At 43.5% G+C, this 288,358-nt stretch overlaps 4 protein-coding genes across 8 annotated transcripts; 1 reads left to right on the top strand and 3 right to left on the bottom strand.

Moving 5' to 3' along the window:
• The first annotated feature begins 56,587 nt into the window (after positions 1-56,587).
• Positions 56,588-61,189, top strand: LOC115106752 (gamma-crystallin S-1-like). Of its 2 annotated transcripts, none has more exons than XM_029629788.2 (3): positions 56,588-56,701; positions 57,132-57,374; positions 57,821-61,189. In XM_029629788.2, the coding sequence occupies exons 1-3, from the start codon at positions 56,588-56,590 to the stop codon at positions 58,106-58,108; spliced, it is 645 nt and encodes a 214-aa protein (XP_029485648.2). In that variant the 3' UTR covers positions 58,109-61,189. The 2 variants fall into 2 exon arrangements, with proteins under 2 accessions (XP_029485648.2, XP_029485647.1); XM_029629787.2 differs by having other exon boundaries at positions 56,674-56,701; positions 57,117-57,374.
• LOC115106753 (delta-1-pyrroline-5-carboxylate synthase-like) lies at positions 58,794-82,699 on the bottom strand. 4 transcript variants are annotated; one of them, XM_065008064.1, is made up of 19 exons: positions 82,570-82,699; positions 80,861-80,971; positions 80,346-80,497; positions 79,931-80,080; positions 79,737-79,841; positions 78,852-79,010; positions 78,289-78,379; positions 78,071-78,195; positions 77,625-77,769; positions 77,272-77,345; positions 77,013-77,112; positions 76,640-76,860; positions 74,539-74,676; positions 74,043-74,238; positions 66,713-66,834; positions 65,993-66,179; positions 63,031-63,126; positions 62,596-62,785; positions 58,794-59,579 (listed from the first exon to the last, which is right to left on the bottom strand). In XM_065008064.1, exons 2-18 carry the CDS (start codon positions 80,958-80,960, stop codon positions 62,604-62,606), a joined length of 2,343 nt encoding a protein of 780 aa, XP_064864136.1. In that variant the 5' UTR covers positions 80,961-80,971; positions 82,570-82,699; the 3' UTR covers positions 58,794-59,579; positions 62,596-62,603. The 4 variants fall into 4 exon arrangements, with proteins under 4 accessions (XP_064864136.1, XP_029485650.1, XP_029485649.1 ...); XM_029629790.2 differs by having other exon boundaries at positions 58,794-62,785; positions 78,858-79,010; XM_029629789.2 differs by having other exon boundaries at positions 58,794-62,785.
• Positions 82,700-97,080: 14,381 nt separating this feature from the next.
• On the bottom strand, positions 97,081-104,824 carry LOC115107211 (E3 ubiquitin-protein ligase TRIM39-like). The gene is made up of 5 exons (XM_065008418.1): positions 104,674-104,824; positions 104,153-104,389; positions 104,031-104,050; positions 99,210-99,352; positions 97,081-98,103 (listed from the first exon to the last, which is right to left on the bottom strand). The coding sequence occupies exons 1-5, from the start codon at positions 104,764-104,766 to the stop codon at positions 97,514-97,516; spliced, it is 1,083 nt and encodes a 360-aa protein (XP_064864490.1). The 5' UTR covers positions 104,767-104,824; the 3' UTR covers positions 97,081-97,513.
• A 3,821-nt stretch (positions 104,825-108,645) lies between these two features.
• Positions 108,646-224,074, bottom strand: LOC115106754 (actin-binding LIM protein 1-like). The gene is made up of 24 exons (XM_065008067.1): positions 223,998-224,074; positions 202,921-203,104; positions 202,490-202,602; positions 194,748-194,874; positions 194,460-194,553; positions 159,027-159,114; positions 158,749-158,813; positions 156,533-156,610; positions 155,463-155,621; positions 155,018-155,062; positions 154,835-154,867; positions 154,571-154,697; positions 150,163-150,285; positions 148,667-148,771; positions 148,213-148,260; positions 138,149-138,163; positions 135,795-135,871; positions 134,768-134,882; positions 121,708-121,760; positions 121,466-121,526; positions 121,140-121,147; positions 120,416-120,490; positions 110,141-110,221; positions 108,646-109,959 (listed from the first exon to the last, which is right to left on the bottom strand). The coding sequence occupies exons 2-24, from the start codon at positions 203,067-203,069 to the stop codon at positions 109,846-109,848; spliced, it is 1,953 nt and encodes a 650-aa protein (XP_064864139.1). The 5' UTR covers positions 203,070-203,104; positions 223,998-224,074; the 3' UTR covers positions 108,646-109,845.
• Positions 224,075-288,358: the final 64,284 nt, after the last annotated feature.

Below are 288,358 nucleotides of genomic sequence, written 5' to 3' on the forward strand. Positions count from 1 at the left end.
ATAATGGCAGGAATGGAGGAGGTATTTATCAGAGTGAGATTGCTAAGGCGAACACCGCCATGTTTAGTTTTGCCCAACCTAGGTCGAGGCACAGACACGGTCACAATGGGGTTAGCTGAGCTGACTACACTGGCTAACAGCCTGCTGCCTGGCCTGCACCCTGCCTCATGGTGGAGCTAGGGGAGTTAGAGCCCTGTCTATGTTGATAGATAAGATGAGAGCACCCCTCCATCTAGGATGGAGTCCGTCACTCCTAACAGGCCAAGCTTGGTCCTGTTTGTGGGTGAGTCCCAGAAAGAGGGCCAATTATCTACAAATTCTATCTTTTGGGAGGGGCAGAAAACAGTTTTCAACCAGCGATTGAGTTGTGAAACTCTGCTGTAGAGCCTATCACGCCCCCTAACTGGGAGGGGGCCAGAGACAATTACTCGATGCCGACACATCTTTCTAGCTGATTTACACACTGAAGCTATGTTGCACTTGGTGACCTCTGACTGTTCATCCTAACATCGTTGGTGCCGACGTGGATAACAATACTGTCATACTTGAGTAAAAGTAAAGATACCTAATAGAAAATTACTCAAGTAAAAGTACAATTCTACTTGAGTAAAAGTATACTTAAGTATCAAAAGTAAACGTATTAATAATTTCAAATTCCTTATATTTAGCAAACCAGGTGGCACCATTTTCTTGTTTTTATTTATTTATGGAAAGCCAAGGGCACACGCCAACTCTCAGACATAATTTACAAACAAAGCATGTGTATTTATTGAGTCCGCCAGATCAGAGGCAGTAGGAATTACCAGGGATGTTTGGTTGATAAGTGCGTGAATTGGACTATTTCCCTGTCCTGCTAAGCATTCAAAATGTAACTTTGAGTGCTTTTGGGTGTAAAGAAAAATGTACAATATTTTCTTAATGTAGTGAAGTAAAAGTACAGTAGTCAAAAATATAAATAGTAAAGTACAGATACACACCAAAAAACTACTTAAGTAGTGCTTTACACCACTGTCCAAACTTTTGACTGGTACTGTATGTATTTAGACTGTCCGGATATACCCAAAAAATATAATGATATCATTTGAATAGTGAAAATATTTTAAATGCACATTCCTAACATATAGGACTTTGCTGCTGTCGTTTTCTGATCTCTGTCATCTTCCCAACTGTTAATGACGATGACGTAGTTCAAAATAATGGATTCCTCAACTCCTTGCAGTGTCAAGATTTGATTCCTCTAAATGAGATTCCTCTAGGAATCGACTCCTAAGATTCACTATTTTTGGAACGGAGGAGACCGATTAGATGCCATACTACCGAGAACACAAACACTCACATCTTTCATAGCGAGGGACAGAGAGAGGGGGAGGGGCACATTATAGGCAGGTCGGCCACGAGGCAGACAGAGTATGAACCATACATTAGGCCTATCTATCGGCAATCAAAAGCTGTATCTCACAATGGAATGCTGTATCTCGCAATTTCTTTGCTTGCAATGTCTCGCAACTTCAGTAAAGCAGGGCCTATCATCAATGAATAGGCTAGGATATTGAGATGAGCGAGATGCAACACTTCGCTCTCACAGTCACACAGTATCTACGCATGTGCATGGGTTCGCTTCATGCTGTTCACAGAGTGGTAGCCAGGGCTTTTAGTTGTTGTGGAAATTGACCCACTATGCTGTTTACTTTCTGCATCTACGTAAAAAATACTTTTTTCGGTTATGGATTCATTTTTTTACATTAAGGATCCCAATTTAGTTTAAGCTCTTTAGTTTAAACGTTCGCACAACTAATCTATATACTGTAGATATAGCAAAACTAGAAACCAGGGGCGCAACTGTCACTGGGAAGTCGGATAACACTCCCCCCCCACACACACACAGTTTTATCATTGGAATGTAATACAAAAGGATAGTGTGCTTTAGGACCATGCGGACTCCTCCGAGCGGTCGGGTAGGCTGTTTGGAGTGTTTATCCGACTTGATAAAAAAAGTAGAACAATTTATGTCACCCCACTTCTAAAACCAAAGTTGAGCCCCTGCTGTAAAACTATGATGGGCCGGCAGGTAGCCTAGTGGTTAGCGTTGGGCCAGTAACTGAAAGGTTGCTAGATCAAATCCCCAAGCTGACAAGGTAAATATCAGTCGTTCTGCCTCTGAACAAGGCAGTTAAGCCACTGTTCCTAGGCCGTAATTGTAAATAAGAATTTGTTCTTACCTCTTGAAGCTAGGGGGCACTATTTTTATTTTTGGAAAAATAATGTTCCCAAAGTTAACGGCCTATTTCTCAGGACCAGATGCTAGAATATGCATATAATTGACAGCTTAGGATAGAAAACACTCTAAAGTTTCCAAAACTGTAAAAATATTGTCTGTGAGTATAATAGAACTGATATTGCAGGCGAAAGCCTGAGAAAAATACAATCAGGAAGTGACTCTTATTTTGAAAGCTTTGTGTTCCTATGCATCCCTATTGACCATTGGAAGAGATATCAAACATATTCATTTTTCTGTGGCTTCCCTAAGGTGTCTACATCCTTTAGACATAGTTTCAGGCGTCCACATTGCGTAAGTGGTCAGTTGTTGGCTCTCAGTGTGATTTTTGCCATTTTTCCTCCCGGTCCTAGTGAAAAGCCAACTGTCCCGGTTGATATATTATCGAATAGATATTTGAAAAACACCTTGAGGATTGATTATAAAACACGTTTGCCATGCTTCTGTCGATATTATGGATATAATATGGAATTTTTGTCTGCGTTGTCGTGACCGCTATTTCCGGTGGATTCCTGGGCATAACGCATCAAACTAACGGAGGTATTTAGATATAAAAATATCTTTATGGAACAAAAGGAACATTTGCTGTCTAACTGGGAGTCTCGTGAGTGAAAACATCCGAAGATCATCAAAGGTAAACGATTAATTTGATTGCTTTTCTGATTTTCGTGACCAAGTTACCTGCCTCTGGGTGTACATAATGTTTTGTTTGTATATCGATAAACTTAGACAAACGCTTGTATTGTTTTCGCTGTAAAGCATAATTTCAAAATCTGAGACGACAGGGTGATTAACAAAAGGCTAAGCTGTGTTTCGCTATATTTCACTTGTGATTTCATGAATATGAATATTTTCTAGTAAGATTATTTGACCGTTGCGCTATGCTATTTAGCGTAGTTGATGACAATTACCCCGGATCCGGGATGAGTGGTTCCAAGATCAAACAATGTTTGAGAGATGAGTGATATTGTCGCACCCGAATCAATTAGCACATGACAAGTTAAGCAGTCCTCCAGGACTGTTTCCAGGTATGGCCATTTAGATTTGTGGTTAGTGGACATATTCCACACAAAGTGGAGTGGTCGTTCGCAACGACGTGATGTGTCATTTCTGTTCAAGGTGGAAGCAGATTGACTTTTCCGATTTGAGTGGGCTTGGCTTTAACGAAGCGTTTGACCTTTTTCTTCGCAACCTTTGTATCAGAGTCTATAGACAAAGCCCAGGGGGCTTGTTTCTTGATCAAGCGGGCCCCGGATTGGGTCTTGAATGAGAGCGGGAATTAGAACATTAACGTCCTTGCTATGGATGTTAATTCCTGCTGACCTGGTGTCCGGTATTTCCCCGTCTAGTCCTTGTGACTTATCTTTTACCCTTTTCTCAAATTGTTCTCGCTTTAGTTCTTCCCGTAGTGGAACTTCTGGAGAACATTGGTCTATGTTTTGATCGTCCTTCACCCCTTTGTTACCCTTGTGCTCTGACACTTTTTGTGTGTTGGGTGCAGGAACGTAACGAACAGGTTGATTGTAGCGGTAGTTATGTTGATGGCGACGTACTTTACAGTTATTTTGACCGCTGAGGTTATTGGAATCAAGGTTACGTGGTAGAAACTGTTGTTGTGCGTCATCTCTCAAAGCTCCCATACCTGATAATGAACCCTCTAACTGGAGTGAGTGCTCCTGCTCAAACTTCAAAACCGAGTGGTCAGGGCTCTTAGCGTTGTGAACTTTTGATGCCTCAAAAGCTGTGCTTGCAAGCTCTCTGAGTTGTAAGTAAGGCAAGCCAACGTGGGAGGCAGGGCCCAAGTAGGTAATGAAGGTAGGATCATGTTCGACAGGAACATTTGTTTAAAGGTAACAGGTCTTCCATGCCTGTTTCAGTGAGTAGGCCAAAGTAAGCTGAACGAAGCCTATGATAGTAAGCTTGTGGGTGTTCGTTCTGAGCTTGTTTGACGGTGTTAGCCAGTGAGCTATCGTGTTTGCAAGTCGCAGACCCACTGAATTCTAATTTCAAAGCTGTGGCAAGTTTAGGGTAGTCGTTTAGCACATGTTGTTGTTGTAGACAAATGAACCTTGTCACGTGTCTATTTGACGTTCGCGTCAACAGGTAAACCCTGTCAGAAACCTTAGCGTTCGGGTAGCTATCCAATGCGTCCTCTATGTCAGCTAGGAACGTCTCAGTATCTTTTGGCTGACCTGGAACGGGGTCAAAGGTGGGGAAATTCTTGATGAGTTTGTCAAGGTATTCCGCGCCAAGCGGGCGGAGAGGGTTGGCTTCATCCTGTGGAGATATTGGGGCCGAAAGGCCAAGAGGAGAAGACAAGCCTTGTTGTTGTTGGCCAAGAGGCGCAATATTTACTCAGTTCAGAATGGCCAATAGGAGAAGACTGAGGGACACTTAATGGAGGCAAGGTCTGAAACCTATCGTCTTTACTCCTGTGAGTACAGGGCTCCGGTTGCTTGGATTGGTAGTCACGCTGTAGACTTCCTCCAGATGGTACCTAAGGGTGGTATTCTTCTGCACTGCAGAGTCCACTTGCTTAGTTAAATAAAGGTTCAAATAAAAAATATATACTTTTCTTGTCACGAAATGCATTAAAAAGCCCTAAAATTTCAAGTTTCTTTGAATCAAAAACAATATTGTTAGCACATTGTCTAAATGAAGAGGTACAAACCTCTTTCTTCCCCAATCCCACTGGTATGGAGGTAAAACTACCCAGCCTTATATTCACCCGTAGCCTACATACCACTATCAATATCCCAACCTGGCAAATCCATCCCCCCAAAAATCTATCAACAAATCTGGCAACACAACAAACAGATGTCAGTGTTGTATGGAACTCCGTTTGGGTCCTAAAGCACGTGGCCAAATTGCAATATTTTTAATGCTACGTGTGTAAAGTAAACAAGAGCAGGCGCTAAATTAACACGTGCATGAGCTAAATTAATATCTTCACGCGCTAAATTAACGCCTACACGTGTCAAATAAGCACTTGCAAATGTGCTTGCAGGTGGTCCAACATGTGCTAAATAAACTGCGGTCCTGCACAGTCAAATTAACGCCTACAGCTGCTAAATATACACCTACACACGCTAACTTAACACGTTCTTTAATATGCTAATTTCCCTAGCTCCTCCTTTCAACCACATTTCACAGTTTGAAGGAACTTCCCTTTCCACAGCATTGCAAGCAGAGTATGAACCTTTACAAGGTAACGGTTTTGTCTTTGAAAATTGTTGTTACTGAATCATCAAGTTATCAGGTAGTTTACAGTGAAAGGATCTGTTTCTCATTCCTGGCTATAAAATTCAGCTAACATTAATATAGCACCAGCATCAGCAGTGTTTAGCATAAGCTAAGTCAGATACTTGCTAGCTGTTTTAGCTAATGTCGGTAGCCTCGAACCCCCGGGATATCATACTGTATATTTAGCCTCAAACTGCCCGGTCATACTGCTAGCTGCAGTGAACGGAGTTGTCTTGTGTTTAATTAAAAGCCCTGCTGAAAAAACATGTCAACTATAACAGCCACAGAAACACATTGGACTATGTTAATACTATCAAGGTAAATTACATACTAGCAAGATTGTTGCATGAATGTAGGGCCAGGCATACATAGATTAGACAACGGAGATACTCAAAATCCTGGTAGTTCTCGATTTTTGGACTATTGTCTTTATTTTGCTTTATCATTGACTTAAGGAAGACAGGCTACCTAAATGTGACTTATTGGCTAGTACTGAAGCAGGGCATGTTTTTGAGTTACATTTTTTAGCAAAACAACAGCTGAAGGTAGGCAACTTCTTCAGCCTGACTGGCTGTCATTTCAATGCTAGCGTTAGCAGCGCTAGCTCACGATTAGTATGAAGACACTGAAAAGCTCATGTAAAGCCAATTTGGCTAGTGACAACCTTATAAACCCTTTGCTAACATCTACATGTCAGCTTTCGAACAGTAGACTTTAATGTGCACGTTCACTTTTTAAAATATTTATATTCCATCGAAGCTTATTAGGGTAAAATAACAACTTCAGGCATATACCCTGTACTGTATAGTACTGCTTCAAAGGAATAGGGTTCCCATTCCTTCCGCTTTATTTTCACACAATTGTGTCTTGCAGAAGGATACCATGAAGAGGAGCTTGGAGTGGGCAAGGGGGAGGCTGATAAAGCAGCATAGGAGACCCGATTCATCAATTATTTCTGGTGATTCTCACCTGGTTGGCATGCACAACACAACAAGGTATGCAACATTAAGCCCAATCAAATATCCAATGTTATTAAAACATGTATCCCAATTTACAGTCAAGCAACGTTTGTCAGTTGTGTGTTTGTTATGAACTACAAACAATCTATGGTTCTTGGAGTCAATTAATCAATTACAAATTATTTTACAACTGTGCTAGTAAAGATGACAAAAAAAGTAATCTGCTCTTATGGTTCCGTTTATATTTTTTGACACTTCAAAAACCGACACTCTTGTTAATGTTTGAAGTCAGGAAAAACGTCTTCAGACACCGTAGGACGGAGTGCCGCCGGTTGGCATTTTTGACTGCAGTGTCTGTGTGGGTGTACCAGGAAAGGAAGTTAGATGTTAGGTCCCCATGATATCGAAGCTTCTTACCATCTCCACTGTAGTCAATATTGATTTTAAAAACTGGAAAATAGATATTGTGTAGCACATAGTAGCAAAGATTTCACTGGACCAACTCCAGTCTGTCTATTGTCCCAACAAATGTCAATTATACATGTTTACATACATCAGAGTGCATTTTCTTTTATAGCTCTGCTTTCAACACCATCCTGACCCACAAACTGGTTAGCTGACTCAGGGCTCTGGGTGTAAACCCTGTAAAAACAAATTAGAATGTTTTACATTATCACAAGAATGTGTATCCCCAGAATGGACCCAACACCTGAACATGCTGACGACACTACCATGGTACACCTGATCACCAGTGATCATGAGTACATGAAAGAGCTGTGGGACCTGACATAATGGTAATAGGACAACAGTCTCAGTGTAAGCAAAACGAAGTCGATGGTGATACTTGACCATTCTTCCATCTACTGTACATTGACATGGAGATGATCAGCAGCTTCAAGTTCCTGGGCACCCTTATGTCTCTTTCTGCCCTCAGTCACTTCACTCAAAAAGTCCCCCTAGTGCTTCTCCACTACCCTCATCAACTTGTTGCATCACGACCTATGTACCAACTACAGTGTCTGTTTTTATTGCCATAACACATGTAAATTAAATGTCCATATTTACTGTAACATTGTAACATAGTCCCTTGACATACATGACTTAACTACTTTGCATAATGCTCAGTTTACCCACACTAAGAAATCATACATGTATTAAAATATTAAAGCTGCATTATGTATTATTGTGTCCAATTGATTCTGGTTAGTTGTAATGTTTTTGAAAACTTTCACTACACTACTTTTTTGCTGATAGACAATCCTGTCGGAAACTTTCATATCGATCCTTTTGGGACACATCACCAATTAACATTGACTGCAGTATTCCGAACTTAATCGGTAGTCATGCAATAAACATTTTAGATAATTCTCCTTAAATGAATTCCCTTTAAATCAAATGAAATTGTATTTGTCACATGTGCCGAATACAACCTTACAGTTTGTGCTAATTGGATCTTAGATTGTCCCAAAACACTCTTTATTGAACGAATTAGCAAAACAATAAACTGATTATCACTACCCTTAAAAAAGATTGACTGCCAACAAAAGGAAACCAAATCCATGTGGGAAAGTATTCACGAACAACAACAACCTTAATATTTTTTTCGAACTTTGTGCAAACAGTAACATAACATCCATCACAGTATAAAAATACTTCCCTTCTCCAACTTCTCTCTGAAGTCATATTCTGCTATTTCTTTCAGTTCTGGTACAGGAGGTTGTAGGCCACACACCTCTGCATAGCCTCTCTGAAAATATGTGTGGCTCAACACCCCCATGTACCAGACAGACATCAATCATGCGGCCCACCTGCTTGTATACGCCATCATAGATTGCTGTCACACAGAAGACAAACAGTAAATAAAGGACACATTACATAACATACAAAAATCAAATGTCTTACTCAAGTCATATATTGCCATAAACAAATGTGTCTTTGTTGGTGTAAAAGTGTAACTCACCTTGAGAGTTGCATTAAAGGCATTTTTTCCAATCAGGTCCCTCAAATATTGCAGAGAAATGGATGACACATTAGCAGCCGGAGAAATTCTTGAGGGACCACTCTCATCAGCTACCCCTTTTCCGTCAGCATCCCTAAAAACCAAGTCTAATTTTACCTAAGGATTAATGCGGGCTCTTTTAACCTGTTGCTTCTACTCGGGACGCTTGCGTCCCAACTAGAGCTCTGGAAATGCAAATGCGCTACGCTAAATGCTAATAGTATTAGTTAAAACTCAAAAGTTCATTAAAATACACATGCAGGGTATCGAATTAAAGCTACACTCGTTGTGAATCCAGGCAACAAGTCAGATTTTTAAAATGCTTTTCGGCGAAAGCATGAGAAGCTATTATCTGATAGCATGCAACACCCCAAAAGACCCACAGGGGACGTAAACAAAATAATTAGCATTTCGGCGTTACACAAACCGCACAATAAAATAGAAAACATTCATTACCTTTCACCATCTTCTTTGTTGGCACTCCTAGATGTCCCATAAACACTATTTGGGTCTTTATTTCGATTAAATCGGTCCATATAAAGCCTAGATATCGTTATATGTAGACTGTGTGATAAGCGAAAAAAACATTGTTTCAAAACGTAACGTCATTTTTAAAATTCAAAAAATCGACGATAAACTTTCACAAAACACTTCGAAATACGTTTGTAATGCAACTTTAGGTATTAGTAAACGTTAATAAGCGATAAAATTCATCAGGAGGCGATGTAAAGATCATTAGCTGTCCGTCTGGAAAAATGTCCGGCTAGAAACTCAACGAAAATATCCGGTCCTAGACCGGATTAGATACGGTGTCCTGCATGTGTTTGACCAAGAAAAAACTCGAAGGGAAATGACAAGACTCTAGACACCGTGTGGAAGCTGTAGGTACTGCAACCTCAGTCAATTAATTGTGGTTCACCTTTATCAATGGGATCAAGTAGCGCATGGATATATTTTCCCATTTTCAGTGATCAGTTTTTCCTGTGCTTTTCGATGTAAATGCCGTTCTGGTAAAGCCACAGCAGTGATTTAACCAGTTTTTTAAACGTCTGAGTGTTTTCTATCCACACAGACTAAGCAAATGCATATACTATATTCCTGGCATGAGTAGCAGGGCGCTGAAATGTTGCGCGATTTTTAACAGAATGTTCAAAAAAGTAGAGGGTCGACTGAAGAGGTTAAAGCCTATCATAATACAATCATAAACGTTGTCCCTCATCACGTTCATTTGGTTGGCATCTTATTTACTTCAGCAGTGTTTGGAGGTCAACACTAAAAAAGAGACACTCAGAATAACAAAGCTTAGATACTTCCCACAATTCACCTGTAATAACAAGACCTTGAACTATTTACAGGGATGACTTACTCATTGTCATCACCAACGCCAACAGAAGAGTGTGGTGAAGGTGAAAGATAAGCCTCAGGGAGTGGTATAGGTGGAGGGGGGCCACAAGAAGTGGTGCAGAAGATGGAGGGTGGCACAGGAATAGGTGCTGCCACAAGTGTAGCCTCATTTGTAGAAGTAGTCTGTAAAAGGTCATTTAAAGGCTTATATTTTTTCAAAAACATGGAGAAAGCAATAAAGCTGTCAAACATGAGGTGATTGCATTCTGAAAATGATTTACAGAAAGAAAATGTAGCCGCATGCATCACTCACTATAGAATGTAATCTCACTATAGAATGTAATCTCACTATAGAATGTAATCAATGTGTAGGCCAAGAAGACATTTTAAGGATGCCTGTAGCACTATTTTTTTAAATAATATTTTCAATATGTATTACATTCAACAAGCAGACAGTGTTGTTTTCTTCTCCATGGTCCGTCCTAACTCTGGAGGGAACGCCATATCTGGAGACAGCATTCATGAAGCAATCCATTACTGTACTGCTGCGATTGTTGCTGGACGCACGGAGAAACAACGAGACGGCTGTACCCATCAACGCCAACATGTATGACTATCCTCCACCTATATCAGAAAATACAGCACTGGTTGATACAAAAGCTGAAGACATTAAATATACAAACATCACCATCCTACTTTACCACTTAGATACTGCATCAAGTTCCTGCAGTATACAACAAAGCAGAAAACCAAATATTAAATGAACATCCAAAATGTGGAACAATGTTAATGAAAAATCTACGCACACATTTGTTTTTCTAATGTAGCTGCATTTCACACTCCACTAGTGATGGGCATTCCGGCTCTTTTCGGTGAGCCGGCTCATTCGGCTCAGCTCACCAAAAATAGCTGGCTCTTTTGGCTCCCAAACGGCTCTTTAAAAAAGATATGTTTTGTATTTTTTCAAGTGAAACAGTTTGCGATAGTTTGACTATGATTGGTGTTAAAACAATTCTAATTAAATTATTCAATGAAATCATATTCTACCTTAGCCACAATGTATTTAAAAATGCATTGGTTTGTTATGAAAAAGAATGTTAAACATTTGCATTTAAAGTATAACTTTTTAATGTATATAAACAAAGTACATATAAATCTAACCATGCAAAACGAATACAATCTGAACAGCATAAATTAATATTGCACCATATTGAAGAAAAATAAATAACATTTGCAAAACTGCAGTATCCCACAAATTGCAAATACATGTAAAAAAGAAGGATGCTATTACACATGTGCATTTAGAGTGTAACTATTTTCTTTATGTATAAACCATATAAATGGAACAATTCAAAACAAATACAATCTGAACAACATAATATAATATTTCACCATATCTTCTGGGTTGGAGCGAGCGGTCGCATCCGCACTTCGGTCCGCAGGTAGTATAACTTTTCATTACATTTCATTATAGTACAACGGTTTGATTTGTCTAATCTTAGCAATTTCTTCTTAGCTAGCTACATAGCCGTCATTGTATCAAAGATAATTGCGTAATTATCGTATTTCGTCATCCTAACGTAGTCTACACTGCTATCTGCCCAGCAGCTAGCCAGCTAGCAAACGTCCACCGTCTACCGAATAGCAGCACTGTAGAAACTATTACACTCAACTGAACGACTTGATTAGTGTAGTGTTAGCTAGCTACATCAAATTCAAATCAAATCAAATTTATTTATATAGCCCTTCGTACATCAGCTGATATCTCAAAGTGCTGTACAGAAACCCAGCCTAAAACCCCAAACAGCAAACAATGCAGGTGTAAAAGCACGGTGGCTAGGAAAAACTCCCTAGAAAGGCCAAAACCTAGGAAGAAACCTAGAGAGGAACCAGGCTATGTGGGGTGGCCAGTCCTCTTCTGGCTGTGCCGGGTAGAGATTATAACAGAACATGACCAAGATGTTCAAATGTTCATAAATGACCAGCATGTTCGAATAATAATAAGGCAGAACAGTTGAAACTGGAGCAGCAGCACAGTCAGGTGGACTGGGGACACCAAGGAGTCATCATGTCAGGTAGTCCTGGGGCACGGTCCTAGGGCTCAGGTCCTCCGAGAGAGAGAAAGAAAGAGAGAATTAGAGAGAGCATATGTGGGGTGGCCAGTCCTCTTCTGGCTGTGCCGGGTGGAGATTATAACAGAACGTGGCCAAGATGTTCAAATGTTCATAAATGACCAGCATGGTTGAATAATAGCTACATAGTTGTCTTTGCTGTCTTCGTATCCAAGATAATTGTGTAGTTTAGAGTGTGTAGTTTTAGAGTGATTATCTTAATTTACCGAGGTTAGCTAGCCAGCTATTTGTCGTCCTTAACGTAGGAGACACTGCTAGCTAGCCAACAGCTAGCCAACGTCCACCGAATAGAACTTCCCCACTCAACAACCCGGTCGCATTCCGCTTCGCTCCACAGGTAGTATCACATTTTCATTTCATTTCATTACAGTACAACGGTTTGATTTGTTTGATCGTAGCTAGCTACATAGCTAGCTACATAGCCGTCTTTGTATCAAAGATAATTGTGTAGTCTAGAGTGATTTTCTAGGTTAGCTAGCCAGCTATTGTCGTTCTTTTAACGCAACGTAACGTAATCAACACTGCTAGCTAGCCAGCTAGCCCCCGAATAGCAGCACTGTAGCCACTGCCAGCTAGCCTACAAAGTCAACAACGCAGCCACTGCCAGCTAGCCTACTTCAGCAGTACTGTATCATTTTAATAATTTTAGTCAATAAGATTCTTGCTACGTAAGCTTAACTTTCTGAACATTCGAGACGTGTAGTCCACTTGTCATTCCAATCTCCTTTGCATTAGCGTAGCCTCTTCTGTAGCCTGTCAACTATGTGTCTGTCTATCCCTGTTCTCTCCTCTCTGCACAGACCATACAAACGCTCCCACCGCGTGGCCGCGGCCACCTAATCTGGTGGTCCCAGCGCGCACGACCCACGTGGAGTTCCAGGTCTCCGGTAGCCTCTGGAACTGCCGATCTGCGGCCAACAAGGCAGAGTTCATCTCAGCCTATGCCTCCCTCCAGTCCCTCGACTTCTTGGCACTGACGGAAACATGGATCACCACAGATAACACTGCTACTCCTACTGCTCTCTCTTCGTCCGCCCACGTGTTCTCGCACACCCCGAGAGCTTCTGGTCAGCGGGGTGGTGGCACCGGGATCCTCATCTCTCCCAAGTGGTCATTCTCTCTTTCTCCCCTTACCCATCTGTCTATCGCCTCCTTTGAATTCCATGCTGTCACAGTTACCAGCCCTTTCAAGCTTAACATCCTTATCATTTATCGCCCTCCAGGTTCCCTCGGAGAGTTCATCAATGAGCTTGATGCCTTGATAAGCTCCTTTCCTGAGGACGGCTCACCTCTCACAGTTCTGGGCGACTTTACATTTACATTTAAGTCATTTAGCAGACGCTCTTATCCAGAGCGACTTACAAATTGGTGCTTTCACCTTATGACATCCAGTGGAACAGCCACTTTACAATAGTGCATCTAAGTCTTTTAAGGGGGGTGAGAAGGATTACTTTATCCTATCCTAGGTATTCCTTAAAGAGGTGGGGTTTCAGGTGTCTCCGGAAGGTGGTGACTGACTCCGCTGTCCTGGCGTCGTGAGGGAGTTTGTTCCACCATTGGGGGGCCAGAGCAGCGAACAGTTTTGACTGGGCTGAGCGGGAACTGTACTTCCTCAGTGGTAGGGAGGCGAGCAGGCCAGAGGTGGATGAACGCAGTGCCCTTGTTTGGGTGTAGGGCCTGATCAGAGCCTGGAGGTACTGAGGTGCCGTTCCCCTCACAGCTCCGTAGGCAAGCACCATGGTCTTGTAGCGGATGCGAGCTTCAACTGGAAGCCAGTGGAGAGAGCGGAGGAGCGGGGTGACGTGAGAGAACTTGGGAAGGTTGAACACCAGACGGGCTGCGGCGTTCTGGATGAGTTGTAGGGGTTTAATGGCACAGGCAGGGAGCCCAGCCAACAGCGAGTTGCAGTAATCCAGACGGGAGATGACAAGTGCCTGGATTAGAGATTAGAGGCAGATGCTTGGAATGATGAGCGGAAATGGAGGAAAACTCGCCTCCCTGCGGACCTGGCATCCTTTCACTCCCTCCTCTCTACATTTTCCTCTTCTGTCTCTGCTGCTAAAGCCACTTTCTACCACTCTAAATTCCAAGCATCTGCCTCTAACCCTAGGAAGCTCTTTGCCACCTTCTCCTCCCTCCTGAATCCTCCTCCCCCTCCCCCCCCCCCCTCCTCCCTCTCTGCAGATGACTTCGTCAACCATTTTGAAAAGAAGGTCGACGACATCCGATCCTCGTTTGCTAAGTCAAACGACACCGCTGGTTCTGCTCACACTGCCCTACCCTGTGCTCTGACCTCTTTCTCCCCTCTCTCTCCAGATGAAATCTCGCGTCTTGTGACGGCCGGCCGCCCAACAACCTGCCCGCTTGACCCTATCCCCTCCTCTCTTCTCCAGACCATTTCCGGAGACCTTCTCCCTTACCTCACCTCGCTCATCAACTCATCCCTGACCGCTGGCTACGTCCCTTCCGTCTTCAAGAGAGCGAGAGTTGCACCCCTTCTGAAAAAACCTTCACTCGATCCCTCCGATGTCAACAACTACAGACCAGTATCCCTTCTTTCTTTTCTCTCCAAAACTCTTGAACGTGCCGTCCTTGGCCAGCTCTCCCGCTATCTCTCTCAGAATGACCTTCTTGATCCAAATCAGTCAGGTTTCAAGACTAGTCATTCAACTGAGACTGCTCTTCTCTGTATCACGGAGGCGCTCCGCACTGCTAAAGCTAACTCTCTCTCCTCTGCTCTCATCCTTCTAGACCTATCGGCTGCCTTCGATACTGTGAACCATCAGATCCTCCTCTCCACCCTCTCCGAGTTGGGCATCTCCGGCGCGGCCCACGCTTGGATTGCGTCCTACATGACAGGTCGCTCCTACCAGGTGGCGTGGCGAGAATCTGTCTCCTCACCACGTGCTCTCACCACTGGTGTCCCCCAGGGCTCTGTTCTAGGCCCTCTCCTATTCTCGCTATACACCAAGTCACTTGGCTCTGTCATAACCTCACATGGTCTCTCCTATCATTGCTATGCAGACGACACACAATTAATCTTCTCCTTTCCCCCTTCTGATGACCAGGTGGCGAATCGCTTCTCTGCATGTCTGGCAGACATATCAGTGTGGATGACGGATCACCACCTCAAGCTGAACCTTGGCAAGACGGAGCTGCTCTTCCTCCCGGGGAAGAACTGCCCGTTCCATGATCTCGCCATCACGGTTGACAACTCCATTGTGTCCTCCTCCCAGAGCGCTAAGAACCTTGGCGTGATCCTGGACAACACTCTGTCGTTCTCAAATAACATCAAGGCGGTGGCCCGTTCCTGTAGGTTCATGCTCTACAACATCCGCAGAGTACGACCCTGCCTCACACAGGAAGCGGCGCAGGTCCTAATCCAGACACTTGTCATCTCCCGTCTGGATTACTGCAACTCGCTGTTGCCTGGGCTCCCTGCCTGTGCCATTAAACCCCTACAACTCATCCAGAACGCCGCAGCCCGTCTGGTGTTCAACCTTCCCAAGTTCTCTCACGTCACCCCGCTCCTCCGCTCTCTCCACTGGCTTCCAGTTGAAGCTCGCATCCGCTACAAGACCATGGTGCTTGCCTACGGAGCTGTGAGGGGAACGGCACCTCAGTACCTCCAGGCTCTGATCAGGCCCTACACCCAAACAAGGGCACTGCGTTCATCCACCTCTGGCCTGCTCGCCTCCCTATCACTGAGGAAGTACAGTTCCCGCTCAGCCCAGTCAAAACTGTTCGCTGCTCTGGCCCCCCAATGGTGGAACAAACTCCCTCACGACGCCAGGACAGCGGAGTCAATCACCACCTTCCGGAGACACCTGAAACCCCACCTCTTTAAGGAATACCTAGGATAGGATAAAGTAATCCTTCTCACCCCCCCTTAAAAGATTTAGATGCACTATTGTAAAGTGGCTGTTCCACTGGATGTCATAAGGTGAATGCACCAATTTGTAAGTCGCTCTGGATAAGAGCGTCTGCTAAATGACTTAAATGTAAAATTAAAATAAATAACAATGTGCAAAACTGCAGCATCCCACTTAAAACATTAAACTGGTCCCTCTTTTCTCTCTCTTCTTTATTGCCATGTTATAACCAGCAGCACACAGCAATGCTGACCATATTTTGATTTTATGAGAGATTTGCATTCAGAAATGCAAGATGCCTCACTTACGAGGGGCTGATTTCTTCTTTTGATTTCTTCTTTCGAGGAGCGGTTTCTTCTCTCAGTATTATTTGTCCCGTTTTCGAGAAGTCCCTCTCAGTGGGAACGGATGTGGCCACTATGCAGTCTCCCTGTCATGACTTTAGTAAGCCGTGGATAGACAGAGGCCTTGTTCTTCCACCAGCTCAAAGGATCTACAGATCTTTCAGAACGAATGTGTGCGCGCTTGAGCATTTAGGCCTATATCGTTTTATTTCTTTTTTCTTTTTTTGAATTAGTTTATTCTATTCATTAAAACATTTGGATTATTCAGATTTACATTTTTTTTTAAACATTTTAGAAATATATTCGGCTCTTCTGATATGCGAGCCGGCTCCCAATGTTCACCCACAAGAGCCGGCTCTAAGACTTGTTCTCGAAAGACCCATCACTACACTCCACGTTTCGCTCTTTACTGACCGTCTTTTGAACCATGATGATGTAGCGCATTTCTCTGCCTCATATTTCTGTACAACTGAAATAAATACCCTGTGGCAATTTGAATGAACATTCCAAAACACATATTATGAAGACATGCTCACAAAAACAGCCCCTTCTCTGTCTGTCTGTTGTAATGTAGCGGATATTGCAGTTTGCACAAGGACGCAGTACCTACACTTTGGAATAAAACAATCAGCGTTTTGTGTGATGATGTAGACTCATCTTTGTAGTTGCAGTCATATTGTAGTTCCTGGAAAAAAATTATGAAAAAAAAACATTCAGTCACTAATTAGTCTGTCTTGGTGCATTCTACTTCTGGTCATCCGAACGTTCTAGACAGACAATAGTTATGCCATATACTGTAGGTCCTGGATGGCAGGAAGCTTGGCCCCAGTGATGTGCTTGGCCCCAGTGATGTACTTGGCCGTGCAGTGCCTTGAAAAAGTATTCATCCCCCTTGGCCTATTTTGTTGCATTACAACCTGTAATTTAAATGCATTTATATTTGGATTTCATGTAATGAACATACACAAGAGTCCAAATTGGTGAAGTGAAATGAAGAAATGGCCTGGGGTGGTAGTGGTGTGTAGGGGAGAAGGACAGACAATGGGGGAAGCCAAACAATAAGTGGAGAGATATTAGACAACGCCACACAAGCAGTTTAGCGCTATAAAAAGGTTATGCTGAAGCAGTTCAGACTCCCAGTTCAAAGTTATGTTGATGAGCTTTTCTGTTTAGATGCTTGTCTCAGAGTTTTGAGCTCAGTCATGCTAATCGAGATTCCAACCATAAAATGAACAACCACCCAGAACTAAGGATTATGGGAGTCTGAGTCCAGCTGTGGTTCCTGCCTGGAGATAAGGGGTCCAGGGATCCCGAAGATGAGACAAGTGCACTGCCCCCACGTCACGGTTAACGGCGAAACCTCCGAGAGAATGACAGGGGGCTAGAGATTGAATAGAGTGCAAAATATGAAACATCCACCTTCACTCACATTTAGACAGGGATCTACACACACATTTACTTTCATATAGATCCAGATATGGAGACAATAGCGATGTGAGATTTACAAAGAGAAAATCAGGCTGAGGTATAGTATAGCTGTGAGAGATACAGAATGTCTGGTGAGAACCACGGAGTGGAGACAATCCTCCAAGTGTGTCAAGTGCCATCATGGTCTAAAACATAAAACTAATGCTAACACTGAATTTTAAGCTCTAGAGTAGTGGATACTTCAGTCCAACAACTGCGACCGGTTGGGATGAAATTATAGTTTGGGGTTGGAATAAAAAAATCTAACTAGCAGAAGTGCTGGAAGGAGTGATGGATGGAGGAGGGTGGGACTGAAACCTGACGTCCCCCGTATCCAAACAGCAAGAGGCTGTATTGCAAATGGCATTCCCTACATAGTGCACTTGTTTTGAAGTGGTTGGGCCCTCGTGAAAAGGGTAAATGTTCTCTCCATTTCTCCATCTTAGTTGCCTGATGACAGAGTGCACAAACATTGGTCAGAGATACTTCTCTTACATTGGAGACAGACTGGTTAAGCTCCAGACAACGACTACATCTTCAAGATGTTTACCCCATGTTGACGAGGTGCACCTGATGAGGTTATGTGGTTTGTTTTTATATCAATGAAGCTAAAGACACATTTCCACATTGTGTGAATGATCAACACAATAAACAGCGTGCAGAAGTAGTACTGTGTGGCTGGGAGTCATCCAAGTTATTTCAAATTCTGTTTTCTGTTACCTCAACCACAGGCGTTCGTGCTACATCCAAGCAGTGAAGTGAATAAAGGAGGGTATGTTTGTGTCCATCTCCATGGAACAAATAGGGTAAATAAAAACCACAAGTGTTTTTAGTCATCAAATTGAATAGAAACAGCATTTAAAGACCTTACCTGGGTTGCTTTCCGGAAAATCAAAGTGATCACTCTACACAAAGATAACTCCTGCGTTTGAGTGTGTAATGTGTGTGTGCGCGTGCACGTATGTGTATGACAGGGTTTATGTTAGCCGTAATTGCCGGCTTTTGGCTAATTAAATACATTAAAAGTCGATAAAATTGTAGCCAGCCAAATTGTCCGGAGTTGCATATCATACATCCCAAATTCAGCACCATTCTCTCACTCCTTGCGAGCTTCCTTACCTGCATGCGCCTGCTGCTGAGGAGAGCGAGAGAAGGTTTGGCTACTGTTGTTTGCAAAGTTGGGAGCCTTTTTTCATTGAAGTAAAATGAAAGTTGGAGAGTATGCCAATAGTGAAAAGCCTTCAAGGGGAATGTCCTTCGTATGGACAAGCTTTAATATTGTAGTGGACAAAGATGAGAAGAACGTTGGTGCGGACAATTGCAGGCTACTGTGTAACTTGCTATTCAGGTAGAATGCAATTTTGGAACTTATTTTATTTATTTTTAATGTTAATAATAATTTGTTTTATTATTATTATTTACATCATCATCACTCTTATTGCAGGCATATTTATTAATATTAATCTAAACCAGTTCTTTAAAAATGCAAAAGGTGTTTTGTTTCATTCTGTTGAGATATTTGTAGGCTAAATTTGATCTGTCTTTTTAAATGTTGAGCTCTGTATTTAGTTTACAATGGGTTATAAGTAGGCCTGTTATATCATTAACCTACTGCTGTCATGTATTGGGTACAGTAGGCTTTAGCCTTTCTTGGTAATTGCTGAAATATGTGACCGACCTGCTCGATATTATGTAGCAAAATTTTGTATTTTATTTTTTACATTGGACAAAAATAGCCAGAGCTAGAAAATGGTATATCATACACTAGAGTTGAGGAACAATTGGAAAGTATTTCTGCTTTGAAAGTTGAAAAACCTTTTGGTAATCCTACTGGACAGCTTTTCTTTGTCCACACCCATTCAGCATTGTTCACACCCTCTTAAGCCTTAGCCCCACCCATCTCTTTAAGGATTCACATGAGGCCATGTAAACAGAGTGAGTACGGAAGTGTACTAAACAAACAAAGATTTAAAGACTAAAAGGTAGGTTTGTACTACGTCTATCAACATATCTGTATACAGTTGTCGCAGGTACATCACAAATATTCTATTGTCGTCCGACATCAACTTGTCGTTGTCGTAATGAAAAAGTATGAAACACAAAAACTACAGGCTGGATGACATCATGGTTTTCCAACGTAGCATAACTGGGGTATTTTAACACCAATAAACCAATAAACCCATTTTGTACATGTCAATCTAGCAAACCAGGCAACTAAAGTACATACAGTTGAAGTCGGAAGTTTACCTTAGCCAAATACATTTAAACTCAGTTTTTCACAATTCCTGACATTTAATCCTCATAAAAATTAGGATCACCACTGTAATTTAAGAATGTGAAATAATAGTAGAGGGAATGATTTATTTCAGCTTTTGTTTCTTTCATTACATTCCCAGTGGGTCAGAAGTTTACATACACTCAATTAGTATTTGGTAGCATTGCCTTTAAATTGTTTAATTGTTTAAGTATAATCTTTGTCCCCGTGTGCAGTTGCAGTAGTCTGGCTTTTTATGGCGGTTTTGGAGCAGTGGCTTCTTCCTTGCTGAGCGGCCTTTCAGATTATGCCGATGTAGGACTAGTCTAACTGTGGATATAGATACTTTTATACCTGTTTCTTCCAGCATCTTCACAAGGTCCTTTGCTGTTGTTCTGGGATTGATTTGCACTTTTCGCACCAAAGTATGTTCATCTCTAGGAGACAGAACGCGTCTCCTTCCTGAGCAGTATGACGGCTGCGTGGTCCCATGGTTTTTATACTTGCATACTATTGTTTGTACAGATGAACGTGGTACCTTCAGGGGTTTGGAAATTGTTCCCAAGGATGAACCAGACTTGTGTAGGTCCACAATTTTTTTCTGAGGTCTTAGCTGATTTCTTTTGATTTTTCCATGATGTCAAGCAAAGAGGCACTGAGTTTGAAGGTAGGCCTTGAAATACATCCACAGGTACACCTCCAATTGACTCAAATTATGTCAATTAGCCAATCAGAAGCTTGTAAAGCCATGACATCATTTTATGGAATTTTCCAAGCTGTTTAAAGGCACAGTCAACTTAGTGTATGTAAACTTCTGACCTACTGGAATTGTGATACAGTGAATTATAAGTGAAATAACCTTTCTGTAAACAATTGTTGGAAAAATGACTTGTGTCATGCACAAAGTAGATGTCCTAACCGACTTGCCAAAACTATAGTTTGTTAAACTAGTTGCTCCTACCCTCTACTTTTTTGAACATTTTGTTAAAAATCGCGCAACATTTCAGCGCCCTGCTACTCATGCCAGGAATATAGTACGTTCATATGGTTAGAATGTGTGGATAGGAAACCCTCGGACGTTTTTAAAACTGGTTAAATCACGACTGTGGCTATAACATAACGTGCGTTACATCGGAAAGCGCAGGAAAACCTGATCACAGAAAATGGAAATAAATATCCTTGCGCCACTTCCAGCAATTGTTAACAGTGAGCCGAATTAGATAAGACCGAGCATTCAACTCCCACAGCATCCCCATGTTGTCTAGAGTCTTGTGAATTGAATAATCTTTGATTCTTGGTTGAACCGAAACAGGGGCACCACTTACCTCCGGTCTCCGCCCAGATCATTCCGGAAGAGCTCTCTCGTGAAATTTTTTCCAAGACGACAGCTAATGATTTTTACATCGCCTACGGATGATTTTTATCGCTTATTAACGTTTACTAATACCTAAAGTAGCATTACAAATGTATTTCGAAGTGTTTTGTGAAAGTTTATCGTCTACTTTTTGAATTTTAAAAAATGACGTTACGTTGTGAAATCGCTGTTTTTTTTCGTTTATCACACAGTCTACATATAACGATATCTTGGCTTTATATGGCCCGATTTAATCGAAATAAAGACCCAATAGTGTTTATGGGACATCTAGGAGTGCCAACAAAGAAGATGGTGAAAGGTAATGACTGTTTTCTATTTTATTGTGCGGTTTGTGTAACGCCGAAATGCTAATTATTTTGTTTACGTCCCCTGCTGTGCTTTTGTGTTGTAGTGTATTGGTGCATGCTATCAGATAATAGCTTCTCATGCTGTCGCCGAAAAACATTTTAAAAATCTGACTTGTTGCCTGGATTCACAACGAGTGTAGCTTTAATTTGATACCCTGCATGTGTATTTTAATGAACTTTTGAGTTTTAACTAATACTATTAGCATTTAGCGTAGCGCATTTGCATTTCCAGAGCTCTAGTTGGAACGCAAGCGTCCCAAGTAGAAGCAAGAGGTTAATGTGTGTAGTGGTTGAAAAACCTAAATGGAGGTAAACTTCCCGGCTTCAACAGTAGCTGAGAAAATGCCTCTTAAAAGAAAGCTTGAAGCCTGTGGAAGTCATCAGACTCTTACACGGTTCTTTAAAAGGGCCAGTGCAGTCAAACTAACCTTTTTCCTTAATTAATTCTATAACAGCTGATGAAACTAACACTGTAAAAGTTGTCAATAGAGATAAAGCATAAATAGTGCAGACTGACACAATTCTCTATTCTACATGACAGGAAGTACTATCTTTTCTACACAATATACTTCTATTGGATTCTGAACTATCTGTGATGTTATATCATCCCGAACAGGCCCCTGCTAAAGTGTTAGCACAATGACTGGAAGTCCATGAGTAAAGCTAGTTAGCATTGATTCACAAAACTACCTCTAACTTCCTTCATACTAGACACAAAAATGGTATCCACGAGTTCATTGGACTCTGGGGAAGTAGATAAAGGGCCTTTAACCAAAACTGACATCACTCTAGACTCTACTAACCTCAGCAAAAGTGAAGATGGTTCAATATTTTATACTGGAAAGGTACGTTTATTTTTCTTTCCCAGGGCCTTGGTCAAAAGTAGTGCACTATAAATAGAATAGAGTGCCATTTCGGGCGTAACCTGCCTGCAGTAGAACCCCGAGTCAAAAGTTCATTTCCATCTCTTATAAACAATGCTGAGCTCTGCGCAATGGTTTTAATGTGATTAGTTGGGGTAACCTGACCCAATATGTGCTGTCACACTGATATTTGGTTGAGTTTGTGTTGTGAAGCACAGCATTTTCCACTCCAGCTGCACCATCCTCCCCACAGGCATGCATGGTGAAGTCACTGGTTCAGGGAAGCAGGAAGAGGCCTCTCTCTGGCCGGGTCTGAAGGTAGTTCCCTTGGAAGTGGACAGCAGTAAAGCAGTATGGAGGAAACTCACCTAAATCCATTGGAAGGCTAAGTGGAGCCATCACTGTATTACTTACAATTATATAGTTCCCTCAGATCTGTAGACTCTCGCTCTCTTACCTCGAAATGGGGCAGAGGACTATCGGGCAAGGATTCGTTGACAAACTTCTCCAGAGCTTTGGGTTGGCTTAGCTGGACGGGCGTGGTGGGGTTAGAAGCCGAACTGGACAGGTTTATCTCAAAGACTCAGTCATGTAAACTCTTACTGACAGTTGTGGCTGCTTTGCGTGATGTATTGTTGTCTCTACCTTCTTGGCCTTGGTTCTGTTGTCTGTACGCAATAATGCTTGCACCATGTTTTTTTCTGCTACCATGTTGTGCTGCTGCCATGTTGTGTTGCTACTATGTTGTTGTCATGTTGCTACCATCCTGTGTTGTCATGTTGTGTTACTACCATAATATGTTGGTGTCTTAGGTCTCTCTTCATGTAGTGTTGTGTTGTCTCTTGTCATGATGTGTGTTTTGTCCTATATATACTACCGTTCAAAAGTTAGGGGTCACTTAGAAATGTCCTTGTTTTCCATTAAATGATTTGCAAAATGAATAGGAAATATAGTCAAGACGTTGATAAGGTTATAAATAATGATTTTTAATTTAAATAATAATTGTGTCCTTCAAACTTTGTCCTTCAAACTTTGCAGAAATTACAGCCTTGCAGGCCTTTGGCATTCTAGGTGTCAATTTGTTGAGATAATCTGAACAGATTTTACCCCATGCTTCCTGAAGCACCTCCAACAAGTTGGATTGGCTTGATGGACACTTCTTACGTGCCATATGGTCAAGCTGCTCCCACAACAGCTCAATAGGGTTGAGATCCGGTGACTGTGCTGGCTACTCCATTATAGACATCCAGCTGACTGTTTCTTCCCTAAATAGTTCTTGCATAGTTTGGAGCTGTGCTTTGGGTCATTGTCCTGTTGTAGTAGGAAATTGGCTCCAATTAAGTGCCGTCCACAGGGTATGGCATGGCGTTGCAAAATGGAGTGATCGCCTTCCTTCTTCAAGATCCCTTTTACCCTGTACAAATATCCCACTTTGCCACCACCAAAGCACCCCCAGACCATCATATTGCTTCCACCACACTTGACAGATGGCGTCAAGCACTCCTCCAGCATCTTTTCATTTTTTCTGCGTCTCACGAATGTTCTTCTTTGTGATCCGAACACCTCAAACTTTGATTTGTCTGTCCGTAACACTTTTTTTAAACAATCTTCCTCTGTCCAGTGTCTGTGTTCTTTTGCCCATCTTAATCTTTTCTTTTTATTGGCTAGTCTCAGACATGGCTTTTTCTTTGCTATTCTGCCTAGAAGGCCAGCATCCCGGAGTCACCTCTTCACTGTTGATTGAGACTGGTGTTTTGCGGGTACATTTTAATGAAGCTGCCAGTTGAGGACTTGTGAGGCGTCTGTTTCTAGACACTCTAATGTACTTGTCCTCTTGCTCAGTTGTGCACCGGAGTCTCCCTTTCTTTCTATTCTGGTTAAAGACAGTTTGCACTGTTTTGTGAAGGGAGTAGTACACAGCGTTGTATGAGATCTTCAGTTTCTTGGCAATTTCTCGCATGGAATAGCCTTCATTTCTCAGAACAAGAATAGATTGATGAGTTTCAGAAGAAAGGTCTGGGCATTTTGAGCCTGTAATCGAACCCACAAATGCTGTTGCCCAACTAGTCTAAAGAAGGCCAGTTTTATTGCTTCTTTAATCAGAACAACAGTTTTCAGCTGTGCTAACATCATTGCAAAGGGGTTTTCTAATGATCAATTAGCCTTTTGAAATGATTAACTTGGATTAGCTAACACAATGTGCCATTGGAACACAGGAGTGATGGTTGTTGATAATGGGCCTCTGTACACCTACGTAGATATTGCATTAAAAAAATCTGTCTTTCCAGGTACAATAGTCATTTACAACATTAACAATGTCTACACTGTATTTCTGGTCAGTTTGATGTTATTTTAATGGACAATTGTTTTTATTTTCTTTCAAAAACAAGGACATTTTTAAGTGACCCCAAACATTTGAATGTTAGTGTATATTTGTATTTGTATTTATTATTTAATCCCAGCCCCCGTCCCCGCAGGAGGCCTTTTGGTAGGCCGTTATTGTAAATAAGAGTTTGTTCTTAACTGACTTGCCTAGTTAAATAACATAAATAAATTCACACCAAAAACAGAGCTACATGGAAATCCTTTTCTTTTCCCCTCCATATTCAATACTGTTTACATGACATCACAGCTCTAAAACCTATAAAACAACATGCATTATATTTGTTGACTGCAAGTGATTCAGGGCTTTTTGCGAACACTTGGTTTCAAATGATAGAGTATTAAAAGGGCCAGTTCAGTCAGAATTCTGTTTTTCCTGTTTTATATATCATATTATACAATGGGTGGGTCTAATCCTGAATGCTGATTTCACAAGTTACCACCGGCTAAATCTATAACGTTAAAATGCCTATTTACTCTGTTCCATCTTACTGCGCAATCCACTGTCTCATCAACCCTGCCAGGAAATGTATAAACTTGATTCTCCACTATAAAAAGCATCTAGACATTATTATTATTTCTTTTAGACTAGCATTTGGTTTTCAACAGCAGAGATTTGTATAATCCTTGCTGTCTGTCTCTCCGACCTTTTCAATATTGAATTGTGATCTCCACAGTCCCATATAAAGTGAATGTGTCTGAACGACACTGACAGCAAATTGAGCTGGTTGTCATAGCAACATACCAAAACTTTTCAGTTGACTGGCTAAATCAATACTTTGTTTGCGAAAACTAAAATGGATGAGTGGAACATTTATTTTGATCTTTTCGGCGGCATGACTATGGATGAATGGGAAAAAGAGATGGCAATAATACCCAGGCATGCAGATTTAGAGGATTCCGCATTGAATGACAGAGAAAAGCTGCAACGAAAAAAACATAGTTAAGAATACAAACTGGGCTGTGAGTTGCTTCAAGGGCTGGCTAGCAGAGAATAAAAAAGTTGTTGACTTCAAAACTGTCACTAAGGAAGAGTTTAAAATCCTTCTCCGACAGTTTTATGGAAATGTACGAAATGCGAAGGGGGAGCAGTACAGCATAAGTAGCTACCTGGCACTCCGTAGTGGGCTCAACCGGTTTCTAAATGACCCACCTATTGGTCACAGCTGGTGCCTTATGGAGGACACTGAATTTCCCACCTCAAATCATATATTTCTAGGCAACATCAAACAGCTAAGGCGGCAAGGAAAATATATCACAAACAGCCACCCTCCCATCACCAATAAGGACATGGCCCAGCTCCAAAACTCCCAGGCTCTGAATCTCAGTACACCAAGGGGTCTGGTCCAGAAAGTGTGGTTCGACCTCCAGTTACACATAGGTCAAGGAGGAAAACAGGGGAACAGACCACTAAAGCCCAACTCATTCCTCGTAAAAACAGACGAGAACGGTCTAAGGTATGTTGTTCATAGCCTGTTTGTGTTATTTCTAAGTTGCCCGCGTAAATAGGCTACTGGAAAACAATAATATAACAACGCTTTCTCTGAGATACACCACTCTCACATATAACGAGGCTATAAAGAATCATCTGGACCAAAGGGAGAGTGGCAGAGAGTCAAAGAGGGGATTCATGTTCGAGCAGCCAGGGAACCCACTATGCCCAGTGATGTCACTGGAGAAATATCTATTAAAATGCCTGGAGAACGGCCTTGCCTTTTATCTCCCCCCAAGGAGAGAATCGGGGACTCGATCTGGTACACATCAGAGCCAATGGGTGTGAACTGTCTGGCAGCACTATTACCCAAGATCTGGGTAGAAGATCAGGGCAGCGGGAACAACTACATACACAAATCACAGCATCAGGACCACGACAGTCCAGAAACTGGCCAATGCTGGTTTAGAAGCGAGGGAGATTATGTCAGTGAGTGGGCATCAGTGCGAAGGTTCGCTCCATAGCTACCAGCATCTGTCACTGACAGACAGTTAACGCTGGAGCAACATCCTGGCAGAAAACAAAGCGAACACTGCAGCACCATCAACACCCAAAAGGCTGAAGCAAGGCAGCAAAATTAGTAGCACAGACTCAAACTTATATTTAAACCAATGCACAATCCAGGGGAATGTACAGATAAATGTGACATACAATAAGTATCTATAGCATGTCAGCTGTTATGGATAACAAAATGTATGGTTTCATTTATTAAAATTAGATCAAATGAATGTCATGGATTGTATTTTCTTTTGTCTGAACAGTGTCCTGACAAGAGAGCACATTTTTTCTGGCAGGCAAAGTCGCACATCATAAGCTCATTGTTATGGATGTATCCAAATAAATCTTAACTATAAAACGTCTTTAACAAATGTAAATGTAGCTACTTAGCTGTTATTCTGGCTGCACATTTTGACGTGACTGTAAATTAGCCGTAGTTAGCTAGCTAGCAAGCAAGGAGTAAGAACGTTGCCAGTCAGTATGGGAATGGAACATTTAGAAGGAACGACTGGGTCGCGTCTATAGAAGCAGAACAAAAAGAACAAACAACTGGGTCGCGTCCCTAGCAACCCTAGATTTGTCTTGGGACTATATATTGTGGAATGATGAAATAGTACGAATACAATCAAAATAAAATGTCAAATGTAATATGTCGATCTGTCACTCCCTGGTCTTAGTATTTTGTGTTTTCTTTATTTTTTTTGTCAGGCCAGGGTGTGACATGGGTTAATTATGTGGTGTGTTTTGTCTTGTTTTTTTTTGTAGGTATTGGGATTGTGGTATAGTGGGGTTATCTAGAAAAGTCTATGGTTGCCTGAAGTGGTTCTCAATCAGAGGCAGATGTTTATCGTTGTCTCTGATTGGGAACCATATTTAGGCAGCCATATTCTTTGAGTGTTTCATGGGTGATCTGTTTGCACCAGATAGGCTTTTAGGTTTTCACGTTACGTTTCTTGTTTTGTATTGTTCGTGTTTATTCGTTTATTAAACATGTATCAAAATTACCACGCTGCATTTTTGTCCGATCCCTGCTACACCTCCTCTTCAGAGGAGGAGGAAGAAGAGAACCTTAACACGATCATTATTTGAATATGTTGGTAACCCGTTGTATAAAATTGATAATGCCAGAGAAGCCAGTGTTTGTTGGATATATTTGCACGGTTTCCCGGCCCTCGATACAGCAAACAAAAACCGTCTTCTCGGGCATTATCACTTATTTGTACAACCGTGTAAAAGTGTGAATTTCGATCAGTGCCATTTCCTGATAGTTGCTGGTTGGAAATATTATCTACACAGGACCTTCCATTCAGAAAGGTTTGCATGGGCGGGAGTTTCGGCTTTCTATGGTGACATCACCATGCGGTAAATTGGTAAACAGACCAGTAACAAAAGAGAGTCCCAAACCACTCTGCCAATAACAGCTAGTTTTCAGCTTTCCCCACTCCCAGACAGTCGTAGCAACATTTTTACTTGAGAAATAGTTTTGCTAAAAAGCCATTTTAAATGGAAATCTATTACAGTAAGGTACTTCTATTTCATCCAGAAATGACTTGATATAAAAACAGCTTCATTGGGCCTTTAACTTAGGAGATGGAAGCTACTCAGCCTTGGGGAGTATCCAATGGAATGAAGGAGAGTTTGGCTGTTTGTTTGTTATTGTATGGTGTGGGTGTTGGATGGTTTGGACGGGGCTGCAGGTTCAGATGGGGAAAAAGCAGCGCTCAGCTCCCCAGCATGTAAATAGCTGATCCACATCAGAGTACTGGCAGAGGGGTGTGCATGTGTTCCTGACAGCAGAGAGCGCACATTATAACCACAGGAGCAGCTCTTACAGAGAAAAACATACAGACCAGGCTGATGCGTCTGTAGAGCTCTTTCAGACAGGAGTAAGGTAAGGAAAATGATCAATAAAGCATTCTTCTTGTATACTGTAAGCATTTAGCTTATGTCTGTAATTTTGCACAACGTTCCAGTAGATTGTTCTAAAACCATTATTTGGTCAACAGTAACCTATGCACTATGTTGATTCCTGCTATGAAGGTATCTGCCTGTCCCCGTTTCGCTGTAGGCTGCCTCTACCCACTGTGTGCACAGAGGATGGAGAGATGCATTCTAAGAAACACAAGCATATGACTGTTGCTCAAAATGCTATTTTAGGAAAAATACAGTTTTCAAAGCATGTTGTTCTAATGTTGTTGTAGTTACAGACAGTCACAGGTTTCTGTGAATGTATAATGTATTTATCGCCTCTTAATATTTAGTTAATGGTACCAATTTACAATTGGAGTAGACTGTGTAGTATGGTTGATGCCCCTGCGGAGCGGAGCCGAGGTCGCCTAGCACTGTAAAGTTTGAGGAACATTGGCCGAAATTGACTGACAGATTAATAAATTAGGCGTCAGAAGTGGCACAGCAGTCTAAGGCACTGCATTGCAGTACTAGAGGCATAACTACAGACCCGGGTAGGATCACAGGCTGTGTCGCAGCCAGCCGCAACCGGGAGAGCCATGAAGCAGTGCACATTTGGACCAGCATCGTCCGGGTTAGGGGAGAGTTTGGCCAGCCGGGATGTCCTTGTCCAAACGCGCTCTAGGGACTACATGTGGCAGGCCGGGCACATGCACGCTGACTTCGGTCGCCAGTTGGACAGTGTTTCCTCTAACACATTGGTGCGGCTGGCTTCTGGGTTAAGCGAGCAGTGTTTAAAGAAGCAGTGCGGCCTGGCAGGCTCATATTTCGGAGGACACACGGCTCTCGACCTCTGTCTCTCCCGAGTCCGTACGGGAGTTTCAGCAATGGGACAATACTGTAAATACCAATTGGATATGACAAAAAAGGGATTAAAAAAATCGATAAAATATTTTTAAAATTATCCCCGAACTGAGACGTTCTCGAGAGGTGGTCTGAGTTCAGTTCGCTTGAATTCCTCAGTCCGGTTCCCGTTTTTAGGGCAATGTAAACACAAAGCTCCCCAGGTTCGCTTGTCATTATTCTCACACGACACACTAGACGACTACAACACTGTTTCCCCTGCCATAATCCCTCACATTGGTGCCACAAAAGAGAAGATGATGTGCAGGTTCATGGAAAACAATGTGTGCTGTTTTTGGATGTCGATTAGTGATTGTCCAAAATTTGTTTATTTGTTCAGATTATTCGTTTGCAATATGTTGTCTATAGGCTGAGGGCTTCATATGCTGCTTATTCAATTATGGGGTTTGAATAGTGTGAGAAGACACCAACATATCTGGTGAGAATCACAACATAGAGTACGAAATCAATCCTAGCTCAAAAAAAAAACTAAGGTCGGTGTCTGCGCCCCTGCGGAAAGCGAATTAGCATAATAAACAAATCCCTATAAATATCTATCAGTTTAAGCTAGTGATGTTTTTTTTGCTTTGGATGTGTTGCAAATCCACCGTATCTACCTGTATCGCACATTTCCCCATCTGAGCACGGTTTGACAAAATTGTATGTAGCATCTGAATGGTTTGCCTACAAACTATTGTATGAAAGATGGAATTTTCTCACGAACACGATGGTGTTCTCCGTTTTGCCTTACGACCCCCACAAGCATCTGGGGACTTGTCTGAAGTCAGTCCAGCCGATTTGCCAACTTTTGTCTGTAGTGTCGAACAGTAGTGTCGAACAGTTTGGGCTGCACACTAATATGACCCATCAATGGAAAGGTGAGACTCACGAACACATGCATGTTTCGACTCCCACAGCCCTCAAGACTCGTCTAAAGGTCGTTTTCTTTATTATTTTGGTTAGGTCAGGTCAGGGTGTGACAAGGGGTGGTTTGTTGTGTTTTTGTATGTTTATGAGGGTGTTTTCTAAGTCTAGGTGTGTTGTATGTCAATGGTTGGTTCTCAATTAGAGGCAGCTGTTTATCATTGTCTCTGATTGGGAACCATATTTAGGCAGCCATATTCCTTGGGTAATTCGTGGGTGATTGTCTATGATGTTGCATGTTTGCACTCGGTGTTGATAACGGTCACGTTAGTTTTGTTTGTTTAGTATACTTCATGTTAATTCGTCTTACATTAAAAGTATGTATTCACATCACTTTGGTCTCCTCACTACGACGATCGTGACATTAGCCAATAGAAACCTAGCTAGATAAACAATGTGTAAGTTCATACATGTCACGTAATGTTAGCTAGCGAGCCAGCGAGTTAAACAACAATGAACATAGTGCCAACTCATGACGTTACTAAGCCTTGCATGAATCTGCTGGTAGTGGTAGCTAACCAAGCTCTAACTAGCTAAACAAATGGCTCTGAGATATGAATAATCTCATACACGTAACATAAACTAACAGTACACTTTAGCTTGAAATGAAACTACTTTCTGTCAAAATTAGAAACGTGTGATATCTGAAAATGTAGCTAGCTAGACTATCTTTCCCATAAACATCATCATGCATGATGGATGCCTCTCCCTGTCACAGATGACATGCCATGGTTGCCCTTAGTTTGATGATGTAATCAGGAGACAGGTGTTTTCTCCATCTCTTTAGCTATCATACTCTAATTCCACTGATTATCAAAACTCGATCCTCCAGAAAGTAGAGGTGTACACGATACAATAAAAAAGGTAGTGTTCGACAGGATTACCAACACAGACTGACCAGCTCAAATAGACAGGAGCCTTCTACATGGTAGACCAATCCGAACTCATCTCTCGGCATGTCCAGCCCACTCATTATCTCAGCCAATTATGGCTAGTGGGAAGGTTGCTGACTTTTTCTGTGGCTTAACCAACTAGGCTCTAATTTAACAATTGTATTCATATTTACAGATGGCATACCAGTTTGTTATTAAGACACATGAAAGTTCACATGTTCGAGAAGGCATTTCTGCCAAAAAACACATTTGGATAAAAAAATGTAAGTTTAAGTTCAAATGGCTCTCCTGTGAAGTAGTGACCCGCAACATACGAACAGGTTAATGTCGGACCATGGTGGGTGGGTGTGGTTCGAGGGAGAGAGAGAATCACTGTCTGTATAATGTCAGTGTGTTTCTGTATTTATATGACTTTATGCTACTTAAAGAAAAGTGTGTGTGGCTGGGGAGGCAGGACAGGGTGAGTGCTATTGATTTTATGAAGTGTTAACTGCTGGAGTGGGAGTATCTGTCTTCCACAGGAACAGCTGTGTCAGTTTTTTCTTTACCACGGCTGCCTGCTCTGTCCTCGTAACTCTTTGTGTGTGTAAGGTAGAATACCTATCTGCATGTATTTGTGTATGACTGCTAGAGAGAGGGGGTGACTGGTCTAGAGATGTGTATCTGTATGTGAGAGAGGGAAAGTATGAATGATAGAGTAGAGGCTTTGTGTGTGCGTGTGACTATTAGAGGAGCTGCATGATTTACAGAGGTGTGTGTGTGTCAATGTGTCCATGATAGAGAACACGTAAATGATGGAGTGCGTGGTTGAATGTTTCCATAATGGTGTGGACAGGACAGGCTGATCATGGACGAGTACATGTGTTTGTGGATCAGTCAAACAGTGTTCAATTTGAACATAGACCAGACCATGGGCCTGGACTGCTCTGTGACCGCTTTATCTTGCCCTGACCATGTTTAGTTTATACTCATTTGGAGGGGAACCATTTGATCTGCTCTCTGTTTATATCTCCTCCTCGGAAACGTTCACTCTCTTCAAAGTCACCTTGAAAGACTAACAGGAAACGAAGGGAATGTGAGGATATACAGGGGAAGGAGGTAATACTCTCTCGTCATCAACTAGACACTTCATATCCTCTGTCTGTCTCTGTCTCTCCCTGTGTGTGTGTAATCTAGGAGCAGACAGACTCATTCGATTGAGAATATCAATGCATTTGAATTGGGAATATTAATGCTTCTTTGGTGCATTCATTGTTAGTAATCTGCTGTCAATCTCTCTTTAATGATGCACATTGAATCTGATTGGCTCATCCATAATCAACACAGTACCTTGGTGTCTACTGTCTAGACACTATCACTCAACCCACCCAATAGCATTAGCACCCAGAACACTGCAAATTAACCGTGATTGAGGGATTTATCTATATACTATTTTAGGGCCTGATTCAAAGTTAAGGGTGAGCTACTCAGACCTTTCGCTGACGATGTCGATATGCTCTATCATTCATATGTTCCCTCTCTGACACACGTCTCATGCAGATCTCAAGTCAAAATCAAGCCCATATAGACACTGACAGGAGTGTACTGTATGTGGAGACATTAGTTAGTGTAGGTCTACATTAAAGGCTGAGGATCGTTTCCCCCAGTGTCACACCGTAGCAAAACGTTTTGCAACTGAAAACTAAAACAAGCTTTCTGATTGGACTAGTTCAAGTAGTCCCTCCTTGTTTCAGTCAGTTTTTTTCAGTTTGTTCATTTTGATGTCTAGTGAATATGTTCCTGGCACTTCTTGGCTCAGTGTTGCCTTGTCCTGATCGGTCTCCGTAGTCGCCACTAAAACGTTCACAGAGCGAGAGAGAAAAAGAAAGAGTGTTTTCAGTGGCGGCTGGCAACGGGGCAGGCAGGAAATGGCCCTCGTTTCCTTATTGCTTCAAACAGGACGTGGGCGTGTAAACTGTTGACATGGGATGCCCAGTGCACTGGAGCGGCTGCCAGGAGGGGAGGGGAAGGGATGGAGTTACTGGAGCTGCATTGTGTAATATATGTGTGTCTGTGTGTGCGTGCGTCAACAGAGTAGTGTGTCTTTTTGTTTATGTCCCCTGTCATTTAACTGTAGTTGCTACAGACTGGAGATGTAGGAAAATACTATGCATGCATACAAGGACCATACATTTTTCATGAAGAGCTTAACAAACTATAGTTTTGGCAAGTCGGTTAGGACATCTACTAGACATCTACTAATAATTTTTCCAACAATTGTTTACAGACAGATTATTTCACTTATAATTCACTGTCTCACAATTCCAGTGGGTCAGAAGTTTACATACCCTAAGTTGACTGTGCCTTTAAACAGCTTGGAAAATTGCTCTAGAAGCTTCTGATAGACTAATTGACATCATTGAGGTGTACTTGTGGATGTATTTCAAGGCCTACCTTCAAACTCAGTGCCTCTTTTCTTGATATCATGGGAAAGTCAAAAGAAATCAACCAAGACCTCAGAAAAAGATTGTGGACCTCCACAAGTCTGGCTCATCCTTGTGAGCAATTTCCAAACGCCTGAAGGTACCACATTCATCTGTACAAACAATAGTACACAAGTATAAACACTACGCGACCACGCAGCCGTCACACCGCTCTGAAATGAGACGCATTCTGTCTCCTAGAGATGAACGTATTTTGGTGCGAAAAGTGCAAAGAACAACAGCAAAGGACATTGTGAAGATGCTGGAGGGACAGGTACAAAAGTATCTATATCCACAGTAAAGCGAGTCCTATATCGACATAACTTGAAAGGCCGCTCAGCAAGAAAGAAGCCACTGCTCCAAAACCGCCATAAAAAAGCCAGACTACAGTTTGCAATTGCACATGGGGACAAAGATCGTACTTTTTGGAGAAATGTCCTCTGGTCTGATGAAACAAAAATAGAACTGTTTAGCCATAATGACCATAGATATGTTTGGAGGAAAAAGGGGGAGGCTTGCAACCCGAAGAACACCATCCCAACCGTGAAGCACGGGGGTGGCAGCATCATGTTTTGGGGGTGCTTTGCTGCAGGAGGCCCTGGTGCACTACACAAAATAGATGGCATCATGAGGAAAGGAAAATTGTGGATATATGGAAGCAACATCTCAAGACATCAGTCAGGAAGTTACAGCTTGGTCGCAAATGGGTCTTCCAAATGGACAATGACCCCAAGCATACTTATAAAGTTGTGGCAAAATGGCTTAAGGACAACAAAGTTAAGGTATTGGAGTGGCCATCACAAAGCCCTGATCGCAATCCTATAGATAATTTGTGGGCAGACCTGAAAAAGTCTACAAACCTGACTCAGTTACACCAACTCTGTCAGGAGGAATGGGACAAAATTCACCCAACTTATTGTGGGAAGCTTGTGGAGGGCTTCCTGAAACGTTTGACCCAAGTTAAACAATTTAAAGACAATGCTACCGAATACTAATTGAGTGTATGTAAACTTCTGACCCACTCGGAATGTGATGAAAGAAATAAAAGCTGAAATAAACATTTCACATTCTTAAAATAAAGTGGTGATCCTAACTGACCTAAGACAGGGAATTCTTACTAGGATTAAATGTCAGGAATTGTGAAAAACTGAGTTTAAATGTATTTGGCTAAAGTGTATGTAAACTTCCGACTTCAACTGTATGTATTAATTTGTGACGCTATCCTTGATATGATCCTGCTATTGTCACATGCATCTATCTATCCAATGTTATCATGATTTGTTATAAGACAACACCCTGTCGTTCTCAACTAACATCAAGGCGGTGGCCCGTTCTTGTAGGTTCATGCTCTACAACATCCGCAGAGTACGACCCTGCCTCACACAGGAAGCAGCGCAGGTCCTAATCCAGGCACTTGTCATCTCCCGTCTGGATTACTGCAACTCGCTGTTGGCTGGGCTCCCTGCCTGTGCCATTAAACCCCTACAACTCATCCAGAACGCCGCAGCCCGTCTGGTGTTCAACCTTCCCAAGTTCTCTCACGTCACCCCGCTCCTCCGCTCTCTCCACTGGCTTCCAGTTGAAGCTCGCATCCGCTACAAGACCATGGTGCTTGCCTACGGAGCTGTGAGGGGAACGGCACCTCAGTACCTCCAGGCTCTGATCAGGCCCTACACCCAAACAAGGGCACTGCGTTCATCCACCTCTGGCCTGCTCGCCTCCCTACCACTGAGGAAGTACAGTTCCCGCGCAGCCCAGTCAAAACTGTTCGCTGCTCTGGCCCCCCAATGGTGGAACAAACTCCCTCACGACGCCAGGACAGCTGAGTCAATCACCACCTTCCGGAGACACCTGAAACCCCACCTCTTTCAGGAATACCTAGGATAGGATAAAGTAATCCTTCTCACCCCCCTTAAAAGATTTAGATGCACTATTGTAAAGTGGCTGTTCCACTGGATGTCTTAAGGTGAACGCACCAATTTGTAAGTCGCTCTGGATAAGAGCGTCTGCTAAATGACTTAAATGTAAATAAGGGATATTATACTATATTACAGGAAGTATTATTAAAGATATGCTTTACATTGAAATACAGATAGAGATGTAGTAGTCCCAGAGTTAATGATCCAAGGTCAGTTTTGTATTTCGCCTCCTGATGATTGATGACTAACTGTTAGAATAAAAAAACAAAGATTAATCATGCTCTCTATCCACCTGTCTCTCATCTGCAGGTATGTTTTGATGTGAGAGAGGAAGCCAGTCCTGTCATCGCCACCTCACCTGCTCTTAAGATAACCTTCGGGCCGACTGGAAGTCCAAGGCTGGTTAGGAGACACCACTAGAAAAACTATGTAATTGTGATGAACTGAGAGAATTTTAGGGAACACTGTAATTCATTAATCATATGCTGTTTTCCCTGCTCCTCTGTTTTACCTCCTTCCTTTTCTGTCTTCTACACCTCTCTCCCCACCTCCTCTTTCTTATTTTATTATAATGCACACCATATGTGCTGTGAAGTACAGATTTTACTTGCAATTATAATATTACACTTATAATATTTATAATGCATGTATTATGTATTTATAACACCTGGATAATGAATTTTCAATAAAGCGTTTCACATTCTCCACTGTTTCAAATGAAGTATATAATTGGAATACTACACCTATCCTGCATCCTCAGATTAATGCAGATGAAGGAAGTTAGATATGCATAGGTGTATTTCTGTGTATATGAATTACAAATCAGCCTTTACTTAAATCATGTTGCTAGTCTATTGCATAGTTACAATATGTAATCATTGATGTCCCTGGAGCAGTAGACACTGTTTAAAAGTGTATAATTGGAATACATACATGCAGACACAGCATCATTCAAAGGATGGAGTTTGTTATACCTGGTATTGGATATAACTGACAAAGAATGTCTCACAGAGATTCATACCTGAACCGCACCTTTATTTGCCAAGGAAGAGTACATGATCAGTGAATATATTCAATATACAAGCTACAATGTGGGGATCGCATGCATGGTAATAACTACAGTACATGTACAGTGGGGAGAACAAGTATTTGATATACTGCCGATTTTGCAGGTATTCCTACTTACAAAGCATGTAGAGGTCTGTCATTTTTATCATTGGTACACTTCAACTGTGAGAGACGGAATCTAAAACAAAAATCGAGAAAATCACATTGTATGATTTTTAAGTAATTAATTTGCATTAATTACTTCAAAGTAGGAAAACCTGCAAAATCGGCAGTGTCAAATACTTGTTCTCCCCACTGTATATAGGACTTGCATCCTTGGCACAATAAAGTTATTATATTCTACGCAATCCATAGGCTTCATTAATGCCATTCAGACTTGAAGTCGACACAACTGAGGTTCATAGATAGGTTCTGAACTAATATTCATACCTAAAGTTTTAGGGTCCATACACAGATTGACTACATACTGTATGTAGCTAGCTACACATCCATAGGTATAGTTATTTTTTATCCTCCACTACACAATAAGCAAGTAAATAGTTAGCTATGTTACTTCAGCTTCATTGCAAGGCAAGCTTACAAAACTGTACATTCAATTTGCAGTAAATGCTTTCACTAGCTATATTCTTTACATCCACTGTTTCACAAGACGACAGCCTGGTTTGCTGGTTTTCTCAGGAGTCCCTAAAACATTAAACAACACGAATTACAAATTCATTCATACTCATGTCATAACACTAGTTAGCTAGTCAGCTAACTTGCTAAATAGCGATTTTTGTATATTAACTTTATGACAAAAAAATATGCACAATCTTTTGTCTCTACATTAACTAACATATCCTCTCAATTGTACATTTTTTTGCCTACTGTAGCTCTGGAAATTAATAATTCCCCCTACACAGTCTGACCCTTTGTCAGGTATACAACACCGGAGTCAATCTCTCCCTGCTATCTGGGTCGAAAAGGAAACGCGCACACCCTCTCAGCGACAATACTGCCTACTGCTCTTTGGTGTATAACGTAATTTGCTACAGAAGTCCTGTAGACTGAATTCAACAGTAAAGCCTAATTTTGTCTTAGATTCCTTGCAAAGGGCTCCAATATGTTGTGACTTGACGAACATTAATCTGAAGACAGTTCGGTAATTAGATAAATAACCATGTTTAATTATTACCTGATTTTAAATTAATCATGTAACAATTAGGATTAGTTAATCCTAATTAACATTGGGATCTGGGGCACCATAAGTGGTTCTTTAAAAATACTCTGAAAAGGTCTTTACCTATAACTAAACAGTAAACTTATTAATCATAACCTTGCTTCATATCATCATTCTGAACAGTTGTAACCTCCTTGCATCTGCAACCCCCTTTGCTATGAAACCCCTAAATAAGATCTGGTGCAACCAATTACCTCCAGAAGTCACATAATTAGTTAAATAAAGTCCACCTGTGTGTCAAGATCTCAGTTTATATATATATATATCTTAGTATATACACCTGTTCTGAAAGGCCCTAGATTCTACAACACCACGAAGCAAGGGGCACCACCAAGCAAGCGGCACTATGAAGACCAAGGAGCTCTCCAAACAGGTCAGGGACAAAGTTGTGGAGAAGTACAGATCAGGGTTGGGTTATAAAAATTATCAGAAACTTTAAACATCCCACGTAGCACCATTAAAACCATTATTTAAAAATGGAAAGAATATGACACCACAACAAACCTAAAACTCACAGACCAGGCAAGGAGGGCATTAATCAGCGAGGCAACAAAGAGACCAAAGATAACCCTTCAGGAGCTGCAAAGCTCCAAAGCGGAGATTGGAGTATCTGTCCATAGGACCACTTTAAGCCGTACACTCCACAGAGCTGGGCTTTACGGAAGAGTGGCCAGAAAAAATAAGCAAACATGTTTGGTGTTCGCCAAAAGGCATGTGGGAGACTCCCCAAAAATATGGAAGAAGGTACTCTGGTCAGATGAGACAAAAATGTAACTTTTGGCAATCAAGGAAAACGCTATGTTTGGCGCAAACCCAACACCTCTCATCATGCCGAGAACACCATCCCCACAGTGAAGCATGGTGGTGGCAGCATCATGCTGTGGGGATGTTTTTCATCGGCAGGGACTGGGAAACTGGTCAGAATTGAAGGAATGATGCTAAATGCAGGGAAATTCTTGAGGGAAACCTGTTTCAGTCTTCCAGAGATTTGAGACTGGGACGGAGGTTCACTTTCCAGCAGGACAATGACCCTAAGCATACTGCTGAAACAACAATTGAGTGGTGTAAGGGGAAACATTTAAATGTCTTGGAATGGCCAATCCAATTGAGAATCTGTGGTATGACTTACAAGATTGATGTACACCAGCGGAACCCATCCAACTTGAAGGAGCTGGAGCTGTTTTGCCTTGAAGAATGGGCAACAATCGCTGTGGCTAGATGTGCCAAGCTTATAGAGACATACCCCAAGAGACTTGAAGCTGTAATTGCTGCAAAAGGTGGCTCTACAAAGTATTGACTTTGGGAGGGGGGGTTGAATAGTTATGCATACTCAAGTTTTCTGCTTTTTTGTCTTATTTCTTGTTTGTTTCACAATAAAAAATATTTTGCACCAAGACTTAAGGCTGCAATTACAAACAACCAGACATTGTGACATAGTTTACATACAAGCCATACTGCCCCATGTTACAGAACGCTGTGGCAGAGAGCCGGAAGCCGGCAGCCTTCACAGAGGCAAATACCAGTGGTAGACATGTTGTGTAAATCAAATGATACAAACCCCCCAAAAATCTATTTTAATTCCAGGTTGTAAGGCAATGAAATAGGAAATTGTGAATACTTTCACAAGCCACTGTTTTTGCTACCTTCACTTTAACAACCTCTACCGTCACAACCTCTTTATGTTACCTCCACCCCCCTGTACACACACACACACACACACACACACACACACAGTCATGCAAATCCATGGGTTACATGTGGTTAGACCTGGAATGCATCTCAAATGGCACCCTATTCCCTATATAGTGCACTACGTTGATCATAAACTTATGGGCTCTGGTCAAAAGTAGTGCACTAAGTAGTGCCATTTTAAATGCAGCATCCTTCTTCCTTTGGGGAGCTCAGTTCTAAATCCTCCCCATTTCCTCTCTGGCTGGACTTCCAGTGGGGGATTATTCTGAAAGGGGGAGGGTAACATGGCATAACAGTCTTCCTCATGTCTAATGTATGAGTTACACTAAGCGGTGACATGAACAGGGCCCTTGAGTGAGCATTTCACTGTTTGTCTACACTGGTTGTTTATGAAGCATGTGGCACATTACATTTGATTTGATCAGATCTGCACCCCTCGGCCTCGTCTTCTTACCAGGCTTTCCTGGTTCACTGTGTATCCAATGGCTTATATGAACGAGGATATGGGTCTATTTTTACTGAGTGTGAGAGTGACTGTCAATATCCCAAATGGCACCAAATATCCCAACTGGTAATGGATGCCGGAGGAGATGGCCGCTGTTTTACGGTCTCCTAACCAATTGTGCTATTATGTGTTTTTTTTGCGATATTTGTAAATAATTTTGTACATAATGTTTCTGCAGCCGTATCTTATGGCAGAAAATATCTTTTAGATATCAGGACAGCGATCGCTCACCTCGGATTAGACAAAGATTTGTCAACAACAACAACAGCAGCAAGCAGGACTCACACGATATTCTCCAAACACCCCACAGGGCAGACATCCCAATTATTCGCGAAAGGAAGCAACGCAGAGGAAGAACCCGCAGAAGGCAACTAGGACCGTCAATATTACTCGCCAACGTGCAATCATTGGACAATAAACTAGACGAGGTACGATCACTAATATCCTACCAACGGGACATCAAAAACTGTAATATCCTATGTTTCACGGAATCGTGGCTGAATGACGACATGGATATTCAGCTAGCGGGATACACGCTGCACCGGCAGGATAGAACAGCACACTCCGGTAAAAGCAGGGGGGGGGGCGGTCTGTGCATATTTGTAAACAACAGCTGGTGCACGAAATCTAAGGAAGTCTCTAGATTTTGCTATATATTATGATAAATTGCAGGCCCCACTACTTGCCTAGAGAGTTCTCAGCTATACTTTTCGTGGCTGTTTATTTACCACCACAGACAGATGCCGGCACTAAGACCGCACTCAGCCAACTGTATAAGGAAATACGCAAACAGGAAACCACTCACCCAGAGGCGGCGCTCCTAGTGGCCGGAGACTTTAATGCAGGGAAACTTAAATCAGTTCTACCAAATCTCTATCAACATGTTAATGTGCAACCAGAGGGGAAAAAATCTAGATCACCTGTACTCCACACACAGAGATGTGTACAGAGCTCTCCCTCGCCCTGCATTTGGTAATTCCGACCACAACTCTATCCTCCTTATTCCTGCTTACAAGCAAAAATGAAAGCAGGAAGCACCAGTGATTCGGTCTATAAAGAAATGGTCAGATGAAGCAGATGCTAAACTACAGGACTGTTTTGCTATCACAGACTGGAACATGTTCCGGGATTCTTCCGATGACATTGAGGAATACACCACATCAGTTACTGGCTTTATCAATAAGTGCATTGAGGACGTCTCTCCCCACAGTGACTGTACGTACATACCCCAACCAGAAGCCATGGATTACAGGCAACATTCGCACTGAGCTAAAGGGTAGAGCTGCCGCTTTCAAGGTGCGGGACTCTAACCCGGATGCTTACAAGAAATTCCGCTATGCCCTGCAACGAACCATCAAACAGGCAAAGCGTGAATACAGGGCTAAGATTGAATCATACTACACGAGCTAAATCACTTCTATGCTCGCTTTGAGGCAAGCAACACTGAGACATGCATGAGAGCATCAGCTGTTCCGGATGACTGTGTGATCATGCTCTCCGTAGCCGACATGAGTAAGACCTTTAAACAGGTCAACATTCACAAGGCTGCGGGGCCAGATGGATTACCAGGACGTGTGCTCCGGGCATGTGCTGACCAACTGGCAGGTGTCTTCACTGACATTTTCAACATGTCCCTGATTGAGTCTGTAATACCAACATGCCTCAAACAGACCACCATATTCCCTGTGCCGAAGAACACAAAGGCAACCTACCTAAATGACTACAGACTCGTGGCACTCACGTCCGTAACCATGAAGTGCTTTGAAAGGCTGGTAATGGCTCACATCAACACCATTATCCTAGAAACCCTAGACCCACTACAATTGGCATACCGCCCAAACAGATCCACAGATGATGCAATCTCTATTGCACTCCACACTGCCCTTTCCCACCTGGACAAAAGGAACACCTATGTGAGAATGCTATTCATTGACTACAGCTCAGCATTCAACACCATAGTACCCTCAAAGCTCATCACTAAGCTAAGGAACCTGGGACTAAACTCCTCCTTCTGCAACTGGATCCTGGACTTCCTGACGGGTCGCCCCCAGGTGGAGAGGGAAGGTAGCAACACATCTGCCACGCTGATCCTCAACACTGGAGCTCCCCAGGGGTGCATGCTCAGTCCCCTCCTGTACTCCCTGTTCACCCACGACTGCATGGCCAGGCACGACTCCAACACCATCATTAAGTTTGCAGATGACACAACAGTGGTAGGGGGCCTGATCACTGACAACGACGAGACCGCCTATAGGAAGGAGGTCAGAGACCTGGCCGGGTGGTGCCAGAATAACAACCTATCCCTCAACGTAACCAAGACCAAGGAGATGATTGTGGACTACAGGAAAAGGAGCACCGAGCACGTCCCCATTCTCATCGACGGGGCTGTAGTTGAGCTGGTTGAGAGCTTCAAATTCCTTGGTGTCCACATCATCAACAAACTAGAATGGTCCAAACACACCAAGACAGTCGTGAAGAGGGCATGACAAAGCCTATTCCCCCTCAGGAAACTAAAAAGATTGGCAGGGTCCTGAGATCCTCAAAAGGTTCTACAGCTGTAACATTTGAGAGCATCCTGACCGGTTGCATCACTGCCTGGTACGCAATTGCTCGGCCTCCGACCGCAAGGCACTTCAGAGGGTAGTGCGTATGGCCCAGTACATCACTGGGGCAAAGTTGCCTGCCATCCAGAACCTCCACACCAGGCGGTGTCAGAGGAAGGCCCTGAAAATTGTCAAAGACCCCAGCCACCCCAGTCATAGACTGTTTTTACCCCAAGCCATAAGACTCCTGAACAGGTTACCTGGACTATTTGCATTGTGTGCCCCCCCAACCCCTCATTTACGCTGCTGCTACTCTCTGTTTATCTTATATGCATAGTCACTTTAACTATACATTCATGTACATACTACCTCAATTGGCCTGACCAACCAGTGCTCCCGCACATTGGCTAACCGGGCTATCTGCACTGTGTCCCACCACCCACCAACCCCTCTTTTTACGCTACTGCTACTCTCTGTTCATCATATATGCATAGTCACTTTAACTATACCCACATGTACATACTACCTCAATAAGCCTGACTAACCGGTGTCTGTATATAGCCTTGCTACTCTTATTTTCAAATGTCTTTTTACTGTTGTTTTATTTCTTTACTTACCTACACACACACCACTTTTTTTTTCTCCGCACTATTGGTTAGAGCCTGTAAGTAAGCATTTCACTGTAAGGTCTACACCTGTTGTATTCGGCGCACGTGACAAATAAACTTTGATTTGATTTGATATAGTGCCCTACTTTTGACAATAGCTATGGGCCCAATGAGCCCTGGTTAAAACTAGTGTACTACATAGGGAATAGGGTGCAATTGCCTGATCATTGTCTATTATGTTGGTATTCATTCACTCTGAATATTATTAATTCAATACCGTTTCTCAATGTGGACTGTCTCAGGATATCCTCCAATTCAGTTGAGGCGAACTGAAAGGAGACCCTGTGACAGATGGGTGCCATTGAGCCTCATTCATGAGACTTGCAGCAGAAAACATAAGCTCTATTCATAGGCATCCAACACAACACAGACAGACTCCATTCATGGGTGACTGCTGCTACCTTCTGTTCAGCTGGTGAACTTCATTCATGAATTCATTCTTTCTAGAGAAATCTTCTATAGATGGGTTAGTTGACAACGTCAAAACAATGTGCGCGGTTCCATGTGGCACAAGTCAGCGTGTTGTGATTCTGGATGGCCAGATTGCTAGCAAGAATAAGAAACTGCCATGTGGGGAATCGTAAGTGGCTCGTTTGAGAGAGATTCATCTTGTTCTTGATACCATGTCTTGTTTTGAGGTGTTTTGGCTGATGCGGTGTCATCTTCCTCAGTCCGAACGGCTATGATCACAGGACTCTCCACCTCAGAGTGACAGACTTTAGCATGGCCCAGCGGTCCTCCCTCCTCACACAGCAAGTCCATGGGCTCCCCTGAACAGCACAAGGTCACAATTAGTTAGTTATACTATAACCACCAGTTACATGCAGACAATAATACGATTATTGTGGATAGTCAGATTAATATAATAGTTTATATGCTTTGCAAGAAGAACGATTTCCCTAATAATCATGCTTACATGGACACATCTGAAATCAGGCTCCCTGATGGGACTTTGATAAATGCAGAAAATCGGCAATCAAAATAAAGGTTCTACCACCATGTTATTTTTGGGAAGCCTAGTTGAAAACTAATTCTAAACTCCATTTGCGCTAAAGAGCTCACTCAGATGGTGCTAGCACGTGCGCAGATCAAATACACAGCTGGAAAACCAATTAAGGTGTTTACATGTCCTAATAATTCGAAAGATTAATCAGAAAACCAGGTGTTTTAAATTGGCATATGTTTACTTTTATTATGACAGTCTGCCTATTAAGATAAGCAGGCAGGTAAATGCCTGACCAATGTCATACTAGGCAGTGACATTTTTTACAAGGAGCACATGTGGTTCCAAGTTTAAAATGCACAATGACAAATGTTAGAGGTATTAAAGTGGCAATCAGCAGTTTCGTGGTATCCAATTGTTAGTAGTTACTATCTTGTCTCATCGCTACAGCTCCGGGCTCGGGAGAGATGAAGGTCAAAAGCTACGCGTCCTCCGAAACACAACCCAACCAGGCCGCACTGCTTCTTTAACACAGCGCACCTCCAACTCAGAAGCCAGCAGCACCAATGTGTCGGAGGAAACACCTTGCACCTGGTGACCTGGTTAATGTGCACTGCGCCCGGCCCGCCACAGGAGTCGCTGGTGCGCGATGAGACAAGGATATCCCTACCGGCCAAGCCCTCCCTAACAACGCTAGGCCAATTGTGCGTCGCCCCACGGACCTCCCGGTCACGGCCGGCTGCGACAGAGCCTGGGCGCGAACCCAGAGTCTCTGGTAGCACAGCTAGCACTGCTAGCACTGCCCTAGACCACTACGCCACCCGGGAGGCCCCTGTTTTCCTACTTTTCTTGATTTTTTTTTACAAACACTGGAAAAACAAGCTTATATTTTGGCAATAGATGGGATATGACTGTTAATCTAAGCTTGTGGGGAATTTATAAATTATATTCAAGAATCAATGGGTTTATTAAGTCCAAAAAGTGATGTAGTAACTGCAAACTGCCCCTTTAATGACAATAATTGCCAACATTTACAAAACACAGGGTTTAGCAGCACCATAAAAAAAATAGAGATATAGCCTACATTGGGCCTATATGAATCCTAGCTGCTGTACTTTTGAAGCACATCTCCTGAAGAATATCTAACTTTTCCTTTTCCACCACGTGTTTGCATACTACTGAGGCTGCAAGACAGTGAAGAAATTCTTACAATTATTACCTAGATGATTTTAAATCTAAGGGCACTGATTTTTCCAAATTAAAATTCCAGCTAACACAGAAAAATATTTAGGAGTACAGTGGGGCAAAAAAGTATTTAGTCAGCCACCAATTGTGCAAGTTCTCCCACTTAAAAAGATGAGAGAGGCCTGTAATTTTCATCATAGGTACACTTCAACTATGACAGTCAAATGAGACTGAATTTATTTGCAAATGATGGTGGAAAATAAGTATTTGGTCAATAACAAAAGTTTATCTCAATACTTTGTTTTATACCCTTTGTTGGCAATGACAGAGGTCAAACGTTTTCTGTAAGTCTTTACAAGGTTTTCACACACTGTTGCTGTTATTTTGGCCCATTCCTCCATGCAGATCTCCACTAGAGCAGTGATGTTTTGGGGCTGTTGCTGGGCAACACGGACTTTCAACTCCCTCCAAAGATTTTCTATGGGGTTGAGATCTGGAGACTGGCTAGGACACTCCAGGACCTTGAAATGCTTCATACGAAGCCACTCCTTCTTTGCCCGGGCGGTGTGTTTGGGATCATTGTCATGCTGAAAGACCCAGCCACGTTTAATCTTCAATGCCCTTGCTGATGGAAGGAGGTTTTCACTCAAAATCTCACGATACATGGCCCCATTCATTCTTTCCTTTACACGGATCAGTCGTCCTGGTCCCTTTGCAGAAAAACAGTCCCAAAGCATGATGTTTCCACCCCCATGCTTCACAGTAGGTATGGTGTTCTTTGGATGCAATTCAACATTCTTTGTCCTCCAAACACGACGAGTTGAGTTTTTACCAAAAAGTTATATTTTGGTTTCATCTGACCATATGACATTCTCCCAATCTTCTTCTGGATCATCCAAATGCTCTCTAGCAAACTTCAGACGGGCCTGGACATGTACTGGCTTAAGCAGGGGGACACGTCTTGCACTGCAGGATATGAATCCCTGGCGGCGTAGTGTGTTACTGATGGTAGGCTTTGTTACTTTGGTCCCAGCTCTCTGCAGGTCATTCACTAGGTCCCCCTGTGTGGTTCTGGGATTTTTGCTCACCGTTCTTGTGATCATCTTGACCCCACGGAGTGAGATCTTGCGTGGAGCCCCAGATCGAGGGAGATTATCAGTAGTCTTGTATGTCTTCCATTTCCTAATAATTGCTCCCACAGTTGATTTCTTCAAACCAAGCTGCTTACCTATTGCAGATTCGGTCTTCCCAGCCTGGTGCAGGTCTACAAGTTTGTTTCTGGTGTCCTTTGACAGCTCTTTGGTCTTGTGGAGTTTGGAGTGTGACTGTTTGAGGTTGTGGACAGGCGTCTTTTACACTGATAACAAGTTCAAACAGGTGCCATTAATACAGGTAACGAGTGGAGGACAGAGGAGCCTCTTAAAGAAGAAGTTACAGGTCTGTGAGAGCCAGAAATCTTGCTTGTTTGTAGGTGACCAAATACTTATTTTCCACCATAATTTGCAAATAAATTCATTAAAAATCCTACAATGTGATTTTCTGGATTTTCTTTTCTCATTTTGTCTGTCATTAGTTGAAGTGTACCTATGATGAAAATTACAGGCCTCTCTCATCTTTTTAAGTGGGAGAACTTGCACAATTTGTGTCTCCTAGAAAAGTGCAAATCAATCCCAGAACAACAGCAAAGGACCTTGTGAGATGCTGGAGGAAACAGGTACAAAAGTATCTAAATCCACAGTATAACGAGTCCTATATCGACATAACCTGAAAGGCCGCTCAGTAAGGAAGAAGCCTCTGCTCCAAAACCACCATAAAAAAGCCAGACTACGGTTTGCAACTGCACATGGGGACAAAGATCATACTTTAAGGAGAAATGTCCTCTTGTCTGATGAAACAAAAATACAACTGTTTGGCCATAATGACCATCGTTATGTTTGGAGGAAAAAGGGGGACGCTTGCAATCCGAAGAACACCATCCCAACCGTGAAGCACGGGGTGGCAGGATCATGTTGTGGGGGTGCTTTGCCGCAGGAGGGACTGGTGCACTTCACAAAATAAATGGCATCATGAGGAAAGGAAAATTATGTGGATATATTGAAGCAACATCTCAAGACATCAGTCAGGAAGTTGAAGCATGGTTGCAAATGGACCTTCCAAATGGACAATGACCCCAAGCATACTTCCAAAGTTGTGGAAAAATGGCTTAACTTCTTTGGGGTAACCCCCCCTCTTCTCAATTTCCGCCTAAAGACATACCCTAATCTAACTGCCTGTAGCTCAGGCCCAGAGGCAAGGATATGCATATTCTTCATCAGTATCATTTGAAAGGAAACACTCTGAATTGTGTGGAAATGTGAATTGAATGTAGGAGAATATAGCACAATTGATCTGGTAGAATAAAATACAAGGAAATAAACATACGTTTTCTGTTTTTTTATTGTTTCTGCATCATCTTTCAAATGGCCAAGAACAGCCAAACATACAGATAGGATGCTGTGGATGATTTGAATGAAGAACTTAAGATGTCAACAATAGCTGAGCAAAGCTTGAGACAGAACTTCAAAAATGAGCGAGCTACATGACATTGAGCATGAAGTCACCCAGGTGTCCCACACAAATGTACCCAAATCTACCCGTGGCCGAAATGGTACAGTGATACATTTTGAAGGAAATAACTATATACAAAATAAATAAATGCTATTCTAACACACTCCCAAAAAATGTGTATATATATATATGAAAAAAATATAAAATAAAACAAACAAACAAATAACAGGGGTAACGATTTACACATTTTCTATTTACAATATTGTGAAGACCCTCAGTCCTCTACACAATATTGTGCTGCTGGTGCTATGGCCCATAGCAGTCTCTTTCTGCTGTAAAGCAGAGGCTTACTGAACAGGTGGTGCAGGTGATGGGGCATTTCCTGTGACAACGGGCACAACGACGTCTCCCTACTGTGCCCTTGTTGCCCTGAGGCACATTCATGCCTGCAGAGATGAATCTGGGCAGGTGAACACACCTGGTTGGAGCAGAAGGTGCTGCAGTGTCACGGCCTACTCTGCAGTGCAGGTGCGGTTCCTCCTGCAGGCAGAGGAGGGTCGTTAGTGATTGGAGTCACCTGGGCTCAGGGTATTTAAACTGCTGTTTCACTAATCACTCTCTCTGCTCCTCCACATATGATCCTGTTTTGTTTGTTCCTTTGTAGTTTTGCATAGTTTTCACTGAGTCATTCACACACACAGATTCACACATCCCCTCCCTGAAGGCTAGCTGTGAGATGGGGGGCTGTCCACAGCTCTTGGCCATCTCCTTCTGGAGGATGAAGGAATTCACCACAGCAATGTCAATGAAATGATAGAAACATGTTTTGTACCATTTCATGGTCTTGTGAAGAACATTGTGGTATCCTATCAGCACATCTGACAGGTCCACACCTCCCATGCTCTTGTTGTAGTCCTTCACAGCAGCTGGAATGGGGACATTTTTTGTGGTCCATGCCCTGGCACCGTCCTTCACACGCCTGGCGACGTGATCTCCACTGAAGGACTTGTGGATACTGGAGCACATGACCACCTCTCTGGAATCCATCCACTTCACAAATAGCAGGCCACCTTCACGGATCCATCGCATGGTACCCCGCTCAGCCCGCTTAGGCATGTCGTTCACCATGGTCTTTGGAAATCCCACCCTGTTGGTACGAATGGTGCCACAATCCCACACCTCCCGCTTCCTCAGCTCTGTAAACAGGGTAGGGCTTGTGTAGACGTTGTCCACAAACAGGTTGTAGCCCTTCCCCAGCAGTTGGAAATCCAATAACTCCATAACGGAATCATAACTCAGTCCATTACCGGTAGCAAAACAGTTTTTCCCCTCATAAACAAAAAAATTGCAAGTGTAGGCACACACAGAATCAGCCAAAACAAACAGCTTGTAACCCCATTTGGTTGGTTTGTTACGCATGTATTGTTTGAGGCTGATTCTGGCCTTTGAGGCTACCATCCTCTCATCGATGGACAGGTTCTGGGCGGGCTGAAAATAAGTCTTGCAGGCATCAACGATGCTGGGATAGAGAGGTTTTATTTTACAGAGCCTATCAAACCTTGGTGTGCCTCTCTTCTTGTCATTCTCCCCATCAACTTCTGGGTCACTGATGTGAAGCGCCCGTGAGATAGTCAGAAACCCTTTAGAAGACATGAGTCATGGGGAAAGGCAGTTGATAGAGAGCTGACGTTTTCCAGTAATCCCTTGGAGTTTTCAATTTCACCAGCCCCTAATGACCATTGAAAAGTAGCAGAAAAGGTCTGACATGGAAATGGTCTTCCATGCCTCTTTCTTTCCTGCCTGCTTCTTAGCCCCATATTTATTGGTGTTCGCCACCAGGGAATCAACAACTGTCGAGGTGAAAAACAGTTGAAAAAGTTGAAGGGGGCTGTGCTTTGCAGTCATGTCTAGTTGAGGTCCTGGCTGCCTTTTGGGTCTAAAAACTGGTGGATTTGGTTCCACATCATCTTCTAACACAGAGTGCCAACGACCCTCTGGCCCTCTGTCTGCAGGTTTCTCTCTTCCCCACCTCCTCTTCTTTGTCACTGACTTCACAACTCTAGATGGCCGGGTAGGTGTGGAGCCGGAGACAGCGGGGGTCCGGCTGGATGAACCAGCTTCAGAGGGAGATTGACACCTAGACATTGGCGGCTCATAATCAGAATCACTGCCACTGTGAAAGATTTTAAAAATCAGTAACAATACTTTCACGTATGAGCCCTGTATCAACACGTAAAATAAACAGATATATATATATATAGAGTACAGGGAACATAATCACTATGGTGAAGTGCTGTTCCATTCCATGTTTATGTAAAATAAATGTAAAAAATATATCACACACGAGTATTGCCAATGTGTACTTTACACATTTCATTACAGATGATATTTTTATATATTGCAAATAAAATAAGAAAATCAACAAATCTCAAATGAATAATATTTCATATTAATTTCAAACAATGACATTAGCATTAGAATTTACCAATCCAGCATGGCATCCTCGCCGTGCAAGAAACATTTCTTCCGTCTGGGAGTCAAAACTAGCAAAACTAGCTTCCTGAAGAAACTCGGGTCTCGCTGTCTCGATCAATATTTTGCATTGGCAAATGAACCTCTTTTACGCCAGAGTTTACGACAAAGGCTGGTCTTCGAATGTATAACCATTACATATTGCCGTTTATCTCAGCTCACTGGCTTCCAAGCTATATTTCAAGATGATCAGTGGTAATTGGGCCAAAATACAGTCAATCAACGATAGACCGGTCCTACCATTGGTGCGCAATGAGGTCATTGATTGGTGTCTTCAAATCGGTTTGTTTCTGGTCAATACATCCCGGGGAAAAAAACTATAATGTATGGTTGTGTTAGTAACAACCAGAGGATTGCAATGAAACCATGACTGGATAAACGGTTCTTTAGTGTGTGTAATTACCACGAACGCTTCGTCCAAAGTTGAATGAGACGGAAATCACGACGCAACCGGTTTACAAATGTTTCGTGTTAGGCTATAAAAATAGATTTTATCAAACAAAACGAACATTCACTGTGTAGTTAGGACACTTGGCATTGCCACCAGAGGAAGATCTTCAATGGTAAGCAATTTATTTTATTGTTATTTCTGACTTTCGTGACGCTAATGCTTGGTTGGAAAATGCTAGTAATACTTGTGTGTGTGGGGCAGGAATTGTGAAAAACTGAGTTCAAATGTATTTGGCTAAGGTGTATGTAAACTTCCGACTTCAACTGTATCAACTTTAACGAGCGGTACTTATGATATCCAGCCAATCTCAACTGATTGGATATCGATGTCTAATTCAATAACTAAGAGGTAGAATTGCCAGATTTAGCTTTTTCAAATGGACATTTTAAATAATATCCAAATTGATTGGTTTATACAAATGAGACAATAGAAACTTTTACACATTAACCTTGATACAGCTACGCTTTCAGGTTAATTAAAGTTTAAATTCCAAAATAGCTTATACAGGTTTGATTTATCATTAACATTGAACATTTATATTTTATATCTGCGTTTTGTGTAGCGCCTGCAGGGTTGAAATATTATTTCTATCTTTGTTTACTGTTGCACTATCATCAGATAATAGCTTCTTATGCTTTCGGCAAAAAGTATTTTTGAAATCTGACATGTTGGCTGGATTCACAACGAGTGTAGCTTTAATTTGGTATCTTACATGTGTGATTTAATGAAAGTTTGAATTTTATAGTATTTTATTTGAATCTGGCGCTCTGCATTTTCCCTGGCAATTGGCCAAGTGGGACATTTGCATCCCCCCTATCCCAGAGAGGTTAACCTTTCTGGGATATGTGGGATGGTAGCGTCCCACCTCGCCAACAGACAGTGAAAGTGCAGGGCACCAAATTCAAAACAACAAAAATCTCATAATTAAACTTCCTCAATTCCTCAAGTATTTTACACCATTTTAAAGATAAAATTCTCGTTAATCCAGCCACAGTGTCTGATTTAAAAAATGCTTTACAGCGAAAGCACCACAAATGATTATGTTAGAATAGTATAGAATCAATCTTTAGTGTTTTGCGGGGACTATTTAATGAAGCTGCCAGTCGAGGACTTGTGAGGCATCTGTTTCTCAAACTAGACACTCTAATGTACTTGTCTTCTTGCTCAGTTGTGCACCGGGGCCTCGCACTCCTCTTTATATTCTGGTTAGAGCCAGTTTGCGCTGTTCTGTGAAGGGAGTAGTACACAGTGTTGTACCAGATCTTCAGTTTCTTGGCAATTTCTCGCATGGAATAGCCTTCATTTCTCAGAACAAGAATAGACTGATGAGTTTCAGAAGAAAGTGCTTTGTTTCTGGCCATTTTGAGCCTGTAATTGAACCCACAGATGCTGATGCTCCAGATACTCAACTAGTCTAAGGAAGGCCAGTTTTATTGCTTCTTGAATCAGAACAACAGTTTTCAGGTGTGCTAACATAATTGCAAAAGGGTTTTCTCTACTTATCAATTCGCCTTGTAAAATGATAAACTTGGATTAACTAACACAACGTGCATTTGGAACAAAGGAGTGATGGTTGCTGATAATGGGCCTCTGTACACCTATGTAGATATTCCATAAAAATAAAAAGCAGCTTCCAGCTACAATAGACATTTACAACATTAACAATGTCTACACTAATTCTGATCAATTTGATGTTATTTTAATAAACAAAACATTTGCTTTTCTTCTAAGCAAGGACATTTAAGTGACCCCAAACTTTTGAATGGTAGTGTATACCAGGAGATGTGCCAGGCCCGCCACGTCTGTTGACTCATCCAGCTGGTTTGAGAATTGAGTACGCCTTACGAGGCTGAGCTGGCCAGCACTTCTATTTCTCAGGGAGTCCATTTATACACCTCCCCTGCTTTTAACTTACTATTTATAAATCAGCCATTACTTTAAAACTATCCTAGCTCCGTAAAGGTTCCATCATAAGACTTCAAACTCACTATTAAAGGGAAACTCCAGTCTCACTTGAATAACATCTAGCCTAGTTTAAATCTGGTGTTTTTAAGGTCAGTTCTCTGAACAGGAAATAAGGCCTAAACTGGATAGCCCTTCCCTGAATAATACCTCAGAGGATATAGATTGCACAAGTTTCTGACCCTCATCACGTCGCTCTAAGCCAGACAGAGGGTGTTAGATGTTCAGGGTTGGCTCAGTGCCATTGTCACCCATGACAGTATGTAGCATTTGGCAGCGTCAATTAGCCTGGTCCTCAGATGACCAGACAGATTTTTTGCGAAATAACTGAGTTCTAAGACTTATTTGCAAATAATGATCAACATAACATTAATGTGTAGGACATTTACTGTATTACAGAGAAGAATATCAGGTATATTTTGCTCCAGAGAAGTAGCTCATTGTTCCCTCGTTGGTGCAGACGCTAGCCTAGCATATAACTAAAGTTAGCTAGATTTCAAGCTAGCCAGGTTTCCTTAGCAGCTTGAGGAGTAAGAGTAGCCTACGTTACTTCCATGACCAAAGCTGGTGGGAGTACCGTTAAGGGCAGTGGTGTCTCGCTATCACAGGTGAAGGTTCTTTTAAAAGAACAAAAAGAGTTCTACAACAGTTGTTACGAGAAATACACTACATGACCAAAAGTACATAGACACACACTTGGCAAACATCTCATTCCAAAATCATGGGCATTAATATGGAGTTGGTCCCCCCTTTGCTGCTATAACAGCCTTCACTCTTCTGGGGTGGCTTTCCACTAGATGTTGGAACATTGCTGCGGGGACTTGCTTCCATTCAGACACAATAGCATTAGGGAGGTCGGGCACTGATATCAGGCGATTAGGCCTGGCTCGCAGTTGATGTTCCAATTCATCCCAATGGTGTTTGATGGGGTTGAGGTCAGGGCTCTGTGCAGGCCAGTCAAGTTCTTCCAAACCGATCTCGACAAACCATTTCTGTATGGACCTCGCTTTGTGACCGGGGGTATTGTCATGCTGAAACAGAAAAGGGCCTTCCCCAAACTGTTGCCACAAAGTTGGAAGCACAGTATTGTCTAGAATGTCATTGTATGCTGTAGCGTTAAGATTTCCCTTCACTGGAACTAAGGGGCCTAGCCCGAACCATGAAAAACAGCCCAGACCATTATTCCTCCCTCACCAAACTTTACAGTTGGCATTGGGACAGGAAACATTTTCCTGGCATCTTCCGAACTCGGTAGAGTGTTGCAGCAGAGGACAGACAATTTTTACATACTACAGCACTCGGCGAACCCATTCTGTGAGCTTGTGTGGCCTACAACTTAGCGGCTGAGCAGTTGTTGCTCTTAGAAGTTTCCACTTCACAATAACAGCACTTAGAGTTGAGCAGGGCAGCTCTAGTAAGGGCAGACATTTTACAAACTGACTTGTTGGAAAGGTGGCATCCTATGATGGTGCCACATTGAAAGTCACAGAGCTCTTCAGTAAGGCCATTCTACTGCCAATGCTTGTCTATGGAGATTGCATGGCTATCTGCTCGATTTAACAAACCTTTCAGCAAAAGGTGTGGCTGAAATAGCCGAACCCACTAATTTTAAGGGGTGTCCACATACTTGCGTGCGTGTATATTGGCTCTGCCATTAGCTATCTTGATGCAGTGACATTTTTATAAACATTTTTAAGATGGTTAAGTCCCAGTCCCTATGTAAACAGACATTGATTTCACATAGGCCTAACTAACGAAAAGGCTATACTTTGAAGTGTGGTCCGCTGTCAAAGTAGCCAACTTGGCTGCCGAGTCACCACAGTGGTACCAAAGTTTTTATAAGTAGCCCAAGATAGACCAGAGCCTGTCGTTTCCAATGGGAGTAAATTAATTATAGTGGGCAGAATAAACAAGGTGGGCAGAGCCAAGCACGAGCTAGTAAGATCCTATCGGCACGTTCTAGCATTTATTTGCATATTTCTATTAGGGAACACCTACTCTGAAGTGCCTTGTGCAGCAACTCAATTCGCCCTTGCACTCCTAAACAGCGAAATGTATAGAACTTTAGCAAGGGTAATGTCTACAAAACGCTGTCCACTCTGTTACAGATTATAGTTTAGAGAACAGAAAACTGTATGGAGATCAAATGTTTCATAAATGAGAATATGTGCAGAATGTCAGCCAAAATCCACCTCGCTCAAACTTCTCCCACTGCAGGCCACTGTGATTCCTCGCATCACCATATTCAGTTGTAAGCGAAAACGCAAACCGGATGCTTTAGATGTTAACATCCGGTGAAATATCTGGCTCATTGTTCCATCTGCGGTGGTAACACAGATAGAAGAATGATTTAAAGTTTTTGGGGGTGCTACCGGCGTTAGCTAGCTAGTAAGGTTAGCTTGGTGTGCTTGACTAGCTAACGTAAACAATATGTTTAACTATGAAGTTGTAAACCATGTGTCAAATAACATGCCAAATATTTAACTACATAAAGTTAGCTATGTGTCTAGCTAAAATGTGATGGCTAGCTAACGTTAGATAGTGGACTCTTTGCTATGGAAAATGGCTGGCTAACAGTTAACTAGCCAGCTGTCAACGACGAGGCCTTCACAAAGGACAGTAAAATAAAGTTGACCCAGCGTTTTTACAAATCAACATTTACCATGAGAGAAGTTCCCCTTCTCATTTTTACATTTTTACAATGACGGCTACCACAGCGGTATCCGTCATCGCCCCCGAAATATTCGACATTTCCGACAATAGATTTGCAGCAAACCACCCAGCGTTTTTAGGAGCGACAGAGCGAGCTGAGCGTGAACACCATAGAAGACCGAAATGATTACAAAGATGGAAAAGGCCTATTGCACCCGTCTCCTAAAGTGGGAATGCACCTTAGGACTATAATAAACACATTACAGTATGGATAAATTATAGTACTCGGTCTCTACTTTTGTTTGACGTTCTAAATCAATAGAGTCCCGAGATTCAAGTTAAATTATTCCATTTTCCACAGAGGAAGAACCCATAGTGGTTTATTGTATATGTACAGTAACAGAAATATGTAAATGCAGTATATGAGGATATTCCAAGACGGAACCTGAAAACTGTTTACTTGTACAAAGATTATTATACATCAGAGCCCATCATTCAGAATTATTTAAAAAAATATGGCTGTGAGAGTAAAACAGGTGGGGGGTAGACAGGGATGTTTGTGAAGTCCAGTTTTCCAACTAACCTTTTTCAAACCTGTTTTGAGCAATGTTTTCCTCGGGACCAAACACCAAGTGTGCAACTCTATTGTCCGGACCTAGTAAATAGTCTAACTGTATTTGCATAACAATGGAATTCAATCTAAAGGGAGCATGAGGTTGACATGTGCTCAGTGTCATAGGGGCAGATAGAACAGTTTGTGCTGACATGATAACTCACGTGATTTTAATAACAATGCTCTATCCTTTTTCTCTGACACATAAAAGGCTCTGGGATGAGGACAGGCCTGTCCTGTTGACCTCCACAGTCATGATGGGTAAGGTAAGCAGAACATGTAATTTTCCAAAGAAAAGAACATTACAGACTGCCTTTTCAAGTCTATTGCCGTTCCATTTCAGATTTAGTCATGAGTTTTGTCTGAAATCATAATTGTAGTATGAGCCCAGATTTTTTTGTTGCCTGGTTCTAGATCTGATTGTGCTGTATAACCAACTCCCGTGGCCATTGTTTGGCATGACAGTGACAATAGGTGTTGGTGAGACGGCACATTCAGATCTGGGACCAAGGCTAGGAAAATAGGTGTTCTCCTATCCTTTGTGCCATTCTCAAATATATTTGCAGTCAATTTCATGTGTAAATCCAAATACAGGGGTGTTTTTCACCCAGAAAGAAGGTTCTAAGCTAGTTTGATTAAAATGTAGAGATGTGCTTCTGCCTGTATTCCCATTAACTTTAGAAGCTCTCTGTTCAGATCATCTTCTACGAGGGCAGGAATTTTGAGGGACGCCACTATGAGTGCAGTGGTGACTGCACTGACATGCACTCCCACTTCTCCCGATGTAACTCCATTCGAGTGGACAGTGGGTGCTGGATGGCCTATGAGAAGCCTAACTTTTCTGGATACCAGTACATGCTGACAAGGGGGAAGTACGCTGACCACCATCGCTGGTCCGGCTTCAACGACTGCATCCGCTCCTGTCGCATAATCCCAGCTGTGAGAACAGCTATATCGTCACCGTCATGATACAACACAAACAAATGCTCTTGAATCTGTTTTACCTTTGTAAACATTTATAACAGCTGGTATACGTTTGACATGGTTATAGGCAATTGATTTGACACAAACCAATATTTAGGAATGTTTGTAGGAGGTATGCCTACAAAGTTTTTTTGCGAGCCCTACCCAACATTACAGGAGATGTCTTTCAGGTGGAAGCTGTCAGATGTTCTCAGATTCAAGATTCCCATAAGCTTACATCAGCTGTCATGACTGTTTACAACAGCTGTTACTTAATTATGACAATATTCTGTGTAGCTAGGGAGTTCATGTGAAGTTTCTCAAACTTTCCAAGCCTTCATACAACATTCAGGCCTAAAAGTCTGACATTGAAAAAACATTATTTCAGTTCTATGAAGTGAATACATTTTCTCCTTGCACAGTACAATGGAAACTACAGGATGAAGATCTTTGAGAGATCAGACTTTGGGGGAAAGATGATGGAGCTGAGCGACGACTGCCCCAACCTGCAGGACCGCTTCCACCGGAGAGACATTTCCTCCTGCAATGTTATGGAGGGCTACTGGATCCTCCACGAGCACCCAAACTACAGGGGCCATCAGTACTTCCTGCGCCCTGGCGAGTACAACAAGCATAGCGACTGGGGCAGCATGAGCTCTACCATTGGTTCGGTGCGTCGCGTCACAGAGCTGAAGCAAAACAACCAATAAAGCGGTCTCTAGATCGCTCTGTCTAGCCAGGCTAGATCTGTCTGACAGCCTGCAGAAGTCTATACATATGTAGAGGGGATGCCAACATGAGTCAATCTCAGAATATGGTTGATATCAGGGAATAAGGAGATTGTCCTTTAGTAATTAGACCACTTACTGAGAATATGGCTGGGCTGAAGAAAGCAAGCAGTGGATTGGAATCCTGATGTAGATTTGTATACAAGAACATTTAAAGGGCTTTATGCAGACAGTCATCAATTTATACATACCATTTCCTCACATTGAATAATAAACCAGTGGACTGAAGGGACAGTATATTTAATTGTGTCACTAATGCAGCATTCAGCAGCAAAGACAGTTGCAATTTCTTCCAACTGAGCCTGCTTAAATTGTGTTTTTTAAAACATTATTCTGACCTATACCGAAACACGTGAACTTCATGTGTCTATGACAAAGTAACTTTGTTAACTTGTCAATGTAGCACTGTTTGGAATATAACAAAATCTTACCAGTTGATGTATGTGGTGTGAGACAATACAATGTTGGTGTGTTGACGTTCACTACAAGTAAATCAAGTTTGAGCAATCAGGTATCAATCACAATAATTATTCATATCAACAAAAAACAAAAATATTTCTCTCTCACCGTGACTGTGAAACAAATGTGATTGAGAAAATCAAGTACCTAACTGTACATCATCTTTATTATTCAAAGAATCTGTGGCATGAGGAACCAAAGATAACAAACTTTCACTATGGACCTGTACTGACACCAAACATGTGACCATAAACATGAAAAACAGAAGGGAAAAAAAGTCAAATCAAATAGGGCCAGTAACCAATCATGATTACAAATTATTTTACCATAAACATTTGAGGGGGAGGCACAAATTGCACAAAATGTCCAACCTCTGTGGTCACTATACAAAACATTCTGGCGAGACCTAGTGCAGGGGACACACACGGCGAATGAATGGATATATACACTGAACAAAAATATAAAACAGGGGAATGTAAACTGTTGGTCCCGTTTCATGAGCTGAAATAAAAACTCCCAGAAATGTTCCATACACACAAAATGTCTCTCAAATTGTGCACACATTTGTTTACATCCCTGTTAGTGAGCGTTACACACTTGACAATATAATCCATCCTCCTGACAGGTGAGGCATATGAAGAAGCTGATTAAACAGCACGATCATTACACAGGTGCACCTTGTGCTGGGGAAAATAAGGCCAACGCTACAGAGGTGAGTTGAGGGAATGTGCAATTGGCATGCTGACTGCAGGAATGTCCACCAGAGCTGTTGCCAGAGATTTGAATATTAATTTCTCTACTATAAGCTGCCTCCAACATCGTTTTAGAAAATTTGGAACTACGTACAACCGGCCTCACAACCGCACACCACGTGGAACCACACCAGCCTAGGACCTCCACATCCGGGATCGTCTGAGATCAGCCACCTGGACATCTGATGAAACAGGAGTATTTGTCTGTACTAAAGCCCTTTTGTGGAGATTTTTTAAAATTTCTGATAGGCTGGGCCTTGCTCCCCAGTGGGTGGGCCTGTCTACCAAGTGGGTGGGGCTATGCCCTCCCAGGCCCATCCATGGCTGCATCCCATCCCAGTCATGTGAAATCCATAGATTGGGCCAAATAAATGTATTTCAATTGATTGATTTCCTTATATGAACTGTAATTCAGTAAAATCATTGCGTTTATATTTTTGTTGAGAGAAATATTTAGGTGTATATATACACACACACAGTACCAGTTAAAAGATTGGACACACTTACTCGTTGAAGGGATTTTATTTAGTTTTACTATTTTGTGAAGACATCAAAACTATTAAATAACACATGCACATGTAGTAACCCCAAAAAAGTGTTAAACAAATCAAAATATATTAGCCAACAAGTGCTCAGCATATGTGGGAACTCATTCAAGACTGTTGGAAAAGCATTCCTCATGAAGCTGGTTGAGAGAATGCCAAGAGTGTGCAAAGCTGTCATCAAGGCAAATGGTGGCTACCTTGAATAATCTAAAATATATTTAGATTAGTTTAACATTTTTTTTATTACTACATGATTCCATATGTGTTAGTATTGAGGTCTTCCCAATTATTATACAATGTAGAAAATAGTAAAAATAAAGAAAAACCCAGGAATTATTAGGTCTGTCCAAACTTTTGACTGGTACTGCCTGCATGTACAGTTGAAGTTGGAAGTTTACATAACCTAGTTTCAATGATGCCAACCTAGGTGTTTCAACCACTCCACAAATATCTTGTTAACAAACTATAGTTTTGTCAAGTCGGTTAGGACATCTACTTTGTGCAAAACAAGTCATTTTTCACTTATAATTCACTGTATCACAATTCCAGTGGGTCAGAAGTTTACATACAGTAAGTTGACTGTGCCTTTAAACAGCTTGGAAAGTCCAGAAAATTATGTCATGGCTTTAAAAGTTTCTAATAGGTTAATTTACATCATTTATGTCAATTTGAGGAGTACCTGTGGATGTATTTCAAGGTCTACCTTAAAACTCAGTGCCTCTTCGCTTGACATCATGGAAAAATCTAAAGAAGTCATGGTGAACTTCACACATTTGATGGAATCACGAGGAATGGAAAATTATGTGGATATATCGAAGAAACATCTCAAGACATCAGTCAGGAAGTTAAAGCTTGGTCGCAAATGGGTCTTCCAAATGGACAATGACCCCAAGCATACTTCCAAAGTTGTGGAAAAATGGCTTAAGGAGAACAAATTCAAGGTATTGGAGTGGACATCACAAAGCCCTGACCTCAATCCCATATAACATTTGTGGGTAGAACTGAAAAGGCGTAGATGAGCAAGGAGGCCTACAAACCTGACTCAGTTACACCAGCTCTGTCAGGAGGAATGGGCCAAAATTCACCCAACTTATTGTGGGTAGCTTGTGGAAGGGTACCCGAAACGTTTGACCCAAGTTCAACAATTTAAAGGCAATGCTACCAAATACTAATTGAGTGCATGTAAACTTCTGACCCACTGGGAATGTGAAAAAATGAATCTTGTCTCTACAATTATTCTGACATTTCACATTCTTAAAAATTTTTCACACACACAATACATGACCAAAAGTAAGTGGACAACTGCTCGTTGAACATCTCATTCCAAAAGCATAGGCATTAATATGGAGTTTGGTCCCCCCTTTGCTGCTGTAACTGCCTCCACTCTTCTGGCAAGGCTTTCCACTAGATGTTAGAACATTGCTGCAGGGATTTGCTTCAATTCAGCCACAATAGCAATAGGGAGGTCGGGCAATTAGGCCTGGCACCCAGTCTGCGGTCCAATTCATTCCAAAGGTGTTCGATGGGGTTCAGTTCAGGGCTCTGTGTAGTCCAGTCAAGTTCTTCCACACCGATCTCAACAAACCATTTCTGTATAGACCTGGTTTTGTGCAAGGTGGCATTGTCATGCTGAAACAGAAAAGGGGGGGGGGACGCGTAATCTGCCCCCCGGAACTTCACTCCAGCCCGCAAGACGTAAAAATTCTCCCCAATTTCATGGTATCCAATTGTTAGTTATAGTGTTGTCCCATCGCTGCAACTCGGGAGAGGCGAAGGTCGAGAGCCGTGCGTCCTCCGAAACACGACCCAGCCAAGCCGCACTGCTTCTTACCACAATGCCCGCTTTACCTGGAAGCCAGCTGCACCAATGTGTCGGAGGAAACACTGTACACCTAGCGACCGTGTCACAAGAGCGCGATGGGACAGCAAAATCTCAGCCTGCCAAACCCGCTCCTAACCCAGACCACACAGGGCTAATTACCACGAACAGTGCTTGTGCAGACGTTGCTTCAAGAGGCAGTTTGGAACTCGTTAGGGAATGTTGCAGGACAGATTTTTACGTGTGAGGCCTACCACATCGCGGCTGAGCCGTTGTTGCTCCTAGAAGTTTCCACTTCACAATGACAGCACTTACATTGCTCTAGCAAGGCAGAACGTTGACGAACTACCTGGAAAGGTGGCATCCTATGACGGTGCCACATTGAAGGTCACTGAGCTCTTCAGTAAGGCCATTCTACTGCCAATTTTGGGCTATAGAGATTGCATGGCTGTGTGCTCGATTTTATACACCTGTCAGCAACGGGTATGGCTGAAAAAGCTGAATCCACTCATTGGAACAGGCCTCCACATACTTTTGTATATATATATATCGTATACTTTGACCATTTGCTTTCCTGTGCAACCGTTCACCACCTCTTCATTAATTTCCAGGTCATCTTAATGCTTTACACGCTCCGACACTGTAGAAGATACAAAACAGTCTCCTGCTGCTTTCATGTATGTGGTATCTGAAAGTGGTTTGTTGACCCCCACAGTCACATACAGATCCATATATAAGGTTGCAATTTAAGCCCTACTCATAAAAATTAACTTTAAGGTTTTCACTTCCCACTTTTACATGACAGTTCCTGTATCGGAGGGTTCTGTGACTGACTGTGGTTCCTAGCTGGGGAATCTCTGAGGAACAGGGATGTTCTCATGAAGGTACTTCATACTGCCCGCCTCTGAGAACTCTGCCACTGTGTGCCCCTCACCCCGGAGGACCCACTTGGTGGTCAGCAGCCCCTCCAGACCCACTGGGCCCCTCGCATGGATCCGAGCTGTGCTGATGCCAACCTCCGCACCTGCAACACCACAATATGGATCAGGATGTGCTGGTCTAGACACTTTATAATAACTGTTTATCATTAATATGAATTAATAATCTAACAGATAAAATAAACTGTACTCAACATGAATACACATTTATAAGCATTATAACAAACTAAGCATTACAATTCATAAGTATACAACATTTATACATGTTTAAAAAGCATTTATAACTAGATTTACTGTTATATTTTTGTACAATAAAATTATTTGTACTCACCAAGACCAAATCTGTATCCATCAGCAAAGCGAGAGCTAGCGTTCCAGAAAACACAGGCACTGTCCACCTGCTGCATGAACTGTTCGGCTGTATTCTCTGTGCAGAAAAACATTACAATATATATTATTCTAGGAAGCAGTTAGTGCATTTGAAATAATTTGACATCAACAATATTTTTGGGGAATCCTATAGTGTAAACATAAATGTATTTTGTTGTAAATAAATGCATGGTAGGCCTATACACTAGGACAGGACAACATTGGAACGTTGACATGCAGTGCTACAGAACTCATTGAAAACTGTGTTTTTATTTTATTTTTATTTCACCTTTATTTAACCAGGTAGGCTAGTTGAGAACAAGTTCTCATTTGCAACTGCGACCTTGCCAGGATAAAACATAGCAATTCGACACATACAACAACACAGAGTTACACATGGAAAAAACAAATAACAATCAATAATACAGGAACAAAAGAAAACAAAAAGTCTATATACAGTGAGTGCAAATGAGCTAAGATAAGGGAGTTAAAGGCAATAAATAGGCCATGGTGGCGAAGTAATTACAATATAGCAATTAAAAACTGGAATGGTAGATGTGCAAAGGAGCAAGATAAATACATAAATACAGTATGGGGATGAGGTAGGCAGATAGATGGGCTATGTACAGGTGCAGTGATCTGTGAGCTGCTCTGACAGCTGGTGCTTAAAGCTAGTGAGGGAGATACGAGTCTCCAGCTTCAGAGATTTTTGCAATTCATTCCAGTCATTGGCAGCAGAGAACTGGAAGGAGAGGCGACCAAAGGAGGAATTGGCTTTGGGGGTGACCAGTGAGATACAGTGGGGCAAAAAGGTATTTAGTCAGCCACCAATTGTGCAAGTTCTCCCACTTAAAAAGATGAGAGGCCTGTAATTTTCATCATAGGTACACTTCAACTATGAAAGACAAAATGAGGAAAAGAAATCCAGAAAATCACATTGTAGGATTTTTATTAATTTATTTGCAAATTATGGTGGAAAATAAGTATTTGGTCAATAACAAAAGTTTATCTCAATACTTTGTCATTGCCAACAAAGGGTATATAACAGAGGTTAAATGTTTTCTATAAGTCTTCACAAGGTTTTCACACACTGTTGCTGTTATTTTTGGCCCATTCCTCCATGCAGATCTCCTCTAGAGCAGTGATGTTTTGGGGCTGTTGCTGGGCAACACGGACTTTCAACTCCCTCCAAAGATTTTCTATGGGGTTGAGATCTGGAGACTGGCTAGGCCACTCCAGGACCTTGAAATGCTTCTTATGAAGCCACTCCTTCGTTGACCAGGCGGTGTGTTTGGGATCATTGTCATGTTGAAAGACCCAGCCACGTTTCATCTTCAATGCCCTTGCTGATGGAAGGAGGTTTTCACTCAAAATCTCACGATACATGGCCCCATTCATTCTTTCCTTTACACGGATCAGTCGTCCTGGTCCCTTTGCAGAAAAACAGCCCCAAAGCATCACTGCTCTAGAGGAGATCTGCATGGAGGAATGGGCCAAAATAACAGCAACAGTGTGTGAAAACCTTGTGAAGACTTATAGAAAACGTTTGACCTCTGTTATATACCCTTTGTTGGCAATGACAAAGTATTGAGATAAACTTTTGTTATTGACCAAATACTTATTTTCCACCATAATTTACAAATAAATTCATAAAAAAATCCTACAATGTTTTCTCTGTATTTTTCCCCCTCATTTTGTCTGTCATAGTTGAAGTGTACCTATGATGAAAATTACAGGCCTCTCATCTTTTTAAGTGGGAGAACTTGCACAATTGGTGGCTGACTAAATACTTTTTTGCCCCACTATATACCTGCTGGAGCGCGTGCTACGAGTGGGTGCTGCTATGGTGACCAGTGAGCTGAGACAAGGCGGGGCTTTACCAGGCAGAGACTTGTAGATAACCTGTAGCCAGTGGGTTAGGCGACAAGTATAAAGTGAGGGCCAACCAATGAGTGCGTATAGGTCGCAATGGTGGGTAGTGTATGGGGCTTTGGTGACAAAACAGATTGCACTGTGATCGACTGCATCCAGTTTGTTGAGTAGAGTGTTGGAGGCTATTTTATAGATGACATCACCGAAGTCGAGGATCAGTAGGATGGTCAGTTTTACGAGGGTATGTTTGGCAGCATGAGTGAAGGATGATTTGTTGCGATATAGGAAGCCGATTCTAGATTTAATTTTGGATTGGAGATGCTTAATGTGAGTCTGGAAGGAGAGTTTACAGTCTAACCAGACTCCTAGGTATTTGTAGTTGTCCAGGTATTCTAAGTCAGAGCCGTCCAGAATAGTGATGCTGGACGGGCGAGCAGGTGCGGGCAGTGATCGATTGAATAGCATGCATTTAGTTTTACTTGCGTTTAAGAGCAGTTGGGAGGCCACGGAAGGAGAGTTGCCTGGCATTGAAGCTCGTCTGGAGGTTAGTTAACACAGTGTCCAAAGAGGGGCCAGAAGTATACAGAATGGTGTCGTCTGCGTAGAGGTGGATCAGAGAATCACCAGCAGCAAGAGCAACATCATTGATGTATAGAGAAGAGAGTCAGCCCGAGAATTGAACCCTGTGGCACCCCCATAGAGACCGCCAGAGGTCCGGACAACAGGCCCTCCGATTTGACACACTGAACTCTATCAGAGAAGTAGTTGGTAAACCAGGAGAGGCATTCATTTGAGAAACCAAGGCTGTCGAGTCTGCCAATAAGAATGTGGTGATTGACAGAGTCGAAAGCTTTGGCCAGGTCGATGAATACGGCTGCACAGTAATGTCTCTTATTGATGGCGGTTATGATGTCGTTTAGGACCTTGAGCGTGGCTGAGGTGCATCCATGACCAGCTCTGAAACCAGATTGCATAGCGGAGAAGGTACAGTGGGATTCGAAATGGTCGGTAATCTGTGTGTGTGTGCATGTTGCATTGCAGGATTTGCTCACCGTTATCTGTAACAATGACATCTGTGTGGGAGCTGCCGTATTTGTGGATGTGGTCCACGGCGTCCTGTATACTATCCACCACCTCAATGCAGCACTCCAGGTCCCCGTACTCTGTCCTCAGAGACTTCACCTCAGATGGGCTAAAAGTCAGGTAGGAGGCAAATCTGGGGCCTGCATGGATCTTCACCTGTGGGATGACAAAAGACATTACATTTTCAATGATGACTGTATTTGACCATGTACACATCTCTACTGTGTAGTTAAAGGGACATAACATGTCAAATCAAAGAAGGATGTGCGCATACAGTATCTCAACATTAGAATACTTTTTTTTTTACCAATATCCCATTAAACTGACCAGGTAGATGCTTCACCGATTTAAATAAAAAGACAGTAAGCCTTCCCCCTTACAATTGGTCAGATAGGGTGGCAAGGTACTACATGAATAAGTTATTGTTGGAAAAATGAACTATTCTGCTGTGGGGTTCTCCGGTAAGTTTATTTATGAATGGCTGCTTTAGAGACGACAATGCTTTGGATGACAACACTAAAAGGTCTAACAGAGTGTTGGCCCGGTCTCTCCCTTTATAAATTATGTCTCTATATAGTGTGTTAATGCTCTGGATTGTGTAATGTCTGTCATCTGTATAAAAGTTACTGAACAAGCCTCAGTATGAGTATTGTCTACATGGAGAGATGGTGGGTGTATGCACATCTCACCTGTTCCACTCTAAGCATATCTATAATCTGGTCAAACAGAGGTGTCCTCAGTAGATCTCTGTGGAGGAGTAGGGTCTCCATGGCATTGCAGGCTGCAGGGTAGTCACATTTAGAGTCTTTGACTGCAGAGAGAACATTTATTAGACTACCGTTCACTTAGAGCAGGTATTCTCAGGGGTACGCGCAATGCCGTAGGGGGTACACCAAATAAAAATGTGATGCACATAAAAAAAACACAAATATTTTTTTAATTTACATTTTCAAAGAGTACATTTTTGTATTTTCCAACGGGGCTATACATTTGGGTGAGTTTTTTTCCCCCTCGCCTGATTAGCCTCATTTCACTGCCAAAAATTAAATTTAAAACCACCTAGTGTAGAGCGAAATAGCACAATGTCAAATACAAGTAGCCTGGTCAAATAATTAACATCCAATCACATTAACCATAACTCTCCAGCAGGAAACCTGAACTTTAGCGCAGACATTTAGAAATGAAACATGACAATTTGAAAAATAAGTAACGGGACTTTGAGCAAGAATAAAGACCCCTTTCAAGTAGTAAGATGTATAAAAGCAACAGACCATTAATAAGAAGGGGCTAGAAGCATCTTATATGGTGAGCTACCGAGTGGCTAGGACAGGCAAGCCCCGTACTATTGTAGAGAATTTAATTATTCCTGTTGCCGCGGATATGGCTGGGACAATGCTGGGGGAAAAGGCAAAAAAAAACTATAAAGGCAATGCCTTCCTCAAACAACACTTTCATGATGCATCAGTGACACGGCAGGAGATGTTTTGAAACAATTACTGCTTTGCATACAAGCCAGTGAATTATATGCGCGACAGCTGGATGAGTCCGACGTGGCGGGCCTGGCACAGCTCCTGGTATATGTCCGTTACGTTTACGGGAGGTCAATTAAGGAAGACATCCTCTTCTGCAAACCACTGGAAACGAGGACAACATGAGGATATTTTTAAAGTACTGGACAGCTTTGGGCCATCAAATGGACTTGTGGTCAAGATGTGTTGGTATGTATACTGATGGCGCAAAAGCCATGACAGGGAGACATAGTGGAGTGATAACGCGTGTGCAAGCAGTTACTCCCGACGCCACTTGGGTACACTGCAGCATCCACCGAGAAGCTCTTGCTGCCAAGGGAATGCCTGACAGCTTGAAAGACGTTTTGGACACTACAGTGAAAATGGTTAACTTCATTCAAATCAAAATCAAATCAAATTTTATTTGTCACATACACATGGTTAGCAGATGTTAGTGCGAGTGTAGCGAAATGCTTGTGCTTCTAGTTCCAACAATGCAGTAATAACCAACAAGTAATCTAGCTAACAATTCCAAGACTGCTACCTTATAGACACAAGTGTAAGGGGATAAAGAATATGTACATAAAGATATATGAATGAGTGATGATACAGAGCGGCATAGGCAAGATACAGTGGATGGTATTGAGTGCAGTATATACATATGAGATGAGTATGTAAACAAAGTGGCATAGTTAAAGTGGCTAGTGATACATGTATTACATAAGGATGCAGTAGATGATATAGAGTACGCAATATGGGCAGCGACCATGTAATGCTTTTACAACATACATACGTGCGCTGGTTATCAAGGGGCAAAGCACTGACATGCCTTTTGAATTGAGAGGCGAGCTTAAAGTTTTAACTGACCATAATTTTCACTTGTTTGACCGCTTGCATGATGACGAGTTTCTCACACGACTGGCCTATCAAGGTGATGTTTTTTCTCACTGAACGATCTGAATCTAGGATTACAGGGACTCTCCGCAACTATATTCAATGTGCAGGACAAAGTTGAGGCTATGATTAGCCTCTTCGGGCTAGGGGGCAGTATTTTCACGTCCGAATGAAAAGCGTGCCCAAAGTAAACTGCCTGCTACTCAGGCCCAGAAGCTAGGATATGCATATAATTGGTAGATTTAGATAGTTTTAGAAACGTAGTGTTTTCTAAAAAAACTGTTTAACAGAACTGATATGGCAGGCAAAAACCTGAGAAAAATCCATCCGGGAAAAAAATGATTGAGGTCACTCTTTTCAATGGGTTTTCTATGGGGATCTAGATTTCTGAGGTACTTGCTTGCAGCTCATATTATTTCCACTAGATGTCAACAGTCTTTAGAAATTGGTTGATGTTTTTCCTTTGAGAAATGAAGAAGTAGGGCTGTTCAGAACGAGGCTCGAGTCTATTGTACTGAAAGCTCGCTACACTTTGTTTTCCCAACTTTGTTTGGAACAAGTTTACAGGTAACTTATTAGATATTTTATGCGCAACTCATGTTGCGCGAGTTGGAACCGGTGTTTTTCTGGATCAAACGCGCCAAATAAATGGAAATTTTGGAGATTTAACAACAGAATTTATCGAACAAAAGGACCGTTTGTGATGTTTATGGGACATATTGGAGTGCCAACAAAAGAAGATCTTCAAAGGCATGAATTATATTGTTATTTCTGCGTTTTGTGTCGCGCCTGGCTGGTTGAAATATGAATATCATGTGTTTGTTTGGTGGGGTGCTATCCTCAGATAATCGCATGGTTTTCTTTCGCTGTAAAGCCTTTTTGAAATCTGACACATTGGCTGGATTAACAAGTGTGGCTTTAATTTGGTGTATTGCATGTGTGATTTCATGAAAGTTTAATATTTATAGTAATTTAAATTGAATTTGGCGCTCTGCCATTTCACCGGATGTTGTCAAGGGGTTCCGCTAGCGGAATGTATAGCCGTAACAGGTTAAGAAGTTGGAGAGCTTTTCTGTCTGCATTAACAAGGACAACACAGGTCTTTCCATCATTGCATGATTTTTTTGTGTGCAAATTAACTCAAGCTTACAGAAAATGTCATATGTGATATAGCGAAGCACCTGATTGAGCTGGGAGCGCAATTACGCAAGTACTTTCCCGGAATGGACGACACAAACAACTGGATTCGTGATCTCTTTCATGCCCTGCCTCCAGTCCACTTACCGATATCTCAACAAGAAATTGCAACAAGCGGTTCTGTGAAAATTGAATTTAAAATCAGAAGCCACTGCCAGATTTCTGGATTGGGCTGCTCTCAGAGTATCCTGCCATGGCAAATCACGCTGTTAAGACACTGATGCCCTTTGCAACCACGTACCTATGTGAGACTGGATTCTCGGCCCTCACTATCATGAAAACTAAATACAGGCACAGATTGTGTGGGGAAAATGATTTAAGACAGACTCTCTCTAATACAACCCAACATTGCAGAGTTACAGTTGAAGTCGAAAATTACATACACTTATGTTGGAGTGTAGAGGTCGACCGATCAGCATGGCCGATTTCAAGTTTTCATAACAATCGGTAAACGGCATTTTTGGACGCTGATGATGGCCGATTACATTGCACTCCACGAGGAAACTGCATGGCAGGCTGACCACCTGTTACGCGAGTGCAGCAAGGAGCCACAGTAAGTTGCTAGCTAGCATTAAACTTAACTTATAAAAAACAATCAAACTACACATGGTTGATGATATTACTAGTTTAACTTCTTGCGACTAGGTGGCGCTATATTAAAATATTTGGATGAAAAACGTTCCCGTTTTAAACAAGATATTTTGTCACGAGAAGATGCTCGACTATGCATATAATTGACAGCTTTGGAAAGAAAACACTCTGACGTTTCCAAAACTGCAAAGATATTGTCTGAGTGCCAGGCGAAACCCAGATAAAAATCCAACCAGGAAGTGCCGCATTTTTTGAAACCGCCTCATGCCAATGACTCCTTATATGGCTGTGAATGAGCTATGAATGAGCTTACGTTTTCCACGTATTCCCCAAGGTGTCTACAGCATTGTGGCGTCTTTTTAGGCATTTCCATTGAAGAATGGCAGTAAGGGACCATATATAGCATGTGGTCACATGGTGTCTCCCGCAGAAAATCTTGCGTAAAATACTGAGGTAGCCATTTTTCCAATCGCTTCTTATGAGAAACCAATTGCCTCAACGGATATATAATCGAATATATTTGTTAAAAACACCTTGAGGATGGATCCTAAACAACGTTTGCCGTGTTTGTCGATATTATGTAGCTAATTTTGAAAAAAAGTTTGGCGTTGTAGTAGTAGCATTTTCCCGGTCGATTTCTCAGCCAAGCATGATGAAGAAACGGGAGCTTTTTCGCCTACAAAAATAATATTTTTGGAATTAAGGAACATTTGCTATCTAACTGGGAGTCTCCTGAGTGAAAGCATCCGAAGTTCTTCAAAGGTAAATTATTTAATTTGGTTGCTTCTTATTTTCGTGAAAATGTTGCCTGCTGCCAGCAGAGCCTAGCATAGCATTATGCCATGATAAACTTACACAAATGCTTGTCTAGCGTTGGCTGTAACACATATTTTGAAAATCTGAGATGACAGTGTTGTTAACAAAAGGCTAAGCTTGTGTTTGAATATATTTTATTCATCTCATTTGCGATTTTCATGAATAGGAAACGTTTCTAGTGGTATTTATGTCCGCTGAGTTATGCTAATGCATTTGAGGCTATGATTACGCTCCCGGATACGGGATTGCTAGTCGCAAAAGGTTAACTAGCTTGTCCTGAATTGCAAATAATCAATGCGGTGCCTGTTAATTTATCATCAAATCACAGCCTACTTCACCAAACGGGTGATGATTTAACAAGCGCATTCGTGAAAAAAGCACTGTCGTTGCACCAATGTACCTAACCATAAATATCAATGCCTTTCTTAAAATCAATACAAAAGTAAATATTTTTTAATCATGCATATTTAGCTAAAAGAAATTCATGATAGCAGGCAATAATAACTATGGAAATTGTGTCACTTCTCTTGCGTTCTGTGCAAGCAGAGTCAGGGTATATGCAGCAGTTTGAGGCGCCTGGCTCGTTGCGAACTGTGTGAAGACCATTTCTTCCTAACAAAAAACGTAAATAATTTGCCAGAATTTTACATAATTATGACATTGCATAACATTGAAGGTTGTGCAATGTAACAACAATATTTGGAAGGGTTCCGTATTTCACTGAAAGAATAAACGTTTTGTTTTCTAAATGATAGTTTCCGGATTTGACGAGATTAAATGACCTACGCCTCTTATTTCTGTGTGTTTATTATAATTAAGTCTATGATTTGATATTGAGTGGTGGTAGGCAGCAGCAGGCTCAAGTGCATTCATTCAAACAGCACTTTCCTGCGTTTGCCAGCAGCTCTTCGCAATGCTTAAAGTACAGCGCTGTTTATGACTTCAAGCCTATCAACTCCGAAGATTAGGCTGGCAATACTATAGTGCCTATAAGAATGTCAATAGTCAAAGGTATATTAAATGCAAATGGTAGAGAGAGAAATAGTCCTATAATTCCTATAATAACTACAACCTAAAACTTCTTAACTGGGAATATTGAAGACTCATGTTAAAAGGAACCACCAGCTTTCATACTTTCTTCTCCAACACTGTTTTTGCATTATTTAAACTAATTGATTTTTATGTATTATATTAAGTTAAAATAAGTGTTCATTCAGAATTGTTGTAATTGTCATTATTACAAATATATATAAATAAAAAGCATCCGATTAGTCGGTATTGGCTTTTTTTGGTCCTCCAATAATTAACGTTGAAAAATCATAATCGGTCGACCTCTATTTGAGTCATAAAAACTCATTTTTCAACCACTTCACAAATTTCTTGTTAAGAAACTATGGTTTTGGCAAGTCGGATTGGACATCTACTTTGTGCATGACAAGTCATTTTTCCAACAATTGTTTACAGAAAGGTTATTTCACTTATAATTCACTGTATCACAATTCCAGTGGGTCAGAAGTTTACATACACCAAGTTGATTGTGCCTTTAAACAGCTTGGAAAATTCCAGAAAATTATGTCATGGCTTTAGAAGCTTCTGATAAGCTAATTGACATCATTTGAGTCAATTGGAGGTGTACCTGTGGATGTATTTCAAGGTCTACCTTGAAACTCAGTGCCTCTTTGCTTGACATCATGGGGAAATCAGCCAAGACCTCAGAAAAATGTGTAGACCTCGACAAGTCTGGTTTATCCTTGGGAGCAATTTCCAAATGCCTGAAAGTACCACGTTCATATGTACAAACAATAGTACGCAAGTATAAACACCATGGGACCATAGAACGCATGGTATGACGGCTGAGTCTCCTAGAGATGAACGTACTTTGGTGCGAAATGTGCAAATTAATCCCAGAACAACAGCAAATGACCTTGTGAAGATGCTGGAGGAAACAGGTACAAAAGTATCTATATCCACAGTAAAACGAGTCCTACATCGACATAACCTGAAAGGCAGCCCAGCAAGGAAGAAGCCACTGGTCCAAAACCACAATGAAAAAGCCAGACTACGGTTTGCAACTGCACATGGGAACCAAGATCGTACCCAACTTATTCTGGGAAGCTTGTGGAAGCCTACTCGAAAAGTTTGACCCAAGTTCAACAATTTAAAGTTAATGCTACCAAATACTAATTGAGTATATAAACTTCTGCCTCACTGGGAATGTGATGAAAGAAATAAAAGCTGAAATAAACCCTTCTCTCTACCATTATTCTGACATTTCACATTCTTAAAATAGTGGTGATCCTAACTGACCTAAGACAGGGAATTTTTACTAGGATTAAATGTCAGGAATTGTTTAAAATGTATTTTGCTAAGGTGTATGTAAACTTCCTACTTCAACTGAATGTGCATCCTTTCAAGCACACCCTTCTCATTAACCTGTGGTGAGTTTGTTCCTCAAATTGTGAATAATAAGGTTTTATATGTAAGATGGCTAAATAAAGAACAAAATTATCATTATATTATTATTTGTGCTCTTTGTCACTTCCCATGAGCCGGATTGTGACAAAAACTCACACTCATTCTCATGTTTAATAAATGTATCGTAGTGTGTGTGGCAGGCTTACAATGGCGGGAAAAAACTACATTTGAGAGCGCGCTGACCCTAATGCTAGAGGGGGTACGCAGCTGGAGGTTGAATGTTTGAAGGGGTACGGGACTATAAAATGCTTGGGAACCACTGACTGGGTGTATGAATGAGTACATAATTTAATGTAAACTAAAGCCGTCTGCTGGTTTTTGGTTTTTAAGACCTAGACAACCAGCTGAGGAGAGTTCCTTACCAATCATGACCTTAATTCATCGATCAAGTACAAGGGAGGAGCGAAAACTGGCAGACACTGCCTTCTGCAGAACAAGTTTGACACGTGCCCTAGACGCAAGGACTGACAGTTCATGACATCCACAAGATAGCTTCACCATAAGTTGCTTATAAACAATGAGGTAATGAAGCACTCACTGATGTCAATAGCCTTTTCGATGCAAGCCTCAGAGTCGATGTAGACATGGCAGATGCCCTCACTGTGTCCCAGCACAGGGATGCCCTTGGCAGCTCTCTGGATGTCTCTGACCAGCTGGGACGAGCCTCGAGGGATGATCAGGTCTATCATCTTATCTAGTCTACACAGGTCCTCCACCTCCTCACGGGTACTCACCTACAGCACACATGTTAATAACATACTAAAATCATATGTACCTGCAACAGGGCTGGGGTCAATTCCAATTATCTTCTCATAGAGAAGGATTGAGGAAAATGTGAATTTCAGTTTACGTCCTAAAATGACTGAATTAAATTAGAATTTACTCCAGCCCTGACCTACAGTACAAATGTAATGTTGTTCACACCACACAAATTATTTCTCCTATCTGTAAAGTGTATCTAATAAAAGTGTTATGCATAACCTAAAACTCAACTCCTGCCTCAAATGTCCCATTGATTTGGATCAAGCTCTTACCAGCTGAATAGCATCCTTCACCCCGTGGATAGAGAGCGCCTCCTGGGTCAGCTGATGCAAGATACGGTTGGTGTTGGCCGCTTCTTTTCCCCCCTTCAGTAACAGAGCATTTCCACTGGCAATAGCCAGAGCTGACACCTGTATTTCATATCGGTACAAGTCCATACGACACTTCAGTCACACATCAGTACTATCATGTCTCTGAAAATAAAAGACAATAGGGTGGAATCTCAAATCAACCCTTAGACCATATGTCCTGTGTACTTAAAATCTGTGTAAATCTGAGAGGATTTGAGGCCTCCCGAGTGGCGCAGTGGTCTAAGGCACTTTTGCAGTGCTGATGTGCCACTACAGCCTCGGGTTCGATCCCTTAGACCATATGTCCTGTGTACTTAAAATCTGTAACCGTGACACCCATGGGGCAGCTCACAATTGGCCCAGCGTCATCCGGGTTAAGGGATGGTTATGCCGGCCGCAATTTCCTTGTGTCATTGTGCTCTCAATCAAATCAAATTTTATTGGTCACATACACATATTTAGCAGATGTTATTGCGGGTATAGCAACTGCTTGTGGCGGGCCGGGCGCCTGCAAGCTGAATCCAGTCGTCAGTTGGATGGTGTTTCCTCCGACACATTGGTGCGGCTGGCTGCGGGGTTAACCATTTGTAACTAGGGGGTAGCATTTTCATTTTTGGATAAAAAACGTTCCCGTTTTAAACAAGATATTTTGTCACGAAAAGATGCTCAACTATGCATATATTTGACAGCTTTGGATAGAAAACACTCTGACGTTTCCAAAACTGCAAAGATATTGTCTGTGAGTGCAACAGAACTGATGTTATAGGCGAAACCCAGATAAAAATCCAATCAGGAAGTGCCGCATTTTTTGAAACCACCTCATGCCAATGACTCCTTATATGGCTGTGAATGAGCTACGAATGAGCTTACGTTTTCTACGTATTCCCCAAGGTGTCTACAGCATTGTGACGTCTTTTTACGCATTTATGTTGAAGAATAGCCGTAAGGGACCACATTTAGCAAGTGGTCACATGATGGCTCCCGCAGAAAATCTTGCGTAAAGTACACAAGTAGCCATTTTTCCAATCGCTTCTTATGAGAAACCAATTGTCCCGACGGATATATTATCGAATTGTTATGTGAAAAACACCTTGAGGATTGATTCTAAAGAACGTTTGCCATGTTTCTGTCGATATTATGGAGCTAATTTTGAAAAAAGTTTGGCGCTGTAGTGACCGGTCAATTTTTCAGCCAAACATGACGAACAAACGGGAGCTATTTCGCCTACAAAAATAATATTTTTGGAAAAAAGGAACATTTGCTATCTAACTGGGAGTCTCCTGAGTGAAAACATCCGAAGTTCTTCAAAGGTAAATGATTTAATTTGATTGCTTTTCTTATTTTCGTGAAAATGTTGCCTGCTGCCAGCAGAGCCTAGCATAGCATTATGCCATGATAAACTTACACAAATGCTTGTCTAGCGTTGGCTGTAAAGCATATTTTGAAAATCTGAGATGACAGTGTGATTAACAAAAGGCTAAGCTGTGTCTCAATATATTTCATTTGTGATTTTCATGAATAGGAAGTTTTTGTAGGAAGATTTATGTCCGCTGCGTTATGCTAATTAGTTTGAGGCTATGATTACGCTCCCGGATCCGGGTTTGATAGTCGCAAGAAGTTAAGTGAGCAGTGTGTCAAGAAGCAGTGCGGCTTGGCAGGGTTGTGTTTCGGAAGACACGTCTCTCGACCGTCGCCTCTCCCTAGTCCGTAGGGGACATGCAGCGATGAGACAAGATCGTAACTACCAAGTAGAAAAAGGGGGTTAAGAAAAAGGGGGTAAAGTAAAACAAATGTTTAGATAACTAATAAATTAGAGAGGATTTGACAAATGTAAACAATATGGTAATAGCCTATTAGAGAGCAAGGTGAAGCGATGTTAAAGTTTCACCATATTGCTTATTTTCCAATCAAATCCTCTCAGATCTCCACAAGTGCCTAGGGTGAAGGGTCTAGGGGTCCATTTGGGATTGGACCCAGGATGAGCCTTGTGGTTTAGCAGCATGGCCACCATCAGGTGACTGACCTGAGGAAGGCAGTCGGGTCGGGACTCAAAGATGACCAGCAGGACCCCGATGGGCACAGTGATCTGTTCGAGCTCCAGGTTGTTGGCGACTCTGGTCCTGCGGAGCACCTGCCCCACGCTGTCCCTGGACGATACAGCAATCTGACGCAGGCCTATGGCTAGGCTGTTCAGCTTCGATGTGGACAGACTCAACCTTGCCAGCAGGGGTTGGGAGAGACGGCCTAGAGGGAATCACACTAAAATATAACACCAACATTCTTATGGCTTTTATCAATTGCTGATCGACAGACAGCTTGTGTCAGCAATATTAACAATATCTGGTATGATCCTAATTTGTGAGGCCATTGTGACCTGATGAAGCTACATTGAGTACCTGATGATGCTGCAGTCTCCATGTCTCTCTTGTTGGCACTGAGGATCTCATCCTTCTTCTCTGTCAACAGGTCAGCCAGACGGCAAATTATCTCCCCTCTCTGGTTGAGTGTGAATGAATACAGACGTCTTAAAAAGATTACTAAAGTACAGCAGAGATAGATCACACATCAGCTCAGATGGGCACTCTGTAACCAGGCCAGTCAGTATAGCTCGGCATAGCTCTGTAGTGTGAAAAGGGTCAAAAAGGGAACACTCACCTCATCTGGGTGAAGAGTGGCCAGAGTCCTGCCTGCCTGCCTGGCCATTTCTGTCTGCTGCTCCACAGTGGGACCTGTGTGTCACATCCCACAACAACATGAACCTGAGTGGGGCATCTCACCAACCTAACAGTTTCAGTGACTTTTTATAACCATTTTCATACATGAGCCATTATAAATGCTTTTTGAAATGCTTATAAATTCTTTATACATTATTATAAATGTTACAAATGCTCATGAATTGTAATGAACTGCATTTTTACAAATAATGTAGTTTATTAATGAGTGTAACTACTGCTTCTAATCTACTGTAGGTTGGAGTTTATTTCTCTACAAAGGTATCAGTGACTCACCAGCAGGCTTGACCTCAGAGAAGAATGTGCCCACTTTCTTTCCCTCCACTATGTCTGTGATGACGTGGCCCGTGACTTTGGGGTCGGTGCCATTGGCAATGACGACCGACGTGCCACCCTGAAGCGCCCACAGAGCAGACTTCACCTGGGTGAGACATAGTTCTAATAAACATTTACAATGAAACATACCCCGTACAGCCTGTGGAGGGTGTGTCCCCCATCTGGCCCTGGTTCCTCCCTAGGTTTCTTCTATTTAGGGAGTATTTCCTTCCCTCTTTCTTTCTGCTTGCTTTTGACTTTAGGGCCTTAATCCGAGTTACTGTAAAAGCACTTGTGACAACTGCTGATGTAAAGGGTTTTATAAATGAAATTGATTGATTGATTGACCTTCTTTCAAACGGCCAACCACACTATTTTAACACTTGGAGTGGTTGCTTGCCACTAACCTTTGCCTCCATGCCCCCAATGCCCACTTTGGACTTTGAGCCATATCTGATAGACTGCTGGTCTCCGGGGTAGAAGATATCGATGAGTTTAGCGTCATCTGTTCCTGGGGGGCTGTCATACAATCCTGTGGGATACAACATGGTCAACGCAAATACTTTTTATTTTAGCTGAGAGTAAATGAACAACAACGTAGCTAATTTCGAAATGCATTACATACCTTCAACATCAGATAGAGCAATAAGAAGGTCTGCTTTCATTTCAACAGCCAGTCTTGCAGCCAAGCTGTCGTTATCCTTAATGTGTATTACCTAAAAATGCATGAAAAAAAAACATTAAAAAGCATGACCCCATTTAATACATGCAAACAGCTCATCATAGCCATGTATCATAACTATGCAATGTACCCTAGCCTAGGATGTCATTTTAAAGTAAGAGCAGCTTGCTGTATAAAAACTTGCTACAATAGGCCCCTCTATACTAGCATTGGCTCTGACTTCAACATAAGTCATATACTAACTTCCACATTAGCCAAGTTCACTTAGGTTTGCATTGGCATCAATGGAAAACTAAGTGGAAGTCCAGATTCGCCCCTCAGATGCATGAAGCAGTACTAATAAAAGTAGAAATCATCAAAGCTAATTACATATATTTTCAAACAAATGCTAAACCAAAATGAAACATTTGTGTGGGTGGAGAAAGTAAAAGAAAATATATGCCTTATGTAATAAACCATCACAACCACACTACACATTCCCAGCATGCCCTTCACAAAGTACCCACATTTACCCCCTGAAGGTCACTGTTTGGAACAGGGGGCGGTACAACTGCGTCATTGGTGTTGATGATGGGCACTATGTTCATGCGCAGCAGCTCGTGGAGGGTGCTGTTCAGGTTGCGACGCTTCTGCTCATCGTGGAAGTCGAGGTTCGTCACAAGGATCTATTGAAGAGGCATACGAAAGATCTCAGTATGAGGGTCTAACGTAGGCATATAGTAATTCTAAAAACATACTGGGGCCAAGCTTCCTACCATCCAAGACCTCTATACCAGGCGGTGTCAGGGGAAGGCCCTAAAAATTGTCAAAGACTCCAACCACCCTAGTCAGATTGTTCTCTGCTGCCGCACGGCAAGCAGTACCGGAGGGCCAAGTCTAGGTCCAAGAGGCTTCTAAACAACTTCTACCCCCAAGCCATTAGACTCCTGAACATCTAATCAAATGGCTACCCAGACTATTTGCATTGCCCCCCTCCTTTACACCACTGCTACTCTGTTATCATCTATTCATAGTCACTTTAATAACTCTACCTACATGTACAAAATACCTCAACTAACCGGTGCCCCCGCACATTGACTCTATACCGGTACCCCCCCTGTGTATATATAGTCTCGCTATTGTTATTTTACTGCTACTCTTTAATTACTTGTTACTTTTATTTCTTATCTGCATTTTTTAAAACTGCATTGTTGGTTAGAGGTTTGTAAGTAAGCATTTCACTGTAAGTTCTACATTTGTTGTATTCGGCGCATGTGACAAATAACATTTGATTTGTCAATACAACTTTGGCTAAGAAAAGGAATAGAAAAACAATACATGAATGTAGTGACATCAGACACTGCAATTCCATCTGCAAAGAATGATACAGTAATTATTTTGTGTGTTTGTACCTGTGCAGTGCAGGTGCTGTACTGGGTGAACATAGCTTCATACAGAGCCATCAAGCCACTCTGTCCAGCAGCTGCACACGCCCGGGCCTCCAGAACTGGAAGTGACTGAAGCGCAGAGAAATGGAAATCATTAGTAAAAGCCAATAGTTATTGATCTATTGTCATCCAATCTTTTGTGAGGAGATTTGGTATACCATTTCTTTGAGTTGGTTCTGTCCAGAGTGCAAGGCTTGTCTGACGCTCTGCGATAGCAGGATCTCGTGTCTCAGTCTCTGCCTTCCGAAAGCAACGGCCCCACTGGTGACAATCATCATCTCCCTGCCTTGGTTCTGCAGCACGGCCACCTAAGGGACAGACAACAATGAGCTCTTCTTACACACCACTTAGTGTAAGTGTTCTCTAAAGACCCACCAAAAATGTAACTGAACATTACCTCAGCAGTTTCTCCCCTTAAATTTTAGAAGATACCTTTCAATGCCAATCAAAACCCACAATCATGTCTTCAATTTCAATATTCTGGAGTCTTCTATTTCAACATTATTTCTGGTTCTCGTTAGTAGTTCCTGGTCATTACAACTTATATAATTAATGACCGGGTTGTGACCTCACCTGCTCCACAATGGAGGCGAGACGCCCGAGGGCCAAGCCACACTCATCTCCCCGCGTCACCACAGCACTGCCCAATTTCACCACAATGCGCTTGGCCTGTCTGAGCTCACTGCGGTGCGCTGCTGACTTCCCAGGAGAATGGGTGACAGGGACTGCAACAGATAACAGGGCATTCATTTAACACCAGTCATGTTCATTAGGGTACACTGTAGCAAAACATTACGCAACGAAAAACAAAAATGAAAGTTTCTTAGTTCAGACAGTACCCTCATATTTAACTTGTTTGCTTCCGTTTCATGCCTACTGAACATGACCCAAAATAACTTTATCCAAAACGTACTGAAAAGCAGTTCTCGTCGTAAACCTTGGGTTGTCTGACAACAGCACATGTTAGGCTATTATATGGGCATACATCTGAGACTGCCAAAGAGGTGTGTTAAGTGCCAAGTGTCATCTGTAGTGGGGTGCGCCAGTGCAGTGTGTTTTGGAATGGTGGAATGGGGTTGGCTACTTACACTTGGTTTGGGACACTGCCCTGGCAAAGCGTGGGCAAACATTTGCTTGCAGGCTCCTGGAACGTAGACTGGAACACAAGGCCAGCCTCTGCAACATCATGGCAATGTGATCTGAGGACAGTACACAGCTATTTATAAATCAAAATAAAGTGGGCATCCTTTAGGCTGAAATACAGGTGTACATCTGCTTGAGAGTAAGCTAAACATTTACATTACATTTACATTTAAGTAATTTAGCAGACGCTCTTATCCAGAGCGACTTACAAATTGGTGCGTTCACCTTATGACAACCAAATTGTCTCGTTGTAGATTCATTGGTAAAAAATAGCTTGGTGCACCGGCTTGCACCAATTGTTGTCAACAGTCTAAAGCGCTGAAGTTAGCCAGCTATACTACACACAACAAAAATATAAAATGCAACATGCAAAGTTTTGGTCCCATGTTTCATGAGCTGAAATAACAGATCCCAGAAATGGTCCATTCGCACATAAAGCTTATTTGGTGCACAAATTTGTTTACATCCCTGTTAATTGAGCATTTCTCATTTTCCAAAATAATAAATCCACCTGTCAAGCGGCATATCAAGAATATGATTAAACAGCATGAGAATTACACAGGTGCCCCTTGTGTTGGGACAATAAAAGGCCACTAAAACGTGCAGTTTTATCATACAACACAAAGCCACAGATGTCTCAAGTTGAGGAAGCATGCAATTGGCATGACTGCAGGAATGTCCACCAGATCGGTTGCCAGACAATTGAATGTTAATTTCTCTACCATTGCCGCCTCCGTGTTTTCAAAAATGTGGCAATACCTCCAATCGGCCTCAGAACCGCAGACCACATGTATGATGTGTGGGCCAGCAGTTTGAATGGTATAAGGAAGGTTAAAACTACAGACACAATTGCATTTGATCAATGCATAGAAATACCTGAGGCCCATTTTTGTAAAGGTATGTCTGTGACCAACAGATACATAGCTGCATTCCCAGTCATGGGGGCGGCAGGGTAGCCTAGTAGTTAGAGCGTTGGACTAGTAACCGGAAGGTTGCAAGTTCAAACGCCCGAGCTGACAAGGTACAAATCTGTCGTTCTGCCCCTGAACAGGCAGTTAACCCACTGTTCCCAGGCCGTCATTGAAAATAAGAATTTGTTCTTAACTGACTTGCCTGGTTAAATAAAGGTAAAAATTAAATGTGAAATCCATAGATTAGGGCCTAATTGATTCATTTCAATTGACTTATTTCCTCATATGAACTAACTCAGTAAAGTATTTGAAATGGTTGCGTTTATTTGTGTTCAGTATAGTTAGTTGTGTTTTTTTTTTACTAAGGATTGATAGCTGTAGTTACAGAAATAGTGCAAATCCAGTGCACACTGTTTATCCTACGACTCGCTAGGCTGGGCATAGACCTCCACCGTCGCGTGGCTTGATGTGGCCAGCCAGTAATACACGTGACCCCTTGACCGGTTCGTACTTAACACTTTATCTATTCAGGCTGCAAATGTTTCGATTTCCTCAGCAACTTTACTTAATGACGAGAAAACTGGGGGGGACGACAAAATATGCGATTAACGTTACTACAATATGGCCGCTTCTAGCGGACGTTAGCTTACAGCAGGCTATGATCTGACTAGCTAGCGATAGGCTAACGTTGAGGTAGGCAAATAGAGAAACAAAATAGATAATTAATTCAAAAGATGTCTCACCAACAGTCAGTATTTATAAAAGTCGAAGGTTCCCGCTGCAGCCAAATTGACAACTGCTGAGCAAAGACACGTCGTCAGATTGCCACATCCACAGGCAGCCATAGAACGTGTGGGTTGTGTTGTGAACAACATAACCGTGAATCAGCGGTTCGCTTTCAAAATAAAGGTACCACATTGAAAGTGATGCAAACAGATACAAAAATGTAGAATCATCCAAGAGCCATAGTTAAGGATGTACATAGCAATATGAATGTCCGATAAGACTGAATGTTGAGGTGATTTCTCATGGTTAAAGTCCCGTTATAAGAGCTACGACGCTAATATTTGTGTAGTCTTTAGAATTGTAATCTATGTGTAGCACTGAGTAAACTAATAAATGTAATGGACCCAAAACCCATACAGTAGCTTGCAATATGAGTATGCCCCCAATGCAATTCTGAAGTCTAATACATCCACAGTGCCATTTCAATAGATGTTTTTCAAATGAACTAATTACTGTCTTTTGATGAATCCAGTGGTGGTCTGTGCCGTTTAAGGTTAGGGTGGATGATACATTTTTTATGAGCACAGACTTATTTCTATTACAGCATATGGGATGACTGTCAATCATATTCCAATCACCCAGCTCAATGTAACATTGATAGGTTTAGGCTACTGATACTCGAATTTGCCCTATAACCCCTCATGAGGTTGCTACAACCGAGCCTACAAATTAAAGTGTATAATGTAGGTGCACAGATCGAAAGAAAAATTGGAGTAATCAAGGTGACAGAAAGTGAAACAGTCAATACCACCTAGCACACTCTTGCCTACATCTTGCTAAACTAGGGTGTAATCATTAGTCCAAACGTTACGTTTTGCAGCTAAAATGAGAGATACTATTGGACAAATTCAGGTCGGTCCATTCCAGTTTCGCTCCATTTGCTTCCGTTTAAAAACACATTTCTCAACTGAATTGGCTGAATGAACACTCCCCTGATCACCCATCACATCTACGTGCTCTCCTCCTCTCACATTTTCCCTTCACTTTTGGAATTCAATGCACAACACAACAGTGGTCTGATCAGGTGAAAAAATTATCTACACACAGCCTACATTGTTATCACCATATTAGCTAATGTCATAGTCAACACATAGCTACTAGAACTAACGTGTTAGTAAACTCACAATCTATTCCATTTGTAAAATCACGCAGTACAGTGTAAAGCAAGAAGTTTAGCATTTACACAGATGAGCCCCAGAGGCAATAAATTAATACAACCAAAAGCCTTACCTTGACTTGGAAGAGTTGGAGTGCTGGATAGACTTAGCCAGCTAGCTAACATAAATGGCATTGCTCTCTGTTTGAGTCAGGTTGTTGAGTAGGCTAAAATGTAACTTGTTTTAGGAAACTAGGCGTATGTTACGGGTCAATACTTCACAGGAGAGCCATTTGAACTAAAACCTTTTTAACTTAATGAAAATGTGTTTTTTTGTAAAAATGCTTTGTGGAACATGTGAACTTTCATGTTCCTTAGTAACAGGCGTGTATGCCATCTGTAAATACAACTATAATTGTTAAATTACGAGCCTAGTTGGTTAAGCCATAGAAAAAGTCAGCAACCTTCCCACTAGGCATGGGGGGGGCAGGTAGCCTAGTGGTTAGAGCTTTAGGCCAGTAACCAAAAGAATGCTCAATCAAATCCCCGAGCTGACAAGGTAAAAATATGTAATTCTGCCCCTGGCTGAGATAATGAGTGGGCTGGACATGTCGAGAGACGAGTTCAGATTGGTCTGCCATGTAGACGGCTTCTACATATTTGAGCAGCTCAGTATGTGTATGTAATCCAGCCTAGCGCATATTTTGCAGAAATGTATAGCGTAGTAGAACTGCATCAGTGTTACTCTCCACTTTCTGGAATTAGAGTATGATAGCCAAGGAGATGGAGAAAACACCTGTCTCCGGATTACATCTTCAAACTCAGGGCAACCATGGCACCTGTGACAGGGAGAAGTGTCCATCCATGATGTACAATACCAGTCAAAAGTTTGAACACACCTACTCATTCTAGGGTTTTTTCTTTATTTTGACTATTTTCTACATTGTAGAATAATAGTGAAGACATCAAGACTATGAAATAACATATATGGAATCATGTATTAACCAAAAAAGCGTTAAACAAATCAAAATATATTTTATATTTGTGATTCTTCAAAGTAGCTAGCCTTTGCCTTGATGACAGCTTTCCACACTCTTGGCATTCTCGCAACCAACTTCATGAGGTAGTCATCTGGAATGCATTTCAATTAACAGGTGGGCCTTGTTAAAAGTTTATTTGTGGAATGTTTTTCCTTCTTAATGTGTGTGCGCCAATCAGTTGTGTTGTGACAAGGCAGGGGTGGTAAACACAAGATAGCCCTTTTTGGTAAAAGACCAAGTCCATATTATGGCAAGAGCAGCTCAAATAAGCAAAGAGAAACGACAGTCCATCATTACTTTAACAGGGGTTGGGCTGGCTGTGGTCTGTCCTGGGGCTACACTGGGCTTTAGCACTTCTGTAGGCTTCTCTGGACCTGCTGAGGGTTTGACCGGTGTTGGTTTTGGCTTGGGAGTTGCAAAAGTGGGCTTGGGACCAGTAGTAGGCTTGGTACCAGCATCTGTAAGGGCCACAGCTGAAAAATGACATGGGAAATTCAATTGAATAGAGCTTCAGTTATCCCCTCGGGAGAAATTATTAGGCCTCTTGCCCTCTTGCTTCTACTTGGGACGCTTGCGTCCCAACTAGAGCTCTGGAAATGCAAATGCGCTACGCTAAATGCTAATAGTATTAGTTAAAACTCAAAAGTTCATTAAAATACACATGCAGGGTATCAAATTAAAGCTACACTCGTTGTGAATCCAGGCAACAAGTCAGATTTTTAAAATGCTTTTCGGCGACAGCATGAGAAGCTATTATCTGATAGCATGCACCAATACACTACAACACAAAAGCACAGCAGGGGACGTAAACAAAATAATTAGCATTTCGGCGTTACACAAACCGCACAATAAAATAGAAAACAGTCATTACCTTTCACCATCTTCTTTGTTGGCACTCCTAGATGTCCCATAAACACTATTGGGTCTTTATTTCGATTAAATCGGGCCATATAAAGCCAAGATATCGTTATATGTAGACTGTGTGATAAACGAAAAAAGAGCGATTTCACAACGTAACGTCATTTTTTTAAATTCAAAAAGTAGACGATAAACTTTCACAAAACACTTCGAAATACGTTTGTAATGCTACTTTAGGTATTAGTAAACGTTAATAAGCGATAAAAATCATCCGTAGGCGATGTAAAAATCATTAGCTGTCGTCTTGGAAAAAATTTCAGGAGAGAGCTCTTCCAGAATGATCTGGGCGGAGACTGGAGGTAAGTGGTGCCCCTGTTTCGGTTCAACCAAGAATCAAAGATGATTCAATTCACAAGACTCTAGACAACATGGGGATGCTGTGGGAGTTGAATGCTCGGTCTTATCTAATTCGGCTCACTGTTAACAATTGCTGGAAGTGGCGCAAGGATATTTATTTCCATTTTCTGTGATCAGGTTTTCCTGCGCTTTCCGATGTAACGCACGTTATGTTATAGCCACAGTCGTGATTTAACCAGTTTTAAAAACGTCTGAGGGTTTCCTATCCACACATTCTAACCATATGAACGTACTATACTCCTGGCATGAGTAGCAGGGCGCTGAAATGTTGCGCGATTTTTAACAAAATGTTCAAAAAAGTAGAGGGTAGGAGCAACTAGTTAACTTGTTGTCCATACAGGCAGTGGTCAGAGATATGATATCTAAGCCTGACCTGTGGGCTCAGCACACCCCCTGACGTCACAGTGATCCCACAGCAGCTTCCGGCCTCTTCCTATGAAGCACCATGGCTGTGTCAACATCTGTGTTTCTGGACCAGAGTCAATGCACAACAGTGAACAGTTGTGGGTGTATACAACAATATGTTTGAATGTGGGAAAGTATATAAGGTGTCTTTTTATACAGATACTCTATGTATTGTGTGACAAATGTATTTATTTGTCTTAAAGGCAATTTAAGTGTTGGAGTGCTGTTCTAGGATCAGCCTCCCCGTCCATATAATCAAATTAATTATTATCTAAAAGGCAAAATTGATCACAAATCAGTACTGATACTCTGACACTCATAGTGAATATGTGACCTGACCTGAAGATGTTATGAGGGCCCAGTCCATCGGCATCCTCAAAGTCATTGAAGGATTCAGCGCCTTTCTCCAGGATAAAATGGGAGTTCCAGTGGAGACATTAATTTCCATCGTCTGTCTCACTCACATTGATGCGATACGACATCCTGTCATACTTGAGCTTGTAACAGTTGTCGTGACTTTTACTTTAATTTATCTGATGACTGTTATTTCTCTGATCAACTAACTATGCTTAATTGTTACCCAATTAAATTAATCATGTAATAATTAACTCATTAGGATTTGGGGCACCACGAGAGTGGTTGTTTAAAGGGTTACCTTCTCCCGAATTAAAGTCTAGAGGTTTTTACCTATCACATCCATAAAACAGTAAATGTATGAATCATAAACTCGTATCATATCATCATTCTGAACAGTCGTAACCTCCTGCGTCTGCAAAAAACCCAGCCTTATGATTCAGTACTACACAAATTGGTTTCATTATTTATTTCCTAGCTAACAAATTGATGAGACAGAATAAACATACACACTTATTAATACATGAGAAAAGGTCCCTAGTGGACTGACATAACATAGGGTGGAGGGAGAGAAAGAGACACTTATTGTTGATACATTTGTGACCCAATTCATGAAACTAGGCATATGTCGCAAGTCACGACTTCACAGGAGAGCCGTTTGAACGTAAATATATTTTTTTAATCAAAATGCATTTGTTGGCAGAAAACCCTTCTTGAACATGTGAACTTTCATGTGCCTTAATTACAAACGTGTATGCCATCTGTAAATATGAATAAAAATGTTAAATTACGAGCCTTGTTGGTTGAGGATCAAGCTTTGAAATCAGTTGAATTATAGTATGATAGCTAATGCCGTACCCTAACTGGCCACGCGCCATCATGCGCCATCATGCGCAAATTGATTTTGTCCCTCCACAACAAAATAAAATAAAATATATAAAAAACTGAACCAATTATATTAAACATGAAACATTTAAGGCAATTTAGCTAGCTAGCTTGCAGTTGCTGGCTAACTTGTCCTATTTAGCTAGCTTGCTGTTGCTACCAAACTTGTCCTGGGATATAAATGTTATTTTACCTGAAATGGACAAGGTCCTCTACTCCGACAATTAATCCACACATAAAACAGTCAACCAAATCATTTCTAGTCATCTCTCCTCCTTCCAGGCCTTTTCTTCTTTGGACTTATATGGCGATTGGCAACTAACGTTCATAACGTGTATTACCACCACCGACCTCCGTTCATCTTCAGTCACCCACGTGGGTATAACAAATGAGGAGATGGCGCGTGGGTATCCGCTTCTATAAACCAATGAGGAGATGGGAGAGGCAGGACTTTCAGCGCAATCAGCGTCACAAATAGAACTGACTTCTATTTTAGCCCGTGGCAATGCAGACGCTAGTTGGTGCGCGAGCAGTGTGGGTGCAATAATTTAATAACATTTATGTTTACATTTATTTTGCAACGCGAGCGCACGCAACGCAAGCGGTGTAGTCAGCATGTAAAGAGATGGAGAAAACACCTGTCTCCGGATTACATCTTCAAACTAAGGGTAACCGTGGTATGGCATTCCTGACAGGGAGATGCATCCGGCATCATGCATGATGATGTATACAGGTAAGATAGTCTAGCGTTAGCTAGCTACATTTTCAGATATTACACGTTTCTAATTTTGACAGAAAGTGTACTGTTAGCTGTCTGGCTCCCTAGCTGACGTTATTACTTGTTTCCCAGAGCCGTTTGCTTTTCTAGTTAGAGCCTAATGTTAGCTAGCTAACATTGGACCTGGTTGGTTAGCTTCCAGCACTGTGGCATTGTTGGCACTTTATTTATTGTTGTTTAACTAGCTAACGTTAACTGGCTGGCTCATTAGCTAACGTTACATGACATGTGTGATCTTAAATGTTGTTCATTATTTACCTAGCTAGCTATATGTCTTATGTCTTAAGCTAAAGTGTACTGTTAGCTAGCTAGCTAACGTTAGATGGTTGGCTCCCTAGCGGACGTTATTATTTGTTTCCCAGAGCTGTTTGCTTTTCTAGTTAGAGTCTAGTGTTTGGCATTGCTGGCACTTTGTTCATTGTTGGTAAACTAGCTAACGTTAGCTGGCTGGCTCTTTAGCTAACATTACGTGACGTGTGTACAACACCCACTGAATATGGCTGGTGTCAGTAAACGTCTGAAAAAAAGCGTAATGAAATTGTTGCCAGCAGAGCTGGTTAGGCTGTTTTCATGTTATCGAGAGGTAAACTAAGCATCAGCCAGAGCATCAAGTGTGCGCTCCGAGAGTGAAACCAGATGGGTGGGGCTAAAGCTTAAGAGGGTGTGATACCAAAACATTCAAAGGCGATTTTCTCAAAAGTGAGTTTATATGTTGATCAACTTTCAAATCACCATTACTTTCCCATTGTTCCTCTGAGTCTCTACTTTTATCCAATGTAAAACATCGAATTTCACATTTTGCTACATAAGACCAAATCCAGGTGGTGAGTCACATTTTAGCAACTATTCTCACAGTAATCATTATTTTGCACATGAACTGCCGCCCGTTTGGAGTAAGAAATCATGAATGCATTTACTTTTAAATGTCTTCGTTCACCGTGGATCTCTGTTGGAACCAGCTCTCCTTAGGATGGGTGTTGGGCCTTTCAGCGGCACAGTTGTAAGGCTCTGATTGTCCAAAAGGGATCACCCCTCCCCAGTCTTCTACTGTTGTTCACTCTGGAAGATGCTCCTTGGAAGAGGCTAGCCAGCGGTGTTGACGGTTCCCATTGGTGATACGAGTAGTAGAATACGGTGATTCGAGAAGAGTAGTAGAATAGGATGGTTTGAAGAGTAGTAGAATGGTCCTACTTAAATTCATTTTTATAGATTTTTAACTAAGGACAGCTAATCAGCCGTACTGTGATTGTCCGGGAGGCGAGCTTCTCGCGTCTTTCGGGGCTTGGATACCTACTGTGCAAATTTTATAGAAGACAAATTATCTCTTAAAATCACATTCTTATCTTAACAAAAATACTTTGAAAATGTTTCATATTTCATATACGAAGTATAGGATGGAGACTTTGTACATGTAGTGTATACTGTATATACAGTATTTCCTTTATAACCTTTAATGACATCACAAAATAACAACCTATATGACATTATTATTATTTAGATTACCACTGACCATTCCCCACGTTCTTATGTTAGAAATATTGTTCCAGTATTCGCTTTAAAATGTGTTGGAGTTTCGGGTAGACAAAGGAACATTCCTGCGTGGATTTGGAGAGGGATGTTCTCTGGATTTCCTCTCCTTTAATCTACAACAGGGCGGAAGGTGTCAACCCTCCACCAGCTCCCTCCTCTCCCCCTCTATGGGTGAGAGAGAGTCTGGTTACTGTCATCCATTGCACAGCTGATCTGACCCATTCGGATCCTCACAGGACAGTCATGACAGTCTCCCTCTGGTAGGTTCAATCTTGGAAGGATTCTGCAAGTTGAAATTAACACAAAAATGACAACAGGATGTCCTGGTTTGTGGATCATCGTGGTTTACCCTGGTAGGATTTCTGCAAGCTGCAGACCACCACAAGAATGGCCAGGGGATATCCTGGTTGCAGATCGTCGTTCTGGACCCGTCGTCCGGTAGTCCAGGCTGGTGGATCTAGGCAGTAACTTAGACAGATGTTAATAATGCAGAACACTCAAGCAATACATCATTACATTTCTTCTACAAATGAGTGGCGTTGTGGCACCAACTAGTGGTTGTATGGGGAACTTGTTTGTGGCAGTATCATTTCCTAAGTGTCAAAGAAAATGAAACAAAAATGAATAAAAATACAGAGAAAATATATACAAAATATAGTTACCACACCCTAATGATCTAATCGGACCATATTCTATATACGTCCACGGTCTTGCTAAATTCCATTTTCATGGCATTTTATCTAATGTCACATCTACAGTACAGCGACTCTACTTAGTGGTGTGTTGCTGAGGGCACTATCGTAAATTGATAACTACATGATAAGTCTACAGCTGTAAGGCATTAGCTTCGGACAGTCTACAGGGATGACCTATGGACCTCTGGGAAGAAATTGGTGATTCATGTAGCTGTGGAGTCAAAGGGGCGTCAGGGTAAATGTTCAATTTTACCAAGGCTGGTATTTTGCTCGTACCCTTAAGTGATCCTAGTATAAATCCTCATTAAATGTTCCATTGTGCATGTGTAATTATGCTTAGACAAGCACACATGCTAAGGTAAAGAAAACCAAGTATCCTGGTAAGCTGCAACCTGTTCAGAATGAGTCTGACGTCATCAGATAATTTCCATGCCAATGACCAGTAAGTCAGTAAGAATTGGTGCCGACCTTAAAACCTGTTGTGACTAGGGGGCAGTATTTAATGTTCCCAAAGTAAACAGGATATTTTGTCAGGACAAGATGCCAGAATATGCATATAATTGACAGCTTAAGATAGAAAACACTCTAAAGTTTCCAAAACTGTAAAAATATTGTCTGTGAGCATAACAGAACTTATATTGCAGGCGAAAGCCTGAGAAAAATCCAATCCGGAAGTGACTATACTTAGCGAGATAAAATTATCCATCAAGTCTGCTCCGAGTAGCAGGTGTTCAGTTTCGAGGCTGGTAACATACACAGCGTGAACAAGCGATACGTTTTTGGAAGTGATTATTCAGCATGAGTCGCATTAGGAGAGTCGAGGTAGTCTGAGTGAAACTTCAAAGTTTATTGTCGCATCGTTTTGTTTTTAACCAACGTTTAGCTGGATGCAAAGCCCTTTTGAGATCATTGAACAATGTTTGAGAGATGAGCGACATTGTCGAGCCTGAATCAATTAGCGCATCATGGATTAAGCAGTCCTCTAGGACTGGTCAATGATTTGATTATCATTGAAACCTTTGTTAGCCTTGTTACACTTTGTGTGGGTTGGGTGCAGGAACATAGTGATCAGCTTGATTGTTGCGGTACCTGTGTGGTTGGCTACGTTCTTTATAGTTATTTTGACAGCATGGCTATTGGTATCGTGGTTTCGTGGTAGAGACCGTTGTTGTGTGACATCTCTCAACACTCCTATTGTAACGATTCTCGTTGGTGGAAGGAGAGGAAGACCAAAATGCAGCGTGGTCATATTTTAATTGAAAAAACTGAACACTACACAAAATAACAACGAAGAGAAAACAAAACAGTTCTGCCAGGCGAACAGACACTAAAACAGAAATTAAACACCCACAACCAAAATGGGGAAAACAGGCTACCTAAGTATGATTCTCAATCAGAGACAACGAACAACACCTGCCTCTGATTGAGAACCTAAAGGTGCGGACTCCGGCCGCAAAACCTGAGGGTCTGGGTGGGCGTCTGTCCGCGGTGGCGGTTCTGGCGCGGGACGTGGACCCCATTCCACCATAGTCTTTGCCCGCTTAAGTGGTGCCTTTGGAGCGGCGACCCTCGCCGCCGACCTCAGACTGGGAACCCTTGCAGCGGGCCCCGAATAGATGGGAAACTCCGGCAGCGCCGGACAGGCAGGAGACTCCGGCTGCACCGTAGTGGAGGGCGACTCCGGCAGCGCCGTATTGGAGGGCGACTCCGGCAGCGCCGTATTGAAGGGCGACTCCGCCAACGCTGGAGTGAAGGGCGGTCCGGCAGCTCCTGACTGACGTGCGGGTCCGGCAGCTCCTGACTGACTGGCGGCTCCGGCCGCTCCTGACTGACGGGCGGCTCCGGCAGCTCCTGACTGAAGGGTGGCTCTGGCTGCTCAGGACAGACGGGCGGCTCTGGCAGCTCAGGACAGACGGGCGGCTCTGGCAGCTCAGGACAGACGGGCGGCTCTGGCACCTCAGGACAGACGGGTGGCTCTGGCAGCTCAGGACAGACGGGCGGCTCTGGCAGCTCAGGACAGACGGGCGGCTCTGGCAGCTCAGGACAGACGGGCGGCTCTGGCAGCTCAGGACAGACGGGCGGCTCTGGCAGCTCAGGACAGACGGGCGGCTCTGGCAGCTCAGGACAGACGGGCGGCTCTGGCAGCTCAGGACAGACGGGCGGCTCTGGCAACTCAGGACAGACGGGCGGCTCTGGCAGCTCAGGGCAGACGGGCGAACCTGGAGGGAGGAGATGGAGAGACAGCCTGGTGGGTCCTGTGGCAGCCCCACGCACCAGTCTGTCTCTCCGTCTCCTCCCTCCAGGTTCGCCCGGGCTGTGGGTGTGCACTGGAGATCTGGTGCATGCCACTCTCACCTCTCCCTTAGGCTCAATGCCCACATTCGCCCGGCATGGGCGGAGCGCAGGCATAGGAGGCACTGCACCCTCCCAGCGCCCCGGAGACACAGCACGCAGAGCCGGTGCAGGATACCCTGGGCCGAAAAGGCGTAGCGGAGACCAGACACACTGAGCTGGCACAACACGCCATGGCTGGATGCCCACACTCGCATGGCACTTGCAGGGGGCTGGCCTATAGTGCACCGGGCTATGAGGGCATACTGGCGACACCGTGCACTTGACCGCATAACACGGTGCCTGACCAGTACTGCGCTTCCTCCGGTAAGCACGAGGAGTGGGCTCAGGTCTCCCTCTCGTGCCTTTCGCGCTGCCATGGTACCTCCTTATATAGCCGCCGCTCAGCTCTCGCTGCCTCCAGTTCTTCCTTGGGGCGGCGATATTCCCCAGCCTGTGCCCAGGGTCCGTCTAAAATCTCCTCCCATGTCCATGAGTCCAGAGAACGCTGTTGCTCTATACCACGCTGCTTGGTGCTTGGTTGGTGGGTGTTTCTGTAATGATTCTCGTTGGTGGAAGGAGAGGAGGACTAAGCTGATCGTCTTTGGTCTGCAGCATTTGGACTAGAACATTATTGTTTGAATGTTGTTTATCAAAACTGCATGTATTCTATCAAGTTGCACGCCCCTGTTCATAGATAACTCAACAGATTTATCTAGTTTGAGGATTGTGTTCCTGCAGAAGATGATTTTGTTGAAGAGTTTGTGCTCGTTCGTCATCATAAGGTTTTGCTATTTCTTTTAAATGTTCTGTTTTCAAACACATTTCCTTGGATAGCGGTATTTTCCCCTTTACTGCGGTTGTCATTAGTTTCCTGGTTCTCTCCACCTGTCCCTTCATGTCAACCGTGTTTTGCTCGTGCTTCTGCTGTGCACTGTGGTACTGGAACAATGTTAATCTCTGCTGGCGGCCATGTATCAGGGCTGAACTGGAGAGAACCTTTACAAGGCTTGCGCCTTGTAAGAGAGAGATATACACCTCCCACCGGGGTCCATCCGTTAGCACTCATGGAGCTCACCCCCATCTTCATGGAAGTAATCGCTACCAAGAAAGCCACCTTCATAAAGAGGTGTTTCAGGGAGGCAGACTACAACGTTTCGAAAGGCAGCTTTGCCAAAGCTGAAAAGACCACATTCAAATCCTAGCTCGCCATTGACCAGGTCCTAGCTGGTCGCAGGCGACGAACCCCCTTCATAAACCTGGAGACCAATGGATGGCGCCCCACTGGCATGTCCATCCACCCCACATGGCAAGCAGATATAGCAGCCAAATACCCTCAGTGTAGAGGCTGCTAAGCCTTAATCCAAGCGAGACTGCAGGTATTGGAGGACATACTGTACCCCGCATGACTCAGGCACCACCTCAATACCAGTGCACCAAGAGCAGAACAATCACCAGCTCAACTGGTATGCCGCGGTTGTATCCGGTGCCCTTGCACTCTGAATGGAGTTCATTACACCCTCCTGTAGTCCTAACATGGACCATTGGCACCGTTCAGTGGCCAAGCCCACCGACTGAGACAGCAGGTCCGGTCTCAGGGGAAATAGCCAAGGTGTCCCAGACAACAGGGACAGGAGAAGGCTGAACCAGGCTTGTCTGGGCCAGTATGGGGCCACCAGAAGCAGACGATGCTCTGCCATGCTGGTCCTGTCCAGCACAGCCTGGAACAGGGGAAAAAGGGGGGAATGCGTAAAGCTCCAGCCTGCGCCAATCGTGAGCCAGAGCATCCAAGCCCAGAGGCCCAGGTGGCTCCGACATGGAGTACCTCAGGGGGAAGTGCACATTGTCCAGGGAGGCAAACAGGTCCACCTGCGCCCTCCTGAACTTGCTGCATCACCTGGGGATGTCGGCTCCAGTCCCAAGGCGGACCCTCCCTTGGCAGCATATCCGCTGCCACATTCAGGATGCCAGGTACATGCGCTGCGCGTAGAGATGCTAGACATCCCTGAGTCCAGAGAAGGAGCTCACATGCCATAAGATGTAGGCGGTGGGACTTAAGTCCACCCTGATGGTTGATGTAAGCCAATACTATGGTGTTGTCCGTTCTCACCAGGACATGTCTTCCCTTCAGATGTGGAAGGAAAGACTGCAGGGCCAGCAATACAGCTCGGAGCACACGTGTATTGATGTGCCTGCCGCTCCAAGGGGGTAGCCAACATCCGCTGACCGACCTGCCCTTGGTCACACACCCCTAGCCGATCTGGGTGGCGTCTGTCCTGACCAGCTCCCGGCAGCACATCCTCAGCATCTCCACCCCACCTGAGAGAAAGGGGTCACAGCGCCACCTCAACAATACCATGAGGCACTGTGTGGTCATCCGCAGCTGGCGGTGACAGTGGCACTTCGGGTGCAGCCGGTGGGAGTTGAACCACTGTTGAAGAGGCCGGAGATGGAGCAGGCTCAGGGGAATCAACAATGAGGCCGCCCCTGTCAAAAGTGATCGAGGCAAGGTGAGATTGCCTGAACGCTTCTGGTGGACAGGCGTGCTCTCATGAGGACTGAGTCCAGCTCCATGCCAATGAAGGCCACCCTCTGGGTGGGCGTCAGACAACTGTTCTTGTCGGTTACAGTAATACCCAGCCCGCCGATGTGGGTCAGGAGCATGTCTCTGTCTGATAGGAACTGTGTCCTGGTCAGGGCACAAATCAGTCATTCGTCCAGGTAATTGAGAATCAACACTTATTGAAAGTGCGGGGTGCAAAGGAGAGGGGTGCCAAGAACCGTCCCTTCGAAAGCGAATCGGAGGTACTGCCACTGAGCTGGGTGAACAGGAACATGGAAGTATGCAACCCTCAGGTACAGCATCACAAACCACAGGTCCCTGGACACGGCCTGCAACACACGGCTGGGGACAGTATGTGGAACCTCAGTACCTTCAAGTACCCATTGAGGTTCAGAATCGGTCGAAATCCTCTGTCTCTTTTTGGGACCACAAAATAAGTGGTCAGAGTGGGGTGTTCTCTCATTATGTGTCTGGAAGTAGATAGCAAGCCAGCCAATGTTAGCCAGTTAGTTTGGGTGCTTCACTACTGTGAGGTCAGAACGTTCTGATCAATCCTACTCATCGGTCATAGCGTCCACTGTGCGCTCTGAATGCTCCGAGAGCGAAACGCTCTGAAGAATGGACAATCTGACAGCACAGTTGCAGTCACCAAAGCTCTGGATAAGATAACAGCCTAACCAGCTCTGCTAGGGCGAGTAATGTTGAGTGAGCTGTTCTCTCATTTGTGTCTGGAAGTAACTAGCAAGTTAGCTTGGGTGCTTGATTGCTGTTGATAGTACAGAAAGCTTGGATCAACCCTCAAAGAGATGGGTGGGGCTAAAGCTTAAGAGGTTGTGAACAATGCCGAAGGGGTGTTGACAAAGAAGGGCTCTCCAGTAGTAGTTCCAAAACATTCAAAGGACATTTTCTCAAAAGTGAGTTTACAAGTTTATCAACTTTCAATGCAAAATTACTTTCCCATTGTTCCTCAACTGTAGTGTATGATATACCATTTTGTCTCTACTTTTATCCAATGTAAAAATCGCAATTTCAAATGTTGCTACATAAGCCCGATTTGAGCCTATCGGTCACATTTGTGAATCACAAAAGACAAAAGACATTGGTTTGATTCATTCTGAAAAGTGGCACATTCAGTTATTCAAGGGAAAGGGGATACCTAGTCAGTTGCACAACTGAATGCATTCAACCGAAATGTGTCTTCCACATTTAACCCAAGAGGTGCGTGGGATGCCTTAAACGACATCATCGGCACCCGGGGAGCAATTGTTGTTGGGGGTTAACTGCCTTGCTCAAGGGCAGAATGGCAGATGTGTTGTTATTAAGCCTACTGACTGTCAATACTGATAGTGGCTAATATTTAACACAATAGAAATAGGAAACAGAGAAAGTTGGTGTAGCCTATAATTAAGATATTCAAGAGGGCCCATCCCTGCAAGTTAAAAGGCTGTACAATTACAATTCTGCATAATGCATTTCATACTCTTTAATGTGACAAAGTTGATATATCGATATGCTTAATTTTGTTGCCATATGACTGGTTTCACAATTGTTTCCAGTGATTATAAGATAAAATATATCTAAAACAAGTATCATTAATATTTACAATCCCCTTATCCAAATGGATTACTAATTTACCTAGCTCTTTTCAATAGCTCTCATGAAATTGTAAATTACACTGCATGGAGAATGATGTTATTTCTATCGGAAAATATTAAGTAGATACTTTTTCCTCTTGCGTAAAGGTGGATGAATTATTAGGACATTAAGTCGATGTGAGAATATGGCATATCTATAGACACCTCTGCCACACCTTCATTAGATATCCACCCAAAAAGAAAAGCAGGTGAATAGTGTGCTATTCTCATGCCTAAGTTGAAGGTCAGAATACGTGTTGAGAGAAAATCGCTTAAAAAGGGAATCATCCCCTTTGAGTATCATAAGGAGCAGAGTCAGCATTCTTGGGCATTCTGGATAGAACTAGGAGTTGGAGGTGCGTTAAAGATCAAAATTGGTTTGGCGTTCATACCGTTGTGGTCGTGACCTGGGCACAATGCCAGGTGGAGACAGTCCTTGAACGCCCCCACACAAAACGAGAACAGAGGGGTCATGCTGTCCGCCCCCAGGAAAGACACTAGGCCCGCTGGGAAACTACACAGGACCCCAATACGGCTTAAGTGTTTCGTGACAGGCAGCTGGTGGGGCACCCCACCGTGCCAGGCTGTGTACTCCCCGTCAAAGAATTCCATGGCCCAGGAGTCAGAGCCGCGACCCAGCCAGCAGTCCTCGGCCCGGCCCTTGCGGGAGATGGTGGGGTAGGTGAGGCCCAGCTCCCAGTAAGTCTTCCCAGCCACATCTATCTCCCAGTAGTGACGCCCGGAGCTGAAGCCCTGCAGGCTGATCACGTTGAGGGTGGTGTCAAAGCGTCCTGGGAGCTCTGGTAGTTCCTGCCAGGTGTCTGTGTAGGTGACACTGTCACCGTGCAGGGAGATGACCAGCTTGGGGTGCGCTGTCTCTGGGTCCAGGGACACCTCTGTAGAATCTGTTGACAGAGGTGTAATTTTCCCATGAGAAAATACTATATTTAATACAATACTATATTATAATTGGCTGGATGTTTCAAGGCATAACCACTTTCAAGGCATAACCAGTTTTAATAACATGCAGCATGTTTTTAAGTACAAAAACATGCTGTATGCTATAACGGCTTACCTTCACTTATAAATTATAGATGTATAGATGAATTATAGATGAAATGATGAAATGATGAAATGTATCCATAATGAAATACACTTTTTGAATGGTTTTAGAATTTCTACAGTATTCTGATAGACCACTAGGTAGAGGATCCATGGTACAAAAATATCCTGCCTATCTCTCCACTTCCAGTTGTACTTAGCTATGTTTCCATTAACCTGTCCATTAACTTTTTTTAGAAAGAAAGATTGCATTGAAAATAGATGCAACAATTGCCTGCTACGGTGCGTTTCCATTGTACTATCGTGTCAATAAAAACAGCTGGATGTAATGATGTCACCCCCCCCCCCCCCCCCCCACGAAAGCCACATTTGACATATTCCAATAATTCTCATGTGCCAACGTATCGTCACGGTCCGTGCCATGGTGAAACTTGCACTCCTGTAGATCTGAAATAATTGGATCATGAAACTTGCATCTAGCCAACAAGAGAAGCAAGAAGAAGTAATTCAGATATTATTGAAAGTCAGGACAATCTTTGTCCTGCAAAGAAACATATATATTTTTTAATAGTTTACAGCAGTATACATTTAGAATGAAATGTGGAGTGGATCTTTATAATTACATGATGGCATCATGTATTCCGAATACCTTAAAAATGATTTGGCAATCATCATTTATTTGAAAAACTGTTTCAATCATTATTTGTCACAATAAAGAAACTTAGACAAAATAAAAAATCCCCCCTGTCGAATGGATACAAATGTTGTATCTTTAGAAAATGTCTCCTATATCTGCCGTTTACATTACACATGTTGCAAAGATTTGTTTTGCGACATTGCTTTTGTTGAAAAAACCTGTGTCAATGGAAACCTGCCTAGTGACATCATAGCATCTTGAGATTTAAATCATACAATTGAAAAGATGTCATGGAATACTAAGGGTACTCACAGCTCTTGATGAGTCTCTTGGTAATGGGGGTCTGGGAGTGGATGAGTAGCAGCATATTGTTGGTGAGGGTGAGAATTTGGTCAGCTTTAGGCTCATCCAGGTTCACTTTGCTTGGGTCTGTCCTACTCAGCAGATCCATCACTCTGGGTGAGAGAGAGGACAATTACCAACATTTAAAGCCTGGTCTCATAGACTAAATGTAACATAGTAAATGTAACTCAAATCAATCAAATGAGTATGATATGTTACGTTTGGTATGGTTAAATAAGACAGATGGTTACTTAAGGCAAAAACAAAAGTAGGGTGGATGGGTTGGCGTATAATGCAAACATCTAGCAACTGAAAGGTTGAGAGTTTGAAATCTCATCACAGACAGTTTTAGCATTTTAACTAATTAGCAACTTGTCAACTACTTACTACTTTTTAGCTACTTTGCATGTTAGCTAACCCATCTCCTAACCCTAAACTTAACCCTTTTAGCTAACCCTTCCACTAACCTTAACCCTTTCACATAACTCCTAAACTTAACCCTAACCCCTAGTCTAGCTAAATTTAACTAGCTAGCTAACGTTAGCCACCTAGCTAGAATTCGTAACATATCATACATTTAGCAAATTTGTACTATATAACACATTTGTAATTCGAAACATGTCATACGAAATAGGTAATGGACATCCACAAATTAATACATACCACGCCATTCGAAAAATATCATACTAAATTGAATGTTCCGGATATACATACAGAATAATATGAAATGCTCTGAGACCAGGTTGACTTTACTGCAGTGGCTCTCACATGAACAGTAGGCAGGTTTCCATTGACCCAAAAAGACATGTGTAATGGAAACGGCAGATATAGGATAAATGTTCTAAAGATTGATAACATTTGTATCTTTTCAACAGGGGTGGATTTTTCTTTAGTAGAACTTTATTGCGACAAATGATGATGGAAACAGTGTTTTTTGAATAACTGATGATTGCCGAATGTATCATTTTGAAGGTATACGTAATTATAAAGCGCCACTTCACATTTACTAAATGTCTACTGCTGTAATGGCTTTCCTCCTCTTCGTCTGAAAAGGAGAGGCGAGAAGGATCGGAGGCCCACTATACGGCGTGGTAAGTGTCCATGGTATTTATTTAAACACATAAACTGAACACTCCATGCAAAAACAATAAACGTAACGTGAATAACCGAAACCGAAAACAGTACCGTGTGGTGTAAAACACAGACACGGAAACAATCACCCACAAAACAACAGTGAAACCCAGGCTACCTAAGTATGACTAACGACACCTGCCTCTGATTGAGAACCATACTAGGCCGAACACAGAAAAACAACATAGACACACAAAACATAGAATGCCCACCCAACTCGAGTCCTGACCAACTAAAACAAACAATTAACACAAATACTAGGGTCAGAACGTGACAGTACCCCCTTCCCAAGGTGCGGACTCTGGCCGCAAAACCTGAACCTATAGGGGATGGTCTGGGTGGGCATCTGTCCGCGGTGGCGGCTCTGGCGCTGGACGTGGACCCAACTCCACCATAGTCTTAGTCCGCCTCTGTGGTCTCCTAGGAACGGCGACCCTTGCCGCCGACCCTGACCTGGGAACCCTAAACAACAGGCCCACCGGGCTGAGGGACACCTCTGGACTTAAGGGGTAGCTCAGGACTGAGGGTTAGCTCAGGACTGAGGGGTAGCTCAGGACTGAGGGGTAACTCAGGACTGAGGGGTAGCTCAGGACTGAGTGGTAGCTCTGGACTGATAAGTAGCTTAGGACAGAGGTAATTCAGGACTGAGGGGTAGCTCAGGACTGAGAGATAACTCAGGACTGAGGGGTAGCTCAGGACTGAGAGATAGCTCAGGCTGGTTGACGGCTCTGGCAGCTTCTGGCTGACTGACGGCTCTGGCAGATCCTGGCTGACTGGCGGCTCTGGCAGAGCCTGGCTGATTGGCGGCTCTGGCAGCTCCACACTGACTGGCAGCTCTGGCGGCTCCACGCTGACTGGCGGCTCTGGCGGCTCCACGCTGACTGGCGGCTCTGGCGGCTCCACGCTGACTGGCGGCTCTGGCGGCTCCACGCTGACTGGCGGCTCTGGCGGCTCCACGCTGACTGGCGGCTCTGGCGCTCCACGCTGACTGGCGGCGGCTCCACGCTGACTGGCGGCTCTGGCGGCTCCACGCTGACTGGCGGCTCTGGCGGCTCCACGCTGACTGGCGGCTCTGGCGGCTCATGACAGACGGGAGACTCTAGCAGCTCTGGACAGACGGAAGACTAGCAGTTCTGGACAGACGGGAGACTCTAGCGGCTCTGGACAGATGGGAGACTCTAGCAGCTCTGGACAGACGGAAGACTAGCAGTTCTGGACAGACGGGAGACTCTAGCAGCTCTGGACAGACGAGAGACTCTAGCAGCTCTGGACAGACGGGAGACTCTAGCAGCTCTGGACAGACGGGAGACTCTAGCAGCTCTGGACAGATGGGAGACTCTAGTAGCTCTGGACAAACAGGAGACTCTAGCAGCTCTGGACAGACGGAAGACTAGCAGTTCTGGACAGACGGGAGACTCTAGCAGCTCTGGACAGACGAGAGACTCTAGCAGCTCTGGACAGACGGGAGACTCTAGCAGCTCTGGACAGACGGGAGACTCTAGCAGCTCTGGACAGACGGGAGACTCTAGCAGCTCTGGACAGATGGGAGACTCTAGTAGCTCTGGACAAACAGGAGACTCTAGCAGCTCTGGACAGACGGGCAGCTCAGGCGGCGCTGGGCAGACGGGCAGCTCAGACGGCGCTGGGCAGACGGGCAGCTCAGACGGCGCTGGGCAGACGGGCAGCTCAGACGGCGCTGGGCAGATGGCCAGCTCAGGCGGCGCTGGGCAGACTGGAGACTCCGGCAGAGCTGGAGAGGAGGAAGGCTCTGGCAGCGCTGGACAGAGGAGCTCTGGCGCCCCTGGACTGAGGGGCTCTGGCGCCTCTGGACTGAGGGGCTCTGGCGGCTCTGGACAGACGGTAGACTCCGACAGCGCTGGAGAGGAGGAAGGCTCTGGCTGCGCTGGACAGAGGGGCTCTGGCTCCTCTGGACTGAGGGGCTCTGGCGCCTCTGGACTGAGGGGCGGAAACTCTGGTAGCACCGGACAGGCGGGAGCACCTGTATTGATGGGACGGAGAGACAGCCTGGTGCGGGGTGCCGGCACTGGTGGTACCGGGCTGGGGACACGCACCTCAGGGCGAATGCCTTGCATACTACGCCAAATCAACAGCTCTCCTCCAATTCTATTAACACCTCCTCGAGTGTCTCCTCATCTCCCATCCGTTCACTCTCCTCCAATCTGTCCAATAACTCGACCCTCTCAGACTCAGCCAGCTCTCAGCTTCGCCGACAGCTCCAAGTGCCACACCCAAGAAAATTTTGGGACTGCCTCTCGTGCTTCCTTGCCAGTCGCGTTCCCTCGTATCGATGGCTCCTCTCTCCGGCTGCCTCTGCTCTCCTCAATGCCTCCACCTGTTCCCATGGTAGGTGATCCCTACCAGCCTGGATCTCCTCCCATATGTAGCAACCCTTGCCATCCAAAACATCATCCCATGTCCAGGAATCCTGACATTTCTGCTTCTTCTGCTGCTGTTGCCTCTCCTGCTGCTGCTTTTGCTGCTGCTGCCCCTTCCTCTGCTGCTTCTGTTGCTTCTCCTGCAGCTGCTTTTGCTCCTGCTGCTGTTGCTCCTGCTGCTTCTCCTGCTGCACCTTGGGACGGCGACATTCCCCTGGTTTTTCCCAGGGTCCTCTCCCGTCGAGGATTTCCTCCCACGTCCAGGAGTCTTGTGTCTTCGGCCGCTGTTGCTGCTCATTCCCACGCCACTTGGTCCTTGTTTGGTGGGTGATTATGTAATGGCTTTCCTCCTCTTCGTCTGAAGAGGAGAGGCGAGAAGGATCGGAGGACCAATATGCGGCGTGGTAAGTGTCCATGGTATTTATTTAAACACATAAACTGAACACTCCATACAAAAACAATAAACATCACGTGAATAACCAAAACCGAAAACAGTACCTTGTGGTGTAAAACACAGACACGGAAACAATCACCCACAAAACAACAGTGAAACCCAGGCTACCTAAGTATGATTCTCAATCAGAGACAACTAACGACACCTGCCTCTGATTGAGAACCATACTAGGCCGAACACAGAAAAACAACCTAGACACACAAAACATAGAATGCCCACCCAACTCACGTCCTGACCAACTAAAACAATCAATTAACACAAATACTAGGGTCAGAACGTGACAACTGCTTGCAAAATAAAAAAAAATTCAAGTATATAAATAATGTTTCTTTGCAAGAAAAGGATTGTCCTGACTGAAAATTCCTGAAATTCTTGAAGGTATATTTGTCAATTATTGCATTCTGTCCATGCTGGCTTTCGCAGGCTACTTGAGACATGAAACAGATAGGTGGGAGGGCATACAGGCTGTCACCAATTTATTAATGCGCAATTTGCCTAAATTGGTAATGGAAATATTTCAACCACTACATTTTTATTTGACAGGCTTTTGCAGAAAAGTGTTTTGGTTGTTAGTGTAACTTCACTACATCCAACTGTTTTTATTGACACAGCTGGAAACGCATCCATTTTCTATGCAAACTTTCTACGTGTCGACAGAAAATCGCCGGACAAGTTAATGGAAACATAGCTATTGACAGTTTATGATCAATAATGATGATTGTAAACATCTTTGTCAATAAAATTATTTATATAAAATATATGTGCATGCGGTATTAGAAACAACAAATGTATTTGGATCAAATCACATACCTGCCTTCTATCTCTGTGTCCTAGAGTCGATGTGGAGGAAATAAAGACAGTGATAGTGAATACAACAGCATCAATATCCATTAAATTAGTTTATGTTGAATAGAACTGAAGAGCCAAATCACCATTGTATCAGGCAGAATAATGTCCTTCTGGGCTAGCTCAGTGGTGAGCTTGGCCAGATCCTGCTCTATCTCCTGGATGATGATACAATTATTTTCCATCAGGTCCTCCAGGGCTGTGACTGCAGCTCTCTCCTCCATCTCCAGCTGGGTCAGAGTTATCCTGAGGTCCTCATTCAGAACCCTCTGGATGTCCTCATACTTCTTCTTTATACTCTCCTTCATCGCTGAGGACTTTTTCTGGTTGTGGGACACAGAACCAGTCAATGCGAAAGTCATTGCAACATTTCACATCTTAGAGTTTATATGCTACCATGTTGTGCATGTTTTTCACCACAAATAGATGTCATATAAATATAAATGTCAGATGTGACCATAGAAATATAATTACTAGAAGGGCCAAAGCCTCTCAGACCACTTCAATTTGACTGGAACACTCATGTGTGCATTCAATATGTCTGACATGTTATTGTGATGCTTGTGACCTCTGTTCACACAGATGAAGCCCCGTGCTGTTTACTTACAATGATTTCAGTTTGCTTTGCACTTAGTTTCTTCATTCGGAGCTTCACAGCCTCTCTTTGCCTCTTCAGACATTCCTGGTGCTTCAACTGCATCTCCTGAGGAGTGAAAAAAAAGTAGCACACACCTGATCCTGAGTCTTCATCTTCAAGGCCTTACTCTAAGTGAGATGATCAGTTATACCAATGAAGAAAAGCGGACGAAATTGCAAAGGGAAGTTGTGATAAACCAAAGACTTCTAGTCCTGTGTCAATGAGTCTTAAATCAATATAGACTACCTGGCACTCTTTAACAATACTACACTTCTAGTTTCACAAGCTCAGGTACTAGAGTATAGTGGGTAGGGTTGTGTCCTTAGAAATACGGGGATGGCCCATTCAATGAGCCATATTGGGTGTACCCATGAGGGTGCAGTCAAATTGCTGTGGTCTGAGGGGATTGTCCTTTCTAATTATTATATTTATATGGTTATGTCAATGGGGCCCTTCATTCTCCCCTAGAAAGTATTCACCTTGACTCCACAGGTACATTATCCATTAGGGAAAGGGGGTTTTCGAGTCAGTTGTACAACTGAAATGTGTCTTCCACATTTAAACCAATCCCTCTGAATCAGAGAGGTGCGGGGGGCTGCCTTAATCGACATCCATATCGTCGGCACCTGGGGAACAGTGGGTTAACTGACTTGCTCAGGGGTAGAACGACAGATATTTACCTTATCAACTTGGGGATTTGATTCAGCAAACTTTTGATTTACTGTCCTAACCACTAGGCTACCTGCCACCCCATTATGTACCTGTAGGCTGCCACTCAAAAGAAGAAGAAAACAACCCCAGTAAGAAATACATACAGAGTTTAAGTGATAATAAATTCTGTATCAACAGGAAAAGAAAACCCTCCCCATACCACCCCTTCCACATGGGCCTGAAAGCAAAGAACATAAAAAAAAATAAAAACAATAGGTATATTTATATATATACCCAGCACAAGTCAAAAGTTGGGACACACCTACTCATTCATTCAAGGGTTTTTCTTTATTTTTTACATGTAGAATAAAAACTATGAAATAAAACATGGAATTATGTAGTAACCAAAAATAAAAACATATTTTATTTTTCAGATTCTTCAAATTGGCCACCCTTTGCCTGGATTACAGCTTTGCACAGCCTTGGCATTCTCCCAACCAGCTTCACCTGGAATGCTTTTCCAACAGTCTTGAAGGAGTTCCCACATATGCTGAGCACGTGTTGGCTGCTTTTCCTTCACTCAGCGGTTCAACTCATAACCAAACCATCTCAATGTGGGCGGCAGGTAGCCTAGTGGTTAGAGTGTTGGCCTAGTAACCAAAAGGTTGCAAGATCAAATCCCTGAGCTGACAGGGTAAAAAGCTCTTGTTCTGACCCTGTTCCTAGGCTGTCATTAAAAATAAGAAATTGTTCTTCACTGACTTGCCTAGTTAAATAAAGGTCAAATAAAAAATTGGGTTGAGGTTGGGTGATTGTGGAGGACAGGTCATCTGATGCAGCACTCTTGGTCATATAGCCCTTACACAGTCTGGAGGTGTGTTTTGGGTCATTCTCCTGTTGAAAAACAAATGATAGTCACACTAAGCGCAAACCAGATGGGATGGCATATCACTGCAGAATGCTGTGGTAGCCATGCAGGTTAAGACTATAGGACAGATTTACACCTGTCGAATGTCCATTGCTCGTGTTTCTTGGCCCAAGCAAGTCTCTTCTTATTATTGGTGTCCTTTTGTAGTGTTTATTTTTCAGCAATTCGATCATGAAGGCCTGATTCACGCAGTCTCCTCTGAACAGTTGATGTTGAGATGCATTTATTTGGGCTGCAATCTGAGGTGCAGTTAACTCAAATGAACTTATCCTTATCCTGAGGTAACTCTGGGTCTTCCTTCCCATGGCAGTCCTCATGAGAGCCAGTTTCATCATAGCACTTGATGGTTTTTGTGACTGCACTTTCAAAGTTCTTGAAATTTTCAGGATTGACTGACCATCATGTCCCAATGTAATGATGGACTGTCGTTTTTCTTTGCTTATTTGAGCTGTTCTTGCCATAATATGGATTTAATCTTTTACCAAATAGGGGTATCTTCGGTATACCACCCCTACCTTGTCACAACACAACTGGCTCAAACGCATTAAATAGGAAAGAAATTCCACAAATTAGCTTTTAACAAGGCACACCTGTTAATGAATTGAAATGCATTCCAGATGACTACTGCATGAAGCTGGTTGAGAGAATGCCAAGAGTGTGCATAGCTGTCATCAAGGCAAAGGGTGGTTACTTTGAAGAATCTCATATATAAAATATATTTTGATTTGTTTAACACTTTTTTGGTTACTACATGATTCCCTATGTGGTATTTCATAGTTTTGATGAGGTGAGATCACCTTGCCTGTTACTTCTAGTTATTCTGAACAGAACAGAGCCGGTATTGCCTGTTATTACTATGGCTGAGGGATTGGCATATACTGTAGTATTTGAATCATATTAATGAAAACAGAGCCATGTACCATGTCACAAAACCAGCCAAAGATATGACACTTCTAGTCTATCAAAAGCTTTTTCTGCATCGAGAGATAGAAGTGCCCAAGGAGCTTTGGTTTCTGATGAAGCATGTAAAATATGTATTAGAAAATAGTTTAATATCTGTGTTTATCAAAGAAAGAGGGTGATAATGAGAGCACTGAATGGTTTTTACCTTTTTAAAAAATTGCAAAATTAGTCCTGCATTTACATCCCTTCCAAAATGAACCTTTGTGAACGGCTGTGTTAATCATTGCAAGTATGACGTAATTGGTTCCACATTTTTAAATAGACCTCAGGAGGAACCAGGTGATTTACCTTTATTCATGTTATCCAATGACCTTTTGAGTTCATGTAGAGAGATTTAGGCTCCCAGCAAGCCGGCTTCCTCAGTTGCGAGAAGAGGAGATATCTTTTAAAAAGGACTTGATCTGGCTTGGTGTTTGATTTACAATCAGAGGTGTACAATTTTTTATAGAAACTGGATAATTTTTGGTTGATTAATTTGGATTCAACAGTTGCAATTTTCACTAATTGATCATTAATGAAAAACTTCTTAGCCAATAGACGACTGGGTCGATTACCATGGAAGTAATGGTTAAGTCTAACCCAAAGAATGGCAAATTCTCCTCTCTGTCTTGTCAATAGATTTAGTTATATATTTTAGTTATCTTCTAACTTTGAAGAGAGTAGTTGTTACCTCGTCTGAAAAAAGTGTTTGTTGACAACTTTTCCAATTCTGATATCTTCTTTATGATTTATTCCACCCAGATGCAAATGCAGTTGCATTGTTTTGTTTTTTAACCTTTAATGGCGTCCCATAAAAATCAGAGGATCAGATTTAATTTTTGTTAATCATTATAAATTCAAATTGTACAAAACGTAGGATTTTGTACTAAGGAAGCGTTAAAGTGCCATCTTGTGGTTATTTTAGGAAATTATGACATTTGTATCTGTCAGAAGCATGATGATCAGATAGACTCATATGTCGAATTTCTATTTTATTGATTAAAGAAAATAGAGTACATTCTAGTACGTAATCGATTCGGGAGAATGTTTTGTGCCTGTTTGAATAGAAAGTGTGCTCTTTTGCTTCAGGGATATGAGCTCGCCAGGCATCAAGGGTTGTAAATCAGAGAGCATATGTTGGAGAGCCTTGGTTGCCTTTGGATTGTAGTTGGTCTTATTAGATTCGTCCCGCATATCCAGAATGGCATTCATGTCTGTCCTGATAACCAGTTGGAATTCAGTTAATTCTAACAATAAGCTTACAGAAGTTATTATCCAATTTGATACATAGACATTTAGCAATACTGTATTTCCTCCATTCATACCATACTTTAAAACTATAGGCCTACTATAAACCTGGGTGTTTGTGTATCAGTATGTGTGTGTTTGAGAGAGAAAGAGACAGTTCCATGGGTGTCTGCCTCTTTATTGGCTGAAGTCCAGGAAGTCAACGGAACACACTGTCTGATTTGTTCCATAAAACTTGACAGGAGAGTCCTCATATTACATTACACACTGTAGTTCCTTGAACAGCATATATGAACCACAGTGTTTATTATAGTTTAATAGCTGAGAGGAGAACAGGTAAACTAATACAGGCGATACCTTTGGAGTAGCCGAGGATTAACATACACAGTGATTTAAAGCTTTATTTTTTGATTATATTTTAGTACAACAAATGGCAGTGTGGGTTTCCTTTATAAAACAGTCATTTCAAATAGTATTTCATTTTTATTTTTTACATTTAATGTGTTTGTTAGTAAAATAGGAATTGCTACTCCAATGGGAGCCTGAGAGGCGAAACTGAGTCGAACTCATTTGGCATCAAACCAAAGAAAACAGACTGAAACAGGGAGGGACTACTTGGACTCGTCCAATAACGAATGCTCATTTCCATTTTCTGTTGAAAAGCAGTTTAAAATGTTTTCCGTTTCATGCCCTAAAGAATATGACCCGGATCTATACGTAAACCACATTATATTATTTTGAATAGCAGCTTTTCCAGACTCTGATGCCAGTGAGAGTAACATAGTTAGGAGCTTAGGCTAGCTGGTATGTATTAGGGCCATAAAGAAATGGCAAGACCCAATATTTCCCATGATGAAGACAGCCATTTGATTTGACTTGATAGCCCAAATGAGGGCAAACTGACCATTGACATGTGAAGCTGACAGACATTCAATTTTTGCATATGAACAGCATGTATCATATGGTGCCATGAAATTCTACTAACAAAGTTCCACAGGAATCAACAGCAACAAATATGAGGAAACAAGCAGGTCAAGGAAAGCAGTTCCATTCAAAGCAAAGCCAGAAATTAAAACAAGCGCAGCAATCAAAAAGAACATGACTTAATTCATAATTCTTTCTCATTTTTGAACATGGAAGAAATTGTTTTATTTTCTTTCCTTGTAGCCTTTCAAATGTATCTATTAGTAATCATATCATGTATTCAGTCTGCAGAGGAGGCATCGTGAAAAAAGAAAGAAGAGTCCATTGCCTTCTTGAACATGTCAGAAAAAAAGGTTGACAAAAATCAAAACAAACCTTACATCTATATTACAGTGTTAAAAGTAGAGTGCTATCTGAAAGGATGGGATGAGTGCATTCTGCTCTGACTGCTAGAAGAGATTGGCCTTCTTTTTCATGTTGTTGCGTTTCCACAGTGGAAGCCTGTCAAACTCCTGGATCTCCATCCCAAAGATGTCAAAGAACGTTTCTGGGGCTAAGTGTCGCTAGAGTGAGAAGAGAGGTTGAGAAAAGAAGGAGGGGAAGGGGGGATGTTGTGGTTAACATTTCCGCTCCTATATGGTCATTGAAAAACTCAAGAAGCTATATGGATCTATGGATTCTGTACTTTCCTTGCTAAGTATTTGTGTAGCATTCATGCACACACATGCAGAAATCAAATGATACCTCCATTCTTGTTCTGTCCACCTCCCTGGGCAGTTTAGCTCGCCCTCTACTGGTTATCATGAGCATTTCATATGGTACAACCTTCAAAAGGGAGACACTCATCAGTAAAGGATGTCAATACTGAATTAAGCTTCAAAAGGAGATTGTTGAAAGATGGACCCTTGGCCATCAAAACGGACTGAGGACCCAATTCAACCAAACCTGGATACTAGGTTTTAAGATACAGTGCATTTGGAAAGTATTCTGACCCTTTGACTTTTTCCACATTTTGTTACAGCCTTATTCTAAAATCGATTAAATAAAACATTTTCCACATCAATCTACACACAAAATACCCCATAAATCAAAAACATTTTTTTTTAAATGCTTGCACATTTAATAAAAATAAAACATAAATACCTTATTTACATAAGTATTCAGACCCTTTGCTATGAGACTCAAAATAGAGCTCATTGATCATCCTTGAGATGTTTCTACAACTTGGAGTCCACCTGTGGTAAATTCAATTGATTGGACATGATTTGGAAAGGCACACACCTGTCTATATAAGGTCCCACAGTTGACAGTGCATGTCAGAGCAAAAACAAAGCTATGAGGTCGAAGGAATTGTCCGTAGAGCTCAGAGACAGGATTGTGTCGAGGCACAGATCTGGGGAAGGGTACCAAAACATTTATGGGGCATTGAAGGTCCCCAAGAACACAGTGGCATCCATCATTCTTAAATGGAAGAAGTTTGGAACCACCAAGGCCTTTCCGAGAGCTGGGCACCCTGCAAACTGAGCAATTGGAAGAGAAGGGCTTTGGTCAGGGAGGCGACCAAGAACCCTATGGTCTCTCTGACAGAGCTCAAGAGTTCCTCTCTGAAAATGGGAGAGCCTTCCAGAAGGACAACCATCTCTGCAGCACTCCACCAATCAGGCCTTTGTGGTAGAGTGGCCAGACAAAAGCCACTCCTCAGTAAATGGCACATGACAGCCCGCTTGAAGCCTGCCAAAATGCACCTAAAGGACTCTGACCATGAGAAACAAGATTCTCTGGTCTGATGAAACCAAGATTGAATTCTTTGGCCTGAATATAAAGCGTCACGTCTGGAGGAAACCTGTCACCATCCCTACGGTGAAGAATGATGGTGGCAGTATCATGCTGTGGGGATGTTTTTCAGCGGCAGGGACTTGGAGACTAGTCAGGATCGAGGCACAGAGAGATCCTTGATGAAAACCTGCTCCAGAGCGCTCAGGACCTCAGACTGGGACGAAGATTCACCTTCCAACAGGACAACGACCCTAAGCACACAGCCAAGACAACGCAGGAGTGGCTTCTGAATGTGCTTGAGTGGCCCAGCCAGAGCCCGGAATTGAACCCGATCGAACATCTCTGGAGAGACCTGAATATAGCTGTACAGCGACGCTCCCCATCCAACCTCAGAGCTTGAGATGATCTGCAGAGAAGAACGGGAGAAAGTCCCCAAATACAGGTGTGCCAAGCTTGTAGCATCATTCCCAAGAAGACCCAAGGCTGTAATCAGTGCCAAAAAAACTGTTTTTGATTCGTCATTACAAGGTATTGTCCGTAGATTGACGAGAGGCAAAAAAACAATTTAATCAATTTTACAATAAGGCTGTAACTTAACAAAAGTTTGAAAAAGTAATTGGGTCTTAATATTTTCTGAATACACTGTATATCCCAAAAGAGGAAAGAAAGAATACTTATGCTGTAATTATTTGATTGAGTACATGAATCCACACATTCATTGCTGCAGACAACGCATTATCATATTTGAGATCCCACGGAAACCAGGTATCCAAGTTTGATTGGACAGGGCATCGTTTTTACAGTTATAGCATGTTCAAAACTGATAGTCTTGACTGAGACAGGGGAACACTGGGTAGGGACAACAAGTGTGACAGGAGATAGTGAGTGAGGGCTGATGGGGCTATAGACCCTGGGAGCTCAACTATAAGGGTATCAGTTGGTGGGGAGGTGCATGATGCCTGTATCGTTGTGTAGGTACGTGCATTACTGCGCTCATTATTACCAAAACATCTACAATGAGTGTACAAAACATTCAGAACACCTGTTCTTTCCATGATATAGACTGAACATGGGAATCCAGGTGAAAGCTATGATCCATTATTGATGGTCACTTGTTAAATCCCCTTCAGTGTAGATGAAGGGGATGAGACAGGATAGAGAAGTATTTAAGCCTTGAGACAATTGAGACATGGATTGTGTATGTGTGCCATTCAGAGGGTGAATGGTAAGACAACATATTTAAGTGTCTTTGAATAGGGTATAGTAGGTGCCAGGTGCACCGGTTTGTGTCAAGAACTGTAACGCTGCTGGGTTTTTCATGCTCAACAGATTCCCGTGTGTATCAAGAATGGTCCACCACCAAAGGATATCCAGCCAACTTGACACAACTGTGGGAAGCATTGGAGTCAACATGAGCGAGCATCCCTGTGGAACGCTTTTGACACCTTGTATAGTCCATGCCCTGACGAATTGAGGCTGTTCTGAGGGCAAGGGGGGGTGTATATCAGTTAAAATGTGAATATGGTGGAATATCTGACCAGACAAGATTAGGCTTACAGATCAACGTTTTCAAAGAACTGTGGCCCTAAAATAATGTTAAGTTACAAAATAGATACAGTACGTGTTAAACAATTTGTTTAAATGAAATTGTCAAGTCATAGATCGAGTCATGGGAAGCAGCTATACTGTGGGCTTTACAGCAAACGTATGTTAGGCCCAGTACACAAACACACCTAGATGAGATCGATTGAAATGTAGAGGAAGAGTTTTGCAAGATCTTATTGAAATGCTCTATTAAGCAACCAGGGGAGTGATTTGTGCTTTTTCCCCCCCCGCCCTCTATCTGATCAACTCATAGTAGTCAAACCAGTCATGAAAATCCAACAATGAAGGTGTGTCTCCTCCATTAAGTTTTATCAAGACACATTTGGTATTGGATTTTCCACTGTATGTTACATACAGTCTGTATTGAAGCCATGTGCGAATGAGCATGGAGAAGCCGGCATGCTAAGCGAGAGGTGACTCAGTTCACTAGCCCCTGTCTAGACTGCAGCACAGCCATAGCCTCATGGGAGATTTAGTACTTTAGAGGGGCTGCCTTTGGTTACAGGAACCCATGAAGGGACTGACTACCAGCTGCATACTGTAGGTAGTTAGTGGTGATATGAGACACCAATCATATACAGTTGAAGTTGGAAGTTTACATATACTTAGGTTGGAGTCATTAAAACTCGTTTTTCAACCACTCCACAAATTTCTTGTTAACAAACTGTAGTTTTGACAAGTCGGTTAGGACATCTACTTTGTGCATGACACAAGTAATTTTTCCAACAATTGTTTATATCCAAGATGGCGTAGCAGTAAGTCGTCCTGTCGTCCCGTCCCTGTATATATCGCATCTTTTTCGTTTTTTTTTACATATTTTTCTTCGCATACCTCTTTAAAAACATTTTGCTAAACCTAAGCTTCCAAATACTCTCCTGCAACCCGCCTCACCCAATGTAGCTATTTTTCCTAAAGTATTTATATTTACTTCGGAACCGGAACCCCTCAACTGAAGCTAGCCAGCTAATCCACCAGCTATGCTAGCGGTCTTCAGCTAACCGGTCATCAGCCAACCTTTAGCCCCGAAAGCTCTCGCCAGTTCGAACAACGCGACCCTAACCAGAGCACAACGGACCTATTTATTTTTCATCCCCGGATTCCCACCGCAAACGGAAAATTTTTCAGCTGGATCTTCACAACTAGCTATCTAGCTAAACTGCAACCCCGGATGATTACCCCTGGCTAGCGTTTCCACCCACTTAGCCTGAAGCTAGCCCGGCCAGAGCACCTGTAGCATACTCCTGGGCTACAATACCCGGGCCCACGACCGGTCTGTCGATGTCACCGCATGAAGAGGAATAAACAGACTCACCCCATCGCGACGTCCCCCAAAGGCTAACTCTCTAGCCCTCGCTATCTCCCTGCTTGCTAATTCGGCCTGCTAACTGCTAGCTTGTCTAGCTCCGGTCCGCTAACTGCTACCTTGTCTAGCCCGGGCCTACGAACTGTTAGCTTGTTAGCACAGGCCTGCTAACCGTCTGAATCACCGCGTCCCAAACACTCTCTGGACCCATTTACTTTCTATCTCTTTTTGATTTTTTATTTGTTTATACCTTCCGGAAACCTGCCTCACCCAATGTGATACGGAATCGCTATTATTTTTAATTTTTAGAACACACTCAAGAACCTCCAGACGCTAACCAGCTAACTAGCTACAAGCTATTTAGTCATTGTTAGTTTTTTAAACCTGGATAACACTCGCCAGTCCAGCTTCCCTGCCCATCCACCGCTGCCCCCTGGACACTGATCTCTTGGCTACATAGCTGACGCACGCTGGACTGTCCATTAATCACGGTACTCCATTCTGCTTGTTTGTTTTATCTGTCGGCCCCATTGCCTAGTCAACGCCATTTTACCTGCTGTTTGTTGTGCTAGCTGATTAGCCTCGCCTACTGTTTTAGCTAGCTTTCCCAATTTAACACCTGTGATTACTGTATGCCTCGCTGTATGTCTCTCTCAAATGTCAATATGCCTTGTATACTGTTGTTCAGGTTAGTTATCATTGTTTTAGTTCACAATGGAGCCCCTAGTTCCACTCTTCATACCCATGTTACCTCCTTTGTCCCACCTCCCACACATGCGGTGACCTCACCCATTACAACCAGCACGTCCAGAGATACAACCTCTCTCATCATCACCCAGTGCCTGGGCTTACCTCCGCTGTACCCGCACCCCACCATACCCCTGTCTGCGCATTATGCCCTGAATATATTCTACCATGCCCAGAAACCTGCTCCTCTTATTCTCTGCCCCCAACGCTCTAGGCGACCAGTTTTGATAGCCTTTAGCCGCACCCTCATACTACTCCTTCTCTGTTCCGCGGGTGATGTGGAGGTAAACCCAGGCCCTGCATGTCTCCAGGCACCCTCATTTGTTGACTTCTGTGATCGAAAAAGCCTTGGTTTTATGCATGTCAACATCAGAAGCCTCCTCCCTAAGTTTGTTTTACTCACTGCTTTAGCAAACTCTGCTAACCCTGATGTCCTTGCCGTGTCTGAATCCTGGCTCAGGAAGGCCACCAAAAATTCAGAGATTTCCATACCCAACTATAACATCTTCCGTCAAGATAGAACTGCCAAAGGGGGAGGAGTTGCAGTCTACTGCAGAGATAGCCTGCAAAGTAATGTCATACTTTCCAGGTCCATACCCAAACAGTTCGAACTACTAATTTTGAAAATTACTCTCTCCAGAAATACGTCTCTCACTGTTGCCGCCTGCTACCGACCACCCTCAGCTCCCAGCTGTGCCCTGGACACCATTTGTGAATTGATCGCCCCCCATCTAGCTTCAGAGTTTGTTCTGTTAGGTGACCTAAACTGGGATATGCTTAACACCCCGTCAGTCCTACAATCTAAGCTAGATGCCCTCAATCTCACTCAAATCATCAAGGAACCCACCAGGTACAACCCTAACTCTGTAAACAAGGGCACCCTCATAGACGTCATCCTGACCAACTAGCCCTCCAAATACACCTCCGCTGTCTTCAACCAGGATCTCAGCGATCACTGCCTCATTGCCTGTATCCGCCACGGAGCCGCAGTCAAACGACCACCCCTCATCACTGTCAAACGCTCCCTAAAACACTTCTGTGAGCAGGCCTTTCTAATCGACCTGGCCCGGGTATCCTGGAAGGACATTGACCTCATCCCGTCAGTTGAGGATGCCTGGTCATTCTTTAAAAGTAACTTCCTCACCATTTTAGATAAGCATGCTCCGTTCAAAAATGCAGAACCAAGAACAGATACAGCCCTTGGTTCACTCCAGACCTGACTGCCCTCGACCAGCACAAAAACATCCTGTGGCGGACTGCAATAGCATCGAATAGTCCCCGTGATATGCAACTGTTCAGGAAGTCAGGAACCAATACACGCAGTCAGTCAGGAAAGCTAAGGCCAGCTTCTTCAGGCAGAAGTTTGCATCCTGTAGCTCCAACTCCAAAAAGTTCTGGGACACTGTGAAGTCCATGGAGAACAAGAGCACCTCCTCCCAGCTGCCCACTGCACTGAGGCTAGGTAACACGGTCTCCACCGATAAATCCATTATTATCGAAAACTTCAATAAGCATTTCTCAACGGCTGGCCATGCCTTCCGCCTGGCTACTCCAACCTCGGCCAACAGCTCCGCCTCCCCCCCCGCAGCTCCTCGCCCAAGCCTCTCCAGGTTCTCCTTTACCCAAATCCAGATAGCAGATGTTCTGAAAGAGCTGCAAAACCTGGACCCGTACAAATCAGCTGGGCTTGACAATCTGGACCCTCTATTTCTGAAACTATCCGCCGCCATTGTCGCAACCCCTATTACCAGCCTGTTCAACCTTTCTTTCATATCGTCTGAGATCCCCAAGGATTGGAAAGCTGCCGCAGTCATCCCCCTCTTCAAAGGGGGAGACACCCTGGACCCAAACTGTTATAGACCTATATCCATCCTGCCCTGCCTATCTAAGGTCTTCGAAAGCCAAGTCAACAAACAGGTCACTGACTATCTCGAATCCCACCGTACCTTCTCCGCTGTGCAATCTGGTTTCCGAGCCGGTCACGGGTGCACCTCAGCCACACTCAAGGTACTAAACGATATCATAACCGCCATCGATAAAAGACAGTACTTTGCAGCCGTCTTCATCGACCTTGCCAAGGCTTTCGACTCTGTCAATCACCATATTCTTATCGGCAGACTCAGTAGCCTCGGTTTTTCGGATGACTGCCTTGCCTGGTTCACCAATTACTTTGCAGACAGAGTTCAGTGTGTCAAATCGGAGGGCATGCTGTCCGGTTCTCTGGCAGTCTCTATGGGGGTGCCACAGGGTTCAATTCTCGGGCCGACTCTTTTCTCTGTATATATCAATGATGTTGCTCTTGCTGCAGGCGATTCCCTGATCCACCTCTACGCAGACGACACCATTCTATATACTTTCGGCCCGTCATTGGACACTGTGCTATCTAACCTCTAAACGAGCTTCAATGCCATACAGCACTCCTTCCGTGGCCTCCAACTGCTCTTAAACGCTAGTAAAACCAAATGCATGCTTTTCAACCGATCGCTGCCTGCACCCGCATGCCCGACTAGCATCACCACCCTGGATGGTTCCGACCTTGAATATGTGGACATGTATAAGTACCTAGGTGTCTGGCTAGACTGCAAACTCTCCTTCCAGACTCATATCAAACATCTCCAATCGAAAATCAAATCAAGAGTCGGCTTTCTATTCCGCAACAAAGCCTCCTTCACTCATGCCGCCAAGCTTACCCTAGTAAAACTGACTATCCTACCGATCCTCGACTTCGGCGATGTCATCTACAAAATGGCTTCCAATACTTTACTCAGCAAACTGGATGCAGTCTATCACAGTGCCATCCGTTTTGTCACTAAAGCACCTTATACCACCCACCACTGCGACTTGTATGCTCTAGTCGGCTGGCCCTCGCTACATATTCGTCGCCAGACCCACTGGCTCCAGGTCATCTACAAGTCCATGCTAGGTAAAGCTCCGCCTTATCTCAGTTCACTGGTCACGATGGCAACACCCATCCATAGCACGCGCTCCAGCAGGTGTATCTCACTGATCATCACTAAAGCCAACACCTCATTTGGCCGCCTTTCATTCCAGTACTCTGCTGCCTGTGACTGGAACGAACTGCAAAAATCGCTGAAGTTGGAGACTTTTATCTCCCTCACCAACTTCAAACATCAGCTATCTGAGCAGCTAACCGATCGCTGCAGCTGTACATAGTCTATTGGTAAATAGCCCACCCATTTTCACCTACCTCATTCCCATACTGTTTTTATACTGTTTTTATTTATTTACTTTTCTGCTCTTTTGCACACCAATATCTCTACCTGTACATGACCATCTGATCATTTATCACTCCAGTGTTAATCTGCAAAATTGTAATTATTCACCTACCTCCTCATGCCTTTTGCACACATTGTGTATAGACTGCCCCTTTTTTCTACTGTGTTATTGACTTGTTAATTGTTTACTCCATGTGTAACTCTGTGTTGTCTGTTCACACTGCTATGCTTTATCTTGGCCAGGTCGCAGTTGCAAATGAGAACTTGTTCTCAACTAGCCTACCTGGTTAAATATAGGTGAAATATATATATATATTTTTTTAAAACAGACGGTGGGTCAGAAGTTTACATGCAATGAGTTGACTGTGCCTTTAAACTTCTTCAGGCTAGGGTCTATTTTTATCCAGTTCCTGTCTGACTGACGTGCCCAAAGTAAACTGCCTGTTACTCAGGCCCAGAAGCCAGGAACTGCATATAATTGGTACCATTGGATAGGAAACACTTTGACGTTTGTAGAAATGTTAAAATAATGTATGAGACTAAAACACAATTGATATGGTAGGAGGAAATCAAAAGAAAAACTAACCAGGATTTTTTTTGAGAGCCATGCTCTTTCAATGGAAAGTTATGGGTCCTATGAAATTCCAGCTCCCAGATTGCAGTTTATATGGCTTCCACTAGATGTCAACAGCCTTTGTTCAAGCAATCAGGCTTGTTTCTTCCCAAACAAGGAAGAATTTTGAGTTTTGGTACTGGGAGTCAGAGTTGGAAATCAGTCTGTGTGCGCACGACAGAGGACGCGCACTTGCTAATTTTACTTTTCTATTGAACAAACTTCTTTCCGGTATGAAATATTATAGTTAAATTACATTTTAGGGTACCTGAGCATTAAATAGAAATGTATTTTGACTTGTTTTAACAAAGTTTAGGGGTAGCTTATTGTATTCCTTTCTCTGCATGTTGAACGAGTGGACTACTCAAAACGATGGCGCCAACTAAACTGACTTTTTGGCATATAAAAGATTTTATCTATCAAAACGACCATGCATGATGTAGCTGGGACCCTTGGGATTGCAAATCAGAGGAAGATTTTCAAAAAGTAAGTGAATATTTAGTTGCTATTTGTGATTTTACGAAGCCTGTGCTGGTTGAAAACAATTTTGATGTGGGTGCAGTCCTCAAACAATAGCATGCCTTCGCTGTAAAGCCTATTATAATTCGGACAATTCCGTTAGATTAACAAGAATTTAAGATTTCAACTGACATAAGACACTTGTACATACCTAGATGTTTAATATTCATAATATCTTCCAATTTCACCGGAAGTTGTCAACAGGTGTCCCGCTGGCAAATAAATTCATTGAAAATCCTACAATGTGTTTTACAGGATTTTATTTTCTCATTTTGTCTGTCATAGTTGAAGTGTACCTATGATGAAAATTACAGGCCTCTCTCAGATTTTTAAGTGGGAGAACTTGCACAATTGGCTGACTAAATACTTTTTTGCCCCACTGTATATTGAAGCAACATCTCAAGACATCAGTCAGGAAGTTAAAGCTTGGTCGCAAATGGGTCTTCCAAATGGACAATGACCCCAAGCATACTTCCAAAGTTGTGGCAAAATGGACAACGAAGTCAAGATATTGGAGTGGCCATCAAAGCCATCACAATTTGTGGGAAGAACTGAAAAAGTGTGTGCGAGCAAGGAGCCCTACAAACCTGGCTCAGTTACACCAGCTCTGTCAGGAGGAATGAGCCAAAATTCACCCAACTTATTGTGGGGAGCTTGTGGAAGGCTTACCAAAACATTTAACCCAATTAAGCAATTTAAAGGCAATGCTACCAAATACATATTGAGTTGTATGTAAACTTCTGACCCACTCGGAATGTGATGAAAGAAATAAAAGCTGAAATAAATCATTCTCCACTATTATTCTGCCATTTCACATTCTTAATATTAAGTGGTGATCCTAACTGACCTAAAACAGGGATTTTTTACTTGGATTAAATGTCAGGAATTGTGAAAAACTGAGTTTAAATGTATTTGGCTAAGGTGTATGTAAACTTCCGACTTCAACTGTACCTCCTGTTATCGGTGCCGAGGTTTACCTCACTATTCCTTCTATTAATATCACCCAAAGTTTGCGGTGGCTCCGATGTGCCAAGCTCACTTGAAGCTCTCTTTACTGACTCAGCATATTTGTTTTTGTAGCGTACACATTTTTGTAGTAAAGTATAACTTCAAAAAAACTTGGAATGTCAGTCAAATATACTAATAAGGATAGGGCACATACATCAGGTAAATTCAAAATCTTTATAAAGAAATTATATGAAAAAATAAAAGATACTTGCTTTTGTTTCCAACATATTAGGCATAGACACTCCCCTGTCCATTCTTGTTACTGCAGCACTGCCATCCCTAATGTGCTACAGGATAGAACATACAGTACACACACACACATGTAATATAGTGGTATGGAACTGAGATATATCTACCATCGCTATCTACTACTATCCCAGCTACCGTATCTTATTCCTATCATATAGAGCAGCATACTGGTACTTATGGTCACTGCAGTACTTTTGTCTTTCGGTAATAGGTCATGGCACTCATAGATTGGCATTCTTTTAATAAAATTACTATCAATAGAATCTTAGGTTACCTACACTTGTGACACCTCGACCTCACAGTGAAGAGGACTGTTACAGTTTAAAATTGAATATGTAAATAAATGAGACATTTAGTGACAACTGGAGACATTTCGCAACAATAAAACAGGCAATGATACAAAGATCATTCTACGTTGCATGTACAGTACAGTGGTTCCATCTAGTCACAGTGAGACTGAACATGTCTGAGCAATGTTGTATGTGTTCCTTGACAAGAACATGCAGGGTCACTGCAATGCATTCACTACAGTTTGGGATAGCTAATAGTGATGCAGGCATTTAGCAGGAGTGGGTTGACATTCAGGATAACATGAAGTTTGCGAACCTAGGTATAGAGTGAGCAAACGCATGCAAAATTAAATTGCATAATGAAAGATATTTGTGGATAAGCAAATGAGCGACATACCTGAAACTCTGCAAGACAACATGGGACAGAAAATGAGACTCAGTTAGATTTTCCTGTACTATTTAAATCTGAAAGATATACTCCATTATTTCCAAATCTGACTGTTCAATAATTGGGTCGCTTATTTACAATGTATTATCAGTTAAAGGTACAATCTGGGAGGGGTTACATTTTCCATGCCCCATTCCTCAACTGTATACCAAAAGTAGTGTCATTTTGCTGAAAAACACATTTCTAGATTGTAGTTTTAAGAATATTGAAATTGTATGTAGATGTAGAAGTAGCTGTGAACACAACCACAGCTGTATTTGTTGAGCAACACTCACCTCTTCCTCCCCCACACATGTTGCCATGGCTGTTGTAAGGAGTGAAATCTGCGGACTGAGGCTGTATGGGCAGAGACAGTATTGTAACAGCGATCACATGTGTCTATGAACAATATGATCAACAACACTTTGTCAATCAAAGCCTATAAGGGGAAACCATCCACATTAATCAATAAGTTCGATTTTAATGTTGGAGTGAATAAATAGTTGTGATATCCGATATGTGAAGCATCTGTTCTTACCCTGTGTAATCCATTCCGTCCATAACCAGGCAGCGATGAGGTTTTGGAATTATCTGAAAAGTTTAAACTAAAGTAAGCATAATTTCGATGAAACATCTAAGATCGATTTGGCTGTCCAGTAATTTGAATGGTTCATGCTGTTTATTTGATAGGGTTGCTTTTGAGGTTGGATCTGACCAGGATATTATGTATTGGTGCACACCATAGCAAAAGGTTTCAAAACGTTTTGCAGCAGAAAACCAAAACATTTGTGTTTGTTATGTTAATAGAGGTGGGTATTGAGAGGGTTGGAAGATGCAACCATCACTCTTCTTAACTACGTCCTTAAACATCTTGAGGGAAGTAAGACCCATGCCAAACTACTATCTGTTGACTTCTCTTCTGAAGTTAATTGTATACAACCGCTAAGCAGAGGCTTTTGTCCAATTTTGATCTTGATTTTAACATACAGTACAGTAGTCAGCTGGTTGATTGACTTTAACCAACCGAACTCAAAGGGTGAGAGTCAACGGTTCCCTATCTGGCACAGTATCCTCCTGGGGGTATGTCTTTTCCCTCTGTTGTTTGTATTGTGCACTGATGATCACGACTCTAGGCATTCCATTACGTTTGCAGATGACTCAGTTATTGGGAGTTTTTTACCGGATGAAGAGGTCAGCCATGTCCCAGTGGTGGAGTATGTTGGATGGGGTGACCGCTCCTTTTAAGAACTTAATGTCAAGAAAACCAATGATATCGCTATTGATTTCCGGAGGAGCTTCCTGACACCAATGCATACTGATGGTGAGCCAGTGGGGATTGTTGATCAATACAAATACTTTGGCACTTCCCTTGACAGCAAACAGAGTTGAGGCTAATGTGGAAGCTATCTGTGAGACGGGAAATCAGCACCTGTTCTTCCTGAGGAAACTCAGTTTCAGGGTGGATAAGAAGCTGATGACCATCTTTTACAGATTGTTAATTGAATTCATTTTAACATTCAATATGACCTGCTGTTTTGGTAATCTTAGGTTAATAGGCTGGATAACAATTTATTTATATTTCACCTTTATTTAACCAGGTAGGCCAGTTGAGAACAAGTTCTCATTTACAACTGCGACCTGGCCAAGATAAAGCAAAGGGACAAAAACAACATAGTCAATAACACAATATAAAAATCTATGTACAATGTGTTCAACTGAAGAAGAGTAGGGAGGTAAGGCAATAAATAGGCCATAGAGGTGAAATAGTTACAATTTGGATGTCATAAGGTGAACGCACCAATTTGTAAGTCGCTCTGGATAAGAGCGTCTGCTAAATGACTTAAATGTAAATGTAAATGTAGAATTAACACTGGAGTGAGATGTGCAAGTAGAGATACTGGGATGCAAAAGAGCAAGAGGATACATAATATGGGAATGAGGTAGTCGGGAGTGCCATTTACAGATTGGCTGTGTACAGGTAGAGTGATCGGTAAGCTGCTCTGACAGCTGATGCTTAAAGTTAGAGGGAGATATAAGACTCAAGCTTCAGAGATTTTTGCAATTCGTTCCAGTCATTGGCAGCAGAGAACTGGAAGGAAAGGCGGTCAAAGGAAGTGTTGGCTTTGGGGATGACCTGTGAAATATACCTGCTGGAGCGAGTGCTACGGGTGGGTGTTGCTATGGTGACCAGTGAGCTGAGATAAGGCAGGGCTTTACCTAGCAAAGACTGAAAAATGACCTGGAGCCAGTGGGTTTGGTGATGAATATGTAGTGAGGGCCAGCCAACGAGAGCATACAGGTCGCAGTGGTGGGTAGTATCTGGGGCTTTGGTGATAAAACGGATGGCACTGTGATAGACTGCATCCAATTTACTGAGTAGAGTGTTGGAGGCTATTTTGTAAATGACATCGCCGAAGTCAAGGATCGGTAGAATAGTCAGTTTTACGAGGGTGTATTTGGCAGCATGAGTGAAGGAGGCTTTGTTTGCAAAATAGGAAGCCGATTCTAGATTTAATTTTGGATTGGAGACGCTTAATGTGAGTCTGGAAGGAGAGCTTACAGTCTAGACAGACACCTAGATATTTGTAGTTGTCCACATTCTAGGTCAGAACCGTCCAGAGTAGTGATGCTAGTCGGGCAACAATCGGTTGAAGAGCATGCATTTAGTTTTACTAGCATTTAAATGCAGTTGGAGGCCACGGAAGAGGTGTTGTATGGCATTGAAGCTCGTTTGGAGGTCTGTTACCAGTGTCCAAAGAAGGGCCAAATGTATACAGAATGGTGTCATCTGCATAGAGGTGGATCAGAGAATCACCAGCAGCAAGAGCGATATCATTGATATATACAGAGAAAAGAGTCGGCCCGAGAATTGAACTCTGTGGCACATAGAGACTGCCAGAGGTCCGGACAACAGGCCCTCCGATTTGACTCACTGAACTCTGTCTGAGAAGTAGTTGGTGAACCAGGCGAGGCAGTCATTTGAGGAACCAAGGCTATTGAGTCTGCCGATAAGAATGCAGTGATTGACAGAGATGAGAGGCTTGGCCAGGACGATGAAGACGGCTGCACAGTACTGTCTTTTATCAAAGGCAGTTATATCATTTAGGACCTTGACCGTGGCTGAGGTGCACCCATGACCAGCTCAGAAACCAGATTGCATAGTGGAGAAGGTACATTGGGATTCTAAATGGTCGGAGATCTGTTTATTGACTTGGATTTTGAAGATTTTAGAAAGGCAGGGTGGATATACAGTTGAAGTCAGAAGTTTGCATACACTTAGGTTGGAGTCATTAAAACTCGTTTTTCAACCACTCCACAAATCTGTTGTTAACAAACTATAGTTTTGGTTGGTTAGGACATCTACTTTGTGCATGACACAAGTAATTTTTCAAACAATTGTTTACAGAGATTATTTCACTGTATCACAATTCCAGTGGGTCAGAAGTTACTTACACTAAAGTTGACTGTGCCTTTAAACAGCTTGGAAAATTTTAGAAAATGATGTGATGGCTTTAGAAGCTTCTGATAGGCTAATTAACATCATTTGAATCAATTGGAGGTGTACCTGTGGATGTATTTCAAGGCCTACCTTCAAACTCAGTGCCTCTTTGCTTGACGTCATGGGAAAATCAGAAGAAATCAGCCAAGACCTCAGAATTTATTTTTAGACCTCCACAAGTCTGGTTCATCCTTGGGAGCAATTTCCAAATGCCTAAAGGTACCACGTTCATCTGTACAAATAATAGTACGCAAGTATAAACACCATGGGACCACGCAGCCGTCATTCCACTCAGGAAGGAGACGCGCTCTGTCTCCTAGAGATGAACGTACTTTGGTGCGAAAAGTGCAAACCAATCCCAGAACAGGGACCTTGTGAAGATCCTGGAAGAAACAGGTAGAAAATTATCTATATCCACAGTAAAACGAGTCCTATATCGACATAACCTGAAAGGCCACTTAGCAAGGAAGAAGCCACTGCTCCAAAACCGCCATGAAAAAGCCAGACTAGGGTTTGCAACTGCACATGGGGACAAAGATTGTACTTGAGAAATGTCCTCTGGTCTGATGAAACAAAAATAGAACTGCTTGGCCATAATGACCATCGTTATGTTTGGAGGAAAAAGGGAGAGGCTTGCAAGCCGAAGAACACCATCCCAACCATAAACCACAGGGGTTGCAGAATCATGTTGTTGGGGTGCTTTGCTGCAGGAGGGACTGGTGCACTTCACAAAATAGATGGGAAAGGAAAAAGATGAGGAAAGGAAAATTATGTGGATATACTGAAGTAACATCTCAAGACATCAGTCAGGAAGTTAAAGCTTGGTTGCAAATGGACAATGACTCCAAGCATACTTCCAAAGTTGTGGAAAAATGGCTTAACCTCTTAAGTCGACCCTCTACTTTTTTGAACATTCTGTTAAAAATCGCGCAACATTTCAGCGCCCTGCTACTCATGCCATGAATATAGTATATGCATTTGCTTAGTCTGTGTGGATAGAAAACACTCAGACGTTTATAAAACTGGTTAAATCACTGCTGTGGCTTTACCAGAACGGCATTTACATCGAAAAGCACAGGAAAAACTGATCACTGAAAATGGGAAAATATATCCATGCGCTACTTGAACCCATTGATAAAGGTGAACCACAATTAATTGACTGAGGTTGCAGTACCTACAGCTTCCACACGGTGTCTAGAGTCTTGTCATTTCCCTTCGAGTTTTTCTTGGTCAAACACATGCAGGGCACCGTATCTCCTATGGTCTAGGACCGGATATTTTCGTTGAGTTTCTAGCCGGACATTTTTCCAGACGGACAGCTAATGATCTTTACATCGCCTCCTGATGAATTTTATCGCTTATTAACGTTTACTAATACCTAAAGTTGCATTACAAACGTATTTCGAAGTGTTTTGTGAAAGTTTATCGTCGACTTTTTGAATTTTAAAAAATGACATTACGTTTTGAAACGATGTTTTTTTCGTTTATCACACAGTCTACATATAACGATATCTATGCTTTATATGGACCGATTTAATCGAAATAAAGACCCAAATAGTGTTTATGGGACATCTAGGAGTGCCAACAAAGAAGATGGTGAAAGGTAATGAATGTTTTCTATTTTATTGTGCGGTTTGTGTAACGCCGAAATGCTAATTATTTTGTTTACGTCCCCTGTGGGTCTTTTTGGGTGTTACATGCTATCAGATAATAGCTTCTCATGCTTTCGCCGAAAAGCATTTTAAAAATCTGACTTGTTGCCTGGATTCACAACGAGTGTAGCTTTAATTCGATACCCTGCATGTGTATTTTAATGAACTTTTGAGTTTTAACTAATACTATTAGCATTTAGCGTAGCGCATTTGCATTTCCAGAGCTCTAGTTGGGACGCAAGCGTCCCGAGTAGAAGCAACAGGTTAAGGACAACAAAGTCAGGGTATTGGAGTGGCCATCACAAAGCCCTGACCTCAATCCCATAGAAAATTTGTGGGCAGAACTGAAAAAGTGTGTGAGAGCCAGGAGGCCTACAAATCTGACTCAGTTACACAGGCTCTGTCAGGAGGAATGGGCCAAAATTCACCCAACTTATTCTGGGAAGCTTGTGCAAGGCTACCCGAAGCATTTGACCCAAGTTAAACAATTTCGAGGCAATGCTACCAAATACTAATTGAGTCTATTTAAACTGACCCACTGGGAATGCGATGAAAGAAATAAAAGCTGAAATAAATCACTCTAATTATGCTGACATTTAACATTTTTAATATGAGGTGATCCTAACTGACCTAAGACAGGGAATTTAAATGAGTAAATGCATTTGGCTAAGGTGTATGTAAACAAAAAATTTGCAGCTCTTTCAGAACATCAGCTGTCTGGATTTGGGTGAAGAAGAAGCGGGCGGAATTGGACAAGTTTCTGTTGGCCCGGGTAGTGGTAGCCAGGTGGAAAGCATGGCCAGCCGTAGAAAAATGCTTATTGAAACTGAAGATAGATGGGGTCGATCAATTCACATATGGTGTCCAAGACAGCTTGGGGGCTGAAGGGGGCCAATAACAAGCAGCAACGGTGAGAGACTTGTTTCTGGAAAGGTGGAATTTTTTAAAGCAGAAACTCGAATTGTTTGGGCACAGACCTGGATAATATGACAGCTTGCAGAGTTCTCTACAGTAGATTGCAATTCCGCCCCCTTTGGCAGTTCTATCTTGTCGGAAAATGTAATAGATAGGGATGGAAATTTCAGGATTGTTTGTGGCCTTCCTAAGCCACGATTCAGACATGTCTAGCACATCAGGGTTGGCGGAGTGTGCTAAAGCAGTGAATAAAACAAACTTAGGGAGGAGGCTTCTAATGTTAACATGCATGAAACCAAGGCTTTTATGGTTACAGAAGTCAACAAATGAGGGTGCCTGGGGAATGGGAGTGATGTTGTGGGCTGCAGGGCCTGGGTTAACCTATACATCAGCAGAGGAGGGGTAGGATAAGGGTACGGCTAAAGGCTATAAGAACTGGTCATCTAGTGCATTCGGAACAGAGAGTAAAAGGAGCAGATTTCTGGGCACGGAAGAGTAGAATCAAGGCATAATGTACAGACAAGGGTATGATAGGATGTGAGTACAGTGTTGGTAAACCTAGGCATTGAGTGACGATGAGAGGTTTTGTCTCTTGGGGCACCCGTTAAGCCAGGTGAGGTGTAGCCGAGTGATCATAGGGTCCAATGAGCGTTGTCGCTGCTACGCTAGGCGAGCTGGAGACATGGCGATTCGCAACGGAAGAGCCTGTTGAGACCACCTCGGACGGTTACGTCGGCAGGGGCTCCGTGTCGGCAGTAAAGGTTCCAGGCCAATTGGCAAAATAGGAATTGTAGCCCAAGAATTGGCTGGTGGACCTCTTTGGCTAGCCGGGAGATGGGCCTAGCTCGAGGCTAGCTCCAGGCTAACTGGTGCTTGCTTCGGGACAGAGACGTTAGCCAGGAGTAGCCACTCGAATAGCAGCTAGCTAGTTGCGATGATCCGGTGTAAAGGTTCAGAGCTTGCGGTAAGAATCTGGAGATGTGGCAGAGAAAAAGCAGTCCGATATACTCTGGGTTGATATTGCGCTGTGCAGACTGGCAGGAATTGATCGGGTTGAGGCTGGCTGATGTCCGAGTTAACGGTGAGGACCGTAGATGGGAAGTGAGATTAAAATATATACGAAGAAACAATATATACATGGGATAGGATGGGACAAGACAGACACACATCTGACTGCTACTCCATCTTGGAAGTGTCACGGGATTCCTCCTGGGAAGGAGAGGAGGACCAAAATGCAGCGTGGTTTGTGTTCATCTTGATATTTAATAAAGAAAACACTGAACACTGAAACACACTACACAAAAACAATAAACGAAATAACGACCGTGAAGCTAATGAGAACTGTGCTGGCACAAACACTCAACATAGACAATCACCCACAAACAAACAGTGAAACCCAGGCTACCTAAGTATGATTCTCAATCAGAGACAACTAATGACACCTGCCTCTGATTGAGAACCATACTAGGCCGAAACATACAAATCCCAAAATCACAGAAAAACAAACATAGACTGCCCACCCCAACTCACGCCCTGACCATACTAAATAAATACAAAACAAAGGAATTAAAGGTCAGAACGTGACAGTACACCCCCCCCCAAAGGTGCGGACTCCGGCCGCAAAACCTTAACCTATAGGGGAGGGTCTGGGTGGGCGTCTGTCTGCGGTGGCGGCTCTGGCGCGGGACGTGGACCCCACTTCACCATAGTCTTAGTCCGCCTCATTGTCCGGCTCCGTGGCTTCCTAACAACGGCGACCCTTCTAAATGACCCCACTGGACTGAGGGGCAGCTCGGGACAGAGAGGCAGCTCGGGACAGAGGGGTAGCTCCATACTGGCTGACAACTCTGGCAGATCCTGGCTGACTGGCGGCTCTGGTCGATCCTGGCTGAATGGCGGCTCTGGCAGATCCTGGCTGACTGGCGGCTCTGGCAGATCCTGGCTGACTGGCGGCTCTGGCAGATCCTGGCGGCTCCTTGCAGACTGGCGACTCTGATGGCGCTAGGCAGACGGGTAGCTCAGGCGGCGCTGGGCAGACTGGAGACTCCGGCAGCGCCGGATGGAGGAGCTCTGGCGCCTCTGGACTGAGGGGCGGAAGCTCTGGCAGCGCCGGACAGGCGGGAGAATCCGGCAGCGCTGGAGAGGAGGAAGGCTCTGGCAGCACTGGACAGGCGGGAGACTCCGGCAGCGCTGGAGAGGAGGAAGGCTCCGGCAGCGCTGGCACCTCTGGACTGAGGGGCGGAAGCTCTGGCAGCGCCGGACAGGCGGGAGACTCCGGCAGCGCTGGAGAGGAGGAAGGCTCTGGCAGCGCTGGACAGGTGGGAGACTGTCATCCTGGCTGAATGGCGGCTCTTGCAGATCTTGGCTGAATGGCGGCTCTGGCAGATCCTTGCTGAATAACGGCTCTGGCAGATCCTGGCTAAATTGCGGCTCTGGCAGATCCTGGCTGACTGGCGGCTCTGGCAGATCCTGGCTGACTGGCGACTCTGGCAGATCCTGGCAGCACTGGCGGCTCCTGGCTGACTGGCGGCACTGGCAGACTGGCGGCACTGGCGGCTCCTTGCAGACTGGCGGCTCCTTGCAGACTGGCGGCTCCTTGCAGACTGGCGGTTCTGATGGCGCTAGGCAGACGGGTAGCTCAGGCGGCGCTGGGCAGACTGGAGACTCCGGCAGCGCTGGATGGAGGAGCTCTGGCGCCTCTGGACTGAGGGGCGGAAGCACTGGCAGCGCCGGACAGGCGGGAGAATCCGGCAGCGCTGGAGAGGAGGAAGGCTCTGGCAGCACTGGACAGGCGGGAGACTCCGGCAACGCTGGAGAGGAGGAAGGATCCGGCAGCGCTGGACAGAGGAGCTCTGGCACCTCTGGACTGAGGGGCGGAAGCTCTGGCAGCGCCGGACAGGCGGGAGACTCCGGCAGCGCTGGAGAGGAGGAAGGCTCTGGCAGCGCTGGACAGGTGGGAGACTGTCATCCTGGCTGAATGGCGGCTCTTGCAGATCTTGGCTGAATGGCGGCTCTGGCAGATCCTTGCTGAATGGCGGCTTTGGCAGATCCTGGCTGAATTGCGGCTCTGGCAGATCCTGGCTGACTGGCGGCTCTGGCAGATCCTGGCTGACTGGCGACTCTGGCAGATCCTGGCGGCACTGGCGGCTCCTGGCTGACTGGCGGCACTGGCGGCTCCTGGCTGACTGGCGGCTCCTGGCTGACTGGCGGCATTGGTGGCTCCTTGCAGACTGGCGGCACTGGCGGCTCCTTGCAGACTGGCGGCTCCTTGCAGACTGGCGGCTCTGATGGCGCTAGGCAGACGGGTAGCTCAGGCGGCGCTGGGCAGACTGGAGACTCTGGCAGCGCTGGATGGAGGAGCTCTGGCGCCTCTGGACTGAGGGGCGGAAGCTCTGGCAGCGCCGGACAGGCGGGAGACTCCGGCAGCGCTGGAGAGGAGGAAGGCTCTGGCAGCGCTGGACAGGCGGGAGACTCCGGCAGCGCTGGAGAGGAGGAAGGCTCCGGCAGCGCTGGACAGAGGAGCTCTGGCGCCTCTGGACTGAGGGGCAGAAGCTCTGGCAGCGCCGGACAGGCGGGAGACTCTGGCAGCGCTGGTGAGGAGGAAGGCTCTGGCAGCGCTGGACAGGCGGGAGACTCCGGCAGCGCTGGAGAGGAGGAAGGCTCCGGCAGCGCTGGACAGAGGAGCTCTGGCGCCTCTGGACTGAGGGGCGGAAGCTCTGGCAGCGCCGGACAGGCGGGAGACTCCGGCAGCGCTGGAGAGGAGGAAGGCTCCGGCAGCGCTGGACAGGCGGGAGACTCCGGCAGCGCTGGAGAGGAGGAAGGCTCCGGCAGCGCTGGACAGGCGGGAGACTCCGGCAGCGCTGGAGAGGAGGAAGGCTCCGGCAGCACTGGACAGGCGGGAGACTCCGGCAGCGCTGGAGAGGAGGAAGGCTCCGGCAGCACTGGACAGGCGGGAGCACCTGTAGGGAGGAGACTGAGACAGCCTGGTGCGGGGGGCTGCCACCGGAGGGCTGGTGCGTGGAGGTGGTACCGGATAGACCAGACCGTGCAGGCGCACTGGAGCTCTTGAGCACCGAGCCTGCCCAACCTTACCTTGTTGAATGCTCCTGGTCGCCCTGCCAGTGCGGCGAGGTGGAATAGCCCGCACTGGGCTGTGCAGGCGAACCGGGGACATCATGCGCAAGGCTGGTGCCATGTACGCCAGCCCAAGGAGACGCACTGGAGACCAGATGCATAGAGCCGGCTTCATTGCACTTGGCTCGATGTCCACTCTAGCCCGGCCGATACGTGGAGCTGGTATGTACCGCACCAGGCTATGCAACCGCACTGGGGACACCGTGCGCTCCACCGCATAACACGGTGCCTGCCCGGTCTCTCACCCTCCGGTAAGCACAGGAAGTTGGCTCAGGTCTCTTACCTGGCTTCGCCATACTTCCTGTGTGCCACCCCCCAATACATTTTTGGGGCTGCCTCTCGGGCTTCCTTGCCAGCCGTGTTCCCTCGTATCGCCAATTCCTCTCTCCGGCTGCCTCTGCTCTATTAGCTAGTTCCACCTGTTCCCATGGGAGGCGATCCATTCCCGCCAGGATCTCCTCGCATGTGTAGCAACACTTACCGTCCAAAACGTCATCCCATGTCCATTCCTCCATGCGCTGCTCCTGCTTCCGCTGCCTGTCACCAGGCCGCTTGGTCCTGTTGTGGTGGGTGATTGTCTATGTTGATTGCTTGTGTCAGCACAGTTCTCATTAGCTTCACGGTCGTTATTCCGTTTATTGTTTTTGTATAGTGTGTTTCAGTGTTTTCTTTATTAAAATTCAAGATTAACACAAACCACGCCGCATTTTGGCCCTCCGATCCTTCTCGCCTCTCCTCTTCAGATGAAGAGGAGGAAGACCGTGACAGAATCACCCACCACAACAGGACCAAGCTGCGTGGTGAGCAGCAGCAGGGACAGCGGCCAGCATCACAGGACTCCTGGACATGGGAGGAGATATTGAACGGAGAGGGACCCTGGGCACAGGCTGGGGAATATCGCCGCTCCAAAGCAGAGCTGGAGGCAGCGAAAGCTGAGGGGCGGCGATATGAGGAGGCAGCACGGCAGCGCGACAGGGACGAGAGGCAGTCCCCAATTTTTTTGGGGGGGAGGCACAGGAGGTGTGGGGCTAAACCAGGTAGCAGACCTGAGCTCACTCCTCGTACTTATTATAAGCAGCGCATTACTGGTCAGGCACCGTGTTATGCGGTTAAGCGCACGGTGTCGCCAGTACGTGCCCATAGCCCGGTGCGCTATAGGGCAACCCCCGAAAGTGTCATGCGAGGCATCGAGCCAGGGCGTATGGTGCCTGCTCAGCGTGTCTGGTCGCCGGTACGCAGTTTTGGTCCAGGGTATCCTACGCCGGCTCTGCGTACTGTGTCTCCGGGGCGCTGGGAGGGTGCAGTGCGTCCTATGCCTGCGCTCCGCTCGTGCCGGGCAAATGTGGGAGTGGAGCCTAAGGGAGGGGTGCACGTAGTAGGTACTAGATCTCCCGTGCTTACCCACAGTCAACCTGTGCCTGCACTCTGGAGGGTCCGGACTAGAGTAGTGATCCAGCCTGGGGGAGTGGTGCCAAGGTTGCACACCAGAGCTCCAGTGCTCCCCCACAGCTCGGTCCTTCAGGTGCCTCCTCCTAACACCAAGCCTCCTGTAGGTCTCCCCAGCCTGATGGGTCCTGTGGCAGCCCCACGCACCAGGCTGTCTCTCTGTCTCCTCCCTACAGGTGTTCCCGCCTGTCCGGAGCTGCCGGAGTCTCCCGCTCCAGAGGCGCCAGAGCCCCTCAGTCTAGAGCCCCTCAGTCCAGAGGCGCCAGAGCCCCTCAGTCCAGAGGCGCTAGAGCCCCTCACTCCAGAGGCGCCAAAGCCCCTCAGTCTAGAGGCGCCAGAGCCCCTCAGTCCAGAGGCGCCAGTGCCCCTCAGTCCAGAGGCGCCAGAGCCCCTCAGTCCAGAAGCGCCAGAGAACCTCAGTCCAGAGGCGCCAGAGCTTCCGCCCCTCTGTCCCGAGCTGCCCCCCAGTCCAGTGGGGCCATTTAGAAGGGTCGCCGTGTTCAGGAGGCCACGGAGGCGGACAATGAGGCGGAGAAAGACTGTGTTGAAGTGGGGTCCACGTCCCGTGCCAGAGCCGCCACCACGGACAGACGCCCACCCAGACCCTCCCCTATAGGTTAAGGTTTTGCGGCCGGAGTCCGCACCTTTGGGGGGGGGGGGTACTGTCACGTTCTGACCTTTATTTCTGTTGTTTTGTCATTATTTAGTATGGTCAGGGCTTGAGTTGGGGTGGGCAGTCTGTTTGTTTTTCTATGATTTTGGGATTTGTATGTTTCGGCCTAGTATGGTTCTCAATCAGAGGCAGGTGTCATTAGTTGTCTCTGATTGAGAATCATACTTAGGTAGCCTGGGTTTCACTGTTTGTTTGTGGGTGATTGTCTATGTTGATTGCTTGTGTCAGCACAGTTCTCATTAGCTTCACGGTCATTATTTTGTTTATTGTTTTTGTATAGTGTTTTTCAGTGTTCAGTGTTTTCTTTATTAAAATTCAAGATGAACACAAACCACGCCGCATTTTGGTCCTCCGATCCTTCTCGCCTCTCCTCTTCAGATGAAGAGGAGGAAGACCGTGACAGGAAGTGGTGTTGTGAAATAAAGTAGCAGCATCATTGGTATGAATAAACTCTGAACCAACTATATTAATTTGGGGACAGGTTGAAACATTCATGGACAATTAGCTAGCTAGCTTGTTGTTATTTTACCCGAAATGCACAAGGTGCTTTTTTTCTGGATCGTTGTTGAATTGGGACCTATTTTGAGTCACAAAATCGTATATTCTCTAGGTGCATTAACGGTACTAACTGGACTGGAGTGTGGACCTTGTTTCATCTTTTAAATCACCCACACGAGTTTATGCTCCTAAAAGCCAATGAAGAGATGGGACTTTCAGCGAGTCAAGCATAAAAAATAGAACCTAGTTCTATTTTAGTGCGTGGCTACGCAGACACCCCCACTCGTTGAATTGCGCAAACTTATTAACGCGGGCGGTATGATCAGCATGTTAGGCACAAGTCAGACTCAAGGTGCAATCAATTCGGAGAGACTCCCAGCATCCCTTATATGATGAATTTACAATGCTTCCCTCAGAGGGCAGATACAGGCTGCCTAAGTTTAAAACGAACAGGTCTAAATTGTCAACCCAGCTGCTGTGAGCTTCCACAAACAAACTGTATCGTGTGCTGTGTACAGATTGCTGTATATACTGGTTTTGTTTTTGTGTAAATGTATTGTTATGTGCTCATTGTGTTTTGTTAACTACGTGCTGCAAAATTAATTGCACCTCAGGGATAATAAAGACTCTACTCTATATATAGAGGTACTATTTCAATTCGCTTCTGACTGCTTTCTTCAATTTGGTGCCTAATGAACACCACCATAATTTACAGCTCCTTTGATGTGGTTCTTCTAAACAATGTGCTAATTACTATATGGTGAGGTTGGTTAGAACATACCTCCATCACAGTTCGTCTGCTGGGGATCATAGCGCTGAGCTGATTGGCTGCGTTCCCTGATCTGCTCCTTCTCATTCTCCTCCTTCATTATCAGCTTCCCCAAACCAGACTGGATCTGTGGACCCACAGAACATTATGGTAAAATGTAACTTAAAGAGAAACTGTCTATAAAAAGCAATGAATCCTTTTGAAAACAGCCTACGTGGCATCAATATGAGTCAGAAACAGTTATTCTAGTATGTACAATGTAATAAAGTGTAAAGAGTATAATTTGGGTCATAGTCAGTCTTGTCTAAAACGGAGTTTGGAACATCCGTGTGACACAACGGGTAAATGAAGGTTGGGTTTTAATTTGACGTACATTTATATTTTCCCACTAAGATGGGGTGAACAGCTGTGGTGATTGCTCTCTATCTAATAGCATAGATAGAGAGACAGACCTGCCCAGCAGCCTGACTTTGTTTACATAAGACAACACATTGCACATTTTCTACTTGAGAAATACTGCACCAAACACCTTAGTTAGATGTCCATTCTGTGGATTTTGAGTAAGTGAAATAAGCTTCTGCGTCTACAGTGCCTCATGGGGGAGAAAAATCATTAACCAAATGCGGAATCGGTCAGGAAATTCACCCCCAAGACCGAAATTTCGATTTTTAAATGAGCAACAGAAAAATACACATGCCAAACGGCGTGATCAGTGCCTTTTTAAAGCCTGTAGGTATAATGCATTATGATCAAGTTATAACGCACTGTAACACTTGTCCTGAGCACGTATGACCATCTTCTGTTTTTTGATCTCATAATGATCCTTACTAAACACCAGATATTTTGAGTCAGTTAAAATGTTGAAACATAACGTAGTGTAAACATTATTATGAGACAGTATGAAGGCTTGATCATGCTTCGAAGCATTATACCTGCAGGAAAAACGTTTTTCAAACATACTGTACAATAGTAGGGCAGAGCTGCCTATCTGGGCCAGTGTGTGTTTGTGGGAACAGGTTATTAATGTGCCTTCTCTAACCTTGTTGATATGCTCCTCCTGGAGCTGCTTTCTCTTCAGGGCCTCCTCTTCCTCCTCTTCCCTAGACCATCTCCTTCCTCCTTCTGATCCTAGGAGTAGCATACACAACCCACGAATAAGCCAACAGAAAAACATGCAGGCACACTGACACACAGGTCCATATCTATCAAGGCACAAGGTGAGACACAGATGCAGACTCAGGAGGCAGATGGTTGGAGTCTTACAATGTTTATTAATCCAAAGGGGTAGGCAAGAGAATGGTCGTGGACAGGCAAAAGGTCAAAACCAGATCAGAATCCAGGGGGTACAGAGTGGCAGACAGGCAGAAAGGTCAGGCAGGCGGGTACAAAGTCCAGACACAGGCAAGGGTCAAAACCGGGAGGACTAGAAAAAGGAGAATGCAAAAAGCAGGAGAACAGGAAATCCGCTGGTTGACTTGGAAACATACAAGAGGAACTGGCACAGAGAGACAGGAAACACAGGGATAAATATACTAGGAAAAATCTGCAACACCTGGCGGGGGTGAAGACAATCACAAGGACATGTGAAACAGATTAGGGAGGGACACCCCCCTCCCCCCAGGGACGCCTCCTACCTGGGCGCATACCTGGCTGACCGGGGTGTCGGCGGTGGAAATCGGTGATGAGGGCCGGGTCCAAGATCTCTTTAGCAGGAACCCAGCACCTCTCCTCCAGGCCATAACCCTCCCAGTCAACCAGGTACTGGAAACCCCTGCCCCGAGGTCGAACCTTCAGGAGGCGTCTCACCGTATACACTGGCTGGCCATCGATTACTCAGGGGGGCGGGATGGGCCTGGAAACAGAAGACAAAGGACAGTGAGACACAGGCTTAATTCTGGACAAATGGAAGGTAGGGTGGATACGGAGGGTAAGGGGTAACAAGACGGACAGCAGTGGAACTCACGACTCTGGAGATGGGAAAAGGACCAATGAACCGGGGAGACAATTTGCTGGACTCTACCCGCAGGGGCAGGTTCCAAGTGGAAAGCCATACCCTCTGCCCAATGCGGTAGCGGGGAGCTGGGGTCCGGCGACGGTGCGCTTGTCGACGATACCTGGAGTTGGACTTGAGAATTGCCGCCCTGGCTCTTCTCCAGGTACGTCGACAGTGTCGGACAAACATCTGGGCCAGGGGTACGCTGACTTCCTGCTCTTGTTCCAGGAAGAATGGAGGCTGATACCCCATGGAGCACTCGGAAGGGCAGAGTCCCGTGGCAGAACAGTGAAGGGTGTTCCGGGCATACACCACCCAGACTAGTTGGCTCCAGGTAGTGGGATTGGTTGAGACTAGGCATCTAAGTGTGGTTTCCAGGGCTTGGTTGGCTCGCTCCGACTGACTTGGGTTGGGGATGGAATCCGGATGACAGGCTGGCCGATGACCCAATAAGGGTGCAGAATGCCTTCTAGAGCTGAGACGAGGTAGGGGGTAACATTTCTTGACAGTAATGTCGTTAAGTCCCCGGTAGTCAATGCATGGATGCAGGGTCTTGTCCTTCTCCACAAAGAAAAGGCTGTGCTGATCGAAGGCAGTGGGAATGGCAAAAAGGACTCCAACCGAGGATGGAGCTTGTGGTCCAGTCAATCACAAGATTGTGCTTTTGAAGCCAGGAAAATCCAAAAACAACTGGAAAATGGGGAGATGCAATGAGGAGGAACTGTATGGTCTCACTGTGGTTACCAGAAACCCGTAATTGAATGGGCACAGTACTATGGGTGACTTCCCCTAGAGAGCGGCCGTCCAGTGCACTAGCATCCATGTGAACAGAGAGGCTGAGTGGGAATACCATGCTCCGAAGCAATAGTGGCATCCATAAAACTTCCATCAGCACTCAGAGACTTAGATTGGTCTCCCCACAGTACAAGCACAAAAAAGGTGTGCAGGTGATGGGAATTAGGGAAATCCCAGTCTGACTCACCATGGTGCTGGTACCCATTAGAGACAAGGGTTTCCTAATAGGGTAGCTATAAATGTCCTGCCCCTCCACAGTACAGACAACAGTTACTGTTCATCCTCCGTGAGCGTTCCCCAAATGATAACCTAGCTCTTACCAACTGTACAGGCTCAGGAGTATCCAACTCACCCATCGTAGATTCACGAGAGGTCTCGGGTGGCTTAGAATCCTCTCGGAAGACGATTCCCTTGGAGGTGAACACGCTATAGCGGGTGCACGAGTGTGCCCGAGACCAGACCTCCTCTCACTCTTGCGTTCCCTTAGGTGTCCATCAATTTTAATGGTTAGGGTGATAAGGGAGTCAAGATCCATCGGCAATGCCCGAGCAGCTACCTCATCCTTTACCTCAGATAATCTGTGCAAAAAAGTATCGAAAAGAGACTCCGAATTCCAGGCCCTCTTGGCGGCCAAAATGCGAAAACCAACCGCGTACTGGCTGTCTTTCTCCCAGAAACGGGAGATTCAAATACCTTTCTCACTTCTGCCATAAATTCCTCCAGATGACCACAAATGGCAGATTGTTGCTCCCAAACTGCCATAGCCCAGAAGAGCGCCCTTCCCGACATTAGCGTAATAATATACACCATCTTTGATCTGTCTGAAGGAAACAAAGATAGCTGTAGCACAAAAATAAGTGAGCCCTGAAATAGAAAACCCCGGTAGGTACTAAGATTCCCCGAATATCGCTCCGGAGGTGGTCGCTCCGGAGGTGGTAAGCAGGGTTCTCGGGGAGCCGGGATAGGCTGTACAAACACACTACAAATAAGGGAAAAATTACTGGGTGATTGTGTTTTTTCCAGAGTTGACAGGCAACCTCTGAGCTAACTCCCTGATTTTCTCCATAATAGCCTTTAACCCATAGTCATGGCGTACCGTCAAGGACCTGAGCCCTTCCAAATGGCCCTGTACCAACTCCTCATTTCTCCTAATGGTGACTTCCTGCAGGTAGACCGCGTGGCAGAGCTGGTCCAAGTCTGCTGGGTCTGTCATGGCCAGTTCGTACTATCAAGGCACAAGGTGAGACCCAGATGCAGACTCAGGAGGCAGATGGTTGGAGTCTTACAATGTTTATTCATCCAAAGGGGTAGGCAAGAGAATGGTCGTGGACAGGCAAAAAGGTCAAAACCAGATCAGAATCCAGGAGGTACAGAGTGGCAGACAGGCTCGGGGTCAAGGCAGGCAGAAAGGTACGAAGTGCGGAGCAGTCGCATCCGCACTTCGGTCTGCACTTCGGTCTGCAGGTAGTATAACTTTTCATTACATTTCATTACATTTCATTATAGTACAACGGCTTGATTTGTCTAATCTTAGCAATTTCTTCTTAGCTAGCTACATAGCCGTCTTTGTATCAAAGATAATTGCGTAATTATCGTATTTCGTCGTCCTAACGTATCTGCCCAGCAGCTAGCCAGCTAGCTAACGCCCACCGTCTACATAGCTAGCTACATAGCCGTCTCTGTATCAAAGATAATTGTGTAGATAATTGTGTAGTCTAGAGCGATTTTCTAGGTTACCTAGCCAGCTATTGTCGTTCTTTTAACGCAATGTAACGTAATCAACACTGCTAGCTAGCTAGCCAGCTAGCCCCTGAATCAACAACGCAGCCAGCTATTTGTCGTCCTTAACGTAGGAGACACAGCTAGCTAGCCAACAGCTAGCCAACGTCTACCGATTAGAACTCAACAACCCGGTCACATTCCGCCTCGCTCCACAGGTAGTATCACATTTTCATTTCATTTCATTACAGTACAACGGTTTGATTTGTTTGATCGTAGCTAGCTACATAGCCGTCTCTGTATCAAAGATAATTGTGTAGTCTAGAGCGATTTTCTAGGTTACCTAGCCAGCTATTGTCGTTCTTTTAACGCAACGTAACGTAATCAACACTGCTAGCTAGCCAGCTAGCCCCCGAATCAACAACGCAGCCACTGCCAGCTAGCCTACAAAGTCAACAACGCAGCCACTGCCAGCTAGCCTACTTCAGCAGTACTGTATCATTTTTAATCATTTTAGTCAATAAGATTCTTGCTACGTAAGCTCAACTTTCTGAACATTCGAGACGTGTAGTCCACTTGTCATTCCAATCTCCTTTGCATTAGCGTAGCCTCTTCTGTAGCCTGTCAACTATGTGTCTGTCTATCCCTGTTCTCTCCTCTCTGCACAGACCATACAAACGCTCCACACCGCGTGGCCGCGGCCACCCTAATCTGGTGGTCCCAGCGCACGACCCACGTGGAGTTCCAGGTCTCCGGTAGCCTCTGGAACTGACGATCTGCGGCCAACAAGGCAGAGTTCATCTCAGCCTATGCCTCCCTCCAGTCCTCGACTTCTTGGCACTGACGGAAACATGGATCACCACAGATAACACTGCTACTCCTACTGCTCTCTCTTCGTCCGCCCACGTGTTCTCGCACACCCCGAGAGCTTCTGGTCAGTGGGGTGGTGGCACCGGGATCCTCATCTCTCCCAAGTGGTCATTCTCTCTTTCTCCCCTTACCCATCTGTCTATCGCCTCCTTTGAATTCCATGCTGTCACAGTTACCAGCCCTTTCAAGCTTAACATCCTTATCATTTATCGCCCTCCAGGTTCCCTCGGAGAGTTCATCAATGAGCTTGATGCCTTGATAAGCTCCTTTCCTGAGGACGGCTCACCTCTCACAGTTCTGGGTGACTTTAACCTCCCCATGTCTACCTTTGACTCTTTCCTCTCTGCCTCCTTCTTTCCACTCCTCTCCTCTTTTGACCTCTCCCTCTCACCGTCCCCCCCTACTCACAAGGCAGGCAATACGCTCGACCTCATCTTTACTAGATGCTGTTCTTCCACTAACCTCATTGCAACTCCCCTCCAAGTCTCCGACCACTACCTTGTATCCTTTTCCCTCTCGCTCTCATCCAACACTTCCCACACTGCCCCTACTCGGATGGTATCGCGCCGTCCCAACCTTCGCTCTCTCTCCCCCGCTACTCTCTCCTCTTCCATCCTATCATCTCTTCCCTCTGCTCAAACCTTCTCCAACCTATCTCCTGATTCCGCCTCCTCAACCCTCCTCTCCTCCCTTTCTGCATCCTTTGACTCTCTATGTCCCCTATCTTCCAGGCCGGCTCGGTCCTCCCCTCCCGCTCCGTGGCTCGACGACTCATTGCGAGCTCACAGAACAGGGCTCCGGGCAGCCGAGCGGAAATGGAGGAAAACTCGCCTCCCTGCGGACCTGGCATCCTTTCACTCCCTCCTCTCTACATTTTCCTCTTCTGTCGCTGCTGCTAAAGCCACTTTCTACCACTCTAAATTCCAAGCATCTGCCTCTAACCCTAGGAAGCTCTTTGCCACCTTCTCCTCCCTCCTGAATCCCCCTCCCCCCCCCTCCTCCCTCTCTGCAGATGACTTCGTCAACCATTTTGAAAAGAAGGTCGACGACATCTGATCCTCGTTTGCTAAGTCAAACGACACCGCTGGTTCTGCTCACACTGCCCTACCCTGTGCTCTGACCTCTTTCTCCCCTCTCTGTCCAGATGAAATCTCGCGTCTTGTGACGGCCGGCCGCCCAACAACCTGCCCGCTTGACCCTATCCCCTCCTCTCTTCTCCAGACCATTTCCGGAGACCTTCTCCCTTACCTCAACTCCCTCATCAACTCATCCCTGACCGCTGGCTACGTCCCTTCCATCTTCAAGAGAGCGAGAGTTGCACCCCTTCTGAAAAAACCTACACTCGATCCCTCCGATGTCAACAACTACAGACCAGTATCCCTTCTTTCTTTTCTCTCCAAAACCCTTGAACGTGCCGTCCTTGGCCAGCTCTCCCACTATCTCTCTCAGAATGACCTTCTTGATCCAAATCAGTCAGGTTTCAAGACTAATCATTCAACTGAGACTGCTCTTCTCTGTATCACGGAGGCGCTCCGCACTGCTAAAGCTAACTCTCTCTCCTCTGCTCTCATCCTTCTAGACCTATCGGCTGCCTTCGATACTGTGAACCATCAGATCCTCCTCTCCACCCTCTCCGAGTTGGGCATCTCCGGCGCGGCCCACGCTTGGATTGCGTCCTACCTGACAGGTCGCTCCTACCAGGTGGCGTGGCGAGAATCCGTCTCCTCACCACGTGCTCTCACCACTGGTGTCCCCCAGGTCTCTGTTCTAGGCCCTCTCCTATTCTCGCTATACACCAAGTCACTTGGCTCTGTCATAACCTCACATGGTCTCTCCTATCATTGCTATGCAGACGACACACAATTAATCTTCTCCTTTCCCCTTCTGATGACCAGGTGGCGAATCGCATCTCTGCATGTCTGGCAGACATATCAGTGTGGATGACGGATCACCACCTCAAGCTGAACCTCGGCAAGACGGAGCTGCTCTTCCTCCCGGGAAGGACTGCCCGTTCCATGATCTCGCCATCACGGTTGACAACTCCACTGTGTCCTCCTCCCAGAGCGCTAAGAACCTTGGCGTGATCCTGGACAACACCCTGTCGTTCTCAACTAACATCAAGGCGGTGGCCCGTTCCTGTAGGTTCATGCTCTACAACATCCGCAGAGTACGACCCTGCCTCACACAGGAAGCGGCGCAGGTCCTAATCCAGGCACTTGTCATCTCCCGTCTGGATTACTGCAACTCGCTGTTGGCTGGGCTCCCTGCCTGTGCCATTAAACCCCTACAACTCATCCAGAACGCTGCAGCCCGTCTGGTGTTCAACCTTCCCAAGTTCTCTCACGTCACCCCGCTCCTCCGCTCTCTCCACTGGCTTCCAGTTGAAGCTCGCATCCGCTACAAGACCATGGTGCTTGCCTACGGAGCTGTGAGGGGAACGGCACCTCAGTACCTCCAGGCTCTGATCAGGTCCTACACCCAAACAAGGGCACTGCGTTCATCCACCTCTGGCCTGCTCGCCTCCCTACCACTGAGGATGTACAGTTCCCGCTCAGCCCAGTCAAAACTGTTCGCTGCTCTGGCCCCCCAATGGTGGAACAAACTCCCTCACGACGCCAGGACAGCGGAGTCAATCACCACCTTCCGGAGACACCTGAAACCCCACCTCTTTAAGGAATACCTAGGATAGGATAAAGTAATCCTTCTCACCCCCTTAAAAGATTTAGATGCACTATTGTAAAGTGGCTGCTCCACTGGATGTCATAAGGTGAATGCACCAATTTGTAAGTCGCTCTGGATAAGAGCGTCTGCTAAATGACTTAAATGTAAATGTAAATGTAAAGGTCAGGCAGGTGGGTACAAAGTCCAGAAACGGGAAAGGGTCAAAACCGGGAGGACTAGAAAAAGGAGAATGCAAAAAGCAGGAGACCGGGAAAACCGCTGGTTGACTTGGAAACATACAAGAGGAACTGGCACAGATAGACAGGAAACACAGGGATAAATACACTAGGGAAAGTCAGCGACACCTGGAGGGGTGGAGACAATCACAAGGACAGGTGAAACAGATCAGGGCGTGACACTTATCACTGTGTGTGAACTACGGACATCTTGACCAAGGAGCAGTGCTAGAAACAGTCAAATGAGACTGTCCAAAACTATAACAGAATGCATAATAGAATGCTTCCATCTGTGGTCATCACATTGACAAAAGCACTGTCCAGGATTTTAAAATGGATTTACAAAAGTACTGTAGGATTTATCTTTCCAGCCATTTCAGTGGGATTGAAGAACAGGAGTGTGGGAGAACACAAATGAGAGACATAGTTGACTAGACATAGACAACACCAGGGCAGTACAACTACTCAGCTGCACTGAATGTTAATGGAGACATTACAACAGTCTTCACAAGATGGACTTTCTATTAGTTTCATACACAGAAAAACAGTGTAGGAAAACAGGTCAGTTTGAGACCAGTCTCAGTTACAGTAGCTCTGTCCAAGTAATTTGTGAATGGTGTAGAGACAGGTAACAGTCAAAATAAAGGAAACACCAATATAAAGTGTCTTAATAGGGCGTTGGGCCACCATGAGCCGCCAGAACAGCTGTAATGCGCCTTAGCATAGATTCTACAAGTGTCAGGAACTCTATTGGAGGGATGCTACACCATTTTTCCATGAGAAATTCCATCATTTGGTGTTTGGTTGATGGTGGTGGAAAACGCAGGCGCCGCTCCAGAATTGACCATAAGTATTCAATTGGCTTGAGATCTGGTGACTGAGACACACACAGCCCCTTCAACAACAGAAAATACTAAAATTATAATGTGCAACTGGGCATTTTATACATGACCCTATGCATGATGGGATGTTAATTCCTTAATTAACTCAGGAACCACACCTGTGTTGAAGCACCTGTTATCAATAAACTAAAAGTGGTTCCATTATTTTGGTAATTACCTGTATATCAATCAATTGATTGATTGTATAGGCAGCTGTAAACGAAAGTAAAACTGGTAAGCAAAAAGTGACATGATGCCAACAACAACAGCCTTTCAAGGAGACACTATTCAGCATCAGCAAAAATAATTGTAAAAGTCTGTGTTCCAGAGTCAAATTCTAGTGAGAGCAGGGATGCAATAAAACTTAGTGGTGGGGTTAAGCTACAAGTGCATAAAAGTGATATTCTGCCCTATTCATAAAGAACCCCAACCACTATATCCTAGACACTTGTTGAAATCTGAGAGAATATGGCAGAAATTATATCAGAGTGAGTTATTGGCATATTGCTCAAACCTATAAAATCCTCTTGGTTCTCCACAAATGTCTAGGGGGTAGTTAGCCTCTAAGGGGTGGAAGGTAGGGCAGTGCAAGCATGCTCATAGGGAGCCTACTGTACCTAAGGCAACCAGGGCCAGGGAGAGAGCGCAGGGGGACCAGTGGTCGCTCTTGCTCGGTGACGTGTCATCCAGAGGGGGGACATGGGCAGCAGGAAACGTAGCGGATCTGATGATTTCATCAGCAGACTTTCTTTTTGGTGCAGGTGAATCTAGGTTGGAAACCAGGGGAACTGGACTATCAGTGTCTGAGTAAGTCCTTTGAAACACAGCTGAACATTTCAACATCTGTCTGAAATGTTGCGTGACAATCTCTACACGGTAAAGATCAAAGTAATCCCGCAACCTTACACTTACACCTACACCTTACACTTACGCTTGTACCTAATTGTACATACATATACATTATATACAGTGCATTCGGAAAGTAGTCAGACCTCTTGACTTTTTCCAAATTTTCTTACATTACAGCCTTGTTCTAAAATTTATTAAATTGTTTTCCCCCCTCATCAATCTACACACAATACCCCATAATGACAAAGCAAAAACTGTTTTTTATACAATTTGCTGTTTTTTTAATAAAAAATAAATAAAATACAACACATTTACATAAGTATTCAGACCCTTTAGTCAGTACTTTGTTGATGCACCTTTGACAGCGATTACAGCCTTGAGTCATCTTGGATATGACACTATAAGCTTGACACACCTGTATTTGGGGAGTTTCTCTAATTCTTCTCTGCAGATCCTCTCAAACTCTGTAAGATTGGATGGGGAGCTTTGTTGCACAGCTACTTTCAGGTCTCTTCAGTGATGTCAGATCAGGTTCAAGTCCAGGCTCTGGCTGGGCCACTCAAGCACATTCAGAGACTTGTACCAAAAACACTCCTGCATTGTCTTGGCTGTGTGCTTAGGGTCGTTCTCCTGTTGGAAGGTGAACATTCGCCCCTGTCTGCTGTCCTGAGCGCTCTGGAGCAGGTTTTCATCAAGGATCTCTCTGTACTTCTCTCCGTTCATCTTTCCCTCGATCCTGAATATTCTCCCAGTCCCTGCCGCTGAAAAACATCCCCACAGCATGATGATGCCACCACAATGCTTCACCATAGGGATGGTGACAGGTTTCCTCCAGACGTGAAGCTTGGCATTCAGGCCAAAGAGTTCAATCTTGGTTTCATCAGACCAGAGAATTTTGTTTCTCATGTTCTGAGAGTCATTTAGGTGCCTTTTGGCAAACTCCATGCGGGCTGTCATGTGCCCTTTACTGAGGAGTGGCTTCTGTCTGGCCCCTGATTGGGCCTGATTGGTGGAGTGCTGCAGAGATGGTTGTTCTTCTGGAAGGTTCTCCCATCTCCACAGAGGAACTCTGGAGCACTATCAGAATGACCGTCGGGTTCTTGGTCACCTCCCTGACTAAGGCCCTTCTCCCCAGATTGCTCAGTTAGGCTGGGAGGCCAGCTCTTGGAAGAGTCTTGGTGATTCCAAATTTCTTCCATTTAAGAATGATGGAGGACACTGTGTTCTTGGGTACCTTCAATGCTGCAGACATTTTTTGGTCTGTGCCTCAACACAATTCTGTCTCTGAGCTCTACGGACAATTCCTTCGACCTCATAGCTTTGTTTTTGCTCTGACATGCACTGTCAACTGTTGGGCTTTATATAGACAGGTGTGTGCCTTTCCAAATCATGCCCAATCAATTGAATTTATCACCGGTGGACTCCAATCAAGTTGTAGAAACATCTCAAGGATGATCAATTGAAACAAGATGCACTCAATTTCAAATTTCATAGCAAAGTGTCTGAATAATTATGTAAATAATGTGTTTCTGATTTTTATTTTTAATACATTTCCAAAAATGTTTTCTGTTTTCTCTGTAATGTAACAAAATGTGGATAAAGTCAAGGGGTCTGAATACTTTCCAAATGCACTGTATATAGTTGTTGTGTGCACCGCTGCAGGGGTGCTCCGTCCTAGGAGTTCAATGTTACAATGAAATCTTGAAAGATGGTTCAGGATGGCAACTTAGGCCTCGATGCAATCAGATTGAGCGTTAACCCGTGTTGGACGACATCCGAATTGCGGATGTTTTGGCGGTGTTGGTGAGCGGCTACTCTTGTGTGTCATCAACCACTCCCTTCCTTATTATCCCTACTGCGTTAGAAGTTCTAAACGGCAATATAAAGTGTAGGCTCTTATTGATGATAGAAATAATGATAGGTTAATGCAAGTTTCCATGTTAATTTGGATGGGGGGGATTTATAACTTATCAGTGTAATCGAGGTGTAGACAATAGAAGATCACGCATTTAAGTGTTTGAACTTGTAACACGGCTGCGTGGGATTTGTCTGAAATAAAGTTGGATGTGGTTTCGCTGTATCCAGTGGCAGTGTCCATGATAAGGTAACGCAAGGAGCCGTTTGTTGATTTGACAGCTCTAACGCAGTTCCACCTCAGTCACCATTAAAACAACCTCCATGCAGAGGTCGGCTAGCGCGGATCTGATAAAATCTAGACCTTATTTCCATTAAATATTTATTAGTGACGTGTTTCGAAGCATACTCATTCGTCAATGCACCACTAGTGGGGAAGGAGCAGGCTTCAAAACATGTCAGGATTAAGCATTATTGAAGGGAATTAAGTTGCCATCCTGAAACTTCTTTTTAGATTTTTGTATATGCTGTAGGCTCACATGCCTTGATATTTTGCTTAGGCGTTAGATGCTCAGAAGAGAGACTTCAAGGTGGTGTACAATCAGAGATCAATGTGGTGATCACACGATTTCAATCCAAACAAATAAACCATAATTGAAAGGACCCTATACCTTTAAAAGGTTAGGTGCTGCTTTGTATAGCTAATAATGATGTGCGGGTCAGGTGTTTGTTCACCCACACCCACCCGCAAATTGTTAATAACACATTCGCAACCGCCCGACTATATGTGATAGTGAAAATCTGAGGCCTGCACCCGACCGACCCTACCCCGTAAATATAGAAAATGCATTGTACAGTCAAAGATGTCTTTACTTTTTTTTGACAGGCATTTTTAGCCCATGTTTCTGCTTATAATTTCAAACATTTTGGTTGGCTATTTGTTAGTCAACTTGTCTATAATTAGATACATGCAGCTTCTCTTCGGTCATTAGTTTTTGCCCTAGAAGACACTAGAATGAATGCTTCAATCTAGTTGACATCGGTAAAGTTTGTTTTCTCTTTCATCTCCGCAAAGATGTTTATAGGGACTGAAGAGAAAATGCACAAAAAAAATTAAAATGGGAAAGATCTTTCGTGCTAAATTTCCAAATTACAACAGTTTGACCAGTTTTAAGGAAAGTCAAAGCTGTTAAAATGACCCAACATGTTTTGATAAAATTTCAGTTTGGCTTAGATACATATTTTATGTGGTTGATACCCTCAGCTTTTAGCCTACATTTAGCCACATTTTCTATATTAGCGGGTAAGGGTCAGGTGTGGGCCTCAGATTTTAACTTTATGACATATAGTCGGGTTGCGGGCGGGTGAACAAACAGCTGATCCACACAGTATTTAATGACCCTAAACCCGCCCCGCAGATATAACCGCGGGGACTGAGGGTTATGAGTCAACCCGCGCATCAATAAGCTAAGCTTATCGATTTGTTATAGCCAATGAGGCTCATGACACTATTTGGGAATAATAGTATCAGTATAAGTATTCATAACAATAATGATGCTGTTAATGCTGGTGAAACCAGGTCGGGGAGAGTGAATGTACCGTGTTGTTTGTAGATGGGTGGTTTCCTGTAAATGTTGATCCCCTGATCTGAAAGGATACAGGGAGAAAGACAAAACTCAGTCTTTTGCATTTCATGTATACGTATCAAACACTTTTCCTGTGACACAGAAGGCATTGTGAAATGACCAATGAAAAATACCACAGAGGGAGGGTGTCTTCACAATCACACACTGTAAACCAATAAACATCAGCATTTACATTAAAATGTACATTAAAATCAATTATTATTTTATACAGTCTTATATTCGTGATGTGTCTGGTGAAAAGAGCACACTAAGTGCCAGCATCCTTTTAATGGAATGAATCAAAAGCATTATTGAAATGGAAAAAGTGGTAGACAGAAGTGGTGAGAGAGCGATAAGAGAGAGATATAAAAGATCTCATGTGACCAGTAGCAGTGACAGTGACAGGGTGCGCTCCCTGTGTCTCCTACCTGGGAGGTGGAAATGTTTAGGGGTCAGAGAGAGAGGCGGAGTGACAGGCCGGCTGTCTGGCCTTTGGGGTATAGGAGAGCTCCGCCCGCTATGTGGATCAGTGCCTCCAATGAGAAGAACCAAGAACAAAACATAAGCAGGGCAATGATACGGAAAACATAAGTTTGGAAAAAGCTAATCTCGCAGAGCCAGACGAGGGACTATTGCATATAGCTGTAAAGTCTGGCATGTGAGATTAGGATAAAGCATAAAAATGGACGCAAGGAGATTGAAAGACTAATCTAATTTTGAGAATTATTGAATAATCCTGTGTTAGCAAATCAGTTAGTCACACTATGGAGCTCAGTTACATCTAGAGCTGTTACGGTATTACTGCCACATCGGTGGTCACGAGTCATGACGACAGTCAAATTCCATGTGACCGTTTAGTCATGGTAGCTAGGCTTCTCCAAATCTGCGCTCTGATGCCGCTGATGGTCATTAGTAGCCTACCAAACTTTCTAACTGCAAGTCGCTAATGGCCTGGTACTCAGCGCTCTATATTAGCAATAAGGCTCAAGGGATTTTATTACCAAAGTCCGCATCACTGGCTTGCATGGAAGCCAGGAGATGCTAAATGTGTTTATGTTAATTAATGGTCAATTACCATAGCCTAGTGTATCCACGGCAGGTAGCCTAGTGGTTAGAGTGTTGGGCCAGTAACCGAAAGGTTGCTGGATCGAATCCCCGAGCTGACAAGGTAAAAATATGTAATTCTGCCTCTGAAAAATGCAGTTAACCCGCTGTTCCCCATTAGGCTGTCATTGTAAATAAGAATTTGCTCTTAACTGACTTGCCTAGTTAAATAAAGGTTAAACTAATAAAAAAAAAGTTTTTTAAATACAGTGAGACTGGCAGTTATTTGCATGACAATCACCGGCTGATGAAATGTAATGACAGACCTAGTTACATCCTGTATCCATGAGGTAATACAAGACCTATCAATAGCATGCAGCCAGACATAATGGACATTGATCATTAAACAGGCAGAATGCCAGTAATGTGACTTGGGTAACATTTAAGTGCATGCATGGCCATCACCACTGCCAAATACAAACACTCAGAACAAAAATAAAATATGACATGAACCAAAATGTCCAGAGGTCCAGTAAAGGTCTCTGGACACTTGGTTGGTGTAAGTGAGCTGGGTTGCATGTCTATGTCATCTTATGACTTTGACAGCAGATGAGACGTCTCTAGCTTGGTCCCAGATCTCCTTGCCAGCCTATGGTCAGTTGGCAAGAAAAGCACAAACAGATTTTGGACCAGGTTACTCAGCTTCTGACAGCCATTTTACATCAAATGTGCATGGCTACAGTATACAGGGGCTGGAGATGAGGGTAGGAACATGAGTTAAGCCATATATTCTGAGGCAGTAAGACTTGAATGAGGTGACATAGCTTGCCTGGGGAGTGGGGACAGTGACGGGACGATGGGGTCTAAGGCCCAGTCTTACCTTGGCTATGGGGAAAGGAGTGGTGTCTGAAAGGTGAGGTGGGACGGGAGTCACTATGGCTGGAGGAGCCCATACTGTTACTACACAGGGCGGAGCAGAGCTTCTGCATGCCTGTCAAAGCTTCTGCAGGGGAGAGGGAGGGCAGGTGGGACAGAGCCGTTGGGGAGACATCATTAAGATGATGTGGAGGGGAGTTGGAGGAGGAAGACCGAGGTGTGGATGGGAAAAGGGAGTGAGACAGTCGGTAGACACACCATCACAGATAGACACAAGGAGGCAGGGAGGGAGGACCGTAGGAGGGAAGAGTTAGAGGATAGGTAAGAGAGGAGACAGAGCCAGTGGATACACACCACCACAGTTAGGGAGGGAGAGGAGGTGAGGTGAAAGAGGGTGAAGAAAAGAAGGAGAAAAGGGAGAAAATCGGAATCATGTCAAAACTAGAAATTAAGAAACTTCAAACGAGGAGGAAGGATTATTTGAGTGAGATGGGGATAAGGAATAAGGGAAAAATTGGTATTATCTCTACATTAAAGTGGAACTGACAGCATTTTAGCAATATGAATGACACATTTTTCTATACATTTTTTTTACAAGCGAACACTTACATGGTCATTTTCACATTTTCATACTTTCATAGAATGTTTGGGAATGACATAGAGGCAAGGCATTTGTGAAAATTTGATAGCAATATAGAGTGGGAAAGCAGATGTGCGTTTGGACAATTAACAGACATTGCGGTAAATAAAAGCTAATAAAAACATCTGTCTTGTCCAGGACCGGACTCAGACCGGCGCACCATAGTCTGTGCACCACACAGACCGGTGCACCATAGCCAATCAGAGTTACAGTAGGCCTATATGCAAATAAGCCATTTCCCACATGGGCCTGCCATCATTCACTTTGAACTGGACTGTGTGTTCACAGGCAGTAGCAACAGTGTGACTTTAGATAATAAGAAAGCATTTGCCAAAAGCCACAAAATACATGTACTACCCTTGTTAGAACCAAGTATTTAGTTTATTTGTTATAATTAATTGGTAATGTATAAGTTAATAGGTTGGTTTACTTTTAAGTTTAAGTTTTGATCAATGAGGTCTCTTGTTAATAAGCTGTGGCCAATGGGAGTGGACCTGGTTAACGGAGGGCCTGGGAAAAAAGAGAGGGAGGGAGACGTTGAGAAAAGGATGGGCATTACATTATGACCGTTGGTGAAGAAAAATGATAAAAGAAGACAATAAAAATAGAACAAAACCCATACCTGCCGAGTTTTGAAGGGAAATACTGAATTTATTTTAAAGAGGGTTGTTATAATTTTTGTTAAGAAAGACTTAGTAAAGACTGAAGCTACCGTCTCATCGTGGAGGTATTTGGCAGCCTTGAGTTTAGCCTAGCGTTGTGTGACACCGAGAGAGAATTGCTAGGGAAAGATTAACAAGTTCATGTTCCCATGGGATATCAGTTACTGCGAAGGAGTACTGTCTACATTGATAGCTGTGCTTGCTGTGGATCTTGTGAGGAAACCTTCATGGAACTGCCATACTTCGCTGAGGGAAGAGTAGTGAGTAACCACAGCGGTTGCTTTGGGACTTTATGTGCGTCGTCATTTTTTTTTAGCTCCAATGCGGAAATGGGTTGTGCACGACTCATTGGCGTTTATTATTTGTATTTATTTTGATGTGGTGCTTTGAAAATGTAATAATACACATCTTGAACCTTATGTATGTTGCCTTGGTGCAGTCATTTCCTGTTTAAATGTCTTTTAATGCATGGGAAAGCATATCCTTATACAATAACAAAAATCTATAGTCATTCTATCTGAAGTTAATACCCTAAGTTGTCATCACCCTAGATAGTTTACAATAGGGATTCTTATTGGAGATGTCCTTCTCACCTAACATCCCGTGCGGTTGAGATATTCTATGTAAGGTAACATTGTGAGAGTCAAATTCGAGCCTGGTGAGAGGGTTACATACATATTTGCAGAAATCCATGTGTAAATACCACAGGAGTCCTCTTACATTTGGAAACTTTACAGTCCTATTGATCAAACAACCACAAACAGGTAGGCTATCTATCTCTGTTACCTATGCACATCAACAACAACAAGATCAACAACTAATGCTAGCAAGAGTGAGATTCGCTCAAATCCAACAAGGGAACAGTAGATAAACCCTCTCAAACCTTTTCGGCATGCAGGCCGATAAATGATGGGAAAAGCAGCCTGCTCGCCTTTCTGCAGCTTGCCTGCCAATGCATGCTTGTCCCAACCCACATTTTGACAACTAGGTGGGAAATTTCCTGCCCGCCCATTTGAATAATGCCAAATACATTTGACTGACAACTAAGAGATATGCTAACTGTGGATAACAGTTGTTCAAGTTCAGCATAGCTACCTATAGCAAGTGATTCACATTTCTTGTTAGCTAACCAAATGACACCTGCATCTCAAGCTGTAGCCAACAAAAAACTATATGGGGTGGGCACTCACCCACTCGTCCAATGACATGACATCCTCCCAGCAGCTAGCTAGCTAACATCAGGCTCCGTGTTTTCAGCTTGCTAAATAAAAGCTATCCTATTAGCCACATTATGACTGGCTTGTGATCATTGCAACAAAGCCTCCTTCACTCATGCCGCCAAACTTACCCTAGTAAAACTGACTATCCTACCGATCCTCGACTTCGGCGATGTCATCTACAAAATAGCTTCCAATACTCTACTCAGCAAACTGGATGCAGTCTATCACAGTGCCATCCATTTTGTTACCAAAGCCCCTTATACCACCCACCACTGCGACCTGTATGCTCTAGTCGGCTGGCCCTTGCTACATATTCGTCGCCAGACCCACTGGCTCCATGTAATCTATAAATCTATGCTAGGTAAAGCTCCGCCTTATCTCAGCTCACTGGTCACAATAACAACACCCACCCATAGCAAGCGCTCCAGCAGGTATATCTCACTGGTCATCCTCAAAGCCAACACCTCCTTTGGCCACCTTTCCTTCCAGTTCTCTGCTGCCAGTGACTGGAACAAATTGCAAAAATCGCTGAAGCTGGAGACTTATATTTCCCTCACTAACTTTAAACATCAGCTATCTGAGCAGCTAACCGATCTCTGCAGCTGTACATAGTCCATCTGGAAATATCTCACCCAATCTACCTACCTCATCCCCATATTGTTTTTTATTTACTTTTCTGCTATTTTGCAGACCAGTATCTCTACTTGCCCATCATCATCTGCTCATTTATCACTCCAGTGTTAATCTGCTAAATTGTAATTATTCCGCTACTATGGCCTATTTATTGCCTACCTCCTCACGCCATTTGCACACGCTGTATATAGACTTACTTTTTTCCTATTGTGTTATTGACTGTACGCTTGTTTATTCCATGTGTAACTCTGTGTTGTTGTTTGCGTTGCACTGCTTTGCTTGGCCAGGTCGCAGTTGTAAATGAGAACTTGTTCTCATCTAGTTTACCTGGTTAAATAAAGGTGAAATAAAAAAATTGCCCTTGCTAGTTTGATTGTATTGACATTCCCAGTCTTCTTTACATTTGTCAGATTTTGTCCAAAATATTGAGTCATTGAAACTGAAACAGTGTATCCCGAATGGCTAGAGGCAGCAAACAATGTACCAGGACAGCTGTCATTTATAACCTGATAGCAATATTTGTTGGACTACCAAGAAAAGTATTGGTGAATAATATGAATCATGCATTGAACTGCATCCATCTATTCTGCCAACATGCATTACTCTACGTCATGGATTTTCTTGTCAAATATAATCTATTTTTAAAACTTCTTATAAAGTTGTTTTTTTAACATAAACTGGGGATTTTATATTTTTGACTGACGTTATGATTGTCTGTTTGTTTCAAATCTGCAAAGGAGTTAATACACTCAGTTCCACTTCAATAATAAATATTTAATTATTAGATTATACACCATGTTATAGCATTTATAATGGTAGGCTGTCATTGTAAAAAAGAATTTGTTCTTAAATGACTTGTCTAGTTAAATAAAGGTTAAATAAAATACAAATAATACAAATAAATATAATGGCTTATTCATGACAGTTATTATAAAGTGTTATCAGAGTGGTCAGTGAAGAGTAAAGATATAGGAGGACAGCAACAGAGCAGCTGCAGTGGGGAGTTAAGATTAAGGTGGGGTTAAGAAAGAGTGACAGGCATGAATGATTCTCCTGTGAGATGTGAACAAGTGGTATTATGTTCTTGTTAAAATAGTCAAGGAAGAGTGTTGAGGCAGTGCCTACTGTACATCTCAGACTATTTTAAATTATTTTCAAATTACTTTTCTGTGTAACCTGTAAAGACTAACAATACAAACCATACATGCATGCATGCGCGCACGCACACAAAGATGCGTTCGCACACACACCTCTCACCTGGTCTGTGAAAATGCTGTGGTGAGCGTGACAACGGGGTGTAACTATGACGATTGTAGACAGGTGAGCCGATGGAGCCCTGACTGGTAGACCTCTGAAGGATGCGTTCTCTTATGTCATAGCAGCTCTACAGGGACAACACAGTTACATCACCTGTCAATCACTATCAACCCATAGTCAAGAGCTTCCTTTCTTTGTAATTCGATCTGAACGTTTGCAGTTAAACATGTACAGTGTATTACTGTGTAATGCAGTACCACCTACAGCGGATGGTGTAGGTGACATGTTTCTTGAGGACTGAAAGAGAAAAAAAATGGTGTCTTTTTTTCAAGCTAACTTAGCTAAGAATCCTGACCGTACTGTAAGCAAAGAAACACCATACAATATACTTTAAGCACACACCAACACTATGTTATCATCAATGAGAATAGTTGGTGGCTGTCTTACCTTGTCATCTGGCATGGGGGAACGCTCCCTTCTCGCAGTATGGAGCTGTAGACACAGAAAAATTACTGAGCACTCTCGTGTCAATAATAGGTTTCCTTTATAAGGGTGAGTTTGCCATGAACCTGAGTGTGACAATAACACTACACTTTGGATCCTTGAAAAAGTGCTGTATAATTATAATGTATTATTATTACTAAATACGAAATGTATACAAAGTGTTTGCCTTTTTATATTTATTGCCTGACACATGACTCTCTGGGGGTGAGAGATGGAGAAAATGGATATGATTTAGGATAATATAATTTATGCATCACAGCTGTTTCTCTCAAACCAATACTTACCTGGCACAGCTTGCAACTTCAGAATGAGGGCTTGTTCATTTCAACATGATGCGTCACACACGCACAAGCACATACACGGTCATGCATGGTTGCATGCTAATTACCTCTCCCACACTCTCCTTCCTCTCCTCCCTCTCGTCAAGGGACAAGGTGTACAAAGGCTCGTAGGTAATCAGATCAGGGCGGTCTATATCATAAATTGCTTTGACTTTGGGAATGGCGGCTAGGTCCCTGTATTCAAGGATCTCATTGTCTACTTTTGCCTAGGGACACAGACAGACAGATAGACAGATCAATACATACAGAGACAGAGCGAGAGAGGTTATACATGACTAAAAGCACACATCTACTAGCCAGTATTAGGGCAGCTAAAAAGTTCCTCTATAGACCCTGACCACTGGGGTTGCAATAAAACAACAACCCCAGTTGTCAGTGTCTACAAAGGAACTATAAGAGAGTCTGATAAGCATAGGGCTCCTTCCACTTTAGATGTAAGGCTGAACAGAAAATGTATGTATCGGTAAGAATAAGGTCTACGACTATGTTTTTCAATCATACTGCTCGCGAGTGTCTGCGTGGCCAGGTGCTAAAATAGAACTTGGTTCTATTTATGACACTCGACGCGCTGCAAGTCCTGCCTCTCCCATCTCCTACCCACGTGCCATATCCTCATTGATTTTTAGGAGCATATACCCATGTGGGTGATTGCAAGATGAACTGAGGTTGACATTCCAGTCGGTTGCACCTTTTAAAGTCCAAAGAAGAAGAAGAAGCCTGAAGGAGGAGCAATTACTATTCTGTGGATTAGTCTGTGCTTTTCTGGTAAAATAACAACCCAATGTTTATATCCCAGGACAAATTAGCTAGCAACAACAAGCTAACTAGCTAAATTGCCATAAATGTTTATTGCTTTTCAACCTGTCCCCAAATTAATATTATTGGTTCAGTTTGTTTTAATAATTCAACCTGCGTGTCCTGATGGTGTCTGGTGTGGGGGGACAAAAACAACATGCGTGCAATGCTACACGCGATCTGGTCAGCATGTTAGACAAAGTTTACACATGGAATGACAATTTATCTTAAGCTTCCCTAGGGATGTGGCCTATAAAAAATATAAGCAGTACATCCAGCCCAGTATGTGTGTGAGTGTAGTTGTATGGTAGACAGAACTCACATATATGGTATGACCTGGTGAGCCATGTATGCTTGAACCAGGTCTGGAACAGATACTCTCAGATGATGACCTTGAAGGCTGCAAGAGGAGAACAGAAAAGGAAGTCAAGACAACATCCCAACAACCTCTTGATGAGTTTTATAGGTGTTGGATCAAAGTTGCTACAGTATTGTGTTCGCCTCAATTTGCAAATGAGGAATGAAATTTGTCACTCAATCACTAATTCATCAAAAGGAGGGGGAAATAAGAATTCATCAGGCCATCATTTTAAAGAACTTGTTCTTAATGAACTCGCCTGGATAAATAAAGGTTCAAGAAAGAAAATACAGTTTAAAAACTTTGTTTTTGAAATTCCACCACATTGTAACATGACAAGTAGATTAAATCTTTAAATAAAATACAAACACATTATCTTGCAATGATGTCATTAATTTGCCTCTTGCAAAGTGAATGAGGGTATTTGCATTGTGACTTAGTAATATCCTTAACACTGTAAATACCACATGCATTCCCATGGGAAATGCACTTCAGATGGAAACAACAGTCCTGAAGTCATGTATTGATTGACATGAATCATGTTTTCACAACCACATGGTTACTATAAATGGAGGCTTTGTAAAGAGTTTTAGGGTGAAATCAACCATCACTATATATCGTTTGATATGTATCTTCATGGCTCAAATTACAGGGGTGGCTGGGTGCCCCCATAACAAATCGGGTATCCTCAAGAGACATTGGGCATCCCCAAAGTTAATGTATAATTTGAACCATTTTTATGTCGACTTCTCAAATATTTCCTTGTCTTTAGCCTTTACTCTTTCCACATGAGTGTGTCTGAGAGAGGGGCTGTCCTGTGCCTCCTCTCCAACGTGACTTAGATGGAGCCCATTCAGCGGTCCAAGTCACAGCTCACCAGGGATGGGGTCAATTCCATTTCAATTCAATCAATTACGGAAATAAACTGACATTTGAATTCCAATTTAAAAAAATATCAATGCTTTTCAATTGGAATTTCAGTTCATTCAATACCTCATGAATTCACTGAAATTAAATGTAATTGACCCCAAACCTGCAGCTCACACGCACACAACCACTACAGAGTGAGGGACACACACTACATACAGAGGTAGACATAAGACGGACAAAGATTAAAGGGGAGGTGTCTGTAGGTGTCTGTGCAGCCTAGAAATACATTTTAGCCGCCTAAAAACCAGTAACACAGACACAGCCAGTCTCAGTTTGCTCCTTACCCCTTCCTTTTAGCCCCAACTCTTTGATTTTTGCAGATCTGAGAGGTCTGGGTAGGTACAGGCCGTGTAGTGGTGGAGCTTCCACCATACTCTTCTGTAGGGCTGCATCACCACCTGTTACGGAAACTGCATCACCATCAACCCCATGGCTCTCCAGAGGGTGGTGCATCACCGGGGGCACACTGCCTGCCGTCCAGGACATTTACAACACTCAGTGTTGAAGGAAGGCCAATAAGAACTTTATTAAAGACCTCAGGCACCCAAGCCACGGTCTGTTCACCCTGCTACCATCTAGCAGGCAGAGACGGTACAGGCGCATCAGCCGGGACAGAGACTGAGAAACAGCTTTTATGACCAGGCCATCAGACCATTGAACAACCATCACTAGCCGGCTACCTGTCTGGTACTCAGTCCTGCACACTGAGACTAATGCCCCATGTATAAAGTCATTGAATGCTGGTCACCTCATTCATCTAATATACTGTTGTTTACTCACTCTGTCTGTATATACTGTATTCTCGACATAGCTCATCCTAAATATAGTGTACCAACTACTGTACATACCATTATCTTTTCAAAATTATATATTGTCTATAGCCACCACGTATTTACAGTATATTCTCAAACATGCTCACTCTAATATATCTACTTTGGATTGTTATTTCTTGATTTTCTGTTTAGATTTTTTTTTTTGTATTTGTGCATATACGAGACATTCTACTGTACTATTGGAGCTAGTAACATAAGCATTTCGTTGGACCTGCTATAAGACCTACAAATCTGTGTAAGCGACCAATCAACTTTGTTTTGATTTATTACTTACACATCTGCACACATCGAAGGTTTAAGTCCAATGGGAAGGGTTATTGGGAGCAAATTGGGACTGGCTGACAACAGAAGAGACACTTGAACAATGCAAACAAGGTCAAGGTACAAGAGGTCATTCATGTCTAGATAGATTCCTACCTGTTCCCTCTGTTGCTCCTCTGTTCTGGTTGTGTTCTTACAGCCAGGGTGCCACACGGTTGATCCTGTGGAACAGAACAGAGACAGATGGTCTTAGAGAACAAAGACATCCAAACCTAACCTGATCCCAGATATGTTTGAGCTATCTTGCCAACATGTATGTTCAAACATAAAAGTTGGCTATACAGCAGATCTGGGACCAGCCTAAACTAACCCAGCTATACTGTAATAACCCTTAAAATGCTTCAATCATAATGTCAGCCCATTTAGCTACTTACCTTGCAGGTACATCTCTTCTCCTTCTGTGAACATCTGGTTGCACCTGCTGCATCGTGCACAGCTGGGATGGTAGTGTTTGTCCCCTGCCTGGAAACAACACACACACACAAAACACACACAGATATCATTAAGGACTGGAATATATGATCCACCTGAGGCCATGCAGACTCACTATTCCATCCAGGGCATGGTTTAGTGTAATGTCCAGTGTATGTACATTTCTTCGCAAGAGCAGTCAAGAGACATTTACATTACATCAATGTAGTATACAAACTGTAAACAGTTAACTGATTAAATCAACCTTTCATTCACCCATTAATCCAGGCACACTACCAAGGGTTCACTGTCTAGCATGATCATTCAACCTGCCTTCAAATATAGGAGCGGTCTTCCCTTTGTACAGTACTTAAGTCAAAAGTATCCTCCCCTGAAACTGCATAATGAGGTGCTTTGCATACACAGCAACATTTCACTAATGCATTTAGGAACGGGACACTGACCAGAAGAGATAAATACCCAAATGGAGCAGCAAACAGCCTTTACCAACCACCCTTCCCACTCACCAGCACTCTAACAGACAAGTGTCACGGATATGGGGCTATGGCCTGGGAAATGTGTCTTTAACCATCCCTGTTGGATCAAGACCACCTTCCACATACACACACACACACAAACCGCACTAATCAACACTCTAGTATCGATGTGTTTACACAAAATTAATCTTTAGCAGAATTGTGAAATGCTCTTATGTAATCTCCTGATAAATATTCTGCACACACACTCTGTAATGGCCAAATCCCTTGGGAATGGAAGAGTAGCAATGGCTCCATTTCATCAGTGTATCCAGAATTGAACAAAGCAGCATATCTGTCTGCCTCAATGTAAGTGACACAAATCCTTCTGCTTGCCCACTCTCTCATCTGCTGCTGTTATTCCTCTCTGTCTCTCTCTCCCACTCCTCTCTCTCTTTCCTGCCATAGTAGGTGTCAGCGTGTCTGCAGACAGAGATGCAATCAGACTATGAGTTATGGGAAATCAAATATTTGGATAATGTCATTGCCTTCCAGGCTTACAGTAATCGTGTCATAAGGCTTCTCTTGGTGATAGATAATAGGAAAATGTCTCATCCCTCTGTGTAGCCAGTGGATAAACAAGGCTAAAGCACTCATAACCCATTAGTGAGGTCCCATACCCAGTAACACTCATTGGCCTGAATGGCATATTGTCTGCAGCAGCTAAGGCCATTCTCAGAGCACAATGTAATCGTGATAATAAAATGACTCCTTAAAAATTACATGTCACCTGTTGCTAAAGAGGATCTGAAAACTTAGAAAACCATTGGCTGCAAATGGAGGGTCTAATATACCCCATGAATACTCTCTCATTTACTGTATTGTCAAAACAACTCTGATTTTCAGGGTCACTTCCCTTCAGGTAAAAGTAGGTATTGGAAAAATAGTAAAGGATACACAGAGAGAACAGAACATACTGAAATGTATATCAAACAATAAGACCAGACTAATGCCCCAAATAATAATTCAAAAATAAAGAAAACAATATTCAGAATGCAATTTACTTTAAAATATCTATGTACAGATAATCAAAAACGACATAGTTCACTCACCACACAAATAATGAAATACAATAGAATCTGGAAATAAGTTACTGAACACAAAATCATATACAGTTGAAGTCGGAAGTTTAAAACTCGTTTTTCAACCACTCCACAAATTTCTTGTTAACAAACTATAATTTTGGCAAGTCGGTTAGGACATCTACTTTGTGCATGACACAAGTCATTTTTCCAACAATTGTTTACAGACAGATTATTTCACTTATAATTCACTGTATCACAATTCACATGGGTCAGAAGTTCACACACTAAGTTGACTGCACCTTTAATTAAACAGCTTGGAAAATTCCAGAAAATGATATCATGGTTTTAGAAGCTTCTGATAGGCTAATTGACATCATTTGAGATGTACCTAAGGATGTATTTCAAGGCCTACCTTCAAACTCAGTGCCTCTTTGCTTGACATCATGGGAAAATCAAAAGAAATCAGCCAAGACCTCAGATAAAAATTTGTAGACCACCACAAGTCTGGCTCATTCTTGGGAGGTACAAAAGTATCTATATCCACAGTAAAACGAGTCCTATATTGCCATAACCTGAAAGGTCGCTCAACAAGGAAGAAGCCACTGCTCCAAAACCGCCACAACTGCACATGGGGACAAAGGTCGTACGTTTTGGAGAAATGTCCTCTGGTTTGATGAAACAAAAATAGGACTGTTTGGCCCTAATCACCATCGTTATGTTTGGTGGAAAAAGGGGTAGTTTGCAAGCCGAAGAACATCATCCCAACCGTGAAGCACGGGGGTGGCAGCATCATGTTGTGTGGGTGCTTTGCTGCAGGAGGGAATGGTGCAAGTCATAAAATAGATGGCATCATGAGGTAGGAAAATTATGTGGATATATTGAAGCAACATCTCAAGACATCAGTCAGGAAGTTAAAGCTTGGTCGCAAATGGGTCTTCCAAATGGACAATGACCTTAAGCATACTTCCAAAGTTGTGGCAAATTAAGGACAACAAAGTCAAGGTAATGGAGGGTCCATCACAAAGCACTGACCACAATCCTATAGAAAATGTGTGGGTAGAACTGAAAAAGCGTGTGCGAGCAAGGAGGCCTACAAACCTGACCCAGTTATACCAGCTCTGTCAGGAGGAATCGGCCAAAATTCACCCAACTTATTGTGGTAATTTTTACTAGGATTACATGTCAGGAATTGTGAAAAAACTGAGTTTAAATGTATTTGGCTAAGGTGTATGTAAACTTCTGACTTCAACTGTATAAACATGTATTTTGGACACACCTACTCATTCCATGATTTTTCTAAGTGTTTTACTATTTTTTACATTGTAGAATAATAGTGAAGACATCAAAACTATGAAATAACACATATGGAATCATGTAGTAGCCAAAAAAGTGTTATTATATATTATATTATATATTCAAGATTCTTCAAAGTAGCCACCCTTTGCCTTCATGACAGCTATGCACACTTGGCATTCTCTCAACCAGTTTCATGAGGTAGTCACCTGGAATGCATTTCAATTAACAGGTATGCCTTGTTAAAAGTTAATTTGTGGAATTTTTTTCCTTCTTAATGCGTTTGAGCCAATCAGTTGTGTTGTGACAAGGTAGGGTTGGCATACAGAAGATAGCCCTATTTGGTAAAAGACCAAGTCCATATTATTGCAAGAACAGCTCAAATAAGCAAAGAGAAATTACAGTCCATCATTAAGTTAGGACATGAAGGTCAGTCAATACGGAAAACTTCAAGAACTTTGAAAGTTTCTTCAAGTGCAGTCGCAAAAACCACCAAGCCTTATACCGAAACTTGTTCCCAGAAGGACCGCCACAGGAAAGGAAGACCCAGAGTTACCTCTGCTGCAGGGGATAAGTTCATTAGAGTTAACTGCACCTCAGTTTGTTGCCCAAATAAATGCTTCACAGAGTTAAAGTAACAGACTACGTGAATCAGGCCTTCATGATCGAATTGCTGCAAAGAAACCACTACTAAAGGACACCAATAAGAAGAGACTTGCTTGGGCCACCTCTTATTTTTCTCTGCGCACTCCTGAGAGGATTCTCTTGGTAAGAGCTCTATGTTAGAGTGTATAAGCACAGATGTACAGTATACCCAGATATCAATAGCATAGAGAACCTTGCTAGCTAGCCTCTCTATCTGGGTGCTCTGCTGTCACCCCCACTCGGTTTGGCATGTGGCATCTTGTTCGGGTTTGTCCTTCGTTTAATTACTTGTGACAGTGTACCAACCTGGGTGATACTCGTATTGCGGTGCTGAGGGTTGGTTCTAGTTGTCTTTGTTTGTCCACCGGGTACTATCCCGGTTTTTGTTAAGCCCTCGGGCTCCACGCCTACCCTTGCCAAGATCGAGATGCTTTGTATGTTTCCCTCGTGCGGACTTGCAGCTCTCCCCGGTGATGCAAGGCGCACCACGTTTATCTCCATGGTGAACAAGCTATGCAAAGTAACTAACTTAATGAGAGTTGACCATTGCAGGACTAAGTACTAAGTTGCTAAACATACTTCCCTTACATCCTGCCAACTTGAACCCCAACAAATAAGCAAGAATAAGCTTATACGTGGCGTGAGTTTACAGCCGACCCACACTTGTAAAGCTAGGACTAAGCTATAAACAAGTGCGAGTTCCCGTGCTCTCCCCTCACTGTCAGGCAGTTCACACTCCATTTACATCTCCTATACTTCAGATAGTGCATGACTCAAGGCAGATACTGTAGGTACGTAGTAATCTTGAGTATTATACAGTATTGCACAGTGTGTACTATAGACATAGTATATTACACTCTTGGCTTAACATTTCCAACTTTGGATGACTCGCGGAGAGCGGTATAAAGCAAACAGATACAAACATCCATTGAAGTATAGTCAATGTGTTGACAGAGATGGATCATTTTTACATACGGTAGCCAGGGAGAGGTGAGGAGGGTAATGTGATTAGTCTAGATCACTTGTCTCCAACCTTTTCTTAGTCAAGATCATTTTCACAATCAAAAAGCAAGCCGAGACCTAGCGTTCAGATAATTTATTAAAACATTATTTTTTTTATTTTTTACATTAACCTAATAAAAACTTATGTAGGAATGAGGTTTGTGCAGTAGCCCTAATGCATTATCACAGCATATTGGCTATATGCCTGGCCTTTCAAAACTCTAGCTTTGATAACAAAATGTATCAGATGGTGTAGCACTTTCGAGGCACAGCTAAGCATACATTTGAATAATTTGCAAATAATTATCTTTTTTATTTTACTGGACTGGTGGTACCTGCATCTGATGGTCATGGTGCTTTCATGGTGCTGGGAACTCTGGGAAAAAGGTCAAATCATGAAGTCAGTGATCTTCAGGTCGGAAAGTCGGACTTCTAGAAAGATGCCAGAGTATCCGACTTGGAATTCCGAGTCGGATGACCCTTCAAAACGTTTTTTTCCAGTCAGATCATTTTTTCCCCCCAGTGTTCCAGGTTGTCTTGAACGCATTAAAGTTGGAAGTCGGAGATTTCTGAGTTCCCAGTTGTTTTGAACACGGCATTACTCTCAGCAGAGGGAGGGAGAGAGCAGCAGAGGATCTGCCTCTCAGCTTCCCTGCTCTCTCCTTTCTTTCCTCCGTTGAGACTGACCAGAGAGGGGACACCATCTTCCTCCTGATGCACAAATTCAGATTGTTCCTAACACCAGGTTAAGTGAAATATTCCTCTTAATTCAAATAGACATGACGAGCTGCTAATAATAATAAAAACACAGGTCTATCGATACACTTGGCTAATCATTCATTGCAGCTGCAGCGCGAGTGGAAGTAGGGAGGAGTGTGTTTTATGTTTTATGATTAAAGCTATCCGATTGGCCAGAGCATTAAGCACACTCGATATAGCCACAGATCTCCCCGTCTGCCGGGTAGCTGATGTGTCTTTTCAGACAAATTAAACGGTTTAAAATGGGAACACTTTGCCTACCCGGTTGCCTTGTCTTCTGAATCAAGTGCACCTACCGCAAACAGTTAAATTCAATTTTATTTTAAAGGAATGAAAGCCTTATTGTTAGCTTTTCTACAGAAATGTTTGGTGATCGTCTAGGAATGCCTTGACTGGTCTAGATAGAACACCATTTCTTAATCCTGGTCCTGGGCACCCAAAGGGGGGCACATTTGTTTTTTTTGCCATAGCACTACAATGCCGATTTCAATGATCAACTTATTATCATGTGTTGATGATTTGAATCAGGTGTGTAGTGCTAATGCAAAAACAATATATCTTCCTCCACTGTCCCACACTGGGCACAAACCAGTTATCCTCTGCTCGCAAACACACAACTGTCCTCCTTGACAACGTACCAACAGTTTGAGCCACAAATTGGATGGCTTCATCCGCAACATTTCAAGCTAGCTGCGGAGTGAGCTTACAGCACATTCTTAACACTGTTACAAGTTTGTATGTGATCACGTATTAGTGTAAGTCTGCGATTCCTCTCGTGACCCATCTGCCCTCAGCACTACTCATTGATGTAACCTCTCTCGTAGACCACGGTACTGTACTTGTACTCTTGCCTTCTTTCCCTTTGGACCTATTCATCCAAGACAGGCCTCTCCAGAGGAAAACTGAGGGGGGAGAGAGAGATAGATTGACATTAGAGGGTGACCGATTAGATCAGCATGGACAATTAATTAGGGCCGATTTCAAGTTTTCATAACAATCGGTAATCTGCATTTTTGGACGCCGATTATGGCCTATTACATTACACTCCACGAGGAGACGAGGAAACTCCAGTTTGGGCCACCTGGCTCTTTGCGAACTGTGTGAAGACCATTTCTTCCTAACAAAGACCAGAATTTTACATAATTATGACATAACATTGAAGGTTGTACAATGTAACAGCAATATTTAGACTTATGAATGCCATATTTCACTGAAAGAATAAACATTTTGTTTTCGAAGTGATAGTTTCCGGATTTGACCATATTAATGACCTAAGGCTCGTATTTCTGTGTGTTTATTATATTATAATTAAGTCTATGATTTGATATTTGATAGAGCAGTCTGACTGAGCGGAGGTAGGCAGCAGCAGGCTCGTAAGCATTCATTCAAACAGTACTTTCCTGTGTTTGCCAGCAACTCTTCGCAATGCTTGAAGCACAGCGCTGTTTATGACTTCAAGCCTATCAACTCCCAAGATTAGGCTGGCAATACTATAGTGCCTATAAGAACATCCAATAGTCAAAGGTAAATGAAATACAAATGGTATAGAGAGAAATAGTCCTATAATTCCTATAATAACTACAACCTAGAACTTTTTAAATTGGAATATTGAAGACTCATGTTAAAAGGAACCACCAGCTTTCATATGTTCTCATGTTCTGAGCAAGGAACTTAAACTTGGAATAACCTTTCTGGCGCAGGGGTCCCGCTAGTGACCCACCTCGACAACATCCGGTGAAATTGCAGAGCTCCAAATTCAAAACACAGAAAACTAAATATTAAACGTTCATGATAATGCAAGTGTCATACATTATTATTTAGCTTAGAATCTTGGCAATCTAACCAAATCGTCCGATTTCAAAAAGGCTTTACGGCGAAAGCTCAGCATTCGATTATCTGAGGTCAGCACCCCACAACAGCATATTATCCAAACAAGCACAGGCGTCACAAAATCCCAAATAGCAATAAAATAAGTGATTTACCTTTGAAGATCTTCCGCTGATCGCAATCACAAGAGTCCCAGGAACACAATGAATGGTCATTTTGTTTGATAAATTCCTTCTTTATATCCCAAATAGTCCGTTTAGTAGGCGTCATTGAGTTCAGTAATCCACCCATTCAGAATGCAGACATAAGAGTTCCAAACATTACTAGTAAAGTTTATCCAAACAAATCAAACAACGTTTCTAATTCATTATTAGGTACTGTAATATCTAAATAAATGATCATATTTCATACGGAGCTAAATCTTTTCAATAGGAAAGGAAAAGAACGCAGCGCGCTCCTTCGGTCATGCGTGCAATTAGACTAGTTTTGCCATGGGACTTCCTGAGGATAAACAACTTTTCCTCATTGGTTTTTCAGAATACAAGCCTGAAACCATGTCTAAAGACTGTTGACATCTAGTGGAAACCATAGGAACTGCAATTTGGGAGGCGGAAGTCTTTGGTTTCAATAGCTTAAGCTTGGAATTGGCTGGCAGGTCAACAGGGAAAAAAATTGGTCCTCAGGTTTTTGTCTCCCAAATCAGTTCTGTTATACTCACAGGCATAATTTTAACAGTTTTAGAAACTTTAGAGTGTTCTATCCAATACTATCATGCATATGCATATCCTAGCTTCTGGGCTTGAGTAACAGGCAGTTTACTTTGGACACCTCAGTCATCCAAAATTCCGAATGCTGCCCTCTGTCTCTAACAAGTTTTAAACGTTAGCTTTTTTACATGGCACATATTGCACTTTGTGGCGAAATCCTGCACGGAGCCTTCACCGTGCGCTGCTACTTTAAGAGTGCATCAGCAGTAAGGAAGGAGGAAATAAAGACAGCTCTTTCAGCTCTCTGGGAGGGAGCTCTTGGTTGGCGCCACAGTTTAATTGTGTGTGCTATGCTGCAGAAGTTTTGTTTATTTTCAGTGTGTTTAGTTTATAAAGTGTTAAACTCAATCATCGGTGTGACCGCTCTAGGTCGTGGATGTTATCGTTTGGGACCGCACCGGTTATGGATCGCATGGATTAGTAGCAACATTGTTGCGAAGCTTTGACATACAAACCAACAAACCATCAGGTGATCAGACAGTACAACTGCACGCCTGGAGACCACAGCTAAGATCTCTCTTGTTCTCTTTCTCTTCCCTCTATCATTCCAGTGCTTTACCCTGCAGCAGGTTTTCTATTTTTCAAATGCACTTCCCGTTGATGTTGATTAGAGCTGGATTATTATTGCCCTATCAGAAGTATTTGGTTTGGCATTTTATTTAAAAGGGAGACTGCTTGCAAGTTGAGTATTGTTATTTGAACTGTATTGAGGTGGGGTGTACTAATGACCTGTGGCCGAAAAGAGTGTGGACATTTTTTTAAGGCCTTTAAGGCATTTTGTCTATGAACACCCCCCCACATTCATACCCTTTGCACTCCACTGGAAGGTAATACAGAATATTGCAAATCCTCTGTTTGATGACTGGGTTCTTTCTTCTAAATTGTTTCAATGAAGTTGCTGTTCAATTGCTCTGCCATTATTATTATTGTATGAGGTGTTATTGGTGGGGTTACCCTGTGCTGTGACGTGGGTTTATATGTGTATCTTCTCTTTTCTCTCCACTGGATTCTGGCAAACAGGCTATACTCTAGGCAGTCTCTTCTGCTGATGTGTGTGGGTCGGGTAGTGGTACTCTCTCTATTCTACTCTTTTTTTTGTTCTTTTTTCCCCCGGCATGGTTAATACCTGCCTGGCGCCCGAACAAAATCTTTATCAAAGCTCAACAAGACAGTCTTGCCATTACCACTAGGTTTACGTCTCACCAAATGGCAGGCTTCACAAACAAATTTTCCTTTTAATTTGATCCACCACTACACTCAACGCTACCCCACAAAGCACAAAAGAGGTTGACCCCGGGCCGCGTGACTCGAAGCACACGTTTCCTCGGAGTCGGATAGACAAAAAATCGAAACAATTCCACTTCTCAAAATGCCGCCACCTACTGTACTATAGTCAATCACACCATATAGACTAAATTAATTTTAAAAAACATGCATTAAGAAAAGCTACCCTCCTACCTAATCCTGTACTACTACCATTTAAAAAAAGCCCTACTTACTATCTTCTAACAAACTCTCTCTTCCACATATCGGTACTTACAACAACACATCAACACATGCTTCATGGTTTCATCAACCATACACTCCATACACCAGGCCTTTTCATTTATATTCTTACAGGGGCCAGATGTAAACACGTTTAATTGCAGGGAGGACAGACATATTCCACGTGTGATTATTCTTCGGAAGAACTGTATAAAAACAAAAAAGCAACGAGCACGCACACACCAATAAAGCACTTTTATTAAAGTTAAATGCTGCTAAAATTTATTAGGAAACCAACATGAGTCAAACAAATTTGATATAATCATTGAAAAGGAAAATGCATTTAAAAATTTTTTTTAACATATTTTAAAAGCTTCTTAAAAGTAATTGGGTAATTTTAAAATCAAAAAACGAAGCATCGCAGTTAATAATACAGAGATATGTCAAATCAGGTAATGCCAAATTCCAGTCTGAAGGAAGTATGCTTTGAATTCATTTCCCTCAGTCATTAGGTGCATTTTGTCACACTCCTATCTAACGAGTCCTTGTGTGAGCATCAGAGAGGAAAACAGAAGGCACGTACGTGTTCTGACAGTCATAGCTTTCAGGAATGGGGTCATAATATTTTGTAGCTTAAAGCGTTTAAACACTGGAGCCCAATTCAACATACCACATATTCGCTTGAAACCCAGGGCCGGCCCAAAGCAGGTCGCTAGCGAACTTGCCACATTGAATCAACTAGCCTATTCCGGGCCTTCCGAAATTTCTGCGCTAATGAGTTTGGGACAGTTTTTAAATGATGTTTCCACTGGATGTATGATATCATCAGATCAGAGTATTTTGCTCTTGGTGATTATCGAGGCCGGGAGGGATGGAAAGGTTTTTTGAAATACTGAGGAACTATCAATGCAATGGATGTTACACAAGTTAACAAAGTCTGCTTTTTTGAAGCGAAGAAAACATGACCGAGAAGCTCAGGTTGTTAGTGGTGTACGTGGTGAGTTAAGACAATCAGACATTACCAAATGTGTCACGACTTCCGCCGAAGTTGGCTCCCCTGCCTGTTCGGGCGGTGCTCGGCGGTTGTCGTCACCATCCTACTAGCTGCTACCGATCCCTTTTTCGTTTGTCTGTTGGTTTTGTCTTATTAGTTTCACCTGTGTGTATTTTGGTTTAATTAGCTTCCCTATATGTATTAGTTTGACCCGCCCTTGTTTTGTGCGGGATTGTTTTTTGTTACTCTGTTGGTTGTGGTTTTCATGTTTGTATTCTCCGGACTGTTTGGTCCTGTGTTTGGGCTGGTCTGTTTTATGCGCCCTGTATGTTGGCGTGACCGTTTTTTGGCCGGAGAATAAATCACAATTTACTGAACCCTTAAATCCTGCTCTCTGCGCCTGATTCCAGCCCACCACTCCTAGTAGGCTGTGACAAAATGGCCACTTTCCTACATATGCATGTATTCTGGAGAGAGACGCACCAAATCTTTGCCACACACCACTCTTCTTGATGCAACATAAGTTATACTCGAGACACATTATCTTCACACACATTTTAGACGCTTTTCACTAACAACCGCAACTCAATCAGCTAGACTTATTGCCAGGTGCACTATCCAAATGTCAGGCTTCCCATTTTTAAAGAAGCTAATGATCCTCTGTGGCTAAGTCATGCTCCCTGGTGAATAATTTTGAATAATTTTGCTTAGACAAGAGTAATTATATAATTTTGGCAAAACATCAATTTACTTTAGGGCAATCCAGCATCCTAACTGTGCACTGTGCAACCGCCAATTTTACTTTCCAATTCGCCAGACGCGGAAACCAGATATCTGTATATAATGACGAGATGTCTCCGCCCTAATTTATTTCCTTCTTAATGCATTTGACGCAATGAGTTGTGTTTTGACAAGGTATTTTATTTTTATTTATTTCACCTTTATTTAACCAGGTAGGCAAGTTGAGAACAAGTTCTCATTTACAATTGCGACCTGGCCAAGATAAAGCAAAGCAGTTCGACAGATACATCGACACAGAGTTACACATGGAGTAAAACAAACATACAGTCAATAATACAGTATAAACAAGTCTATATACATTGTGAGCAAATGAGGTGAGAAGGGAGGTAAAGGCAAAAAAGGCCATGGTGGCAAAGTAAATACAATATAGCAAGTAAAACACTAGAATGGTAGTTTTGCAATGGAAGAATGTGCAAAGTAGAAATAAAAATAATGGGGTGCAAAGGAGCAAAATAAATAAATTAATTAAATACAGTTGGGAAAGAGGTAGTTGTTTGGGCTAAATTATAGGTGGACTATGTACAGGTGCAGTAATCTGTGAGCTGCTCTGACAGTTGGTGCTTAAAGCTAGTGAGGGAGATAAGTGTTTCCAGTTTCAGAGATTTTTGTAGTTCGTTCCAGTCATTGGCAGCAGAGAACTGGAAGGAGAGGCGGCCAAAGAAAGAATTGGTTATGGGGGTGACTAGAGAGATATATCTGCTGGAGCGTGTGCTACAGGTGGGAGATGCTATGGTGACCAGCGAGCTGAGATAAGGGGGGACTTTACCTAGCAGTGTCTTGTAGATGACATGGAGCCAGTGGGTTTGGCGACGAGTATGAAGCGAGGGCCAGCCAACGAGAGCGTACAGGTCGCAATGGTGGGTAGTATATGGGGCTTTGGTGACAAAACGGATTGCACTGTGATAGACTGCATCCAATTGGTTGAGTAGGGTATTGGAGGCTATTTTGTAAATGACATCGCCAAAGTCGAGGATTGGTAGGATGGTCAGTTTTACAAGGGTATGTTTGGCAGCATGAGTGAAGGATGCTTTGTTGCGAAATAGGAAGCCAATTCTAGATTTAACTTTGTATTGGAGATGTTTGATATGGGTCTGGAAGGAGAGTTTACAGTCTAACCAGACACCTAAGTATTTGTAGTTGTCCACGTATTCTAAGTCAGAGCCGTCCAGAGTAGTGATGTTGGACAGGCGGGTAGGTGCAGGTAGCGATCGGTTGAAGAGCATGCATTTAGTTTTACTTGTATTTAAGAGCAATTGGAGGCCACGGAAGGAGAGTTGTATGGCATTGAAGCTTGCCTGGAGGGTTGTTAACACAGTGTCCAAAGAAGGGCCAGAAGTATACAGAATGGTGTCGTCTGCGTAGAGGTGGATCAGAGACTCACCAGCAGCAAGAGCGACCTCATTGATGTATACAGAGAAGAGAGTCGGTCCAAGAATTGAACCCTGTGGCACCCCCATAGAGACTGCCAGAGGTCCGGACAGCAGACCCTCTGATTTGACACACTGAACTCTATCAGAGAAGTAGTTGGTGAACCAGGCGAGGCAATCATTTGAGAAACCAAGGCTGTCCAGTCTGCCGATGAGGATTTGGTGATTGACAGAGTCGAAAGCCTTGGCCAGATCAATGAATACGGCTGCACAGTAATGTTTCTTATCGATGGCGGTTAAGATATCGTTTAGGACCTTGAGCGTGGCTGAGGTGCACCCATGACCAGCTCTGAAACCAGATTGCATAGCAGAGAAGGTATGGTGAGATTTGAAATGGTCGGTAATCTGTTTGTTGACTTGGCTTTCGAAGACCTTAGAAAGGCATGGTAGGATAGATATAGGTCTGTAGCAGTTTGGGTCAAGAGTGTCCCCCCCTTTTAAGAGGGGGATGACCGCAGCTGCTTTCCAATCTTTGGGAATCTCAGACGACACGAAAGAGAGGTTGAACAGGCTAGTAATAGGGGTGGCAACAATTTCGGCAGATAATTTTAGAAAGAAAGGGTCCAGATTGTCTAGCCCGGCTGATTTGTAGGGGTCCAGATTTTGCAGCTCTTTCAGAACATCAGCTGAACGGATTTGGGAGAAGGAGAAATGGGGAAGGCTTGGGCGAGTTGCTGTTGGGGGTGCAGTGCTGTTGACCGGGGTAGGAGTAGCCAGGTGGAAAGCATGGCCAGCCGTAGAAAAATGCTTATTGAAATTCTCAATTATGGTGGATTTATCAGTGGTGACAGTGTTTCCTATCTTCAGTGCAGTGGGCAGCTGGGAGGAGGTGTTCTTATTCTCCATGGACTTTACAGTGTCCCAGAACTTTTTGAGTTAGTGTTGCAGGAAGCAAATTTCTGCTTGAAAAGCTAGCCTTGGCTTTTCTAACTGCCTGTGTATAATGGTTTCTAGCTTCCCTGAACAGCTGCATATCACGGGGCTGTTCGATGCTAATGCAGAACGCCATAGGATGTTTTTGTGTTGGTTAAGGGCAGTCAGGTCTGGGGAGAACCAAGGGCTATATCTGTTCCTGCTTCTAAATTTCTTGAATGGGGCATGTTTATTTAAGATGGTTAGGAAGGCATTTAAAAAAAATATCCAGGCAGCCTCTACTGACGGGATGAGATCAATATCCTTCCAGGATACCCCGGCCAGGTCGATTAGAAAGGCCTGCTCGCTGAAGTGTTTCAGGGAGCGTTTTACAGTGATGAGTGGAGGTCGTTTGACCGCTGACCCATTACGGATGCAGGCAATGAGGCAGTGATCGCTGAGATCTTGGTTGAAGACAGCAGAGGTGTATTTAGAGGGGAAGTTGGTTAGGATGATATCTATGAGGGTGCCCGTGTTTAAGGCTTTGGGGAGGTACCTGGTAGGTTCATTGATAATTTGTGTGAGATTGAGGGCATCAAGTTTAGATTGTAGAATGGCTGGGGTGTTAAGCATGTTCCAGTTTAGGTCGCCTAGCAGCACGAGCTCTGAAGATAGATGGGGGGCAATCAGTTCACATATGGTGTCCAGAGCACAGCTGGGGGCAGAGGGTGGTCTATAGCAGGCCGCAACGGTGAGAGACTTGTTTTTAGAGAGGTGTATTTTTAAAAGTAGAAGTTCAAATTGTTTGGGTACAGACCTGGATAGTAGGACAGAACTCTGCAGGCTATCTTTGCAGTAGATTGCAACACTGCCCCCTTTGGCAGTTTTATCTTGTCTGAAAATGTTGTAATTTGGAATTAAAATTTCAGAATTTTTGGTGGTCTTCCTAAGCCAGGATTCAGACACAGCTAGAACATCTGGGTTGGCAGAGTGTGCTAAAGCAGTGAATAGAACAAACTTAGGGAGGAGGCTTCTAATGTTAACATGCATGAAACCAAGGCTATTACGGTTACAGAAGTCGTCAAAAGAGAGCAACTGGGGAATAGGAGTGGAGCTAGGCACTGCAGGGCCTGGATTCACCTCTACATCCCCAGAGGAACATAGGAGGAGTAGAATAAGGGTGCGGCTAAAAGCAATAAGAATTGGTCGTCTAGAACGTCTGGAACAGAGAGTAAAATGAGGTTTCTGGGGGCGAGAAAATAGCATCAAGGTATTTTTTTATTTATTTTTTTATTTCACCTTTATTTAACCAGGTAGGCTAGTTGAGAACAAGTTCTCATTTGCAACTGCGACCTGGCCAAGATAAAGCATAGCAGTGTGAACAGACAACACAGAGTTACACATGGAGTAAGCAATTAACAAGTCAATAACACAGTAGAAAAAAAATGGGCAGTCTATATACAATGTGTGCAAAAGGCATGAGGTAGGCGAATAATACAATTTTGCAGATTAACACTGGGGTGATAAATGATCAGATGGTCATGTACAGGTAGAGATATTGGTGTGCAAAAGAGCAGAAAGGTAAATAAATAAATAAAATAAAAAAACAGTATAAAAACAGTATGGGGATGAGGTAGGTGAAAATGGGTGGGCTATTTACCAATAGACTATGTACAGCTGCAGCGATCGGTTAGCTGCTCGGATAGCTGATGTTTGAAGTTGGTGAGGGAGATAAAAGTCTCCAACTTCAGCGATTTTTGCAGTTCATTCCAGTCATAGGCAGCAGAGTACTGGAACGAAAGGCGGCCAAATGAGGTGTTGGCTTTAGGGATGATCAGTGAGATACACCTGCTGGAGCGTGTGCTACGGATGGGTGTTGCCATCGTGACCAGTGAACTGAGATAAGGCGGAGCTTTACCTAGCATGGACTTGTAGATGACCTGGAGCCAGTGGGTCTGGCGACGAATATGTAGCGAGGGCCAGCCGACTAGAGCATACAAGTCGCAGTGGTGGGTGGTATAAGGTGCTTTGGTGACAAAACGGATGGCACTATGATAGACTGCATCCAGTTTGCTGAGTAGAGTGTTGGAAGCCATTTTGTAGATGACATCGCCGAAATCGAGGATCGGTAGGATAGTCAGTTTTACTAGGGTAAGCTTGGCGGCGTGAGTGAAGGAGGCTTTGTTGCGGAATAGAAAGCCGACTCTTGATTTGATTTTCGATTGGAGATGTTTGATGTGAGTCTGGAAGGAGAGTTTGCAGTCTAGCCAGACACCTAGGTACTTATAGATGTCCTCATATTCAAGGTCGGAACCATCCAGGGTGGTGATGCTAGTCGGGCATGCGGGTGCAGGCAGCGATCGGTTGAAAAGCATGCATTTGGTTTTACTCGCGTTTAAGAGCAGTTGGAGGCCACGGAAGGAGTGCTGTATGGCATTGAAGCTCGTTTGGAGGTTAGATAGCACAGTGTCCAATGACGGGCCGAAAGTATATAGAATGGTGTCGTCTGCGAGAGGTGGATCAGGGAATCGCCCGCAGCAAGAGCAACATCATTGATATATACAGAGAAAAGAGTCGGCCCGAGAATTGAACCCTGTGGCACCCCCATAGAGACTGCCAGAGGACCGGACAGCATGCCCTCCGATTTGACACACTGAACTCTGTCTGCAAAGTAATTGGTGAACCAGGCAAGGCAGTCATCCGAGAAACCGAGGCTATTGAGTCTGCCGATAAGAATATGGTGATTGACAGAGTCGAAAGCCTTGGCGAGGTCGATGAAGACGGCTGCACAGTACTGTCTTTTATCGATGGCGGTTATGATATCGTTTAGTACCTTGAGCGTGGCTGAGGTGCACCCGTGACCGGCTCGGAAACCAGATTGCACAGCGGAGAAGGTACGGTGGGATTCGAGATGGTCAGTGACCTGTTTGTTGACTTGGCTTTCGAAGACCTTAGATAGGCAGGGCAGGATGGATATAGGTCTATAGCAGTTTGGGTCCAGGGTGTCTCCCCTTTGAAGAGGGGGATGACTGCGGCAGCTTTCCAATCCTTGGGGATCTCAGACGATATGAAAGAGAGGTTGAACAGGCTGGTAATAGGGGTTGCGACAATGGCGGCAGATAGTTTCAGAAATAGAGGGTCCAGATTGTCAAGCCCAGCTGATTTGTACGGGTCTAGGTTTTGCAGCTCTTTCAGAACATCTGCTATCTGGATTTGGGTAAAGGAGAACCTGGAGAGGCTTGGGCGAGGAGCTGCGGGGGGGCGGAGCTGTTGGCCGAGGTTGGAGTAGCCAGGCGGAAGGCATGGCCAGCCGTTGAGAAGTGCTTATTGAAGCTTTTGATAATCGTGGATTTATCGGTGGAGACCGTGTTACCTAGCCTCAGTGCAGTGGGCAGCTGGGAGGAGGTACTCTTGTTCTCCATGGACTTCACAGTGTCCCAGAACTTTTTGGAGTTGGAGCTACAGGATGCAAACTTCTGCCTGAAGAAGCTGGCCTTAGCTTTCCTGACTGACTGCGTGTATTGGTTCCTGACTTCCCTGAACAGTTGCATATCACGGGGTCTATTCGATGCTATTGCAGTCCGCCACAGGATGTTTTTGTGCTGGTCGAGGGCAGTCAGGTCTGGAGTGAACCAAGGGCTGTATCTGTTCTTGGTTCTGCATTTTTGAACGGAGCATGCTTATCTAAAATGGTGAGGAAGTTACTTTTAAAGAATGACCAGGCATCCTCAACTGACGGGATGAGGTCAATGTCCTTCCAGGATACCCGGGCCAGGTCGATTAGAAAGGCCTGCTCACAGAAGTGTTTTAGGGAGCGTTTGACAGTGATGAGGGGTGGTCGTTTGACTGCGGCTCCGTGGCGGATACAGGCAATGAGGCAATGATCGCTGAGATCCTGGTTGAAGACAGCGGAGGTGTATTTGGAGGGCCAGTTGGTCAGGATGACGTCTATGAGGGTGCCCTTGTTTACAGAGTTAGGGTTGTACCTGGTGGGTTCCTTGATGATTTGAGTGAGATTGAGGGCATCTAGCTTACATTGTAGGACTGCCGGGTGTTAAGCATATCCCAGTTTAGGTCACCTAACAGAACAAACTCTGAAGCTAGATGGGGGCGATCAATTCACAAATGGTGTCCAGGGCACAGCTGGGAGCTGAGGGTGGCCGGTAGCAGGCGGCAACAGTGAGAGACTTATTTCTGGAGAGGGTAATTTTCAAAATTAGTAGTTCGAACTGTTTGGGTATGGACCTGGAAAGTATGACATTACTTTGCAGGCTATCTCTGCAGTAGACTGCAACTCCGCCCCCTTTGGTAGTTCTATCTTGACGGAAGATGTTATAGTTGGGTATGGAAATCTCTGAATTTTTGGTGGCCTTCCTGAGCCAGGATTCAGACACGGCAAGGACATCAGGGTTAGCAGAGTGTGCTAAAGCAGTGAGTAAAACAAACTTAGGGAGGAGGCTTCTGATGTTGACATGCATAAAACCAAGGCTTTTTCGATCACAGAAGTCAACAAATGAGGGTACCTGGGGACATGCAGGGCCTGGGTTTACCTCCACATCACCCGCGGAACAGAGAAGGAGTAGTATGAGGGTGCGGCTAAAGGCTATCAAAACTGGTCGCCTAGAGCGTTGGGGGCAGAGGATAAGAGGAGCAGGTTTCTGGGCATGGTAGAATATATTCAGGGCATAATGCACAGACAGGGGTATGGTGGGGTGCGGGTACAGCGGAGGTAAGCCCAGGCACTGGGTGATGATGAGACAGGTTGTATCTCTGGACATGCTGGTTGTAATGGGTGAGGTCACCGCATGTGTGGGAGGTGGGACAAAGGAGGTAACAGGGGTATGCAGAGTGGGTCTAGGGGCTCCATTGTGAACTAAAACAATTATAACTAACCTGAACAACAGTATACAAGGCATATTGACATCTGAGAGAGACATACAGCGAGGCATACAGTGATCACAGGTGTTGAATTTGGAAAGCTAGCTAAAAACAGTAGGCGAGGCTAATCCGCTAGCACAACAAACAGCAGGTAAAATGGCGTTGACTAGGCAACGGGGCCGACAGGTAAGACAAACAAGCAGAAAGGAGTACCGTGATTAATGGACAGTCCAGCGTGCGTCAGCTATGTAGCCAAGAGATCAGTGTCCAGGGGGCAGCGGTGGATGGGCAGGGGGGCTGGCGAGTGTTATCCAGGTTTTTTTTTTTTTTTTTTAACTAACAATGACTAACTAGCTTGTAGCTAGCTGGTTAGCGTCTGGAGGTTCTTGAATGTGTCATAAAAATAAAAATAAGAGTAAAAGTAATAGCGATTCCGTATCACATTGGGTGAGGCAGGTTTCCGGAAGGTATAAACAAATTAAAAATCAAAAAGAGATAGAAAGTAAATGGGGTCAGAGAGTGATTGGGACGCGTTGGTACAGACGGTTAGCAGGCCTGTGCTAACAAGCTAACAGTTCGTAGGCCCGAGCTAGACAAGGTAGCAGTTAGCGGACCGGAGCTTGACAAGCTAGCCGTTAGCAGGCCGAATTAGCAAGCAGGGAGATAGCGAGGGCTAGAGAGGTAACCTTTGGGGGACGTCGCGATGGGGTGAGTCTGTTTATTTATTCCTCTTCATGCGGTGAGCTGGAGATACAGCGATTCAGAAAGCTCGCGGGCCTTGGCCAGCAGATGGATCTTTGGCGATGTCGCAGCGGAGAAGCCTGTTGAAACCCCCTCGGACGATTATGTCGGCGGACCAGTCGTGATGGATCGGCGGGGCTCCGTGTCGGCAGTAGAGGGTCAGTCGAGGGTTCAGGCCAATTGGCAAATTAGGTATTTTTGGACCTCTTCGGGTAGTCGGGAGATGGGCTTAGCTCGAGGCTAGCTCCAGGCTAACTGGTGCTTGCTCTGGGACAGAGACGTTAGCCAGGAGTAGCCACTCGGATTGCAGCTAGCTATTTACGATGATCCGGTATAAAGCTTCAGAGCTTGCGGTAGGAATCCGGAGATGTGGTAGAGAAAAAGCAGTCTGATATGCTTTGGGTAGATGTCGCGCTGGTGTCCTAGTTAGCGTTGAAGACCGCTAGCAGTGGCTAGCTAGTAGCTAGTTAGCGGCTAGCTTCTGATGAGGGTTCCGATTCTAAAGCATAGAAAAAGCAGATCCGTACCACATTGGGTGATGCGGGTTGCAGGAGAGTATATTCAGCCTGTGGTTGGGAAGTGAGATTAAAATATGTACGAAATATATACGGAAAAAAAGAGGAAAAAAAAACTATATTTACACTATACAGGACGGGACAAGACAAAACACACGTCCGACTGCTACGCCATCTTGGAAGTATAATGTAATGTATAATGTACAGACAAAGGTATGGTAGGATGTGAATACAGTGGAGGTAAACCTAGGTAATGAGTGATGAAGAGAGAGATATTGTCTCTAGAAACATCAATGAAACCAGGAGAAGTCATTGCATGTGTGGGTAGTGGAACTAATAGGTTGGATAAGGTATAGTGAGCAGGACTAGAGGCTCTACAGTGAAATAAGCCAATAAACACTAACCAGAACAGCAATGGACAAGACATATTGACATTAAGGAGAGGCATGCTTAGTCGAGTGATCAAAAGGGTCCAGTGAGTGGAGAGGTTGGTTGAGAGTCACGGCGATTTAGACAGCTAGCCAGGCCATCGGTAGCAAGCTAGCATAGGATGGAGGTCTGTTATTAGCCACCTCTTGCGTTCCGTCAGTAGATTAGTGGGGTTCCGTGTGGTAGAGGGGATTAATCCAAATCACACACCAACAACAAAAATAAAAACAATAGATATAGTTATAGAGGCCCAAGAAGAAAACATAATAATAATAAAAATAAATAAATTGTCCGATTGTCTATTCAGATAGCAGCCGGTAAGACAGCTAACGGTTAGCAGGCCGCAGATGGGCGTTCAGGTAACGTCGCGACGGAGGAGCCAGCCGGATAACTCCTTCGGGTAGATAACGTCGGCAGTCCAGTTGTGAAGGCCCGGTGGGGCTCCGCGTAGGCAGTAAAACGGGTCCGGATAGGTGACTGCAGCCCAGGAGTGATTGATGGAACTCAGGAGGGATTGGCGGAGCTGTCTAGCTCCGGAATAATTGATGTTTGCTCCGGAATCGACGAAAGCTGATAGTCACATGGAGAGCAGCTAGCTAGCTGTGAGATCCAGGTATGAATGTCCAGAGAGCAGTTGAAATCCAGGGACATGGAGAGAAAAATTGGTCCGGTATGTTCCGTTCCGAGCCGCGCTGCGCTGCGCCGTACAAAACTGGCGATAGATTTTCGAGCTAAAGGATAGCTGATGACCACAAACTGGTTAGCTGAATACTAACGATTTGCCAGTAAAGAAGCTAACTAGCTTCTGAACTAGCTTCTGATTAGCTTCTGGATTAGCTTCTGGGCTAGCTTCTGGCAAGCTCCTGGCTAGCTTCTGGCTAGTTTCTGGCTAGCTTCTTGGAGTTTCTGGCTAGCTTCTTGGAGGATTACAGATTTGAGGTAAATAATACTTTTTTATAAATATAAATTGGTGAGGCGGGTTGCAGGAGAGTGTTTTGAAGATGAGTTGATGGAAAATAAAAATAAAATGTATGTGAAAAAAGTTGTAAATATATATATACGGGACACGACAAGACGAGGACAAAAGACATCTGAACTGCTATGCCACAGAATATAGCCATATTTGATAAAATACCAAGTCCATATTGATGGGTTCTGAGTTCTAAATGTGAAAATATGAAGTATCCTTATCCATGACAGAGGGAGAGAGGCCAATGTAGAACGTTTACATTATGTCAGAATATGTTATTGTTATTTTAGACATCAGGGATATTATGGGGAGGAGTGAGGAATTTGGAGCCGAGGGCAGATGAAGTGAGGAAGAACCGATATCTCTAAGGTTCTGTCTAGCAACGGAGATGTATTGGCTGTTCAGATGTGTAGAAGGAGACTCAGCATAGGAGAAAGGGTTAAATAGCAGTACTTGTGCGAATGTGTTTCTCGTCTGTTCAGCTGTCCAACCCTTTGGGTGAATAAACTTGGTTTGAGCATTTATAGTTCCCCGTCAGTTCTTACCTAACAATATTATGTCAAGGACAGCTGAAATAAGCAACGAGAAATGACAGTTCATTACTTTAAGACATAAAGGTCAGTCAATCGGACAATTTCAAGAGCTTTGAAAGTTTCTTCAAGTCGCAAAAACCATCAACCGCTATGATAAAACTGTCTCTCATGAGGACCGCCACATGAAAGGAGGAGCCAGAGTTACCTCTGCTGCAGAGGATAAGTTCATTAGAGTTACCAGCCTCAGAAATTGCAGGCCAAATAAATACTTCAGAGTTCAGGTAACAGACACATCTCAACATCAACTGTTCAGAGGAGACTGCGTGAATCAGGCCTTCATGGTCGAATTGCTGCAAATAAACCACTACTAAAGGACACCAATAAGAAGATAATTGCTTGGGCCAAGAAACACTAGCAATTGACATAAGACCAGTGGAAATTTGAGATTTTTGGTTCCAACTGCTGTGTCTCTGAGACGCGGAGTAGGTGAAAGGATGATCTCTGCATGTGTGGTTCCCACCATGAAGCATAGAGGAGATGGTGTGATTGTGCTTTGCTGGTGGCACTGTCAGTGATATTATTTAGAATTCAAGGCACACTTAACCAGCATGGCTACCACAGCATTCTGCAGCAATACGCCATCCCATCTGATTTGTGCTTAGTTGGACTATCATTTGTTTTTCAACCGGACAATGACCCAAAACACCACCAGGCTGTGTAAGGGCAATTTGACCAAGAAGGAGAGTGATGGAGTGCTACATCAGATGACTTGGCCTCCACAATCACCCGACCTCAACCTAATTGAGATGGTTTGGGATGAGTTGGACCGCAGAGTGAAGGAAAAGCAGCCAACAAGTGCTCAACATTTGTAGTCTGTTTGAAAAGCATTCCTCATGAAGCTGGTTGAGAGAATGCCAACATTGTGTAAAGCTGTCATCAGGCAAAGGGTGGCCACTTTGAAGAATCTAAAATGTTTTTTGGTTTTAACACTTTTTTGTTTACTACATGATTCCATATGTGTTATTTCATAGATTGTGTTACTTAATTTCTACAATGTAGAAAATAGTACAAATAAAGGAAATGCTTGAATGAGTAGGTATGTCCAAACTTTTGACTGGTACTGTACATGTAGTCCATGTATATGATGCCAGAAATATTATGACATGCCATAATCTTTTGGTCCAGACAGCCTCGGATACATGGTCTACACATACTGAAACAGAAGGGTGCTGTTTCGCTCGCTCGTATACTTTAACTGAGATTGATGCGTCTTTTTGTCGGAGCGCATCTCATTCAATTAAATTATCAATATTTTATTTGGACAGACAAGGAGGTACGGTAGGGTGGGCCACGCCCCCCTAAGGCCCACCCATAACGCCGGCCCTGTAGAAACCACAAAAAAACGCCAGAATACACACTAAACAACCACAAAGATGTTATTCAAATCACATGTTATTGTTGACATACACATATTTAACAGATGTTATTGCGGGTGTAGCGAAATGCTTGTGTTCCTAGCGCCAACAATGCAGTAGTATCTAACAAAACAAAATATTGCAAAGTTGCTTAGGAGCCACTGCATGTCGGATTTTGGCTGGGATTATTTGGGAGATCTTTTATTAATGTCCAGAATTTATCAAACGGCCAGTCTAAATGTAATAAACGGGCCGGATCTGGCCCGTGGGCCACCAGTTGAATAGCCCTGCCATACACACACCGTTCACATGCTTACCAACCAGATGTAATGATGAGTTCAATGTACAATGTCCTAGACTCAACCGAGCAAACACCACCTCTTCCTGCCTAATCTGACCTTTAAATTGACCTTTCTTTGGAAAACATATAAATGCCGGCTCTTGGGCTCGCTGTCCCATGTCTTCTGCCACACATCTATCATAATGGCTCTAACCTTACATTTGACGTCACCTACCTGTGTCTATAAAGAAATAGGCTGAAGTTTGCTTACTGCTGTGTAATGTTAAATGCATCTCTATCATTAAAGACCAGGGTGGGATGATTTCTTTTTGTACATTTTCTCAATTGAAACAACGTTTTAAGTGAAATATTAGCTTTTGACTAAAGCCGAAAAAGACCGGAAATTCAAAAGCAAAATTGGACCTATGCACTAACAAGGCTTTTCAGCATAAGCAGCTTGACGACAATACTAAAAACAAAATATGTACTCACATTGGATGTGTTGATTAGGATTCAAACCTTCTCTCATTTATTATACAGTGCATTTGGAAAGTATTCAGACCCCTTTTTCTAAATGTAGTTACATTACAGCCTTCTTCTATAATGGATTGAATAAAAATGTCAATCTACACAAAATACCCCATAATGACAAAGCAAAAACGGGTTTTTATCAATACTGTATTTACCTAAGTATTCAGACCCTTTGCTATGAGACTTGAAATTGAGCTCAGGTGCATCCTGTTTCCATCGATCATCCAGGAGATATTTCTACAACTTGATTGTTGATTGGAGTCCACCTGTTTTAAATTCAATTGATTGGACATGATTTGGAAAGGTGCTCACCTGTCTATATAAAGTCCCAAAGTGGACAGTGCATGTCAGAGCAAAAACCAAGCCATGAGGTCGAAGGAATTGTTCGTAGAGCTCCGAGACAGGATTGTGTCGAGGCACAGATCTGGGGAAGGGTCTCAAAAAATGTTGGCATCATTGAAGGTCCCCAAGAACACAGTGGTCTCCAACATTCTTAAAAGGAAGAAGTTTGGAACCACCAAGACTCTTCCGAAAGCTGGCTGCCCGGCCAAACTGCGCAATCGGGGGAGAAGGGCTTTGGTCAGGCAGTTAACCAAGAACCTGATGGTCAGTCTGACAGAGCTCTAAAGTTCCTCTGTGGAGATGGGAGAACCTTCCAGAAGGACATCCTTCTCTGCAGCACTCCACCAATCAGGCCTTAATGGTAGTGGCTAGACAGAGCCACTCCTCAGTAAAAGGCACATGACAGCCTGCTTGGAGTTTGCCAAAAGGCACCTAAAGGACTCAGACCATGAGAAACAAGATTATCTGGTCTGATGACACCAAGATTGAACACTTTGGCCTGAATGACAAGTGTCATGTCTGTAGGAAACCTAGCACCATCCCAACAGTGAAGGTGGTGGCAGCATCATGCTGTGGGGATGTTTTTTATTTATTTTTTATAAAAAATGTAGCCCCTTTTTCTCCCCAATTTCGTAGTATCAAATTGTTAGTAGTTACAATCTTGTCTCATCGCTACAACTCCGGTACGGGCTCGGGAGAGACGAAGGTCGAAAGCCATGCGTCCTCCGAAACACAACCCAACCAAGCCGCGCTGCTTCTTAACACAGTGCGCATCCAACCCGGAAGCCAGCCGCACCAATGTAAACACTGTGCACCTGGTTAGCGTGCACTGCAACCGGCCACAGGAGTTGCTAGTGCGCGATGAGACAAGGATATCCCTACCGGCCAAACCCTCCCTAACCCAGACAACGCTAGGCCAATTGTGCGTTGCCCCATGGACCTCCCGGTCGCGGCCGGCTGTGACAGAGCCTGGGCTCGAACCCAGAGTCTCTGGTGGCACAGCCCTAGACCACTGCGCCACCCGGGAGGCCCATGGGGATGTTTTTCAGCGGCAGGGACTGGGAGTGTAGTCAGGATCGAGGGGAAGATGAACAGAGCAAAGTACAGAGAGATCCTTGATGAAAATCTGCTCCATATGCTCAACATATGTAGACTGTTGGAAAAGGATTCCTCATGAAGCTGGTTGAAAGAACGCCAAGTGTGTAAAGCTATCATCAAGGCAAAGGGTGGCTACTGAAGAATATAAAATGTATTTTGATTTGCTTACTACATGTGTTATTTCATAGTTTTGATGTCTTCACTATTATTCTACAATGAAAAAATAAAGGAAAACCCTTGAATGAGTAGATATGTCAGCTTTTAACTGGTACTCTATTCGTAGTCCATGCTGTCTGGCCAGAAAGAGTATGTCATGCCATACTCTTTTGGTCCAGACAGCCGTAGATACATGTTCTAATGCTGTTTCAGCGGCAGGGACTGGGAGAGTAGTCAAGATCGAGGGAAAGATGAACGGCGCAAAGTACAGAGATCCTTGATGATAACCTGCTCCAGAGCGCTCAGGATCTCAGACTGGGGCGAACGTTCACCTTCTAACAGGACAATGACCCTAAGCACACAGCCAAGACAATGCAGGAGTGGCTTCAGAACAAGTCTCTGATTGTCCTTGAGTGGCCCGGATTTGAACCCGATTGAACATTTCTGGAGAGACCTGAAAATAGCTCTGCAGTGACACTCCCCATCCAACCTGACCGAGCTTGAGATGATCTGCAGAGAATAGGAGAAACTCCCCAAATATAGCTGTGCCAAGCTTGTAGCGTCATACCCAAGGCTGTAATCGCTGCCAAAGGTGCTTAAAAAATGCACGGAGTAAAACATCTGAATACAAAAAAAAGTTCAAGGCTGTAACGTAACGAAATCTGGAAAAAAATCAAGGGGTCTGAATACATTCCGAATTCACTGTATAAGTTATATTATGTAATAATCAATGAGTGTAAATAATTTTTTTAAATGATGACAGATTGACGCTTTAATATCAGAACCACCGGAAAACGTGTGGCCAGACCACATTTGCCCATTACTTCTCACCACTTTCAAAGAAAGCATCAGCACCGGCCAGTACTCTGCACATTTTTGCATTCCAGTTCAACATTTACCTGATCTGTCAGTCTACCATTGATAACTACATGTACAAAAGTTGTGCCATTTGTATTTGAGCAATATAATTGGATGTTCATTCAAGCACCACTACGTTCCCGCAAGTAACAACTTCTAGATCACTTGAGCATCACAGAAATTGAATTACGTTAACACAGCACGCGCTAGCTGTCCTGAGTAAAAAGAAGCGCCCATCAATCTCGCTGAGTTTATTTATTTTAGGGAAACTGATTTACAAGAGTAAACCTTCAATAGTGAACATACTGGCAATATGTTGGCTACTGTTGATAGTCTACAAAAAAGCTACAAAAAAATACTTCAGCATTTCTCTTGTCTAGCCTACTGTAGCCAGGTCTTTTGGAATGAAGTTCTCTTTAAAGGGGCATCGTCCTATTTTGAGATGTGAAAGAACTGTTCTCAAAATGACATTTTAGAAACAAAAATGAATGCAATTAATAAACTCAGCAAAAAAAATCCCTTTTTCAGGACCATGTCTTTCAAAGATAATTCGGAAAAATCCAAATCACTTCACTGATCTACATTGTAAAGGGTTTAAACACTGTTTCCCATGCTTGCTCAATGAACCATAAAAACTAAATGAACATGCACCTGTGGAACGGTCGTTAAGACACTAACAGCTTACAGACGGTTGGCAATTAAGGTCACAGTTATGAAAATTCAGGACACTAAAGAGGCCTTTCTATTGACTTTGACAAACACCAAAAGAAAATGCCCAGGGTCCCTGCTCATCTGTGTGAGCGTGCCTTAGGCATGCAGCAAGGAGGCATGAGGACTACAGTACTGCAGAGATTGCAATAAATTGCAATGTCCATATTGTGAGACGCCTAAGAGAGCGCTACAGGGAGACGGACAGCTGATCGTCCTCACAGTGGCAGACCACGTGTAACAACACCTACACAGGATCGGTACATCACACCTGAGGGACAGGTACAAGATGGCAACAACAACTGCCCCAGATACACCAGGAACACACAATCCCTCCATCAGTGCTCAGACTGTCCTCAATAGGCTGAGAAAGGCTAGACTGAGGGCTTGTAGGCCTGTTGTAAGGCAGGTCTTCACCAGAAACGATGTTGACTATGGGCACAAACCCACCATTGCTGGACCAGACAGGACTGGCAAAAAGTGCTCTTCACTGACGAGTTGCGGTTTTGTCTCACCAGGGGTGATGGTTGGATTTGCATTTATCGTTGAAGGAATGAGCGTTACACTGAGGCCTGTATTTAGAGGTTGAGCGTCCGTCATGGTCTGGGGCGGTGTGTCACAGCATCATCGGACTGAGCTTGTTGTCATTGCAGGCAATCTCAACGCTGTGCATTACAGGGAAGACATCCTCCTCCCTCATGTGGTACCCTTCCTGCAGGCTCATCCTGACGTGACCCTCCAGCATGACAATGCCACCAGCCATACTGCTAATTATATGTGTGATTTCCTGCAAGACAGGGATGTCAGTGTTCTGCCATGGCCATCGAAGAGCCCGGATCTCAATCCCATTTAACATGTCTGGTACCGTTTGAATAGGAGGGTGAGGGCTAGGGCCATTCCCCCAAGAAATGTCTGTGAACTTGCAGGTGCCTTGGTGGAAGAGTGAGGTAACATCCCACAGCAAGAACTGGCAAATCTGGTGCAGTCCATGAGGAGGAGATACACTGCAGTACTTCATGCAGCTGTTGGCCAAACCAGATACGGACTGACTTTTGACCCCTCCCCTCCTTTGTTGTTCAGGGACACATTATCCATTTCTGTTAGTCACATATCTGTGGAACTTGTTCAGTTTATGTCTTAGTTGTTGAATCTTATGTTCATATAAATATACACGTAAAGTTTGCTGAAAATAAACGCAGTTGACAGGGAGAGGATGTTTCTTAAACAGCTTCATAATAACCAAAGGTGATGGCAGGTAGGCTAGCGGTTAGTGTTGGGCAAGTTGTTCGAATTCATGAGCCGACAAGGTGAAAAATCTGCCAATGTACCCTTGACCAAGGCACTTAACCGTCATTGCTCTAGGGTTGCTGTTAATAATGGCAGACCCCACACTCAGGGAGAGTTGGGATATGCAAAAAACATATTTTCATTTCACACATGTGCATTAATGCACACTTGTACATATGTGAAATAGGCCAAATATAAGCACCAACCAAATTATTTTATTTATTTTTTATAAATATAGCATATTAATAGCTGCATATAGAGAGAAAACATGCCAAACTATAGGCCCTGCATGACTCCAATGCATTAAAAACTAGATCTTTGGCAAACTGGCCTGGTCGTGCCAGCGAGGAAAAAAAGTTAGTGTCGGACCCTGTCAGAGCGTACGAATACGATCCAGAGGTTTACCTGACTAGGCCATGAGATGAGGAAGAAGTCCATGTTTAGCTTCAAAATAGAAAATCAAATTGTATTTGTCAAATGTGCCGAATACAACCTTACCATGAAATGCTTCCTTACAAGCCCTTAACCAACAATGCAGTTCAAGAAATAGAGTTATGAAAATATTTACTAAATAAACTAAAGTAAAATAACGCAATATAGAGTACAGGGGGTGTTGGTACTGAGTCAATGTGTGGGGGTGTAGGTTAGTTGAGGTAATTTGTACATGTAGGTAGGCGTAAAGTGACTATGCATATATAAATAGTCTGGATGGCCATTTTGATTAATAGTTCAGCAGTCTTATGGCTTGGGGGTAAAAGCTGTTTAAGGAGCCTTTTGGACCAAGACTTGGTGCCCCGGTAATCGCATGCCGTGCGGTAGCAGAGAGAACAGTCTATGACTTGGGTGTCCTGGATGGCAGGAAGCTTGGCCCCAGTGATGTACTGAGCCGTATGCACTACCCTCTGTAGCGCCTTACGATCGGATGCTGAGCAGTTGCCCTACTAAGCGGTGATGCAACCGGTCAGGATGCTCTCGATGGTGCAGCTGTAGAACTTTGAGGATCTGAGGACCCATGCCAAATCTTTTCAGTCTCCTGAGGGGTAAAGGTGTTATCGTGCCCTCTTCACAACTGTCTTGGTGTGTTTTGGACCATGATAGTTTGTTGGTGATGTGGACACCAAGGAACTTGAAACTCTAGACCCGCTCCACTACAGCCCCGTCAATGTTAATGAGGGCCTGTTCATAATCTGTCAACTACCTTGGCCATTTCCAATCTGAGTAGGCTTCTGTGTTAGGCTACGTCAAATATAGGGTTAAGGAGCGGTTTTGCGGCCATACACTGAACAAAAATCATAATTTCATGAGCTTTAGTAAAAGATTCCTAAAATGTTCTATATGCACAAAAGTCTTATTTCTCTCACATTTTGTGCACAATTTTTTTACGTACCTGTTAGTGAGTATTTCTCCTTTGCCAAAATAATCAATTTACCTGACAGGTGTGCCATATCAAGAAGCTGCATGATCATTACACAGGTGCACATTGTGATGGGGACAATAAAAGGCCACTCTAAAATGTGCAGTTTTGTCACACAACGCAACAGATGTCTCAAGGTTTGAGAGGGCATGCAATTGGCATTCTGACCTCAGTAATGTCCACCAGAGCTGTTGCCAGAGAATTGAATGTTCATTTCTCTACAATAAGCTGCCCTCCAATGTCGTTTTTGAAAATTTGGCAGTACATCCAACCGGCCTCACAACCGCAGACCACGTGTATGGCAAGTACAGGGAGTAGTTTGCTGATGTCAACATTGTGAACAGAGTGCCCCATGGTGGCAGTGGTGTTATGGTATGGACAGACAAAAGCTATGGACAATGAACACAATTGAATTTTAGCAATGGCAATTTGAATGCACCTCATGTTTCAGCATGATAATGCAAGGCCCCATGTCACAAGGATCTGTACACAATTCCTGGAAACCGAACATTTCCCAGTTCTTCAATGGCCTGTGTACTCACAAGACATGTCACCCATTGAGCATGTTTGTGATGCTCTGGATCGACATGTACTACAGCGTGTTCCAGTTCCAGCCAATATCCAGCAACTTCACACGGCCATTGATGAGGAGTGGGACAACATTTCACAGGCCACAATCAACAGCCTCATTATCAATATGCGAAGGAGATGTCTCGCTGTGTAAGGCAAATGGTGGTCACACCAGATACGGACTGGTTTTCTGATCCACGCCGCTACTTTAAAAAGAATATATATATATTTGTGACCAATAAAAATTCATCTGTATTCCCAGTCGTCTGAAATCCATATCTTAATGAATTTATTTCAACTGACTGATTTCCTTATGAACTGTTACTCATTCAAATCTTTATTGTTGAATGTTACATTTATATTTTTCTTCGGTATAGATTACACCTAGTCCTGAACTAGAATTTTTTCCATTGATCTTGGTTTTTAGTCCAGGACTAGGTTTAATCTGTGTCCAGGAAAACATTCCCATAATGTTTAAATTAGTGGAATCAGATTGTCTTGCATGAAAAAGCAAGTTTTCATTACCAAGTACATCAATAGGGTAAACTACTCTAGGAGAATGTATTAGGCTGTTTGAGAGGAGGCTTGAAGGTTTGAGTACATCTGTTGTTGAAGTACATTAGATCAATAAAGCTACATTATTCTAGCAGTAGCCAAGCAGCTTATGCTGAAAAGTCTTGTTAGTGCATAGGTCAAATTTCCTGTTTTTTTTTTGGCTTTAGACAAAAGCTAATATTTTTATTTAAAATGTGATTTCAATTGAGAATATCTACAAAAGAAATTGACCCACCCTAATTGATAGTGTTTCAGGTGACATTTCTCACACAGTAAGCATACTTCATCTTATGTATTTCTAACCAATATCGGTATCATTTCAACTAACCTGTGTTGGGGAGTAGTGAACTACATGTAGTTCAACTAGTAATTTAGCTACATTTTGCAGTAGCTTGGTGGTAGTTGAACTAAATTCAAATCTAGGTAGTGTTTCCAGCAGTTTTTTTGTTTTGCCATGTAGCGTTGTAGCTAACAACTGGAACTACACACTACTTTTTGGGAAATAGAAAATAAAATATGGGTGATGTAGACAATATTTCCTTTCTTTTTCAGCATCACCCATGTCTAATTCTCACTTGAAACAAAGTTTTTGTATTTAATATGCTAAAATACACATTCTGTTAACATCTTGCTTGAGTTATTTGTTCTTGCAATTTATAGTCAATGACGCATCTGATTTAGATATGATAATTTATTACGAAGTTGTTTAGATGTAGTGGACTACTTTCTTAAAGTAACTATATTTTTCCTCTTCCTATGTATTAAGGGATGCTGACTTTTTTATATATATATATATATATTTTTAGGGGTGGATCAGCTTAATATTGCGGAAAGAATGTTGCTTCCATCAATGTAATTGTCTGCATCATTTCCAATCCTCCATATATGTTTTTGGTAAATGTATATATTCATATACATGCACGCATGCATACATGTACACATATATACATACCTATATAGACACATACTTTTCTTTATTATTCCCCGCAAACCCTACCACCCTTCCCCAATTGGAGAAAACCAATAAACACTTAGGCTTCTACATTCAGTTTATATATCTTATACACATTTTACAGACACAATCTATTTTACAATAGTTATATTTGGTTTGTTTTTAGCCCTTCCTCTATTTCTGATGTCCATCCAGTTTGATTTCTATTTGTAACTGTGCTATTTCACAAAAGTTCTGAACCTATATACATTTTACAGACCCTGTATGTTTTACATTGGTTCTTGTTATTTGTCCCACCCTTCAGCTCCATTCAACCCCTCCCATCTATCTGTCAACATCATCTATTTTGGATTTCTATTTGCCATATATTTTTCAACTGTACAATGATGCTTCACAAATGTATTGAACCTTTTTATTCTCATAGCTTCTACAGATTGTAAATTAAAAATACATATTTTTGCTAAAAAAATATTAAATTATTGACTGACTGGCTTCTCAAATCACCCAGTATTGCTATCTGCAGCATTAGTTCTAGGCAAATGTTGCAATTCTTCAGCCATTCCTGGACCTGTGACCAAAAATTAGCTACATATGGACAATGCCAAAATAAATGATCTAATGACTCTGCCTCCTCACAGCAGAATCTGCAGAGCTGGGAAGATTGTATCCCACATATATATAACATTCTATTGGTTGCAAAAAAAATTGTATAGTTATTTAAATTGAAAAATGTGAAGTTTTGAAACCGGTGTTGTTTTGCGTATCAATTCATAAACCATGTGCCATGGAATGGGTACATCGCAAATCTCTTCCCAACTATTTTGCAATTTATATGGCACAGCTGTCAGTTTTTTGGTCTTTGAATGAAATTGGTATGTTTTTATTTATCACACTTTTCTTTAACCTTTTATGTTCTTTAATACAGGGCTGACATACAAGTTCCTTACTTTTTTCCCCTTTTCCATTTTTGTGATGATGCTGCAATCAATTGGTTGTAATTTTGGGTAGAGCAGACATTTCAAAATGTCTGTGTGACATAACTCCACCAGTGCTATTTATGATATCATTCCCCAAAATTATACCTTTTTTAAACATTTCTTCTATTTTTTTATTTTTTTTAATCATTTAGTATATTTGAGTTTAACCACAATATTTGTGATATTATTTGGTCTGTCTTTTCAGGTGGATTCAAATGAAATTGCAACCAACTTTCTAAGGCTTGTTTAAAAAATAATGATATTTTGGAAATAATTTCCTTTTCATAACAACCGAAAGTGAACAGGTGTAATCTGAATAAAGAGAAAAATGCCCTCTTGAACGTAGCATGAGACATTCTTATCAATTTACTAGAGAACCTGTTTGGACTGAAGCCTTTAGTGAGAGGTCTAATGCTTTAATATTTAATCATTTCTGCCCTCCGAATTCACATTCGTTGTTTAAATAGGCCTTTCAATTTTGTCTGGCTTGCCGTTCCAAATACAATTGAATATTTTTTGTTCATATAATTTAAAAAGCAGGTCACTAAGGTGTAGGCAAAACCATAAGCAAATAGGTCAACTGTGATATGACTAAAGAGTTAATCAGGGTGATTTTTCCACAAATAGACAGGTATTTTCCATTTCATGGTAGCAAGATCTTATCTATTTTTGCTAACTTTCTATAAAAATGTAATGGCGTTAGATAATTTATTTTGGGATTTGTATACTGAGTATGTCCACATCTCCGTCAGACCATTTAATTAGTAAACTACATGGTAATGTAAAATTAGCAGTTTTTTGTGATCCAATACTTAACGTAATTTGGTTTTAAATCCAGAGAGGATAGCAAAAGTATCTAGGTCCTCTGAGGCTGTGGAGAGATTCTAATTGTGGTTTTAAGAGAACATGAATCATCAGCGTACATTGACACTAGTTTCTAAGACACAGATTTCTAATCCCTTAATGTTATTGTTTGATCTAATTTTATCAGCTAACACTTTGATGGCAACTCCAGTCGTACTTTATCAAAAGCCTTTTCAAAATCAGCTATGTAAACCAGGCCTGGTGTCCCCAATATTTCATAGTATTCTATTGTTTCCAGGACTTGACTTATATTATCTCCAATGTATCGTCCATGTAAAAAAACTGTCTGATTAGGATGAATAATATCTGACAATGCTTTATTAATTCTACGCGCCAAACATTTTGCTAGGATTTTTGCATCACAACACTGAAGTGTAAGAGGTCTCCAATTTTTTTTAAATGGACTGGATTTTTATATATAGCATTTGGGTCCTGTTTCAGTAATAATGATATCAGACCTTGTCTGATAATCTACCATTTATATAGGAGTGGCTAAAACATGTTAATAATGGTCCTCTGAGTATATAAAAAAATGTTTATGGGGGTCATAAACCTCCCCCAATTGGCCAATGTCATGACACCCCTTTTGAATTTCTTTACCCATGGGAGAAATTTATTTCACCCCCAGTCCATTTTCCACAAAACTTAATCTAAAATTGTTGAATGGGTTTCCTGTAAACAATATATATTATATTCCTTCTCTTTGAGCCAGGTAAATACTGATCACCTTTTCTTATTACCTGCTAGGCCATTACAATTGTAACTGGCTATACTTATTTCACCACTTACCATTATGATATTTGCATTGCTACTAAGTAAACCTCCAATTGGTCCCCACTATTCCACCTTCTAAAAGCCCTCCTCATCCTGAGGTGGGTTGTCATCTCAATGCCCGGCATACCCCCACCACCCCGTATCCCATAGCCCTGAAAAGACTGGGATCCATCCTTCTGCCATTTACAGAACAGAAGTAGATCAAATGCCAAATGCATTTCCATCTCCCTCACCTCGATTTGTATTATATATAGCCATAAAAAAACTATATATTTTAAGAATCTTGTTTCTTATTTTGCATAATTTGCTAATCATATTTGTATGTATTTTAGACCATTTATGGAAAGGATTTTACCTCTCACCAGTCTCGCCATAACCACACTACATTATTACAAGCAATTATTATATTAGCAAACAATTGTTGTGAATCATCCTCTATTGTCCCTAACATCTTTTACTCCTTCGCAACAGTTGTGGGATACACACATACACACTCAACCCTTTCCCCCCACACAACCATAGGCTCACATTCTCAACAGTTGCACCATCCCAGAGCCCAACTCAAGAAAGGTCTCGATTTACAGTTGCAGCAAGTAAGGCTTCTCTCAGAACGATGTTCTCCTTTTTAAGTTCATTCACCTCGGTTTCAATCTTATTGACTGTCCCTTTTTAGGTTGTGTGTTTCCTTCTCCAAAGTCGCAGCTTTTTCATCACTCACCTCGAGGCTTACCTTAAATTCTTTTCTATCCTTACAGACTAATTCAAGTATACCCAGCTTGTCATTTATTGATTTTATCAGATCGGTTTTCGACCTTATTAAATATATTAAATAAATTAAGTCACGTTTTCGTTTAGAAATTGGTTCCCCTGTCTTACTCTCCGTCATGTTTGGGTGTTGCTTGTTTTCTTAATATTTGTCGATAATGTCTTAAGATTGGTTTTGTGTTATTATCCAGACCGAAGGTTATCACTCACCAGATTGTGTAGTGCTAATATTTAGTCTAACTTGCCGATATTGAATATTACGTTTTTATCTTGAGGTGCTCTACATAACTTTGTTCAGTCCGCCAATACCTTTCTCAGTCCCGCCTCCTCCTCTCTCATGATGAATGTTAGGTGATTGGTGATTGGCTTACCTCCAGCACTTTGCCTGTGATAAACTGCTGGCATGCCTCGCACTGGACCCCAAAATGGATCTGGTAGTCCTTCTCACAATAGGGTGCGCCATCCCTGAGCAAAGAGATAGGAGAATACAGAAAGACTGCATTAGAATAGGATAAAATAGAATAGTATATTTTACTGTGTCTGCAAGTATGTTGTGTGTATAAAATAATAGAATAGTGGGTTTTACTTTGTTTGCAAGTACACTGTGTATTTCATTATGTGTGTAAGCATTTCATGTGTATAATAGTTGTTAGACTTACTTGCTGATGTACTCCCCAGTGAGGACTTTTTTACAGGCCGTACACTTAAAGCAGCCCAGGTGCCACTGTCTCTCCAGTGCTAAGAGAGCCTGACCATTCTTAATGTCTCTACCACAGCCCGTACAGCCTGTAAAACACACACACGCACAAACAATAGTTTCCATCTATTCAAAACCTATACGCTAGATGGTGGCAGAGGGTCAACAGCCATGGCTTATTAATGGGTGCTTCAATCTTCCGTTAAGGTATATTTAAGTGATAATGCTGAGAAGCCTGTGTTTGTTGGATATATTGACACCAAAGCCCATCACATTCCTTGTAAAAACAGACGAGAACGGTCTAAGGTATGTTGTTCAAAGCCTGTTTGTGTTATTTCTAAGTTCACTTGTAATTAGGCTACTGGAAAACAATATTATAACAATGACTTCGTCTCGGGCCTACCACCCGTGCCAATATATCCAACAAACACCGGCTTCTCGGGCATTGTCACTTAATTACCAAAAGCTTATCCAGGCGATCTACAAAGAAATAAATCACCTCTTCCTAAGCTCCCAGTCATGTCATAGGATCCCAGTGGCATCCCATGACATGTGTGATGACACACCGAGTATAAAGAGCTTGAAATGATGACATGAGGAGAATCAGCACCCTTATTTATGGATACCCCTGTATATAAGCTAACTGGCAACACAGAGAGAAACCAGGGTCGTGTTCATTTGACACCTAACAGAAGAAAACAAACAAACAGGAAATCACTGCCTGGACTTGGTACACTCAGCTCTTTTTAAAGTTTCAATGCAGCCTTTTTTAATCTCAATATCAAATCATTGCTGTGTAACAATTTGCTTTATGCATGCCCACTAGCCTATGTATTTCGGCAAAAATTACAGCTAGCCCTTGATTACCAGTATTGCGCACTCATCATCTTTGATACAATAGCTAGCTAGCAGGGAAAGCATAAATTGTCAGCCAAACAAATCTTATATTTTTATTAGTACCGTTTGTTATATATTTTTGTTCCATTATAGCCTAACCTCAAATTAGTTCAAGGAAGGTTTTTAGAATTTTACGACATGAAGGTAGCAGTACAGCTGAGCATTGCTGTATACCACTGTGTGCAACTTCCTCCAAGATATATGTTGAGCTTTCACACCTGCACTGGAAAATTTGATGTGAGATTCAACATCGCCTCCCATACAAGGGTCTGCAGCTGCCACTTCCAAAGTGATGACTTTATCGAGCCTTTAACCCCCACTGGACGTTGGCTACTCAGGAAGGGAGCTCTCCCCATCCTGTTCCAGTGGAATGACTATTAAGTTACAGTGCCAAGACCTGGGGTATGGCAAAGGAGAGAACAACCAACTTATGAGCTGGCTCAGGTGGATGAATGACTTCCTCCACCTGTATCATGATCATGATTATTGTTCAGCTGCTGACCTGGCACTGGAGCAAGGCAAAGATCTTCATAAGGAGGTAGAGAAACTGAGGAGACAGGTGAAGGAAATATCTGTCTGTCAGCGATTTCTGTTTGGAGCGATTTTACTGCCTCCGATACACGGTTCTAGACAAGGTAGGTTATGGTAATGATAATAATATAGAGAGGATAGAGTGCTGCTTTGCTTCTATAAAATGAATAATATATGGTATCAAAAGGTCATTTAAAACAAGGTCTAAATAGACTGAGACCAAAACTGTGTTGCGGCTTGAGTAGAAACAATGTGTAAAAATAAGCATACAACAAATTAAGTAAAAACCAACATAAATAAATGCTTTGTTTAATAAAGGCTTTAAAATGTTTGCACAAAAGCATTGCCTTGATCTTTGTTGTAGGTAACAATAATATTTTCTTTTCTCATCATTCCTTAATTTATCTGCATTTGTCATGTGTTATTTTGTTGCCCTGGTGGCAGTAAAAGGATCTTGTGTCTTACGCCTCGATCACACCGACAGTGTCATTGCGTTTTGGAACACCAGAAGTACATTCATTTCCAATGGAACACTGTGTTTGCTTTGCAGCATTGCGTTGCAGTGTGTGTTCTGTGTGGTGCATACTGTACGTTGGATTTGTACAGTATGAATCAAATTGTATGCGTCGATGAGTTGACAGAAATGGTAGCAGAATGTGAATGTTGAACTTTTGTGGTACACATATCCAGATGATGCTGCGTACCATTTTGCGCAATGACGCTGTAGGTGTTATTGACGCGTTATATACTCGTGGGTAGTACTTCCCTCTGGAGGCAGTAACAACAGCTAGGATTAGATATCAATTACGTCATTCTCCTCATTCATCATATTTCCCACTTCTGACATATACACTCACAGGCGAGTTTATTAGGTACACCACCCCGTTCACGAAAATGCATCGCATGACAACAAGTTCAGTTTACTTGAGTGGCCTGCACAGTCCCAGACCTCAACCCAATAGAGCATCTTTCGGATAACAGAACGGGCTGTTATCAGCATGAATGTACCACTGTCCAATCTGAACCAACATCCCTGTGGAACATTTCCGACACCTTGTAGAATGACCCAGTACTATATGGGTGTACCTAATAAACTGAGTATAGGTTTGCGAAGTATGCCCACCTAATGGCCTCCCGGAAGCTCATCGAACCGGCATCCCATAACATGGTACGTGTGACCATAGCAAGGGCAGCTGCAAAGAGGAATGAGGTCACACTACTTGAATTTACTATTTACCAGGAAATGCAGTGGTAATCATCAAAGCTACAACTGACCTTAGACAAACACAGAAGGGCTAAATGCCACTTTGACAAGCTTGATGCTACTTGAATCTACTTTAAGCCATTAAACCAATCATGATGATGAATCTTTTAGGGAGGGAAGATAAATCATAAACCTATAACAGTGAATAATTTCTGCCCTCTGGAGGGTTGATCATTTTAGTTATAATTTTGCATATTCATGCATCATAATCCTTTTTTTTCATAATCCTTTTTTTCTGCAGTCCATATACATGTTTTCCTTTTCATGACCTATCTTTCACTGAGTCTGAAGTAGAGGGATCCGGCCCACAGTATCAACATCCACCAGTCGACTGTGAGATGCATCGTGACAACATGGGGCGACTTTCTTTACACAATTCTTGGGTCAGTGTGTATCTGGATGTCCGAGGAAGCAGTCAAGGCTCACCTGCGAGAGGAATTTAAGGAATACACAGACACACGTGGTGATTAGCAACAACTCTGTGCAGTCTAACACGATCTTCTCTCCTGCTTCAGAATGAAGTCCCACTGCACTTTCAAGGTGATGATTGGCATGGCACCACATAGTAAAGGGCTGCAACAAAGGTGTTTGCACTGAGGTTCTGTAAGTGACAAGGAGATCCTGAAGCAGTCGGGTATCGTGCCTGTGCTGAAAGCAGGGATGTCCATAATCGTGGACGACTGTGTGCCCTGCAAGGTCCTACGACCGGATTTCCTCTCAGAGGGTACAGATGCCAGCAGCAGAATTCAAGGAGACGCAAGCCATTGCTCGGCTGAGGGTCCATGTGGAGCGACTGATTCGCAGAGTGAACGAGGACAAGCTGTTTGACATGGTCATCCCTCTTTCCATCACTGGGCACATCAACCAGCTCTACACCGTTGCCTGCCTCCTCGTCAACTACCGGAATGGGCCCTTGGTCAAAGCACTGGCAAAGGACTAGTGATGCTGTCAATTTCCGTACTATTAGACTGGTAACTGATTGCCCTGTTTTTGCCTCTGATTCAAGATAACGGTGCATTCGGAAAGCATTCAGACCCGTTCACTTACTCCATTTTGTTAAAAAAAAATATTATTTTTATTTCACCTTATTTAACCAGGTAGACTAGTTGAGAACAGGTGCAGTGATCTGCGAGCTGCTCTGACAGCTAGTGTTTAAAGCTAGTGAGGGAGATATGAGTCTCCAGCTTCAGTGATTTTTGCAGTTCATTCCAGTCATTGGCAGCAGAGAACTGGAAGGAAAGGCGGCCAAAGTAGGAATTGGCTTTCGGGGTGACCAGTGAGATATATACCTGCTGGAGTGCGTGCTACAGGTGGATCCTGCTATGGTGACCAGTGAGCTGACATAAGGTGGGGCTTTACCTAGCAGAAACTTGTAGATGACCTGGAGCCAGTGGGTTTGGTGACGAGTATGAAGCGATGGCCAGCCAACGAGAGAGTACAGGTCAGTGGTGGGTAGTATATGGGGCTTTGGTGACAAAAAGGATGGCACTGTGATAGACTGCATCCAATTTGTTGAGTAGAGTGTTGGAGGCTATTTTGTAAATAACATAGCTGAAGTTGAGGATTGGTACGTTGGTCAGTTTTACAAGGGTATTTTTAGCAGCATGAGTGAAGGATGCTTTGTTGTGAAATAAGTTGTTTCTAGATTTAATTTTGGATTGGAGATGCTTAATGTGAGTCTGGAAGGAGAGTTTACAATCTAACCAGACATCTAGGTATTTGTAGTTGTCCAGAGTAGTGATGCTGGATGGGCGGGCAGGTGCTGGCAGAGATCGGTTGAAGAGCATGCATTTAGTTTTACTTGCATTTAAGATTAGTAGGAGGCCACGGAAGGAGAGTTGTATGGCATTGACTCTCGTCTGGAGGTTAGTTAACACAGTGTCCAAAGGAGGGCCAGAAGTATACAGAATGTTGTTGTCTGCGTAGAGGTGGATCAGAGAATCACCAGCAGCAAGGGCGAGATCATTGATGTATACAGAGAAGAGAGTCGGCCCGAGAATTGAACCCCGTGGCACTCCCATAGAGACTGCCAGAGGTCCGGACAACAGGCCCTCTGATTTGACACACTGAACTCTGTTTGAGAAGTAGTTGGTGAACCAGGCGAGGCAGTCATTTGAGAAACCAAGGCTGTTGAGTCTGCCGATAAGAATGTGGCGATTGACAGAGTGGAAAGCCTTGGCCAGGTCGATGAATATGGCTGCACAGTAATGCCTCTTATCGATTGCGGTTATGATATCGTTTAGGACCTTGAGCGTGGCTAAGGCGCACCCATGACCAGCACTGAAACCAGATTGCATAGCGGAGAAAGTACAGTTGGATTCTAAATGGTCGGTAATCTGTTTGTTAATTTGGCTTTCGGAGACCTTAGAAAGGCAGATTAGGACATACTGTATAGGTCTGTAGAAGTTTGGGTCTAGAGTGCCTCCACATTTGAAGAGGGGGATGATCGCGGCAGCTTTCCAATCTCTGGGAATCTCAGACGATATGAAAGAGGCTAGTAATAGGGGTTGCAACAATTTCGGCAGATAATTTTAGAAAGAGAGGGTCCAGATTGTCTAGCTCGGCTGATTTGTAGGGGTCCAGATTTTGCAGCTCTTTCAGAACATTAGCTATCTGGATTTGGGTGAAGGAGAAATGGGGGAGGCTTGGGCGAGTTGCTGTGGGGGGTGCAGGGCAGTTGACCGGGGTAGGGGTAGCCACATTACAGCCTTATTCTAAAATTGAGTAAATTGTTGTTGTTTTCTTGTAATTAATCTACACACACTATCCCATAATGACAAAGCAAAAGCAGGTTTTTGGAAATGTTTGCAAATGTATAAAAAATTTAAAAACATAAATAGCTTTGGGTCCTTGTTTTTGAAAGAACAGCAGATTTTTGTCCATTTAAAATAACATCAAATTGATCAGAAATACAGCTTACAGATGGTAGGCAATTAATGTCACAGTTATGAAAATTCAGGACACTAAAGAGGCCTTTCTACTGACTCTGAAAAACACCAGAGAAAGATGCCCAGGGTCCCTGCTTATCTGCGTGAACCTGCCTTTAGGCATGCTGCAAGGAGGCATGAGGACTGCAGATGTGGCCAGCGCAATAAATTGCAATGTCCATACTGTGAGAAGCCTACGATAGCCCTACAGTGAGACAGGACGGACAGCTGATCATCCTCGCAGTGGCAGACCACGTGTAACAACACCTGCACAGGATCAGTACATCCTAACATCACACCTGCGGGATAGGTACAGGATGGCAACAACAACTGCCCGATTTACACCAGGAACGCACAATCCCTCCATCAGTGCTCAGACTGGACTTGTAGGCCTGTTGTAAGGCATGTCCTCACCAGACATCATTGGCAGCAACGTTGCTTATGGGCACAAACCCAATGTCGCTAGACCAGACAGGACTGGCAAAAAGTGCTCTTCACTGGCGGGTCGCAGTTTTGTTTCACCCAGGGGTGATGGTCGGATTTGCGTTTAACGTCAAAGGAATGAGCATTACACCAAGGCCTGTACTCTGGAGCGGAATGATTTGGAGGTGGAGGGTCCGTCACAGTCTGGGGCAGTGTGTCACAGCATCATCGGACTGAGGTTATTGTCATTGCTTGCAATCTCAAAACTGTGCTTTACAGGGAAGACATCCTCCTCCCTCATGTGGTACACTTCCTGCAGGCTCATCCTGACATGACCCTCCAGCATGACAATGCCATCAGCCATTCTTTGTGTGATTTCCTGTAAGACAGGAATGTCAGTGTTCTGCCATGGCCAGCGAAGAGCCCAGATCTCAATCCCATTGATCACGTCTGGGACCTGTTGGATCGGAGGTTGAGTGCTAGATGCATTCCCCCCAGAAATGTCTGGGAACTTGCAAGGTGCCTTGGTGGAAGAGTGGGGTAAAATCTCACAGCAAGAACTGGCAAATCTGGTGCTGTCCATGAGGAGGAGATGCACTGCAGTGCTGAATGCAGCTGGTGTCCACAACAGATACTGACCTTCTTTTGATTTTGATCCCCCCCCCCTTTGTTCAGGGACACATTATTCAATTTATGTTAGTCACATGTCTGTGGAACTTGTTCAGTTTGTTTCAAGTTGTTGTATCTTATGTTCATACAAATATTTACACATGTTGATGAAAATGAACACAGTTGACAGTGAGAGGACATTTCTTTTTTTGCTGAGTTTAGTTGAATATCTGGGGTATCAGCATTTGTGGGTTCGATTACATGCTCAAAATGGCCAGAAACAAAGATCGTTCTTCTGAAACTCGTCAGTCCATTCTTGTTCTGAGAAATGAAGGATATTCCATGTGAAAAATTGCCAAGAAACTGAAGATCTCATACAACGCTTCGTACTACTCCCTTCACAGAACACCACAGACTAGCTCTAACCAGAATAGAAAGAGGAGTGGGAGGCCCCGGTGCACAACTGAGTAAGAGGACAAGTACATTAGAGTGTCTAGTTTGAGAAACAGACGCCTCACACAAGTCCTCAACTAGCAGTTTCATTAGATGGTACCCGCAAAACACCAGTCTCAATGTCAACAAAGAAGAGGCGACTCCGGGATGCTGGCCTTCTAGGCAGAGTTCCTCTGTCCAGTGTCTGTTCTTTTGCCCATCTTACATTTTTTTTTTATTGGCCAGTCTGTTATGGCTTTTTCTTTGCAACTCTGCGTAGAAGGCCAGCATGTTCCAAGTCTACAGCCTGTGTTTAACAGCTACCTTCAGACCCTCTCTTCAAAATAAATTGCATTATGTTGGCCTGCACTCAACTATTTTGTCCAGTGTTCTCACTAACAAACCAACATATTTCCCCAAAATATTACTGTACTTATTACTGAATACTTTATATTGGTTACTAGTATTTTACAGAGTTCTGGTGGTTATCACAGACAATGGGTTACACACATCATATGAACTCAAATAAATTGTTTGGTACATTTTTTTTGTATTTGAGTTTAAATATTAGTTCAATGTAACTACAGTACTGTAATTATAGTGGAGACAGAGGCTACTTACAGTTGGAGTCGATGAGGTCTTTGCCAGGTCCTGGGGACATGGGCTGGACACAGTACTGACACAGACAGTCTTTGCCATTGAAGGTGACCCTATCCCCAGCAGGAAATGGTCGTCTGTGGGAGAGACAGAAAGATACATGGACAAATGATCAGACACCAGACGGATATAGACAGATGTGTAGCACGGGTCACATTAGGGTACATCAGTTTGGGAATATTCAGTGTATTGATTAACAGTGTATGATGAGGTGAATGTGTGTCAGCATTGTTGGAGTGAGCCGATTGACCCATTTGAAGACTGCAATCAATGCAGACGAGGATGCAGGCAGGATGATAAGAGTAAAATGAATGTGAACAATAAGAGTAATGAGATGGATAATGAGTAATTCTGCTAGCTCTTGACCAGGGCTCCTTTGAAAAGGAGATTCTTACTTGCAGATGGTGCAGACAAAGCAGGCAGGGTGGTAAGTCTTGCCTAGGGCAGTGACCACCTCTCCCTCCACAAAGTCCCTACAGCCGTTGCAGCGTGTACCGTGCATTCGCTGGTAGTCCAGGGTACACAGGTAGTCTCCATTTTTCATGAAGAAGCCTCCGTGAGCCAGGTCACAGCCACACACTGCAGGGACGCAACAGAAGTCAGTAAGTCATGCTATTCATATATCCTGCTTGCATCCATATATATATATATATCTATATCGCCGTTGTAAATGAGAACTTGTTCTCAACTGGCCTACCTGGTTAAATAAAGGTGAACAAAAAAAATATATCCATCCAATCATCTGTGGTAGAATTACAACATTATGTTAAGCACATTACTTTTATATTAGAATGTATTCCTATTTACATTCTCACTATTTTTTTCTGAGATGAGCCTCTGAGGTTTAACACTAACAGTCGATATATGATGGTTTGGTGAGAAGACAACATTCCATTCCATGAGCAGTGTCTGTGAAATGATGATCTGTCTGCCAGAGTGAGGAGAACCCTCCCTCTAGGTTATTAATGAATACTGGACTTCATAAATTTAAGGGAAGGACCTAGTGTCCCATGTTGCATTAGTATTTTTGGATATACAAGTAGTAAATGAACTAGAGATGGATATTTGGCACCATGTAAATATCTTGTAAATATGAGCGCACAATGTACCTGTGTATAATTTCACATATGTTTTTTGTTATGAGGACTGAGGATGACTATAAAGAGTTGTGTCCGAACCCTGCTTATTTGGGCTTTAACGGTCACCCAATGGTGCACTAATTATTAATAAAGTTTGATGGTTTTGAGGAAATCTGAAAATCTATTTGTTGATCTTCCATGTGTACGACTGCAGGAATGTGTGTTTGTGTCTCCATTTGACAAAGGGTATGACAACAAAACAATCCAAAAAATAAAATGCCAAAACCTCTGTGGATATGTAAGGTTAAGTATTGATTGTATTTCCAGAGACAAGAACAATATCTTCCACCTTCAAATAAATACATTATTAAGATGCCCCCTCCTGGGGTCTTCCCTATTGGATTGCTAGCACTGCTGTATTTTGCACTTGTAAATAATGTATTATTTTTCCACATGTATGTTTTGGGATGTACACTAGTGTCTATTAATAACAAACTGTTGTAGCCCATTCCTGCAGTCAATGATCAAATACACCCTCTTCTGTTATTTATATAACTATTTCATAATTAATAAAGCTTATTTTAAAAAACGGACAAATCCGGTGTTTCTATGTCGAACTGTTTTGTTATATTTCAGTCCTCTGTGATGTATATAAAGTGTAAAATTGTGATGCTAATAAAAAATGTAATACATTTCAACTACTGTGGGGAGAACAAGTATTTGATACACTGCCGATTTTGCCGGTTTTCCTACTTACACAAGCATGTAGAGGTCTGTCATTTTTATCATAGGTACACTTCAACTGTGAGAGACGGAATCTAAAACAAAAATCCAGAAAATCACATTGTATGATTTTTAAGTAATTCATTTTAATTGTATTGCATGACAAGTATTTGATCACCTACCAACCAGTAAGAATTCCGGCTCTCACAGACCTGATAGTTTTTCTTTTAGAAACCCTCCTGTTCTCCACTCATTACCTGTATTAACTGCATCTGTTTGAACTCGTTACCTGTATAAAAGACACCTGTCCACACACTCAATCAAACAGACTCCAAACTCTCCACAATGGCCAAGACCAGAGAGCTGTGTAAGGACATCAGGGATACAATTGTAGACCTGCACAAGGCTGGGATGGGCTACAGGACAATAGGCAAGCAGCTTGGTGAGAAGGCAACAACTGTTGGCGCAATTATTAAAAAATGGAAGAAGTTCAAAATGACGGTCAATCACCCTCGGTCTGGGGCTCCATGCAAGATCTCACCTCGTGGGGCATCAATGTTCATGAGGGAGGTGAGCGATCAGCCCAGAACTACACGGCAGGACCTGGTCAATGACCTGAAGAGAGCTGGGACCACAGTCTCAAAGAAAACCATTAGTAACACACTACGCCGTCATGGATTAAAATCCTGCAGCGCACGCAAGGTCCCCCTGCTCAAGCCAGCGCATGTCCAGGCCCATCTGAAGTTTGCCAATGACCATCTGGATGATCCAGAGGAGGAATGGGAGAAGGTCATGTGGTCTAATGAGACAAAAATAGAGCTTTTTGGTCAAAACTCCACTCGCCGTGTTTGGAGGAAGAAGAAGGATGAGTACAACCCCAAGAACACCATCTCAACCGTGAAGCATGGAGGTGGAAACATCATTCTTTGGGGATGCTTTTCTGCAAAGGGGACAGGACGACTGCACCGTATTGAGGGGAGGATGGATAGTGTTGGAGCGAACCATTGAGGAAAGCTCAGTATTGCATGTAGATAGGTTTGGCTGCTAGGCTGAAGTAGCAAGGACATGCACATTAAGAGAAGATGATATCCAGGCCATATGACACCCAGACCATACTCTATTTTTGAAAGAATACATTAACCAAGACCATACGTGCATTCATGACAGCTGAACGTGTTATGGTCAGCAGGATACAAGAAGAAAGATGTAGGCAAGATAACTGATGACTAACACGTAAAACATAAGCATGCAATACATACATTATTTTTAGAACATGGAAAGAGTTCTGCCATCCTTGTAACCAAAAGCAGATACTAAGGGGGAGTAACATTTACATATGTGATGTACACAAATACTATGTATGTATAAAAGCAGAGCCAGTGCTGAGAAGCGGCGGCTGTTCCGCGGACCAGCACGGCTCTTAATAACTTGTATTAAAGTCTACATTGAATTCACAAAGTTCTTCTGAGAGTATTATATTTCTGAAACAATTATCCACGACAATAGGGCCATGTATCGCGAGATCTTGGCCAACAACCTCCTTCCCTCAGTAAGAGCATTGAAGATGGGTCGTGGCTGGGTCTTCCAACATGACAACGACCAGAAACACACAGCCAGGGCAACTAAGGAGTGGCTCCGTAAGAAGCATCTCAAGGTCCTGGAGTGGCCTAGCCAGTCTCCAGACCTGAACCCAATAGAAAATCTTTGGAGAGAGCTGAAAGTCCGTATTGCCCAGTGACAGCCCCGAAACCTGAAGGATCTGGAGAAGGTCTGTATGGAGGAGTGGGCCAAAATCCCTGCTGCATTGTGTGCAAACCTGGTCAAGAACTACAGGAAACGTATGATCTCTGTAATTGCAAAAGGTTTCTGTACCAAATATTAAGTTCTGCTTTTCTGATGTATCAAATACTTATGTCATGCAATAAAATGCAAATTAATTACTTAAAAATAATACAATGTGATTTTCTGGATTTTTGTTTTAGATTCCATCTGAGGTATATACTTTTGTTTCAAAGTACAGATTTGTAGAAACTCTGTGACCCTGATTTAGTCCACTGCAGTAAAAGGTTAAGTGAGATGTAGGCATTGGTCTGATACACATTGTCTGAAGTACAATAGGCCAACGTAGCTACTGTAGTAGGTCAAAGCTGTGTGCTGGACAACCTTGGGGTCCTGGGTGGTGCAGCGGTCAAAAGCATTGCCTGCAATGCAGAGGCACTACTACAGCCAGGCTGTGTCACAACCGACCGGGAGCCCTATAGGGATAGAACGGCACACAATTGTCCCATTGAGGATATGTAGAGATGAGCCAAGGGACCAAATTCAGGGAGAAAATGAGGTTGAAAAAAATATATGCTTGTGGCCATACCACCATGCCTGTTCAGGGTCGGGCCTGGTTAGAACTGGGATAGGAGACCACCTGTGAATACCAGGTGTAGTAAACAAAGAAAACATAATTATTAAGAGCGAAAACCATGGGTGGAGTAGGCATTGTAGTGCTCATGTCATTTTCATTTACATTACATTTAAGTCATTTAGCAGACGCTCTTATCCAGAGCGACTTACAAATTGGTGCATTCACCTTATGACATCCAGTGGAACAGTAGTGCATCTAAATCTTTTAAGGGGGGGGGGGGTGAGAGGGATTACTTTATCCTATCCTAGGTATTCCTTAAAGAGGTGGGGTTTCAGGTGTCTCCGGAAGGTGGTGATTGACTCCGCTGTCCTGGCGTCGTGAGGGAGTTTGTTCCACCATTGGGGGGCCAGAGCAGCGAACAGTTTTGACTGGGCTGAGCGGGAACTGTACTTCCTCAGTGGTAGGGAGGCGAGCAGGCCAGAGGTGGATGAACGCAGTGCCCTTGTTTGGGTGTAGGGCCTGATCAGAGCCTGGAGGTACTGAGGTGCCGTTCCCCTCACAGCTCCGTAGGCAAGCACCGTGGTCTTGTAGCGGATGCGAGCTTCAACTGGAAGCCAGTGGAGAGAGCGGAGGAGCGGGGTGACGTGAGAGAACTTGGGAAGGTTGAACACCAGACGGGCTGCGGCGTTCTGGATGAGTTGTAGGGGTTTAATGGCACAGGCAGGGAGCCCAGCCAACAGCGAGTTGCAGTAATCCAGACGGGAGATGACGAGTGCCTGGATTAGGACCTGCGCCGCTTCCTGTGTGAGGCAGGGTCGTACTCTGCGGATGTTGTAGAGCATGAACCTACAGGAACGGGCCACCGCCTTGATGTTAGTTGAGAACGACAGGGTGTTGTCCAGGATCACGCCAAGGTTCTTAGCGCTCTGGGAGGAGGACACAATGGAGTTGTCAACCGTGATGGCGAGATCATGGAACGGGCAGTCCTTCCCCGGCAGGAAGAGCAGCTCCGTCTTGCCGAGGTTCAGCTTGAGGTGGTGATCCGTCATCCACACTGATATGTCTGCCAGACATGCAGAGATGCGATTCGCCACCTGATCATCAGAAGGGGGAAAGGAGAAGATTAATTGTGTGTCGTCTGCATAGCAATGATAGGAGAGACCATGTGAGGTTATGACAGAGCCAAGTGACTTGGTGTATAGCGAGAATAGGAGAGGGCCTAGAACAGAGCCCTGGGGACACCAGTGGTGAGAGCACGTGGTGTGGAGACGGATTCTCGCCACGCCACCTGGTAGGAGCGACCTGTCAGGTAGGACGCAATCCAAGCGTGGGCCGCGCCGGAGATGCCCAACTCGGAGAGGGTGGAGAGGAGGATCTGATGGTTCACAGTATCGAAGGCAGCCGATAGGTCTAGAAGGATGAGAGCAGAGGAGAGAGAGTTAGCTTTAGCAGTGCGGAGCGCCTCCGTGATACAGAGAAGAGCAGTCTCAGTTGAATGACTAGTCTTGAAACCTGACTGATTTGGATCAAGAAGGTCATTCTGAGAGAGATAGCGGGAGAGCTGGCCAAGGATGGCACGTTCAAGAGTTTTGGAGAGAAAAGAAAGAAGGGATACTGGTCTGTAGTTGTTGACATCGGAGGGATCGAGTGTAGGTTTTTTCAGAAGGGGTGCAACTCTCGCTCTCTTGAAGACGGAAGGGACGTAGCCAGCGGTCAGGGATGAGTTGATGAGCGAGGTGAGGTAAGGGAGAAGGTCTCCGGAAATGGTCTGGAGAAGAGAGGAGGGGATAGGGTCAAGCGGGCAGGTTGTTGGGCGGCCGGCCGTCACAAGACGCGAGATTTCATCTGGAGAGAGGGGGAGAAAGAGGTCAGAGCACAGGGTAGGGCAGTGTGAGCAGAACCAGCGGTGTCGTTTGACTTAGCAAACGAGGATCGGATGTCGTCGACCTTCTTTTCAAAATGGTTGACGAAGTCATCTGCAGAGAGGGGAGGAGGGGGAGGGGGAGGAGGATTCAGGAGGGAGGAGAAGGTTGCAAAGAGCTTCCTAGGGTTAGAGGCAGATGCTTGGAATTTAGAGTGGTAGAAAGTGGCTTTAGCAGCAGAGAGAGAAGAGGAAAATGTAGAGAGGAGGGAGTGAAAGGATGTCAGGTCCGCAGGGAGGCGAGTTGTCCTCCATTTCCGCTCGGCTGCCCGGAGCCCTGTTCTGTGAGCTCGCAATGAGTCGTTGAGCCACGGAGCGGGAGGGGAGGACCGAGCCGGCCTGGAGGATAGGGGACATAGAGAGTCAAAGGATGCAGAAAGGGAGGAGAGGAGGGTTGAGGAGGCAGAATCAGGAGATAGGTTGGAGAAGGTTTGAGCAGAGGGAAGAGATGATAGGATGGAAGAGGAGAGAGTAGCGGGGGAGAGAGAGCGAAGGTTGGGACGGCGCGATACCATCCGAGTAGGGGCAGTGTGGGAAGTGTTGGATGAGAGCGAGAGGGAGAAGGATACAAGGTAGTGGTCGGAGACTTGGAGGGGAGTTGCAATGAGGTTAGTGGAAGAACAGCATCTAGTAAAGATGAGGTCGAGCGTATTTCCTGCCTTGTGAGTAGGGGGAAGGTGAGAGGGTGAGGTCAAAAGAGGAGAGGAGTGGAAAGAAGGAGGCAGAGAGGAATGAGTCAAAGGTAGACGTGGGGAGGTTAAAGTCGCCCAGAACTGTGAGAGGTGAGCCGTCCTCAGGAAAGGAGCTTATCAAGGCATCAAGCTCATAGATGAACTCTCCGAGGGAACCTGGAGGGCGATAAATGATAAGGATGTTAAGCTTGAAAGGGCTGGTAACTGTGACAGCATGGAATTCAAAGGAGGCGATAGACAGATGGGTAAGGGGAGAAAGAGAGAATGACCACTTGGGAGAGATGAGGATCCCGGTGCCACCACCCCGCTGACCAGAAGCTCTCGGGGTGTGCGAGAACACGTGGGCAGACGAAGAGAGAGCAGTAGGAGTAGCAGTGTTGTCTGTGGTGATCCATGTTTCCGTCAGTGCCAAGAAGTCGAGGGACTGGAGGGAGGCATAGGCTGAGATGATCTCTGCCTTGTTGGCCGCAGATCGGCAGTTCCAGAGGCTACCGGAGACCTGGAACTCCACGTGGGTCGTGCGCGCTGGGACCACCAGATTAGGGTGGCCGCGGCCACGCGGTGTGGAGCGTTTGTATGGTCTGTGCAGAGAGGAGAGAACAGGGATAGACAGACACATAGTTGACAGGCTACACAAGAGGCTACGCTAATGCAAAGGAGATTGGAATGACAAGTGGACTACACGTCTCGAGTGTTCAGAAAGTTAAGCTTACGTAGCAAGAATCTTATTGACTAAAATTATTAAAATGATACAGTACTGCTGAAGTAGGCTAGCTGGCAGAGGCTGCGTTGTTGACTATGTAGGCTAGCTGGCAGTGTCTGCGTTGTTGACACTACACTAATCAAGTCGTTCCGTTGAGTGTAATGGTTTCTACTGTGCTACTGTGCTGCTATTCGGGGCTAGCTGGCTAGCTAGCAGTGTTGATCTACGTTACGTTGCGTTAAAAGAACGACAATAGCTGGCTAGCTAACCTAGGAAATCGCTCAAGACTACACAATTATCTTTGATACAAAGACGGCTATGTAGCTAGCTATGTAGCTAGCTACGATCAAACAAATCAAGCCGTTGTACTGTAATGAAATGAAAAATGTGATACTACCTGTGGAGCGAAGCGAAATGCGACCGGATTGTTGAGTGCGGAAGTTCTGTTACGTTAAGGACGACGAATAGCTGGCTAGCTAACCTCGGTAAATTAAGATAATCACTCTAAAACTACACACTCTAAACTACACAATTATCTTGGATACGAAGACAGCAAAGACAACTATGTAGCTAGCTAACACTACACTAATCAAGTCGTTCAGTTGAGTGTAAGTTGTGCTGCTAATCGGTAGACGGTGGACTAGCTAACGGTAGACGTTAGCTAGCTAGCTAGCTGCAGGGCGGTGTAGACTGCGTTAGGACGACGAAATACGATAATTACGCAATTATCTATGATACAAAGACGGCTATGTAGCTAGCTAAGAAGAAAAATTGCTAAGATTAGACAAATCAAACCGTTGTACTATAATGAAATGTAATGAAATGTAATACTACCTGCGGACCGAGTGCAGATTCGACCGCTCGCTCCAACCCGGAAGTTTAATACATTTTCCTTTCTTTTATACCGTGAAAGTGATTACACAACATTATTATACACCATAACTGCTGGGTGTTCTCCGCCAGCAGAGGGCCTGTGCTACTTCTCCCCACATCAATTTCATCCACCTCGGTGGAAACGACTTGGAATACAGCAAGGTGGCGGCACTGGTGCGGCAGATGAGTGAATTTAATGGTGGTCATCCGAATGTTTTCCGGGACAACGGTGGTTCCGAAGGTGTGGAGTGCATCTGACAGATGAGGGCAATGCTCTCCTCTGTAGAAGCAAGATGGAGAAGGGTGTAATTGCAGCCCACAATTCAGGGCATTCTTGCATGTGGAATGCCCACATTCCTGCACCCGAGGAACCCTCTTCATACTTCTATTGATCCATTTTTACGTTAGGACTTTTTAAGTTAGCTACACAGGCAGGAGCACTCCAGTGCAATAGGTGGCGGTAATGCACCATAACGTTGGATGCCAACCGCCTTTAAATCCCATAGAAGAAGAGGTGGGAGCAACAACGCCGGTAGGTGGCTAGCTAGCTAGGAAAACGGTAGACGGAGTCCTTACTGGCTCACCTTAGTTGTCTAGCTAACTGGCAATAGTAGCCAAGGATGTTAGCCATCTTATTTGTGCTTATTACACACAGGTGTCAAGTGTCAAGGCCAACAGTTTACACAGATGACTTCATCCATGTGAAAAACCTTCCATAGCAAAATATAGCTAGCTTCCTTTCCTTGTAGTTTGCCTCTAATCCAACTGGTGTTAGCTGGGAACTAGCACTGTTGCTGTGCAACCCAAGTGCTTAGAACTCTTGAGATTCAGCTGAAAATACGTTAGCATTGTCAGAAATGCTACGAAAATGTAGCACATCATTGGTTCTTAATGGACGGAAATGTGAGATTGATAAATGAATAATGTAATAAAAACTGTTGCACCTACAAACGTATTCAGTCCAAATGGATCCAAGTCTAATTGTTACCTTATTGACGCTGTAGCCTCGTTTTAATCCGACGTCTAGAATTTGAGCTAAGTTTGTGCAAAACATTGTCTGACGACTCTAATGCTAATGACCCTGTCAAAAAATACAGTATAGTGGTTCTCGGTAAAGTCCGAACTGATCATGACGAGAGGTGGGGAGTGTGTTGTGTGGGTTATCGTCTATCAACGATGATTGACAGCCATCGTCGTTGGAGACGACATCGTGATGTGACATGATGGCACACAAGAACGGAGTCGGTCAGTGGGCAGCACACGAGTGGCATTCCGAGTCATTTTAATATTTCTATTTGCTCTGGCCTATTTCAATAAATATGGTATACCGAATGTAGTCTAGACAGAGCGGAGAATTCCACCAAAGCAGAGCAAAATGTCCCGTCAGAAAATACATCTCTCGGGCTTATTCGGACACTTCCTAACTTTCTTGTGTTTAACTGTTTAAAAAACAGAGACTATATACCCTTCTCTCTCCCTTCGATAGGTTTTGACTATAACTTGGGGCTATATGCTTTCATCGTTTTATGCATCAAACAATGAATGAATCTGGAGTTACATCTCAAAAAGTTGTTTGCATAGCCTAAAAACATAAGGTAGCAAGGGAACTAATAATAAGAGAACAAACAACATCAATAGCCGATAGAAAAATCATTGTGAAGTTTAAGAAGAGTGGAAAATATACGGTGCATTCGGAAAGTATTCAGACCCCTTCACTTTTTCCACATTTTGTTACATTACAGCCTCATTCGAAAATTGATAAGAAAAATATATATTTAATCCATCTACACACAATACCTCAATGACAAAGCGTAGTATTCAGATCCTTTGCCATGAGACTCAATTGAGCTCAGGTGCATCCTGTTTCCTTTGATCATCCTTGAGATGTTTCTACAACTTGATTGGAGTCCACCTGTGGTAAATTCAATTGATTGGATATGATTTGTAAAGGCACAAGCCTGTCTATATAAGGCCCCACAGCTGACAATGCATGTCAGAGCAAAAACCAAGCAATGAGGTTGAAGGAATTGTCCGTAGAGCTCTGAGACAGGATTGTGTCGAGGCACAGAACTGGGGAAAGGTACAAAACAAATTCTGCAGCATTGAAGGTCCAAAAGAACACAGTGGCCTACATTGTTCTTAAATGGAAGCATCATGCTGTGGGGATGTTTTTCAGCGGCACGGACTGGGAGACTAGTCAGGATCGAGGGAAAGATGAACGGAGCACAGAGAGATCCTTAATGAAAACCTGCTACAGACTGGCGTGAAGGTTCACCTTCCAACAAGATAATGACTAAGCACACAGCCAAGACAACGCAGGAGTGGGACAAGTCTCTGAATGTCCTTGAGTGGCCCAGGCTTGAACATCCCTGGAGAGACCTGAAAATAGCTGTACAGCGACGCTCCCCATCCAACCTGACAGTGCTTGAGAGGATCTGCAGAGAAGAATGGGAGAAACTCCCCAAATACAGGTGTGCCAAGCTTGTAGCATCATAGCTAAGACTCGAGGCTGTAATTGCTGCCAAAGGTTCTTCATCAAAGTACTGAGAAAAGGGTCTGAATACTTATGTAAATGTAATTTTTGGGGGACAAAAATGTCTAAAAAACTGTTTTTGCTTTGTTATTATGGGTTATTGTGTGTAGATTGATAAGGAGGGGAAAACAATTTAATCCATTTTGTAATAAGGCTGTAACTTAACAAAATGTGGAAAAAGTGAAGGGGTCTGAATACACTGTACCTTGACATTCGGGGGTCTTTATGCTTTAAACGGGACATCCTGTGTGTGCAGGCCCTTACACTTTTTTATGGGCCTAATGGTAAAGACATGTAATTTAACACAACACAATCTTTCGTTATGATTCGTCCAGTTGTAGCGCGCTATTTTGCGCTATAGCTCAACGCTGCTTTTAATTTTCTTAAAAATTAATTGGCGGTTGGCCAATAAGGGGCAATACCATTGTACATAACCACAATGGGACAACGGTTGACATCACCCAACCCTATATTGTACTATGCTACACTGAAAAGAAAGTGTCAATAATCTGAATCCCAATATTGCCCATATGAGGAAAGTTCATTCCAGAACATCAAGGTTCCTTCGCTGACAATTTACAGATATTGCTTATTGTATTTGTAATTTAGAACTCTAAGTCTGCATTCCAATTGGCCTCCATTACTTATTTAGTGCAGTATTTTTGACCAGGTCCCATGTCAATGTAGCCTACATCCTCACTCTGAATTGACTTTCACATACAGCTTAGTTACTTTCAACTAAAGTTAGTTACATTCAACTATGGTAGTTTACGCAAATGAGTATGGATGCTGATCAATGTCTAAATGTGTTGACCTGATATCTCAGTTGAAACGAACACAGCTTTTACACACCAATTACCTTCAGAAGTCACATAATTAGTTAAGTCAACCTGTGTGCAATCTAAGTGTCACATGATCTGTCTCATGATCTCAGTATATATACCCCATGTTCTTAAAGGCCGCAGAGTCTGCAACACCACTAAGCAAGGGGCACCATGAAGACCAAGGAGCTCTCCAAACCAGTCAGGGACAGAGTTGTGGAGAAGTACAGATCAGGGTTGGGTAAAAAAAAATATCCGAAACATTGAACATCCCACGGATCCATTTTCTAAAAATGGAAAGAATATGGCACCACAACAAACCTGCCAAGAGAAGGCCGTCCATCAAAACTCACGGACCAGGCAAGGAGGGCATTAATCAGAGAGGCAATAAAGAGACCAACGATAACACTGAAGGAGCTGCAAAGCTCCACAGCGGAGATTGGAGTAACTGTCCATAGAACCACTTTAAGCCGTATACTCGACAGAGCTGGGCTTTACGGAAGAGTGGCCAGAAAAAAATAGCTTCAAGAAAAAAATAAGCAAATACATTTGGTGTTCGGCCAAAAGGCATGTAGGAGACTCCCCAATCATATGGAAGAATGTACTCTGGTCAGATGAGACTAAAATTGAGCTTTTTGGCTATCAAGGAAAATTATATGTCTGGCGCAAACCAACAACTCTCATCACCCCAAGACACCATCCCCACAGTGAAGCATAGTGGGGGCAGAATCATGCTATGGGGATGGTTTTCATCAGCAGGGATTGGGAAACTGGTCAGAATTGAAGGAATGATGGATGGCGCTAAATACAGGAACATTCTTGAGGGGAACCCGTTTGTCTTCCAGAGATTTGAGACTGGGACAGAGGTTCACCTTCCAGCAGGACAATGACCCTAGGTATATTTCTAAAGCAACACTCGAGTGGTTTAAGGGGAAACATTTAAATCTCTTGGAATGGCCTAGTCAAAGCCCAGACCTCAATCCAATTGAGAAACTGTGGTATGACAAAGATTGCTGTACACCAGCGGAACCCATCCAATTTGAAGGAGCTGGAGCAGTTTGTCTTGAAGAATGGGCAAAAATCCCAGTGACTAGATGTGCCAAGCTTATTGAGACATACCCCTAGAGACTTGCAGCTGTAATTGCTGCAAAAGGTGGCTCTACGAAGTATTGACTTTGGGGGGTGAATAGTTAACCACACTCAAGTTTGCATTGTTTTATTTCTTGTTTGTTCCCCAATAAAATATATTTTGCTTCTTCAATGGCCTGTTGTGTAAATGAAATGATACAAACCCCCCAAAAATCTATTTTATTTCCAGGTTGTAAGGCAACAAAATAGGAAACATGCCAAGGCGGGTGAATACTTTTGCAAGCCACTGTAATTAAATCTAAAATTCAACCACCCACTTGAATTACCTTTCTATTGGAATTTAACACCATTTCAATGGTTACAAAGTTCTGATGATTTTGTTGAAATTATATTGATGAAACAACCTGTTAGTCAAGTTAAAGGAAGACTCAGCAAAATGACGTTGCCATAGCAGATATTGAGATGAGCGAGATGCAAGACTTCGCTCACACACACAGTATCTGCGCATGTGCACGGGTTCACTTCAAGCTGTTCACATTGTGATAGCCACTCGACCAAAAACAGCAATGAAGTTGAGCCTCATGCTTTAACGCTCTTAGTTGTTGCAGAAATTTACCCACTACGCTGTTTACTTTCTGCATTTATGCCATATAACTGAATCTACATTTAAGTCCATGTATTTAAGTTTAAGTTTTACCCTAATTTCAATGTTTACAACACTGGTTGAAATGAGATGAAAACAATACTGGTTAATGACTTTTTCAAATCCAATGTATTTACCATGATGATTCCACATCACAATACATTGACAAATTATGTTGAAACAACGTTGATTCAACCTATGTGTGCCCAGTGGGAATTGAGCCTGGGGACGGGGTTATCTCCAACTAGGAGTGTCACAACTGCCACCATTCACTTAATGCATGACAGTTAAACGTCAAGGTATTTATCTTGGACCAGCAGCTCTGCAGACTCAAAATAGACTATCTGTGGCTGGGGATTTACCATGGCCTGTTAGTTCTCAGTCAGTCAGCACAGCCCAGACCGCTACAGTCAATACAGCCTGCTGGTCGTCAACAGTGTGAATGAAGATCTATGGCCCCGCACACACTCAGGTTTCACAATTGGATGTACAACTGATTTTTTTGGTTGATACAATAGAGAGTAGGTCTGCACAAAAATCTTTACACAACCATTGTGTGGTGTCTCCACAACGTAATTATTTGTGTGCAGCTCTGTTGTATGAAAACAGTTGCGTCAAATGCTGTATACATCAGTGGTAAAAACAATGTGTGGGACTAGATCATCCATGGCACTCCAACAGTCCAACAGACGTCTTAAAGCAGCACGCTCTGAGACTGCATGCAAGGCTACTCTCTACCAGCACCTATACCCAGATATCCTTACATGGCTTTAGTCAGTGGGTTTGGATGGATGATTTCAAAGAGGAAGTTCGATTGCCCATATCACTCCCATAGATTTTTAGCTAGCGGTGGCTAAATTTAGCTGAAGTTTGTATTGGTTGTTTTCGGTGGTCCCTTAACCTAACATCAAGTTGTAAAACCCTGAACTTCCTCTTTAAATGGTCCAACCACAGAGGTCTGAGAGGACCTATGGTGCTGTTGTATTTCTATCTGTTGTAGGATCTGATCAATTACCATTGACCTATATCCCATCATGGGTCAGCTCCCTGTTATCTTCAACTTGAAGATCACTGATCTGTTATTATGTGACCTATTACACTTATATTGCACTTTGTTTTGCATATTTCATTAGTATGCAGAGAGGTTGAGTTGTATAAATGTGACAGAATAACAGTTCTGTGTTTAATAAAACTCTTTCAGTTTAAAGAGACAGTGTTTTGGCAGGTCGGAGACAACTTAATTATAGCCATACAATTACCATATGAGTAATGTACGATACATTGTGCAATTACAAAAGAGAGCATAACAAAAGTCCTACCGCATTGGAAAAAGCCAGAGAACTGAGGACTAGGAGCCTGGGACGGTTCAATGCTTGAGATAACTAGGTCTAATCGTCCTTATGCAACGAGCCACATTCAATCCCAGGGATGAATAGGACAGAGAGAGAGAATAACGTTTAATTGGATCAAGGCTCAGAGTTGCGGGTGTGACAAGATTAGTTCTTTACCAAATCAATTTCAGTCAGAGGTACAGTATATGTGTGTGCCAAATGACATCCTATTCTCTAGTGCACTACTTTTGACCAGAATCCATAGGGCTCTGGTCAAAAGTGGTGCACTATGTAGGGAATATGGTGCCATTTGGGACGCACATATATTTAATTGGTCCTCAGACCACCTCATCTAAAGTAGGTTTAGGCCACACAGCCCAGGCTGGTTTGCATGCCAGGTAACGTTGTTTGGCGTTATCATGGCTTGTGTTTGTCTCCCTATGTGAGAAGCTGCGAGTTATAAACCATTCGTATTTGAAAGTGAAATGCATGCACAGTGCCAAGATGAGCTTTTCTCTGAGCGCAGCATGCAATGAGTTCCTTTATAGACAGTCACGCACAAATACCATGTGGGGTTTGTGTCCTGTGTCTGTGTGTACGTGTACATGTCTGCATGTGAACAGTATTTGCATGTGCAGGAGTGGCACTGTGGGAGTATGTTACAACCAATTTTTCTGGAGACAACACATCAGAAAGTACTCTATCACAGAGATCTCAATAGAACCATGCACACATTTTTAGCATAATGAGTATGTCTGGCTGACATACGTGTAGGAGGGAGCATGTTGTAACAACAATGCAAATTAAGTTAAAGTGGGTGTCCCAAATGGTACCCTATTCCATATATAGTACACTACTTTTGGCTAAGGCTCATAGGGCTATGGTCAATAGTAGTGCACTGTGAAGGGTTTCAACTGTTTCAACAAGTTTCAACTGTTCTGCCTGTGGCTATGGAATCCTGACCTGTTCACCGGACGTGCTACCTGTCCCAGACCTGTTTTCAACTCTCTAGAGACAGCAGGAGCGGTAGAGATACTCTTAATGATCGGCTATGAAAAGACAACTGACATTTACTCCTGAGGTGCTGACTTGCTGCCCCCTCGACAACTACTGTGATTATTATTATTTGACCATGCTGGTCATTTATGAACATTTGAACATCTTGGCCATGTTCTGTTATAATCTCCACCCGGCACAGCCAGAAGAGGACTGGCCACCCCTCATAGCCTGGTTCATCTCTAGGTTTCTTCCTAGGTACTGGCCTTTCTAGGGAGTTTTTCCTAGCCACCGTGCTTCTACACCTGCATTGCTTGCCGTTTGGGGTTTTAGGCTGGGTTTCTGTACAGCACTTTGAGATATCAGCTGATGTAAGAAGGGCTATATTTGAGAGACCTAAGACAACATGGCATGGTAGCAACACATGACAACAACATGGTAGCAACACAACATGGTAGCAGCACAAAACATGGTACAAACATTATTGGGCACAGACAAGGTGGAGACAATACACCACGCAAAGCAACCACAACTGTCAGTAAGAGTGTCCATGATTGAGTTTTTGAATGAAGAGCTTGAGATAAAACTGTCCAGTTTGAGTGTTTGTTCCAGCTTGTTCCAGTTGCTAGCTGCAACAAACTGAAAAGACCCAGGGATGTGTGCACTTTGGGGACCTTTAACAGAATGTGACTGGCAGAACGGGTGTTGTATGTGGAGGATGAGGGCTGCAGTAGATATCTCGGATAGGGGGGAGTGAGGCCTAATACCCTGACGACACTGCTCGCATCGCGTGAGCGAGCATTGCAAAATAAATGTAGAAATCTATGTTATTAATTTACTGCACCCACACTGCTCGCCCGCATCAGCGAGCATCTGCGTTGCCAAGGGCTAAAATAGAAGTCCTTTCTATTTCTGACGCAGATCGCGCTGCAAGTCCTGCCTCTCCCAACTCCTCATTGGTTTATATAAGCAGGTACCCACGTGCCATCTCCTCATTGGTTATTCCCACCTGGGTGATTGAAAGACAAACTGTTTTGCCGGTTGTCGTGGAAATACTATGAAAGTTTAGATGACAATCACTATATAAGTTCAAAGATGAAAAAGCCTGGAAGGAGGAGAGATGACTAGAAATGATTCGGTTGACCGTTTTATGTGTGGATTAATTGTCAGAGTAGAGTAGAGAGACCTTGTGCATTTCAGGTAAAATAACAACCTAATGTTTATGTCCAAGGACAAATTAGCTAGCAACAGCAAGCTAGCTAGCTAAATTGCCATAAACGTTTAATGCTTTTCGACCTGTCCCCAAATGAATGTCATTGGTTCAGAGTTTGTTTTGATATTTTAACCTGCGTGTCAGGATCGTGTTTGGTGTAGGGGGACAAAATAAATGTATGCACGATGGCGCACGTGCGCAGCCGGTTTGGGTTCCGTGTAAGAGTGTTTTATAAATTAACATCAACCAGTGGGTCTTGCAATGGGTATACAGAGTTTACAGTGCAGTGATGCTTCCTATAAGGGGCATTGATGGAAAATCTGATGGCCGAATGGTAAAGAACATCTAGCCGCTCGAGAGCACCCTTACCTGCCGATCTATAAATGATGTCTCCGTAATCTTTTTTATTTATCTCATTTACAACTGCGACCTGGCGTAATCTAGCGTAGGTAGGATGGTCATTTGAATCAGGGTTAATTTGGCAGCTGGGGTAAAAGAGGAGCGATTACAATAGAGGAAACAAGTCTAGATTTAACTTTAGCCTGCAGCTTTGATATGTGCTGAGAGATGGACAGTGTCTAGCCATACTTCCAAGTACTTGTAAGAGGTGACCATCTCAAGCTCTTCACCCTCAGAGGTATTAATCACACCTGTGGGGAGAGGAACATTCTTCACAGGACCTTTATTTTGAAGGTGTTCAGAACAAGGTTAAGGGTGGAGACACTAAGAAAGCTTGGTTGTAAAGCATTTAACACAACATTTGGGGAGGGGCGAGCTGAGTATAAGACTATCATTTGCATATAAATTGATGAGAGAGCTTCCTACTGCCTGAGCTATGTTGTTGATGTAAATTGAGAAGAGCGTAGGGCCAAGGATTGAGCCTTGGGGTACTCCCTTTGTTTTCTGACTTTATACACTACACTCTTTGAGAGGGGTAGTTAGCAAACCAGGCCAAAGAACCCTCAGAGACACCAATACTCCTTAGGAATGGAATGGTCTACCATATCAAAAGCTTTGGCCAAGTCAATAAAAATAGCAGCACAATATTGCTTAAAATCAAGGGAAATGGTGACATCATTGAGGACCTTTAAGGTTTCAGTGAAACATCCATAACCTGAGCGGAAACCAGATTGCATACCCGAGATAATAGTATAGACATTGAAAGCCAGTCAGTTGATTATGGACAAGTTTTTCCAACACTTTTGATAAACTGGGCAAAATAGGCCTATAACAGTTATGATCAGCTTGATCTCCCCCTTTACATAAATTACAAACCGTGGCTGCCTTCCAAGCAACAGGAACCTTCCCAGAAAGGAGAGACAGGCTTGGCGATGATATGGTCAGCAACCTTAAAGAAGAAAGGGTCTAACCATCTGACCCAGATGTTTTTTGGGGGTCAAGTTTTAGGAGCTTCTTTAGCACCTCAGACTGCCTGCAGGGAGAGACTTTGTTGCGGGGCAGAGGACAATGAGGGAAAATCATCATGGATAGTCGCATTAGACGGGGTGGGAGATGAGGAAATATTGGACGGGCAAGGAGGCATGGCTGAGTCAAATAGCAATCCTGACTTAATGAAGTGGTGATTAAAGAGCTCAGCCATGTGCTTCTTGTCAGTAACAAGGACATCATCAACTTTAAGGGTCATTGGTAGCTGTGAGGAGGAGGGTTTATTCTCCAGGTCTTTAACTGTTTTCCAGAACTTCTTGGGGTTAGACCCACAGAGAGAACTGCTCCTTAAAGTAACTAACTTTGGCCTTCTGGATAGCCCGAGTGCACTTATTTCTCATTTGCTTGAACGAGAGCCAGTCAGCCTGAGTATGGGTGTGCCAAGCCTTTTGCTAAATGCAATTCTTGAGGTGGAGTAACTCTGCAAGATCACGGTCGAACCTCGGACTGAACCTGTTTTTAATTCTAATTTTCTTTATGGGATGAGACAAGATAGTAGCTACTACAACAATTGGATACCACGAAATTGGGGAGAAAAAGGGGTAAAAATTTTAAAAAAAATATATATATATATATATATATATATATATATATATCAAAAAAGAAGGTCCATGCTGATTCTATACCATTTTACAGAGGCCAGTTCATGAAGGAAGGCTTGCTCATGAAAGTTTTTTTAGCAAGCGTCTATGACAAATCAGGACAGGTCGTTTCACTGAGCAGCCATTACGAACACAGGCTGTAAAACAGGGATCACTAAGGTCATTACAGAAAACACCAGACTGATACCTATCACGATTATTTGTGAGGATAACATCAAGGAGAGAAGCCTTTTCTGCGTGTTTGGAGTCATCCATTATGGAGTCCCATTGCTTTAGGACTTGGTCAGGTGGTTTAAGCATGTCCCAGTTTAGGTCACCTAGCAGGACAAATTCAGACTTAGTGTAAGGGGCCAGGAGAGAGCTTTTAGGGCAGTAGGATCTGATGACCTGGCTAGCTAACTAACTAATTGGTAGTCTCGCTTTCCGGACTCAGTGCGCTCCATCCCCAGTCTGAGATGATACAGCAGCTGTGGGAAAAGAGTAACTAATTGGATGATCAATCTGTTTACTATCAGATTCACATCAAGGCACTTGTCACCTTTACACAACATGGGATAACAGGCCATCACACACTGTAGTCCTCTGGAACATGGGTGAAGAAGCACAGACTGTGATCCATTGGGAACAGACGGCTTTAGTGACTTCACTTGCACTGGGCTCACACTTGGGGCTGTAATTAGTGACCAGACAATTTCAATGGAAGGAGGAGACAAGGACACACAGCGATTTAACGGTCGCCGATGAGAGGACTAGCAAAAATAATTGAAAATGTCCTAATATTATTCACTTCTGTGACACAACCACACGACAGTCGATCGGGAGAGGGAAGCTTGTGCTAGCTAGCTTTGACATTGGCTAATAGTGCTGAGCGATAATTTTTGGATTCTTAAACAAGCAATTCACTGACATCGGTTCAATTATTAGATTTCAATATTTTTTGTGAGCTCAATGCATAGTTTCTCTAGAGTTAAAACAGATCAAGCCCAAACTGTGATGTAGTGGGGAGTTGGTTTTCAACAGGCCAATATTCCAAATAGTTTAGAGCAGAAAATGTGGTAATTAACTACAATAACCATAATCCATTGTGCACACACTTGTCCGGTCTGTGTGTCTTTCACGCCTGCTAAATAAAAGAGACAGAAGAATGCAGGATCAAGAGGGATAGAGATACGTTGCTGCTCATGGTATGTCTACCTGAAAATACTTGATCTACATGATTGATAGTTGGTATTCAGCAGTCATAAAAGTATGCCTTATTTACTTAGAAAAACTACTAAAATAGTGATTTAGTCAGACAGCATAGGCAGCAGCTCTATTAAGATGAGATGATGAATTGGAAATAAATAATAAAGTAATCAAATAAAACAAATGTAATATACACAACTTAAATATTTTATTAAAGTAATTCTGCATTTAGACTAGGGACGCAAAACACTTCATACTATTTGGTATAGCGGAACAAGAAAGCAAGAAAGAGATTGATGGCAAAACCAAGCCTGCACGACGATATGCATTGCTATGGGGATTTCAGTAAACGAACAGTGCAAATTAACATCCGGTAGAAAACAACGCTACAGTAGAAGGCAAAAGTTTAAATGAAATTAAATCTCATTTTATTTGTCACATGCGCCGAATACAACAAGTGTAGACCTTACAGTGAAATGCTTACTTACAAGCCCTTAAACAACAATGCAGTTAAGAAAATACCTAAAAAAGTAAGAAATAAAAGTGACAAATAATTAAAGAGCAGCAGTAAAATAACAATAACGAGGCTATATACAGTGGGTACCGGTACAGAGTCAATGTGCAGGGGCACCGGTTAGTCGAGGTAATTGAGGTAGTATGAACATGTAGGTAGAGTTATTAAAGTGACTAAAAGAGAGTAGCAGCAGCGTAGAGGGGGGGCAATGCAAATAGTCTGGGTAGCCATTTGATTAGATTTTCAGGAGTGTTATGGCTTGGGTGTAGAAGCTGTTTAGAAGCCTCTTGGACCTAGACTTGGCGCTCCGGTACAACTTGCCGTGCTTTAGCAGAGAGAACAGTCGATGACTAGGATGGCTGGAGTCTTTGACAATTTTTAGGGCCTTTCTCTGACACCGCCTGGTATAGAACTCTAAATTACTTGAACTCTGGCGGGAAGTTCCGTCTACTGTGGCAGCTGACGGCCTTTACCGTTGTGCTCTCATTGAAAACAAAAAAAAATATTGAATTTGAAATTTTAAAAAACGTATGTTTAAAAAAAGAATCGTACCGAAACCGAACCGAACTCAAAAAGCACTAATCCCTCAGCACTATTGTCTAACAACACAACTGCCATCATGCATGCTGTTTGAAGGCTACACTCACCCTGGGAGAGCTCAATGACTTGAATATGGATTATCTCTAAATCGGAGTCCCCCGTTACTGTACTTAAACCCTCAAATGATCTCAAGGGTTTGGTACTGTACTTACCTTTACAGGTGAAGCACTTCAGGTGGAAGTGCTTGGACTGGACCCGCAGCACCTCACCCTTACATGGCTCCCCACACTTGTAGCACTGAATCAGAGGCTTCTCATTGGAATGGTGTGTGTCCTGCGCATGTGCCACTAGAATAGAACAGAGATAGACATGAACCACTATAATCACACACATTATAGGTCTGGTTTCCCGCACACAGACTAATCCTAGACTTAGATTTAGAAGCATGTATAATGGAGATTCTCCATGTATACTGCTTTTTAGTCCAAGCGTATAAAGCGTCTCAGTGCTAAAAGTGCTAGATCCAAAAGGCAAAACTGATCCCACATTAGCACTCCTACTATGAGATACTTTAAGAAAACGAGTCCTGGACTAGGCTAGGGTGGGTGATATATATATATATATATAAATTAATTCAATTAATTTGAATTTACATTACTGTTCAAAAGTTTGGGGTCACTTAGAAATGTCCTTGTTTTTGAAAGAAAAGCACATTTTTTGTCCATTAAAATAACATAAAATTTAGAAATACAATGTAGACATTGTTAATGTTGTAACTGACTATTGTAGCTGGAGATTTTTATGGAATATCTACATAGGCGTACAGAGGCCCATTATCAGCAACCATCACTCCTGTGTTCCAATGGCACGATGTGTTAGCTAATCCAAGTTTATAATTTTGAAAGGATAATTGATCATTAGAAAACCCTTTTGCAATTATGTTAGCACAGCTGAAAACTGTTGTCCATTAGAGTGTCTAGAAACAGACGCCTCACAAGTTCTTAACTGGCAGCTTAATGAAATAGTACCCGCAAAACACCAGTCTCAATGTCAACAGTGAAGAGGTGACTCCGGGATGTTGGCTTTCTAGGCACAGTTGCAAAGAAAAAGCCATATCTCAGTCTGGCCAATAAAAATAAAATATTAAAATTGGCAAAAGAACACAAACACTGGACAGAGAAACTTCAGTGCTGTTTACGCTGTGCACCTTCCTACTCACTCAGACACCCCTCCACCTGCCACCCACAACACAGATGAAAGATCACTTCTTCCTCTCTGACAACAAGCAGTTTTAGCTCAAGAATACCAAAGTAACCTGTTTAAATGACAATTACCCTGTAGCACTCACATCTGTAGCCATGAAATGCTTTGAAAGGCCGGTCTTGGCTTACATCAACACCATCATCCCAGAAACCCTGGACCCACTCCAATTCGCATACCACCCAAACAGATCCACAGGATCCTGGACTTCCTGATGGGACGCCCCCAGGTATTTTGTATTTATTATGGATACCCATTAGCTACTCTTCCTGGGGTCCAGCTAAATTAAGGAAGGTTATACAATTTTAAATACAATACATTGGCTGTGTGTCCTCAGGCCCCTACCCACCATTACCAAATATACAGTACAAAATCCATGTGTACCTGTGTGTATAGTGCGTATGCTATCGTGCATGTGTGTGTGTATGCATGTGTCTGTGGCTATGTTTGTGTTGCTTCACAGTCCCCACTCTTCCATAATGTGTTTTTTTTTATCTGTTTTTTAAATCTAATTGTAATGCTTGCATGAGTTACTTGATGTGGAATAGAGTTCCATGTAGTCTTGGCTCGATTTAGTACTGTGCACCTTCCATAGTCTGTTCTGGACTTGGGGATTGTGAAGAGACGTCTTGTGACATGTCGTGTGCATGGGTGTCCGAGCTGTGTAGATCAAACAGACTGATCGGTGCATTCAACATGTCAATACTTCTCATAAATACAAGCATTGTTGAAGTCAATCTCTCCTCCACTTTGAGCCAGGATAGATTGACATGCATATTATTAATAATATCCAGGTGATGAGTAGGCAACAACACATTTGCCGTGCTTAGTTCTCTCCTGTACTACCCATTCACCTACAACTATGTGTCCACACCATCAAGTTTGCTGACGATGCAAAGGGGATAGGCCTGATCAATGACGACTGATCGTGGACCAGAGGAAACGGAGGGCTGAGCACACCCCCATTCCCATCTATGGGGCTGTAGTGAAGCGGGTCAAGAGCTTCAAGCTCCTCAGTGTCCACATCACTAAGGATCTATCATGGGAAAAACACAACACGGTTGTGAAGAGGGTACAACAACACCTCTCCCCCTCAGGAGACTGAATTTTTTTTGTCATGGGCCCTCAGATCCTGATAAAGTTGTACAGTTGCACCATTGAGAGCATCTTGACTGGCTGTATCACCGCTTACATTTAACATTACATTTAAGTCATTTAGCAGACGCTCTTATCCAGAGCGACTTACAAATTGGTGCATTCACCTTATGACATCCAGTGGAACAGTAGTGCATCTAAATATTTTAAGGGGGGGGGGGGGGGGGGAGAGGGATTACTTTATCCTAGGTATTCCTTAAAGAGGTGGGGTTGGTATGGTAACTGCTTGGCATTCGACCTGTAGTGCGGCCGGCCCAGTACATCACTGGGGCCAAGCTCCCTGCCATCCAGGACCTCAATACCAGGCGGTGTCAGAGGAAGGCCTGCACGGCAAGTGGTACCGATGCGGTCTGGAACCAACAGGACCCTGAACAGCTTCTAAACCCAAGCCCAAGACTACTAAATAGTTAGTCCGTGTAGCTATTTGGTTAACTATTTTTGCACTACCTTTTTTGACTCATCACATAAACTGCTGTTACTATCTGCCACTTTATTCCTAGTTATATGTACATATTATTGTGAATTATTCAGTACATATGTGGCAATTATTTATTTCAGAAGGAGCCAGCAAAACTAGTGCACTAGTTTTGTGCTCTGGGTCATTAGACACCATTAGACCTGGGGGTTGGACACGAATTTGGTTATTCCTGTAACTGTTATGGCCAACTATGTGCTGTTGCTATGGTTACACTTCTTGGCTTTTTTCCAGAACAGGGGTGTCCCTTTCAGAGGAGTTAGCATGATGGCATGTATTGGTTATTTTTGTAGAGGGCCAAGGTCTGTTACTATGTTCCTACATGCATTAAACTATTTCTGTGACTCTACAGGTTCAATGTCCTAATATGACGGTGGCTAAATGCCAGAGGTGATGAGCCATTAAGAGGAGTTACTATGAGTATGACGTAAGGAGGATAAATGTATAAGAAGCCTGTGCCAAGACTGGAAGGGAGTTACTTCATGAATTAGCTCAGCTTTTGTTATATTGATTAATAAAAGTCTATTTGAACGCACCTCAGAGGTAGGTCACCGAGGAGGTCTCTCCAAATTTGATGAACCAAATATTGGGAGCTTTTGAGTTCAATGAAATGCATGCTAAATATTAAGGGTAAAATAAAGCTTTTGAGCTTTGCAACCGTGAATATAAGTATAGTAATTTGTGTATGACCATTGGAGGGGGAGAGTTGTGTGCACCATCTGTTTTGACTGGTTCAGTTGGGTGGGGTTATTCATCTGATTTGTTCAGATGGTTCATCTGACCAGTTGTTCAGACTGGTTAAGTCGTGACTATGTTGTCTGATTTTGTTTGGCCGGGATATGTTTGATTAGACCTGTGTGAGTTGCGTGCAAACTCAGCCCATTTGTCTGACTCAATTGGTCCTTGTCAGCGGGTCCTTCAATTTGTCTGGCTCACGCAGTCACTCAGCTGGGGAGGGTGATCGGTCTTTTTCAAGTTATCGGTCTGCCCTGTTGACAGGTCTGTTCAATCTAGTTTGAGGTGACAATTGTCCATATGCATGGTCGAATAAAATTAAAGAGCGCTTATCGTGTCGTGGAAGTGAATCAATGAGGACAGCTAGAAAGTGAATCGGAAATTGCAAATTAAAATCCTGTATACTCAGGTGAAAGATCACTTAGGAAAGTGTCGCTTAGGAAAGCGTGAAAGATCACTTAGGAAAGTGTAAGAGAAATACTATTCGATTACGTATCGTGTTGAGGGAGTGTATCATTAATTAATTAAATAAGATGCAAATCCGGTATACTCAGGTCGCTTAGGAAAGCGTGAACGTGAGTGTGACAGTTCTCTGCTGTTGTGGGACAAAAGGTTTGTGCCTCTCTTGGTCTGACGAAGGGGTCTTGGTCTGACGAACCAGTTCTGCACTAGGGGAAGTGAATGTGATTGGTACTGTCACGTTCGTCGTATGAAGGAGACCAAGGCGTAGCGTGGTATGCGTACATTTTTATTTATTAAAAGAATGAACACTGAACAAACTAACAAAATAACAAAACGTGAAGCTATACAAACAAGTGCTGACAGGCAACTACACATAGACAAGATCCCACAAACACCAAAGGGAAATGGCTCCCTAAATATGATCCCCAATCAGAGACAACGAGAAACAGCTGTCTCTGATTGGGAACCACATCAGGCCAACATAGAATACAAAAACCCCTAGACCTACAAAACCCTAAACATACAAAAACCCTAGACAATGCAAAAACCCTAGACAATACAAAAAACTAGCGTACCCACCCTAGTCACACCCTGACCTAGCCAAAATATAAAGAAAACAGAGATATCTAAGGTGTGACAGGTACATAAATACCCATTGAAGGAATATGATACTAGAAGTTTGAACAGTTAGGAGAAATTGTCAAATACATGAACAATATAGTAACTTCGTAATAAATGTTGAGACGATATTAGCGATTGCCTGGTGAGACCGTTACATTGTGTACTGCTAAGTGGATGAATATACAGTCTATAGAAATCGTAAGTAAGAATATACTCAAAAAGAGAGAACTATTATAAAAAACGATAAATGGGTAATTACCAATAGTCCAAGTACAATAATAGAGAAAGAAAAATATATAAATACAAATCTAAATATTATGGCTTGAAGAGATCGTTAACGTTTTTAGCCCTGGATCTATAGGGAGTAATATAAAGAACAAGATAAGGTGTTTTAATAAGGGAATAGCACAAAAAATGAAAATAGGGAGTAAATACGTACAGTGGGGAGAACAATTATTTGATACACTGCCGATTTTGCAGGTTTTCCTACTTACAAAGTATGTAGAGCTCTGTAATTTTTTTCATAGGTACACTTCAACTGTGAGAGACGGAATCTAAAACAAAAATCCAGAAAATCACATTGTATGATTTTTAAGTAATTAATTTTATTGCATGACATAAGTATTTGATACATCAGAAAAGCAGACCTTAATATTTGGTACAGAAACCTTTGTTTGCAAATACAGAGATCATACGTTTCCTGTAGTTCTTGACCAGGTTTGCACACACTGCAACAGTAAACATAGACACTGACTCAGCCTATGCACATGGAGTATGCCACTTATTTGGAGCTGTGTGGAAACAAAGAGGATTTAAGAAAAGTGATGGAACCCCCATACAACATCACGTACAAATGGTAAAATTAATGACATAAATTAAATTGATAAATTCAAAAAATGTAGAACTAGGAATAGATATAGCCCTTGGTTCACTCCAGACCTGTCTGCCCTTGACCAGCACAAAAACATCCTGTGGCGTTCTGCATTAGCATCGAATAGCCCCCGTGATATGCAACTTTTCAGGGAGGTTAGGAACAAATATACACAGGCAATTAACCTTTTTGGGATAGGGGGCAGCATTTTCACTTTTGGATGAATAGCGTTCCCAGAGTGAACTGCCTCCTACTCTGTCCCAGATGCTAATATATGCATATTATTATTATTATTGGATAGAACACACTCTGAAGTTTCTAAAACTATTTGAATGATGCCTGTGAGTATAACAGAACTCATATGGCAGGCAAAAACCTGAAAAAATTCCAACCAGGAAGTGGGACATCTGAGGTTCGTAGTTTTTCAACTCAGCCCCCATTGAAGATACAGGGTGATATTAGTTATGTTTCACTTCCCAAGGCTTCCACTAGATGTCAACAGTATTTAGAACCTGTTTTGAGGATTCTACTCTAAAGTAGGAGCTCATAAGGGCTCTTTCAGTGAGTGGTCTGGCAGAGTGCACAGCCTCGGTCTGGCGTGCTCAGGTGAAAGGTAGCTACGTTCCACTTCATTTGTACAGACAAAGGAATTGTCCGGTTGGAACATTAATGAAATTTTATGTTAACAACATCCTAAAGATTGATTCCATACTTAGGTTGGCATGTTTCTACGGGATGTAATGGAACTTTTTGAACTTCTCATCTGACGTTCGGCGCGACCTGAACGCGCTTTTGGATTTGTTTACCAAACGCCCTAACAAAAGAAGATATTTGGACATAACTGATGGATAACTGATGGACATTATCGAACAAATCAAAACATTTATGGTGGAACTGGGATTCCAAAGGTAAGTGAATATTTAAAATGCATATTGAATACCCAATATGATACCCAATATGACCCAATATGGCGGGTATCTTTTTGGCTGCTTTGTTGTCTAAAGGCTGTACTCAGATTATTGCATAGTTTGCTTTCTCCATAAAGTTTTTTTGAAATCTTGCATTAAGGAGAAGTTAATCTAAAGTTCGATGTATAATAGTTGTATCTTTATCAATGTTTATTATGAGTATTTCTGTAAATTGATGTGGCTCTCTGCAATATCAACGCTTGTTTTAGAACTACTGAACGTAACGCGCCAATGTAAACTTTTTATATAAATATGAACTTTATCAAACAAAACATACATGTATTGTGTAACATGAAGTCCTATGAGTGTCTTCTGATGAACATCAAAGGTTAGTGATTGGTTTTATCTCTATTTCTGCTTTTTGTGACTCCTCTCTTTGGCTTGAAAAAAATGGCTGTGTTTTTCTGTGGCTTGGTGGTGACCTAACATAATCGTTTGTGGTGCTTTCGCTGTAAATCCTTTTTGAAATCAGACACTGTGGCTGGATTAACGAGAATTTGATCTTTAAAATGGTGTAAAATACTTGTATGCTTGAGGAATTTTAATTATGAGATTTTTGTTGTTTTGAATTTGGCACCCTGCAAATTCACTGGCTGCTGCGGGGGGGTTCTGCTGTCCTAGACAGGTTCAGATAGCTAAGGCTAGCTTTTTCAAACAGAAATTTGCATCCTGTAGTACAAACTCAAAAAAGTTCTGGGACACAGTAAAGTCCATGGAGAATAAGATCACCTCCTCCCAGCTGCCCACTGCTCTGATGGTAGGAAACACTGTCCTTACCGATAAATACACTATAATTGAGAATTTCAATAAGCATGTCGTCTCTACGGCTGGCCATGCTTTCCACCTGGCTACCCCTACTCCGGTCAACTGCCCGGCACCCTCCACAGCAACCCCCCAGGCCCCCACCATTTCTCCTTCACCCAAATCCAGATAGCTGATGTTCTGAAAGAGCTGCAAAATTTGGACCAGGCTAGACAATCTGGACCCTCTCTTTCTAAAATGATCTGCGAAAATTGTTGCAAGCCCTATTACTAGCCTGTTCAACCTCTCTTTCATATCGTCTGAGATTCCCAAAGATTGGAAAGCTGCCACAGTCATTCCCCTGTTCAAATAGAGATAAAACCAATCACTAACCTCTGGACCCAAACTCCTACAGACCTATATCTATCCTACCCTGTCTTTCTAAGGTCTTTGAAAGCCAAGTTAACAAACAGATTACCGACCATTTCGAATCCCACCGTACTTTCTCCACTATGCAATCTGGATTCAGAGCTGGTCATGGGTGCACCTCAGCCACGCTCAAGGTCCTAAACGATATCATAACAGCCATCTATAAGCGACATTACTGTACAGCCGTATTCATGGCAAAGGCTTTCGACTCTGTCAATCACCACATTCTTATTGGCAGACTTGACAGCCTTGGTTTCTCAAATGATTGCCTCGCCTGGTTTACCAACTACTTCTCTGATAGAGTTCAGTGTGTGAAATCCGAGGGCCTGTTGTCCGGACCTCTGGCAGTCTCTATGGGGGTGCCACAGGGTTCAATTCTCGGGTCGAGAATACATCAATGTTGTCGCTCTTGCTTCTGGTGATTCTCTGATCCACCTCTATGCAGACGACACCATTCTGTATACTTCTGGCTCCTCTTTGGACACTGTGTTAACTAAGCTCCAGACGAGCTTAAATGCCAGACAACTCTCCTTCCGTGGCCTCCAAATGCAAGTAAAACTAAATGCAGTGGCGTGCCGTGTGCCTGGGGCCTGGGCCTTCAGTGTGGTCCTACACAGTCCCAACCGAATGAATCCCTCTTATTACCATCATTATGATGCCATGGCTCTGGACACTATACATTTAGACAGAAACTCAGTATAACCAGGCGTTGCGTCACACCCAAAGCAGTTTCACCGTGATGATAAAGACACATAACTATTCACAGAAAATAAAAGAAAGAAAACAAATAATTTGCAACATAGGCTATTTGCCATTTTATTTTGTTAATATATAGGCTATTTAATATTAACGAAATAAAATGTGAAACATACATACATATTTTTTTTTAAATCATCACCAAAGACTGATGATTTGAACACAAAATCCATCCCCCTTTCTTTCCTCAAGAAGACTTCAATGACTCTGTTGTACAGTCTATCTGTGCGTTTTAGTTTCACCAATAAGTCCTTTTCTATCGACATGGAGGCTAATGCTGAAAGCCGAGTCTGTCCAGTAGCATTTCTGGAATACGTTTTGATTCGCTTTAAGGTCGAGAATGACCGCTCGACAGAAGCCGTGGACACAGGGATAGTCACTGTCACACATGCCAATGTGTAAAGTTGCCCCATGTCCTCATTCAGATTTTTCTGCTTAAGGAAATCAAGGAGATCAGAGGGACTTTTCCCTTCAAAATCAGTCATAGCATACATTACAGTCAGTTCTGTTTTTAGCTTGGATAGGTCGAACAGTGTTCCGTGACTCTCTGTTAAGCTGGAGAAGGCTGTTTGCGGGAATTTTTCCCGGTAGGTCTGAATGTGCTGGGGGTCCAGGAGGGAGAGAAACATAAATTTTTCGTGGTCTTGAAACCTGTTTCGTATCTGGCAAAGAATGTTGTCCAGAATATTGCCGTGGTGTTGTTGGTAGTATGTGCGAGGGTCTCCTTGTGCTGGGCCTCTGCGTGCGCTGGGTGAACTTGAGATGCGCTCTGTCTTCGTAGATTTGACTGAACCTGCGCCTCTCTCGCTCAATTGTAATAATAGGCATTCCCAGCAGTACAGTTTGCAGTGCTTCTCGGAGCCTGTGAGAAATTGATAGCGCTCGTAGTTGGAACTTTGAAAGTGGCTAACGAACCCCTTTCCCGCCTTTGACAGGCTTTTTAGCGTCGGCGTCGGGCGACCTCTCCTTACAATGTCTAACTTTTCTTGAAAAGTTCGTCTTGAGAATGTCGTTATATAATTATATCCTCGACCAAATCGATATCTTCTCCTCCTTCCGCCATTGTGGGTTGAAAAAACAGCTTAGTAGTACGCAAATTAATTTGTTTATCAAATTCAGTTTCCTAGTTCTGAGGTTCTGCATAGACCTGCCCATAGGACATAGGAGCTGATCATCCTCGCAGTGGCAGACCACGTGTAACAACACCTGCACAGGATTGGTACATCTGAACATCACACCTGTGAGACAGGTACAGGATGGCAACAACAACTGCCTGAGTTACACCAGGAACGCACAATCCCTCTATCAGTGCTCAGACTGTCTGCAATAGGATGAGAGAGGCCCAGACCGAGGGCTTATAGGCCTGTTGTAAGGCAGGTCCTCACCAGACATCACTGGCAACAACGTCGCCTATGGGCACAAGCCCGCCGTCGCTGGACCAGACAGGACTGGCAAAGAATTCACCTGATCACTCTCTTACATTCTGGAGTGTATGCAAATTGCCATCATACAAACTGAGGCAGCAGACTTTGTGAAAATGTATATTTGTGTAATTCTCAAAACGTTTGGCCACGACTGTACATACTGTAATAAACCTGGTAAAGTGCCTAATTCCTTACATAAGGGAGAGCAGGCCATGTCCAGACTTTCTCTGTGACCGCAAGTACTCATTAACTCTGTCTTTAGTGCTTTTCGGGTTGCATCAGTCATGGATAGAAACTTCTGAGATTAAGGATGAAAACCCAGAGGTTCACTGGTAAGCCACATTTGCTTCAGGATCCATCCCAGTTGGTATTCTGTGTCCACTCGTGGTATCTCACCTCGGTTACACATCCTTGGAATAGCAGAATAGCATAACAGTCCGGACGGCCCTTGCTGTGCCTGGTGAACAGTTGGTCAAGTTCTGTTGTCAGAAGAGGAATGGAAATGTCAGGGTAAACCGACAACCTGACAAACCCGCCAGGTATGTTGACTCTGCCTGTCAGATGTGGAGTTCCAGAGCTCACAGGTGTACCTGGCATGGATTGTGACTCATAAGACCTACACCACATTACTCAACACTAGTGAGCAATACCTTTAGAACATTGAAACACAATAAAATCACAGTATTGAATTGCAATATACAGTACAAGTCAAATGTTTGGACACACCTACTCATTCAAGGGTTTTATTTATTTTGTATTATTTTCTACATTGTAAAATAATAGTGAAGACATCAAAACAATTAAATAAAACATATGGAATCATATAGTGACCAAAAAGTGTTAAACAAATCAAAATATATCTCATATTTGAGATTCTTCAAAGTAGCCATCCTTTGCCTTGATGACAGCATTTTGGTATTCTCTCAACCAGTTTAATCTGGAATGCTTTTCCAACAGTCTTGAATGAGTTATCACATATGCTGAGCACTTGTTGGCTGCTTTTCCTTCACTCTGCGGTCCAAACCATCTCAATTGGGTTGAGGTCGGGTGATTGTGGAGGCCAGGTCATCTGATGCATCACTCTCCTTCTTGGTCAAATAGCCCTTACACAGCCTGGATGTCTGTTGTGTCATTGTCCTGTTGAAACACAAATGATAGTGGGACTAAGCGCAAACCAGATGAGATGGCGAATCGCTGCAGAATACTGTGGTAGCCATGCTCGTTAAGTGTGCCTTGAATTCTAAATAAAATCGCAGACAGTAACACCAGTAAAGCACCCCCCACATCACACCTCCTCCTCCATGTTTCACGGGGGAAACCACACATGCGAGATCATCCGTTCACATACTCTGCGTCTCACAAAAACACAGATGTTGGAACCAACAATCTAAAAATTTGAGTCATCAGACCAAAGAAAATATTTTCACCACTTATGTCCATTGTTCGTGTTTCTTGGCCCGAGCAAGTCTCTTCTTATTATTGGTGTCCTTTAGTTGTGGTTTCTTTGCAGCAATTCGACCATAAAGGCCTGAGTCACACAGGCTCCTCTGAACAGTTGATGCTAAGATGTGTCTGTTACTTGAACTCTGAAACAATTATTTGTGGCTGGTAACTCTAATTAACTTATCCTCTGCAGCAGAGGTAACTGTGGGTCTTCCTTTCCTTTGGCGGTCCTCATAAGAGACATTCATCATAGCGCTTGATGGTTTTTGCGACTGCAATTGAAGACATTTTCAAAATTCTTGAAAAGTAATGATGTAATGATGGACTCGTTACTTATTTGAGTTGTTCTTGCCTTAATATGGACTTGGTCTTTTACCAAATAGGGCTATCTTCTGTATACCACCCCTACCTTGTCACAACATAACTGATTGTCTCAAATGTAATTTAGGAAAGAAAGAGATTCCACAAATTAACTTTAAACAAGGCACACCTATTTTTTAAATGCATTCCAGGTGACTACCACATGAAGCTGGTTGAGATAATGCCAAGAGTGTGCAAAGCTGTAATCAAGGCAAAGGGTGGCTACTTTGAAGAATCTCAAATATAGTGTTTAACACTTTTTTGGACACTGTATTATTCCATGTTTAATTTAATAGTTTTGATGTCTTCACTATTATTTTACAATGTAGAAAATAATAACAAATAAATAAAACCCTTGAATGAGTAGGTGTGTCCAAACATTTGACTGGTACTGCATATTGCAATTCAATACTGTGATTTCCTTGTGTTTCAATGTTCTAAAAGTATTGCTCACCATATTTTATTTTTATTTTTTATTTCACCTTTAACCAGGACAGCTAGTTGAGAACAACCCTATTTTCTTGACCCTATTCCCTCCTCTCTTCTCCAGACCATTTCCGGAGACCTTCTCCCTTACCTCACCTCGCTCATCCCTGACCGCTGGCTACGTCCCTTCTGTCTTCAAGAGAGCGAGAGTTGCACCCCTTCTGAAAAAACCTACACTCGATCCCTCCGATGTCAACAACTACAGACCAGTATCCCTTCTTTCTTTTCTCTCCAAAACTCTTGAACGTGCCGTCCTTGGCCAGCTCTCCCGCTATCTCTCTCAGAATGACCTTCTTGATCCAAATCAGTCAGGTTTCAAGACTAGTCATTCAACTGAGACTGCTCTTCTCTGTATCACGGAGGCCCTCCGCACTGCTAAAGCTAACTCTCTCTCCTCTGCTCTCATCCTTCTAGACCTATCGGCTGCCTTCGATACTGTGAACCATCAGATCCTCCTCTCCACCCTCTCCGAGTTGGGCATGTCCGGCGCGGCCCACGCTTGGATTGTGTCCTACCTGACAGGTCGCTCCTACCAGGTGGCGTGGCGAGAATCTGTCTCCTCACCACGCGCTCTCACCACTGGCGTCCCCCAGGGCTCTGTTCTAGGCCCTCTCCTATTCTCGCTATACACCAAGTCACTTGGCTCTGTCATAACCTCACATGGTCTCTCCTATCATTGCTATGCAGACGACACACAATTAATCTTCTCCTTTCCCCCTTCTGATGACCAGGTGGCGAATCGCATCTCTGCATGTCTGGCAGACATATCAGTGTGGATGACGGATCACCACCTCAAGCTGAACCTCGGCAAGACGGAGCTGCTCTTCCTCCCGGGAAGGACTGCCCGTTCCATGATCTCGCCATCACGGTTGACAACTCCATTGTGTCCTCCTCCCAGAGCGCTAAGAACCTTGGCGTGATCCTGGACAACACCCTGTCGTTCTCAACTAACATCAAGGCGGTGGCCCGTTCTTGTAGGTTCATGCTCTACAACATCCGCAGAGTACGACCCTGCCTCACACAGGAAGCAGCGCAGGTCCTAATCCAGGCACTTGTCATCTCCCGTCTGGATTACTGCAACTCGCTGTTGGCTGGGCTCCCTGCCTGTGCCATTAAACCCCTACAACTCATCCAGAACGCCGCAGCCCGTCTGGTGTTCAACCTTCCCAAGTTCTCTCACGTCACCCCGCTCCTCCGCTCTCTCCACTGGCTTCCAGTTGAAGCTCGCATCCACTACAAGACCATGGTGCTTGCCTACGGAGCTGTGAGGGGAACGGCACCTCAGTCCCTCCAGGCTCTGATCAGGCCCTACACCCAAACAAGGGCACTGCGTTCATCCACCTCTGGCCTGCTCGCCTCCCTACCACTGAGGAAGTACAGTTCCCGCGCAGCCCAGTCAAAACTGTTCGCTGCTCTGGCCCCCCAATGGTGGAACAAACTCCCTCACGACGCCAGGACAGCGGAGTCAATCACCACCTTCCGGAGACACCTGAAACCCCACCTCTTTCAGGAATACCTAGGATAGGATAAAGTAATCCTTCTCACCCCCCTTAAAAGATTTAGATGCACTATTGTAAAGTGGCTGTTCCACTGGATGTCTTAAGGTGAACGCACCAATTTGTAAGTCGCTCTGGATAAGAGCGTCTGCTAAATGACTTAAATGTAAATGTTAAATGTAACAAGTTCTCATTTACAACTGCGACCTGGGTAAGATAAAGCAAAGCAGTGCGACACAAACAACAACACAGAGTTACACATAAACAAGCATACAGTCAACAATACAATAGAAAAAAAAGAAAGTATATTTACAGTGTGTGCAAATGGCGTGAGGATGTATGGCAATAAATAGGCCATAGTAGCGAGATAGTTACAATTTAGCAAATTAACACTAGAGTGGATAAAGTAATCCCTCTCACCCCCCTTAAAAGATTTAGATGCACTACTGTTCCACTGGATGTCATAAGGTGAATGCACCAATTTGTAAGTCGCTCTGGATAAGAGCGTCTGCTAAATGACTTAAATGAAAATGTAAATGTAGAGTGATAGATGAGAAGATGATGATGTGCAAGTAGAAATACTGGTGTGCAAAAGAGCAGAAAAGTAAATAAAAACAAAATGGGGATGAAGTAGGTTGATTGGGTGGGCTATTTACAGATGGGCTATGTACAGCTGCAGCGATCGGTTAGATGCTCAGATAGCTGATGTTTAAAGTTAGTGAGGGAAATATAGGTCTCCAGCTTCAGCGATTTTTGTCATTCGTTCCAGTCATTGGCAGCAGAGTACTGGAAGGAAAGGCGGCCAAAGTACATGTTGGCTTTGGGGATGGCCAGTGAAATATACCTGCTGGAGCGTGTGCTACGGGTGGGTATTGTTATCGTGACTAGTGAGCTGAGATAAGGCGGAGCTTTACCTAGCATCGACTTATAGATGACCTGGAGCCAGTAGTCTGGTGACGAATATGTAGTGAGGGCCAGCCAACTAGAGCATACAGGCCGCAGTGGTGGGTGTTATACGGGGCTTTGGTAAACACAACGGATGGCACTGTGATAGACTGCATCCAGTTTGCTGAGTAGAGTATTGGAAGCTATTTTGTAAATGACGTCGCCGAAGTCGAGGATCGGTAGGATAGTCAGTTTTGCGGGGGTATGTTTGGCGGCGTGTGTGAAGGAGGCTTTGTTGCGAAATAGGAAGCCGGTTCTAGTATTAATTTTGGATTGGAGATGTTTAATATGAGTCTGGAAGGAGAGTTTACAGTCTAGCCAGACACCTAGTCATTTGTAGCCGTCCACATATTCTAAGTTAGAACCGCCCAGAGTAGTGATGCTAGTTGGGCGGGCGGGTGTGGGCAGCGAACGGTTGAAAAGCATGCATTTGGTTTTACTAGCGTTTAAGAGCAGTTGCAGACCATGGAAGGAGTGTTGTATGGCATTGAAGCTCGTTAGGAGGTTAGTTAACACAGTGACTAAGGAAGGGCCAGATGTATACAGAATCATGTCGTCTGCATAGAGGTGGATCAGGGAATCACCCTCAGCAAGAGCGACATTGTTGATATATACAGAGAAAATAGTCGGTCCGAGAATTGAACCCTGTGGTACCCCCATAGAGACTGCCAGAGGTCCGGACAACAGGCCCTCCGATTTGACACACTGAAATCTGTCTGAGAAGTAGTTAGTGAACCAGGCGATGAGAAACCAAGGCAATTGAGTTGGCCAATAAGAATGTGGTGATTGACAGAGTCGAAAGCCTTGGCCAGGTCGATGAAGACGGCTGCACAGTACTGTCTTTTATCCATGGTGGTTATGATATCATTTAGTACCTTGAGCGTTGCCAAGGTGCACCCGTGACCAGCTCAGAAACCGGATTGCACAGCGGAGAAGGTACGGTGGGTTTCGAAATGGTCAGTGATCTGTTTATTGACTTGGCTTTCGAAGACTTTAGAAAGACAGGGCAGGATAGATATAGGTCTGTAGCAGTTTGGGTTTAGAGTGTCACCCCCTTTGAAGAGGGGATGACCGCGGCAGCTTTCCAATCTTTAGGGATCTCAGACGATATGAAAGAGAGGTTGAACAGACTGGTAATAGGGGTTGCAACAATGGCGGCGGATAATTTTAAAAAGAGAGGGTCCAGATTGTCTAGCCCAGCTGATTTGTACGGGTCCAGGTTTTGCAGCTCTTTCAGAACATCTGCTATCTGGATTTGGGTGAAGGAGAAGCTGGGGAGGCTTGGGCTGCGGGGGGTGCGGAGCTGTTGGCTGGAGTCGGGGTAGCCAGGAGGAAAGCATGCCAGCCATGGAGAAATGCCTATTGAAATTCTCGATTCTCGTGGATTTATCGGTGGTGAAAGTGTTACCTAGCCTAAGTGCAGTGGGCAGCTGGGAGGAGGTGCTCTTATTCTCCATGGACTTTTTAGTGTCCCAAAACTTTTTGGAGTTAGAGCTGCAGGATGCAAATTTCTGTTTGAAAAACCTAGTCTTTGCTTGTATTTGTTCCTGACTTGCATATCGCATATCGCAGGGACTATTTGATGCTAGTGCAGTCCACCACAGGATATTTTTTTTGCTGATTGAGGGCAGTCAGGTCTGGAGTGAACCAAGGGCTATATCTGTTCTTAGTTCTACATTTTTTGAAAGGGGCATGCTTATTTAAGATGGCGATGAAATTACTTTTAAAGAACGACCAGGCTTCCCCGACTGACGGGATGAGGTCAGTATCCTTCCAGAATACCCGGGCCAGGACAATTAGAAAGGCCTGCTCGCAGAAGTGTCTTAGGGAGCCTTTGACAGTGATGAGGGTTGGTAGCTTGACCGCGGACCCATAGTGGATGCAGGCAATGAGGCAGTGATCGCTGAGATCCTGATTGAAAACAGCGGAGGAGTATTTGGAGGGCAAGTTGGTCAGGATAATATCTATGAGGGTGACCATGTTTACAGATGTAGGGTTGTACCTGGTGGGTTCCTTGATAATTTGTGTGAGATTGAGGGCATCTAGCTTAGATTGTAGGGCTGCCAGGGTGTTAAGTATATCCCAGTTTAGGTCACCTAACACAATGAACTCTGAAGATAGATGGGGGGAAATCAATTCACATATGGTGTCCAGGGCACAGCTGGAAGCAGAGGGGGGTCAAAAACAGGCGTCAACAGTGAGAGACTTATTTCTGGAAAGATTCATTAAAAAAATTAGAAGCTTGAACTGTTTGGGCATAGACCTGGAAAGTATGACATAACTTTGCAGGCTATCTCTGGAGAAGATTGCAACTCCTCCCCTGTTGGCAGCTTGACGGAAAATGTTGTAGTTGGGTATGGAAATCTCCAAATTTTTGGTGGCCTTCCTAAACCAGGATTCAGACATGGCAAGGACATCAGGGTTGGCAGAGTGTGCTAAAACAGTGAGTAAAACAAACTTAGGGAGGAGGCTTCTGATGTTAACATGCATGAAACCAAGGCTTTTTCGGCTACAGAAGTCAACAAATGAGAGTGCCTCGGGACACGCAGGGCCTGGGTTAACCACGTCATCAGAGGAACAGAGGAGGAGGAGGATGAGGGTACGGCTAAAGGCTATCAAGACTGGTCGTCTAGTGCGTTGGGGACAGAGAATAAAATTAGCAGATTTCTGGGCTTGGTAGAATAGGTTTAGGGCATAATGTACAGACAGGGGCATGGTGGGGTGCAGGTACAGTGGAGGTAAGCCCAGGCACTGAGTGATGATAAGAGAGGTTACATCTCTGGACGCGCTAGTTATGCTTGGTGAAGTTCCAGCATGTGTGGGATGTGGGACAAAGGAAGTGTCTGAGGCATGTTGAGTGGGATTAGGGGCTCTACAGTAAAACTAAAACAATGATAACTATCCTAATCAACAGTACAAGGCATATTGACATTTGAGAGACATAAAGCGAGGCATGAAACAGTCACAGGTGTTGATTGGGAGCGCTAGCTAAGACAACAACAGCTAATCAGCTAAGACAACAACAACAGGTAAAATGGTAATGAATGGGCAGAGAGGGACAGTTAACTAAACACAGGTCCTGTTCGATAAACAAAAATGAACTAAATGGAGTACCGTGATTATTGAACAGTCCAGCAGGCATCAGCTATGTAGCCAAGTGATCATAGGGTCCAGTGACCAGCAATAGATGGAGCAGGGAAGCCGCGGGGTAGTTGTTACTACGCTAGCACGCGGGAGACACAGCGATTAAAGTTAGCAGGCCGGGGTTAATAGAAGCTTCTGCTTCGATGTCCGGCAAAGGCCGGTTGAGGGCACAGCGGATAGCTGACCAGTCTTGGTGGAATGGCGGGGTGCCGTGTCGACAAAGGGTCCGGGACAGATGGCGAAAGAGGTATTGTAGTTGTAGTAGTTTAATTTGCTAGCCGGGAGATGTGCCTGGCTCGCGGCTAAATGGTGCTAGCTTCAGGGCAGGGGCATTAGCCACTATAGCCACTCGGTAGCAGCTAGCTAGCAGTGATGATCCAATGTAAGGGACCAGATCTTTACGGCAGGATCCGGTGAAGTAGAGGAGTTCAAGCCGTGTTGGGGTAGGGTCCGGGAGGTGATCACTGAGTAGGCCGGGATGTGGGCCTGGCTCAGGGCTAGCTTCAGGGCGGGGTCACTCGGTGGCAGCTAGCTAGCTGTGATGATCAGGAGTAAAAGTCCAGGGCTTACTGCAGGAATCCGGCGTTGTTGTGAGAAAACAGTCCGATGCTGGCAGGCTGGCAAGTAATATCCAGGCTAAAAAAGGTAAAGGTCGCTAGCAGTGGCTGACAATGACTAAATAGCTAATAGCTAAATTAGCTGGTTAGCTTCTGATGGCTAGCTTCTGATGGAGGTTCTGGCTATAAGGTATATAAAAAAAGTGTATCCATATCACATTGGGTGAGGCGGGTTACCGGAAGGTATATTTAATTTAAAAATGGAAAAAATATTTACAAAAAAGACGAAAAATACAAAAAACACACGAGAGGATGACAAAACCACGTCTGCACTGCTAAGCCATCTTGGATATAATATTTCTTCTGCAGAGGGACAAGAAAGAGCCATGAGAAAATGAGATTTGATCAGTCATGGAAATAATAGTGATGAAAACAAATTGGCTACGTATATTAAAAGAAGATTGAAAACAAGCTTTGAAGGAAGAATACTAGAGTTTTGATTCAGGTACATCCAACTTGCTCAAAAATAATATATATTTTTTATGCATATATTTTTTTTTCACATTGCCACAGGGATGAAGGCTTTTTGAGTATTCACTCTTTTGAGAGTTTTTCTCACGTCAGCCTCAGAGAGCGAAAGCACCTGATTGTCCGGAGCAGCGAGAGTCTTCCAGGATGGCTCGTTATTGTCTGCTTTGAATCGAGCATAGAATGTGTTAAGCTCGTCTGGGAGGGAGGCATCGGTACGCAAGCTTGAGTGTGTGGATGTGTGTTATGGTGTGGGAGTGGTTTACTTTTCATCACACAAACATAATAAGATGTCCTTAAACTTCCCTCTTATAAATATGTATGATTTGATTCACAACCCCTACCCCCATCCACCCACCAGCCCCTGCACCATCTTCCTAGACAAAGCACTTCAAACATGGGGGGGGGGACGTATCTCCCTCTACCAGGCCCCCAACCCCTGACAAACTAATCCCTCGGGACCTAACACAGAATAATGATTGTTTCTAAATGGCTGGCTGTCCTAGACCAGAGAGTTATTGTTGTTGGGGTGTTCTAACTAACACAGGTACCTGCCATATACTGTATGAACGCAGAATGACTTTCAATTTACCAGCTGGTGGTACATACCGTGTGTAGGGACAAAGCCTGTCTTGTAAACATGTGCATGTGTCAAGTGTGTATAGTTTTTTTTATACAGAAGGACTGTGTCCAAAACTATTTGCCCCCTATTCTATTTCAAACAATACAAAACCTTGTGTCTGAAATTCATTAAAATGACATTATAAATGCATGGTTCTCTCCATCTGAAAGACAGTCCATTTAAGTCCATTACAGGATCCAAAATCAGACCCAAATCTAGGCTATCTTTTCTATTTCGAATTTTGTGTCACATTTCCTATAATAATCAGAATAGTGGTTCAGTTTTAGCACAGAGCAAATTGCAATAGTGAGGATGATTGTCACTTAGGAGAGAGAGAGAGAGATACAGATGGAGAGAGAGGCACCATCCAAAGAGGAGGCACTACTGCAGTTTCTGCAATACTCTGCAAAATCAGAGATGCTGGGAGAGGCATTAAAATATAAAAGTGAATGTGGTGATGATACACATAACCCCATAGGTTATCATTGATCCAACATAAGATTAGACACAGAGACTGTACAGTGCACGCACACAGACACACACACACACACACGCACTACTGAGACATGCAAAACTGAAGCAAACACTAATGATGTGATGGGGTAAAGAGGACAAATAGCTCAAAGCAAGTAGATCAGTCTATCTCCTCGGGTGTATGTGGCATACCCTGTAAATTGTCAAGTATATCTAGAGCATTCTTAGTTTAATAGGGAAATCCACCAACAAGTACGATCACTCTGAGTGTAGTCATTGTTTAACTTATTTTTTCATGTGCCACACATTCAGCTCAGACACCAAAGCTCAGTGGGTCTCAGATAGACCATGTCATGTGGTCTGTTTGTCGGTCTGCCTGTCTGTGATTTAGTGGTTCATGGCAAGCTCTTTGGAAAAACATGCAGGCCATATAGTACCACAGTATGAGTCATAATACCCATAAAACCTAGCGGTCAAACTGAAATGCTTCCAATCGTTTTTTTCACCATTCATTTTTGCCATAGGGGATTTTAGAAAGACTTAAAATAAGTGACTTGTTTCAGGAAAATAAGCGTATGTCGCACATCATGACTTCACAGGAGAGCCATTTGAACATGAACGTTGTGTTTTTAATCAAAATGCGCTTTTGGCAGAAATGCATTCTGGAACATGTGAACTTTCATGTGCCTAAGTAACAAACTTGTATGCCATCTATAAATATGAATGAAATTGTTAAATTACGAGACCAGTTGGTTTAACTGCAGAAAAAGTATGGAACCTTCCCACTAGCCATGATTGGCTGAGATAATGCACTCATGTCGAGAGATGAGTTCGGATTGGTCTGCCATGTAGCAGGCTTCTGTCTCTGTTACACACACATACACAACTGTCACTGTCTGTTTATACACTCTTAGAAAAAATGGTTCCAAAAGGGTTATTCAGCTGTCCCCATAGGAGAACCCTTCTGGTTCCATGTAGAACCCTCTGTTAGAGCCCTGCATGGGCATACATTTCAAGCCCGAGCCCTACCCATGCCTACTCATGGCGGCTCTCTGAGTCTAAGTATCCATAGCAACGGCTCCGCTTGGGCTGCTCTGCTCAATAAAGAGACATGAGAGAGCAGTTTGCTACTTTGTCAGTCTAAACTCCGACAAAACTCAAGGAACATAATTATTTTATGTGAAATAATCTCTTATGTTTTATTTTTGATGAGGTTGAAGCACTTCTGACACCATGTTATGATCTTAGTTAGATATGATTGTACGGCACAGCAGAGCACTCGCAAATTTCTTGGTTTCAAAATGTTAGCAATCAATTTAGTTGTACCCGAACCCTGACCGTACCATAGTTATTGAGGAAAAAGCAGGCCTTACCCAGCCCTAACCCGATGTATAATGTCGGCGCCCGTCGGGCTCGGTTCGGGGTAGCAGAGCTCTACCCTCTGTGGAAAAGGTTCTAACTGGAACTAAAAGGGGTTCTTCAAAGGGTTTGCTTATGGGGACAGCTGAAGAACCCTTTTAGGTTCTAGATAGCACTTTTTTTTCTAAGAGTGTATGATTTAAAATAATTTATTGATATGACTAATGTGATGACTGTGATGCATTTACACTGACATACACACACTGACACAAACGCACACAATCGCCATACACATTTACTTAGATACAAGCATGCAGGCACACAGACCTGCACACAAACACACATTTACATTTTAGTCATTCAGCAGACACTCTTATCCAAAGCGACTTACAGTTAGGGCATTCATCTTAAGATAGATAGGTGAGACAACTACATATCACAGTCATAGTAAGTAAATGTTTCCTTAATAAATAAGCAAAGTCAATGCTAGTAGGAAAAGACAAGTGGTAGCTTCTTTTTTTACACACACATATTTCAACTTGATACATATTATGGTAGGACATGGATTGATTTTAGTAAGAAATAGCTCTCTATGAATGAGGCCACGGCAGATAACAATGGAGTGTACCTTTTAACCAGTTGCCATGGTTACAGTTGCAGACTGATGAGTGTGTGTGCAGTCCAACTGGGGCTGCTCGGCGCATTATAGATCCCTACCACAGGAGGTTGGTGGCACCTTAATTGGGGAGGAAAGGCTTATAGTAATGGCTGGAACAAAGTAAATAGAATGGTATTGAACTCATCAAATGATACCATTCCATTCCAGCCATTATTATGAGCTGTCCTCCCCTCAGCAGCCTCTTGTGACCTCTACACTAGTGCTCCACTTTCCACTGTACACAAATGTACATTACCTTACCACAAACTCACCACTCAAACTGGCCATCAAGCCATTAAATTAACTGTTTTGCCAGGAAAAGCATCACTGTCCAACCCAAATATCAACAGGCATATTTCAGCATAAGGAACTGTACTGTATGTTTGCGTATGTGTCTTTATCAGCAGAGCGCTACGCTTCAGATAACTCCTTGACAGCAAAAAGAGATCTTCTAACCCAGGGCTCTGCAACCCTGTTCCTGGAGAGCTACCCTCCTGTAGGGTTTTGCTCCAACCCCCGTTGTAACTAACCTGATTCAGATTATCAACCAGCTAATTATTAGAAACAGGTGCCCTTGATTAGGGTTGGAGAGAAAATCTACAGGACGGTAGTTCTGCAGGAACAGGGTTGTAAGACCTCTGTTCTAACTATTGTAGATTGGTTATGCTTTGGAATGCTCCTTCAAAAAAACAATCCTTGCAAAATTTGGTTGCCGATTACTAATACTGGTCACCAACTTACATCAGCAATACATGTACAATGTAACATTCAAACCAGGACAGATCCACAAAAACACACTGCACATCAGAACCGACTGCGGACAATAATGCTGACAAACAAAAACCACACAGACACAGCAACTACAATACGATTCAGTTACCTTTTTCTTTCACCATGACCATTGATATCCAGGTAAAACTGATCAGAAAATGAGGGGTGATATGTAAAAAATGTGTCCAGGGAGATGGTGTGTCCTTGAGTGAAAAATGAGCTATGCAAGCTAGACATAGGTGAAACATGCAGTAGAAAATCTATTTTCCGTAATTCAATACGGCAGCATGGGGTATGCCTTCTGCCAGCCTATTTTCTACCCCCACTTCCCCCTCACACTCCCCTTGTATCCCCCTCCCCTCGCTCATCACCTCTGTTGTGTTAGCCCTCTCCTCAGTGCAGTGTCTAGGTGGCAGCTGCTGCCGTTTTACAATTATATGACCGACCGGCTCGATTCGGTCTTATGTAGAAAAATTTGAAGTGGTGTTTTTTACATTGGATAAAAGTTGAGACACAGAGCTAGAAAATTATATCATACACTAAACTTGAGGAACAATGCGAAAGTAATTCTACTTTAAAAGTTGATCAACACATACTGGAGAGGTCTTTGTCTACACCCATTCAGCATCGTTCACACACTCTTAAGCTTTAGCCTTATCCCGTTAAAGATTCACATATGAGGCCATGCGCTAAACAACAGAAGATTTCAAGACTAAAGGCTGGTTTATACCATGGGTGTGTTCATAAATTTAATCTGCAGTGTTTTCTGGGCGTACGTAGACTCAGATTGTACATTTGTAAATTCAGAGCGTTTCGCTCTGGCCAAGGAGTAAGGTTGATTGGAACAGCAGTAGTCAAACACCCAAGTTAACTGGCTAATGTTGGCTAGCTATGTTCACACACAAATGACAGAACAGCTCCTTCTGACCATTTTACTCGCCCAAGCAGAGTTGGTTAGGCTGTTTTTATGTTATCCAGAGCATTGGTGACTGCAACTGTGCTGCATTTCGTGAATGCATTTCTGCAAAAAAAAAACATTTTGATAAAATAAAACAAGTTTATGTTCAAATGTCTCTCCTGTGAAGTAATGACACGCGACATACGCCTAGTTTCCTGAAACAAGTCACATATCCACTCCGGACCCCCAAAACATCCCCCTATATGTGACATTATGCCCACACACAAACATTATTTTGTCCGTTTTTGAGTCCCAGTACCTCTATCCTGCTATGCTGTCATGCTGTCTCTAGTACTCAGTCATTCAAATAATTTCTTGGCCTGCCTCTTTTTATCTCTCTTGTTGTGCTCTCATAGTAAAACCACAGCTATTGATTCCAGTCTCCAACTAGACAACATAGGACTAAGGACTCCTGGGGGAGACATGAGTTTTGTTTGCTTGTTAGCCTATGAAAGACAGGCAACACCCTAACCAGTTGACTAAACACACAAATCTCCATGCAGTTGTGCTTTACTTCTATCCAGAAAATCATGTATTACTACTAGTGCACACAAACATTTGTCTTAAGGGGGACAGAGACTGGCAGCGAAGAGTATTAGACAAGTGGTTATAGTCAATGTACAGTATATTGTACACAAACATGTTCTATGGAAAATATGTTTCTGAGCAGTGTGTACATATATATTTTTTTATGTTTTTATTTATTTAACCTTTATTTAACCAGGTAGGCCAGTTGAGAGCAAGTTCTCATTTACAACTGCGACCTGGCCAAGATAAAGCAAAGCAAAAAAACAACAACACAGAGTTAAACATGGGATAAACAAGCGTGCAGTCAATAACACAATAGAAAAATATGTATACAGTGTGTGCAAATGAAGTAAGGAGGTAAGGCAATAAATAGGCCAATAGTGGCAAAGTAATTATAATTTAGCAATTTACACTGGAGTGAAAGATGTGCAGATGAGGATATGCAAGTAAAAATACTGGTGTGCAAAAGAGCAGAAAAACAAAAACAAATATGTGGATGAGGTAGGTAGGTAGTTGGATGAGCTATTTACAGATGGGCTGTGTACAGCTGCAGTGATCGGTAAGCTGCTCTGACAGCTGACACTTAAAGTTAGTGAGGGAGATGTAGGTCTCCAACTTGGTGGTGGTGGCCAAAGGAGGTGTTGGCTTTGGGGATGACCAATGAAATATACCTGCTGGAGCATGTGCTACGAGTGGGTGTTGCTACGGTGACCAGTGAGCTGAGACAAGGCAGAGCTATACCTAGCAACGACTTATAGATGACCTGGAGCCAGTGGGTTTGGCAATGAATATGTTGCGAGGACCAGCCAACGAAAGCATACAGGTCACAGTGGTGGGTAGTATATGGGCTTTGGTGAAAAAACAGATGGCACTGTGATAGACTGCATCGACTTCGCTGAGTAGAGTGTTGGAGGCTAATATGTAAATGACATAGCTGAAGTCAAAGATCAGTAGGATAGTCAGTTTTACGAGGATAAGTGGCATCATGAGTGAAGGAGGCTTTGTTGCGAAATAGGAAGCTGATTGTAGATTGAACTTTGGATTGGAGATGCTTAATGTGAGTCTGAAAGGAGAGTTTACAGTCTAGCCAGACACCTAGGTATTTGTAGTTGTCCACAAGTCAGAACCGTCCAGAGTAGTGATGCTAGTCGGGCGGGCAGGTGCGAGCAGCTATCTGTTGAAGAGCATGCATTTTGTTTTACTAGCATTTAAGAGCAGTTGGAGGCCATGGAATGAGTGTTGTATGGCATTGATGCTCATCTGGAGGTTTGTTAACACAGTGTCCAAAGAAGGGCCAGATGTATACAGAATGGTGTCGTCTGCGTAGAGCTGGATCAAAGAATCACCCGCAGCAAGAGTGACATCATTGATATATACAGAGAAAAACATCGGCCAGAGAATTGAACCCTGTGGCACCCCCATAGAGACTTCCAGAGGTCTGGACAACAAGCCCTCCAATTTCACACACTGAACTCTATCTGAGAAGTAGTTAGTGAACCAGGCGAGGCAGTCATTAGAGAAACCAAGGCTGTTGAGTTGGCCGATAAGAATACGGTGATTGACAGAGTCGAAAGCCTTGGCCAGGTTGACGAAGACGGCTAAACAGTACTGTCTTTATTGATGGCGGTTATGATATCGTTAAGGACCTTGAGCGTGGCTGAGGTGCACCCATGACCAGTTCGAAACCAGATTGCATAGCGGAGAAGGTACGTTTGGATTCAAAATGGTCGGTGATCTGTTTGATCACTTAGCTTTCGAAGACTTTAGAAAGGCAGGGCAGGATGAATATATGTCTGTAACAGAGTGTCTCCCCCTTTGAAGAAGGGGATGACCGTGGCCGCTTTCCAATCTTTAGGAATCTCAGACGATACGAAAGAGGTTGAACAGACTAGTAATAGGGGTTTCAACAATGGCAGTGGCTAATGTTAGGAATAGAGGGTCTAGATTGTCTAGCCCAGCTGATTTGTAGGGATCCAGATTTTGCAGCTCTCAGAACATCAGCTGTCTGGATTTAGGTGAAGGAGAAGCGGGGGGTGGGGGGTGGGGCTTGGGCCAGTAGTGACAGTGTTTCCTAGTCTCAGTGCAGTGGGCAGCTGGGAGAAGGTACTCTAATTCTCTATGGACTTTACAGTGTCCCAAAACTTTTTGGAATCAGTGCTGCAGGATGCAAATTTCTGTTTGAAAAGGCTAGCCTTTTCCAACTGACTGTGTGTATTGGTTCCTTGCTTCCCTGAAAAGTTGTATATCGTGGGGACTATTCGATGCTAGTGCAGTACGCCACAGGGTGTTTTTGTGCTGGTCAAGGGCAGAGTGAACCAAGGGCTATATCTGTCCTTAGTTCTACATTTTTTGAAAGGGGCATGCTTATTTAAGATGGTGAGGAAAGCACTCTCAAAGAATAACCAGGCATTCTCTACTGACGGGATGAGGTCAATATCCTTCCAGGATACCCGGGCCAGGTCGATTAGGGAAGGCCTGCTCACAGAAGTGTTTTAGGGAGTGTTTGACAGTGATGAGTGGTGGTCGTTTGACCGTGGACTCATAACAGGCGCATGCAATGAGGCAGTGATCGCTGAGATCCTGGTTGAAAACAGCAGAGGTTTATTTAGAGGGCAAGTTGGTAAGGATAATATCTATGAGGGTGCCCATGTTTACGGATTTGTGGTTGTACCTGGTAGGTTCTTTGATAATTGAAATAATAATTGAGGGCGTCTAGATTGTAGGATGGCCGGGGTGTTAAGCATATCCCAATTTAGGTTACCTAGCAGTACGTACTCTGACTATAGATGGGGGCAATCAATTCACTTTTGGTGTCCAGGGCACAGCTGGGAGCTGATAGGGGGTCTATAACAATCGGCAACAGTGAGGGACCTATTTCAAGAGAGATGGATCTTTAAAAGTAGAAGCTCAAACTGTTTGGGCATAGACCAGGATACGTATTACATACGTTTCGAGAGGGCAGCAATTAATTTTTGACTTCTCTGCAATAACACTTTGTTGGAGTCAATAAGATATAATTGCGTGACACACCACAAACGTGGATTTGCACGCACACACACAGGCCAGTAGACAGATATTTACATTTGAATCATTTAGCAGACGCTCTTATCCAGAACAACTTACAGTTACAATTAGGGTTAAGTGCTTTGCTCAAGGGCGCATCGACAGATTTTTCACCTAGTTGACTTTGGGACAGACAGACAAGATAGGTTCCCCCTGCCGGCACCTCCTACCCCATACCATAGCCCTATCTGGTGCCAAATTGACAAGTCTCTCATTCAGATAATAGTTAGGGTTGCGGTACGGCAGCTGCCAAATGTACACTTTAGGGATGAGGTAGACCACCTCAGCCACGTGCCCGTCCTCGATGATGGACAAGCGCTTGAATGAGTTTCTACGTTTGATGCTTGTGGGGCGGTCCACAGGCTGTTGAGGGTAGGCATGTTGCCCGGCTTCCCCTCAGCCTTCCCACAAAGCAGGGTGCAACATTAAGTACAATTCAGACAGAATCCTAGGATGGCTCTAAGCTCTACAAGGACACTTCAAACCTCCACTGTAGAAGACTTTGACAAAAACGTAGGGACAGGCCTAAAAAATATCTCGGAGCTATGAACATGTCACACATCTACCATCCTGTGTCATGTAAAGATCCAAAGACAGTGATGTACATTTCCAAAATAATCTCATCATGTAGATCTCCTTCAAGTGTACATTCCAGACCTCCAGAGCAGAGGTAACTCTTCAAAAATGGAACCTGTACCAAAGGTGTTCACTTCAGGCTTCAGGGTCGAGGTCAAGACAGCAAACAAGCAGGCAGAGAGCATCTGCTGCTCAATCATCCAATTTTTCAAACCTAATTGAAGAGAATAAGATCATTCCAAGTTTTATTTTTGATACTGTCGCAAAGATAACTAAAAAGCAGCATTCAACAAGAGGGGACAGCTTTCACTTCAGCAGTGATAAATTCATGAACTTCTCCGATGAAAAGATCATGATCATTAGAAAGCAAATTAAGGACTGCACTTTGAATCTGTGTATTTCTCCAAAGCTCAGTTGTTCTGCACAGAACTGCCAGGACCTAGGATCAATGGAGACACTCAAGTGTTTTAACCTCTCTTAGGTAGGGGGCAGTATTTAGACGTCTGGATGAAAAGCGTGCCCAAAGTAAACTACCTGTTAATCAGGCCCAGAAGCTAGGATATGCATATAATTGGTAGATTTGGATAGGAATCACTCTATAATCAAACCCTGGAGGACAAACCCGTACGACGCTGGGCCAATTGTGTGCCGTCCCATGGCTCTCCCAGTCACGGCCAGCTGTGACAGAGCCCGGACTAGAACCCAGAATCTCTAGTGGCACAGCTAGCACTGCGATGCAGTGCCTGAGACCACTGCGTGACTCGGGAGGCCCTTGCTCCATTTTAAACCACTATTGTTTTCACTAAATATTCTATCTCTTGGTGATGTCATTTGGAAAAACAATGTCAACTTTCACTGCTATGTGGATGACACACAGCTTTACATTTCGATGAAACATGGTGAAGCCCCAAAATTGCCTACACTGGAAGCCTGTGTTTCAGACATTAAGGAAGTGGATGGCGGCAAACGTTTTACTTTTATACTCTGACAGAACACAGATGCTAGTTCTAGGTCCCAAGAAACAAAGAGATCTGCTGTTGGATCTGACAATTAATCTTGATGGTCGTACAGTCATCTCAAATAAAACTGAAGGACCTCTGAGTTACTCTGGACCCTGATCTCTCTTTTGACAAAAATATCAGGAATATTTCAAGCTTTTTTCCATCTTCGTAACAAAGCAAAAATCAGAAACCTTTTGTCCAAAAATTATGCAGAAAAGCTAATCCATGCTTTTGTCACTTCTAGATTAGACTGATGCAATGCTCTACTCTCCAGCTACCCGAAGAAAGCACTAAATAAGTTAGTGCTAAACACGGCAGCTAGAATCCTGATTAGAACCCAAAAATTTGATCATATTACTCAAGTGCTAGCCGCTCTACATTGGCTTCCTGTTATGGCTAGGGCTGATTTCAAGGTTTTACTGCTAACCTACAAAGCATTACATGGGCTTGCTCCTACCTATCTCTCCGATTTGGTCCTGCTGTACATACCTACATGTACGCTACGGTCACAAGATGCAGGCCTCCTTATTGTCGCTAGAATTTCTAAAAAAAAACAGCTGGAAGCAGGGCTTTCTTCTATAGAGCTCCATTTTTATGGAATGGTCTGTCTATCCATGTGATTGACGCAGACTCAGTCTCAACCTTTAAGTCTTTATTGAAAACTCTTCTCTTCAGTAGATCCTATGATTGCGTGTAGTCTGGCCCAGGGGTGCGAAGGTGAACGGCAAGGCACTGTATTGACAAAATGCCCTTGTTGTCTATGCCTGGCCGGATCGCCTTTCTCCACTGGGCTTCTCTTCCTCTGACCCTATTACTGGGGCTGAGTCCCTGGCTTACTAGTGCTCTTCCCATGCCCTACCTAGGAGGGGTCACTTGAGTAGGTTGAGTCACAGACATGATCTTCCTGTCCTGTTTTGCACCCCCTCCGGCTTGTGCGGTGGAGAAGATCTTCGGGGGCTATACTCAGCCTAGTCTCAGAGTAGTAAGTTGGTGGTCTGTTGATATTCCTCTAGTGGTAAGGGGGCTGTTGTTTTTTGCAAAGTGGGTGGAGTTATATCCTGCCTGGTTGTCCCTGTCTGTGGGTATCGTCGGATGGGGCCACAGTGTCCCCCGACCCACCCGTCTCAGTCTCCAGCATCTATACTGCAATAGTCTGTGGCACGGGGCTAGAGTCAGTCTGTTATATCTGGTGTAATTTTCCTGCCTTATCTGGTGTCCTGTGTGAATTTAAGTGTAATCCCCCTAATTCTCGCTCTCTCCCTCCCCTCTCGGAGGACCAGAGCCCTAGGATTAAGCCTCAAGACTACCTGGCCTGATGACTCCTGGCTGTCCCCAGTCCACCTGGTCATGATGCTGCTCCAGTTCCAAGTGTTCTGCCTGTGGCAAGGGAACCCTGACCTTGTCCCGGACATGCTGTTTAAGACGCTCTCCCTCTACCACACGTGCTGTCTCTAACTGAATGCTCGGCTATGAAAAGCCAATATACTCATGAGATACTGACCAATTGCACCCTCTACAACCACTGATTATTATTTGACCCTGCTGGTCATCTATGAACATTTGAACATCTTGAAGAACAATCTGGCCTTAAATGGCCATTTACTCTTATAATCTCCACCCGGCACAGCCAGAAGAGGACTGGCCACCCCTCAGAACCTGGTTCCTCTAGGTTTCTTCCTAGGTTCCTGCCTTTCTAGGGAGTTTTTCCTGCCCTCCGTGCTTCTACATCTGCATTGCTTGCTGTTTGGGGTTTTAGGCTGAGTTTCTGTATAGCACTTTGTGACATCTGCTGATGTAAAAAGGGCTTTATAAATACATTTGATTGATTGATAGATGACAGCATATCAATCACTTGCACTTCTAGAGGCCTTAAAAAAGGCTTTGAAATTGGCAGCAACTACAGGGCCAAACAAACCAAAAGGACATGGCAAAATTCTCAACCATTAAAGGTTTAAAGTTTGCTTATATTGATAGGGCACTATTATCACATAGGAGGCAAATTGATACAGGACTCTCACAAATGGGTGCGACAAACAAAGCCTCTTATAAGTCACACCTCAAAATATGTTAATGAGAGAAAAACAACAGTACCATGCACTAGTGCTCCAAAAAAAAGATGGTACTGTAACGTACTGTATTTTGTGGAGTGGAATTACAGCACCATTCAAAATACAGCAATTGTTTCACCACAATTTACAGTATGCTCCAGTAAAACGTTTCACAGTATTTACTGTTGACAATACATAAATGCACCGTATAAATTACAGTTTTCCTTTACGGTGTGTCACTGCCACACTCATTGGTTCTTGCACCTGATGGGTGCTCTGGGACAGTGATGTTAAAAAAGAGCCATGCCACTGGTCACAATAATTTACTGGGACAGGTCGCATTAAGAATATTAATAACGGCATCATGCTTTTGTTCTGATATTAGATTTTCCATTACACTGCAGTTTCCGATTTGCTCCACAACCATTCATGGATGAGTCTGTTGTTCACGATCAAATCTGTCCAATTAAGGTTGTGGAAATGTGAGGTTTACAATATTAGAATAGAACTAAACCCTCTGTCCTGTCTTGTCTATTAAATAAATAATTGTCTGTTTAGTAAACTCTCAGAATAGGATCACAGAAATACAGTTGAAGTCGGAAGTTTACATACACCATGGCCAAATACAATTAAACTCAGTTCTTCACAATTCATGACATTTAATCCAAAAAATTCCCGGTCTTAGGTCAGTTGGGATCACCACTTTATTTTAAGAATGTGAAATGTCAGTAGAGAGAATTATTTATTTCAGCTTTTATTTCTTTCATCACATTCCCAGTGGGTCAGAAGTTTACATACAGACAATTAGTATTTGATTGGCATTGCCTTTAAATTGTTTAACTTGGGACAAACGTTTCGGGTAGCCTTCCACAAGCTTCCCACAATAAATTGGGCGAATTTTGGCCCATTCCTCCTGACAGAGCTGGTGTAACTGAGTGAGGTTTGTAGGCCTCCTTGCTTGCACATGCTTTTTCAGTTCTGCCCACATATTTTCTAGGTCAGGGCTTTGTGATTGCCACTCCAGTACCTTGAATTTGTTGTCCTTAAGCCATTTTGCCACAACTTTGGAAGTATGCTTGGGGACATTGTCCATTTGGAAGACCCATTTGCGACCAAGATTGAACTTCCTGACTGATGTCTTGAGATGTTGCTTCAATATATCGACATAATTGTCCTTCCTCATGCTCCCATCTATTTTGTGAAGTGCACCAGTCCCTCCTGCAGCAAAGCACCCCCTCAACATGATGCTGCCACCCCCGTGCTTCACGGTTGGGATGGTGTTCTTCGGCTTGCAAGCTCACCCTTTTTCCTCCAAACATAACGATGGTCATTAGGGCCAAACAGTTCTATTTTCCTTTTAATCAGACTAGAGGACATTTCTCCAAAAATTACGATATTTGTCCCCATGTGCAGTTGCAAACCGTAGTCTGGCTTTTTATGGCGGTTTTGGAGCAGTGACTTCTTCCTTGCTGGGCGGCCTTTCAGGTTATATAGGACTTGTTTTGCTGTGGATATAGATACTTTTGTACCTGTTTCCTCCAGCATCTTCACAAGGTCCTTTGTTGTTGTTCTGGGATTGATTTGCACTTTTCGCACCAAAGTACGTTAATCTCTAGGAGACAGAACCAGTCTCCTTCCTGAGCGGTATGACGGCTGTGTGGTCCCATGGTGTTTATTACAGATGAACGTGGTACCTTCAGACGTTTTGAAATTTCTCCCAAGGATGAACCAGACCATTATTTTTCTGAGGTCTTGTCTGATTTCTTTTGATTTTCCCATGATGTCAAGCAATGAGGCACTGAGTTTGAAGGTAGGCCTTGAGATACATCCACAGGTACACCTCCAATTGACTCAAATGATGTCAATTAGCCTATCAGAAGCTTCTTGTCACGACTCCTACCGAAGGTGGCTCCCCTTCCCGTTCGGGTGGCGCTCGGTGGTCATCGTCACCGGCCTACTAGCTGCCACTGATCTTTTCCTCCCCCTCCTTGTCTGTTTATTAGTTACACTTGTTAATTAGGTTTATTAGTTGGGCTTTATTAGCCAGCCAGCCCACCTGCTGGGTGTGCGGGATTGTTTTATGTGTACTCGTGTACACGCCTGTAAGTCACGGTTGTTCGTGTACATGAGTTATTTTCGGGACTGTTTAGTTCCCCTGTGTTTTAGGGCATTTGTTTTGAGTGGCGTCTGTTTTCACCTGGTTGGTGAATAAAGAAGTAGCGCTACTCTGAACTCTCTGTCTCCTGCGTCTGACTCCTTCCTCCACTACACCCCGGGCATTACACTTCTAAAGCCATGACATAATTTTCTGGAATTTTCCAAGCTGTTTAAAGGCACAGTCAACTTAGTGTATGTAAACTTCTGACCCACTGGAATTGTGATACAGTGAATTATAAGTGAAATAATCTGTCTGTAAACAATTGTTGGAAATATTACTTGTGTCATGCACAAAGTAGATGTCATAACCGACTTGTCAAAACTATAGTTTGTTAACAATAAATTTGTGGAGGGGTTGATAAAATGAGTTTTAATGACTCCAACCTATGTGTATGTAAACTTCCGACTTCAACTGTATGTTAGGAAGTTCAACATCTATTACATTCTATAACAACTGATGTCATTCTTGATAGGTACGACAACCCCATCCTCCCCCTGAGGCTACACCCCATAGGCATTCAGGACTTTCAAATGAACAGTCCAACGGTCCACCTTTAGTATTGCATGGTTTTCCACTTTTGTCAGCGTATTGTCCAGGAAACTATCGTTTTTTAACAAGAAATTTGTGGAGTGGTTGAAAAACGAGTTATGTCTCCACCCTATGTGTATGTAAACTTCCGACTTCAACTGTATAATAGATGCATAAACATGTGCGCGCACACAAATAAATAAAGGAAATTATAATAGGTTCACTTGTTCAGTCACATAGGGCGGCGCACAATTGACCCAGCATCGTCCGTGATTGGCTGGGGTAGGCCACCATTGTAAATAAGAATTTGTTCTTAACTGACTTGCCTAGTTGAAAAGGTTAAATAAAATAAAAAACGTGATTCAAGTTAATTGTTTATTTATAATGTGCATTATTTCTAGTAAAAACAAAGTCCAATACCATTGGACCTTATCTTCCTACATGCTGAGTGGTTATATGAGATGTAAAGTAGCCAGGTTACACTATGCTCTAAATGTTCAATTTAGCAGGAGCTTTTATCTAAACCCTGTGTGCATACATTTTCATTATGTATGCAGTGGTGGACAAAGTATCCAATTGTCATACTTGAGTAAAAGTAAAGATACCTTAATAAAAAATGGCTCATGTAAAAGTTAGTCACCCAGTAAAATACTACTTGAGTAAAAGTGTAAGGTTTTAAATATACTTAAGTATGAAAAGTAAATGTAATTGATCAAATATACTTAAGTATCAAAATTATTTCAAATTCCTTACAAAAAGTAAACCAGACAGCACCATTTTCTTGTTTTTTAGCCACGGGAACACTCCAACGCTCAGACACAATTTACAGATAGCCAGGGGAACACTCCCGACACTCAGACATCATTTACAAACGTAGCATGTGTGTTTAGTAAGTCCGCCAGATCAGCGGCAGTCTGTGAATTTTCCAGTCCTGCTAAGCATTCAAAATGTAACGAGTACTTTGGTACGCAGGGAAAATGTATGGAGTAAAAAGTACATTACTTTCTTTAGGAATGTAGTGAAGTAAAAGTTATCAAAAATATAAATAGTAAAGTAAAGTACAGATACCCCCCCAAAAAACCTTAAGTACTTTACACCACTATGTATGTGATCCCTGAGAGAATTGAACGTACAACCTTGGTGTTTGCTAGTCATCCTTTTACCAACTGAGGCACAGGACCACATTGATTCAAGTCACAATTACATTGGTTACAACAACTTGATTACAAATTAAGCCTTATTAGCAGCATTACTTATATTCTGTTACTTTGCAGGTCACATTTGTTGCCTCTACTTCATTAAAACCATAAACACACACACACACAGCCTCGAGATTAGGGGGATATAAACTATGTAGAGGGTCTTGGATTGGTCTTGTAATCTTGAAACCATTTAATGTTTGGGAAAAATGTATTATCACTAAGATTCCCAAAAAAGGATTTATAATAAGAGGAAAAACATCCAGATATAGCAGATGTCCCTCTACAAGCCCCCTTCTTTCATCCATCTTTGGATTTGCGTGAGACTTCATGAACTAAAGATGATACCTTCCATCTACTTGATTAAGGACTGGATTTTCCTTCCCAAGCCACATTTAGTAAATCATCAGGCTCTCCCGGTGAGAGGTAATATGCGAGATGAACAGGCAAAGAAATGTAACCATTTTCCTACCAGTATGAATTGAGCAGAACCTACAGAGACACACTTATAGGGAATGTAGATTTTAAATGATTGAATAGGGCAGGTAGTCTAGCGGTTAAGAGCATTGGGCCAGTAAGCGAAAGGTTTCTGGTTTGAATCCCCGAGCCAACTCGGTGAAAATCTGTTGATGTGTCCTTGAGCAAGGCACTTAACACTAATTGCTCCTGTAAGTCGCTCTGGATAAGAGCGTCTGCTCAATGACTAAAATGTAACGATGAACTATACACTTTTTGGTGAGTAAGGTGAACCATTTTCAATTGAACACATTTACTGACGCGCTACTGCTACCTGCACAAACTGAACACAGTCACTTAAGGTCACACACACACACACACACACACACACACACACACACCTATATAAACCAATATAACATGTTATTAATGCTCTCTTATAGTAACACTGTCACAAAACAGATACAGTAAACACTGCAAACATCTACCTTACACTACCGACTTGAAAGCTTTTGAAAATCATGATACAAGCGAGGATGAAGACAGAGCAGGAACAGACTCTAGAGGAGAACTAGGGCTTATTACTGCAGAGAACTAGGGCTTATTACTGCTTATTGAGCATTTTAATACTGACAATGTTTTATTTATCGGTCTATTTCTCACCCACAAATCTATCCTACATCAATTTCTCACACATCCAATGTACAGTAAAGATACCAATAAAATGTAGATAAAAGGATATGGCATGATAAAGAATAAGGCAGAGGACACGCACGCACGCACGCACGTACACACACACACACACACACACAGGCTGGTGATCTATGCTAGCTCTGTTAGAGGACAGGCTGGTTAGTTCTGCTGCAGTGGGGCACGGCCCTGCTCGTCCCTGCTACCCTATTCTACCGTCTATCTGTGGGTGCAGCTAGCTACACACCCAGTCAGCCCGGCACACATCGATACTCACACAAACAAATACACACCAAGACACACACTCTCACAAACACACCATGACTAGACACAAAATACAACAGTCCTATGTCATCCTAGACATCTGGATCATTGAGAGAAATTAATGTCATATATACTCAGTCATTGGTCTGTTCCTTCCAACCCTCCTCCACACTGTACAGGACAACCACCCCTCTCTGTTACCGTCCAGTCCGAAGCAGGAGATGATTTTCTGGGAATAGTTGCAAAGCCCACCATCGTAGGGAGGATGCTTGTGCTGCTGCACCGAACTCCTCTCCCCCATCTCTTCTATACACTCACACACACACGCACAAACTCGCACACGCACACACACAGTCCCGGCACTGCTTTCAATCCTTCCTTCCTCTTCTCATCAATAATGCAGCCTCTTGCATGGAGTCACACACAGACACACACACCAACAGTCACACACAAGCCAAATGCACTCACACATATGCAGAGAAAAAAATGTAGAGGTGAAAGGGTCTTCATGCTGCTGAGTGTGAGCAGGCAGCCCTGTCCTATGGTCAAACTTTGGAGAAGCCAGGGGATTGGGTTACTGCTGCGGTGCTGTGCAATGCCTTCCAATTCAGCACCGACTGTGTCGGACAGATTCTGCTGCAGTGCAACAGGTAAGTAGGGCGAGCTTGCTGGCCCTTCCCAGAGGAAGGGTGGTGCTTTGGACCAGAGGAAGAGTAGTGCAGGGCGGGAAGGTTTAAGGACGGGAAGGTAGACAAGAGGACATCCCTGACTATTCTACCAGGGAAACTTCTCCATAGGCCAGCAGTGTGGTGAACAGCTTGAAAGCATACGAGTTGGCTGTGGACAGAACCATCTACAAAATATATGTCTCTGGCTCAAAATATTACCTCCAGTGTCTTTGACTTTGACTAGAACACACACAGTGCATTCAGAAGATATTCAGACCCCTTCACCTTTTCCATATTTTGTTACGTTACAGCCTTGTTCTAAAATTGATTAAATTGTTGTTTTTTTCATCAATCTACACACAATACCCAATGATGACAAAGCAACAACAAAAAACTTAAATATCACATTTACATAAGTATTCAGACCCTTTACTGAGTAGTTTGTTGAAGCACATTTGGCAGCGATTACAGCCTTGAGTCTATTTGGGTATGACGCTACAAGCTTGGCACACCTGTATTTGGAGAGTTTCTGCCATTCTTCTCTGCAGATCCTCTCAAGCTGTGTCAGGTTGCTGCACAGCTATTTTCAGATCTCTAGAGATGTTCGATTTGGTTCAAGTCCGTGCTCTGGCTGGGCCATTCAAGGACATTCAGAGACTTGTCCCGAAGCCACTCCTGCGTTGTCTTGGCTATGTGCTTAGGGTCATTGTCCTGAGGTGAAACCCAGTCTAAGGTCTTAACCTGCTCCAGAGCATTCTTCTTCAAGGATCTCTCTGTACTTTGCTTTCTCTCGATCCTCACTAGTCTCCCAGTCCCTGCCGCTGAAAAACATCCTCACAGGGATGGTTCCAGGTGTCCTCCAGATGTGACAATTGGCATTCAGGCCAAAGAGTTTAATCTTGGTTTCATCAGACCAGATAATCTTGATCCTCATGGTCTGAGAGTCTAGGTGCCTTTTGGCAAATTCCAAACGGGCTGTCATGTGTCTTTTACTGAGGAGTGGCTTCCATCTGGCCACTCTATGGTAAGGGCCTGAGTGGTGGAGTGCTGCAGAGATGGTTGTCCTTCTGGAAGGTTCTCCCATCTCCACAGAGGATCTCTGGAACTCTGTCAGAGTGACCATCGGGTTCTTGGTCATCTTCCTGACCAAGGCCCTTCTCCCCCGAATGCTCAGTTTGGCCGGGCAGCCAGCTCTAGGAAGAGTCTTGGTGGTTCCAAACTTCTTCTATTTAAGAATGATGGAGGCCACTGTGTTCTTGGGGACCTTCAATGCTGCAGACATTTTTTGGTACCCTTCCCCTGTGGCTCGACACAATCCTCTCTTGGAGCTCTACGGACAATTCTTTTGACCTCATGGCTTGGTTTTTGCTTTGACATATACTGTCAACTGTTGGACCTTATATAGACAGGTGTGTGCCTTTCCAAATCATGTCCAATCAATTGAATTTACCACAGGTAGACTCTAATCAAGTTGTAGAAACATCTCAAGGATGAACAATGGAAACAGGATGCACTTGAGGTCAATTTCGTGTCTCACAGCAAAGTTCTGAATACTTATGTATTTTTTTTATACATTTACAAACATTTCTACCAACCTGTATTTGCTTTGTCGTTATGGGGTATTGTGTATTGATTGACGAGGGGAAAAAATATTTGAATCAATTTTAGAATAAGTCTGTAACATAACAAAATATGGAAAAAGTCAAGGGGTCTGAATACTTTGAAGCAAAATTGTCAATTGTTTATTGGCTAATATTTCCGATTTGGTCTGTGTGCATGCAGCCTAACTTAGCTAGGGCTTCAGAGAGAGACTGGTGTGCGCCCCCAAATGCCATCCTATTGCCTACATAGTAGTGCACTACTTTTGACCAGAGCCCTATGGGCCCTCATCAAAAGTAGTGCACCTTATAAGGAATGGGGTGCCATTTGGGAGGTAACCGGCCGTTAAATTAACTCATAACGATTGGCTGGTTGAACACTGAACACGTTTTAAGCGATGATAATCACATCTGCATACTATGGGAGGGTGCCTAACAGAGAGCTCTGAACTGCATCGATCCCCAATAACAGAACATTATAGCCTGTATGCAGCCAGGCACACATTAGAGATGTGGAGATCAAAGAGCTCCTTCAATACAGAGTCAGCTATTCCAGGGAAACCCAGATAATAAATGGCTGGGCATGCTTGCTGTGAGTCTGTGTCTGTGTCGTTCCACGAAAAGAGTACCTTTGTGTCCCTTTTGTTTTTTTTTGTTTTTTTAAATGTGCACCAATATTGAATTTCAAAAGCCTGTTGTATTAAATTAAGTGCCCTTTAATATAGACCACATGGAGAATTCAATCAATAATATTTTTACATTAATAAAAGCTTACTAAATTGCCAAAATACAGCATTGTGACATGTTCCTCGGTCAACCCGGTGTCACTTTTAGGAAGATTTCGAACACGTAATCCCAAAATAATAATTGTAAAGCCTTAGTCCATAATTTAAGAACAACCCTGTTATGTTACGTGAACTGAACTCTCGTTTTAATATGGTGAAACTATTCCTTTTTAAATATTTTGTCAAAAAGAAACATTGAACATCTAATAGTCAAATCATAGTGTAAAAGCAAGTGAGCTGGTTCTACTCTTTTTTTTGTCAATTTATGTTTTGTGGTAGAAAACGAGCGGTTCGAGCTTAAAACGTCAACTCTGTTACTCATAGATAGACAGGCTAGAAATATTTGAGCTATTTCATTTTTGTGACGCTTGAATTCAATTGCCACTCCCTGTTGCACACAACAAGCTTCCATTCCCCCTGTCACAAGGGGATTTATGGCTGATTTAAGATGAAATCGTCAACCCTGTTACGGTCAACTCATTACTTTAATTGGCACTTACTAGAGTATTTTTTTAATTAAACCTCTTGAGATAGGAAAAAGTTATTTTTATTAAGTTAAGTACACTTTTTATGAAGTTACTATACACTCCTCAAAAGGCACAGAATTAGTGGAACGACCCATCCCACTGGGCACAGACGTCTATTTAACATACAGTCCCAGTCAAATGTTTGGACACACCTACTTGTTTGAATTTTTTTTTTTTTTACATTTTAAATTTTTTACATTGTGTTAGGCACTTAGGAGAGCAGAGGCAGCCGGAGAGAGGAGCCGACGATACGAGGGAACACGGTTGGCAAGGAAGCCCGAAAGTCAGCCCCAAAATGTATTGGGGGGTGGCTCAGGGAGAGTGTGGCAGAGTCAGGGTTCAGACCTGAGCCAACTCCCCCTGTTTATTGTGAGGAGCAGCGATCACAGGACTTCTGGACTTGGGAGGAGATATTGGACGGAAAAGGACCCTGGGCACAGCCTGGTGAATATCGACGCCCCAAAGAAGAACTGGAGGCAGCGAAAGCGGAGAGGCGCTGGTATGAAGAGGCAGCAAGGCGACGCGGATGGAAGCCCGAAAGTCAGCCCCAAAATTTTATTTGGGGGTGGGGGCTCACAGGGAGTATGGCTACGCCAGGTAGGAGACCTGCGCAAACTTCCTGTGCTTACCGGGGGGCTAAAGAGACCAGGCAGGCACCGTGTTATGCTATGGAGCGCACGGTGTCTCCAGTGCGGGTGCATAGCCCGGTGCGGTACATACCAGCTCTTCGTATTGGCCGGGCTAGAGTGGGCATCGAGCCAGGTAAGGTTGGGCAGGCTCGGTGGTCAAGAGCTCCAGTGCGCCTGCACGGTCCGGTCTATCCAGTGCCACCTCCACACACCAGTCCCCCGGAGGCAGCTCCCCGCACCAGGCTTCCTGTGCGTGTCCTCGGCCCAGTACCACCAGTGCCAGCACCACGCAGGCCTTCAGTGCGCCTCGCCTGTCTAGCGCTATCAGAGCCTTCCTCCTCTCCAGCGCTGCCGGAGTCTCCCGCCTGTTCAGCGCAGCCAGAGCCTTCCTCCTCTACAACGCTGCTGGAGTCTCCCACCTGTTCAGCGCTGCCAGAGCCTTCCTCCTCTACAGCGCTGCTGGAGTCTCCTGCCTGATCAGCGCAGCCAGAGCTGCCAGCCTGCATGGAGCAGCCTGAGCTGTCAGTCTGCATGGAGCAGCCTGAGCTGTCAGTCTGCATGGAGCAGCCAGAGCTGTCAGTCTGCATGGAGCAGCCAGAGCTGCCAGTCTGCATGGAGCAGCCAGAGCTGCCAGTCTGCATGGAGCAGCCAGAGCTGCCAGTCTGCATGGAGCAGCCAGAGCTGCCAGTCTGCATGGAGCAGCCAGAGCTGCCAGTTTGCATGGAGCAGCCAGAGCTGCCAGTCTGCATGGAGCTGCCAGTCTGCATAGAGCAGCCAGAGCTGCCAGTCTGCATGGAGCAGCCAGAGCTGCCAGTCTGCATGGAGCAGCCAGAGCTGCCAGTCTGCATCGAGCAGCCAGAGCTGCCAGTCTGCATGGAGCAGCCAGAGCTGCCAGTCTGCATGGAGCAGCCAGAGCTGCCGGTCTGCATGGAGCAGCCAGAGCTGCCAGTTTGCATGGAGCAGCCTGAGCTGCCAGTCTGCATGGAGCTGCCAGTCTGCATAGAGCAGCCAGAGCTGCCAGTCTGCATGGAGCAGCCAGAGCTGCCAGTCTGCATGGAGCAGCCAGAGCTGCCAGTCTGCATGGAGCAGCCAGAGCAGCTAGATCCGCCAGTCAGCCAGGATCCGCCAGTCAGCCAGGATCTTCCAGATCCGCCAGTCAGCCAGGATCCGCCAGTCAGCCAGACTCTTCCAGATCTGCCAGTCAGCCAGACTATTCCAGATCTGCCAGTCAGCCAGACTCTTCCAAATCTGCCAGTCAGCCAGACTCTTCCAGATCTGCCAGTCAGCCAGACTCTTCCAGATCTGCCAGTCAGCCAGACTCTTCCAGATCTGCCAGTCAGCCAGACTCTTCCAGATCTGCCAGTCAGCCAGACTCTTCCAGATCTGCCAGTCAGCCAGACTCTTCCAGATCTGCCAGTCAACCAGACTCTTCCAGATGCGCCAGCCAGCCAGGATTTGCCGGATCCAACTACCTGCCTGAGCTTCCTCTCAGTGCTGAGCTTCCTCTCAGTGCTGGGCTTCCTCTCAGTGCTGAGCTTCCCCTCAGTGCTGAGCTTCCCCTCAGTGCCGAGCTTCCCCTCAGTGCCGAGCTTCCCCTCAGTCCCGAGCTACCCCTCAATCCCGAGCTGCCCCTCAGTCCCGAGCTGCCCCTCAGTCCAGTGGGGTTCTGGGTGAGGACTACTAGGCCATGGTCGGCAGCGAGGGTGGACTATCCTAGGATGCGAGGGGGAGGAACTAAGACATTGATGAAGTGGGGTCCACGTCCCGAGCCGGAGCCGCCACCATGGACAGACGCCCACCCGGACCCTCCCTATTGTTTTGATGTGCGTCCGGGAGTCCGCACCTTAGGGAGGGGGGGTTCTGTCACGCCCTGGTCGAAGTATAGTATGTTTGTCTTCATTTATTTGGTCAGGCCAGGGTGTGACATGGGTTATTGTGGTGCGTTTTTGTCTTGGGGTTTTGTGGGGTGTCTAGCATAGTCTATGGCTGCCTGAGGCGGTTCTCAATCAGAGTCAGGTGATTATTGTTGTCTCTGATTGGGAACCATATTTAGGCAGCCATATTCTTTGATTATTTCGTGGGTGATTGTTCCTGTCTCTGTGTTAGTTGTCACCAGATAGGCTGTATAGGTTTTCACATTCCGTTTGTTGTTTTTGTATTGTTCGTGTTTTTGTTCTTCATTAAAGATGTATCGAACTAACCACACTGCATTTTGATCCGCTCCTCTTTCGAAGGAAGAAAACCGTAACAGACCCCCATTTTGTTCAAAAACACAATACACTAGAGGCATGATACTTGTCCACATGATTAAGCACGTATTTAATGTAGCAAAAATTACATTAACTCATTTTCGAACTGTCACGCACTGATCTTAGAGAGCCGTTTTATGTCTCTATTTGGTTTGGTCAGGGTGTGATTTGGGTGGGCATTCTATGTGTTGTATTTCTTTGTGTTTGGCCAAGTGTGGTTCCCAATCAGAGGCAGCTGTCTGTCGTTGTCTCTGATTGGGAATCATACTTAGGTAGCCTTTTTCCCACCTATGTTGATGGATCTTGTTTTGTACAGCTCTTGTAGCCTACGGAACAGTACGTTCGTCTTGGTTTTACTTTGTTATTTTGTTGCTGGTTCTCATTTAATAAAGATAATGACCACAAATTACGCTGCGCCTTGGTCTCCTTCAAACAACGGACGTTACACAAACCAAAAGAGCAGTTACTGCCTTTTTGCTTGGTAGGGCAGTGTTGTAATCAGTGCATGTGAACAAATCAAATTTGATTCGATTTTTTTTCTGTTGAATTGTAAACAACTGATATGTCCTAGTAACGTCCTTACAGTGTAAGATATGTCTGTTGTTTCTATATAAATATTGTCAATCTACCTCAAATATTATTTTCTTACATTTACATTTACATTTAAGTCATTTAGCAGACGCTCTTATCCAGAGCGACTTACAAATTGGTGCATTCACCTTATGACATCCAGTGGAACAGCCACTTTACAATAGTGCATCTAAATCTTTTAAGGGGGGGGGGGGTGAGAAGGATTACTTTATCCTATCCTAGGTATTCCTTAAAGAGGTGGGGTTTCAGGTGTCTCCGGAAGGTGGTGATTGACTCCGCTGTCCTGGCGTCGTGAGGGAGTTTGTTCCACCATTGGGGGGCCAGAGCAGCGAACAGTTTTGACTGGGCTGAGCGGGAACTGTACTTCCTCAGTGGTAGGGAGGCGAGCAGGCCAGAGGTGGATGAACGCAGTGCCCTTGTTTGGGTGTAGGGCCTGATCAGAGCCTGGAGGTACTGAGGTGCCGTTCCCCTCACAGCTCCGTAGGCAAGCACCATGGTCTTGTAGCGGATGCGAGCTTCAACTGGAAGCCAGTGGAGAGAGCGGAGGAGCGGGGTGACGTGAGAGAACTTGGGAAGGTTGAACACCAGACGGGCTGCGGCATTCTGGATGAGTTGTAGGGGTTTAATGGCACAGGCAGGGAGGCCAGCCAACAGCGAGTTGCAGTAATCCAGACGGGAGATGACAAGTGCCTGGATTAGGACCTGCGCCGCTTCCTGTGTGAGGCAGGGTCGTACTCTGCGGATGTTGTAGAGCATGAACCTACAGGAACAGGCCACCGCCTTGATGTTATTTGAGAACGACAGGGTGTTGTCCAGGATCACGCCAAGGTTCTTAGCGCTCTGGGAGGAGGACACAATGGAGTTGTCAACCGTGATGGCGAGATCATGGAACGGGCAGTCCTTCCCTGGGAGGAAGAGCAGCTCCGTCTTGCCGAGGTTCAGCTTGAGGTGGTGATCCGTCATCCACACCGATATGTCCGCCAGACATGCAGAGATGCGATTCGCCACCTGGTCATCAGAAGGGGGAAAGGAGAAGATCAATTGTGTGTCGTCTGCATAGCAATGATAGGAGAGACCATGCAAGGTTATGACAGAGCCAAGTGACCTGGTGTATAGCGAGAATAGGAGAGGGCCCAGAACAGAGCCCTGGGGACACCAGTGGTGAGAGCACGTGGTGAGGAGACAGATTCTCGCCACGCCACCTGGTAGGAGCGACCTGTCAGGTAGGACGCAATCCAAGCGTGGGCCGCGCCGGAGATGCCCAACTCGGAGAGGGTGGAGAGGAGAATCTGATGGTTCACAGTATCGAAGGCAGCCGATAGGTCTAGAAGGATGAGAGCAGAGGAGAGAGAGTTAGCTTTAGCAGTGCGGAGCGCCTCCGTGATACAGAGAAGAGCAGTCTCAGTTGAATGACTAGTCTTGAAACCTGACTGATTTGGATCAAGAAGGTCATTCTGAGAGAGATAGCGGGAGAGCTGGCCAAGGACGGCACGTTCAAGAGTTTTGGAGAGAAAAGAAAGAAGGGATACTGGTCTGTAGTTGTTGACATCGGAGGGATCGAGTGTAGGTTTTTTTCAGAAGGGGTGCAACTCTCGCTCTCTTGAAGACGGAAGGGACGTAGCCAGCGGTCAGGGATGAGTTGATGAGCGAGGTGAGGTAAGGGAGAAGGTCTCCGGAAATGGTCTGGAGAAGAGAGGAGGGGATAGGGTCAAGCGGGCAGGTTGTTGGGCGGCCGGCCGTCACAAGACGTGAGATTTCATCTGGAGAGAGAGGGGAGAAAGAGGTCAGAGCACAGGGTAGGGCAGTGTGAGCAGAACCAGCGGTGTCGTTTGACTTAGCAAACGAGGATCGGATGTCGTCGACCTTCTTTTCAAAATGGTTGACGAAGTCATCTGCAGAGAGGGAGGAGGGGGGAGGGGGAGGAGGATTCAGGAGGGAGGAGAAGGTGGCAAAGAGCTTCCTAGGGTTAGAGGCAGATGCTTGGAATTTAGAGTGGTAGAAAGTGGCTTTAGCAGCAGAGACAGAAGAGGAAAATGTAGAGAGGAGGGAGTGAAAGGATGCCAGGTCCGCAGGGAGGCGAGTTTTCCTCCATTTCCGCTCGGCTGCCCGGAGCCCTGTTCTGTGAGCTCGCAATGAGTCGTCGAGCCACGGAGCGGGAGGGGAGGACCGAGCCGGCCTGGAGGATAGGGGACATAGAGAGTCAAAGGATGCAGAAAGGGAGGAGAGGAGGGTTGAGGAGGCAGAATCAGGAGATAGGTTGGAGAAGGTTTGAGCAGAGGGAAGAGATGATAGGATGGAAGAGGAGAGAGTAGCGGGGAGAGAGAGCGAAGGTTGGGACGGCGCGATACCATCCGAGTAGGGGCAGTGTGGGAAGTGTTGGATGAGAGCGAGAGGGAAAAGGATACAAGGTAGTGGTCGGAGACTTGGAGGGGAGTTGCAATGAGGTTAGTGGAAGAACAGCATCTAGTAAAGATGAGGTCGAGCGTATTGCCTGCCTTGTGAGTAGGGGGAAGGTGAGAGGGTGAGGTCAAAAGAGGAGAGGAGTGGAAAGAAGGAGGCAGAGAGGAATGAGTCAAAGGTAGACGTGGGGAGGTTAAAGTCGCCCAGAACTGTGAGAGGTGAGCCGTCCTCAGGAAAGGAGCTTATCAAGGCATCAAGCTCATTGATGAACTCTCCGAGGGAACCTGGAGGGCGATAAATGATAAGGATGTTAAGCTTGAAAGGGCTGGTAACTGTGACAGCATGGAATACAAAGGAGGCGATAGACAGATGGGTAAGGGGAGAAAGAGAGAATGACCACTTGGGAGAGATGAGGATCCCGGTGCCACCACCCCGCTGACCAGAAGCTCTCGGGGTGTGCGAGAACACGTGGGCGGACGAAGAGAGAGCAGTAGGAGTCGCAGTGTTATCTGTGGTGATCCATGTTTCCGTCAGTGCCAAGAAGTCGTGGGACTGGAGGGAGGCATAGGCTGAGATGAACTCTGCCTTGTTGGCCGCAGATCGGCAGTTCCAGAGGCTACCGGAGACCTGGAACTCCACGTGGGTCGTGTGCGCTGGGACCACCAGATTAGGGTGGCCGCGGCCACGCGGTGTGGAGCGTTTGTATGGTCTGTGCAGAGAGGAGAGAACAGGGATAGACAGACACATAGTTGACAGGCTACAGAAGAGGCTACGCTAATGCAAAGGAGATTGGAATGACAAGTGGACTACACGTCTCGAATGTTCAGAAAGTTAAGCTTACGTAGCAAGAATCTTATTGACTAAAATGATTAAAATGATACAGTACTGCTGAAGTAGGCTAGCTGGCAGTGGCTGCGTTGTTGACTTTGTAGGCTAGCTGGCAGTGGCTGCGTTGTTGACACTACACTAATCAAGTCGTTCCGTTGAGTGTAATAGTTTCTACAGTGCTGCTATTCGGGGGCTAGCTGGCTAGCTAGCAGTGTTGATTACGTTACGTTGCGTTAAAAGAACGACAGTAGCTGGCTAGCTAACCTAGAAAATCGCTCTAGACTACACAATTATCTTTGATACAAAGACGGCTATGTAGCTAGCTATGTAGCTAGCTACGATCAAACAAATCAAACCGTTGTACTGTAATGAAATGAAATGAAAATGTGGTACTACCTGTGGAGCGAAGCGGAATGCGACCGGGTTGTTGAGTGCGGAAGTTCTATTCGGTAGACGTTGGCTAGCTGTTGGCTAGCTAGCAGTGTCTCCTACGTTAAGGACGACAAATAGCTGGCTAGTTAACCTCGGTAAATTAAGATAATCACTCTAAAACTACACACTCTAAACTACACAATTATCTTGGATACGAAGACAGCAAAGACAACTATGTAGCTAGCTAACACTACACTAATCAAGTCGTTCAGTTGAGTGTAATAGTTTCTACAGTGCTGCTATTCGGTAGACGGTGGACGTTTGCTAGCTGGCTAGCTGCTGGGCAGATAGCAGTGTAGACTACGTTAGGACGACGAAATACGATAATTACGCAATTATCTTTGATACAATGACGGCTATGTAGCTAGCTAAGAAGAAATTGCTAAGATTTAGACAAATCAAACCGTTGTACTATAATGAAATGTAATGAAATGTAATGAAAAGTTATACTACCTGCGGACCGAAGTGTGGATGTGACGAGAAGACCACATCCGCACTTACTAAGTAAAAATCCTTAAACTGTTACTTTGTTTCCCGGTCTCACCAACAGTATATGGATATTTTTCTCACCGAAATGATTTGTTTAAGCTCAGGCCAAAATCATGGATAAAGCATGGTATAATCATATACAGTAGAGGTCAAGTTTGATTTATTTTTTTATCTTGTCTCTGTCCAGCTCCAGCTCTTCTACAGGACACACAACATTCAGTATATCTAATCAGAATCTCTAGCAGTAACAGTTGGAGGTAGTTTACGTCATCTGTGTCAAATAATTGAAATCACCCTCAAATCCAGGACACAACAAACGCCCACCTGGGGGATTAAAACCTGTTCACTGTGAAACCTTTACCCTGCGGACACTGGTCCACATTTCTCCACAATATTGGTGACTGATAAGGAAAGCAATATACTGTATTTATATTTTCCAAGTTAAAATAACTCCTGATACATTTAAATTCAAATGTGTTATAGAGTGGGAAGCCTGCAGCTATTTATTACTAGTTATAAGCATGTTTGAAACTTTGTCTTATAAGGTTTATAACATTATAACAAAAAAAATGTATGTTAGCTAGTCAGGATCATTATGAGATGATAAGAAAACATAATGCATTATAAATGCATAACAATGTGCAATACCTACAGGCTTTAAGTGAAGGGTTACAAAATGTTTGATTCCACTTATGTGTATTGTTGTTCCTGTTATTTAAGTGGGTGGCACTCAGTTATTGTGTTGTAGTCAGCTTGCCAGGTAACACTGGGAAATGTAAAGACAGATGAGTCAACGCATCACAGGCGAACAGGGTGAAGCCGCAGAGCCAGCTCATAGAGAAACAGCACTAAAATCAGTCAAACAGTGGGGTTGTATTCATTAGGCACTAGAAAGAAAACACAAAACAGGGAGAACCTACCTGAACTTGTTCGATAAGAATAGCTAATTTTCCTTTTCACAACGCTTAGCTATGTTTTGAAACGGTGTGCACAAATTAACACAACCCAAACAGTTTCTCTTCACCACATAGGCTGTTCACTGAGAGGAAGAACAATGCATTTGGAAAGTATTCAGACCTCACATTTTGTTATGTTACAGCTTTATTCTAAAATGGATTCAATTGTCCCCCCCCCCTTATCAATCTACACACAATACTCCATAATGACAAAGCAAAAACAGGGTTTTAGAAATTGACGCTACAAGCTTGGCACACCTGAATTTAGGGAGTTTCTCCCATTCTTCTCTACAGATCCTCTCAAGCTCTGTCAGGTTAGATGGGGACAGCTATTTTCAAGTCTCTCCAGAGATGATGTTCTATCTGGTTCAAGTCCGGGCTCTGGCTTGGCCACTCAAAGACATTCATAGACTTGTCCCGAAGCCACTCCTGCATTGTCTTGGCTGTGTGCTTAGGGTCACTGTCCTGTTAGAAGATGAACCTTCGCCTCAGTCTAAAGTCCTGAGTGTTCTGGAAGAGGTTTCAATCAAGGATGTTTCTGTACTTTACTCCAATTATCTTTCCTTTGATCCTGACTAGTCTCTCAGTCCCTGCCGCTGAAAAACATCCCCACAGCACGATGCTACCACCACCATGCTTCTCCATAGTGATGGTGCCAGGTTTCCTCCAGACATGACACTTGGCATTCAGGCCAAAGAGTTCAAGCCTGGTTTCATCAGACCAGAGAATCTGGTTACTCATGGTCTGAGAGACCTTTATTTGCCTTTTAGCAAACTACAAACAGGCTGTCATGTGCCTTTTACTGAGGAGTGGATTCCGTCATGCCACTCTACCATAAAGGCCTGATTGGTAGAGTGCTGCAGAGATAGTTGCCCTTCTAGAAGGTTCTCCCATCTCCACCTAGGAACTTTAGAGCTCTGTCAGAGTGACCATCAGGTTCTTGGTCAACTCCCTGACCAAGGCCCTTCTCCCCCGCTTGCTCAGTTTCGCCAGATCAAGGAAGTCTTGGTGGTTCCAAACTTCTTCCATTTAAGAATGCTGGAGGCCACTGTGTTCTTGGGGGCCTTCAATGCTGCATACATTTTTTGGTACCCTTCCCCAGATCTGTGCCTCAACACAATCCTGTCTCAGAGCTCTACGAACAAATCCTTCGACATCATTGCTTGGTTTTTGCTTTGACACGCACTGTTGGGGGGGGCCTTATATAGACAGATGTGTGTCTTTCCAAATCATGTCCTATCAATTGAATTTACCACAGTTGGACTCCAATCAAGTTGTAGAAACATCAAGGATGATCAATGGAAACAGGTTGCACCTGAGCTCAATTGAGTCTCATAGCAGGTAAAATGGGGATCCTAATAAAATACAAAAAATAGCAAAGGGTCTGAATCCTTATGTAAAAATGTCTAAAAACTTGTTTCGCTTAATCATTAAGAGGTATTGTGTGTAGATCGATAAGGAAATTGTTTATTTAATCCATTTCAGAATAAGGCTGTAACATAACAAAATGTGGAAAAAAGTTAAAAGGACTGAATATTTTCCGAATGCACTGTATGTGAGGAAAATACTCTACAACGTACAGAGGAATTGACAAATGAAGATGTGTGCCGTTTGTCATTGTCCCCCAGCAAAGATAACCCCTCATGAGAACAACAGTTTTTGTTCAGCCCAGGATGGTTCCCCATCAGTCGTCCTGTTTCCTAGCTGATTCTTTTACTAAGTAAAACGCTGAATTACATGAGTTTGTTAAAGGGACAATCTGGGATTAGATTTTTTGGGGGGGAAAAAGTGGATGTGCCAGTCCTGGATTCCATTGACTAAATGGAAGAAAAAATGGTTTGAAGCGGAAATTATATTACATTGAAATTAAGTTACTGCACGCAGCTCCCTCAGGACTGCTGCACAGAAGAAATATTTGCCAGGGCAGAGAAACACGAGACTGAACTTCACTCAACTTTCTAGTTTTCCCCTTTAGTTAACACTATCAATGTTTCCTTCTACTGTGGGAATTGCCAATATTACCCACTTTTAATACAACACACCAAAAGAAATCGAACTATGCAAGAGATTTTCTTGTAGGCAGAATGCACCAGAGTAGGATGCTATCGCATTGACATGCAGGACTCAACCATACTCTACAGACCAGTGCGGCATAACCAATCAGATCTGCAGTATCCCTCTATGCAAATAGATCATTGTCATATATTGATCTGTGCCATTCACTTTGAACTGGACTGTGTTTACAGCATGACTAGTTGGGAGTAGATAAGCGTGTTTTGAGATCAAAGCAAGAGCTGCAGGTAGCCACGTGTGCACATTTGTTAATATTCTTTGCTAGTAAGAGAGTTATTATCCCAGTTATAGCTAAAAAAAATTATAGTCAGCAATGGGCAAAGTAGTTGCTTCCTACAAGAGCACAACACTTCTGCATTTCTAGCCATCTTTGAAAAGCAAGTCAGGTAAAGAGCATTTTTTCTGACTTAAAGGGGCAGTGTTGTATTTTGAGACAGGCTTGAATTAGCTAAGTAGCCAATAGGCAGAGGGTAGCATAATTTGTCTGATTGTAATTATAGTATGGGAGTAATAATGAACTTTGTGGTTTCTTGCATCAAACCAAACATTCAGTCACCTCCTTGTCTGAATGACAAGTGGATAAACAGGTTAATGTCAAGCCCTGCATATTTTTTTCCAAAGGTCTCACGGAATGTAGGCCTACATTGAACACCAGACATTGGCTGCTATTGTTTTATTTTATTTATTTATTTTTATTTCACCTTTATTTAACCAGATAGGCTAGTTGAGAACAAGTTCTCATTTGCAACTGCGACCTGGCCAAGATAAAGCATAGCAGTATGAACAGACAACACAGAGTTACACATGGAGTAAACAGTTAACAAGTCAATAACACAGTAGGAAAAAAAAGGGGGGAGTCTATATACATTGTGTGCAAAAGGCATGAGGAGGTAGGCGAATAATTACAATTTTGCAGATTAACACTGGAGTGATAAATGATCAGATGGTCATGTACAGGTAGAGATATTGGTGTGCAAAAGAACAGAAAAGTAAATAAATAAAAACAGTATGGGGATGAGGTAGGTAAAAATGGGTGGGCTATTTACCGATAGACTATGTACAGCTGCAGCGATCGGTTAGCTGCTCAGATAGCAGATGTTTGAAGTTGGTGAGGGAGATAAAAGTCTCCAACTTCAGCGATTTTTGCAATTCGTTCCAGTCACAGGCAGCAGAGAACTGGAACGTAGGCTGAATGATAGAACAGCTATTTCCATGTTACTTTTGGATGCATTTTTGTCCATTGTTTTTTATGGTAAACTAAAATGTAAATGGTAGGCCACACTGATAGGCCTACATTATGATCAAATAGCCACAGTAGCCTACTAGGCCACTGTTATAACTATAAAAGTGGGTACAGCCTCGGTGTTCACAGTAAATGCGCTCCAGAAGTTGCACAGAATTTTCACATCGTTCAAGTTTGCGCACAGCAGACCTGACATTTGCTCAGTCCCGAAATAATTGAGGGAACATTGGTTACTGTGCCATCAATTTACATTAAGAAATGCAATAACTAGTTTATTGAGTGAAATAATGAACATGGCTATTCAAATAATAGTTTTATTGCACATTCATTGATCAATTTCTTCTGCTGAAGATGTTTGCAAGAGAGTTTAGTCTATGTTTGACGAACCTCCTTGGACGGGCACACAGGGCTCAGGACTTTTCTGGAAAGAAATGTTGTCTACCTCCATACTACAGGTGTTTCATCCCCGAAATATAATCACTACGTGTTTATACCATATGAAGACATGAATGTATTCAATATAATGGCAGGGTTTCATCCAGTAGGCTATGCACCTATGAATGTCTAAAAAGTCACACATACAGACAACAACAAAAAAACATTCCAGGCACCGCCACATATTCAACATGGTGAATTGAGGTTGTGCAAATTACAGAGCAGTATGAGCCTTTTTTATTCACAATTTTTTGATTGACTATAATAAACAGTTTATTATAGTCAAACAGCCTTACCGTAACTGTTTTCTTTACATCTGTAAGATTATGCATGAAATGATTTGCCCTGGCTGCCTGCAAAAGTGTATGTTTACTGATTAGGCTACTATGGTATGGTATAGGCAACTGTAGAAATGAATGAACATGCACCTCTGGAATTGTCGTTAACAGCTTACAGACGGTAGGCAATTAAGGTCACAGTTATGAAATTTCAGGCCACTAAATAGGCCTTTCTACTGACTCTGAAAAACACCAAAAGAAAGATGCCCAGGGTCCCTGCTCATCTGCGTGAATGTGCCTTAGGCATGCTGCAAGGAGGCATGAGGACTGCAGATGTGACCAGGGCAATAAATTGCAAATGTCTGTACTGTGAGATGCCTAAGACAGCACAACAGAGAGACAGGACGGGTAGCTGATCGTCCTTGCAGTGGCAGACCACGTGTAAAAACACCTGCACAGGATGGGTACATCCGAACAACACCCCTGCGGGACAGGTACAGGATGGCAACAACAACAGCCCGAGTTACACCAGGAATGCCCAATCACATCAGTGCTCAGACTGTCCGCAATAGGCTGAGAGAGGCTGGACTAAGGGCTTGTAGGCCTGTTGTAAGGCAGGTCCTCACCAGACATCACCGGCAACAACATCGCCTATGGGCACAAACACACTGTCGCTGGACCAGACAGGACTGGCAAAAAGTGCTCTTCAGTGACGAGTCACGGTTTTGTCTCACCAGGGGTGATGGTCGGATTTGCGTTTATTGTCGAAGGGATGAGCGTTACACCGAGGCCTGTACTCTGGAGCGGAATCGATTTGGAGATGGAGGGTCCGTCATAATCTGGGGCGGTGTGTCACAGCATCATCGGATTGAGGTTGTTGTCATTGTAGGCAATCTCAACACTGTGAGTTATAGGGAAGACATCCTCCTCCCTCATGTGGTACCCTTCCTAAAGGCTCATCCTGACATGACACTCCAGCATGACAATGTCACCAGCCATACTGCTTGTTCTGTGTATGATTTCCTGCAGGATAGGAATTTCAGTGTTCTGCCATGGCCAGCGAAGAGTCCGGATCTCAATCCCATTGAGCACGTCTGCGACCTGTTGGATCGGAGGGTGAGGGCTAGGGCCATTCCCCCCAGAAATGTCTGGGAACTTGCAGGTGCCTTGGTGGAAGAGTGGGGCAACATCTCACAGCAAGAACTGGCAAATCTAGTGCAGTCCATGAGGAGGAGATGCACTGCAGTACTTAACCTGTCTGGGAACCACTCGCCAACAGCCAGTGAAATTGCAGGGCGCCAAATTCAAACAACAGAAATCTCATAAATCAAATTTCTCAGACATACAAGTATTAGGCACCATTTTAAAGGTACAATTCTCGTTAATCCAGCCACAGTGTCTGATTTCACAGTGTCCGATTATGTTAGGTCACCACCAAGTCACAGAAAAACACAGCCATTTTTCCAGCCAAAGAGAGGAGTCACAAAAAGCAGAAATATAGATACAATTAATCACTAACCTTTGATGATCTTCATCAGATGACACTCATAGGACTTCATGTTTCACAATACATGTATGTTTTTTTCGATAAAGTGCATATTGATACCCAAAAATCATATTTTATATTGGCGTGTTATGTTGACTAGTTCCAAAACATGCAGTGATTTTGCAGAGAGCCACATCAATTCACAGAAATACTGATAATAAACATTGATAATAGCTACAACTATTATACACAGAACTTTAGATAAACTTCTCCTTAATGCAACCACTGTGTCAGATTTCAAAAAAACTTTACAGAAAAAGCATACCATGCAATAATCTGAGTACGGCGCTCAGAGCCAAAACCAGCCAAAGAAATATCCGCCATATTGTACAGTCAACAGAAGTCAGAAATAACATTATAAATATTCACTTACCTTTGATGATCTTCATCAGAATGCTCTCCCAGGAATCCCAGTTCCACAATAAATGTTTGATTTGTTCGATAAAGTTCATAATTTCTGTCCATATACCTCCTTTTATTAGGGCGTTTGGTAAACAAATCCAAACGTGCGTGCAAGTCCAGCGGAAAGGTTGGACGAAAAGTCCCAAAAGTTATATTACTGGTCGTAGAAACATATCAAACGAAGTATAGGATCAATCTTTAGGATGTTAACATAAATCTTCAATAATGTCCCAACCGGAGAATTCCTTTGTCTGTAGAAAAGCAATGGAACGCGAGCTAACTCTCTCTTGACCGCGCGTCACAAGCCCGTGGCTCTCTGCCAGACACCTGACTCATTCCCCTCTCATTCAGCCCCCCTTCACAGTAGAAGCCTGAAACAATGTTCTAAAGACTGTTGACATCTAGTGGAAGCTTTAGGAAGTGCAACATGACCAATATCCCACTATCTTCAATATGGGCTGAGTTGAAAAACTACAAACCTCAGATTTCCCACTTCCTGGTTGGATTTTTTTCTCATGTTTTGGCCTGCTATATGCGTTCTGGTATACTCACAGACATCATTCAAACAGTTTTAGAAACTTCAGCTTGTTTTCTATCCAATACTACTAATAATATGCATATCTTAGCTTCTGGGCCTGAGTAGCAGGCAGTTTACTCTGGGCACGCTTTTCATCCAAAAGTGAAAAGGCTGCCCCCTATCCCAATGAAGTTAACGCAGCTGGTGGCCACACCAGATACTGACTGTTACTTTTGATTTGATCCCCCCTTTGTTCAGGGACACATTATTCAATTTCTGTTAGTCACATGTCTGTGGAACTTGTTGAGTTTATGTCTCAGTTGTTGAATCTTGTTATGTTCATACAAATATTTACACATGTTAAGTTTGCTGAAAATAAACACAGTTGACAGTGAGAGGATGTTTCTTTTTATGCTGAGTTCATTTTGAACTGTAATAAATGCTGCACTTAGTAGCCCTTTCCTGCAGTCAGATGACCTCGTGGCCTCATGGGGGTGCAATGTTATTCATATTTTTCATAGAAACATCATGTTTATTATGAAATTATGTTAAACGGTTTCAATGTATTTCAGTCTTCTGTGAAATAAAGTGTAATTATGGGGATGCAAAATCTAAATGTCATACTTTTCAACTCTATATCTGATATGGTACCGGTGTCTTCTTTTTTAAGTCCATAACCAATGTGTGTGAGGTGTTTTATTTTATTTCAAAGTAGATTTGTTTAGCACTACCAAGAAACACTCATTACAGCGATAAACTGTGAATTATTTAAAATACAAAATAAAACAGCCTTTTACACTTGGATTTGGAGCTGAAAGTAATTCATGTTAGCAGTCAATATCAACAAGGGATATATCATATCACTATGCATAGCTGTGGGAAGTAGGGTTGATGAGAGTGCTGCAGCACCTCCTGAAAAATACAAATTTAACAATTTAAAAAATGCTAAACATTTTTTTCACAAAAGTAGTGCACTGGGCCTTTACTAGTCCCGTATGAGTGGAACGATATAGCCATATGTATTCCCCCCAGCTGTGCATGTGCTGCATATGGCTACTGGTTACCTATCATGAAGTGTATTTCAATCACGTAGCCTACTCCCGCAAGGATGACAGTACCTCTCTCGAATTCATCCGCGATAACAAAATCTGACATATGTTTTTCCTGTCCAGAATGAGATGACGGCTTTTGCAGTGAGTGCGGTATTGGATAGGCTACTCACCTCTTGCAGACATGTCCGGTAGCCACCTTCTCGAGGGAACAGTTCTAGTGGATGCTAAAGTGCTGCTTTGGAGAGGCCATTAGAATACACTATTTTCCCTGTGTAGGCTAGGCTACACTAGACCGTATATAGGCTTGTGGGCTTGGCGCAGGAAACAGTCCTGCGCGATGGAGAACATGGTAGCGGGCAGCAGGGCGTGTCCTATTAATAAACACAGTACCTCTCTATTTTTAAGTTAAAAACACAAATGTGAAATAGGTCTTGGCTTTTGGGTGAATTGTGGTCTTAAACTCTGGGACGGGTATAGATTGTATTTGTGTTACAGTGACAGCCCCCACTCGGGCACCTTTCTTAATCTCATCCAGTAGTCTCATCCTCGTCCCGTTATTTATTTTAATTCACATTCATATGTATGGTCAGGAAACATCCTGGCCCTTATGAAGTGCTATAATAGAGATGCACAACTGCACAAAACTACTTGGAGATATCACTTTTTATTGATTGCACCTTTTACAAGATGTTGAATAGGCTTATAGCATATACCAGTTGTGTTCTTGCTACCTGCTCTAACGGAAGTAGGCAGGCTACTTCTATTGGAATTTCATTTTCGTATGTTAATGCTTCATTTAGGCCTACCTGAAAATGCTATAGAAGAAACCTTTTATTTACTTCAGACTATTATATTGCACATACTAGGCCCATACTAGCCTACTTTTTCTGATCCTTTTTCCTACAGAAGTGATTTTGTTTTGTGGATATAAATATGTATATTCTGTAGCCTATGCCTTATGTACTCAGTCCGTTATCTAAAGTTTCAAGCTGTTTTAGAGGGGTTTTTCTCCATCTGTACGTGACCTACTGTGTGCGCTCACTTTTCTACATATTTTTATGGTTAGGCAATTTCAAAAACTAAAAAAGACACTTGAGTGTTTTGTTGAATGTTTTGTTGAATGTTGAGAAAGTTGGGTGGCTCGGTCGGGTTGTCACTAGTTACCCCAGACAAAGTCCAAAGCATCGTAAATATTCATGAAAAAAAATATGTGCTTTTTTTGTCTTAATTTAAGGCTACAGTTAAGGCATAAGGTTAGCAGTGTGGTTAAGGTTGCAGAAATAGTAGAAATAGGCGGGGTTTAGCTATAATTATGACTTTGTGGCTGTGGTAATTAGTGACGACCCTCGCGCCAACAGCACGTCTTGGACCCTGTCATTCTTATTTATGGATGCATTCATTGGAGTATGAGTGCACCTGGATATTTATTGATCTATTTTTATTTAACCGTTATTTCTACCAGGTAAATTGACTGAGAACACATTCTCATTACAGCAACAACCTGGGGAATAGTTACAGAACAGAAGGGGGATGAATGAGCCAATTGAAAGCTGGGGATGATTCAAATAAAAAAATCAGCTCCTTTGTCTTGCTCACATTGAGGAAGAGGTTGTTGTCCTGGCACCACACTGCCAGGTCTCTGACCTCCTCCCTATAGGCTCATAGTTGTTTCTTATCAGACCTTTTGTGTCTGTTGTGTAATTGGCAAACTTAATGATAGTGTTGGAGTTGTGTTTGGCCACGCAGCCGTGGGTGAACAGGGAGTACAGTAGGGGACTAAGCACACACCCCTGAGAGGCCCCAGTGTTGAGGATCAGCGTGGCAGATGTGTTGTCTACCCTTACCACATGGGTGCGGCCCGTCAGGAAGTCCAGGAACCAGTTGCAGAGGGAGGTGTTTAGTCCCAGGGTCCTTAGCTTAGTGATGAGCTAAGGGTGTTGGGCACTATGGTGTTGAACGCTTTGCTGTAGTCAATGAACAGCATTCTCACATAGGTGTTCCTTTTGTCCAGGTGGGAAAGGGCAGTGTGGAGTCTGTTGGGGCAGTATGCGAATTGGAGTGGGTTTAGGGTATCCAGGAGGATGCTGTTAATGTGAGCTATGACTAGCCTTTCAAAGCACTTCATAGCTACCAATGTGAGTGCTACGGCACGGTAATCATGTCAGCAGGTTACTTTCGCTTCCTTGGCACATGAACTATGGTGCTCTGCTTGAAACATGTAAGTATTACAGACTCGGTCAAGGAGAGGTTTGAAAATGTCAGTGAAGACACTTACCAGTTGGTCCACGCATGCTTTGAGTAAACGTGCATGCTTTGTGAATGTTGACTTGTTTAAAGGTGTTGCTCAAATCGGCAACCGAGAGCATTATCACACAGTTGTCCAAAACAGCTCATTCTCCTTTGCATGCTTCAGTGTTGCTTGACTTGAAGCGAGCATAAAATGCATTTAGCTCGTCTGGTAGGCTAGCGTAACTGGGCAGCTCGCGTCTGGGTTTCCCTTTGTAGTCAGTAATAGTTTTCAAGCCCTTCCACATCCGACAAGCATCAGAGCCGGAGTAGTTGGTTTCAATCTTAATCCTGTATTGACACTTTGCTTGTTTGATGGTTTGTCTGAGGGCATAGCGGGATTTCTTATAAGCGTCCAGATTAGTTTTCCGCTCCTTGTGGGCGGCAGCTCTACCCTTTAGCTCGATGCGGATGTTGCCTGTAATCCATGGCTTCTGGTTGGGATATGTACGTACGGTCACTGTGTGGACAACGTCTTTGATGCACTTACTGATGAAGCCGATGACTGAGGTGGTATACTCCTCAATGCCATTGGATGAATCCCAGAACATATTCCAGTCTGTGCTAGCAAAACAGTCCTGTAGAGTAGCATCCACGTCATCTGACCTCTTCCGTATTGAGCAAGTCACTTCCTGCTTTAGTTTTTGCTTGCAAGCAGGAATCAGTAGGATACAATTATGGTCAGATGGAGGGCATCTCTGTGTATGGAGTAAAGGTGGTCTAGAGTTTTTTTTATACCTCTGGTTGCACCTCTGGTAAAACCAATTTAAGTTTGCCAGCATTAAAGTTCCTGGCTACTAGGAGTGGCGCTTCTGGATGAGCATTTTCTTGTTTGCTTATTTTTTTTATTTCACCTTTATTTAACTAGGTAGGCAAGTTGAGAACAAGTTCTCATTTACAATTGCGACCTGGCCAAGATAAAGCAAAGCAGTTCGACAGATACAACGACACAGAGTTACACATGGAGTAAAACAAACATACAGTATAAACAAGTCTATATACAATGTGAGCAAATGAGGTGAGAAGGGAGGTAAAGGCAAAAAAGGCCATGGTGGCAAAGTAAATACAATATAGCAAGTAAAACACTGGAATGGTAGTTTTGCAATGGAAGAATGTGCAAAGTAGAAATAAAAATAATGGGGTGCAAAGGAGCAAAATAAATAAATAAATTAAATACAGTTGGGAAAGAGGTAGTTGTTTGGGCTAAATTATAGGTGGGCTATGTACAGGTGCAGTAATCTGTGAGCTGCTCTGACAGTTGGTGCTTAAAGCTAGTGAGGGAGATAAGTGTTTCCAGTTTCAGAGATTTTTGTAGTTCGTTCCAGTCATTGGCAGCAGAGAACTGGAAGGAGAGGCGGCCAAAGAAAGAATTGGTTTTGGGGGTGACTAGAGAGATATACCTGCTGGAGCGTGTGCTACAGGTGGGAGATGCTATGGTGACCAGCGAGCTGAGATAAGGGGGGACTTTACCTAGCAGGGTCTTGTAGATGACATGGAGCCAGTGGGTTTGGCGACGAGTATGAAGCGAGGGTCAGCCAACGAGAGCGTACAGGTCGCAATGGTGGGTAGTATATGGGGCTTTGGTGACAAAACGGATTGCACTGTGATAGACTGCATCCAATTTGTTGAGTAGGGTATTGGAGGCTATTTTGTAAATGACATCGCCAAAGTCGAGGATTGGTAGGATGGTCACTTTTACAAGGGTATGTTTGGCAGCATGAGTGAAGGATGCTTTGTTGCGAAATAGGAAGCCAATTCTAGATTTAACTTTGGATTGGAGATGTTTGATATGGGTCTGGAAGGAGAGTTTACAGTCTAACCAGACACCTAAGTATTTGTAGTTGTCCACGTATTCTAAGTCAGAGCCGTCCAGAGTAGTGATGTTGGACAGGCGGGTAGGTGCAGGTAGCGATCGGTTGAAGAGCATGCATTTAGTTTTACTTGTATTTAAGAGCAATTGGAGGCCACGGAAGGAGAGTTGTATGGCATTGAAGCTTGCCTGGAGGGTTGTTAACTCAGTGTCCAAAGAAGGGCCGGAAGTATACAGAATGGCCTTATAGAGTTGGTTAAGTACGGTATTTGTGCCACCATCGGTTTGTAGTGGTAAATAGATTTAGTTACAGTCTGTCTGAGAATGTCCATACAATCAAACTAGCAAGGGCAATGATCCCAATTCAGGCATAACGTAGCTAATGGGCTAGCACACGTGTCAAACAAGGCCCACGGGCCGAATAGGACACAAAAGCGACTATAAAGGAGTTAACAGTTGAGTCATCTACTTCATGAAATTACAGCCTGATGCACTCGAATCAGTGAATTCAATTTAAACTGCGCTGCTGTCGTGTGTCCCGTTTACGGTGCACAGTGGAGGGAAAGTGTACAAACAAACACCACAGTCCTAGCTAGGCTACTAAAATGTTGCAGTCTGGCTTTGGTTTTTAAAGCTGGACAATGAATAACCAAAAAACAAAACCTGCAACAAAACAACATGCAAAGGAGAAACATGTAGGCCATTTGGGCCATAGCCTAGGCTGGCTACTCAACTACAATACTTTTTGAGTGCACCATACAGCAATGCTGCATTCAACGCACCAGTGATCCATGCAGTGCTAAAAAAAACATGTTTTAAGTTTAAATGTTACAAACCTATAGCTCCGTTTTTGTTATTTGGAGTTATTAAATACTTTTTGATTAGGATCGCAGCATATTATTCATCTGCAAGAATAGCAGCAAAGGCTTGACAAATATTATTTACCACTTTTGTTTTAATATGTTAAAATGCTACTGTATATACAGTATCCTATGTACATAACTGGACATTCTAAAGTACCATATTCTTTCTAATAAAACAATGGCCAGTTTGGGTCGCAGTTTCACGTTATTTTGGCCTGTGCTGTGATTGAATTTGACACCCCTGCGCTAGCGTATCTACTTATGTAGCAAGGTAAAAAGATTGAACTTGCATTGCAAGTTTAGGAGGTGCTGTTCAGCAACATGATGGTTGTCGGGTAAGGTGTCATCATACTTCCTGAAAGGTAACCTTAGAATGTAATGGCCCTCCTGTAACTTGACAGAATCATTCATTATCTTCATAAACCTTTTGTCTTCCACTGAAATGATATATTTCTCCTCATAGGACTTCATTGAAATCTGTATTGTATTTGACTTTTCAATATCTATTCCAGATTTGAAACAGATTCTGCTAGCTGTAACAGCAGGACGGCTACTCTTATCCTCATTATTATGGCTTCTAAGGGGACCATTGACAACCCACCCCAGTAGAGTCCTCACAGCATATGGTCCATTTTCACAGCTATTAACCACCTCCCACGGTTCCATGACCTTCGGAGTGTTGATTCCTTTCAACATCTCCACTTCTGAATTAATTTCAGGAATCTTTATATTGCTCAGGTAAGGCCACTTGGGCAGGTCTTTCTCTGTGGTGATGTTTTCTGTACTCACTGGCATGTTGTTCTGAGTGTAGACTTCAGGTAATTCCATGAATGTTTTTCTTCAACTCGGAAATGTCCAATCCTCTGATAAAAGGAAAGTTGATGCACACCCATGTTATTTGATTCATGGTCTTCAATAGCATTTTAGCTCCTCTTCCTGTGATGCCAAAATGTGTCATCAGTCTCTCTATGCAGAATGTGGCTGTGCTTCTTGGGTCTAGGAAGGCGTATGTCTGGATAACCATGTTGCCTTTACTGTGCTTTACTGGTACAACAGCAAGTACACTTTCTTGGTCCCCCGGCCCCGGTATGCCCATATGTGTTCAGAGAAACCGGTGCACTGCCCACTGGTGCTTCTGATGACTGCTCTGCTGTTCCTCTGATCAACATGAGTTTGGTTACATACACCGCCTATTGCAATCTCTTGACATGTGTCCACTTGACAAGCCACCAAAACAAATGACCTTTTCCTTTAGGAAACCAATCTTCTCCCTGTGGCTCATTTTCCTAAATTGTGGACACAGCTCCAATTTGTGACCGCCGTTACAGAACAGACATCTGATGTATTGGGTTTGGGGGTTCTGTGAAGATGACACGCTGGTAGCAAAGCTAATCCTGTGGATTTGTGAATAGACGTGTGAATGAGACTTGACTGTGGCCTTTGATTATTGCCTCTGGATCCTGTAGGATCTTGAATATCACCGAACACTGGATGTGTGGCTATTCTCACTTGTTTTTCAATGAACAGGATGAGATCAAGGAGTCTAGCACGCCTGCCATGGCGCTGCTCCTGTAACTCACAAGCAACCAACCTACACCTCTCCCTGAGCTTTTAGGGAAGTTTCAGGATGATGTTCTTTAAGCTGGAGGCCAGATCCAACTCATCCATGTCTTCCATCTTCCATTGCATTACAACAACCTCTGAGGTATAATGCATAAGCCTGTAATGTCTTGGGGTCTTCAGATTTGATGCTAGGCCAGCTAAAATCCTTCATCATGCATGCATTGGCAATCCTGTATTCTTTACTGTAGTGCTCCTTTAATAAGCCCTTGGCTATCTGATAGCATTTATCTGGAGCCATATGTTGGCAGCTCCTAACTACCTCTCGAGCCTGTCCTCTGGTGTAGTGTTCGAGGAAGTGCAGTTTGTCTTGAAAAGCTCTATTCTCTATACCAGGTATTCCCAAACTGGGGTATGCGTACGCTCAGAGGTATGTGCAATGCCGTCGGGGGTACGACAAGTAAAAATCCGATTCACTTTTTTTTTCACATTTTCAAACAGAACATTTATAGTTTCCAACTGGGCTATACATTTGGGTGAGGTTTTTGTTCTCCTCGCCTGAGTACCCTCGTTTCAGTGCCAAAATTAAATTAAACCAGTGTTCAGCGAAATAACAATGTCAAATACAGGTAGCCTAGTCAAATAATGAACATCCAATCACATTAACCATCACTCTCTCGTGGGAAACATTCACTGTTGCGCAGACATTTAGAAACAAAACATTTTTTTATTCCTTTTTTATTTCACCTTTATTTAACCAGGTAGGCCAGTTGAGAGCAAGTTCTCATTTACAACTGCGACCTTGCCAAGATAAAGCAAAGCAGTGCAACAAAAAACAACACAGTTACACGTGGGATAAACAAAAGTACAGTCAATAACACAATAGATAAATCTATATACAGTGTGTGCAAATGGAGTAAGGAGGTAAGGCAATAAATAGGCCAAAGTAGCGAAGTAATTACAATTTAGAAAATGAACACTGGAGTGATAGATGTGCAGATGGTGATGTGCAAGTAGAAATACTGGTGTGCAAAAGAGCAAAACAAGTAAATAAAAACAATATAGGGATGAGGTACGTAGTCGGATGGGCAATTTACAGATGGGCTGTGTACAGCTGAAGCGATCGGTAAGCTGCTCAGATAGCTGATGCTTAAAGTTAATGAGGGAGATATAAGTCTCTAACTTCAGTGATTTTTGCAATTCGTTCCAGTCATTGGCAGCAGAGAACTGTTCGGAAAGCCGGCCAAAGGAGGTGTTGACTTCGGGGATGACCAGTGAGATATACATGCTGGAGCACGTGCTACGGGTGGGTGTTGTTATGGTGACCAGTGAGCTGAGATACGGCGGAGCTTTAACTAGCAAAGACTTATAGATGACCTGGAGTCAATGGGTCTGGCGACGAATATGTAGCGAGGGCCAGCCGACGAGAGCATACAGGTTGCAGTGGTGGGTGGTATATGGGGCTTTGGTGACAAAACGGATGGCACTGTGATAGACTGCATCCAGTTTGCTGAGTAGAGTGTTGGAGGCTATTTTGTAAATTACATCGCCAAAGTCGAGGATCGATAGGATAGTCAGTCTTACGAGGGTATGTTTGGCAGCGTGAGTGAAGGAGGCTTTGTTGCAAAATAGGAAGCCGATTATAGATTTAATTATGAATTGGAGATGCTTAATATGAGTCTGGAAGGAGAGTTTACAGTCTAGCCAGACTCCTAGGTATTTGTAGTTGTCCACATATTCTCAGTCAGAACCGTCCAGAGTAGTGATGCTAGTCGGGCGGGCAGGTGCGGGCAGCGATCGGTTGAAGAGCGTGCATTTAGTTTTACTAGCGTTTAAGAGCAGTTGGAGGCCATGGAAGGAGTTTTGTATGGCATTGAAGCTTGTTTGGAGGTTTGTTAATTAACACATTGTCCAAAGAAGTGCCAGATGTATACAGAATGGTGTCGTCTGCGTAGAGGTGGATCAAGAATCACCCGCAGCAAGAGCGACATCGTTGATATATACAGAGAAAAGAGTCTGCCCGAGAATTGAACCCTGTGGCACCCCCATAGAGACTGCCAGAGGTCTGGACAACAGCCCCTCCGATTTGACACACTGAACTCTATCTGATAAGTAGTTGGTGAACAAGGTGAGGCAGTCATTTGAGT

Source organism: Oncorhynchus nerka, linkage group LG23 (assembly GCF_034236695.1).
Source record: "Oncorhynchus nerka isolate Pitt River linkage group LG23, Oner_Uvic_2.0, whole genome shotgun sequence".
In the NCBI taxonomy this organism is placed as follows: domain Eukaryota; kingdom Metazoa; phylum Chordata; class Actinopteri; order Salmoniformes; family Salmonidae; genus Oncorhynchus; species Oncorhynchus nerka.

Excerpts from the sequence above, each read along its gene's own strand:
- LOC115106752 (XM_029629788.2), top strand. The coding sequence starts at position 56,588 with ATGATAACTCACGTGATTTTAATAACAATGCTCTATCCTTTTTCTCTG. Across the intron at positions 56,702-57,131 it reads CCACAGTCATGATGGGTAAG|ATCATCTTCTACGAGGGCAG; the intron begins GTAAGCAGAACA and ends CTCTCTGTTCAG. Across the intron at positions 57,375-57,820 it reads CCTGTCGCATAATCCCAGCT|TACAATGGAAACTACAGGAT; the intron begins GTGAGAACAGCT and ends CTCCTTGCACAG.
- LOC115106753 (XM_065008064.1), bottom strand. The coding sequence starts at position 80,960 with ATGATGTTGCAGAGGCTGGCCTTGTGTTCCAGTCTACGTTCCAGGAGC. Across the intron at positions 79,842-79,930 it reads AGAACCAACTCAAAGAAATG|TCACTTCCAGTTCTGGAGGC; the intron begins GTATACCAAATC and ends TCTGCGCTTCAG. Across the intron at positions 79,011-79,736 it reads ACAGCACCTGCACTGCACAG|ATCCTTGTGACGAACCTCGA; the intron begins GTACAAACACAC and ends CCTCTTCAATAG.
- LOC115107211 (XM_065008418.1), bottom strand. The coding sequence starts at position 104,766 with ATGCAGTTGAAGCACCAGGAATGTCTGAAGAGGCAAAGAGAGGCTGTG. Across the intron at positions 104,051-104,152 it reads TTATTCTGCCTGATACAATG|GACACAGAGATAGAAGGCAG; the intron begins GTGATTTGGCTC and ends CATCGACTCTAG. Across the intron at positions 98,104-99,209 it reads CAAGAGACTCATCAAGAGCT|ATTCTACAGAGGTGTCCCTG; the intron begins GTGAGTACCCTT and ends CTCTGTCAACAG.
- LOC115106754 (XM_065008067.1), bottom strand. The coding sequence starts at position 203,069 with ATGAAAAATGGAGACTACCTGTGTACCCTGGACTACCAGCGAATGCAC. Across the intron at positions 150,286-154,570 it reads ACAGCATTTTCACAGACCAG|AAGCTTTGACAGGCATGCAG; the intron begins GTGAGAGGTGTG and ends TCTCCCCTGCAG. Across the intron at positions 121,761-134,767 it reads GCAGACGAACTGTGATGGAG|ATAATTCCAAAACCTCATCG; the intron begins GTATGTTCTAAC and ends TAAACTTTTCAG.